We start from the raw sequence: 288,358 nt of genomic DNA on the forward strand, positions 1-288,358 counted from the left end.
GCGAATTTATGAAGTTAATTATATTTTGCCTGTGATTTTAATATCAGAATCATTTGCTTGCAAAAGATAAATTATTGATAAACAAAGACAAAAATACCATTGATCAAACAATGAAAATACCAATATTTACACCAAAAAAAACCATGCCCCAAGATATAGGCACCTAAAGTGATTTTCTATTTTTTATTATAGCTCATGAGCTTCAAATATCAGGAAATATGCCATACTCTCTCTTTATAAAGCCCTCAAATGTTCTTTTACCATGTTTGACTAGATATTTGAAGCTACGCTCAATAACAACCATGAAGTTCTTAGAAAATATGAAACCTCTTCTGATGCTGTATTTTAAAGGTAGTACAATTTTCTTATGCTAACTTAGACATATATAGAAATATGTTTATTTGAAATATGTTGTCATAGAGAGGGATTATAATATTCGATATCGAATACTATGAATAATATCTCTTAAATTGACTTTATATTCTAATAAAAATTATTATGTATTTTTTATGCCTATATAACTGAAATATTTTTTGATAAATATTTTATTATTGATTTTATGTTGAATAGTAGACCCATTTATGTAATTAAAACCTATAGAATTAGTATTGAAAAGATCCTTTAGATTATAAAATAATTTAAATGGCACAATAGAGATTTTTTGTTGAAATTATTTTAGTGAAATGATTTGACAGTTTATTTTCGATTCTGTATTTTTGGGTGTTATCATTGAATTTTTTTATTATTGGCCCAAGTAGACCTTAACCATTCTTATATCGCGATTATATGATATGTGCATTCATTACCCGAATACTTAACATTTTAAAGGTTTTTAGCCAACAATACGCCAGCATAAAAGTTATTTCCTATACAATAGTATGGGCTAATAAACACACCCTTCTAAATAAACGCAATTGTTTCACGTTGTATTATATACAACATATCTTTTCATTACTTCTTTTAGGAAATTCCTATGTTTCACTTCACTAACCTGATTAGAATTCAAATAAAAAAATGCACGATTCATTTCAGAAATATATATGATCAATTTAGCATTTGGGCACTTATTTTGATTTAACAAAAGTACAGTAAAAAACCAGTAGAAGTAAAATAGATTTTATGTTGTAAAAATTTCAGGCATCTGACTGTATAAATAATAGTAAGTTTGTAAGATAATTTTTTACAATAAAAGATTATCGCAATTATGATAATTTGATGGTTTATTTTTACAAAATGTAATTTTTAAAGATATAAACAACCAATAAAATATAATTTGTAATTATTTTTTGAGTATTTATTGCGTATATTTTTAGAGTTTCAAAATGGTAAAGTAATCATGTCTTGGCGCAAAATTGAAGAAAAGAATAAATCATTCGCTAAAATTATGATCAAATATTAAATTTTTTTTTTGATGCAAAATACCGCCCTTGGTGGTGTATTATATTGAAGAAAAAATATTAGGGTGTGTAATTTATGGGTTATTTTGGTAAATGAATCTTATTTAGTAACTTAAAGGCATAGAGCATTCATATTTCATTGATGAAATGCAAATTAATCAATATAAAAAATATATAGCCCTAAAGATATATTTTAATAAATCAAGCAAAAACCTGGAAATTTTTATAAAAATAGCGTTTATCTAATTAAAGAGGGTAGAAGGACACTTAATATCTTTGAGTTTATATCGAAACCAAATAAAAAATGGAATTGTATGCTCTAGTATTTTAGGTTTGTTTATTTTGAGAAAAAAAACTAAAAACCTTAGTATTGTTATTTTTTTAGAAAAAATAAATATATAAATGTCTGAGTTGGTAAATTAATACCATATCAACTATATATTAAAAATTATGATGCTTAAAATGCCATGAAAATATCAGAATATTCTAAATAGCTGAAAATTACTTGTAAATCGGTATAAAAATATGACTAATTTACAAGTACTGAATTACAAATAAAATATTTACGATTTTGAAATAAGTTCAAATTCTGTAAAATGTATAATATTTTGGAAACCATTGGAATATTTTTTTTGTAATGCTCCTATAATGCGCAAAATAATAATGATATCTTATATTTTGAGGATAATTCTTTGGCTAAAAATATTTTTTGGCTTGATGTCTACAACCCAAATTATTAATAAGATATAATTGTAAGATACAACTATAGATTAATATTATTTTTGGAACTATAATTTAGTATATATTATAACAGAATTTATCTGTTTGAAAACATTTCTATATAAGATTAAAGTCATAAATAAGCAATTTTACAAATTTATTTTAATAATAATTAAGATGCTGCTCTAAATTTGCATATATATTAAAGATTATGCTTATATTTATTTTTCACTTTTCATTCTTGAAATCATATCAAGATTTATATATTAACACATATTTTATTTTATATAAACAAATATTGTATTTTAATTGTATTTTTTTGCAAAATTTTCATTTATATTCTACAAAAATAAAATATTATTGTCTATATGTTCTTGTCATAATTTTAAAAATATTATTGACAATAAAAGTTTGTTTAAAAATGTTTTATTTATAAAAATAATATGCGTAAATATGCCCCATGACTTTATAAGCAGGTATAAATACATAAAAAAGATATAATTTCACCACACTGAATCATAAAGTTTTATTCATTTAGAAAAATATCCCCATCCTAAAATCAATTGCAAGAATATTAGATATATTTCCTCGCTTTTTTTATAAATATATGTATATCATAAGCAACGTTTCAATGAATCAATGCTAATATTATTTTTTGAAAAAAGATAAACAAGAAACCAAATCGTTTAAGATATATTGTGTTTGTAAAAGCTTATTTAAACTTTTCTATAACCTTGACAACCAAAAAATCGACTTTTTATCAGCCCTGAATATTTTTAAGATTTTTTTGGTATACAATCCTTTATTCCAAAGTTAAACAAATAAATATTGTTTGTAATCCAGTGTAAGTTTATTTAAAGATACTACCATATAAAAATAAAACATATGCAATCATTTTATTGGTCAAACAATTAATTTTGTATTTTTAGCTGAGCACCAAAAAATTAGATCTTTAATATAAATAATAGTAAATATCTAGTCTATATGTCTTACCGATAAATTTTTAATCAACGATACATACGTTTAGATATCGAAATGTTGAAATTATACTAAATAAACTATACAATACATGCCCGCCACTTTAAGTTTCTTCTAAATTAAGTTGATTATAAATCCGATGCCACAAAAAAAAAGCAAAATTATCAAATTTGTCCTTTGTATAGAAAAGTACATTGCAACTTTAAAAAAGGTTTATATTATAGTTTCGAGATCCCACACTAAGATATGAAACTGAATTTTCTTGCATGCTTTTAAATTATTTTATTACGATTTTTGCATTATTTTCTTCTAACTAACTTATAGATGTTATTTTTGTATTTTTTTCTATTTAAGAAATAATGTACAAATTCCTTATAAAAAATAAAATCAAAGGCATTTTTCATTACATTTGAAAAATAAAATCTATGTCTTCTCTATTCTGTTTTATCCAGATTATATAATGTAAAATACCTTTATTATCTTCTTATTTCGAATAAGCATAGATGTTCTAATTTTAAACTGTTTTTGATACCTTCGACAGTGTTCATATAAATAATAGCGATTCTAACTTTCAATATTTTCTACGGTTGGCGATTTTATAGCTAAATTTTATTTTTTTGCTCACAATTTAGTAGGCCTTTCAGCCATCTCAGTTTATAATTGCACATGGATTTATATATTTACAAAATATTATCATAGGAATTTTTGATCTCTTTTATCAACTTTAAAAGCTTATATTTTTTATTTTTTTATATCTATAATCCCATATACACCTTCAACTCGATGTTATCGATTGTTGTTATAAAAGCATTTATGCCAAATAAATCTTTGCTATTATATTAGCTCTCACAATTATATATTCATCTGGTTCTAATTGCCTTCAACACATGATTTACATTCTCTTAGCCCGTTTACTATTAATATTTAGACTGCTTTCGATTTCTCACATAATTCAAGAGATGAAATTTTAGAAGTATATAGCCAAAATATGATAAGAAGCCTATGTATTTTAGGCTATTTTTTTAAAAGTCACACTTCCTATTATTTTTCTTATTGTGTAATTCACTTTCTTCATTTATTGTTAATTTTGCACATCTAATCCATACATAAACCAAAATTTAACACATTTAATTACGTTATAGAGCTATCAATGCTTCCGTAAAATTTTCAATCTTTCAATAAAAATTCATTCTTCATTTCAAAGATTTTATATTATTTTTCTAATTTAATAAAGCATGAAAATTATAAAGGGAAATTTAAGAGCGGATCGCTTTCTTTTTTTAATCTTACGTACAACGTAAACATTAATTTTTATTTTTTTCTCGTCGTAAAATTATGCTTTAATCTTAAAGTATAGAATAGTCGAACAAAAAAATATTAAAAAATAAATTTTCTTTGTGTTAAATAATAGATTCACCTTGGATTTTTTTATTCTTATCAATGTAAATAAATAAGGAGATGCAACAATATCCACAGAACAATACACCTAGTTTTTAGTATATGCTTCGAAATTTCTGATAAAGAAAACGATGTATTTTAAAAAAAAACACTTTTTTTTATTTGAATTTTATTTTAACCTAAGTTAAAGACTCAATATATTTTATAAATAATTTAATTTTAATATTTTTTCATATTTAAAATACCTTTATTGTATAAAAATCCTTTTTGTTATCTTATTATTTTGGTACCTGCTGTATTATGAATTAATATACCCAATTATACACTTTATAAAAGCAAAATTTGCATATAATATATAGTATATGATCTATAAAATGACTGTTTATTAAAAAAAACATTAAAATCGGATATGGCAAGTTTAGCCATTTGATATAAAGACTTTTCTTCAAAATCAAAAATTTATAACTTAAAAAAATATATTCTCCTGTAAATCGCAAAAAAACAAACAGAACAACACAACTATATTTGAATGAATATCTGGACAATTTAAAAACATACAGATGTAGTATCTAAGTTTTTAAAGGAAGTAGTTGGAAACGTAGGGGGATATTAATTCAGAGTCTTATTTTTCTTTGGAAATAAAAAGGGGTCAATGTTTAGCATATAAATTTTTTTATAACTTAATATCTGAATATACCTTACAAAGTTTTAAAAACCCAGCATATTAGTATTTGGGTATTAGTCAAGCTTTGCCATGTATTTTAATGACATAAAATAATGCCTAAATAGTCAAAGATATTATAAATTATATTAAAAATACTTTTTCTATCTCGATCTGAATTTTTTTTAAAAAAAATACAAGTTTATTTATTTAGAACAGAAAGATTATTGGTAAAGCATATTTTAGATTAAAATCGTGATGGTGATACTAGAAAATCACATAGACCGATTACAAATGATTATGATTACAACCGAAACAGAACTATAAAAAATTACACCATTTTAATAAAGATGTTTATAGTTTTAATGAAAAATAAATTTAGTAAATGACATAATACTCTATTTCAGACAATCAGACTTAATAATATAAAAAATATGAAAATAAAAAACAAAGTACGCATTTCTGATTACTAGTTTCAATAAACTAGTCAAATAAATCAGCTCACATATATTATAGAGCATCTTTTTTTAGCTATTTTTTAAGCGAAACCTATTTCAGACATTAGGAAATTACTATACAAAAAAATATGAATAAAAACATTTCGCATTTCAGACCACTTCTTCCATTAAAATATACGATACTAAACCTCGGATTTATTATTATAATAGCTTTATTTTGCAAAAATATGTGATCTCTGTTTTTTAATTTTATTATCAGTGGCTTGCAAATACAGAAGAACATTTTCGAAAATTATATAAATTCATGAAATCGTTTTATAAATTATTTTTCTGCCCATTAATATGACCAAGCACCAAATCAAAATTAAAAAGTCCTGCATAGAATTCGATGAAGAATCAAGAAAGAACTACATTAAAGAATTTAATGCCGGCAAAAAACATCAAATCAAGAAAAAGTTAATTAGACAAAAGGTAGAAAAGAAAAAGAACAAAAAGAAACGACGCACACTCAAATTAAAGGAGAGATTAGAAAGATTGGAAGCAAACACCAAAGATTCATAGTAAATTTATTCTAGACGTATATTCCAAAATATTAATATATCAATACAATGCATTAAATATTTTATTACAGGCACATACAATTTTTTATTTATTACACAGTAGTTTTAAGTGCAACTTTACATTATTTTATAACGTACCACGGATTTTTTTCAGAACTAGCATATTTTTTTAAATCAATCTTCTAGTCCGACTTTTTTGCCTATATATAGATGAATTTCTATAATGCATTTGCTGCATTACATAATATCAAAAACAATATTTTTATATTCTTTTGCTTGTATTGCGTAATATCAAACCAATAGTACAAGACTAATTTTATCTACTAATTTTTTAATTCACTTTTGGACTGATATTATTATTTTACCAAAGCTATTTAAAATAGTTTAGTAGACTGGGCTGACTCATTCGTTCATATCTTATCAGATCAAAATGAAATCTTTGCATTTTTACATGTGTATTATTATAAAACCCAAGAAACTCACTATGGGTAAATAAATTTAAGTACAGCAGATGGTGAGTCTAAAGGTTCGAAGTTTTCCTTTAAATCAGCACTTGGAACAATATATAATTGTTAAAGGATATATTTGCGAAAAACCATTGTGATATTTTATTAAAAAATATTTTACTATTTTCTAATGCTCTAGTTTGTAAAAAAATTAAGGCAAAATTGATTTCATGGTTTATTTGTGAATTTTTATTCGATGACAGCACAATTAATCTCAAATCATTTTTTAATTTGTTTGTTATTCAATTTACGAACTAGATCTTAGAATGTATCGCTATTTTTCATTACAAACTCAAAATATTCAGGTTTATTACCAAATATAGTTAAAAAAATAAATGTAGTATGTAAAGCAGAATAAATTTGTGTATTATTTCTATGCATTTGTATAATATTATTTTAAATACAAATAATTTAGTATTTAATGCAAGATTTTTTGTAAATTTGAATACAGATGTTAAATTGGAATTACTTACATGCCATAAATCGCTTTTAATAAAGCATGAAATTGTTGGAATTGATTTTTTATTATATTTTTTTTGGTGTTTTAATGTCTAGCCTTTTAAATTCTTAGTTAAATATAATTTTTTCATTTCATAGCCACGTAGTTTTATGATAAAAAAAATTTCACAGCATCAAATGCCTTCGAATGTCAACCTATATTTTGATTTATATGCATTTTTTTAAAAAAAATTTGAACAAGAAAAACATACAAAGAATCATCTACAAACTAAATTATACAATATTTTATGATAACCTACGTATTTTTTTGATGAACAACACATAAGCCAGTGAATTTCATTCTAATATGTAATCTCAAAATAAAATTCCTATATTTTTCTACTAAATTGCAAATAGATTATGTATTTAAATTTAAACAGATAGTCGTTATTCTTCATATATATTTTTTTCGATGCCTTATTTTTTATTTTTATCATTTTTTCATATCACATTTTCCAGTATAATAATACGTGGCATAGAACATTATAAAAAATAGTTTGATAAAATATATTATGGGAAAAAATGTCACAAAAAAACGTAAATTTACATTGGTTTTTCGATTGCTTAAATTATAAATGCAATTTTATTGAAATGATTAGTTTTAATTCGAACTAGATTATTATTATTTTATTATGATGCAACTACATTCAGTTACTTGAATAATTACATTTTTATTTTATTTTGAAACTTTAGATATTTTACTAAAAAGCAGGTGAAAGGATCTAAATAAAATATTCCAGTTAAAAATAATTTTTAGCAAAAACTAGCAAGAAGCATAAAATATGAACAAAATAAATAAAAAAATTTGCTTTATAAACATTAAAAACCCATAAATATAGGGGTGAAGATGCAGTGTGGCGTAAATATTATCGAGTAATTTATATATCCAAGATAATTCGATCTTAGATTTTATATTCTATCACATATTATTAGAATCAAAAAAGCATAAGATGGTCAAACAATTTACATTTATACTCATTTTATATACAAACACAGATTTTTGTGTAAAAAGATATTTTTTCCAATAAATTATATTGAAATAACTTAAAAGATATTTTTATGATCAATAACTCTGTATTTTATACGGGTTCACTTTGCGAAATCAAAATTAACGATGAAATTGCTGAACTGTTTGCATTTTCATAAAAATATGTATAATTTTGATAATGCGTGTTTAAAATGTTATAAATTAGCTAGTGACATAAGTTTTGAATCTAAATGAAAAATAGAACAGAATTAAGCACATCGATATGATCCAAGACCTTTATTTGAATCGACAAGCTCTCTTATAAGAAAAAAAAATCAACATGTTTATACGTAAAATTTCAGAATACCGACAACAAAATTATCCTTAAAAATTTCTTCACGCAAACAATGCATAGTAGTGACTAGGGGAAAATAACATGATAGAATTTATTTATTGCAAGAAAAAAGCATCTTATAAGTCATAGAACATGTGTTTTCAACTCCAATGCACAACTTTATAGTTATATAATTAAATTCTAAATTTTTCTTGATGTAAACACGAAAAGCGTAAAATTATAAATCATAATATCACAAAGATCATTCTTTATGCCTTTTTGTAGTTTTACACACATGATGTATTGAATAATCTTGCTAATTTGGCTGGTTATAAAAATAGTTTTTATGCATAATTATATGGCACAGGCGCATAAATTTGTATTTTTATATATAATTTTAGACCAAGCAATCTAAAAATGTATATTTTAGTTAAAATTTTCTTTCTATAAATGAGGCATATATACCCTGAATATCTATTAATACAAGAAATTGTATATTATAATAATCAGTTCACTAAAATATATGTTATTTTTTCGCGTTTTTTTATTTAAAATTTTCTGGTTCCAAATTATTGTTTTTACCAAGGCAAATAATATATTTTATTAATGAGAAATTATGTAATTTAAAAGCATTGAAAATTTGATTAAGATGACATAAGGGAATATGGAATACACGTTATTAGCATTAAAATTTTGTGTCAAGATTATTTAATTTAAAAATATCTATATGAAGTATTAGTAAGAAACATAAATAGACCATAAACAGAAAATCTTGTCGTGATCGTAATTCCTCCACTCAGTGTAAAATAAAAATTTAAAATGAAATACTGTTCTTGATTAGATATAAATTCTTGAATTTTGTTCGAAATTTCTATCAAAAATAAGATAAATGATTTATCAATATTTTTCTTATTTATGATATTTTTAAAGTAACATATTTTTCAAAAACCAAATGTACTTGTATTGTATGATTTTATTTAGATAAAAACTCGTGGTATGTAATGTTCAAAATATGAGAATAAAGCATCTTGAATGTTTTTGAAGCGTTATAGTCATCTTTTAGCGAATAATATAGTTGATAACTGAAATCAATCACATAGATACCGCCAAATAGAGAATTTCCCTAAATACATACTGATAGATTATTTAATCATATAATTACAAAAGACAGCCGAGTCTTATTAAATGAAATGTAAAATAATTTATGGTTGCATGTTCGGTCAAAAAATTATTATAAGCAGAAGAATTTGCAATTTTTAGTCGAATAATAACACATGAAGTAGTTTTAAAATAGAGAAATTTAACACGCCAATATAGATTTTTCTTTTTTTTGGTTTGCAGTCTTTATGAACTAAGTTTATAAGACAAGAATATATACTATCTAAAATTATACTTAAATTGAACAAACATATAAATTAAGACAAAATTCAAAGAAAAAGTTTTACACTTTATTCTAATTTTTTACTAAATTTTTCTTAATAAACGAGTTTTTTTTATTGTCTTTATAGGGAGAATTTAATTTTAAATGAGGTTAAATTAACATGTTTTCTTATTTGAAAGAATTTCGTGCAAGCGAAATGAAAACATATAGAAATTATATAATTGCTTTATTCTCTTTAAATAGATTGAAATATATTGTTACACAGATTTAAGTAATATAACACTGAGATGAGATTATTGTATCTCTTTATAAATTTATTCTGTCTTTTTTGAACATATTAATATATTTTTTGTGGCATCAGAAAACTCGATTTTGTTAGCTTATATTATAATTAATAAGAAGACATATTATTTTAAAATATACAATAAAACTAAAATTTTGAAAAAAATTGACTTGCTTAAATAACAAACAAGGCAAAATTATACTATAATTTAAAAAAAATATAATTTCCAAATTTGTTATTGAAAAAATCACTTCAAAGACACAATATTCCATACAATTATTAGGTTTCCAATTTTAAAAAATGTTTTTTATTGGTATTTTTTTTCAGATTAATCATAATTAGTATGATCCCATCGTTTATTCACTTATAAGAGGTATTTTTTTCTTTTTTTTATCAAAGTAGAAAAAGACGTTATATCAACTTACAGGAATAAAAGTAAAACTTTTTTTTAGGAGGATGGAAATCATTTTTGCGTATAGCAGAAAAATTATGATGTGTACAAAAATAGATTTCTATGGATACTTTCAAAAATATATAAATATTATTTTACTATAAAATGATTGCTTACACATAAATTGAAAAATATGGATAGAATTTTCTTGCATCGGATAGAATATGCATTGAAAAATTGGACTGCCTTAAAAATATCTGTGTCAAAATTATTAGCTAATTTTTCTTAAAAGAGCGTCTTTTAATTATTAAACAGTATGGTATTTATGGGAAAATTAAATCTTATCATAGCTTTTTTTATACAGATCCGAATAATATTCATCAATCGCATCGTCTTCACTCCCTTACTATTCGCATAGTATTTTTAAAATAATAATTCATTCAAGTTTTTTTTACCAATCCAGTTGCCAGTGTATATGTATCTACAATAAAAAGCAAGAAATTCTCTTTTAAAACGACTTTATGTATTTTAGAACCGCGCCATATCATATTAAAAAATTAGCTGAGTGTGTTTTTTAGATATAATTTTATTTTCTTCTATATTTTTAACGCAAATCATGTCACCAATACACTTTAATTTAAAAGTACGGTTTCTGGCATGCCCTATATTAGCACAACCCTCAAATATTTTTTAAACCCTTATTTAAATTCGCCAAAGAGTCTTGGTGTGGTAACTTCAAACACAAAACTAACAAAAAAACATAAATAAACAAAATTATAAATAAATTTTTATTTTTAATATAAGGGTCATCTGTTCAGTTTTTTGAATAATATATCAATGGAAAGATCAAGTATAATCCAATATTTTTGTGTTTCCAATTTATTTTTGGTATTAACAATTTTAACAGCATTAATTCTTTCAGCCTTTTGTGTTCACTCTGTTTACATGGTTTACAAACTCAACACAAATGATTTTCTGGTCATGATTGAGACCGGATGCAGTTAAATTGGTGGTCCATTCCACATATCCGTGTTTAAGTTGAAGATTATTTTTATCAAGGATTTTATTTTGTTCTCTTATTTCGACTTCTAACCGAAAAAATTGCGTTTTTGTCGTTTCACTTCACTTAACCATACCTAAAATCCAAGCGCTATATGCTCTGCCCCATCGATAATATTAATGTCGTTAAAATATAATTTTATCTGTCATACAATCATATTCCGATCACCTTTAAAATTATTTCCTAAAAAATACTTCTTAATTCTCTTCTACTATTTATTTTCACTCGATAATTTGTTTTTATTGCTAAAAACAAAAATTTAATTATTCTTTTATTTGTTCACTCGATAATACTTTCGTACAATTTTTTAACGTTAGGGCATTTTTTTAATGCGAATTATTTAAAGATTTTGATTTAAAAATTGGTAGCTTTTTTCGATATTTCATTACCCCGCATCTTAATTTTTTCTTACAGGGTATTGTTCGAAGATTTCATAAATGAACTTGACAGTGAGCGTCCGTTATTTTATTCTCTAGTCTCTCTATCTGAAGTAGTATGGTTGTGGTTTTTAAGACTTCGCGTCTTTTAACCTATTTTTTTATATTTGTAATCTAAAAAAAATGAAAATGAAAAATACATAACACTAAAGTACCATTAGACCTTTAATTGCATTCATATAAATATTATTTACTTTTTTTGTTAACAGAAAATAAGGTTAGTCACAAAATCATTTGATGTTTGTTTTTATCTGATATCCCTTCAATCTCTTAGTGCATTTATATAATTATATAGATGTTTGTATTTTGATTTCTTTGGCCACTATGAACAATATTTCACTATCAGCATTTGTGAATGCATCCAGTGATCAATAATTTTTCTCTGGGTGTGACTATGAACTGAATCTTTTTTTGAATCCGCTATTGTATTTTTTTTTCTAATATTTTCATTTCCCCTTTTGACCAAAGAGTATAGAAAAAACTATGCCATGGTTTCTAGCTTTATTTTATCATAAAAATTTTTAAAAGACCAAATCATACAATTACCGAATTTTTATTTGAGCTTGTAAATTTATAATGTGTTTTTATTCACTTTTAAGCTCAATAAATTATATGAACATTTTATGATTTCTATTTTTCGTTCATATATCTGCATATTACTAACATATATATCTTGTTCGTTTCCTAAATTTAATAAATTTTCACCTTTTTCTTGCTACCAATATATTCGAGATAATAATTTTATTTTATTTCTAAAGCCTTTTTTCGATAAAAATTGAATTTTAAGATAGCCTGCCTCCTAGTTTTTACACATTAAAACACACTCTTCCTATGTTAGATGATTGTAAATGTGCAGATTATACTGTCTAAACCTTATTTTTTTTGAAAATCTATTGCAAAAAGAAAATTGAGATGCAAGAAGACCTATATATCAGTAAAGTGTGATACATGCCATTTAGAGATTCGAACGAAATTTTACTATCAGATTAATTTAGATATTCTCCTGTTCACTTTATAATAAAAATTTTCAAACATTTGGTACAATCGCAGACGAAACATCTTTCAACATACCTAGGCATTTAGAAAAATGTGGTATTGTGATGTTGTTCATGTTTTCAAAATTAACACTTAGTTAAGCCACTGATTTTATAATTATTTTCCTAGCCGTACAAGTTTAATGATATAGTTTTTTCTTATTCCCTTTATTTTGATTTTCTGGGAATAAAACATACAAGCCAATATCCTCAGTACATTGAAAGTAGCTTATAGAAATATTATTCAATTCAATTAAATGTTTACAGAGAAAATTTCTTTTATAAAATCCACTTGTGCAATCCACGAAAAACTTAAGCTGATGTGCCTTGCTATAAATATTTCGTCTATTTTTTTTATTTAGTTTGTTGGCGTGTCTTTATGAATTTTCAAGCACCCATTATCACCCCCTAGTATATATTATATACTATGCAGGATTATAGTTTAATGTGTAAATATGGTAATATCATGATTTTTTATAGGCTATATAAACATATATGTCTATTGTATTAAGCTTGTTGCCAATTTTTTTTTGGGATGTACTTTGGTGCCTTTACCTGTTTTAAGATCACAAGATCATTTTTTTCCCATTTAATTGTTTTTTTTTATGCTTTAAATTGAAAGGTTTATGTCTTTGCATGATTTTTTAGTTTATATAAATGTTAACACTTATTATGGTTCGAAGTCCGTCTCTTTTCAATGTATCTTTCTTTGTTATGGATGAATAATTTTATCTTTACATTTATTTTTCAAGATTATAAGCTTATATTAAAAGGCAATATATATACGAATTCGGTTGATGCATCAAATGTATCTTTTTTTATAATTGAGTTCAACATCATCTACAAAAATTGAAGTTTCAGTTTTAAATCGCGATGATTATTATATTTTCTTAAATTCATGATGGAAAAAATATTAATTTCTATGAAATTTCTAAATTGTTTGTAAAAATTGTATTTCAAACGTCTATCTTACTTTCGGTTTCTCATAATTTCCCTAATATTCTATAGTTAGATTTAATCAGCTCTTATCATCATGAATTTTTCTTATTTTCCAATAAAAAAAGAAACTGATATGGACGAATTTAAATATTTTTAGCTTAACGAAGCTCATATTTTGTTTAAAAATTTATCTAACCATTTTGAGCATTATTTTGCACAATTTCGCTATACAGCTTTAATTAAATCTGATTTTTAATATGAAAAGTAGTTTTCTTATTTTTAATCATTTTATTGGCATTTCGTTTTATTTTCTACAAGCTCTTTTTAAATTTGTAATATTGATCAGATTTGCTATCTTAAATAATGGATTCTAATACATACTTTGACGTTTTTTTTTAATTTAAATCGTTTCTTATAAAATTCCTAATGTTAATTATCTAACTTCGTGACTTTTATGGATCTAAATTATAATTTTAAGATAGTTGGGATGATTTCTTGTCGTGCAATTACATGATGATCTTCTATAAAACATGTATTGCAACATGAATCGGTACATTATTTGTTGTTTGATTTTTTCGGCTACTATTTTTAACTTATCCGCATATTTTAGCAATATTATATTGATTTAGATAATAAACTTTACTGATTCTCATTGTGGTTTTAAAAATCCTAATTTTGAAAATTATAATTTTTAGAATCACCACAATCATATTTTAGATGATGTAAATGCCTACGCGATCTAAGAGAAAATCATTGGTCATGCTTTTTGCTTGTTATAAAAAAAAGTTGCTCAGAACCTGTACTTCGTTTCTCTATATATATTTATGTTTGGAAAAACATTGAGCCTAAATGGACACATTCCAAAACAAAATATGCTTCTAAAATAGAGGCATTCATTCATTTAGAGTGCGAAAAATTTTTTATTCATAAATTTATGATACTATTTTGAAAATCAGAAATCTTAATTATATATTTTTAAGGAAAAAAAAGAAAAAGCCAGTAATTTACATTTTTTGTTTGGTTCTGGTCAAAGTGTTAAAAAAATATATTTTTGAACATATTCTGATGATAAACACAAATTCAGCCCTATAAATAAATATAATTACTGAATATAATCTTAAAAGAAGTGCAGTTGATGAAGATAGATCAGGGGAAGGAGTCAAAAGATGTATAAAGGAGTCGTGAAATATTCCCAATGGACTGACTATGTCTAAATAGATAAATTGATATAAAGTAACTTAACGCAAAAATAATTATTGAATATAATCTTTATTTTTTGTACTTTAGATCACTTAAGTTAAGACAAAATAAAAATATAAAAAGCTTATAAATTAAGATATTTAGACATCCAAGAAATGTTAGAAATAGTACGTATATTTAATAAAAAAGGCGGCTATCTTCGATAGAATTTGTGATCTAATAAAACAAAAATATAAAAAAAAATATTTTTTTTATTTTGCATTAAAGCATGTACATGTTATTTGATTTAATACATTAAAAAAGGGCATTCATCAATATGCATGAAATGTAGAAAATTCCGCAAGATTTTTTTCAATAACCCGTATTATTTCTGGGAATTTTTCTTTTTTCAATTGACCACATATAGAAAAGATGAAATAATGGTTTATTTTACCACCACATTAGGGTCATCGTTTTGGTATAACAATCATAATGGGTCGATAATAGTTATGATTATTTTGGCTTCTGTTATAAACCTAGTCAATTTTTTTCACGCTTACTCAATTCCAAGTTTAAAGTCGGTAAAGTTCACTTATTTGCCGCTGTCTACTAGTATTTTCTGTATTTACCGCGTAATGCGGCATTAATTAATAGTTTTGTGTTATAAAATTTCATTGCATGAAAATTATTTGAACCTTCAATTGTTTGAATTAAATATCTAGGCTGAAATTTTGTGCCAAGCAGCTAAACCAACACTCGCATAAATTTTGACTCGCATAGTATGACATTTTATTATTTGTAGCGTTTAAGAAGTTATGTAAAGCGTTTTCAGTTTTTATAGTTAAATCGAAATAACAATAAAACCTGATGCCATAGTTTTTGAAATAAATTAAAAAGTTCAGACAAAACTCTACTGCTGAATCCATTATTTAGAACAAAAATGGAAACATTACTGTTATAGTATTATTCTATCAAAAATAACAAATATGCATAATTATCTTTTTACTAAAAAGGAATTTCAAATTATATTATGATTAATTGACACATAAATTGCATAATCCGATTTATTTTTCAGATTCAAGTAAAAAATTTAGCAATTCCATTCAAGATAAAACATAAGAAACATAAACATTGAGTAAGTACATGCATCTCTATGTTACTAATAGACTTAAGCATATTGTATTTAAAAATTGTTTATGGTGTATTGCTCGGATTTTTAAAGCCTTTTCGGTACTTAATTTACTCTTTATATAGACATTCAAATTTTAGCAAATTAAGTTACATGATCGGGTATAAAAACAATCTTAAAAAATTTTGTGATGCTGAACATAAAAATTTATACTTTAAATTATATATTTTACCACAAATTAGTATTATACGCTTCCTCAGGAACTAGAAGTAGTAATAGAATTAGAATGTATTCAGAGAAAATCAGCAAAAATAAAGATGATCATAACTTAATTTGTAAGCATGATTTACCCTGTGAGAAGGATTTTAACAAAGGTGCCAATTACAATCAAACAACGGGAAAAAAAATAAATAGCCGTCTAACAGAGAAATATTTAAAAAACACAACACCAATACAGAAAAAGGTGCTAAGAAAAGATATCTCTGTTTTGAACAGTTCAGAAGAACTTTCAACAGATACAAAATTAAAATTGTGCAAAAATATGAGAATTGATAGAAAAAAAAGAAACGGATCCGAATCGACATGCAATGAAATTTTAATTCCCAAAAAAGAAATTTTGTTTGAAGAAAAGAAAACCGATCTAATCAACATCAATGATATGGTTTGTAAGATTAAGAAGATGACAACAAAGCAAATAATACTCAATCGAATTTACAACAGAAAGAAAAATATAAAAAAGGCAAGTTAGGTAAATATGTAAATTACCACAATATGTTCTTGAATAAAAAAGTAAATAAAATTAAATAAAAACATTTAAACTATAATTTTAAAAAAATTAAATTTAGGAAATTTGGCAGCAAAATATATAAAATATTAGGGGGAAGGAGATATATGATCATATTATTAAGCTAATGCAGGAAACACTTATCTAATTGAGGAAGTTTATGTGACTTCGTTATAAGAGAATTTATTTTGGTTTTTTCTTGAATAAAGACCAAATGATATTTTAAATTCAACCATCAAGCGTTTTATTTTACAAAATTTATTAAAAAAGAATGAAAAAGTGCTTTAAATTGCAACAGCTTTGCTAATTATTCAAATATAATAATTTAATTGGCCAAGAGATAAAAATATAAACTTTATAATTTTTTTTGTTTTTTTCACATCAATAGATAAATTAATAATCCTATAAATATTTTATTTTAATTAAGTGTATTTTTTAAAACTGTTTTAAATATTCTTTTTTCCTCTTTCTTATGTTTCGAAAATGATATAATAATATTCTAAAAGGTTTAATTAATTTATATTAAATTTATTGTATTTTAATGAGACTCTACAATTTGATATCAGGATAGGGTATTTATTTTCTATAATAAAGGCAAATTCAAAATATTTTGGCTTAAATTACAAAAGACCTAAATACATCATAAATTATACATATCACAAAGATTGTTTATTTACTATATATCTTAACTTTTCATTCAATATATTTGATTTTTTGCGAATAGCATACTAAAATACTTTTAAAAATACCACTTTTGTCTTTATTTAGCGATACTTTCATAAATTAAACTTCAATTTCGTTTATATTAAGCCTGCTAGAAATTTTGTTATAAATATATATTTTCAGTACTTACTTACAAATCCTTTACCGTAATATTGATTTAATTTCTCACTGCATATTTCAATACAATATTTTATAAATCGACTGACAGACACGTATAATCTATTATTAAAACAAAAAAGTTTGGCAAGCAGTGGTTTTCAGATCTTCTTATACCCTTTAAGCTTTTTTTGCCCTTTCTTTATGCATAAAATTTATTGGACTATCAAGCCTAAGATTCTGGCTTTTAATATATAGAAAACCGCCGCTATCAGGCCAAAATAAGAAAAAATTCATTGCATATGGTATTAAAGTTCTTTGTGATTTTTATTCACATAATTTAATTATTTGAAACAAATATTTCTAAGCACGAATTTGTATTTTTGCGCCAAAAATGTTTCCTTTACGACTAATAAAAGCGTTTATATTGGTTTTTCTAAATTTAAAAAGTTTGGAACTAAAAACCTATCTTTTGGACGTTGATTTATGTAAAATCAGAATTGCAAAAATTAAAAATGTTTTCTTTTCAAATAGAATCTTATGAATAAAGCAATTATTAAATAATTTATTAGCATAATTGGATACAAAAGTCGCTCTGATTAGATGTAAAATATTTCTAATTTAGAAATGGATTCGCTTGGTGGGATTTTACAGAAGATTCGTATTAAATAATGCAACTTTATTCTCAAAAACAATTTTTGAAACAATAAACTATTTTTATCACAATTTAAAGTAACTTCTTTTTCAATGGTTTTGTGTAATATAAGATAATTCCAACACTCACTGACTGATTATACTCATATGATGGTTTATGTGGATAAAATACACTGTATTACGTTTCTAACTATGTGACATCATAGGAGGCAGGATAATAATCTTTACCACAAGTTTAGCATAAAAATTATAATAAAGTCTAATGTTACTCTTCATCTACTAAATAAAATTCTTGAAAAAAAAAACATGGCCTTTTTCATCTACTTCTTCTTAACAATATAATTCGGTCAAAAATTTCACTATATGCCGATTGAAAAATATTTCTTATTATATATAAATGCTTTAATGGATTTATTTTATAAAGAATAACAAAATAATTTTTTTTAAAATGCACAATGATTTTTGCCTTTTTTATGTTACTATCATGGCTTTTTTAGATTGGTACATCCTTGGAGAGCAGGATAAAAAAAGTTATATATATTATTCCAAAATTTACGTCACGAAAATGATAATTAATTTTTTTATGAAATATATGAAGAATGGGACCATTTATTATAAAAAATTCAAATTTAAATTAAAGATTATAAGGCTTTTTTAAATTTTTTTGTTATATTTTGTGATCCTATGAACAAGGATTATGCAATCAAGAGCCTCTAATGTGTGAATAAAGAAAATACTGGATTAATTCATCCAATAGTTGTAATATAGGATAGTTTTGATGAGAATAGTTTTTTTATTGAAAGTTAAAACGATTCAACTTTTTTTTCGTTGAAAAAAAATTATTATTAGACATGAAATTATAAAATCGTGTTATGTTATAGCTATTGCAGATGCATTTATCAAGGAGAAGATCGAAATGGAACGAAAAACCACAAAAAAAATTAACAATATTATGCTACAAAATGATTATTCTAAATAATTAAACTAAATCTAATTGTGAAGATAAAAACAGCAATAAAAGATTACACTTATTCGCCGAATACTAATTCAACAACACTTGCATATTTTTGTAAAACCTATATAAAATAAATTTAAAAGAATCTCTAAGTTTATTTCAAAGAAAAGTAAACTGTCTAAAATTTGAAAGAAATCTTAATGAATCATTTTGCCTATAAAGAAATTAAAACAATAACTTAAAAATATTAAAATGTCTTAAAAATTTCAATTTACCGAATTTCTATATATTAATATAGTTTAATTTCACCCATTGTAGTTTTTTTTTAATATTATGAACAGAGAGGAGCACATTAGCAAACTAGCATATATATCATTTAATTAATTTTTTCGCCCTTGGAATATATTTTTTTATATTTAATATAAAAATTCTCTAAGTGGACTTAATTGATTGTAAAAACCAAGAGCCCTTTGTGGTTTAAAAAATGAAAATTATAAAGATTAAAAATATAATTGCATTTTTTAGAAAAATTTATATGTATTTTTCATTGCAACAAAACACTTATTGAATAATAGCTCTCGATCGCTGAATCTATTTCATATTTATATATAATCAAGTATAATTATTGTTTGGATTGCGCTGTTATAGAATCTTTTTATACGAATAAATATATTATATCGGTTGTTCAATTTTCTTTGCCTTTTTTTGATAGCACAGCACATTCTTGGCATAAAAAATACATAAAAGTGATGTATAGAGGTTTTATCATTTTTAGTTAAATCTATCATCGCAGCATAAAATATTTTTATGTTGTGAAATGATTTTCTGTGTTTACTCGATTTATATATCTAACCATCTTTTATACATAATTACAATACGAGAAACAGAGGTTTTCTTTTTTTATATGCGATATCTAGCTAAAAAGGTATATTTTCTACTTATTCGAAGAATTTTGGTGGATTCAGTGCAGAATTTTTTTTTCAATACGTATTTATAACACAAATAATAAAATTGAGTGATTCTTTATAATTTATACAATATAAAATCCATTTATAATTACATGGCTATCTATTATAGAAAAAAACCATAGTTTACATCTTTCTTTATCGAAACTTCAATTTGTTAATTATGTATCTGATGATTTTCCTTTAAATTTATGTTTTTCATTGTAAAAATAATACACAATCAGTATCTGATAATAAATAAGCTATAGGTTAGTTTAGTTACGCATTTTTGGTTGTTGATATTAAAACTATTAGTATAAAAGCAAAACCTTTTATTACGATCATATTTAGGAAATACTATCCTTTTTCCTGTTTATCAAAACACAATATTTTACATGCTATGTTTTACCTTATATTAAAGAAATTATTTATATTCGTAAAAAATGTATATTATGTTCATCAGATATACTTTATAATTTTTTTTTAGGCTAAACAACTAGACTGATTGCTTTTTCAAATCATATCCTCGGTTTGAATAATATATTGAAATTGATAAAAAAAAACTATAGTGGCTTATAATACTTAAAACACATTTGAAAGTTTTTTTTTACAGAAAAAATTTTTAAATACACAAAATATATAACTGCGAAATTAATGCACTAAAATATTTTTTACATATTATTCCTTCTTTAACAAGCATAAAAAGTGTAATTTTTTTGTTATGATCGTTTATAATATTAGTAAACATATTTAACTCTCTTCTATAAGCTTATGCCCAAGATTTAGTAGATTTATCGGCTCTAATCTTTATCATCGCACTAGAAAAAATATGAGTAAATTTGGAGACAAATACGCAAGATTTATTGTGCTACATTTTATCAGGAAATGAATAATATACTATATAATAATTGGATACATATATGATAAGATCTCTGTTGGGCACATTTCAGCAGACGGTCTATAACTAATGTAAATAAGTCAGTGATGCATTTAGATGTTAAACCCTATAATTTTTGTTTTTAAGCATATAAACGTACTGAAAATGATACCTAGCACTCGAAATTCGATAATTTGCGACTTCTATTTTAAAAAATAAAAAAAAATTATATGTTTGATTGTTTGGTGCAAAATTATATCAAATTAAGATAGACATGTATGCTTGCAAATGTAAGAAAACATATTTTCGATTAGAAGAATCATTTTTTTCGCTACTTAGTTTGTGAACAAATGATTTATTATGATAAATATTATACAAAAAACCCAAAACTTTCATTTTAATTCAGTCTAAAAGCTGTAGACATTACAAACAGTGCATAAAATCATACATATTTTTATTTTACATTGATGTGCGCATCAAGAAACATCAATTAGCTTCACACTCAATATTAATCTTGAATGACAAAAATCAAAGGTTTATCGCTATAACTGGTCTATATTGCAAAAGTTATCCTTGGAAATTAAATATTTTTATAATGTTTGAAGGTTAAATATTTTTTTTGTTTGATACAATTATATTTATCTTTTTTTCAATATTTATTTAATATTATGAGGATTTCATCTAAGTATGCATTTTTGATCCTTTTGTGCATAAAATCAAAATAACAATAGAAATTACAAAACACTAACTTCATATATTAAATTATTCAAATTAAATATAACAATTGCCAAATTTAGGTGTAAAATATCATAAATCTTAAAGTTCTTGGTTAATAAGAAATTCGGGTTTGACTAATTAAAATACCACACCTCCCCTGAAATACGGCTTTTAAATCTTGGAAACAGATATTATATTTTAAGCAGAAAAATATGTTAGTTTCTCACTTTAAAAATAATTTTCGCTAAAAGGCAAATAATAATATGATATATGCATGTCGATCCACGCATCTAAACTTCTATTAAATAAATGAATCTTAAAATAAATAATAACCTCTATTTTACTCAATAGAAAATTTGAAATGCAAAAAAAATCAAAGAACGACACTTGCATACCAAATATAAAAGTAAAATCTCTATAAGCATACGAAAATACAAATAGTGATTCTTGACATGTAGAATCGAAAAAGAACAAATTAATTGTTTAGAAAACAAAAAAAAATCGTTTATAGACCCAAACTGAGCATAAAAAAGGCAAAAATATGCAAAATATGCTACCTTCACAGATTTTTTGGTGATTTTATATAAATTTCAATCGAATAATTGCAGAAAATACGATCACATTCTGACCAATAAATTGGCTTATAAGTATCATCTAGATGAAAACATAAAAATATTACGCTAATGAATATATATAATGTAGCACAGAAGGCTTAATACAGCATTTATACTTAAATATTCCTTATAAATTATTTTTTAAGCTTAATATTTTATATAAAGGTTCTTGAATAATTAAAACATAGATCCTGGTTTTTTTCGTTCTTTTTGATTTCACGTATAATCAAAATTTTATTTTGTCATTATATATTAACGATTTTAATTAAATTTGATAATTTATCGAATCTACGTTTTGTAAATTTAAGTTATGTTTAATAATATTCTTTAATTAATTTATTATTGTATCACTGTCATAATATTTGGTAGATTTAATTGATCACGTGCATTTCTTATCTGATATTTGTCCGCTTTATTAATTGAAAATATGTTTGTCAGTTGTCGAATTTCTAATTGATGTATTAATAGAATAGTATATTTAGGTCTTATTTTTTACGATTTCGTTTATTATTTTATAATTTGTTCATTTTTTGCCAAAACATATGCTTATCTGATGAAGAAGCAACCAAAAAAATTTGGTTTTTTAGTGAAAAAATAATATGACCAAATACAAAGAATATGGCACCGAATATATTTAAACCTTTTCCGAAGCAGTTTTAATTCACTTTAACTTTTATGAATCAGAATAGACATCAATGAGGGAGAAGAAAAATTTTTTGTGATTTTACTTTTAGAATATGTGAAAACTTATTCATTATAAAAAATAACAATTCTGAACTATCATCAATAATAGATCACTATAATTCACATTTTTTCTTATAAGCCGATTTTACTTAATACGTCAGATCCATTTAAACATGTAAAAAGCAGCTATTTTGTCGATTCAGAAGCAGAATTATGTAAAATTTACTTAATAAAGAACTTTATATTTTTTTTGTATATTTTTACATCCCATAGAGTGGGCTAATCTATTATAATTTATAACGAGTTTTATGTTTGAATTTAAAATCCACTATGTATTATTCAAAAATATATGACTTATAACATACAAGAAGTATCATTAAATCGATTTCATGTATATTACCACATAATACCATTCGAGCAAATTATTTGGTTTGAGAAACTACGCGAAAATGTACTTAGAAGTCATTAGAGATGGTGTTGAAGCATGGAATAAGAATTGAATTTCTTGAAATGAAGTTACTTTTGTCCAAAAATATATTCATATATTCAACGATTCTGTTCTTAATTATCGTTTCGTTTATTAACATACAAATAAATCTTTCATTTTCTCTAGATTTTTTGAAAGAATCTTTATTTTGCAGACTATTTGAAGGCCGGTTCTATTAAACTCAAATTTTGGTTTGAGTAAAATTTTTATCAGACATGTTAGTATGATATTATGGGCTAATGGAACTCTAAAGTGTCGATTTTATTAATTAAAAAATTTAAAAAATAGATGAAAAGACGCAAAAAATAAAAAATACGACTATATTACTTCAAAATATAAACTAGGGGATAAAATAAGGGACAATCTCAGTCAGGTTTGTTCATGAAACCTTCGAATACTGCACTTTAGGGAAAAAATTAAGATCCGAGTGAATAAAATGCCGAAAAAAGTATACAATTTTTAACTCAAAATCTTTAATAAGTCGCATTAAAAAAATCACAAGAGTTGGATTTATTTGCAAAGATATTATCGGGTGAACAAATAAAAGAATAATAAAAGATTTGGGTATTTAACAAAAACAATTTATCGAGTGAAAATAAGCATTATAAGAGAAGCAAGAAGTATTTTCCGGAAGAAAATTTTGACGGGTGATTTGAATATGATTTTAAGGTAGAAAGAATTATATGTGTATGTGTTATATAATTGATGGGATAGAGAGTATGGCGTTTAGATTTTAGGTATGAAGAAGAGAAGTATAAAGACAAAAACACATCTTTTCACGGTTAGAAATCGAAATACGAGAACAAACAAGTTTTTTTTAATAAATTATCTTTAAAGTTAAACACTAACCACAGACATGTGGAATGAATATACCAATATGACTGCATCTAGTTTCAATCACGAACAGACAATCATGGTGTTGAGTTTGTAAACCATGTAATTGCGTACACACTAACATATCGAAGCAATCAGCGCTATTATTAATCTTTATTGCCTGAAAAATAGATTGTCCATACAAAAATGTTGGATTATATTTGATCTTGCCATTATTTTATAAATTCAAAAAATGAGCGAATTACCATTTTACTAAAAATAAAAATTACATTATTATTCTGTTTTGATATTTTTTTGTTAGTTCTGTGTTTGTATTTACCGCTTCAATAATTTTTGGCGAGCTTAAATATTTTAGGATTGGGTTAAAATACAACATCCCAGAGTCCCTACCTCTGATATTATGTCGTCTAGTATCGTAGTATTGTATTTAAACCTTGCCTAATATCTATGTGATTATGATTTTTGGCTAATAGTTGAAATGCTTGATGTAAAAAATATGAAAAGGAGAAATTACTTAAAATTATTTTAGGTTCAACAGAAATTTTTTGAAAAACTGATTGTGAAACAATAACAAAAATTTGAGTAAATCTAGCGGATTCATGTCCATAATATATATTATGCTATGATATTACAAAAAGATCGAATGTTTATATATTGACGAAGTAATCAACCTAAGTATATCTTTTTATGCGCATATCTCCATATGCTATAATTTTTTTTCTTTGTTTTGAGATTTTAATGCTGATAAAAAAAATTTACTATGTCTTTGCGTGTTTTTAAATATAGACTCATAGAGACTTCTTTTTACTTTGTTATGAACAATATTATAATTGTTCAAGCGTAAATTTAGGCCATAATATAATTTTTATCATAATAAAATCCTCAAATACAAAATTATTTGGGGAAAAGGAAATCCATCATCTTTTTGTTCATAAAATTTTCCTATAGTTACAGATTTTCAAATAGAAAGATTAGCTTTGCCAAATTTATTTTTCTAAAACTCATATCTGTTAACTGCGTGCCCTAAAATTATTTTGATGTGACCATTATATTGTAACTTTTAAACATATTCTTACTACTTTAGTACATAAATTTGCTTTTATGGATATTAATAACTTATTAAAATTTAGTAAATGAATTTTGTAGCTCAAAATGCAATATGGTATCTTTATGATTGTATAATTTTAAAAACAAAGATGTGATTCTGATCTCTGTGTTTCAAAAGATTGAAAAATAATAACAAATTAGTAAAAACAGATATAAATGGGCAAAAACAAACAAATAAAAATTCAAAAAACTCAACTGATACAAGATTTAAAAAAAAGTCATTTATAAAAAAATGTTACCATCAATCAAATAATGATTAAAAGAGGCAATCTACATTTTGATAACCAATTTAAATTAATGCAATTAAGTAAAAATCCTACGGATTTTTGGTAATAAATATGATAATCAAGCAAAGCAAGATTCAACAAATCTCGAATGCAAAAAATTAATGATTTAGAAATTAGCGATTTCAAATAAGAAAAAGACTATAAATACTTCGAAATTCAAATAAAACTATTATTCGTAGTTTAAATTATGTATACAGCTGAAAAAATAATACTAATTTATTTTTTGAATTAATTTCAATAGTTTGTTGGTTTAACTAGGATTAAATAAGCTTCTTCGGTGAGCCGAAACCATAATTCTTATTTTGATTTCAATATTAAAGCATAATAATTTTAATGTTGTTCACAATGTGTAACTTTCGAATATATTTGTACAGGATATTCAGGATACACTTAATCTAGCAGTATAAATAGTTTAATCAAATTCCTCTAATTTTCCTTCGCCGTTTTAGAAATTGCATTAATTTAAGAATTTTAATTATTTATATAGAATTTTTTGGTGACAAATCATGGTTTTAATTATATTCGAAGGAAGGGCATTCAAAACGAACAAGTGTTCATAAATAGGTATAAATAATATTAAACTTTTATAAAATACGGAATATGATGCTTTATTTACAGATAGATCTACTCATAGTTTTTTATTTTATACATAGAAAATAATTTTTCGCGATAAAATAAAGCCTAAATTTTTTTTCATTTAAAACTAGTCAAACCATCTTTTGATTTATTTTTTTATTGAATTAATTTTTTAGAGTTTAGAATTTTATAGGTAAAAAACGTAACATTTTTACAATTTAGTACAAATATCACAATAATAGACCTTATTTCAATAGAGAAAAATAAACACTATTACATTTGTTACTATGATGATAATTATAATGTGAAAAAGGATACTTTTACAATAAATTTTAAAAATTCAATGTTAAATTTATTTATTAGATTCATTTTTTCTTTTTATTGGTTACATTTAGCTTATTCTCAAAAATTTTGAAAATTTTATTCATACAATCTAAATAATTTTCTTCCATTTCCTTTTGAACTTCATTATCAGGATGAAAATGGCAATCATGATTTTTTTGACATTCCGAATCGGTTATATTTATTTCGTAGTTAGTTCCAAAGTGTACACAAACTTGAATTTTTTTAGTTTCCAGATTGTTACTTTGTGCTTTAGTCGTCGATACAGGCACAAATTTTGGATCTAATTTTATAAAATATGCTTTTGAACGACCCCATACATTAGATCTATTGGGGAAAAAGGAGTACATGCTAATCTTCATATCTTCCTTCACTTCGTTTTCATTTAAAAGGATACAATAATTCGAGATAACAGCTTTATAGAGAAATTTGTTTTGATTACCTATAAACACTTTACATTTTCTATTTAAGAATATTTTTTCAATGCTATCTAAAAAATTTACACAACATGCTTTTTTTATTTTCATATTCTGGAAATCAGATTTCAAGATATTGAAAGGCTCTTGTCCCGAATAATCGTCCTTTCCAATTTCAACATTCATATCGAAAAAATTTTTATCGCCTATAATTATGTTGTTAGATACCCTACACATCGAGCTAAAAATACAATTTTTGCCGATTACGGTATTATTAAGAATAGAGGAATCGCTTAAAATGATTGTATCATCGCCTATTTTCACATTAGTTCCTATTTTAACTTCTTCGGCCAGAAAAACCCTGTTACCCCATTCAAAATTAGCCCCTACAGATGCGCTTTTATGAATAGCGACGACATTATTAAGTTTTATGTTTCGATAAAAAATAAATTCCGATTGAAATTCATAAAATTTAAGAACTTCAGTATTTTTACTTATAAACTTGTGATTTGCATTCGCATCGGTCGGGGAATACCATTCTCCTCTTAGATTACACAAATACTCTATAATGTCAGAATATTGATAAAGCTTTTTGAAAAAAACGAACTGATAATAATGATATGATGGCATTGCGCGCTTTTCAGAGTTAATCGGATTTTGATTCAACGTGGAATTCGACCTATATTGCACCCTTCCATTTTTATGATAAAATGAGCCGTCGTTAGAAATATTATCCATCAATTCTGCACAATTAAATATATATCGAATTATTAAGTCGTATTTTTTTATATACATACACATATTTCGAATCGAATAAAAAAGATCTATCAGATTACAAAAATCATAAAATTCTTTATAATCTTCCCGCATATATTTGCTTTTGCCTTGACATTTAAGAGACCTACATTTGACCGTATCGTGGTAATTTTTTTGTTGTGGTTTCATGGGGTGCTCTTGTGAACCTTTTGTCAAATAACTAGTAAAATGTGAACTAGATGTGACATTTGGTACATCTTGCGAATTATGTTGAGCGGTGCTGTAAGGTTGTACATAATTACAAATGCAGTATGGATCCTGACAGTCATTAAAAAAATCCGGTGCATATTTTATACAAAAATCATGCAAAGAAGGATAGATCCTCTTACCGTAACTATTATACACACGAAAACTATCATCCCAAGTATTGGAAAAATCACTACTATCAAAAGATTGTTCGAATGAAATATAACTTGGTTCGGATTTCATACAATGTCCACTTGTTCTTCTGCTATCTTGTCCCTCTTCTTGTGTTGTTTTTAGTGCCGATAAATTCCTTCGCGCTGCAGTATTAAACTTTGAAATAAATAAAATTGTCGCAAAACCTTTCATGGGGTAAAAAATTTCCAGGCAAAAAAATAGTCTATAATAAACTAAGGATAAATAAACCGCAATTTTTTTATTTTTAACACCTGCATATATTCATCCTGTTTTGTATAATCAGGTCTCTTCCATTCATTAAGAATTTTCATTCAAAAAAATACATCCACATGATTAAGGATCTTTATAAATCCCAAAGATCTATATTCATTGCAACAGCTAACAGCATTATTTTGAATTAAACATAACAAATTGGGATGGTTCCAATATTCCCATATTATATATAATTGAACGAAAATCTTGGCAGCTATTCATAATTTTAATATAACCTTGAACTATATGTCGAGATTGCAGATGTTTTATACTTAAGGTTAATATTACACATAAAAAAACATTTGTAGTGGCCAATATTATTTGAAAATAGAACGCATCGTAGGTATTTACGGAAAAGAAATTCCCTCTCTATCGATATCACCTAAATTAATTATATTTTTTTGAAAATAAGTTTTCATTTTGAAAAAATAGAAGATTAAATTGTCAAAGTATACAGAAAAAATGCAAGTTTTTTATCTATAAGTACAGATAAGCCGAAAATTTTGCCTCTTTATTATGCTTTACACAGGTTGGGAGCGTATATGAAATAATAATCATAAATGACGATTGTTTTTTATTTCATATCAGACCAATGCTAAAATGTACCTTTTTCAAGTATAAAGATTCGGATGATGTGATGAAATGTGGACCTAGGTAAATAATTACGAACGTGAGCATCATCACAATATAAACCTTATATCATTTTAATAATAGTATAAAACAATTGAATTTGGTTTTTATGCAATCGATTATCCTACATAACATATTTTACTATGCAAATGTTCATTAATTCTTTTTTTTCGTTATAAATTGTTTAGTTTTTTACATAAATGACGTCATGCAAATATGTACGATGTTTATGATGATATTACGTCACACCACGTCACACTAAGTGTTTTTTTAGAACTATATTGTGTCTTTTTTAAGTAAAATAATTGAAAATAATCATTATTGTGATAACACGAGAAAAAATTAAAACAATCATAAGCAATTTATTAAAAAAATATATTCGAATTTCCAAGACCAAACCTCAAGAATCTATTTATTTACCGTATAATTTTAATTTTATATTTTTATATATGGGAAAGGGTGGTATGGTTGAGTGGTTTACAAGTCTGACCCCTAGGTCAGGGGTCGCGGGTTCCATTTCCACCCACCCCACTAATTTCCGAAACGAATTTACTCTAAACAAAAATACCCAAGGGGGCGGCCAGTGAACCATAAAAGATAAACCATAAAGCACTGACAAGCTATGAGAAAAAGGAGGTTGCTGTGTAAGCCGTTGAACTGTGCCTTCAGTATTGAAAAAAGAATCCACACCGTTCAGCAAGGATATAGGTAAGTGTAGAGTGTGGTTGTAGCTTGTAACTTGTAGCGATGAACAGTAGACAGAATCTAATTCCCTCCACATAATGACTGCCGCCTATGAGAAAGGGCCCAATCCACGGTGATTACGGGTGACAAGAAGTGCTGGAGGAGTCCCACAGAGAGATGCAGCAGTTAAGCAATAGTTCCTATTTATATAAAGCGAACTTCCTAAAAAGTAATAGAAGTAAAAAATAAATAAAGTAAATTCGATTAGAATTTTTTTATATATGGGAAATATCTTCTCATAACTAAAGAAATTATACCTATATAAGTTCCTGCAAAATTTTCACATTAAGAACGACAATTAATGAATGTTTTTTAAATGCAAAATAACCAAAGCGTGAACTTCTTGAGTAATAATTCACTGACAGCCTGTCATTTTAATTTTATTAATTTGCTTCAAATATTTTACAGGTGTAATACACCAACAATATGCATATATTATAATAAATGCGGATTTTTGTGGTTTTTTATGTAAAAAAAATTTTCTGTGCGGAAATAGAGGCGTGGATTACACTATTTATTGGCCTATCTCTGTGATCAATTTGTGAATATTATAAATTTAATTGGATTGAAAAAACATCTAATAAAATTATCAAATTAAATCATACACTTTAATTGTAATATAATATATAAAACATAAAATATCTGATATTTATCTCAAAAAAGTTGAATAATTACACATAACCGGTTATATAGACTTAAAAGTATTACCCATAAAAAATATATAATATCAACTAAAAGTGTACTTATGAACAGCAGAAAAAATTGTTTAAATTTTTTTTATGGTTATACTAGTGTAAAATGGTATAGCCAATATCATTATTATATCTATTTAATACTAATTTCTGCATATCGAATGAATAAAAAAACAAAAATCAATAAAATTTGCTATTATGCGCCATATTGCAAGCGATAATCATAATTAAATAAATCCATATAAATTGTATTAGCATTTATTTATTTTTTATTTTTGTATTATCAAGAAAGATTTTAATATTTTTCCTAAACTCATATAATCGTATAATTAGAAAAAAAAAACTATATACAAAATGCAGTCGATAAAATTTAGTATAAATATAGATTAATTATCATCCTGCACGTTGAAAGAAGTTAAACGGAATTTGATGCACTAATTGATCGAATATGTTGTGTTCGAGCAACATTGTAATAATTTGTGCCTCAAAAAGGTTTTTTTCTCCTATTTAACAAAAATAAGAATCGTGTTTTATATTTTTTTTTAACCTTAGCGTTATTTTCCTAAAAACATATGTTGTTTCTTTATATTTCACCTTATAATAGCAATATATATTCATTTTTCTAAGTCCTTATTATTTTTTATTATAAAATCTAGCAGAGTTAAATATTATGGTGTAAAGCCGCGCCTTTTTAGACAGGTTATATAATGTTCTAAAAACAATAACACTTTTAAATTTAATTTTTTCTTCTTTTAAATATGTTAACATTGTACAGTACAATTAATATTTTTAAATTTTACAAATATTTGTTTCGTTTTTATTATTGCCTGCTTTTTAATTTTATAAATTTAGTTTAGAACAATATTGAAATACTAAGAATAAATTTGACTATTTATGCCTGAAAATTGAGCGACTCAAAATGTATAAGATTCGAAAAACAACACATGTATTTTTTTCAAGCTTATATTTCTTGAATTAGTTTAGAAACAAAGCATTTAGCTTCGCATAAATATATTGGAAAATTCAGCTCGATAGTTTATTTTAATTTAGTAAACAATATGATGAATCTGAAATTTATACAATAATATTATTTATGGTTGGCAAAAGAATTAAAGTATCATTTTAGGATCAATACGGGGGATATATGCCAATATATTACTCTTTATCACAAATGAATCATGGAAAATATAGTTTAATGATGTATATCGAAATAAAGGTGCGGAGAAACATTACTAGATGCACTTTGTTTCTTTGTCAGTTATTATAATTTACGTTATTATGCGTCTAATAACGTGCGAAATTTTATTCACATATATAAGAAATTAAACGTTGTTATTGCTTGACAATTTAATGTGCTTCGCCTATAGTTTTGCTTATAGTATGTATTGTATTCTAAAAAATCCGTATTTTCTACATTATATATGAATTCATAAATAATTATACTTCTGTGTTTACTTTTAATTCGAATAATATATAGGAGCAGTAAAAAGTTTCTGTCGTCTGTAAACTTCGATTTTGTTTTGTGAAAAATTATAGAATCACGAATCATTTTTTTTTAGTGGTATTAATATTCAAAAAATCTTACTTCTAAAATTTTAAATATTATGTATATGATAAAATTATATCTTATGGCTTTTCAATAAATTTTGTTCTCTATTGGGATCCTAAAACATATAAACTATGCTTGAACTGCCAAGAACAAGTCAACTAGGAATTTAATATTTAATTAATGATCTTTAAAATACGATACAGACCAACAAATTCTCATCACTGAGTTGTAGAGAATGAAAATTTTAAAAATATTTTTTTTTCTTATGTTAGTGTTTTTTTAACCATGATTCATCATCAAACACACGACTATATTATGGGGATCTGAACTTCGCTAAAATATAAGCATACTAACTGAATGTCGAACAAAAATTTTCAAGATATATCTATCCTGGTGATACATGTTCTTTTTGTGTAAACCCCTCCGTATCCTAAAAAAATTCAAAATTATGAGACGCTGAAATTCAGAGAAAATAATTTGAGAGGATTTAAGAACGATAATATAGCCTAGTTGTAGCTTTATCATTTCAGTATGTTCCTTAGAATTTTAATGAAAAATCCATCATTCGTGCTAGAATAAACTGGCACAGAGTTTTAGATAAAATATCGAGAAATAGAAGATTGCATGTATCAAATGAGATATTTCGCCCAGAAAAAATATAATATAATAAGATGAAACGAAATAAAAATTTTTCAAGAAATTAAATTCTGGATAAATAAATTAACAAAAAGTATAAACATTTAAATTATGTAAATTATGCGAAAAAAAAATGCATCAAAAAAGACCAATGAGTAAAAATTTATAGTATAGCATTACTAATTTAATCAAAATCCACGGGAACAAATCAAACTGACTTATGATCTTTACTTCTCACAAAATACACCCTCTTTGTATTTTTATTTTGAAGTATGATATAAGGTATTGTTTCTGCCAAAATAAATATTTATGGGGCAATCATACCTTTGGTTCTAATGATTAAAACACTCGCATGAGATCATACATATATTTTGCTAAACAATTACCAGATAAAAAACACACAAGACCGAATATTATTTGCAAAAAAATTGGAAACATCTTTAAAAAATCCAGTTCAAAAATTTTTCTTGGCGAAGTTTTTGATCTGAAATAAATTTTATATTAATTTTGAAATTAGATATATCTTTTGAAGGCAATAAGAAATTTAATGTTTATTATTTAGCAGATTTTTTGCATTTATTATGAATTATATCTTCTAATGTTGATTATCTTTTTTTTAATTTAATTTTTATAATCTTTTTTTTTTCATGGTGAGAGTTGATTTTTTAATGCGCAAATCGAGTTACCGTTTCTCAGTAAAAATTTATATCAAAGTAAAATAACGAGTTAAATTTTCGAACTTAGGTTCATGAATCTATAATGTATAAAAGATGCTTTGAACAAGTATATATAATACTTCTAACACTGTAAAAATTTGGTTCGTTTGTTTGAATTTGAATTCTTCACAGTTTTATGGCAAAAATAAAGCATTTAATTTTTTAGAATATGTTAAGATAAGATCCGTAACTATTATCGTCTATATCCGTTTCAAATTTAATTCCATTTTTTGCTTTTGGTTCTTTGATACTTTTTTTATTTTTGAATTAATTATACAATGGTAAAATCTGCCCACCAAAAGTTGCGTGTTTTTAAGCTGATCCATTATTTTATTCGTGAGTATGTTTGAATTATTTGTAATTAACTTGTTGATATCACAATATAAAATATGGCATACGAGAAATACAGATTTTAAATAAAAAACTAGAAATGTCTTATTATTTGGGATCTGCGCAAAATTATGCCACGAAATAATGCTTTTACTCCTTTTTTATATAACTAAATATTCTATAAATATATTTTGTTAAGATTATTCTATTTGATAAATTTTACTATGATATCTTTATATTGATGTGACCTAAAAATATAAAGTCTATACAAGGAAAAATTGCAATAAATTGTTTTAAGTTGGTATGTCATAGATTTAATAATTTATGTGACGAATTTTTTAAAATACGCAGACAAAATATTGAATTCATATAAATGACGGCAGTTACTTAAGATTACACCCGTAAATATAATTCTCTATAGGATAATTTTGTTCTTAATACCATGGTATATTTAATATTAGCAGCTAATATATTAATTACTATATAAGTCTCCGTTTAACCATTTGAAAACATATGAAAAGTAAATCATTCTACTTTGTGTATATACATATATAAATATGATGATAATCAATAAATTTATGAAATCAATTGAAATTCAAAAATTATAAAAAAAGAAATTAAATCACAAACTCAATGGAGATATAGATCAAAGAGACTTTGTTCGCAATCCATGTTTATCCATTTTTTTTATAAAAATATAGAAATAACAGCAATAAAAAAACCTTGCTTAAAATAGATCTTCGAGTTTAAGAAAAACCATTTTTTAATTTTTTAATTTGCTCGTATGATTAAATTAAGTTTTTTTTGGGATTTAAACAATTTATACTTAAAACTTTACATTCTTATGTATTTAGTCGAAACAAGACCCCACGGAGAATCAACAAAAACCAAAGTAAAATAATATTGATGGTATTTTTGTTTGAATAAACTTTATTTCAACAGAAAAAGTTTATAAATTTGCAATAGATCATTGTATTTTAAATATACAACAAAACATAAGTGTTAGATAAAAATTCAAAAAACCCACATCTGACTATGATGGTTAAATCTTATGATGGAAAATTCTATAAAAAATATTTGAGGAAAATTTTTTTATAATCTGTATAAATAGATTATAAGCATGAATATTCTTTTAATTTAGTTTAAATTGAGAATTTTTAAATACCAATATGATACGTGAAAAAAATATAGATTTTATACTGAAAAAGAAACACATTAACATATTATTTGGCATTAAGTGTTAAACAGAAAAAAACCGCGATATTACAATACAACCATAGATCTTGCATCAACGAGGCGAAATAAATAATAATTTGGGACAAAGATTTGTTAAGAATCAGACCAGAATACTTATATGAGTATATCAATATGATATTCGCATATTATTACATAAAAAGATTACTTAATATACACATCTGCTAAGAATCATAAGCTTTAATATATGATGGCTTTATACCTCGCTGTACTAGTAAATGGAACATTCTATCATTTGTATACACAATGCTTACTAAAAACTAGAAAGTCAACAATATCCTTATACAATAATGAAAAAAATAACAATCTACCATATTAAAGACATATTTAAACGTTACTCGGGTAACAAATACATTTTAATCAATGAGCATTCTTTAAAAAAATACTTAAAATTTTAGAAATTTTTTTTTAAAGCATAGTTTTTGAAAGTAAAATGTATAAAGTGTTATTGGCTATTTATTTTTATTTAATGTGTTGTTATTAAGTCAAATCTCGTAATCTCCAGTCTATAAGACATTCTAATTGCATCATATTATACACGTATTAAATTAAATAATTTATATATCAATAAATTTATTATTTACTTAGTTACATCTAAAAATTTCAAATATTTTTTGTCAAGAAATAGATTTCCCTATGGTGTTTTAAGATATATGCAAAATCAGATGAAGCCCATATTTTGATTTTTTAGCGTTTGGGTTGAAATTTGGTTTACAATATATTACCGAAAGATAGAATAATTTCACAGTATACCCCCAAAAGTATTTTTAGTAAAGTTTTTTGATCCAAAAATATCAAAAATATAAATAAAAGGGAGATATATAAGAAATGCATATTTTAATAATGCAGGTACGAAATAGTCTGTTAAAAAAATCATGTCTGACTTGTGTAAGATTCCATGGTATGCCGTAAAGTAATATGCTATTGGTTTTAATCTGCAAGAAACTCTTCTAATGGCATGCGTTTAGATGTTCATAAAATTACATTGCTAATATACGTAATTATACATGAGAAATACTAAAAACTTAACGGTATAATATTTTAAGAAAATAGACGAACCTGGAATCCTATTAGAAGTGGATGTGACAAAGTTCAGAAACACGTAAATCCCAAGAGAAAACGTTGAGATAGTTCTTGGGATGATTTTATTATTGTAGACCCAATTAAAGAATGTTAATATCTTGTAAGATTAAAATTATAGCCTTTTTATCGTGATTTTGAAGTAATATGTGCACAAACTTTTCGTAATTTATTCAGACTTTTGGATCGAATATAATTTGGTTTAGAATGTTTTCGAATCATATAGTCGTAATAAATATTTCATTTGTTTATTACATAACAGGTGTGCATAAAAATATGATTTGAGGGGCTGGGACGGAATAAATCAAGACATGCATCATACCAAAACAGAAAAAATAAAATTTTCGATCTGTTTCGTTGTTATAAATGACAAAAAGCTTCGAGAATGTAATACAGCTTTTTTTTGATTGTTGTTTTTTAAATTTCGTTTCTTTGTGCACGCGTATTTTAAACGGTAACAAATACAAAAAAAATTTTTTTCATAACTTCATAATTTTTTACTTTATGGATGGGATAATATTTTGCCTATTCTAGTTAATTCTTATTCTTCTTGTTTTTTTGGTATAAATTATTTTTTTTCACCATGTAATTTAATATTGAATTTCAGTTTGTCGAAAAATTAAATATTTGTAGTTGATATAAATAGTTCTGTCTCTATAAATGCACATCTATGTGTATATCATGTATTGTGAGCGATCAAAAATCTCTGTTTATTTAATATTAGCTTCCTATTTTTTTATCACAATTTTCTATATATTTTATATAAGATTCAATTATAAATTTATTAAATAATGGGTATTTTTGTACTATTTGTCTAGCAACACATTCAATATTATAAATGTAGGAAATTAAACAAAATTCAAAAATATAAGATGTTTAATATACCAGGTACAGTTCTGCTATGATATCAACATTAATTTAATATGTTTTGACGGATAAGTGATGAATTTTTCTTTTCGCGTTTTCGCACTTTGTACATTTTATTTTTTTGAACAAAAATAAGAGTTAGATTTATAAAAATGTATATTGATACAATAAAAAGCTCTGTAATAAATTTATTACGTATTTTTTGATATTTGTATTGGTTTTATTTTTTATACTAGTATTACCATTGATCTCTATTGATATTTATTATAGGCATTGATTTAAAATCTTGCCTTTATCAAAGAAATTGTAATTACACTTATATACATATTCTTAGCGGTAATTTTATGATGTTTTACGATGAATTTAGGTTTATATGGTTTAAATATGCATTTTTTATATTTTTATACATACTAATGATATTTCGATATAATTATTTATTATGGCATTAATGTACTTTCAAGATATAAACATTTCTTTATTTAAAGATTCGTGTTAAAAATGAAATTCAATTATGTGTGAGCACTAAGTAGTTTCAGTACTCATTTTATAATTATTTTAAAATTTTTAGTTATTTAAGCTTAGAAAAATCTTTTACGTAAATTTGGCAGAAGCTACAAAACAATAATAATGATTACTACTAAGAAAGAAAATATTTATGAACTTAAAAAATCAAATAAACAACATTGATTTTAAATTATAGATATTTTATAAAAAAAATTTAAAGCATCACAAATACACAAATTTTTTTTTTAAAATATTTTATAAATTTGTTGCCTCTTGCTGTATTCTCTGTTCACCATAAAGATAAATAAATTTTATATAATAATAATGGGGTGGTATGGTTGAGTGGTTTACAAGTCGGACCCCAAGGTAAGGGGTCGCGGGTTCCACTTCCACCCCACTAATTTCCAAAACGAATTTACTCTAAAGAAAAAAACCCAAGGGGGCGGCCAGTGAACAATAAAAGATAAACCATAAAGCACTGACAAGCCATGAGAAATAAGAGGTTGCTGTATAAGTCGTTAAACTGTGGTTTCAGTATGAAAAAAGATCCCACATCGTTCAGCAAAGATATAGGTAAGATAAAGTGTGGTTATAGCTTGTAACTCTTGGAGAAGAACAGTAGACAGAATCACATTCCCTCCACATAATGACTGCCGCCTATGAGAAAGAGTTCAATCCACGGTGATTACGGGTGACAAGAAGTGCTGGGGGAGTCCCACAGAGAGATGCAGCAGTTAAGCAAAATTTTTCCTATTAATTTAAAGCGAACTTCCTAAAAAGTAATAGAAGCAAAACATAAATAAATCGAGTCAATTCGAAAAGAATATAATAATTAATTAATATATTTGGGTTTTAACATAATGAAATACAAGGTTTTCTCTGTGATATTGTAGGCTATCATATTCCATTATACAATGTCTCAAGCTTTAATGCATTATTTGTGACAAATAAAATCATAATTATATTTGATTATGGACTAAATTTATAGTTATAATTTTAGTTGCTGTTCTCGAGCACAACGCGCTTGATTCCCTGCGCACATCATATTTATACTTTCAGTTATCTTCTAATCTTCAAAGTCTTCTTCAATGCCTGTCCACCTTTCGTGAATTATATTTTCTAAATACGTGAATAAAATAAACTATTTCTTTTGTTAAATCTTTCTTTTCACAATCAATCCTAGTTGTTATTTCATAATTTCAAGCTAAAAAAAACATGAACGATTATATTTTAACTTTAATTTTTTTTATATTCAATAAAAAATAATTCTAACAAAAATTCTAAGCATTTTGCTATTACAGCAGCAATAAAGAAATATTAGATAATAATAAATTGCGCCAAACTTCTTATATAAAATTAGATTTTTAAAGAAGTTAAAAAATACATACGATTAACTTTTTATTTGTATTTTTGATGATTTCTTTAATGAATCATACATAAAAAAAACAAGCAACTATAAGATCGTTTAAAGATAAGTTAAAAAATGTTTTTTCAGCCATTACTTTGCATAATTTACTAGCACTGCAGCTTTCCGTGAAAAAATAAAGATATCAGGAGAAAGAAAAAATACTTTGGTATGTATAGAGGGAAAATATAAATTACATGAAGGCTTGCCTTTGGACTCAAAACTGCAATGTGAGTATAGCAGGGTGAGAAAAGATTTTTTTTCTGATGATGCTAGTATTTATAATATTCAAACTGTTGGTGCGTCAGATTCAATATTTGCTATTAGACAACCACAAATAAAGGCAAAACCCCCAAGATTATATGAAAGATATATCTGAATCGTATAAATCACCCATTAGCCTCCAAAAAAATATGAAGATAATTTTTCTACTTTTTTTTGCTTGAAGGAGAACTAATTAGGGGGCAACAAGTAAAAATTACAAAAAAATATAATCTTAAATTTAAAGTTCTGTTTGAAGAAATAAAATATAGTTTAAAATATTATAAACTAGATCCCCTTAGTAGTGATTTCTGAATCCCGCCTTTTTTGAAAAAATTAAATAATAGTTACTTTAAATCATTTGCCAAGAATATAGTCAATAAAAATTACGTTTTGGAACAGAAAAATCACATCAAAAAATTTAAAAAACCAAAGAAATCTTATTTTTAACAAAATACTACAAAAAAATGACTCGATCAATGCAAAGCAACGTTCTTATAAAAATTCCATCAGTAAAAACGTTTAAAGATATTTTTAACAAATCTTTAGATCAAAAAGAATCAAAAAATGATAATGTAAAGCATAAAAAATTATTTCGTGCTATAATTCTTAGAATATATTCAAAGAACCGTTTGTGCACTTTATGTTACATTTATTATCTTTCCAAAGTTAATTTAAAGTTGTATGATTCTTATATAGATGAGTATGATTCCACAAACATATTTGTATATTGTATTTCACAAAATTATACGATTTGATATTTCAATTTTATAAAAAAATTGTTTCTTTAAAAGCATATGATGCTAATGAAATAGCACATAGCTTAAAAATACAATATTTTTATCTATTGGCGCTGCTATTTTCTAATTAGTTTGATGAAGAATTGTAAAATTTGAAATAGAAAACTCAATTACATCGATGTAAAACACTAGAAGTTGCTCCGAAATATTTGTTTTCTGTCCGGAAGGAATATTTTCTTTTATAAAAATTCATATGCAAAAATTCAAAATAAGTCGTGAATCTTCATGTATATATATTATATCTAGAATTATCAAATCCTTGAGCATAATTTTACACAAAAAGATATCAACTGTTTTGAATGAAACACGATAGTTGACGTATAAAAATTTGAATGAAGAGACGCACAAGACAAAATTAATGATAAGAAGCTTTTCATATGGGGTAGCAAAATTACTTGATGGTGATTATAAGACTGATAAAATATTGTTTCTAAAATTTTTAAGTAATTGGGAAGGCTTGTCGGTGGCAAGATTTGAGTATAATGATATATACGAATTAAATTGAAAAAAAATATATTGATTGATTATTTACAAATAGTATCTTTTTATTTAGATTTTCTATGATTTTAAATCTTTTTGCACGAAATGCAATGGCTCCTTGAATTTTCGTTTACTGTAAATTCAGAAAAAAATTGAAGAAAAATCAGATGAATTGCTTTTAAAATAGTAAAAAAACAAATAAGTCTCAATACTATATTTTTAAACTGATAAATTCTTTAAGTCGAATAAACGATTCAAAATTTTTAAATATCAGGAGTTCACATCTTCTTGATAACCCTTAAAACGTTTTAGACAAATACTCACAATTTTTAGTTCATGCAGATATTATAAATATGAAAATTTCTTATAATAGCAGCAAAAAAATATAAGTAACTTTACCAAATAATTTTTTTAGAAATAAATCGTGTTTTGGAGCGTAATATGATTGAAAAATAGGTAGTATCATAAAATTATAAAAAGAAATTCTTTTTGTTATTTTTATTATGGTACTATATAAAGTTGCGTAAAAGTACGTTACATACACAAACTTTATCACATAATTTTTATTTCTACGAATATCGTTAAATAAGTTTTTAAATCATGTTTTTTTAACATTACTTTTTCATAAAAAAAGCTTATAAATTTTTATTAACACAAGACACTTGAACTCATCTCATTTGAGAGAAAGATTGCAGTTTTTGAAGATATATCAAGAGAAGGTTTCAAAAGATGTATCAAGGAGCCGTGAAATATGCCTAATGACTGACTACGTCTCAATAGATGGAATTGATAAAAATAAACTTAACCTATAAATAAAAAATAGTATATTTATTAAGTTTAATAGACCTTACAGTTTTTTGTAAGATAAAAGTTTGATCTAAAGATATTTTATATTATTTTGATGGGGTGATATAAGATAGTATTATTAGATGTCAGTAGAAGCTTTTGTTTTTTTCGTGTAGAGTAAATGTTAAAACACTTTTAAAAACTCAAAAATTGTAATATAAAAATTTAGAATACGAAAATACCAATTTAAGTTTTGGGCACTTTATTTGAATTGTTAAGTATATGCAAACACGGCAGAAATGTTCAAATTCTGTGATAGATAAATACATAAGTTGATATTCTCTCAAGCTAAATATATTTATAGACAATAAATTTATATTGGCTAAGTTGCTTAGATTAAAACACCCGAAACAGAATTAAACGTTGAAAAAATATTATATAATAATAACACTGCAAGATAATCTATTATAAACAAATGAATTTCATGGTAATTTCTAAGATTTAATTATTTGTGCAACATCATATATTTTTATGTTAAAAATTTTCAAATTAACCTTTAGTACACATATTTATTTTCAAATATATTTTATATGCGAATATACTACTACTTTATATGTTTAGAATAATTTAAATGAGCTCATAACTACAGTTTACATTTTTTTATCAAATAAAATTCAACGAGCCCGCTTATCAATCTAACTTTGGTTCTTACCAACACCTTAATTTGATGTTTTTATTGCATACTTAAAACGACTGTTAAAGGTATTCTTGATGCACAAATTATAAATATTACAAGAATCCCTATGGAAGTCATATCATCTATTTTGCCGAATTTCAAAAATGTTATCTTCATAATAAATATGTTCACGGCGAATCATATTTATGTATCCAATCTTTTTAAATTATTTACCATGTTTTAAATAAATAATATTGAAATATTTTTTTTGATCATTATTATAAAAAATTCAGTATACTTACATCATCATGCTTCTAAGTAAAATTGAAAATGAATGGATTTAGGCATATCTACATCAATGAATTGCCTTAAATGTAACTGACTTTTTATTCAAATAAATAATCATATTTAGTAATTAGAAAAAATATGAAGTATATATTTACTTAAGGAATATAAACCCCCGTAAGAACAAAGATAATTAAATAGCGTAAGGTTTATTTACAGATGACTTTTAAGAGTGTTCTTGATAGACCTTTTTCATGACCACTCTTGTGTAATTTCCAAAATTATATTTCATTATATAAAAATGTGTGTTTTTACAATTAAACTTACTTAATTTATATTTTTTACATTAAACTAAACAATAATTTTTTCTTATTTTTTTCCTGGTTCAGAATTACCTAACATTTTGAAATTTTTCCGCTCGTTTGCTTTTTATATATTTCAACAAATATGAATAACAACTCGGAATTACAATAATTTAAATTGCAGTAATTTCTAATATTCGAACAACAAATTAAATATTGATTTCTGCGCTGAAAAATATATTGTAATCGGTTTTAAACGGCGAGTGTACTCAAAAAAATGAAATGAGGATAAAATTGTTTAGAAGAAACCTTAAATGGCGATATTTATATTGTTTTTTAAATTATTTTCAAGCCTAAAACAGGCAATATACTGTGAAAATTAGTACATGGACTTTTTAACGCTGTAAAACACTTTTATCTACCGCGAAAAACAGTAAAATAGTTTTATTTGAGGCTTTGCTAAATTTTTTTATTGTATTAAATTTAAGTTCATTTATAAGATAGATTATTTATATGTAATAAGCGAAACAAAAACCCAACTAAAAAACAACGTAAAATAAAAGCACCATATATACGAATAACCTTTGATTTTTATAATTGCATTACATAGTATTATCGTCATAATTTGTAATTTTTTTCATTGATTCTACATACAAAGTTATATAATTGTATTCCCATTCTCGGTAATTTGCTATAACGGTGTAATTTTCAATGATTAATGCTCGATCTGCATAAAAAACTCGCGATAAATCATTGTGATTTTTGAGCCTCAAAATTTATCATAATTATCAGAGTTTTTTTTCTTGTTTTTGATGGTTTTGAATATTATTATTAGATTTAATTACAATTCCTATATTATTTAAAATATTATAATTTGAAATATCTTTAATTGATAAAACAAAATAGTTTTTCGAAATTTATAAACATTGAAGTATCCTTATACAAAAAAAATTCCATTAAAATTTGCTTGGAAATAAGAGATTAAAACTATCATAAAATGTGGTTTCCAGCAAAAACCTGGTATATATTCCTAATTTGATCTTTAGAAATATATACAAAAAATAAAATGGAGGATTACCAGTTCTTCTAATATTAAATAAACGAATTTAAGCACAATTTTATAGAACTAATGACTATTTTTATGATTTAACAAGTAATTTAGCATACTGCTTCGGAAACATCCAATAATACAACAATAGCTTTATTACTTGCAATTTTGTTCCCTAACTATGCCAAGTGATTTCAGTGCTACAATCAAGTGTATATTATACACCATTTTTTTGCAGTTGGGTTATTTAATAGTGTTTGCTGTACTATTTAAAGCTAGGAGGCACTAATTACCTGTTCATAATACTATATTTTTCCGTTAAAAATACATATGTGTTAATATTGAATGATATATATAAACTTGTTAATAGTCTTTTTTAAAATTAGATACATTTACACGTATTTCTAAAGCACTTATCATCATTTTATAGTAATGAGGTGAGAATATTTTTTTTTGAATATATGACCTGTATCTTACACCACCAAGATTTTCATTATTGGAAACTTGCATTGAAAAATTTTTATCGGTTGTTAATATTAAGTTTTAATTTTTATTATAAAATTTACATGATTTTATTCTATATAAGATATTTTTACTAAAGTTAATTCAATCTTCAATATTACTTTTTTTTTCACATGTTACAAATATTTTTTATGCCAATAAATATTTTCAATAAAAAAAGAATTTTTTTTTTCCCAAAATTGGTTTTATTTTATTTTTTTATGGGGTTTTATGTTTTAACTTTAATTAATATATTGTTTTTTATATTCCTAACTTTTTTTTAAATGTGCAGTTTCTCACGAATTCATTTTGTCTTCATTTTAAGCAGCAAATACTTACGCAAGCAAAATAAGATCCGTTCAAAAAAATTCAACATTAAAAGCGCTATATGAATTTATACATCGTGTAAAATTACATATTAGCATTTCCATGGCAAAAAAAATCCAATTTTGAACCATAAAAAATTATCTGCGATATATTAATTTTACTACAAATCATGGGATCAAATATTCTCACCGATAAAATATTTTTAAATATTGAAAAATTTATTCATAATTTTATATTCTCAATCGGTATTTTTTGTGATCTTTGTGCTGCCCAGAAATCATAAACCTATATAATTCTATAATTACATTTAATTGACAATATTTATTCTAAAAAAATATACTGGATATGATGTCAATATTTATGCCAATGATTTATAATTTTAGTTTTGTAAATGAACAAGAATACTGTTTAATATGATAAAAGAGCGTTAAAGTTGACTTATCCTACAAAAACTGCATTAAATTTTGTCAAAAAGTCGAGGCAATGCATTTCTCTATTAATAAAAATTATATGTATTTTCACAGATATTCGATCTATCATCAAGGGTGAATATTTTTGTAATCGGTTCTAACCATAAGCAATATATTTATTATTGGGCCCAAAATTAGTCGTTAAGAATTTGATAACCAAATACTGGTTCTAATATTTTTATATTTATTCGGCCCGAAAACAGTCTTTAAATATTTAAAAACGAAACTCTATACCAATTGAATATTTGAAAACGAAATACTGTGCGAATTGAATATTGAAAACGAAATACTGTGCCAATATTTTTACAGGTATTCTTAAATAAAGCATTTATTTTCAGTTCAAAGTTTTATCTTTAAATATTTTTAAACCAAATTATGGTTCTAATGCTTTTAAGGGTATTATTCAATGACTATAACTTACTATTGATTTTTAAATATAAATTCCTAAAAAATATAACTCTTTGAACATTTTAGAGACAATATTTCGCTTTTTTATTGATTGAAACATTGATTTTAGCTTAAAAACGACATATTTAAATATAATTCTAGATATGCAAAGTATCATACGCTCTGTATACCAGTATAAAATGACTTTTAGGGTCATTTGTGATATACACTCTACTAAAAAGGCATTGCATGGTTTCAAATATGCACTTTTATTATAAGGCATGCAATTTGGGCAAGATTTTGTATTAAATACCCAAAGTCGCACATTATGTATTATTTAATCTTGCAAGGGGATTACCAAAGACCTTCTGTTGGCTTCATAAGATGCGCATATTTGTATCCTATAAAAATGATGCATTTTAATACGTTTTTTAACGGTTAAATATACCACCTTGAATATAAAATAGTGTTTGTGATTTATACCCAGATATTAATAAAATTATTCCAAAATTACAAAAAAAAGGTTAATTATATAACAATAGTAAGATTGACAAATTATATCAGGAAAATAGAACATAAATTTTTATTTATCATATTTTTAGATTTTTGTATGCCAGCTACATTCTTTCAAGGGGTTTTAGGCCGAGTAATCTTAAACCATTGCCTATAATAATTCTTACCGACTTGTAGAATGCCAATCTAGCCATAGCATAACATTTTTCTTCACCAAGAACCTTATATTCTTTAATAATACCGCTAACATCTTTGCTCAATTCCATCAAATAAGTTACCATAGTTGATGGCTCAAAGTTAATTGCGCATCTCTCAACAATCAATGGATATTTAGAAAGTGTATAAAGTATTTCAATGAGCTTTTCATCAAGAAAATTGATGTCGTAATTTTTAAGCAGAACATCATCATTTCGTAGCGAAAGATCGTTTATTTTGTTTTCAAGACTTTCAGTTGACTCAAATAATTTATTGTTTTTTTCTTCGATGCTCATTAATCTGCAGTGAAGGTACTGGAGATAAGGTCCTGTAAACCCGCTTGTTTCAGTATTTCGATCCATGTTAAATGTATAGTTTTTTATTCTTCTGGCGCTGAAATCCTGAATTACAATTGCGCTTACTGCTAAAACTTCACAGGTTTTATCAATATTTTTGACTTGACTGAATTTTTCTTCGTTATTTTTCATTTTGTTTAGCATTACTTCTTTGGCATTGTTGATTATGTCTTCTAGAAAGACTACTGTGCCTTTTCTTGTGCTCATTCCATCTACCATTCCGAAATTCACGTGTTCGAATTCTGTTGCTACCTTTTTGATGCCTCTTTCTGTGCTTGAAACGTTACTATTTAGATCCTCAGAGGCTATTTTATTATCATTACTTAAATTCTTTATATCTTTTTTTTCATTACTTAATAAAACATTGTCATTCAAAACATTTGAGGCTATTTTATTATCATTACTTAAATTTATAGTTTTAAAAATATCGAAAAGCTGTCTAAAATAAAGATCTTGTTGAGAAGCAACAACATAGATAATTTTATCAGGCTGAAGTCTCTCAACCCTATCAAAAGCTGCAGCAATATCTCTTGTTGAGTATAAAGTAGAGCCATCATTTTTGATAACACACAATTTTCCATATTTAGTTTCAATATATTTAGATCCATCCCTATCATCCACAATAAAATTATCATCACCTGTACCTAAATTTTGATCAGAGGCATCAGTGCATTTCCTGTCAACCGTATCACAATTTACTTTCTTGCTTTTAATTTTCTGTAGACTTAATTTCTCAATAACTTTTCTTCCTTCATTATGATAAAAACTTTCCCCTGAATATTCATCGAATTCAACATTCAATTTTTTATATAATTCCTTGTATTTTTCAACGCTCGTTTCTCGAAATCGTTTCCACATGCTAAACTTTTCAGGATCACCATTTTCAAGTTCAACAAACCAATTCTTAGCCTCTAAATCTACACTCTCATCCTTTTCTTTATCTTTATTGATTCTGACATACACATCATATAAATGTTTTATCGAATCTTTGGCCATTGCATCTTCGTCCCCGTACTTCATAAATCCTATACCAACCAATCCAAACTGTTTCCCCCAATCACCAAGATAATTTATTGAATGAACGTCGTGACCATGAGCTTTCATCAAATTCTTTATAAAATTACCCAGTATTGTTGTTCTGAGATGGCCTGGATGGAATTTTTTGGCTATATTTGGCGAGCTGTATTCAACAACATATCTCTTGTTAGATTTTGGTTTGTTTCCATATTCATCTTTTTGAGTTAAAATAGAGGATATTATTTTTAGCCCGATTGCCTTTTTATTAACGTAGAAACAGAGATTTTGGCGGCTATAATTGACTTTTTCGATTGACTCGGATTTATAGTTTTTTATTATGTAATCGATATAAGTTGGTGTTTCATTTAAATTATTTTTTCCCTTGGTATTTGATTTCGTGATAGTTTTTGCATCTGTTCCTGTAGAATTTGCATTTATTTCAGATTTTAAACTAATTCGTTGTGCATGGATCATGAATTCACCATTCTCTGTTGTTTTGGCGTAAACTAGTGCTATTGGATCGAAAACCGCATACTTTGATAGGTTATCTACTATTTCAGCATAAATATCTTGGGTTTTCATTGTAATGGGTTCAAAAAATTATTTTATATAAATGGCTATTTTATTTATCAACGATCAAACCTCCTTTTAATTTTTGAGGCTATAATGATAAAAATATAACGCTCAAATACTTTGTTTGTCTAATGGCTCTTAAAAATACACTTTCTTGGCTAATGATCATTAATTAATGTGTAATATTATAAATCTTTTGATAAACAAACATCATTTGTGCATGGTTTCTGATTTAATTTTCATTGTCTACGTTGTCTCAAAGTTAAATTTTATCTCGAAAATCATTTCTCTGATTTAAAACTTCATTCTTAACGTTATTGTAATTTTTGATTATCTTCAAAAATGTGTCTTGAAAAGAAGAGAGGCATCTAAGAAGGTTTAAGAGAAAAGTCTATAGCCAAAATATAGTATGATGTGTATACGGGAGGTCAATCAAATTAAGGTCGAAGAAAAAATTATAAATTAAAATACCATAAATTAGCCTATAAACAACTTGAATCTTCAAAAATGTGTCTTGAATTATCATAATGTTCTAGAAATATATTTAGCTAATAATGTTTCAAACACAGCTTTTTTTTATATTATGAATTTTAATGCATGAATGAGGATCTAATAGATTTTAAATAGAAACCGCTTCCGTAATTTATTTGATCACATCTGAATTCAATTGACTTTTTAATCTGAGATAAAGTAATAGTCAAATTGATAAAAATATCCAACGATTATAATATATTTAAATATCCAACATAATAAAAACAATAATTAACAAAAATAGAAATGTTTTCAGCATGATTTATATCATTAAAGCCTCAAATGATATTAGGACTTAAACTTTAAATTTGAGGCGGCCTTATCTTTTTCTAATATTTGAATCAACGTAACATCAAAAGAATATTTATATTTTTTAATTATGGGCTAATTTGAATTCTCATGATTATATTTGTAGATGCATAGCTTTCAATTTTACATAGAGCCAATTTATCTGATCTTTTATTTACTATCATTTTTATCGAACTTCCGTTGTTTATATTTTCTAATCAATTTCCATTTATTCATAGTGATTTTTCTCTGCTCCTTTATTTTGCATGCTCATCATATTCAATGTACGCCCCTAACTCTTTTAAAAAGCCAAACCGAGTTTTTTTATTTATGGTTTAAGTTGCTTTTTTTAAAAATTCTATCTGCTGAGATATGAACAACCATATGGAAGATTTAACAACTCTTTAATACATCGTTCGACACCCTTTATTTGTAAACATCTCCTCTTCGATCAAATTATATGATTTCAAATTTCTTGTGAAGTGTGCGAGCTTGCATGTATGCTTCTACCTATTCTGGATTTTTTTACTACTTAACATAACCTAGTCAAAATTAATTCGATATATATTTACCATAAATTTATGTCTTAAGATCAATGTTTAAGTCTTATAAATTTATTATCTAAAAAAATACAAATTTAATTTCAATGATAAAATGATAAACTTCCTTTATTAGCGCTTGGTTACTGCGGTAAAAGCCTTTACTATGCCTTAAATCTTATATACCCTAAGCTATAATTTACTAATTTTTAGTTCTGGAAATTATATATCCTTTATAGTCGATGAAATGAATACAAAAATCAATTTTTGTGATGCAATACAGAAAAATTAAGCTTAACTTAAATAATTATTGATCGAGAGAAAAAAATGAATAATTTATTTCAAATTTTTTAAGACATAATCCTTATATAAATAGGTCGGAAATGATAATGGAAAAGAAACATATGCACAAAAAACAGGTATAAAGAAGACAATTAATACACGTTGAAAAATAAGATTTATAGACCATCGGAGTGAACAAGGTAGAATTACAAAGAAGATAAGTAACATGCTATATAGTGCTTTAAAGTTTGAATTGGATAAAATTGCCAAAAAAATTGAATAAAACTAATCCAAAAGTAAATTAAAATATTTTATAATATAATTTTCTATAGCTGTGTATCAGGGGATGAATCAAGTTGGATTTTATAACGCTTAAGTGTTTATAAAAAATAAACTGAAATCTTATTGAGTATAACAAGCTTCTTAAATTATGAATATCGGATTTTATATAAATTAAGTACATTTAAAATGCCTATAATTTTTTTATAAATAAAGCCCTAAGCATAAAAACGATCATTTAAATAAATTATACGTACTATTTATGGTTAAATTCCAGCATATAAATGATTAGTGTTAGAAAAATAAAGCAAATGTGAAAATATAGTAGCATTTTATATAAGCAAAAAGTAATCTGGTTTAAAAGATTAATTTTTAATTAACCTCTGAATAATTTTTGTCTGTAAAAATTTGTTAAATATATAGGATAATAATACAAAAAACGATAATATACTCTAACATTATGATATTCATACTTTTTTACTAATGTTTTTATTTACTATTTCTTTTAATTTTCTGGCGTGGAATGTATCCACAATCGCTTCAATAAAACATTAATATATCATCATAAAAATAACCAGCATTATTTCGCCCAGCAAGATTATACGTATAAAAAGAAATATTATTATGTTAAACATATATATATACTGGATGGTTTCTATTTATATTTTTTTTTGTTTTTTATAATAGTTTATGATATATTATAGTGTTCCAACACAAAATTCAAATTTTCTTTACTATAAGCTATATATTAATATTGGGTAATCAAAAAAAATATGCTTTATAAATTTATTTTATTAAATCTTCAAGCCTAAAACGATCATCATATATTGAGTTATCGGTAAAAATTATTTTATTTTTACCAAAATACTAAAAAACCTTTATACGTAAAATTTATCATCTGAAAATTATATTATAATTCTAGATATTTATTATGGTGTAAACATCGGATTCTGTACAACATTTTTTTTATGGTTAAAATTATTCCGAATAAAAAATTATAAAAAAGATAATACTTTATCCAAATCCACATGTATTTTGGTTTTTAACTTAAATAGCAAGAAGTACTAAATATTAACCATATTCTAAACCGAATTGTGAGTATACGCTACAATGGATAATTACACAAGTTTTTTAACACGCAAAAAATATATGTGCCATAAAATATTCCTATTTTAATTGCGTTAAAAATTAATATGATACATTATAAAAAACAATTTTATTCGAATGATAATAATTACCGCAAAGGTAATTTAAATTACATTTTAATAATCTAAAAATAAATACACATGTGGTATTGCTGCTTTCTTATACTTTAGATAAAATAAATTTATTAATCTAAATACAATTTATTTTCTATGTATAAACAAAAGAAATTTATACCTATGTAGTAAATTCCAGAAATAAAAAAAATTATAAATCATGCATCTATTATCTTTATGAAAAAATATAACTTTTAATTTTAACGGTTTTTTTAATCAATAACACACCAAAAAATGTATTTGAAATCCAGAAAACCCCAATCACAATGAATAAATTTTACATAAAATTGCAATCTATAAGATGATATTCGAAGCGTATATATTTATTTTAGTTGTTAATTGTCAATTACAGATATTATAAACATTAAATAATATATTATTTTATTTGAGGAGATAATTTGGGGTACTAAAAACGGATAAAAAACATAGCCCTTAAATTATTATGTAGATATAAATCAAATATTTTGCTGCATTATGTTAGATACATTATCACAAATTTAAGTTCTTTCCATAAAATCAACAGCATTTAGTCCCGAAAATTTTCTGTTTTTATAATAAATAGATATCTGATTATTTTATATTTTATATTACACATAATTAATCGGTACACCCTTAGTTTCAATAGAAAATGTAGGCAATATATATTTTAGTGTGATATAATTAATTTATACACACAGATCTAAATAAAATCAAGAATCATCCAGGAAAAGGAGTTCTGCGCAAAAAAAAATTAAGAAAATTACTTTTTAAAATATCTATATTTTTACAGCTGTCTATATTTTTCTAATTTGAAAATTCGGTTTTATATTGGGAAAACACATAAGATACTTAAACTAATTATTATATATTGACTTTGTTTAGTATGAAAAAAAATTCACAATAAAAATTAAGATATCAAATATAATACATAGAATTTGACTTTTATACTAATTCGTCTTCTTAGGTGATTTGTTTTTAGACATTTTGGCTCAAAAACAGTTTTTTTCGTAACATACGCTTATAAAAGAAGCAGTATTTTTTTATATACAATTTCATAAATACATTGTACCTTATTTATAAAAAAGAGATGGTTTCCCTTTAATATTATATATCCACATTATTCATGTAAGTATAAACCATTATTCATATATTTTATATTTTAAATGTGGGCTTTGAGATACACTAAACAATATTATATGATTTAGCTGCTTGAAATTTTTTCTTCCATACAAAAAAAAACCTAAATTATTTTTGAATGTTTAAAAAGAATCTAGATAAATATATAAAGTTAATTGATTTGCTTCATTTCATTTATAAAAACCTCTATTTCTCTAAAAATATAAAAATAATGTATAAATAAAATCGACTTAATTTTCAAATTTACAGCAGTAAAAATTATATTTGGTTGACATACATTATTCTTTATCATAAAAAGCGCAAAGAATTTTTTTTTAATTTTAAAAATCGAAATGTCGGTGTAATTACGCAAAATAACAACCGATAGTGTCTTTGAATATAAACCATCATTTTTGGAGTGAACAACATCCTTTTATGCTGTTTTTATATTAAATTTGTTGATCGAATCACTTCATTACGTAGTTTTGTCGGTAAATTCAATTTGAAATCATCATATTTTTTTAAGAAAAATATAAAGTTTTGAGGTCTATAATTTAGTGATGTCTAAAAATTCGATAAATGAAATTTCAGTCAAATAATCTGTCTATTTTATATATGAACATGTTTAATTCTATTTCTTAGATTTTTTCACATAAATATATTGGATTTTTTCGTATGCTTTAAAAATGCAATTTTTTCATTATTTTGAATAAATTATACTTCTCATTTTTATCAATATTTATTTTCAAAACACAATAAAATTTGGTAGTTTAGGGGTTTAAAGATCAGTTCCTGCATTTATTTTGCATAAATTAACAGAATTTAAGCTGGTACATGACCAGAATATCTTAATTCTATTAGTATGTGTCCAAAAGTACATGAATTTTAAATCTTTAAAAAAAAAGAAAAAAATCTTTGATTTCAAACCAAAAAGTTTGTTTTTTGTATTTTTATGGCATTATCTTCGTGTTCAAAAACCATTGCCAATTTATATATAATAAACATAATTGATGATTATGAAATTTTTACCTTTCGGATGTAATAATTCGTCTAGATTCAACGCCTTTTAATATTTGAAATACACCATCAAATATTTATAATTTTTTTTGGATTATTGGCTTTGAAATGTATTAATCGTAAGTTCAACGCTTTGAATTTTCATGTAAAATTTATCCGTGGCTTTTTATGTTTGAATCGATATGAAAGATTTTCTTGAAAAAAATCGTTTAATGTATCCTAGATCAAAAAATATCAGATTAAAAAAAATAAGAGGTATATTAATGATTTGTAATGTGCATGAACATGTTTTTTAATTATTTTTGGCCATCTGAAAATCAATTCGTTTGAATTTTATAAGTTTTATAAGCAAGAAAGGTAAAGAATTTCTTAAGCACAAAATTATATGCTTATTAGAAAAAATGAAAATCCTAATAAATAATTTGGTATAAGATGAGTAAAACTGTGGTATAATTAGAAGAATAAGAAATAAACATTACTTATTATAGTTGATTGCAATTTTTTTACGGTATCTTACAGTTTCTGCTTTTTTAATCATTTAAAAAATAGATTTATATCAATTCTAGGTTTTAGAGAGTTTGATGGTTTCAGTTGATATATAATTTTTTTTTATTATATTTTTAGCTACTTCCTATTAAATTAGGCAAATTTTAGAATCCTTTTAAATGATAATTCTATAGCGATATTTAAATAATCTTCCTATCAATTTCTTTTTTTACAAAATGACGTTTTATCATTTTAATAGAAAACCAAGTTGACATTAAAATTGTATGTACTGTATAACACGAATATTCTATGCTTACTTAAAATCCATGTACTTGATAAACTGTCGATTTTTTAATTTTTTTTCTAAATCACATGCTTTTATAATGAAAAGATTCGTTTGATTGTGTATAATATTTGGATTAATCTTATTGAACACGCCAACAGTAATATACGAATATTTTTAGTAATTATATTGATAAACAACAAAAATAGCAAATAAAACTCTTTTTTCTATATTATTGAGTATTTGGTTGTTTTACCTTTTTTCAAAAAGTTTGAAAATAATTTTATAAAAATAGATTCGAATTAACAGGATTTTTTTAATTATACTTATTTATGGCTTTGTGTACAATTATTTTTTAGATAAAATTCAAATATCAAAATAATGATATTGAACTATAGTCCAAATTACATAATGCCACGAAAAAACATTGAATGGAATTAAAGGGAAATTCGTGAACACATAAACTAGCATATTTGTCTATTTTTTCGAGCATTATAACAGGGTTTGTCATTTTCTTTTCATGAAATAATTTGAAATTTGTGCGGGAATCTAAATAAGCAGAATAACCATGACTCAGTGAAAGAAAGTGAGTAAGTAAAAAAGATACATTGATTTTTTCTCTAGGCTCATTCGATAGATGAATTATACTGTTCCATCTGCCGTCCCGAATTCTTTTTGAAAGTGAATCGCTTTCTGTGTTTTGATATCCATCATAGAAAACCTTGAAATCCGGGGGACCATTACCATGGTCCTGAGTTTTATTTAAGTTGAATTTTACTACCATAGTTTCTCTCTTATTCTCTGTTAATTTGTATTTTGTACCGCCTATATTACTCTCAATTGTCGCGATACTATTTGTAATTTCATTTTCTTTATAAATATATATTTTAAAACCGAAAACAGTTTTTTTGGCGCATAAAAGAGGCTTATATTCACCGAGTTTTGTTTTGATCATATAAGTGTATTTAGTGCTTAATAAGTAAGAATTTCTTTCTATTTTGGCATTGACTTTATTATCAATCGATGGTGGGGATCTGATATATTGTTCAATATTTTCAGTCTCGCGTATCGTCGTATCAGGGGGTATATACGGTTCTCCGCTGGTATTTATGTAAAAACCCTCTCTCAAAAATGCCATAGTAGCATCATGGTCATACTTTTCAGAAACTATGTTCTTCTCTGGAATAGTGTTATTAGCCTCATCTTTCATTAAAATTAAGAACGCAAGTATTCTTATACAAAAATAAAAGTGAAACACAAGATTATTTGTAAATTTTAAAACTAGTTTTAAATTCATGATCAAAAAGTTTTCAGATGAAAAAAGTGGGAAATAATATATAAATAATATTTTGATACAAAACTTCAAAAATAACAATTATTCGTATTTTAATTTTTTTTGTTTGATTTAAAGTACTTTTCAATAACCCGAATAATAAATTTTTCGGAATCGTCTTCATTGCAGAAACATATTTTACTTCTTTTGTGTATGTTATTTTCATGAATCGCTTCATTCTTAAGATCGAGGACATCTTTAAATTTCTCAGAAGCATTTTCAATATCTCTAGTGTCCGAAAAAGGTTTAGATGATGCAATGACTTCCTTTCTTATTTTATATTCAAAATCCAATTTTTCATCCATTTCCGGATCTTCTTCTTTTTGAAAATCACAATTCTCACTGAAAATATCTTTCTTATCAATATAGTGTTTATAAAAGAATCCGCTCCTCTCCTTAAAATCCTCCAATGATTTGAAGTCTTTAAGAAAGCTCTCAGTGAAACCGGACACATCGAGTTTTAAATCACCAGTGTTCTTTTCATCACTTGAAGAAATTTGATTTTTATTCTTTTTTTCATTCGATTTTGATTGATCTGACATTATCTCTGTGTGATATTTTCGCGATATATGTTTAAGAAACATGTTTTACAAATTTCTAACATTGTTTCATATATTTTCAGACCCAATCACATTGTTAGGTAAAATTTTAAATTTGCATGAAGGCCAATTGATTTACTATGTAAAAATATAGTTTTGCTTTCTAGCGTATAATTAAATACATTTAATCTTTAAATACATATTTATAGCCAATGAAATTTATGATCATACTACCATAATTATAAATAAATTATCTATTTATGTGGTTTATAAATACGTTTTTCGTCTTTCAATAAATTTCTTGACAAAGTGAGAATACAAAATTCTTAAATACCCCCAAAAGTATAGTATTAATATTTAATTGATATTAAAATTATATTTAAGTTGTTAAAGATCCGGACAAAGTAGAAGCATACATGCAAGCTCTCACACTCCTCAAGACACTTGAGCAGATCTCATTTGAGAAAAGAAGAGCAGTTGATGAATGAGATCAGGGAAGATGTCAAAAGATGCATCAAGGAGTTTTACAATATTCCCAATATGCTGACCAATTCTAAATAGATAGAATTGATAATAATCTAATTAACCCATAAATAAATAATAATGAATTTTAAAATACTATTAGCTAATTTACTATATAAAAATATTAACGAAAAAATAAAAGCTGATTACTGCGTACATAAAAATAATGATAAAAGGGCTTGATGTTTAATAAAAATTCTAGTATAAAATTCGATTATTTACAGTATGTAACACACAAAATAAAACTTAGTTTCTGTATCAGTTATATGTCTATATAGAATGATTCATCGTCAAAACGGTTTATAATTTTACATCTAGAAATAGGAATGCAACTATGGTTTTGAAAAAAATTATGTTTTATCTTACTCTAGTCCTTTTTAAATGTAAAAAAATATATAAATTTATAATTATTTTAATTTATTGGAATGAATCTTGCCCATGAAAATAGGGCTTGGGCGCTTCATCTAGATTACGAAAGACCATAAATATTCATTTTTTAATTCAAAAAAGTGAAATTATTTTATATACATTTGAAAATGTAATAAGAGGTATTATAAAGTAATTTCAGGAGATATATACATTTAATGAAAAGCATGACACCATGTTAGCATAAAAAAAGTCACGCCTTTAACCTTATTTTATTATTATATGAACATTATATTTTTTTTATTCTAATTCATGTTGTTATTGTTCAGAATAAATTTCTTTTCAAATATTTTTTATCTAAAGGGGAATATAATATTTCACGAAAATTTCATTCAGGGTGTAAAGCAAAATGTGTATAAAAGTAGGAATTTTTTGCCCTTAAATCTTAAAATTGATCCGATTTGTTTAATTCGAGACTAATTCTATGAAGCTTTTTACAAATAAATTTCTTGAAAATTTGTAAGAGGACTATTCCGTAAGCACATTAAAAAAATAAAATTCGCACATTTATTCGATTCGTTTGAGAGAATATTTTCTTTACTTAATTATTGCAAAAAATATGCAAATATGACAAATTAATTTTAATATATATTTTATATGTAATTATTAAACATTTTTCATTTTGAAAATTACAGTGTACATTTTAAAAGTAATTTTTGTTTTGACAACGTTTTTTATTTCTAGATTCTATATATTCACTTTATGATCATCATAGAAGAAAATCTAGTATTTTTATATTAAATATATGTAGTTTATAATATAAACATAAATTAGACATTAACTCGTTTATATTTTTACCTTCGCAAAATTTGTAAAAAGTGTTTTTATATGAAGAAACAAAGCCCTTAAAAGATTTTGAAATACAAAAACCCAAAAAATTCCGTATAACATTGACATAACAAAAAAAACCTATTTTACATCTAATTTAATCACCTTTGTTAATATCAAAAAATCATTCTTGTATATCCATTCACTATGAGACCTTCTACCTTATATCATGATTAATTTTAATCACGTAAATACGATCTAGCTTCAAATTTTATTTCAAAAGATTAAAATCCAAAGAAACCTAATCTACATTTAAATCACATTTTAAAACGTTAAATTAACTGAAACATGTGTTTATACACAATAATTTACATCAAAATAATATAATCAATGCGCCTTAAAAAAAATACATTTAGAATTAGTGTAAATTATGAGAATTATAAAATTCCATTATGCAATCCAATTTTTTCAACAAATAAAATTAACACAAACCAATGTTTTATTTTTGTAAAATATCTAATAAATAAAAGAATTTCTTTTATCTTCAAGAGAATTATATTGCGTTTGAAAGATTTTCTGTTATATTTAATCGGTTTTAATACATAAACCAATAATTATGAAAAAAAACGTCTAAGGACTACAAATATCATGTGATTTTTTAATATATAGCTATAGAAGAACATAAAGATTAAAAATTATATTTTTAAGCAAATTCGCGTGATTTAAAACCAATAAAATCACAAAAAAAATCGGTGTATATTTAGCTTGAATAATTTAGGCATACAAAAACAAAAAGAAAATATATGCTTTAATATTTGCCAAAGATGCATATGCCACTTGCCAATATTTGAGCCGCCTAATATTAGAACCAAGATGTTAGTTTAGTTCAATAATATATGTAAATTAGCATGAAATTATTACAAAATTTATGCGATAAATAGAAGACACGTTTTCATGTGGGTATATATTTGTATAACTCCCACTATTTTATTTTTAACGGTGCATTTGTATTTTTTAGCATAATTTATTTTATTTATATGTGTAAATATTTATAGAAATAGTAAACGCAAACGTTTTCATATAAAATAGAGGGACTAAAAAACCTTTTTGCAATTAAAAAATAAGTTAAAAGTGATATTTTATCAAATTACTTTAATTAATATTAAATTTCATAAGTTATTTTTTTGATTATAACTAGGATATTCGAAATTTCATTCTTTTGGTCATTTTTCTGTTAATATTTTTATATTTAAAACTTAAATAATTTGAATTTTAAAAAATGTTTTTTTTATAGATTAGTATTTAAATTTTGTTTTTGTAAGCTATAATTCCTAAAATATAATGAATCGTTTATTTAAGCATAAATTTTGTGAAAAATAAATCTTAGATAAAATTTTATGTTGCCTAAGTTCTATTACGATTGCAATATGCCTTTTTTGATTTATTTTTGTTTATAATTTCATTTCAGACACATAACTTATTTCATTTGTTTATTTTGTAAGCTACAAAACACTATAAAAAATAGTCATCTACTGAATTTTCAAGATTAGGCATCATTTTTGTGCAAGCAATTTATTAAGAAACTTAATTCTTATTGACCCAAATTATCAAAATAGCTATTAAATATGAACTTGATTTAGCTACGCATTTATCTAATCTTTAGTATTTTAATAAAAATTTGACTAATGTGACACATAGAAAAGGTTTTTTTCTTGATGATAAAGTGAGAAATTTTTTATAATGATAATTCTTTAGATGTTACCTTGCATTATATTCTATATGATGCAATATACATGCTAGGACTTTTATAATGTTTATAAATGAAATCAAAAGATTTGGTGGAGATAGTTTTTTTTCTGTCTAATATATTATATTTACATTACGGTTGTTTTTTTTTCTAAATATTTTACTTTTTTTCAATATAGATAAAAATATCCGTGTTTCACTGATCAACTACTCTCCGAATTTTGCTTTTTATGTTAATAGAAAAATATTTATCCATTATTTTAGAATAAAATAATGACTGTATACGATCAAATTCTTATGGCAATTAATAAATTTTACACGGCTATATTTAGATTAGGGTATTGACAATAACAACGAAACCGAAAACATATTCTAAAAATTGATTAAGAAAAAACAGAATATAGTGTGTGTTGAAAATCATATGATTTTTAGGGTTGTTCGTGAAAATAATATACAGAAGAAGTATTATAGGGTTGAGAAAGAGACTTGGACATTAAATCTTGAAGAGAGATAACTGTGAAGATAATTGACATAAATCGTATAATGGGATTACGAACTACACTTTGAATATAAATATTGAAAAAAATATTTATAGAGATTGGTTGTAAAGATAATATGATAGAAGAATGTAGGATTGAGAAAGACATTTGAATTAGTAAATCTTGCGAAGACAAGATATATAGAACTTTTTAAAGAGAATATTACAGAAGAAGCATATTAGAATTGAGAAAGACATTTAAATTAAAAATATTTAAAAGTTATGATTTATAGAAAGTTGTGTGAAGAGAATGAGGCAAAAAGTATAACAGTGATGAAAAGAAACATGAAACAATAAATCTGGAATATATAAGATTTATATATAGATGATGTAAACAGAATGAAACAGAATAAATATATTTGTGCTGAAGAATTCACTTGAATAAAAAAAATATCGCAATAATAACATGTATGAAGGAAAGAAGGTGGGGAAGGGAATGTATAAAGAGAAGGATAAAAATTTTCTGCACGTCGTAGCTATTAAATTTTTTTCTTTTTTAAGAAGCCGAAAATATGACGAATTAAAAACCAAAGCATAACGGTATGCATACTCGGGTGGATATAAATCCAAAATTTAGGATTAATTAGAGCTCTTGACTGATAATTCTTGAGATAAAAGGTATTATTGATGATTATTTAGCCGTAGAAGATATTATAGAAAAATTGATGAAGTTTTCTTCTGATATTGTGCCACACAATCAGTTTGACAACCTATAAAATTCGTATCGTAAATTACCCTATAAAATTTTTTTTTAGCATTACAGGCATTTTGCAATCATTATCCAATGAAATTTCGATTCTTTATTTATATTTCAATTTGTTTTTTATTATTGAATATTGTTTTGTTGGCATTTTTTGTAAATGACGCTTCAATGTGTTTATTGTATTGTTCAGTTTCAAGTCACTGAGAAGATATTTATGACTTTATTTGAAGATCTAAATATTTTATCACAAAAATTATGAAAATTTTAGGCAAATCTAAAGTTATCAGTCGTTTTGCGATAGGCACTTTTTTGTATTTTTTCTCTTATTTTCTTTGAAAAATAAAAGGCTACCAAATTAAGAAATGTATTTTATCAATGAAAATAAAGCTCACAAAAGAAGAAATAAATGCAAATACTGTCGTAGTAAAGAGAACAGAATAGTTTGTCTTTGGAGGGCCGCAAAAGGACAATCAAAATTTGAGAAAAAACTATATATATAATATTAGACATATAAAATACGCTGACCTTAAATTACTGTAAATAAGTATGCTAAAATCGTCAAAAAAAGGACATGGAATACAACTTGAAATTGATATGAAAATAATATGAAGAATATTGAGAGAAATTCAAAATAATGTACTTCTAAACCATTATAAAACATTATAGTAGATATGGCTTAAAGAATTGTGGTTTTAATAGATTAGTCTAAGTTTGGTAAGCGGAAGTACCATAAAGGGGTTTCAGTTTTGGTTGTTTTTATTCTTAAAATATTGGTAAGAATAGTATTAAAAGAATAAAATCGTTTGTGGTTTAAAATATAAAAAAGTAAAGTTTCAGAGAAGTAATGGGGGATGTTATAAAGAAAATCACAATAATTTATAATGACATTTGAAAATATAAGATGAAACCAATGAGTATTTCCCTGAACACAATACTGTAAACCATATAATAGGGTTTAAAGTTTTCAAGATGAATAAATGAATTTGATTGAAGTATTTCGGGCAGGTATAAAAATGCATTTTCTTGTCCGTGAAAAAAGAAAAAATAATTACATATTTTTTTTTGGTAAGATAAATGATCTTAAAAACGAGAAAAATTATTTATATTGCTATCATTAATATGAAATTTTTCTAATTTTTATCGGTTTTTTCTTTTGGGTTTAATGATAGCTTTTAACACCCTTTCTCTAGATTTGGATTTAAATTTCAGCTATTAAAGAATGTAAAATTGATTTTTCGCAGATAGAAATAATAATTTGGTCACAATGTCTATGAACAGATAAATAATTAATTTAGTAGTCTTTTTTATATAATAACAGAATCAACAAATAAAATCATTGCAATTTAAGCATGTAAACGTACTGAAATAACGATTCGTGTTCAGATAATAAATGGTTTAAAATAATAAAGTTTCTAAAATTCCTCTGTTTTTAATATTAATGTAAACAAATTGAATAAATAAGTAAAGTAATTTTTATTCACAGTTTTAATACCTAACCGATTTTTTATGCTTATATAGTGAATAAGAAGTGTTAAGATTATTTATGTGTTTGGGGCTATTTTTATATAATTGGTTCCCTTTGATGTGTATCATAAAGTTTTGCCTTGTTTATATTTCAACTGTGTAAAATTTCATGCAAGATGTATTTTTTTTATCTTGGCGATATTTTACAATTTTTTAATAAGAAAGCAGAAAAAATATCAACCATAAACTTTATTTTCTTTTATTTATACTAGGATTATGTTTGACTTTACTACAACAGATAAACATATATCTTAATACCTTTTTATGGCCTTTTTTGATTTTAATGTGCCTAAAGCTTTTAAATTATTTGAAAATTAATTTAATATTATTTACACTTTTTTTATGCTTAATAATTTAAAGTGATAATTTAATTATAAGGCTTTTTTTTATTAATTATAGAATCTTTAAACTTTTATCAATCTAATTTCTTGTATAATGATTTTAAAGTATCCTCCTAAATCTGATGGTATCGAATTTGTCCGACCTCAAAAATACATCAGCAAACAAAAATGGTGATAACCAATGTTCAAAAACAAAAGAGAATAATAAAGAAGAAAATAAATCTAATATCAGAGATGCTGACAAACACAAAGAAAATATTACAGGTTGTTCAGTTGAAAAAATAACAAGAAAAGATGATAAAGAAAAAAAGACCACAACTAAATCAATAAATACCAACAAAAACCATTCAAAAAAAGCTTCACCCAAACCGCTTCATATAGTAACCCGTTTTCCACCCGAACCAAGTGGAATGCTGCACATAGGCCATGCCAAAGCACTCCTAATAAATTTGAAGCACGCGCGATCATCACCATGTGGACATTTGATAGTGAGGTTTGATGACACGAATCCGCTCAAGGAAACACAAGAGTATGTTGACAGCATACAGACAGATATACGGGAGCTTCTTGATATCGATCCTAACCGCTGGTCATTCACGAGTGATTATTTTCCATACATTTTAGAGTTTACTTATTGTATGGTTAAAAATGGATTGGCGTATCTTGATGATACTTCCGTCGAAGATATGAGAGATCAGAGGTTTAATGGAATTAAATCAGTTAATCGAGATAATTCCATCGACTATAATTTGAATGTGTTTAGAGATTTTGTGTGTGGACTTAAACCAAATTTTTGTGTCCGGGCAAAGATTAGCTATGAGGATGTTAATAAGGCGATGAGAGATCCTGTTATTTATAGGTTTGTGGGAAAAGTTCACCACAGAAGTGAGGAATTGGGGTATACGATGAATAGATACGTGGCCAGGGATAATAATGAGAATCATGGTGGTATGACCAAAAATATTGATGGTAGCACGCATGGATGTGAAATAAATGAAAATGTTAAAGAACATGTTAATATAATTAAGGATGCTGAAAATGACGATACGGCCAAGGATATTGTTGATTTTATAAAAGAAAATGATATAAATAATAATAATGGACGTTTTGATGATACGAAGGAACTTAAAGCTATGAGTGAAGGCGTTTATCAGATGTGTATTTATCCAACATACGATCTTGCCTGTCCTATAGTTGATTGTATCGAAGGTGTAACACACGCATTTCGAACAAACGAGTACAGAGACAGAAATGCGGTTTATGAATGGATTGTTAGAAATACTTGGAATAAAAAAGAAATTCGGGATGAAATATTCGAGAAATTCAAAGACAGTATCATTTTTAAAAAAACATGCGATGAGGATGATTTAACAAATAAAATGAATTCATTGAATTTTAATGAAAGTGATCATCGAACAACATCTATAAAAGATGATCTAAATTATAAAGAGAAATCAATAAATGATGTTTATATGAATAAAAAATTAACATTGATGAACAGTTCTAAACGTGGGTACAAAAAAATAACGATTGATCCATTATACAAGGGACCAAAGATAAACGATTTTGGTAGACTATCTTTTGAAAATACACTGCTGTCTAAACGTAAACTGACAAAAATAATATCAGAAAATAATTTAACATGGGAAGATCCACGAATTCCCACTTTAAGAGGGCTCAATAACAGGGGAATGGACATGGAAATTCTAATGAAATACATAACAAACACTGGAATGAAACAAAAATGCGTTGTTGCAAGCTGGGACAAAGTATGGGCTGAAAACAGGAAATATCAAGACACTATTGCTGCAAGAATATACGGTATTGAAAACAGTGAATCTATTGAATGCGAAATCGAAAACTGGACAGAACTAATGAATCATCACTCCAATGACACGAAATTGATTGATGAAGATTACTTTATAGTTGAAATAGATAGAAATAAAAAAAAATCTGAAATGGGTAAAAGACAAGTTAAGGTAACTAAAAATATTTGGATCCCGAATGAAGGCATAAAAAAAGACGAAGAAATTACATTAATGAATTTGGGTAACTTCATCATACAAAATATTGATGAAAGCAATAAAGTATCATTGGTATTTAATAAAAACGGATCATATAAAACTACTACTCATAAATTACAATGGGTAAGCAAAAAATTCTGCAGAAATATTGTTGTTACGGAGTATAATGATTTGTTGATTCCTGGTACTGAAATGTATAACAAGGATTCAAAAGTGGATGCTGAGTATTTTGTCGAAACTTCAATTGACGAATGTTGTGTGGGAAGCGTAATTCAGATCGAGAGAGTTGCGTTTTGTCGATGGAATGGTGAAAGCCTTTGTATTGTACCCTTTACAAGACAACCAAGAAAAAAGTAGTAAAGGTTTGGTTTCGCTTTTTTTATTTTTATTTATTTATAGGTGTTTTTAAAAAAATAAAAATCAATTTCTATACTCGGAAAATTATATTTACAGGCCTATATTTTCATAAGGGTGCATTATATACATATTATATCAGCTATAAAATTAAAAAATTATTACTTCATTAAATAAGCCTTTCTATACTTCAAAGGATAGCAAAATAAATAAAGTAATTTCATAAAAAGTATAAATAATGTTAGAGTTGTAAGGCGCTAAGACTATAATGTAGTACATAACTTCTAAACTGCAGAAATATTGACATAATGCATTCTATAAAAAATACCACTGAAACACATAAAATATAAAAAAAATAGACGATTGATTTGGGAAAATATCATTTTGATAGTTGGAATTAAACGATCAAGAGGTTTAATATCCAGAAAAATATAGTTTGAATGATCAATAACGGGCAATCATGTCTTGCTGCAGTAATTACAACAAATACTGTTGGGTAAGTATACCGTAAAAAAGGAGTATGGTCAGTCATTTTTTTGGTTTAAACAACTTGAGCCAGTTCTCTAAAACTTTAAAACTATAAATAATTTGATATGATAGATATATTGCAAATTCCGAAATACATATATTGACTTTACCCCATGATTTTTAAAAACAGTTAAGATAAATTTACATGAAAATACATCCTTCTATTCTTAATACCGTAAATCATTACTAGTGCTCTTATTTTTTTGACAATTAGTTAGATTCACTTATATTGTTTTTTTTGGGCCAAATTTCGTAAAAAAATATACTTTACATACAAAATAGTATAACATTGTCTTTGCTAGACATTCAAAAGTGGGTCAATACTTATACTCCTCGATGCACCAACCTCTCTGTACACACATAAGGATATTTTAGAAATAATCTTACACCACAATAAGTTAGTTATATGCATAATTTGCTGAGTCTGGTTAATAAGTATTTAACAGATTTTTACGAAGATAAATATATTTACACACATGATGATATATAAAAACTTATTTTAGCCGCCAAAATAAAACCAATTGCATATAGGTAATTAATAAAAAGAAATTTGATAATTGTTGTATAATTGTAGTTCAAAGTAAAATATTTTCATATGTAATTTTGCTGTCATATTGATTTAACAATGGATTTAAACAATATATATTTGCTGTGAATAACTGTATACACTAAAAAATATGATACATCTCAAAACTTTAATTTTAAATCCTAAGCAAAAAAAAATATTTTTTTATGAAAGGCTAGCACCTGTAATTATTTGAACTTGTTTTATCGGGTGAAATATCAAAAGACTGATTTTAAATCTATTTGTGATATGCATTCAAAAGAATTTTAAATTGCTTCAGGAGTAACATATTTATATTATCTCATAACTCTGGTTTACTGCCAGAAACATTAACAAAGTATTATAAAAATTGAAAATTATTTTTAATATTAGTTTCAAAAGATTAAAAGTTATCAAGGTTTTCGTCAAAATTATATCCCCCTCTGGTTTATTTGATATTTAAACTAAAATTACAAGAACACTGTAATATGCGCAGAACATATATGAACAGTTTAGTTTAGCCGAATATCACATATAGATAAAAATGATTTTTTATGTAGAGTCGGTTCGGAATAATAAATCTAATATATATTTTTTAATTTATCTTCGAATGGTAGATTTAGTCAAAAAACATTTTATCATAATTTCTAGAGTTTGAAACATAAATCATATTATTTCTGAACGATGAAATTATTTTTACCCTTTAAATGCTCTATTGTAAAGATTCTGTGGCTTTTTGAACTTTTGAATCGAAAAATAATGAATTATAAAAGACTGACAAGTATTAAAAATAAGGCTATTTCTAATCTATATTGCCCAAATAAATTTATTCAAATAAAATCAGTTGATTTCTATCACCATTTTTCTTGCATTCTACAGGCCTGTAAAATAATTTTTTTATGGTATAGTATTTTAATTGCCTTTTTAAGATATTCAAAACCATCTAAAATATAATTTGTTTTGGAATTACTGGCAATAACTTATATGGGTTTAGTAATGTAAAAAAGTACACTTTCTTCTATTCAAAAACAAACAATTTTTTGCATGTTATAGATCGAATTGTTAATATAAATATAATTACTTTTTCAATGAAATTTTATATTTAGCTAATATACTTGAAGTATACAGGTAGATATATTTCATAAATTAAAAAAGAAATTCGTTATTTTCCCTAATAAGCTAATTTTAACGTAAATATATACGAGCATCACATGAAGGTATTCTTAACATACTTATCATGCAACTACCATTTTTATAAAATATAAAATGATATATCAAGTATGGAAAGATGGTGTATAGATTTATTCTGAAGAATTAAGCAAAATTTATTGAAAATAATACACAGATATTAACACTACCGGCCCAAAACTGTTATAAAACTATATTTATCTGAATTTATCTTTTTATTACCTCTCTATAATGTTGATGTAAACTATTTAGCACAACAAGATGCAACCCTTAATGTTAATAATCTTTATTTTAGAATTGATCTCTATACTAAAACTCACTGATCTCTAGAATTCAAAAACAAGTAAACCTTAGGCTTTTAGATGATATATTCGTAAGATGATCTACGTGAACATGAGATGTATCAGAACATAACTTATACATGCGCAGAAGTATCAAAATGCTGTATATTTATGAACTTTTAGGGGCTAAAAGCACCAATAGGGTTTAATATACTGATCTTTATATTACATAGTTTTTAAAGGGAGTATCTAGACCCCTGTGATATATGCCTAATTTATAATGCTTTATATGAAATAATCTATCAAGAGTGACATATATTTGCTACCCTTATTCGTGTATTAAATTACTGTTTTCGGTTTTTAAGTTTAGCTTATTTTGACGTTTTCTTTTTTCTTAATATATAAATGCTTTTATATGGAATATCTATAGTGATAAAAAAATATTTACGATTTTAATTTGGCCACATCAATAGAATCACCGCCCTGATAAACATTGCCATTGTACCAAATATGCCTTCTCTTTTGTACACACGAGTTCGCGACCTGTGTCAAAATGAAGTGTATGTATTGAGCCGTGAGCTTTTCTTTGATATGAGTTTCCCCACTGATATTTGCACATCCCATGCAACTAGGTCACATTGATAACCAGTTTTTATATATAATTTTACCTTATCCAGGGAATAATTTGAATGATAATCATATAAAACTATATTTCTGTGCCATGTATTTATTTCATTTCACCCGTGAAGTTAGTATTGATAATTATATATGATTGTAGATTTCTTTAATTATTGATATAAGATAGTCATTTTCCGTGGGTTTATACATGTATCAATATTCAATCCATTTCTATTTATCTAATTTTTCTTTTGTATGTGATACTTTTAACTTATTGGTCTGGCTTTTAAAATGTAAAATCAATTTTTTCGCCATATTTTTAAATTAGAAAATAATACAATCAAAAGAATAATTGATAATATCTATATTTATAAACTACTGCGACCCGTAAAATATATTAATAAGTGATCTATCTATGATCTCAAGCAGTTTTGTGCCTCAAAAATTACTTTTATATAACTTATACATAATATAATTCAGCATAAAATGTGAATTTATTAAATGCTAAAAGTTATCGGTTAAAATGTGCAAAAAATTTATAAATTATCCAGAATATGCAATCAAACAGGTTAAATATAGATATGTAAATACATATACTCTTAAATATTTTATTTAAAGGGTGGCCATAGATAGTTTAACTAAAAAAGTTATCAATGCAAGAAAGTAGCTTTGGCGCTAGAAATTTTTTTAATAACAGGCATTTAAAAAAAAGTATATATCATAGACACATCAATCCGTAAAAGCGTGATTTAATGATAAATATTTACCTTTTTATGTTTTTTTATTATTTTTTGTCGATTTAAATAGTATAAAATGAAATATTAATTTTTTTACCTAAAACTTATTTATTTCGGCTAATTTTTTGCTAGACTTCATTTTTATTTTTAGATAGCCAGGTTTCTGTTTAAAAAATTTCCCTTTATTTGCGAATAAGATCCTATAACTCAATCTAAAATCTTCCTGTTTTGCATATTGTATTTTATAAAAATATCTTGTGATTATAAAAAGTTATTGCAGCTGTCTATAAATAATTTAATAAAATTAAAGGGAAAGAATGAAATTAAAAGGAAATCTAATCATAAAAAATTTCAACAAAGATTTTTAACGATTTGTTATAGGAAATGATTTGACTGGCACTTTTTTTCAAAATTTCAGAATTTTCCTATTTTTGCCAGTACTTTTCAGAATGTATCAATATGTTCATTTATCAAAACAACTAAAAACGATATAAACTTATTATAATAAATTTTTATGGTCGCTCTCTGAAATTTTTCTATGAAAGATAGGGGGTAGGAATATAATTTTATTTTATGTGAATTATGAATCATTTACACAGCATTACAGATAATGAAAATTCAAAATATATTAAAATTTATTCAATTTTTGGTTGCTATTTATGTTTGGCATGAAAAAAAATTTCAACAAAATGTTTAAAAACCAGCTCTTAAATCAACGAAATAATAGTTTAAGCAATGAATTATTGCACAAAAAGTCATATTAAGCACGTAGATAAATTTTTAAAGTTCTGATTTTACGATTAAGCGCCCGAATTCATTTAAAAATGTCGAAATAAATATGAAAAAAAACACTTCCAGTACAAAACCATTTATAAAATGCACCAAGAATACATTTGTGTGAATTTATCATATAAGCAGCTTATATTTTTTGCTAAAGACAAAACTTACCCGTGTCATATAATCTTTTTATATATGTAAAAAATTTTATTTAGAGCAATTTATAGGTAGTGTACCAGAGCTGTAGATGCAAGAATACATTTAATATTCCGGAAGGCCTAGTTTTTTTATATTTTTTTATTCATAATACGACGTATATACATATTTCACGTTAAATTAACTTATGAAAAAACCTTTTTTTGGCACGAAATTAGAGGAAAGTTTATCAAAAATGCAGCGTATTTTTATTACAAGGGTATATATTTTTAGAAAAGGTAAATTAGGGAAAGATAAAACTTAGGAGATTAGTAAATCGTTGGAATCTGATGTAATGCCTATTTGTGAAGCATTTAGACTTCCTTGATAAATAATCATGGCTTCAATAATTAAAAAAATATGTTCGAATACCAAGTAAAAATACTTTTAGCACAACAGCAATATAATATTATGCTTTAACTATAAAAAATAATTAAATACCCCGCATGTATTCCTATAAATGCCGAACTACATCTTTCGATAAAAATAGATATTGTAAATATTTTGAAATACGATACGACTGTCTTTGAAATAAATAGGCTTATTTTAATCTAATTTATCATACCAGATTAAATAAACATAGTAATCATCATATACAATTTTAGCTTATACGAAAGAAAGACAAACAATACTATAAATAATTAACATAATTTACGAACAGTTCTTATTCCATATCACTATATTTTGAAATAATAATCTGTTGGGCGTAGTAAAGCTAGAATTATGCGAAATTATTGCATCTTATACAATTTGTAAACCGCAATAAGGATTTACATATTATTTTACAAAGCGATATTAAGCAAATATTTACTGTCGCTAGTCATTGAAAAAGTAAAATTTAATCAGCATTGTACTAGCAAACAGTTTTGTTGTATTTAAGCCTGGACATTTTTGCCAAAATAAATTCGTATAAATCCCTGTTATTTAAAATAAATAATTATTATAATTTCAATATCTAGTGTGAATTTTTGTTTACAACAAATTTATTTGATAATATAAATAAAATAGCATTCCAATAGCAAATTTTAAATTCCCGCAAATCGTTTAATAGTAATTATCACCCTAAATTTTATATTAGAATAAATTTTAGCTAAAATTTTTTTAACTTAATCACCTTTAGTTTTGTGTAATCATTTTTATATTGGTTTATAATTATTCATATAGATTAAAAATGATTTCATACCTTGTTAATTTTTATTATGAAGTATTTAAATTCCCCCTTAATTTATTTCGATGTTTTTTATTTTCATAAAAAGATGTATATGATTACAATGTAGAGCAAAAATTCTTTGTATATTATATAAAATATTATTTTTTACATATTTTATATTGTATTGTTTAGATTCATATTCATTTGGATTTTATAACATTATTTTAACCAGCTACCATTTAACAGGATAGTGTTTAGAAGTTTCCTATTTCAAATAATAATAATATCGTATTATAATGCATGGTTTTATTAAACAGATTTTTAAAGAAATTTTATTGCATAAAACGAAATATCCTTTTTCACTGATTATCTAAAGATTAAAAAAACATAAAAATGATGGCAGAGAAAAAAAGAGATTTCTTAATCGCATAGAACTAGTAATAAATAAATCAAGTTCAGCAAAAAAAGTCCAATATAGCTAATTATCTATTATAAATGGAAAGATTTATAGGCGTTATGAAATCTTAGACGATACTATGCCAAAAATAAAAAACGAGAATATCATGAAAAAATTGAGATGTAATTATTTAAGAATTTAAATTTAGACAGAAAAATCATAAATCACTAAATCATTCAAGATATTTAAAAGCGAATCAACATTCACTTTTAAACTATTAATAGGTGTCCTAAACTAGAATCGAAAGTTTTACTAAATCATACTTCGTTAAGAGAAAGTTATTATGTAAATAACCATGCATTTTTAGTTAGAAAAAAATAAAATTTAAATTGCAAAATCGAAGATACTGTTTTTTAATTATCTAATTCTGGGTTTATATCATAAAATTGCCATTAAGATGTATCGGATGCGCCACAAAATAAAAGAATAACTCACATAACAGCACCAATGCAATATAAAATAGAATAAAACACAAATTTTATGTATAAAGGAATGTATTGTCACAAAATATAACCAATAAGACCTATTTTCGGTATGATTGAGCTTAAATGAAAAGATAACAAATGTATCAAATCTATTTAGAATTCTTAGAAAATATATGATTCAAATAATGGAATCCATATGATGATGCTAAAAATAGCATCATGAAAAAGGAGAAACAATGTAGTGTTTACTTTGTGCAGAAATATCTTTGCTATAGGAAAGTCGAAACGCCATCACACTGAAGAAGCAAAAAAAGCAGTAGACCGCCTTTAAAAGCTATTTAAAACGACAATATTTATTTTTAATTAATATCTGCCGAATTAGTAAGATTTAAACACTTCATGCCCTAAGTAAAATTATTCTTTAAACGCCCAAAAAAATAAAGAAAAAACCAGTTTGAAAAAGGAAAAATAACTTGTAGAAATAAATGTAAACCTTAAAAATATACGAAAATAGAACATATGCATTATAAAAGAGAAATTTTTTGCATGATACAAAGAAAAATTATTTATGAAAGTTTTTTACAAATGATAAGTATTTCAGTAATCAGACCAATAAATAAAATATATGATGAGAACTATTAACCAGCAAATTTTCCTTTCATAATTCAAAATTTATAAACTTATGCTCCCATACAAAATAAGATGAGATTGGTGTTGCGGCAAAATATCATAAATAACGTATTAATAAATTTGGAATGATGACATATGCATATTACACACAAATAATTTTTTTTAAAACATGAAATCAATAATTTTTATAAGTAAAAGATACGAACAGGCAGATTTAAGGATGATTGAGAGTATTTAATCATAAAAAATAAGTTATTGAGAGCAATTCTAAGTTTTGTTTATTTGATTGTATAAAGATACAAACACAATCGACTAACCTTAATAATTTATTGAATAGGTTCGATTACTTTTAACCAATTTAATCATTAAACAAATATTATGCTGCACGTTGAATGTTTAGTATACTTTCATGCATAACAGTCTAGTTTTTATGTCAAAATTCAAATAATAGATAATTTCTACTGGTTTTAATAAAAGATTTTTACCTGTTTTTTTGGTCTTGTCCGTGGTATTGATCGAAACAAAATGTTTTTAAGTTTCTATGCAAAATGTGTGAATTCAACGCATGTATCACCATAAAAACAATAAATTTTGGCGTTGGATATTTCAAAATAATAATTAATTTGCTTTTTTTTTCGAAACAAGATAAGATTGCTCTAAAGTCACCTTATAAAGCCTTTCAGTAATAACCTTTTTTGAAAAAGACAGAATACTATCCGCGGTTATATTTATGCAAAATATTAGGCCTGAACAAGAGTACAAAGGTTTAAATAATAATTTTAATCAATTTTCAATTAGATTTGCATAATTAAGAATATTAGAAACATCTGATGCAGGAAAAGAAAAGCACTTGGAAGACTATAGAAGATTAATATCGGTTGCATAGCAGTATTATCAATTTAAAATGTATTTATGATATTTTTAAACAGTTATATTTATATAAAACAAATTACGAGAAGGTTCTTTTTGCGCTAAAACTTATTTATTAATGTTTTACGTTATGCTCATTGATCATATAGGCTACTTTAAACAGTATAAATAATATTCATTCATAAAACAAAATTTCCCTATATTTTTGTGCTCCAAGTGATCTTATCCATATATAAATCCTTGCTATTTTTATGTTTATGCATATAAATTTTATGGCGGTTTTTAATAATATCTATGTAAAATTAATTCTTTACCTTTACATTAGAGGCAACTTTCTGTGATTATATAGCTATAACACGTACCATAACCTCTGAAAATTCTAATAATTTTTATAGGGCAGTTTTTGATATATAAAGAATACTTAATGATAATTATCCTAAAACCCATAACTTAGCTGAGTGTCATAATCCTTAAATCTTTACACATTCAATCATATATCACCAGTTTCAAAACATTAGTTTTTGTGAATCGTATTTCACTAGATTTTCAATACGTAAAAATAATTATATATGTGCTTTTATGACTACAATATATTTACGAATATAATCTTTTTTATTTTTATTCTATATTTTTTATATAAATGCAGCAAAGCATTATAAATTTAATGATATAATATAGCTTATAAATTTATAACTTTGGCATATTCATACAAATTATAAACCACAAAAAATAAAATAAAAAACCTTTAAAGATAAGATTGAACACATAAAATGGTGTATATGAGCTTTAATAGCGCAAATAAAAATACCAAGGATACACAAAAAGATGTATTTAAACAAATTGAGTCCATATAAGTATATATAAATACATTTGAACAATTAAGTATTTTATTTTTAATTTTAAAAGCTGTTTGTATTGATATACAATCAATCATAGAAATGCTTGTGATGTCCGATTAAAAGATTGATTTTACTCACTAGAAACCCAATATAAAAAAACTTAAACTTCTATAATACAGTTTCTTTATTTTATAAAAAAAGCTATCTTGACTCCGAAAAAAAAACATTTTAAATCTTGCTAGCTTTTTTCATTTTAGCTATAAAAATTTTTTATACATTTTAAGGCTAAATATATTTTCTTTTCTTGTTTCTAATCTGTATATTCAACTTATAAGATTCCTTAGTGTAAGAAGAAGGCTTAATACAGCTTATTTAATTTTTCATATTATTAAGAAGCATAAGCTACCATATTTTAATAATTTAAGCACCTTTAAGATAGAATTTGTGGCATTACTTATATAGTTATATTATAGTAATTTATATACTTTTTGCAAGCTCTAAATAAAATCAACGAATATTATTAATTTTCAGTTCTTGAGAAAGGGGTTAACAAGTTGTCTCCATTAACGAAATCTGGTATAAAATTCCAAATTTCAGATCAATTATGTGCTCTTTAGACTAGAAATAACAAAATTTTCTTTTGATATGATTGATTATCAGATTTGACGCTGGCTATTTATTCCTAAAAACCCATATTATTTTTTATATTCTGCATGATATGACCTACAAAAAAAATTATTGCATGTTTATTCCTTTTAAACATTCAAAACCTCTACTTTTTGGTTCACTTGGATCAAGGAAAATGGTTTCCGTGACTTTTTAATATGAATTCTGTTGGGATAAATATATCCTTTTCTAAATATATTTTTTATTTATGTCTACTGATAAGAAACGGTATTTGGATAGATATTTAAAGCTTATTATGTGCATTATTGATTTTTTTCTTGAATGTTCATGATTTTCTAAATAAAGAATATAAAAACAAACACTGATGTACACATATGCAGACAACCTAAATGATAGTTTTTTTACATATATTTTCAAAAAAAAAACATCTTTTTGTATAATCAATAATGATTTACAAATTGATCTTGTTTGATTTTAACCTATATAGCATATTTTCTACGTTTTTAAAACTATGAAAAATTATACAAGAATTTTTTTATATCACTAATATTTTGTAATCATATTTGAACATAAAAATTTATAAATAAAATTTGATTTATCATTTTTTTATTCGTTTAGAAAAGACTAATCTCATTCCTAATTTCCAGACATACACCAAAAAATTACAGCAAAATCAAATTTGATAAAAAAAAAGCCCCATAATAAAAAACATACGCTATATATAACAACTAATGCATTAAAATATAAAAACTATCATTCCTAATTTTACTATAATCAAATTTTATATCAAGAGAAATGAATAAAATATACATATCTTATAGGTATGCATACAAATATATATATCATTATAAAAATTTACATTATTGAATTAGATGTGTCATAGAATATAACATATTGAAATCTAAACGTGGCATAATTGATAATTTTTTGGTATGTATTTTCTAATATTACTGGTTCGGTCTTAATTATAATAAAATAGTTTTATAAATAGTGATTTTTATATAGTTTCACTTTTTTTTAGCAGAATTTTTTGGGTCTGTTGCTTTTATTTTATTGTTATAAGGAATATTTAATGATTGTTTTTCCAAGAATAAATGTAGATAAAGCAAACTTTATAAAGTATTACAATTTTAAAAGAAGCCATATTCATATATTTTGCTTTATGAAAAGCATATAAAGTACATTCTCATAAAATAATAATATTTTTATATATCTAAATACCTTTAAATCTTATCATGATTCGATGAATTTACTATCTAATATTTATGAAAAATTAAATGTCTATTATTTAATTTTTTTTGTCTTATTTTCTAATTATACACTATCATCTATCAGACTATAATTTATTCTTACCGTATATAGTCAATATTAGAATTTTCATGATATCCTATAATTAGATTGTTGATAATTGATCAAATACCACATTTAAAACAGTATATAAGGATTAAAATTAATTTATATTTCATTTTAACAATTTTCATGGTTAATAAATATCTATATATTAACCATTTGACTGTTAATGTTTTATAATCCCTTATTATATACTCGATTTCTGGAATTTTTGAAAACATCTATAATAAAGATTATATTCAAAGATTTTTTACTCCATCTCGCTTTTTCTTCGCAATAAAAAGAAAGTTTACGAATCAAGCATAAACATCCATTTACAATTTTTTAGTATTTTAAGCGACTTATTGTGATATATTTGCTGTTTACTGCAAATGTAATTCAATTTTAAATTTCGAGCATGTAGAATAAAAATATGATTTTTTTGGCCTCTTATGTTGATTTATGCCACTTTATCTTGTCATGTATATTTATTTGTAGCATATATATTAGATCAAATTTTTTATTTGTGAGATTAAGTATAATTATCTTTTATTTCATTGATTTGTTAATTCTTGAACGGGAAATTAGTTTAAAAAACCTTTATGAGTGGCCCGAGTTACAAACGCATCGAACTCTGGCTTCATATTTGTCTCCTCAAAGGAATGAACTTTACGGGGTGATCGGTCGAAACTATATGGTGAAACCATAACAAGACTGACAGAGGCGAATAAATCAGTAGGTTGCTGTTATGAGGACAAAATGTACCCCAAACATCAGATAAGCCCTATATCGATTAGAAAACGTATGAATATGCGCATTTTGGTAGTATGGCATAATAAACTTTCGACGGAATCCCGCCCCTTATCTATCTACTACCGCCAAGTCAAACTGTCTAATCCACGGAAATCTGACTAGTTACAGGAAAAGAGAAAGAACAAACTTAGAGTAACATAGAATGGGCAAAAAGAGTCAAAGAGTCATAATCAGACATCCCAAACCGAAGAAATATACATTTAAAAAATAAAAATGTAAATTTGTCATGAATTTGTACCCTTATTGTGTAAAATCACATAGAAAGCAAATTTAAATTTGTCTTTAAGAAAATTGATTGGCATAAGTCTAAGAAGCAAGTTTTTCTTGAATAAAAAAAGCATGATGATTATGTCTTCATAATCGTTTAGACACGCAAATTTGAACCCTTAAAAATTATTTTCAATAGCCGTTTTAGTATCTAGTATCCTCTATAATCGATTAAATTTACAAAATTAATATTTTTTTATGGATAAACACTTTAGATCAATATTTAAACTTCCGTTTAATATAACATGTTTAAAAATAACATAGTTAAACCTTTTATTATATATTATTTTTAAAAAAACATAGATTTTATGCAGCAGTTTAACTTTCTTTTTTCCTAAACCGTGAATTTTCAATAATGTCATATAATCAGGGAATAAAATGTTTAAAAGATAAAATATGTTAAGTATAATGATCATCTCATATTTATTTAAGTAATCAAAACGAATAAATTGATTTTTTCGGTTTTCTTAATTGTAATATTATATAATTAAAGCCCGAATAAACGGTTCTTATGTGAAATTGTATACTATTTTTTGCTTTTCCCTTGTAATTTGTAATTTCTCAGTTTAAAATGAGATTTACCGTTTTTTACTAGCTATTCGTTTCATAAAATACATTCATTTTATCGTTCTTTTATTTTTAATAATAATCCTCTAAGCATAAACTAGACTTGATGTATTTTATATAATTAAAATTAAAATCTTGCAGTTTTAATGCATTTTCAGTTAAGGTTAACAATATAATGTTTAAATTATACTTTAAATTCTTAATACATTTTTAGAAAAATATCTCACATTTAACTTATTGGATGGGTGAAACAGAAAAATCTGAGGCACAGCACTACAAAGATAAATCATGCGAAACTGCGGCTGTAACCGAGAAATAAGATGCGTTGGCAACGGAAAATGCACAAGTGCTTTAAAAAAATCAACAAGACATCTGACGCTAGATTCAATCTTTACTTCAACAGAATCTTCGTCGGATGAATGGATTCAAGATGCCTATGCGGCAATCCTAATACGCTTCCATCGTATGCCTCGCATCAGATGGGATAAACTCCAAAATATTACAACGGAAAATTCCAATGTAATTTGTCCCAACAGGAACTTAAAAGACGAGCGATGAGAATATTAATAAACCAAAATGGAAAGAAGTCGGTTGTCAAACGATTTGATGCCGAAAACGTCAAAAACGCAAAAAGAGCAAAATTGAGTATTCCATCCCATTTTGGAATTGAAGAGTATAGAAGAGTCGACTTATGTAGAAGGGAATTCAATGAAATATACAAAAGCTTAAAAAAGGCAAACATCGTTGAATTTGAAAGGACAAGAAAAATTCCATACTACAAAGTTGACACTAATACTCTCCAAACTATTAATATGATAATAGGGACAATTACATCCACCCAGAATCCCAATAAAATGTCCAATGTTGCAGTGTTGCTACAAACCGCACAACAGACTTACAAACGCCTTATAACACGACCGAAAAAAGACAAAAAATATATTTCAGAAAAAATTGAGCATTTAGAAAGAATAAGAGATGGACTAGAATTATATAAAAATAAACGCTGTGAAGTAAAAGAAGAGGAAGTAAAAAAATTAAGAAAAATAATGCGGTCAAGAAACATGATCCTAGACATAGATGATCATCTTAAAACTGTGTTAAATATATATACAGAAAATATTAGAATATTGCAGAAAAAAATGGAGCAGTACAAAAAAAGATGTGACTATACCAGAGAAAATAACTGCTTTGAGCTTAATAGAAGACTTTTTGTATAGAGGATTGACTTAAAACAAAAATTTTACAATCGAAGCTTCAAATGAACAAATCAAAAATTTTTGAATGAAAATACGGGAAAAAGGTACGGAAAATCACAACAAAAATAATTATAACGATTACCTATGCCCATTTCTACCTGTCCAAAAACAGGAAAAAATTGCTTCATAACAGAGATTGAATTTGATATTAAAATAAAATCACTACCAAACTGGAAAGCTGCTGGACCAGATGGAATCTTTAATTTCTTCATTAAAAAATTGACGAGTCTTCATAAATATATATATCAGATCATATCAGATGAATGTTTAGAATATTAAAAACCAAAAAGAAATGGTTTTACTCAGGCACTACATACCTTATACCAAAAGAAGATGTCAAGATAGGAAATGAATTTAGACCAATAACATGTATGTCTGATTTATATAAATTAACGACAAAAGCGGTCTCGAAAATAATTCAATATTAAGTAGAAACAAGAGAAAAAATTGCAGAAAATCAGTTAGGGACAATAAGGCGCGTTCAAGGAGCAAAAGAACAAGCTCTTATCAATATTGCGATAAATAAAGAGCATGGAAATGATTTATATACAACGTGGATTGATGTAAAAAAGGCATTTGACTCAATAGAACATGAATACCTACATGCATGTATTGAAAATTTGAATCTATCAGCATGGATAACATCTTTCATAAGAATGATTACAAGTAAATGGAGTATATCGTTAAGGTTAAACGGAGAAGAAATCTTGAATAAAAGAATAAATAAAGGAATACTACAGGGAGATAGTCTGTCACCCTTTTTATTCGTTCTATGTATTGACCCCTTAAGCAGAAAATTAAATGAACGCTTTCCAGGGGTGAGTGTACTGAACGATGAAAACTCCTATACAACAAATCACCTACTCTTCATAAATGACCTCAAATCTTTATCAAAAACTCCTGAAACACTTAAACTCATGACAGACGAGACACTAACCTTCTTTAACGCAGTAGGCCTTGAAATAAACAAAAACAAATCAGCCCTTTACATGAAATATGTGCAGATGTAGCAACATTTATAGAAGACCCGGCAGCCTACAAATATCTTGGGGTAATTGAGAATAGTAAATCAGAGCTAAAGCAAGATACTATAGATATAATTGCAGAACAAATATTAAATCGAATAAGAAATTTATGTAAGACTAAACTTAATGCCGGGAATTTATTTAAAGCCATTAATGAACATGCGAGGTCACTCATAAATTACCACATAGGCGTAAGAAAATTAGAACCAGAAGAATACATCAAACTTGATGATAAGATAAGAGATATTTTAAACGAATTTTCCATTCGCCTACAGCCTTGTAATAAACAAAGATTATATATAAAGTGAAATGAACTGGAGCGTGGGCTATGTAATATCGAATTTAAAGCTGAAAAGATGATTCACCAGCTAAAAAATCTGCTTGAAAACAGTAAAAACAGTTCATCGAGGAGGGCCGCAATTCTAAAAGTAGAAAAAGATAACAATACACATCTCTCACTAATTGAAGAATATCTTAAAAATAAATATCATGCTAACATCACCGACTCCGAAACACCGGAGAAAAAGCAGCAAGAAAGTTTATTGTGTAAAATAAAAAAAAAACCATTACACCAAAAACTTTTTGAAGCTAAGAATAATGATATGGTTGATATTGTTGGATCATCAAGATGGATAAAAGATGGCAACATTTAACCAAGTGAAGAAGGGAAATCCCTGTTTTATTCAAGACAGAAATGTGTTTTTCGGTGAGAGGATAAAATGCCCACACTGTAATGAAGCTATGAAAACAATTTATCACCTTGCAACAAGATGCAAGAAAATGTTAGGGCATGATTACACGCGAAGACATAATGAAATAGTAAGATGTCTTCATTTCCTCTTATCAAGACGATACAACTTCAAGAAAACCAAAAAAATCAGAACTCACTCAGTACAAGAGATCTGCGAAAACGAAAATACAGAAATAAAAGTTGATACCTGATGTAAAACACATATTTTTATCAAACAAAATAGACCTGATATTTTCCTATACGATAAAAAAGAAAATATGATTACGCTGATCGAAATAGGTATAACGAGCCTTGATAACTTGACTGAAGTTGAGAATGAAAAATATAGGAAATATGACATCTTGACAAATGAACTTGGTTTAATTTACAAATGTAAAACAAGAATAGTACCATATGTGATGACTTGGGATGGGGTGGTCACAAAATATCATAAAAAATATGTTAAGGAGTTAAAAATACTGGACGAAGTAGAAGCATACATGCAAGCTCTCACACTCCGCAAGACACTTGAACTCATCTCATTTGAGAGAAGATGAGCAGTTGATGAAGATAGATCAGAGGAAAGTGTCAAAAGATGCATCAAGGAGTTGTGCAATTTTCCAAACACGCTGAGCACGTCTAAATAGATAAAATCGATAAAAAGAAAAATAACCCATAAATAAATAATATTAGAAATTTAACTTATTGCTTTATGTTTAATCGGGTTTAACCCTTACATAAGGTTACATAACTCGGCGTATTATATATTACAGACTCTGTGTTCTATTTTGATTAGTTGATTCCAAAATTTTTAGCTCTAATATTTTCCATATAATTCAATTTATATACAATTATAAAGAATAAAAAACTAATCATATAAATGATTACTTTATTGTCATTTTTGCCTTTAATTGATCTAATAATTTTTTTTCTGGTGACAATTATCATAAATATGTGTTAACATACTGGAAATTTCATGATTTACTTGAAAAAAGAAATTGAAGAAAATAGATTCAAACTATATAAATCATCATATTAAGTTAACAAAAATCTAAAATAAAATTTTAGATAGTTATCAAGCAATGTTTAAAGTAAAAAGCAGGACAAATTTTTCTTGTAAGTTTTTAGATTTCAAATCATTTAGTAAATATATTATCAAGTAATGTACGAAACGCATCAAAAAATTTTTATATCTAGTGCAATTTAATCATAAAAAAATTTAATTTATATTTATAGTAAATAAAGCGCTATTAACAGACTTGAAGCGTATTTAAAACTAATTTCATTAAAAAGAAACCTTTATTTATATTTATCCGCATGTAATATATAAATAGAACGTAAATTTTAGAATTGAATGCTTATTTTTTTTAATCTTAGTTAAAAAAATATGTAACAATTGGGAAAAATTTCAATCATTTCGCATCGTATTAATATATAACATCAGTAGACCAAAATATGTATATATGTTAAGAAAAAGGAACACAAAATTGAAATTTAATATCGATCAAATACATCAACATTTTAGTATCACTCTAATAGTTTTATAAAAATACATAAGAAGTACGATTAAATTTTCATATTTATATTTCTTTTTGTATTTTTTTAATTCTTTACTGTACTTAGTATTAAAACCTTTCCAAAAATTTCACTAGATTTTTTTATAATTGTAAATCTTTTATTAAAAAAAGAACATTTTGATGTGCTCTTTTTGCAATTTCGTATATTCGAAGTTTATAAAAGAGACTAGGTATTGCTTGTGAACATCATAAATGATACAAGATAGTCACTGAATATTAAATATATACAAATATTTTAAGAATAAATAAATTTATATTATGATTACAATTTATATTTAAAACTTAAGGAGGATTTATTTGTGTTTGCTACAAAGATTGAGCATATATCCTTGCTTAAATTTTTTTTAAAACCCTAAAGGACAAGCATACTATATCGATTCTTACTGAGATAAAAAAAACAACCCATCATCAAATAGCATGTCATCAATCGTTTTTTTTACTTTTTTTTTCGTTCTGCATTTAAATTCATCTTATTTCGACAATCAACATAAAATAAAGCCATTTTATAAATTGAAATCAAAGGAAAATGTCAATACATATTTTTTTAAACATTTTATTTAAATTATTTTCTGGCTATATATCAATTTATTATTGCTTTAATAATAAGTAAAACAATTATTTAAAAAAAAATTCATTTGAAGCATATTGTGAGCCCATAAAAAACATTAATTGTCATATAAATGCAAATCTTATACTTTTGAAGTAATTTACATCTGAAAATTTTGCAATTATGTGATAATCAAATAGTAAATTTTTCTTAGAAAAGAATTGCCACAAATTCGAGTGAAGGTAAGCTGATAAAAATGTTATTTTTTAAGACGCTATTTTTTGTAATTATATATGTTGAATAATCAAACCTGTGAAATAATTGAATACAAATTAATTTAAGTAAATTGGATCCGTTTTTTCATCTAATCAACTTAGTGAAATGTCTCGTTGTAATAGATTTAAACGAACATATCTTATTTGCGGGAATGTGGAAATAAATTGTATTAAAGGTGTAAAAACTAATAATAGTTGTTTTGACCGAAAAGCTTTCATGTCTCTGAAATAGTGTAAGATAATTGTGTAAGTAGTTCCTTTTTTTTTTGCATAATATCACTTGATTTTTTATATGCACGGGAAAGAAGTGTGTTGTTTTTATAAAAATCAATGTAGAATATATTTTAACGTGGATTTTATCGAGTTCCAAGGATTGTTCTTGAATAAAATATACACGAATAAAAACCACAAGATGACTTATAGAATCTGTAATAAATATTTTTTGCCAATGTAAATATATTAGGCGGCTATTTAGCACATTTAAGAATCCATAAAAAAAAATTTTAAGTTATTTTTTGAAATTTCTTGCTCTTATAACACTAATAATTTATATTATATTTCTTAATACCCCTTAAATTATAAGAAAAATCACTTTCTATCTAAACATAAGTAAATCGTTATATTAATAATAAGATATTGGTAAAAATATAGTTTTAATCTAATTTAGTTTTAAATATAAATGTTAAAGATATAAAAATAGATCAGTTTTTAAAAAATCAACTTGCTACTGAAAATAACGAAACTGAGAAAAATTAAAAATAATTCATGAAAATCAAATACTCTGGAAATTAATGCATAAAATAATTGTGTTTAATTTGCCTTAATTTACTTTATTTCTGTTTATTTTGAAACAAATCTTCTTCTTTATCACAAAAATGATTCGTGGATCAATTTTCAGGCTTTGATGCGGTCTCGATTTATCCAATGCTAAAATGTACTCATTTAACCATGCATTGAAGTTTGTGAAACAGATCCTTCTTATATTTATCAAAAGGATAAATGACTCATATGAAAAATACTATAACTAAAAATACACTGAAAATCGATATAAATTGAAACTTCATGCAAGGCGGTGATGACAATAGCGACAATTTTCTAATTTTACTTTTAGATAAATTTAATTACACATGAAGTAATCTAAAACCATAAGCACAAAAATTCCTTTTGAGAGCTGTCCAGCTCCACAGCTATTCTTGAAGATTTTATAATATTTTTAGGAAGGGAATTTGTGGGAACCCCAAAGATTTTTTATAACCTATTTATAGCCTCATAAAAAAAGTGGGTTAAAGTACTGGTAAATACACACGACAATTTGACAGTTAAAATAGAGAGGGCTTAAAATTTTACAGCATGCGATAGGTACCTTGTAAAAAATGAACCATCGTCGTATGTGGGTAGAACATGTGTCAACGAGATAAATACAGATCAATATGCTTGATTTATTATTCTCGGTTATCTTAACACTGTAACCTGTGTACTTATTTTTTCTTACATTTTAAAATACAAGAGGGGTCTAAATCACTTTATATATATTATTTCTTGAGTATTCCGATACGATTAATTGACTTATTTTATTTGATCTTCTCCATTATAATATACAAATATTTCCGAAATATATGAAAAAACATCATAAAAAATATTTATCGGGTGCTGACAGAAAAGTGTTTTTTATTTGGTTAAAAAGGTATTTTGACGGAAATATATAAATCGAAATTGAAGTTGTCAATAAAATTTCAATTTTAAATGACTTAACTTTTGATTTTCTGACCAGTGTGTTTCATGAGTAATATGAATTTGATGAAATATATAAAATAACTAAATAAAGTCATCTAAAAATTAAAAATTTAATAACCAATAGGGATAAACAAGCGCAACAGAAGCATTAAAATATTATAAGTCTAATTATTTAATTTCAGAATCGATAAAATCGATTTAATTTGAATGTAAGTGAGTATAGATAGATAAAATAAGCAATATATGAGTAAGAAAGCGAGCTGAAACACACGTCTATAATAAGGAATATAACGATTTCAAAAAGATGCTTTAAAAAATACGGAGGCTTGGATTTATATTTTGGCTAGATATTTTTAAAAAGCCAATCCCAAGATTTACGAGTGAGTGGTATTGGATAAACTTCAAATTAAATTTGATGATAAACCAAGGGAATTTGAAGATCGCGCGATAGGCAGGTAAAATTAAAAAGAATAAAATTACAGGTGGTAACATAATAATTTAAGTTTACTTGACTAAAATAGAAAGGAAACACAATCGGGGACATCGAATTGAAGATTTATGTATATAATAGGTATAGAAAGAATATATGATAAAAATAGTTTTTCAATTGCTTTTAATAAAAGTGATTACAGATTCCAACGAAATAATTTTGTGATTATATATATCCGGGCTCAATTATATGCTAAAATGGCTGGATTATCAATAAGAAAGTATGCAAGAAAAAAGTTAGAATATAAAATTGTTAATCATAGTAAAGGTTTTAAAGATAAAATTGCTGGTTTTTATACGGACCTTGCTGAAGGTCAAATAGTGTGTTAAAAATGCGGATATTAGTGCGTAATCGACAGAAGAGAATATAAAAAGCTTTATTGATAAATAATGAAAAATTTGAATAAAGAAGACGTATATTTTAATTTTTTATTGCCATAAAAATAGCATTTATTAAATTTTATCACATTAATTTGTACATTTATTCCTAAAATAAAATAAAAACAGCTATAATTGATGTTAAGATTAAAAAATTACATATATAATTTAAATTTAGTATAAACGAGGATTAATTAATTCCTTACCCGAATATTTTTGTATGAATAATAATATATTCTAGTTTTTTTTAGCCCCCAAAGACCCCAGAAGTACTCATGACAAATAAATTTTAAACAAATTAAAACCACTCTAAGTAGTCCGTAATGAATAGTCCTAGTAATATAGGAGAAGGAGAGATCCTTTTTGATTATCATGTTTATCTCTTTGTTATCATTGGAAAAACCCGAGGGTCCGAGAAAGAAAGAATTCAAAGCTAAATAGACCAAAATGATGCTAAAAAAATTGAAAGGGTTATAAATAAACAAAAATATAGAGACATTTTATTTACATTCTTAAATAAAATAATATTTAATAATTTATACATTCCTTAATATGCTAAGGATAGAATAATTTAATAAGTAACAATTATAAAATTCGTTAGCTAAATAATATACTACACTGGTAAAAATAATTTAGGCATAAGCAATTTAATAATACAATGACTTTTTGATTAAAATATTGAAGGAATAGTCCAAGAAATATTCTAAATTATAAATATTCAATTATCTAATAATCATCCAATATAAAATTGATGAACTACTAAAAATCCGTATAATTTAAATATTGTATATCGGGGAATTAAATGATTAGAGATTACGTAAATAAATAATTGTAGTGCAATGAATAAGAAAATTGATAGACAAACAATTTATTTTTTATAGTTGGTACTCATAATTTAAGTAAAAATTTATGTTTAAGTGATTAATCACCGAAAAAAAAATTATTAATTTAATATTATGAATGCGTTATTATTCTATATGTTATAACATGGGACAGTGTGGTGACAAGATATCATAAAAGGTACCAGAAGGAACTAGATGTCACGAACCAGGTTGAGGCATATGTACATACCTTGGGATTTAGAAAAACCCTTGAATTAATAGGTCTCGAATAAAGGAGAGGTATTGAAGAAGACTTTAGAGAGGAGAAGATAGATGAAAGTATAAATACACTGTGTGTAAAGAGAATCAAGAAGCTGTGCCTGAGAACAAAACTAAAATTACAACTATAAATAAAGCCCATAAATAAAAAAACACCGTAAATGTATTTATTTACTAAAATATATGCCTAGGGTTTATTTAAAATAAAATGAATTGCCAGTTAAAAGGCATAAATATTATAAAGCAGATAAAAAAAGTCAGATAATATAATATTTGAGTTTCTTAACGATATTTAATCAAATCCTATTAATGTCTAAATGATTGAATAATTAGATGCTGTGATAGCCAAACTATTGAAGAGGTCGATAATTATAACCATAAAAGAAGTAAATGTAGAATAATCAAATGATCAAACAGTAAAAACTTTAAGCGACAATAATTTATGTTTGAAATGGCACATAAAATATTTAAAAGATTTCATGGAAAAAAATTTCGAAATAGATTTAGTTTTTCGTAATTTAATAATCTATTAAACAGATGCTCCAATTTTATAGACCTATTTATATAAGAATACTACTTTTGATTATGGAAATATAACGTGATATTTTGTTAAGATAATAACTTAATGATTTTAAAGACATTTTTTAACTATAACTACCAATAAGTGATATTTAAAATACAAAAACAAAGAGGCTCTATTATTTATCAATGAGATATCATAAAATTAAATAATTAGATGATTTTAAATTGACGGTGAAAGCTTGCTGCACATATCTGGCTTATTATCTTCAAATTACATTACGATGGCCCAAATAACGACCTACAAAACCATTATTAAATCAACAGGGTTAATTAATACCGCATGTCTTCAAAGGGTAAAATTAAACACTAGGGGACAACCCACAGTAAAATTAAGATATAATTAAGCACACACTTGATTTTAACGATAAAAAAGTAATCAAATTCCGCACCCAAGTTCGAATTATCAAAACATTATCGGTATTATGGGGTGTTTATTTTTAATGGTGAACGATTGACGCGATCTAATTTGCTAAATAATCTTTTTTAATAAATATAATAGAATTATAATAAAATCACACGCTAATAGATTTACAATTGTTGGTCCATAATAAACATATTCTGGCATTCATCATAAAAAATCATTATAAAACATCACTTTTGTGATCGATTAAATGATAATTACTTCTAAAAATAAATCATTCGTCTATAAAAATAATCAAAATATGAACATTTTTTGCTAATGCGAAGCATATTTTACTCTATTTCTAAATAAAATTCAGTTTCATTTGTATAGATCATTTTTATCTTTATTTCGATCACATAAACAACCACTTCCACTCTTTTAAGGCTTTTTGAGCTAATAATTTTATCGTGAGATACTTTTTTGACTTTTTGTTATCGTTTATATTATTTTAAGATAATGCTTATAAACGTTTATCCAAGAAATTCAACGTTGTGAATATATGAATTTAAATCTTATATTTAAATCAAAGAGATAATATGAAGCAAAATATATTTTTGTACAATATAAGATTAAGATCGATATTTTTTTGAATGTGATGCTGGTAAACACATTTCGCATTAGATTTAAATAAAGGCGTATCTTAAAAAAAAATGAATTATTATCCATCATGTTAAAATTTTATTATGGTTATTACAGTTGACAGCATTATTATAAATTTAAGTAAGATAAGTAATTACTTGTTTTTTTAATATAAATTCGGCGAATCGATCCTAAAAAGTAAAAATAATTCATACATGATGTTTTTAAATCAATTATTTTTACGGATAAATTTAAAATTGTGGTATTTTTGTAATTTGAATTCCAATCGAAGATGATTATAAAATTGACTCTTGCCTCCAGAAGTTTTGAGGAGATAAATTTAAAAAAACAAAACTTTAAGAAATAGATTTTACATACATTTTTTTTTGCAAAATTAGTCTGTAAGAATCAATTAAGTTGTAATTTAAGAGCATATAACAATTAAAGTGTAATAATTTAAAAGTAATTAGAAGCATTAATTTAATTTTGAATTAAGCTTTGGAAATATATATGACCAAAAGAAAAACCATTTTTTTCACAAATCAGAACGTTATATTGTATATTTTTTGAAATAAAATTTCAATAACAGCATAGGTTTTTTAATTTTGATTGTCCAATGCACCTACGTTTATAAACTTCGAATTTCATTATCTTTAATCGCATGGATTTGAACTAAATCAAAACATAGAGTTCTAATATGACACATAAAAGGTTATTGTTGAAATTATCTTGACATTTTAATATTAAAAGCTGTTTATCTATAAATAAAATAAGAAAATCTGTTTTATTCAAATGTATAACAAATAAAAAAAAATCAGTGACTAATAACTTCACCTAATCATTGGACTTTTATAAAATATAATGATCAACCAATGATTTATATACAATTGTAAGAAAATTGAGCAAATACATTTTATTGGACAGCATTGTTATATTTCTTATAAAAAATGTATGGGAGATACAAATTAAAAAATTTAACAGATAAGACAAATAATTCGAAGCAAAAATCGATATTTCAATGTATGCGAAAATTTTTGAACACATAAAATTTATTGATGTTATAGAAGTAATATATACACACAAAGTTGCTGATTTTTGAACGTATCCATTGCTCAAATCCGTCGGTATACCAGCTAGATGGTGGAATATTATTTCCAGAAAAGGTATAAAACTGAGAATAACCTTCGATTAGAATGTGATTTTTAAAGCTTCGATCTCATAACTCCATGTAAAGTTGTGCATGACAAAATTATGTATGATGACAATCAATCGTTACATATCTATCGTTTAAAACATTTATCCATATACAATATCTAAACTGTAGACACCTTTATGTACTCTGAGCATGAATTTTATCAAAAAAAGGATAAACGATTTTTATTGGATGAAATTGCTGAATTGCATTTTATGAACATAAAAAATCTATATTTTTAATCTATAAAGTATAAAATTAATTAAGTATTTTCTAAATAAGCGATAATATGTATAAACGAGCGATCCATGCTTTAATGATCAACTTTTTTAAAGAAATCCAGACAACCAATAGATATCCTATTTCAAGCGAAAATAATCATCATAACACTAGTAGTACTTTCACAGAAATGAAACATTTGATTGCTATTGAAAAGATAGAAACACTTGAAGAAATAAGCAATATTTCGGTTGATACTACATTACTAAATCCTAATACCATGAATAATATTAGTACAAATGACCCAGATAGTGATAAAAGAAGCTTTTGGGTAAAAATCGCAAATATTCGTAATTACTACAAGAATTTCAAGCATGTAAATGTACTAAATATCAAAAAAAATCGTATCGAGGGGAGTTTTCTAGAAAATACTGATGCAAAGAAACTTGAAGATAATCGTATGTGGTCGATAAAGAAAGAGAAGCACTTAGAATTACATATTCGTAAAACCTTTTCCTGTCCATATGTTACCGAAAAAAGATATAAGAAAAAACTTCCAGACGAAGATTTCAAAACACATATTTTCATTATATATTTAGACCTAAAACTATGTGAAAAGCATTTTAGGGAAAGGTTTTCTGAAATCATAACGCTAAAAGATCTTTCGGATGAATTTCCTTGCATAGATATGTGTATGCTATCAAATATTTTAGAACAGAAGATCAAACGGAATTGTTTATCTGCATACATAAATGAAAGTCGTATTAGATTGAATATTTATAAGAATCGTTTGGTTTCGGACCTCTTCGAGAATCAAATAAAGTTGAAAATTCTTGAAATATTTTTCATTTCAAATGCTAGAGAAATAAGCTGTCGTTTACACATTGCTGAGTTACGCTTCAGCCGTGAGGGTTTAGATACTCAACAAAGAGCATTTTTAGAAGAATTCAATTCTATTTTAAACGTTGTAGAGAATGAATTCATAGCAGAAATCACACATTTTAACGAAAAAATTGAAAAATTGAAAGCAGATATTCAAAAAGAAATGAATGTAATTCTTAAAGTATACGATAATCAAGAGAAATTTTTGATAGAAACTGCTTGTTATGAATGTTTAAACACCTTTAAAATTGCTGATCGGGAAGACCTAAGAGCAGTTGATCGTAAATATCGTTCACTCATGAATGAAATGCACTTGAATTATAATTTTTTTGAAGAATGTTGCATTAAATATATCGAAAAATTTAAGGATAAGTTGTATTCATCGAAAATACCATCCATGTCGCATACTCATGTTTTAATTAACACACCTTCTGAATTTTCATCTGTTGAAATACATGATAATTCTTATATTGATAAAGAAAAAACTAATAAGTCTCTTAATTATCCGGAAATTCAACACATAGGAGCCACTGATACAGTAGAAAAGAGAACAATTTCATCAGATTATGAGTATAAATTAGGTTTTTCGAATGATGAGGTATCGAGAACACTAGTATCAAGATTACTTTCCTGGTTATCTAGGTTTACTAAAAGAAAGGCAACAAATACTAAAGTTGCATCCAATAAAACAGGCGAGATATCTGTATCTGCCGTAAAATCAAAATTTAATGGAAATCACATAGATTCTACAGATTTAAATGTGCCCAAAAGTATTCCATACATCATTGGTATAGACAATATAATGTACATGCATGCTTTGAAACATTCTGATGATCAAGGCTTAAGTACCAATTATACTCAAATTCATTACCATCAAGATAGCAAAAATCAAACCACGAAGGTCAAAACCAAATTGGAAACCCGTGAAATTAATAATGTTGAATCTATTGATAAAGAAGAGCCTTTAGAAGAAGATAAAATTATAATAGATAACAGAACCATCATAGACTTTTATTTAAAGTATTCAAATTGCTTTGATGTGCCTTGCAGATTTCTAGCGGGCAGAAAAGAGTTTAAGTTTTATTTTGGAGATTACAAATGTAATCTGGAAGCTACATCTCGCAACTCTATTGTTTATGAAAGCACAAAAAACCGGTCTAAAGATATCAGGTTGATAAAATACGATTATGTAATGAATTTCTCAATTCTATTTTCTGTAATATGTGAAAAATTGATGTTTTGCTCCTACAAATTTAGATTTTCTAAAATTAAAGTAATTTTATACTTGCTCCAAAAATCAAAAATCGGAATTTCTATTATGATTCATGCCAATGCATCCGAACGTATTCAGTGGTCTGAAAAGAATTCACAAGATTACAATGAAGGCATACGAAGTGTTCTGCGAGAAAACAAATCCTTTCAAGCGCAAAGTCCAAAAAAATCAGACTTGAAAATCATAACCCCCCGATCTGATGTGAATGATAATTATATTTTTACTGATCTAAAAAAAAAATTTGAAAATATGGAATTTACATGGAATTATCGATGCGAGGGATGTCGTATGGGGAAAAACGAAAGAAACAGAAAAAACAAGATATACAACAACTATAAGTGGTCAAAAGACAACAAAGCAGAAATTATTCATACAAAAAGCTCTTTGCAGAATAAAGAGAGTCAAAACATAGAAAATGAAAATCTTTTATATGGTTATTCTAACCATGACAGTACACATCTTAATGAAAAAAATACTTTGCATAACAATCACGATGAAATTGTTAACAGGGCAATATTTGATAGAATAAGTGATTTAAAAAGCAAAAAAGTCGAAATAAAAAGTGAATTGAAAATTTGCTTAGAATATTTAATAAAACATTGCACTTTTGATGATGGAATTACTTATAAAATAAAGCAGGTATTTTTAAAAAAAATACAAGATCGGTTTATTGTTAAAGGAAACAGTGTGTATGAATTTGTTCTGGATTTAGAAAATGATGAAAATACGAGTAATTTAGGTGATAATTAAACATAACTAAAATATTTCTTGCAAATTAAGATCTATAAATATTTTAGCTAATTATATTTAGATTCATAATACAGTGGGCTTAGTAAAAATGTCTACTAATTATACTAAAAATATATATTAAATTAAATAACCAAAAATCACCATATTTTGTTTTTAAACTAAGAATTTAGGTTAAACAAAAGTAACTTTAGTTTAAAGGTTGCTGCGCTGGTTTTATAAAAAAATCTCACTTTTTTAGGTTATATATTACTTTTATCTAAAAATGATTATGTGCTTTTTTTTTGAATAAAATTATAATATTGTTTTTTTAAAAACATCAGAAATATTACATTTATTTATTTGCATTATTTCGTGTATTATAAATGCAATTTCAAGATTCTAAAAAATTTAAAAAATATATTTTGTATGTTAAAATGCTGTGCTTTTATTGTCATTTTTTATAGATAAGCATAAAAACAATATAAGACCAATATTTGGACAATAAAAGGTATCGAACCAAAGATTTTAAGTGTATCTTAGTACCTTAGAACAATAATTTATAATCACGAGAAACCTTTTATAAATATTTTGAAACTAGAATCAAATAATATAAAAATTTGTCGTAGCGATAATAGTATATTTTAGAAGTATATTATAGCTCTATAAACAATATAATTTCTAAGTTTTAATGGTCTGGCATTTGCTTTGTGGCTCGGAATCAAAGAAAACTAAAAAACCTTTATCAATAAACATGTTTAATTAGGAAATTTATGGCGAAAATTAAAGTAATTAGTTTATAATTTTATTTTTTTGCATAATATTGGGATCATAAATATTTTAATTGTTAAGAAAGAGGAATTTTTTATGCATAAAACCCCAATCGACACTTCTTCTATTTGCAATCTGGCTCTAAAAGGGCAGCAAAAGAGCTAATTTAAATCAAAAAGTATTACGATATATAGAAGTTTGATATAAAAAAATTCGCGTGAAATAAAGCGCATGAAAATTGTATTTCATAGCAATTATAAGGTGTTTCATAACAAACAACTTAAAAAAAACTATTAGCATTTTTTTTAAAAAATACAGTTTTAATGCAACCCCATATATAAAAACGAATTGTGCATTCCTTTATTATATATTAATGTGATAAATCCGATTCAATACTATTAGTGTAAATATTAATTTACTTTTGTTCATAAAATATTTATAAAGTAAGAATTAAAATATCTATTTAAACCGATAATATAAAATTTAAATGTATAATATTACAACAAATTGTTAATGAAAATTCTCTTTTAACTTTAAAAAGGATTACAATTTTAATATTGAATTAAATTTTTAGTCGAAAATATTTAGTGAAAAAATGTGATCTATATCAATTGACAAAGAAATTGCGTGAATATTATTATTAAAGGTATATAAAATGATAGAGTTTCTACCTTTAATTTATTAAAATCATCACTAGAATATAGTTATTTTTCTGCTTTACCATGTAAAAATAAAATAAAAAATCGAAATTTCATGCACCAAAGTTTATAAAATAGAAATTGATTTTTATATATCAACTTATGGTTCGATTGGCAAAAATTATGTAAAAAATTTCTCTCTAGCTCCAAAATTCGGGATTGCGACGTATTTCATGATGTCTAATTGAAGAAAGTCAAATTGCAGAGTTTATTTTAGTTTTATTATTATAAGTAACGGATATTTCATGGAAAATTTCGCTTTTGTCTTATCTAAACCCATTAAAATTTTGTGTTTTATAGAAAGCCACGCTTATTAATCATTTTTCAAAAACGACGGATTTTTGTCTTCGTTATCTACAATTTTCGCAAAAAAACTAAAATCAGCTGTGTGTAGTATTGACTGCAATACTTTTTGTAAATAAGTATGGCTAGTAATATTATAGCCCCCATCCAGAAAATATACTCACTTGAAATAGAATTCATAAATATTTACAATAAATCTTTTCAAATGATCTTATATATAAATAAATACCATTTGGTTTTTATTTAATGATTATTTAAATTTAACTTGGTCTATTTTTTAAAAAGTAAATTAATGCATAGAATTCAGACGTATTTTTTTACTTAGGGCTGAAATTTGCATTTCACCATTATTTTATAATATGTATAATTCTCTGTTGTTTTTTCATATTTAAAAAAGGGATTTATTACGAAAAAAAATTTGTGAATACATTTTTTTGGTAAAAAAAAGTTTATGGCATCTTCTTTTTGCGCTTTTCAATCATGGAATAAATTACAAGAAAACAAAAAAAAAACATCACTTTTTAAATCCCGAATAACAGATTTAAGTCAAAAATTTCTACTTTATACATTAAATTATGATATTATTTTGAAATCGATCTTGTAATAAATCATTTACAAATAATTTAATTTATTAGAATAAGAATGAATCTTTACATATGCTAACGAAACAAGAATATTTATATCTAGTTTGACCCATAAACTTGTTTTTTTTACTATTTTTCTTTTAAACTTATAATATTGCAGATGTAAAAAGCAGGAATACTATACATTGCTTAGTCTAATTCTTATATTATCATTAAAATACGTTTGCCGTTCTAAATCATGATTGGAAGGGTTTTGATGGCAAAATACAAGCTTATACGGATATTTTAAACCATTTTAATACTATTCAAATCTAATTAAGCAAGTGTTACTACATCATATTGGAAAACTTTTACTTGTATTCCTATTTAAGTAAAAAAAGATATGAGCATGCAGATTTATTAATGCCAAGATTCAATATTAACATATTATTGAAAGTTTACTAGACAGGATTTAGCAGATTGAAGATAGGTGGAGGATGTCTATGGATAAAATAATCTTTAAAGATGCTTAAAATGCAAAATTTGTTAGATTTAGATGATAATAAATGGTAAAGTTTTATAAAAAAATTGTAACAAGATAGTGTGGCATTTTATTGTATTAAAAATTCAAGAGAGTTCGCTACAGCTTATTTTATACAAAATATTAGTTTCACATACTTGAAGCTTCCGTTGTTAAATATATATGAGCAAATTTTTTTATAAATGTATATTATGAAGGTTTCAAAAGAAAAAACCACTTGTGACACTTAATTTCTGCCAGAGAAAGTTATTTATAGGAACTCATTTTAAAATATAAATCTATAGATCTATATATACTTAAATTTAGTTAAGATTTTTGTGAAACTATTTTTATAGAAATCATTTTATTGCAAAAGCCGATGTACGCTCATATTTTATGATTCGATGTTGTAGCTAAAAAAAAGAATTCTTTAATTTAAATAGTTAATAAGTGAAGAGTATATCTAAATCATTAAAAAAAAAACGATTGGATTAGTCATATCTGCAATTATTATTAGTAGCATTGAGCAAATCACATATTTAAGTTTTAAATTTGAAATGTGTTATTAAAAATACAGCGATATAATATTTGATGTCTTTAGTAATTAGGCGTGATTTTTATACAAATCGCATACGTTCGTAAGTGGTTTTTCTAACACATAAATCCCAATGCTCGCCATTTTTAGATTATAGCTTTTAAAGTTATTTTGATTTAAAATAATAATTTACAATTTTTTTTACATTGAAATTTATCATAGAAAATTTTGCATCATATATCAAACCATTTTTGAAATATAATTATGCGGAATTAATTTATCTGCAAAATTATAGAAATATTATTATGTTTTAAAACAAATAAGGCATATTTTAATTATGAAAAATATAAAAAAGAAACGTGGAAGACCCATATTCAAGCCATTATCATTATATGCCAAGCTAATTAATTAAAAGAATTATATCATTTTTTTAGGTATATTCGCGGTTTTACAAAAATAAAATACAATAGAATTTTGTAAAATTTTCACAAAAGAAATGGAATTTAAACAATCTAAAAAATTATATTAAATTATATTGAAAAAGGATTTAAACGGACTCATATCTAATTTTAGTGGTAATTTATAGAACATACAAATTATAAAAAAAACTAGATTATAAAAACATATAAAGATGGGGTGGTGTATAAAAACTGGCAGATAAAAAAATACGTATTTTGCAAATTAAATTCAAATCAAATGTCAAATTTGGATATAAAAACAAAATATTTTAAGGTTATAGAATTGTTGTGAAAAATTATAACATAAATTTAGTTAAATTAATATTTTCTAAAATATAATAGTCGTTTAAGAATAATTATATTAACTAAATATGATCAAATATACTTATTCAAACATTAAACCTAAATAAACGATAACATATCCATTATATTATCGCTGATTTACGAGATTTGTGTGTTTATACTATTAAATAAATTTCAAGGAAAAAATGAAAATGTTATCAGCCACAAAGATCTCAAGAATATCGATTAGATCAATATTTCATAAATGAAAAAAATTAAAATGATCTTGAATTCAGTGATATTATATCAATTCAATATGTAATCTTTTTCTTAAATGAAATATTCATCACAAAATTAAATTTAGTGTTTACCATCTAATATATTTTCTTGCTTTTATTCCATAAATATAAAATAATGGTCACTTGGGGATTTTTATATCTATTTTTCCTATTTTAATCAATGAGTTAATTCAATTGAAGTTTCATTTTAATCAGTTGACACAAATTTTATTTGATTTTGGATTTAATTTATTATATAGCTATTAGTAGTTTTTCAATCAGAACCTAAGATTGTTTTTATAATAGATTTGCCTTTTACCTTTTTTCACCACATTATGTTTATAACCTTATTCAATGACTCTTCTTCTCCCAATACTTAAGAGTTTGGTTGATTCAATATTATTATTTTATTCAATTCCACGCATATAATATATTCAGCACTGTAAAACTAGGATTTTCTTGTTTTATATATCCCATCTTTTTTATATGTTATTTTATATATTTTATCCCATGCAAAAGTTGTATATTAAGGAATTCAAGATGACAACGAAGCTGAAGCACATGCATAAACAACAGTATCGAGAAAAACACAATTTATAAGCCTTGAAAGTAGAATATATATTCAGGAAGACTTTAAGGACGATTTTCTTATAAGAATATACATTAATTCGGTTAATACAGGTCAACATAAAGTTTTGCGCATGCAAACATGAAAAGTTAAAGTAAAAAATAACCCTTAGATAGAAAAATTACCTTTATTTATGCCATCTGATTATGTTTTTTATGTCTGATTGTCAATCGGATATTGTTTATTGGTGTAATGTTATATTCTTTGACATTAAAGTTGAATATATTTCATACTGTATAATCGTTTGTTTTGCGGTATTTTTATGTATAATTTTTTTATGTCTTTTGATTATAATGGATGATGTTCCAATTACTACATCCTTTACATACAATCAAAATTCTGAATACAAAAGCCTAGTATTTGGTCATATTTATATACATACCATATTATTATATGCTGAATATGAATTTAATTAAGAAATTAATGATTCTTACATAGCATTTCATAATAATTCAATAGATTTTTTATCGCTGAAAATATTGTAAATAAATTTAAAAACAATATTTAATTTATTTTTACACGGTTTACACCTGCTGAATAATTTAGCATTTCCTTTCATGTATCTATATTTTTTTCATTTTATCCGACAATTTAAGTTTAAACTAAGTTGAATATTGCACAAACAACATTTGTTATTTTTAAAATGATTTATAATCAGTCTATAATTTATTATTTATATTTTCGGTTTATGTCGGTAAAGGCCCTATTTGTTCAATTTATAGTAAATTAAAATATGCATATGTCGAAGAAATGCAATTCTACTATAAACTTAGCATGATTTTATAATATTCTAGATACATCAGCTTTTAAAAATCAATTTAAAACATTTAATGGTGCCTAAATCTGTTCAAAAATTTTCGAAAGTAATTTTACCTTTATGAAGCCTCTAGTCGAATATGAACATATAGAAAGAAATTAGCCTTTTTAAGTCACTTTAAATATACACGACCCGATATGAACTTGGATTTTTTAGAAAAAGAAGGTCATTTTATAGTATTTAAAGCACCCAAAGTAAAACAAGTTTCATTCAGAAATCTAGAAAATCGTGATTTTTTATGTAAATGATGTTACAAAGTAATAAACCTATGCTTCTTTGTTTCATAACTATAATATATAAATTACTGGAGTCTAACTATATCAACTAAACAAATTATATTTTTATACCAAATCATATAAAAAAAGTCATACATTTAACGTAGATAGTTGCTAGATATTTTTAAATTTCTAATTCTGCTGCATTCTATAATATAATAATCCAAACGCATGAGAAAATTATTTCAAATAGAATACCAAGGATTTTTTAAATATATTTTATTGATGAAATTAATCAAATATAATACTATTTATGCATATTTGAGTTTCTATAACAAATTTTTTTTTGAAAAATTTAAAAAATATTAATTATAAAAATAGGGAATAATTATACATGATGTTGGATTTAGTGGGGTTTAAAGCCTTAAATCGACCTATTCTTTCCTTTTTTATAATTTAAGAGCAAAAATAGAGATCTGGGGGGGGGGGAGTTAATGTTCGTTTTTTATTTTTTATTATTTTGCTATATTTCTCTTTGATTTTCAGCTGCATTAAATTCTGGATATTTCCAGGTATTAAATATGTATGTTTTTTATAGTTATTTTTTCTATATATTTAAGAGCACGAATTTACCAAAAATAATAGAGTTTTTAGTTTATTTCTCGTTACTATAAATGCATGTTTCACAGAGAATCGAGTTTTATTTTTTTTAAATGAATTGCTTATAAAAAATATTCTTTAGATTTTAGTGGAAATTTAGGTCTTTTATATTTAATTATAAATTTTTTTTTATATAAAATCGATTTAAATATTTCTAACCATGATATTTTTGTATGAGTTATATTTGAGATCATAAAAATATATTTGCTAAATAATTATTTAGATATAACAAAAGTAACTTGCAAAATTTTCATGAAAGAAACGAAGATTCATGAATTTCTTTATTTATTCATATAAACTATTTTCTTATTCTTTTTTTCTAGGTCATATCTCACATCTGGTAATATTCTTTGACCCAAAAGGAAAATTCCGGTGATAAGATACATTGCGAACAGAAAAACAGCAATTAGAAAGAACACCCATAGCTTTCCTTCTATACCCGGTAAGTAATTTAAAATATGGTAGAGAATAATTTTCAAGTTATTCCGAACCAAGTTAAATTCTCTTTTCCCCTTAAATTCATCAACCAAACCTTTCACTATGAAGTAACTAACGATACTTGAAATATGAGAGGTTGGAAATGTAGAAATAACACAAGGTATAACTTTCTGCAGCAAAAACGAGGATTTTATGTTTGGCATTTCTAGTTCTAAAATAAATAGAAAATAAGAGTATAGGGGAGGAATAACAAAACAGAAAACGCCATAAATTGATATAATTCCGATAATAAGTTTCTTATTAGAAATAGCAGAACCGAAAAATAATCCCACAACAGTCGAGTAGATGTTGGCAGCTAGCAAACAACCCAAATAAGTCTTCGTGGCGAGTTTGGGTAAAAGAAACCTGAGCAAACAAAAAAACATGAAAGACATCACATTGTTTATCATATTATTAAAAAAAAAGATTCCCAAGTAAAAACTCGTTACAGTGTAAGTCCCAACCCCTATTTCTCTCTTTGAAATCAAAAAAACATCAAGAAAACTCAAAGCGGAAACCCTTACATTCGTAAAAAATGCCATAACTAGGCTCAAATTTATAGAAATGAATAATCTTATACGATATAAAAACCACATTTTCTGATCTGTTGTGAAATCTATAGGACTAAGACCCAAATTTCTGATTAAATTATCAGAGTTTTTTTCGATGTTTTTTGTGGGCTGATAAATTAAGTATAAGATAAACAAGTAAATTAGCAATGGGCCTAAAATACTTTTTAAGAAAGCAAATTTCTTTTTTGTAACGATCTGCAGTTGTCTTTGAATCAAGATATAAACGTGAAAAAAACTAAAGCCGAAAGAAATTTTTTTTTTGTTTTCTTTTACACAATTTTTTAAGATGTCATCTTTTCCTGTTAAACTACCAATATGACGAGCTTCGGTATTACACATTTCTATTAAAAACTCGTCGTAAGTAACATCTGGTCTTTTTTTCATGCCAGAATCGGCTATAAAATTGTCAATATCGGATATAACGCCATTGTATATTTCTTTTCCCCTTGATAGAACAAGAATTTTATCAAAAAGATCGAATATTTTTGAACTTGGCTGATGAATCGAAAGAATAATGATTTTATTTTCTTTTACTGCCAAGTCCTTGAGTACTTTGCAAACATCAAAAGCTATAGATGAGTCCAAGCCACTCGTTGGTTCGTCAAGGAATATTATTTTCGGATCACTAATGAGCTCTATTCCTATCATTACCCTTTTTCTCTCTCCCCCAGAAATTTTCACCATTAAAGACTCGCAACAATGTTTTAAATGTAATACGCCCAACAAATTGTCGATTCTTTCCTCTATCATTTGATTAAAAGAAATATTTTGATCGTTTTTTATAGGCTTAGATGATAATCTAAATTTTGCGGCATACCGAAGCGTGTCTAAAACAGATATTTCTTCATATATAACGTCATCTTGATCAACAAATCCCGCTTCATTCATCCATGTATCTTCATTTCTCGGCACTCCATAATATGTAATTGTTCCAGTGGTAATCGCCTTGGGTGTAACTCTACCAACAAGTGAATTTAGAAGAGTTGATTTCCCGCCACCAGATGGTCCTATGATTGCAACTAGCTCACCCGGATTAGCTTCACCATAGCATCCATTTAATATTTTAAAGTCAGTAGTCCCAACATTTGTCGCTCTTTTTATATTCTTAAGCTTGATATGTATATTCTCCCATTTTAAAGTCATATTATAAGCAATTTTCGTTCATATAAATACTTTTTTTTGTTTACCCAATATGTAACACCGATATATATGATTTTAAAATACTATATTGGGTTTTAATCTCATTACCAAATAAAAAATCTACGTTTTTGACAGGTAAATTAACCATTTTTACATACTATAAACAATTTTATAATACTCTCTAGTTATTTAAAAAATAAAAAATATATAGTTTATAAGAAGTGAAATTTTAATTTATTGACTTTAAAATATTCAATGCCCCCTGATATTTTTAGTATAAAATTTTATGACAATATAAGCATTCCTAAATGTTTTAAATGATAAAAAAAACTTTAGATAGAATTAATATGAATTTAAAATACATTTTATATTTACATTATAAAAACTAATCTTTATTAAACAAAAATGTTCACATAAAATTACTTTTTATAATTGGTAGCTTTAAATGAAAAAAACTTTATATTTACTTTATTAGTTATGGATTCCGTGAAAAAATATTTTAAATATAAAGCCGAATATTATTTAAAAAATTGTTCTTATATAAATCTGAAAAAGCTCCATATTTATTGCTATTAGTTATTGTGCAAAATTTTATGAAATGCTACGATATTAAAATTGTTTTTATGGTTAAATATAATTAACCAGTTCAAATGAACGAAATATGATAAAATTATTATTTTACAAAAATCTCTAATTCTATTAAATTTTTCAGCCTATTTTTACACAAAAATATGAGGTTTTATTGATCGTAAATATATTATTTTTTTCAATGTAATTAAATAAATATGTATATAAGAGTATACCAATTCAATATGCTATAATATAATTATGTGCAAAATGTTTCATATGTGATCATATAATTAGAATTAGAAAATGTCTGCCTGATGCTCTTAAATAGTCCTGTATTATTTCATCAGTTAATTTTGTTTTAAAATATATTAGGAAAGAAATAAAGGTTTCTTCTGAAGGGAAATAAATCATATATACTTATCTGATAACAATAACTCTGTAATTTCGAATTATCAAGTTGTTTAAAATGCTAAATTTTTGGAAAATCGGATTTTTTATGAAAACAAATGCTTCCCGACGTAAAATAAACGATATATCGGTATTCGGTTATACAATAATCAACGGATTTTCGAATGCACCATTAAATCTATATAAATATAGATGTCCGAAAATAAAGCTCTTGCTAACAGACTAAAAATATGCTAAACCACACGGAATCCCTAAAATTTTATTGCGCATTATAAAAACCAAAGATATATAGATGGGTTCTTGTTCAATTCAATATATCTTCAATAAATTTTAGTGTACTTTGAATACGTTTCTATTAGACAAGGGCGAATTAAATAATAATAATACATAATTGAAAAATTTCGCTGACATATGATGGGTTCATATTCTCTATTATAGATAGAGTTGAATAAAATAAACAACCATGGATAATTTTTTTGTGAACAACATAAAAATATCAATATAAATTTTTCTAAACCAAAAAAAATAAATACATCACGCTAGTATTGAGAAAAAAAATACAGATGTGATTATTTTATTAGCAAAATAATATTAAAATCTATTATTTTGTGCTATAGACGATTGTAAAGACTACGAAAATAAAAAATAGAAAGAGATGAATATGAAGCTTTAGGCAAATATACATAGAATCATGCAATAGGATACGTATAAATGTGAAAATGATGAGACTTCGAGAATAAAACATTAGAATATTGTTTCTGTGAATCTAAAATATCTTTTATTGATCTAAAATTGCAAAAATAATTCAAATAATCATGAAATATATGGTTTAAAAAGAATTTTTGCTATCAATTTTATTTTAAAATTGTGGTAGAAGAAATTCATAATTGGTTTCCTTTGTACGTAAAGACAATTTATCCAATGACATGATCATTTTGATTAAAAATATCGTTTTATGAATCTCAGTTGTTTTTAAATGTAAATAAACGATTCACTGGGTATTCTATAACAAAAATTCGCCAGTTTTATGGTCTCTTTATGTTCATTGTATATATTTTTTCTAATGTCATTAAAATAAAGTTGTTGAGTAAGGAATTTAGGAGCATTTAGACTATTTAAACAGAGATTTTTAGAATTTTCTAGGATGATTTTTTCCCTAAAATGATTACAATACCCTTTATATAACAATCTACGATAATATATGTAATACTAAACATTTATTTGTTTTTTAATTCAGATAAAACCGTAATTATAGGGTTGTACATACAATATGGTTTTCTTCTATTTTGAATCAACAATAAATGTCAAAATACTTACACATGTCCTATAGTTAGCGTTTTATGCATAAAAAAACATCCTAGATCATTTTGTAAAAGACGAAGTAATAAAACAGAAGGCGATTATATGGTAAAAACGGTCAAGACTTGCAACAAAATAAGAACATAATAAGCACAAAATTATAAAATTAAAGATATATACTTTAAGAACGTTTTACATCAATGTATTTACCCTATAACTGTACGGTGCGCCTTGGTGAAAACAAACTGCAGCGCATTTAGCCAAAGTTTAAAAATAATTTGTCTTCAAAATAAAAAAGAAGATGATAAGTATGATTGGCGAAAAAATCATATCCAAATATTTGATCACAAAACTCCAAAAAAAAAGTATAAAGGGGTGTGATGTGATTTTGAACCACAAAAAATAAGAGAATTTTTGAACGCTCGATTAATATCTAGATCAATAGGTGATATTCATGAATAAAATCAAAATTAAGATAAAGGTACCTTAAAAGAACAAAGAAAGTATATTTACAGAAATAATGTAATAAATACCTAAAAGATATATATAAGATCATAAAGATAATGATCAATATTAAATTTTTTTAAAAATAGAATCAATATCACAAACTATTACAAATCATACAATTAACTTGTAAATACTATCTAAATATTTAAGTAGAATATAGGAAACAACAATATTATGGTTTAAAAAATGCAAAAAAGCTTGAAATACGCCTGGAATATAATTTTCATTGGAACTTAGGCTGTTGTAAAAAATAATGTGACAGCAAAATGAGCCTATAGAAAGAAAATCTATTGTTCTGTAAGCTATAAATTTAAAAAATTGTTAAAATGAAAACACATCGATAAATACTACAATGATGTGAATTAGAAAATAATATATTTGAACACGGTATAAAACATTGTATAGTTCAATAAAAAACAAAAAAAAATTGAGATAAAATCTGACGATGATCAAATTGTATAATTTCGGTCAGATTATGGCTGAAAATGTGAAAAATATATATTAAAAAGTAAATATACAGGCTAATCTTAGGTGAAAAATATACAATTTCTTTATAAAAAATGTATTCTCACGCTATTTATTTGCGAATATACTGCTGATATCTACCTATGAAGAAATGTGGATTGTTTTGTTTGCTAAAGATTGACAGAATATTTCTAAAAGATATATCTATGATCATTGGGGAATTTAGACCTATTACTTATCAGAAAAATATTTGTAAATTTACGGGTAAAGTGATGATTGAATTTTTTAATTTGAAGTAGACAAATAAAATCGATTATCTGAAAATCAACACGACGCACACGATGAATACATGGATACTAAAAACAAGAGCAAATAAATAAGAACCAATAAAAATATAAATAAAAAGAAGAATACTTTACAAAAAGTAAATACTGTGCGAACATAACCAGATAAGCGGTATTACTCATATATCTTGACTTCCAATCATAGTGTAAGGAACTAATATTGTCTCCAAGTGTAGTATATAGTAAAGGGGTGTGGTAACTAGAAAATAGAAAATTTCAGTATGGTATAATACAAAAGAATTATACTTAAAGCATGAGCAAGAGGATGACTACATAAACTTCTTTTTGCACACTGTATGAATTTATTAGACAGAATATTTATTTTAATATCCCTCTCAAATATACCCAGATAAATGTTCTCATAGAACTTAATGCGTGTATTAATTGAAATCTAAAATATTTGGAAAAATTAGAAAAGATGGTTGTAGATGAAATGCAATTATTATATTTCCTAATAATATAATTTAATAGATCCAAATTGTCGATAAATGATGTCAAATGTATCGGATATGCAACTCTTGTGATGGAAAATATGGATATAAATATCTTGTAATCTTAAAAGAAAATATATCGCAATAAAGACAAAAACATTTAACGAAATTCGTGATTTAATTTTTCGAATAATTTTTAATACAACCAAAACTAGCTTAAGAGTAATCAATTTCATTGTATCCAAAGAATTCAATATCTTTATTGAAACTACATAGGATTTTAAACTTAAACCAAAAAATTTACTTAAATAAACTACCTTATTCCTAACATCTGTGGATGATTATATATAATTCTAACACTAAAAAAAAATATTTTTATTTAAAGTTTTAAGGCTAGAAATGGGACCCTCAAAATTGAATTTCTATATAAAAAAGCGTTTATAAATAAATAATAATCTGGAGGTGTTATAGGAATGTTCAAAAAAAGAGCAACAATATATAAATGTGTGAGAAATTAAAAACAGATCAGCATCTTATAAATGAGTCTTATGAATATTTAGGACTATCAAAAGCAATAAATCGAATCTATTATGCTGAAAAGAAAAAAGTTCATGGTCAAAATAAAATATAATCAATTCCATCAATAACATTTTGGCATCCACAGCAACTTAATTATTATAATATTCAAATAATCGAGATAATATAAGCTAAAAAAAGACAAAATGATTTATTTTAGTGCTGGATAAAAATATTTGTAATGTTGATGTGTCAAAATATCACAATTTGAAACATAATGAGCAGTAGATAGCCTAGTAAGTGGATTTTAGATCTGAATGATCCAAAAATACGAACGGTAATATAAAGAATATGTAGATATACACTCTTTATTCGATCGAGAAGATGGAACTTGGAAATATCAAGGTAAATTATTTTGTTGTCTGTTCTGTAAATTATAAAAAACAAAATATCAGAGTTAAATTCGACTCTATAATAAAAATGAAGATCTAATTATTACAAGGCAGGTCTAATATTTTTAGACCCAATAAAAAGAAAAACTTGATCACATCTTTAGACACAAGAATAATGTGTTCAATAGCCTAAATATACACATAAATTACATTGAAGACAATTTACCTGCTTTAATTTAAAAATTAAAAAACGAATACATTATATCATAACGAAGGACGCTTGAATTTCAAAAGACCATAAGTCCTTTAATAAGAAGTTTGGGATAACACGAAGCAGAAATTTATAATGAAACAACGTGATTTTATATAAACTAGAATTATTAAAATTGAAAGAAGAAGATGCATTGTGAAATTTTACAGATGATAAGGTGGAGAAGAGCACTAAGCAAAATAATTTTTACATAGTGATATAAAATTTTGCCTGAACAAATTTCAATGGTTGAATAAAATGTAATCATCTATAAATTAATATTGAATTGAAAAAGATATCTAAGCTTGCGCAAAATAAAAAAAAAGTTTATAAAAAAGTGATGTATAAACATGTTAATTTTAGAAGAATTAATTAGTAATGAAGAAATGCACATTCTTATTTTTATCCACTTTTTGATATAAAAAATGTAGATTTTATATATTTTAACAAAATTTTAGATCGGATTTTTTTATTTATGTGTTAATTTTAAATTTTTATTCAAGCTTAATTTGATCTAAATTCAGACCACATACATTATTATGCCCTTGGATATATCCTCCTCTCCCACATCTTCTTTGATGCCTCTCTTCTATTCAATCCCATTTAGTTCAAGGGTTTTCTTCAATACTATAGTTTGAATACATTCCTCGATTTGATTAGTAACAAAGAGCTTGTTCATGTACCTTTTATGATATTGTGTTACCACTCCACTTTATTTTACGAGAAATATATATTTTTTTCTTACTTTTTAGATTAATGAATGCAAAATTTTAGAAAGAAATAAATATATGTAAAATAGTGACTAAAGTTATAGTATGATGTTTTATTTTAATAAATTCAGATAAAAATCAATAGATAAATAATTTTCTGGGATGTATTAAAATCAATCGTAATTGATGATTTATAACTAAAGTCTAAAAAATGGGCCGTTCGTCAAAGTAGAATTGTATAGTATATATTTTTTGATTTTATATATAAAAACGTTGTTTAATATATTATTCTATAACTATTATCAGACTTTAGACGGCTTTTTTTTAATAATAATGCCTATTCCGAATTTCCAGAAAACTATATTATTACATGTGCAATGGTATTTTATCCATGATTAATTGTTATAACAGGCTAAAATATTTGTAATAAAAGATTCTAAACCTAGATTTAAAAGATAATGTGTGGAAATTTTTAATAATATAATTCAATTTTGAGCATATATATTAGATTCAAAAGTTAGATCTTTATGGTGAAGGATGCATAAAATGATGTTTCTATTACCCAATATATAGATGTCATGTGCCACTCTTAGACCCTTTTTATTGCACTTTATAGTATAATGCGAAAAATAGATGACCATTAAGTAAAATTTTTGAGACGGATTTAAATATAAAACACGTCATATAGACAATTCACGTTTTCAAAATGCTATGAAAGGTATTTTCTGCTCAAGAACACCTATAATTGAAGGTTTATTCTATAGAATATTTAGTTCCAACAGACAGATTTATATTTTATTTCATTAGAAAGACCTTAGTTCCTTGAACTGAACTGCTATAATCCCCATTTATAATTTACCGATTTCTTAGTTTGAAAATTACTTACTATATTAGAAAGGAATTAAATTTTGGCGGGCTATAAAACACACCAATGATCATTTTTCTTTGTCTGGATCCGCATTTTCAATATATTTTTTATTAAATTAAAAACAAGGAATGTTTTACTCCGTAGCACATGCATCTTAATTGAGCAATAAATCTTTTTTCCTATGATTTTATCTTATGATATGTTTTTTGTTCTTAATGGCAAAAAATTTAGAATTTCTACATTTTTTTAAATTTGCTTTTGCAGTTAAGGAATTTTAAACTCTTGGGTAAGAAACGATTGATTCTATTAAACCTTTTAGAAGCAAAAAGGATGCAAAAAAAATAATTTATAGCAAATAATACTCAAAATCTCACAGGCCACAAGAATATCGCTTCCTGCTATGAAATATTGGGGCTTAATTACAATGGTTTTAATGAAAATTATCTTGTAGCATGTGTAAGGTTATTATTTTTCTTAAATAATTGTGGTATTTTGTTATTGAAGTTGTTTATTTACAATTAATATAATGTTAATAGAAGCATTGATCGTATCTACAGACCATTAATACATTCTGCTATGAAAATGATTTGATATTTGCGTAGTATATATTGAAAATAATTTGGGATACTTTTATGTATCGTACATTAGTTCTTATAAGTTTATTTCATATTTTTTTCTAATTTGAATGAATTAACAAAAATACAAATGTAATTATTTGTTAAAGTGTAATTTAAAGCACTCATTATTTCTTTAAATCACAAAAAAATAATATTATGAAATTTCTGATTAGTAATTTTTAAAGATAAATAAGCTATGTATGTTATAACGTCTAATAACATATATTTATTTGAATTTAAACAATATATGCTATTTACATCCCATATCTATTAAAAAATACGATGCCAATATTACATTAAATATCCAATTCACAAGCATTTCATGTAAATTAAAATTTTAATTTATAAGTTGGTTTATTCGCAGTAAATTCCAAGAAAAAAATTTACTTTCTATTTTTAGACGAAATAGTACCCAAAAAACATTGTGTTTCTAAGAAAAATTAAACTACAAATATGCATGCAAAAATATGCCTTGTTTTACAACATTAATTCTGTTTTACCCGTAAATAAAGCGCTCAAATGGATTTCATTATGCTGAATATATTAACAAAAGCTAATTTTTTTTATATATTTAAAAAATGGATAAAAAAAATATAACTACTAAATTTTATAAGAAAAAGGAGATTACGAGACAAATTGGATCACAAATATGTCTTTTAATTACATGCATTGTCTTTAAATCCTTTGATAGGACATTCTCGTATAGTTTAGAACTTATACACTGTGCTAAAACCCAAAATATTCGCTTTTATCATTTTTAAATTTCTTATAGAATTCTTTACAGTGTAAAATTAGAACTTTTTCTTTACATTAAAAATTAAAAAAATAGTTATATGCACGAAATCATATGTTTATTGTTTTTTGCATATTATAATTACATTTATTTTTATTTAATATTTTCTTGTTTGTAGTTATAATAAACTTCGTGATAAAAATTTTAAAGCTGCCTAATATTGCTATGAATTCGTGTATGAAAAGTAATAAAAAGTTTTTTATTTAATATAAGCTTTCTTTTAATATCTATTTAATGTAAAATTACAATAAATCTTTTCCATGCTATTTTTTTTTCTTTTATGCTTGCCACTTATTTATTACGTTATATATATAATATATTTTCTGCTACTTTTTTATTATTTTTACTCATATAAATTGTTGTTGTTATTAGTTTATTCAAAAAAATATATCTGCTTTACAGAATTTATAATTCTTTGAAACAATTATATGCATTAGATTCCATTTTGATTTGCCATAATTTAAAATTTATGATTTTATAAAAAAAATTATTAAAAAATATATATATTAATAGCTTCTATTGAGTATTTTGACATCATTGTAATATATTACATACGATAGCAAGGTTTATTTATATTTGTATATTTACATGAAATTAATTTTTTACCATTATAAATCTGCCATTGAATCTATAAATTTGTATCATTTATAGTATACAAAAATTATCAAATTTTATGCACTTACTTATATTACAGTCATCCTTTCTAAACATTTTTTATTTAATTTATACTCGAACACCGTAAAGTAATCTATAAATTAGAATATGAATAAATAGGGCAAAAATAAAGACTTATATTTTTTTGCAATTTAATTTGATATATCTAAATTTTAGTATTCGTAATTATGTATAATAATTTAGATGTTCATAGTAGAGGGAAAATGGAATTGTAAAAGCTAATAATAAATTTAGAAAAATTGGGATAATATGGCAATGTAAAATAAAATAATAATAAAAGAGATACAAATTTTAACGCTATAACATACTTAAATTTATGTAAAGTTTGCCTGTAACAGTAGAGATAAATCGATCTATTGCGTCAATACTTTCTTATTTTTCACTTTTTTCTATTTTATATTTTGTTTAGTATTTTTTTTATGGATGTGTAGAATCCTTTAAACACTGGATTCTATTGGCTGCCTGTTTTTTCGCTGTAAGAAATCATAGAAATTTTCTAAAAATAATAACGATCACTCATTATCATCATTTGCATTAATATCAACATTTTCTTCATAAATTTTCATAAAAAAATTTTTCATTTAAGGTTTAGCCTCAAAAATTATCAGTTTTTCTTTTCAACTCAAAATTAGAAATTTAGACAAAAAACAGAAAAGATTTATATAAAGAAATGGGTTAACCCAGATAATAAGGCACATATGCATATTGGCTCTCTACATAACTGTTTATAAATAAAATTTTTATATCCAGTACAAATTTTGTTGCATAAATGAAATAGTTATTACGTATTCAAATTTAGAATATTATATAATATTTTCTAATTATGCTAATAACTATAATGAAAGGCAAATTATATTAATTTTTTTTCGATTCTATGAAATGTTGTAGATATTTTCCAATTCTATGGATTGATGGATTCACCCTAACATATATTCCCTCGATAGTTCAATATTTTACATTAATTACTCCAAAACATTGATTTTTTCTATAAAACAGTGATTTTTTAATACCAGTACTGTATCTAAGGTTTTTTTTTTATTTTTTAAAGACTCAAATTATCTCAAATTATGTAAATTTTAATTATATAAACTAACTATCTATGAATATAAGTTAAAAAGAAACCTTTTAAGGGTTGATTATTTCATACATCATTTAAATGTCAAATTATGATATGGTTAGCATTTCTGCAGTTTCAAAAAGGATTAAATAGACATGTTGTTCAGAGTATGATAAACATTTTTTTTTGTAACATCAAAATAATATATTGAGCTTTCTAATTCAAATAATTGGCAATGTGCGCAAAGAATGAACTTGCCTTGCAAAAAATATAAATTCTATTGGCGAATTTTGAATAGTGGATTTTATAATGTATTAATCATAATTATTGCATTGTAAATGGGTTTTAAATCAGGTAAAGTTTCTATGATCCTGTTCCTACATATCCCCTTATATGCAAAAAAATGAACGTAAAATTGTCATAATTACGTGAATTCTAAAAATTGATGATCATATTTTCACGTTTTGCTAAAGTATGTAATTTTTATTGTGTTGATTCTTGAAAAAAGAAGATTATGATGACATATAGGCGATATAGGCAATACGCGAGTCTTTTTTTTATAAAATAATACAATTTCTTGCTTAAGAAATTACAAATAGCTAAAAATCGAATCAAACTATAAATAAAATACCTTCGAGAAGCCGATAAATTTGTGTTAAAGCAAATCTTTCCCATACTTTCAGATTTTTTTTAGTTAAAAACTTAAAAAAAACATTAATTTTAAAATTTATTTGTTTGGTATTATTGTAGGTGTGTTGGAAGCACCGAAGGATCCTTTTATATGTTAAATTAAAAGCATTATGCATTATATTGAAATTGATCATGCGTTAATGACAAAAATGTCTAGAATCACATATTTTAATTGAAAGAAATATCTTTAAATGCGATATTGACAAACACGCAGAATAAAAAATTTATATTGATATTTAATTTCCGAATGGAGCAAAAAAATATAGAATAGGCTAATATGATGTAAAAATCACCGGTTAAGTCATTTTTTGTGAATATTATAGATGAATATTATCTAATGTAATAAATTAACATATATTAGCAGGATATTCTCGCGAGAAATAGTTTACGAATGTTAAAGATTTTGTATTAAGAAGGTTTTATAGGTTGAAAAAACATTTTACAATTCTTTAAATTGAAATTTACGCTTATTATTTCTAATGTTACAAGATCTGTTTTTGATTTTATTTATGCGATTCTAAAACTCATTGATTTTATTTTTACTGTAGCTTTTTATTTATTTTTTTGGTTGTTATAATCTTAAAATTCAACATGATTCGAATATATTTGAAACTGTATGGCTTGCAGCTCTTTTATGCAGTGTCTATTCTTTATGATAATTTTTGTATTAATCAAGCATTTGTTTTTAATCAATTAAAAATTTTCTTTTGTCTGGATTTTTTAAAAATTACATTCTCTTAAATAACTTGTTGAATTAATATCTAATGTCTTAGTCTGTATCTTGTGCCACTATGATCCACAAAAAAAAACTAGAATGTAAATAGTCATATATAGTTAGAGAGGTATGATCTAATTGAATTATTAAAAAATTCTTGTGTACTGTTCATAGCCCGAAGGAATCAAAATATAGATAGAAGATCATTAAATTCATTTCAAAAATAAAGATCAAGAAAATTTGAAATATTTTATTATCAATGATATGTGATTTGATTTTTATTATAAAATAGATCAAATGATAATTGATAAAAAAACCATTTTTATCTAAAGAAAATTTGTATGCAAGCTCGAGATTGATGAATAAAATTTTATTTAGATAGTGGTGGTCTAAAAACACGCAAAAATTCATTTTATCATCGCCTAATTGAATTTAAGCATACTTATAATATCCAAAGAAGCTGTTCGTGGACTTGGAGATAAACCGCGAAATAATCATTTTTATAAAACCATTTTCAGTTTTTAAATCTAACATATATTTTATACATAAAAAATTCAACAAAAATTTTACCGTTAAAAGGACATTTAAATGTAAATAAAGTGGGTATTATCATAAAGTATTCTTCTATCGCAATAAATTTTCATAAAAATTATCGTCTTTTGAAATTTGAGGAAGATTTCATGCGTTTAATTTTAAGAAAACTAATCTTGATTAAATGCGATTATTTTAAGAAAAATACAAAACCATAATACTTTTTATCTAATAAGTTATGTTGCAATCTTGCCCCAATTTTTACAATAATGATTAGTTTTGAAATTTTTTGTTTTATTTTTTGCACGTACATGACAGATAATTTAATGGATATACAAGAAAACAACTCAAATAACGAAAGAGCAATAGCTCAAGTATATCGATCAACATCGAAAAAAAAGCTAAATTTAAGCTGTTTTTCACAAGAACGTAATCAAGAAACAATAAATAGACAGAAAAGGCATTCTTTAAAAGGTAGAAATAATCAAATTAAACCCACAGAAATTCTAACTACTATGGAAGATTTTCTGTGTTTTTTTTGTGGTGACCAATACAAAAATTAATGGCTGAAAGAAAATTTACACAAGAGATATTAAGTACTTGCAATAAAAAAGGTAAAATTTATGGATCTTTCGTTAAGAAATTGGTTGAAAACTGTGTTTTTGGTGATATAGAGATAAATTATCAAAATCCAAGTCTAGAATTGGATGCTATTAGTGACGATATCAGGAAACGAAGAATGAATATAGTCGATAAAAATATTCGATTTTTAAACTTTTATGCCTATAATTTGTGTTTTAATCATGACCTCTTAAGAAAATATATTTCTTTAGAAGATTACACTAAAAAATACCAGAAAAATGATTTCTACAAATTAAAATTAAAGAATCATCATTTCTTAGACAAAAATGTTTTTATACTAGACCCGACACCAGAAGAAAATTACTTTTTATACCGTAAAGCTGGATCGTTTGAAACAGTGGCTATACATGAATCATCTTATGTTGGCGAAGGTTTCGATTGGGAAGATTGTGTTGTGATCTGGGAAAATTGTGTTATAGAACAGAACGTTAAAATTGGAAAAAATACCAAGATTCTACACAGATGTAAGATAAATCAAGGTTCTGTGATTGGAAAATTTTGTATAATTCGTGAATTTTCAACTATATACGACAATGTTTTAATAAAAGATTGCAACCTGATAATGCCTTTGTGTAAGATTGGAAAACCCAATGATATACTAACATTTAATTTTTCGGAAAATGATAATATGCCCAGTAAATTCAAAAGCATAGAATTTTTCACGAAGATTCGAGACACATTACAAATCCAATTCTGTAGTACATATATTGGAGATGGAAATATCATTGGGGAAGCGTCTTTTATAGCCCCTAATTCAATAATTCTTAATTATAATGATATATCTAAACGTGTGGAAATTAATGAACAAGTTTTTTTGGGTTTCAACAACATTGTTTGTTCGAAAGTAAAAATAAAATCTAATATTCTTGCTTCAGAATCTAAATTTATCGGCTGCATTAAGACGGATTCTGATAAAATATATATTTTCAAAAAACTTACGTGCGATGGTACACTTGAGGAAAATATATTGGAAACATACTCATTTTTAAAGAAAAGTAATAAAGATGTAAAAAATATATTATGTAGATCTAATCTAGAAATATATGAAGTCTTTTCTGTTTTAAGTAGCTTCATTGCTGGAATATAGCTGATTAGAAAGCAAGATACATTTTAATGCCAACTAAAATAAAGGAAAAGAATTATAATTTTGCTTAGTATTAGTATCTAAAAAACCCCTATTTCAATTTATCAAAATAATAATTACGTTCTTATAATTAAAAAATAAATCCAGGTAATATGATTTTATAAACAAAGTAAGTCAAAAATTCTTATAAAAAATTTTGCCTTACTTTTTATTATCATAATCGATTGAAGAGGTATAAGACGACAGTGAAATTACGTGAAATGTATTTTAACAAGCAATAAACACCTGCAGACAATTTATTATTTATATGTTATACTAAATTTTTGACTATAAATAAACCCACATAGTCACATTATTTTGGCATAAAACATGTTTATTTTTATATAAAGAATCGCTTTATGCAATAAATTACATCGAGGTGTTAATATTTTTAATAATCTTTTTTCTATTTTTTTAAACGCAAGTATTCTAGATACATATGATATATTTATAATATTTTGATTTAATAAAATGTTCAATAACGCATATTCTGGTTCCTGTAGCAATTAAGTCATTTTCTTTCGAGATTTTAAGATAAATTAACCCAGGTAGAACTACATATAGGATATTTGAATATCTGAATCGTGTTTTGCATATAGTGGTTATTTTCTCAAAAAATTTTTTTAAGTAATTTTATATACTATTAAATAATTTTACAATTCTACCTAATATTTTAATATATGAATTCGTAATAAAATTAATATAAAAAGATAGTTTATAGAAATTTGAATGTGCAGTATAGCATATTTTAATACACCTAATTTAGGCAAAAAATTAATATGATAAGACCTTTTGAGCTCAATATAAGGTAGGCTTTAGTCATCATATACGACATGAATATAAAAAATATATAATAAAGAAATTTTTTTATAAAAAAGACATCTAAATTATTAATTATGTATCACTTTATTCGTATATGTTACCTTTTATTTATAAAAAAATCTTCATTCTCTATATAATCTTCATTTCTTTTTTTTCGCATCCAAAACAAGTATATTTGCATATTATATAATATCTTTTGGGCAAATTTTAAAAACAACACTTTTTCTTGCATAGGCAAGTGATTTTGAAAATAAAACATCGGTGATTGAATGAAGGAAAACATCCGAAATCGCGTATTTAAAGATCTTATATGAAATAGATTAGCAGGTATCAAATATTTATTCACTAAATATTGGTAATTTTGTTAAACGCAATAAATATATGTAATTTCCTAAATCAATAAATAAAATAAAAAGACATCATTCGACCGTATATCATTCGAGATAAATATCATATATGGGTAGATTTACTTGTGAATGTTCTATGTATAACGAACAGCACATGCAAATATATTGGGTTTATATTATTTGTTCATTTGTAAAAAACAATATTATTTTAACTCAAATCATACAATCTAGTATAAATACATATAATAAAATACTTTATTTGATGCGAGTTAATAATGCGCAGTCAGTCTAGAAGAGTTTTAATAAATTGGCTGTGCTCTAACCGCAACACACCCCACGATTCATATGAATTTACTCATGACGAAAAATACCCGCAAGGGACGGTCTGTCGAAACTAAAAGTGCAACCATAACAAGACTTTCAAGCGGGAAAAAATATACGCTGTTGCTCTATATACTTCTGAAAACAGACCTGAAAATATGATTAATCCTGCTCCGTTCAGCAAAGATATGGGTAAGTGTAGTATGGAGATGGTAGCATAAAACCAGCGACATAAAGTAGATATAATCCCATCCCCCTTGATATCGACTATCACCTGGTAAAACAGGCTAAATCCACGGATGTATCAAACTGGTTACAGAAAATGGGAGCAATCACACGTTGGGGCATCAGATGTGCAACTGTTCTTAATAGTAATAAGCAAACTTCATAAAAAGACATTAAATATAAGTAAATAAATATTTAAAATGGAAAAATTGTTTCAAATTTTAAAAAACAATATATTTATGAATTTTAAAAAAATATGAATTGTGTTTCATTCCAAGAAAAATAAATTTATGCACCACGGTATAATATTATCGACATCCCAGTTAAAATCAATTTTATATTTAAAAATTAAGCTTGGGAGCATTTTTTTCATGATTTCTTATTTATAATAGTAATTTTGGTATTTCTCACCAAGACCGGACAGTATTATTATGTGGTCTTCTTTGATTTTAATTTATTAAATTTGAAAAAATTGGAGGTTAAACAATTAGAAGTATAGTCTAAAAAATTATTTGTTTAAGCAGATAAAGTTATTGTTTGTAATAATATGCTAGAAGATTAATTTAAATATCACACAATTTTTTTCCAGTTTACAAAAAGAATTAAAAAAAGGTATTTAAATTTATTCGATCTTAATATATATAGCTCTATAATTATGATTATTTGATTGGGGTTTAAAACTTTCATCCCTAATTCTTTATTATTAAAGCAGATCGATTCAAAAGAAGAATATATAATTATAATATAATCCTTTTAACAAATCATATATATATATTCCTTAAATTTTGTATTATGCCCTCTACATGTATCTCAAGATTTTCAAACATAAAACTTTAACGATAACGTAAAAAAAATTACAGATAATCTGATAGGCTCAATATCAGAATATTTTTATAAAATTCTGCTGTTCATAATTTTAATTATATTTTCCGAATTTAAGATTTCTTTTTTTTATTTTATGGTGTAAAATTTTAATTTACAATCTTAGATTTTATTATTTTAGAGTCACATTATGGGCTCTATTTATTTACTTAGCTAAAATTATTCCATCAATTTTTTTTTCAGATCGCAAAGATACTATGTTTATGTTTTATAAAGTAAAAAAATAACGGTATATTATTGTTGTTTTACTCATAATTCTATATGGAATTGTCTAATCATAAAGATAATTCTTCACGTAAACAAACAATGGGTATAAAATATAAAAAAATACCTTTATTTGTAGTTTCCAATTTAAGATGCGTGTTTTTATTAAATTCTAGAAATTAGATGTAAATTATATGTATTTTATAACACTATCTAAAGTAAATCTTTTATAAATGAAAATAGTCTGGAAAATCATACTTTTAACATTTCTCATATATTGTTTTATTCGTGGATTTTTTATTAGAAAATTACCAACGCTTAATTGTTGCATTTTTTTTACTTTTAAAGCATTCCCTTCACTATACAAATCATATATTTTTATATATGAATTATTTTTATTTTTTTATGTAGCTTTACTTTGATGTATTTTGATCAAAAGGAAAACAAGGTTTCTTAGATAATCATTTATAAATCAATAAAATCAAAAAATTACTTTTTATTTCATTTTTAATAGTAATATTTTACGTAAAGCACCTAAATTATATTTTGTAAATATAATATTGCTTTTCATAAGAACTATTAATTTCTTCTACTCAATTAAAGAATAGGCATTGTGAAAATTTAAGATAGAAAGAGGAGTTTCTAATCTTTGTGTTTAATATAATTTGTGTTTTTTTTTATTTTAACATTCCAAATTAGTTTTTTAAATTATAAAGGTATTATGTAAAAAAATTTAAGATAAACAATTAAAAATTTATTATCATTATTTATTAAATTATCTCTCTATGTATAATTACAAAAGAAGAGAAATTTTAATGATTTATAAAAAGTTTTTTACTAATTAAACAATAACCAAGAAATCTGTTAATCGTGTCTTTCCTATATCGATAAAATAAGAGAAATTGTGTCTTCAAAATTTCAAAACTATAAATATCATATAACAGTGATCTTCATAGCATATTATATAGGCCTTGAATCAGTAAAACTTCTTTCATATAGTGTATAATCCATCTAAAAACCCCCAACAAGAAATTTATCGAAAAAAGCCAACTATTTTACGTATTAGGAAACTATAAAATTCCATGTGTGTCGATATTTTATCAAGAAAAATTTCGGTCACACGATAAGCCCGATATCTTTTACACAACAGTATACATCTGAAGTATGTATTACATGCATATTTATGAAAAATATATCGTCTGTTCGACAGAAAACTTATTGTAAAAATCTTAGAAGTTAAGGCTACGATTAAGAATTTCTCTGTGAGTATAAAATCTCTAAAGCACATGACCTAAGTATATAAAATTTTAGTTTATAAATAGAAGTAAAAAAAGCATATTTTAAATTTGATACATTATGTAATTTTTGTTTGGTATAAATAAGGGCTATTAAATAGTTAATATTCATTTTAAAGACTTTCTAAATATTTTATAAACAATAACTCTAATTATGAAGGGTAAACAATAAGTAAGATTTTGGAGTTCATTAGTTCCCCAATTCATATTTAATTCCTTTTAGTGTCATATCGTATATTCATTAAATATAGCTTCTAGTCTTCTAGTTTCATACCATTTTAAATTATTAATTATGAAAATTTGATAGAAAGTGATATTATTTTCTACGTTTACGAGACAAACATTTTTATATGGTTTTATTTTTGATTTGACCTTTATATTTTGTAAACCAGTCTGTGCAATAAAAATCCTTAGAGAAAACACAATCAGCTATTTTAGTATCATTCACTTTGCTAAAAATCATCAATATCCCTTATTCTTTCTAGAATTATCAGTTCTAGAGTCTTTCTCAATCCCAGAGTTAGAATATATGCCTCGAATTTACGTTTACCCAAATATCTATTATTAAATTTCACCCTTATGTTCACTCGACTGCTTGATTACTTTATTATTAAATTGTTTAAATTTTGAATTTTTTGTGAAAGATTCATTATTATATTAAACCCTTAATTATATACATGCCAATTACGTAAAATTAATTGATCGTGGACAACGATTTATGTTCTTCATGGGAGATAATAATCAAGATCTAAAAATTAATGTGAATAAAGATCTTTTTTTTTATCGAGTGCAAACTTTTATTCTATTAACATCCAATTTGTGTTAGAACCATCATCGAGATTTATCTTGGAATGATATTAAAAGTTGAAAAAATAGAATTTACATAAATTCATGGATATATTCACTTGTTTAACAAAGTTTTTTGATAATTTAAATATAAATTCTAAAAATATAGACGTTTCATGTAAGATATTATCGCAAATACATCTCAGTATCGTTTTTATTATTATTTTCGCCGTAATAATCAGTGGTTGCATATTCAATTTGTATTTTTTGCGGAATAAATGAAGCGATACACTATTTATTACAAAAAAATATTATAATGACATGGATAATTTGCGGAAAGAGTCACAATATATGATTCAAATAGTATATAAATGGGAAATGGTGAAAAAATACAAAAAATATATAATTAAAAATGACTTTGATAAATTACCAATAACATTAACACACAATGTAAAAGTAAATAATTTTCATTGGTTTATATTTACACATCTGAAAATTAAAATTATAGACTTAAAAACGCCAAAATCTATGCGATAATTGTCTTTATTTGGATTTTTTTTATAATTACTAATATTTGAAAAACTGAAAGTGATCCAGATTGATACAATTCGAATCCCAGAAACAGTGTAAAAATAAATAATTTATAAATACAGAATCAAATACAAGCATTTATCATAGTTTTTAAAAAACGGCATATAAACTTTTAATCAAATTTAGTCATATTTAAATAGAAGTAAAACCAAATAAATATTGCAAAGGATAACTTAGAAAATGCCTAATTTTTAACACTTACAGACGGAAGACCCAAATTAGACTTAAATTGAATATTACACATCAACTGTGTAAACTACATATCTATTTTTAAGTTTTCTATAGATAGTTTTATAGGTCTGGAATTATACTTCCCTCTGGATTGCCATTATAAGAGTATAAGGAAAAGTTATAAATAATATTTTTCACTTTTCATTTCGAAATTAATAACTTTTTTCGATGTTTTTATGTACTAGTTCCCGAAGTTAGGATTTTAATTTTGTTAAAAAAGAACATTTTATTATTATATAGTTATAAGAACTCTTTTCATAGCCAAAAACAAATTATCTGCAGTAAAAGGTCAATAAAATAATGAAACAAATTATAATCATTTAAACCTATAATTATTTTTGCTGTTTACGTAAAATTTAATTGTAATTCATATAAATATTAATAGTATATAAATAGAATTAAATTAATGTATTTTTGATAAGGTAAATGATAATCTATGCGTTTTTTATGTTTTTTGTGTCCTCTTTTTTGTTATATTTCTTGTTTTTTAATATTAAACTTGAATTTTACACGACTTTTTTTAAAACTTATTCATTATAGTATGATTAAAGAAATTTAAAAAAACAATCTTAAGATCGATATACAAATAAATGAATTTTAAAGCAATGATATGTAAATTTAGTGAATAAAATGTATTTTAAAACGGTTTTATAGGGAATTAAACTAAAAATTGCATAATAAAGATATCTATTTTCTATAAAAGTATAAAGTCAATTTCTGTATTGTTTCGATAGTCGTGAACTGGATGAGAAAATATAAATAGATAGAATTTCTCAAACTAAGTTTGTGAATGTTCTAAAAAAAATTAAATAATATAATCGTGGAATGCCTATGTAAAAAAAACTTAAAAAAATCATACGGCTATACTCTTCATGTTCCGTATATAACTTCAAGGCTTTTTTGCACAGAATCATATAAAATAAGAAACCTTTATCGATTGCTTTCTTTTATGAATATACTACGATGATAATTTATTCTTATATTGTTTAAAGGGGGGAACAAAGCTTTCATCGCTTCTAATATTTAATTATTTTGCATCTCTTCTACTTTCACTCTCATATCTGTGTAAATATAATTTTATGTATCTCAAATTTTTTCTTGATATCTACGGTCAAAATTAAAATTCATTGAAAAAACCCGTAAAATAACTTACGATGCCAAAATCATTAGTGATATTGAATCTATTGGATTAACTTAAATCGATAATTAGATACTTAAAAAACTGTTGAGCTACCGTCTCATCAAATCTAATAACAAAGCCAATTAAATTTACTTATTCTTTTAAATGTGATAGATTAACACCGAAAATAACATGTGAGAAAGCCAGCAAAAATAAAAACTATTAAGAAAAATAAAATATTGCAATATGTTGAAAATTTCAAATATATATTCTTTTGATTAATTTTTTATATTCTTTTTTATAAACTAGTAAATGATTTTCTATGTTTTGTTTCATCAAATTGTTTTTACTCAAGTTCATTATGTTTGGCGCATGTAATTGATCATATAAAATTATTGTTTTTCTCGATAAATTATTAAGATTTTTTACAGAAATAAAATTTATCTAAATAATTTTATTTCACGTTAATTATAAAAAGATATATTTTTTGCTGTCCTTGATCATATTCTTTAAATCTCTGCTTTGTGTTATTAGTATTCGTGCACGCTATTAGTTCAAAAACTTGTTATTATAGCCAACAATTAATATTTTAAAAGCTATTTTCTATTTTTTGTATTCATTTTATTTATTAGTTATTATTGAAATTTATAAAAATAAAATTATATAATGTATTATAATATTTTTTTTCTAATAATAAAAGTATTATTGCATGTATTCCGTGGTTCACACGTGAAGTAAGTAATCTTTGCATGTTATTTTTTAACGTATCAAGTCTAACTTGGCTAATAATTACTAGGTTTTTAATCATATTAAATTTTTTTGCAACTTAATTCCATGTAAAGACAATTTTATTTATTCTTTTAGAAACAGAATTTAATCATATATAAGATACTGATAAATTTTGATTTGATTTTTTAAAAAATTGAATTTAGTAACATACAATAGAAAATTTAAGAAACAAAAAATAAGCAAAATCGAAAAGACTCTGGGTATAAAAAGGTATACAACCCCGAAAAGAGCCTGCATCTGCAGATCGAGGGCTCATAATAAATTCAAAAACAATTTCTTCTATTATTAATTTATATAAAATATGGGGAGAGTTCGAAAAATCTGCTTCTGAAGAATATGACAATTAAAATTACTTTAAAAACAATAGAACAGATAATATAATGGAAGAAAATATAATTTTCATAGCTAAAAAAAGTCAAAAATTAATATATATGCCTGTGAATCGATACTAAAAAAAATTGATTAGATACAAGCTAGTTCCTTTAAATAACAAGTTAGTTGCAACACAAAAAATAAAAAGCGAATACCTAATATTCGAACTTTTCAACGTATTTTGTACTTTTTATAATGATAAAAAGGTTTTCTTTTATGTATTTGGAATATGTAAATCTATGAAAATGCATGCCGAATCATCGTTTACAGCTCCATTATTTATTGTTAGAACCATATGATCTAAAATTAATATTAGATCGCCGCTATGTGAGATAGAAATATAATTAATATAGAATTAAAAAATTGGCTTCTTCCAAAAGACACAGAAAATCTTCGTAGGCGAACTATTTGGAAATTTTAGTTTTATAGATATGGTAGGTATTCAAATTTTAGTAATAATGCATAAACACATATAAATTTGTTGCTGTTATATTTAATCGATGAATCTGTCATGTATTACTTTTTTGAATTGTATATTTCTCACTGTATCCAATATGTATTGTATCCTTCAACTAGAGTTTTTAATTACATCGCAAAATTCTAATTAGAAAATGTGATTTTCACGGCTGTCGGAAATCCAGTATTCGAATTGGCGGAATCAGACTGCTAGGTGTTTAAAATATATATGAAATATGCTGTCAAGGAAACAAGATTTGTTATTTATGCAAATAAATTTGGCTCTAACATACACCTTAGATCTTTTCTTAGTTTATTCGATATATTTAGGTTCTGAAATATTTATGGGTTAAATCAAGTTAAAAATGTATGCAATTAAATTCAAACTGAATTTAAAATAAAAACCTATTCTTATACTTTCATTCGATTCCTCTTCACAATAAAATTGTCGTATATGTTTAAAGTACTTTATAAACAAGACCATAAACCAAATACAAAAATAGTACACAAAATGCATGAAAATAGCAGCAGAGAAACAATAGCAACTACTTTAATTTGATGAAGACAACAATAGAATGTCGCTGCATGTATATTTAACGAAAATCAAAGTTTTTATTATATTTAATAACTGTGAAGTTCTATTAATGTATGTTTTTTTAGCGCGTATAAACACAGCATATGACTTGGTGACAGTAAAACTTTAGGATAAATATGCATTAACTGCATCATTGTGCCTTTTTGATAGAATATCCGCTTTTTCAGTACAATGAAGTCATCATAAAATCCTTATTACCTGGTATCCTAGTTTCGTCGGCAAAGTTCTTTGAAATGATGAGAGAAGCAGGCTATCACTTTGAAAACAGGTATATGTCACATCGCTTTGGTTGACAAGATGTCTTTGATTACCCGCTGGAAATAAAATTTATTTATATCAATACAGACAACTTGCATTATTTTTTCGAATTCAGTTAGTTAGTAGAGAAAGTAATTTTATTTGCATAAAAAAAGAGAAAGCAGGACGCAGAGATACAGATTATAAAGACAGGTACATAAAATTGAAAAAAGAAATATGAATAAACAAGAACTACAATAAATAAGCGACTTTTATGAAAAAAAAAGAACCATACCTCTGATCAATGTTAGTTTTTCATAAAATTATAGAAACTATATGGCATTTTGCTAAAAAGACGAAGGTATAAAAAAGTCAAAAAGAATAATAAGGAATCCAATGAAAAGAATTGTTTATTTGCACAAATACAAATCATAAAAATACAAGTTAAACCCCTCTGCTACTAACTGACTCCATCACTAATCAACAAATATAGTACAACTTGATTACAGGAAGATATTACACTAGTACCAGATATCAATAATCTAACTAGGTTTAAATATTCACAACTAACCAAAGAGCAAAAGACATAATCAATAAGAAATTTAATTTTGGGAAAGAACAAAAATTCGTTCTATAGTAATATGATCAAGAGATATAATAAAAGATGAATTTGTGAAAGAAACGAGGATTCCGTATATACTTCTAGATACACATGAAATTAAGGTAAACAGGAAGTGTAAATTACTTTGTACAAGATAAACAAGTATGAAAAAAATAATGAATACATGTAACCAAATGCTGAAATTTAAAAGAAGACCATCCTTGATAACAGAAACGGAATATTGAGACATATTATATTGCACATTTTGTGCGGTTATCACTACATATACTATGCAGAGTTAACCGAAATGTTAAAGATACAGAAAGCACGCATATTCTGTTAAAACCCCCGATATCAAGTTCATCTGTAAAATGAAATAAATGGAGAAATTGAAAAAAAAATCAGATAAGAAGTGTTACAAAAAACAAAGAGCACCTGTCGATAATTTATGGGGATCATGGAAATTGTGATCTTAGAAATTCGGTTTTTTGTCTTCTGTTGAGTACTGTATAAAATGACTAAAACAAATCGTATTCTTTGCCTATAATCGATAAGTAAACTCGTGTATAAATTTTTTCTATAATAGTTGCGGCATCGGAATTACATCAAATCGCTTTGGATATAATTGGAATTTTAAAAAAATAGCTGTAAGAGGTATTACTTAGAGTTCTTTTATTTGCTTCTGTGTTTAAAACTCACAGATGACATATAAATACTTATGTTTACGTTCGTGGCATAAAGAACCTAAATACTAGTAAAACCTTCTTTAGACACTATCTTAGTATTCTCGAAACTCCAAAAGTGCATAATAAGCCACTCGAAGACATTCTAAGTATACAAAAAAATGCGGAACTCTTTAAAAAGACAAAAAGACAAGCTTTTATGAGCATAAAATACGTTTCTCATATATGAATTCTGCTGTAATATAATACATGGATGGAAATGTGTAAAATTCACCTAAAATACTTAGAAATATGACACCATTTAAAAGTTAAAGAACTTCTGCTCTTTATGCATACATATCCCCAAAACAACTTCTTTTACATATTCACTCAAAGGTAATATCATGAAAAGCCAGAATAAAATTTATAAAGTCGCAAGTGAATGATAAAGCGTTGAATAACTAAAAAAAAGGCAAGCAAGAGCTAAAAAAAGACCTAACTATCAATAGAAAGGATTTTTTCAGCAGATACGAATGCGGCTTATGGCGTTATAGGCGTATTAGTATCACACTTAGATGACCAAGGGTGATAAAAATAGAATGGTGTTACGATAAGAGTTTTTATAGGGTAAAAAAGCAAATTAAACAAAAAAAAGAAGCATTATTAGCAGAGAAAACAATCCCTAATTATGATCCCGTTTCATGGAGAAAAACTATACGTTAAAAATATATCACTAAGCACTATAATATGTCAAGACTGCTGCTAATGCAAATTTAAGATACTAGAAAGCACAAATGTACTTGAAATATACATATGTAATGATATGTGTAAACCTGCACATAATATAGCGGACTTTATTAGCAAATTATTCGAAAGAAAGCAACTCAAGTAAAGTCGAAATTATATAAGAAAAAAAAAGGCAGTATCAAAATATTTCAAATATGTCAAACCAAAAAACACAAACTTATGGCTAAGAAAGAAACACATCGGGATAAAAATGCACAAGATGCCGAAAGTTTTCTAGAAAAAGTCGAAGTAGGCTATAAAAGCGGGTATTGTTAAAGACACACATAAAAACAGAGTAAATGGACTTAAATATAAACACCAAATATGTTATTATTTAATTAGCAGAATACTAGGAGAAGCAAGCACCAAAATCTTATTTATCTCTATATATCGCTTTAATCAATGAATGAAAACTCGAATTCTTATCGATAAGAGCATAAAAACGATGGAAAATCATTAGAGGATTTATAGCATATAATCCTGGAATATCGACTAGAATTATTACATAAACCATTAATAATTCAAAGACAGACAGATGAAAGGCTTGGTTAAAATTTATGCTAATATGTATGAATTTTAGTCACTAAGACACGAAGAGATAATAGTTTTGCTAGAAAGAAATTAACAAATACATATATGAATACGTACTAGTTGATAAACTGTAAAGATAAAAGTTGTGCAAATCTTTTGGGAAGGGAAAAAAAGCTCTTAAAATATATCTTTTCGCTAAACTATTCTTGCAATATATTATTCATATGAAAAAAACAGATACTATCGAAAAAAAGCAGTTTTAGGAAGGCTACTTATTCCATGGACGATATACAAATAAAAAGCGTTAAATTTTAGAAATTCAAAAAACAATTATAAATGAGACGCAAAGTATTCCACATTAAAATAAGGCAATCAATCCAGATTTTAACTCCATATATCTGATAATATAAATTCGAATTATTTGAAAGCTATAAATTAATTGGTTCTATGTACCGGATGCTTATAAAAGAGGGGGAAAAGCATGCACAAAGGGTTAAATACACCAACGGCTTGTGTAAATTCACAAACGAAATATATTTTAGGCGGCGAGAGATGGAATATTAAATAAAATCAAATAAAAATAAGCGAGACTATGAACAAATCTAATATTCAATGCGTAAAGGACAAGATAAATACGATTTATATTTTTATCGGTTGTTTATTTGGCTTATTTTATCTGTTTTATATATTTGAATAAAATTTATAGGTTTTAATCAATAAATATATATTTAATCGCTATTTTATATACAATCACAACCCTGTGCAAAAAATTGTAAATATCACACAAGTATAGTATTACCATTCTACATTTTTGGCATTTTATCATTTTATTTTTGATTGACTAATGTATTTTATCTACAGCATCTATATGAAGACATGGTTTTTAGTAATTACTTTTGTCAAAAAAGAATCCCGGTGTATATAAAAAAAGTTCAAATTCTTATTTATGATGTTGCTCATAGTTTAATTATTAAGAGCATTGATTAAAAAGATTGGAGCCATCTACTTTACGTGGAAACTTCTACATACAAACTTAGAGACAGAAAATTAAAAATTAAAATAATTTTTGCTTATTGTATTCATCTATAAGGAATATATATAAAAAAGTCTTTTATATATTTAAGAATCCAGATACGCATTTTAATACCATCTGAAAAGGTGACTTTATCAAAAAAATGTAATCGCAATATATATATGTTCAGAAACCTATATATCAATGATGTAAATCTCTTATATCTCATTATCTCATATATATTTTTTTACTTATTTATTTGAAAACGACAATTATTTCGCTATTACGTAAATTGTAAGCATATAATTAGAATATCAATGCTTTTTGACTTCTTACCTGATATTCTTTGCATGAAGCTTGCTATTTTCGTAGGAATAAATTCTAAAACTAATACGTTTATGCAGTAAAAAAGACTTTGTTCGGCTTTTCGAAGGTTTGAGGATTTTAATGTTGCATAAAATTTCAATTTGGTTTTTTGATTTTTTACGCACACTCATCAGTAGAAACTCTTTGCACAACGCATTTGAAAATTGTACAGCATTACGACATTTTATTTTAAATTTATAATATAAGCCCAATTGATTTGATTGAATGCTAAGCTTATATAGAGAACGACAATAGATCATAAGAATTATATGTAATAGATGTTATAGATTTATAAATAATTTTTTCTACAGTTAAAATTAGATAAAAAACTTCAGAAGCTCTAAAAAGTATAAATTATATATTATCTTTAAAATATAAATTATTATTTTTGGCTTAAATATTTTTTTATATAAGAAAATTAAAAATTTGACATATTTTAAAACCTGAATTGTGACTGCTGCTAAATACTATAACTATACAGCTTTTAACCAAGAAAGCGTCTTTAAACGCGTTTTTAGCTGAACGAAATGTTTTCCAATATAAAAATATACGTGATTTTTATTGCAATATTTATGGGGGAAAAATTAATGTTCAATAAAATTGGGGGAAAAAAACATTTAAAAAGCCTCTTTATCGAAGAAATTTCTTTGTTGAGTTTAATAAAAATTCAAGTTCCAAGTAACTTATTTCAGAGAAAATGCATTGGTTGGTAAGCTTCTTCATTTAAAAATATTATATTCTCTAAGTAAATATCTAAAATATAGCAAGTTTTCTTACTTATACGCTCTATTCTCTATAATAATTTCGTAAAAATGGCTAGATCAAAACTCTCCCAAAACTTTACAAGAAGTAAAAAAAGAATAAAAATATAGCCAATCTATGTTTTATATTATGTTTGATTTAGATCTTCAAAAACAATGTTAATAAGACAAAATTTTCGTATGTTTAATGAATAAAATAATTTATAAAGCCATGTTTAATTTAAACGTTTTAGTAAGAAAGATTAAATGTAGAAAACATCATAAATACAATTAATTTTGATATAATAAATATATTATGATTTAGTAATAATTTTCAATGCAAAGTTCACATTTTCGAGAAAGTTACCAAAGTATTTATGGTAGAAATTTTATCTAAAAAATCGATACCCAACACTTTTACACATCATCTGTGTATGTGGCGGCTTAAATATCTCTGCTAAAAATCGAAAAGAAAAATTACATCAAATCAATCTATTCAACATAATATTAAAAGAATTTACAAGAACAGGGCATAATGTAAAAAAAAGACTGGGTATAAAAAGATTAAATTCTAAGTTCTGACAAAAGGTGTACATAAGTGAAAAATTCAACATTAATGCATTGAAATAAACAAAAAATACATTTTTAATCAGCATAAGGTTGAACCAGACCTCGTACATATGAAAAAATACTAAAAGAATACTGAAAAATTGTAATAAACTTGCTTCTTATAGACTTACTGTCGGTGAACAGCATTTAATTACAGGATTTAGGCTAAGATACTGTTTTTCTTATTTTAAAGAATAGTATAAAATACTATGCACCAACTCTTATTACTCGTTTTTATTAGCTCTGTTATATTTGTTCTATTTGTAAACAGCAAAAATTACCGCTCAGTAACAAAATATTACGTCGAGCGTGCATTTAATTTAACAGCATATGTTTTTATTAGGTGAGAATAGTTGTATTTTGAAAATATAAACAGCTTCTAACTATCTATTTTATGGATTATTTAATTGCTCTCAAAAATATAACTTAAAACTCTTAAAATACATTCTATACCGAATTTTATACACTTTTAAGTAATTATAAAATTTAAATTTTGCCATATCCCACTTAATTTCGTGCATATTTCGCCCTTCTTTTTAGACCGCTCTATTTTAGTATACAATGCAACCGACATATTTGAATATTAAAATGGTATTTTTTCTTGATACTTGGTCATAAAATCTAATATTTTGTGTTTTTAGTAAATTACACAATAGATTAAGCATACTTGGTGAGTTACGTCTAGAAGAAACATGGTTTTTTGAATTTATTCATATGATGAAAGGATTCTTAAAGGCATTAAAAATATTTTTTACTCTTAATTAAAAATGTTATTTGATGCATATAATGTATAAATTTATTTGCTTTATAAAATGAAAGATAATTATAAATAACGGTATATAAAAAACACAATTTTATGTTTCGCCGAATAATGGGTTACTTATTGAAAATTCATGTTTCATAACTCTTTTTATAAATCAAATAACCATAAAAATCTCCAAAGATCGTGCAAAATGCAACTAATTATGTGTACTGTAAATACTGTATATAATTATTTTGGCTGGTTTTATATTCTTTCTTTAGCCCATGCCTTTTTAGGGATATTTTCTTGAAATATAAATTTTTTGCCCCGCTTAAAATCCTTATACCATAAAGAAGAAAATTCTTGTTTTGCTTAATATGAAATTCCCTAATTTTCAAAATGATAAAAAAATCCAGTTAAAAAGTATATACAAGCTATGTGATTCGATTTTGTGTTTTATAGTACTCTCAGAGAAGGTCATACATGATATAAATAATATTGATATTTGCAATATATTTCTAAAAATTTTTATGATTTTTTCGCCGTTAAATTTAAATGATTGAACATTTTTAAAGATTTACCACCAATGACAGTCTTATTTCTTAGGGTCAATTCATGCTATTTTTACTTTAGTATTGGAAGAATATTATAAAATACATAATCCAAATCAACAATTCTTTTTTTAATTACTTCGACGTTGATTATGGATGAAAATTGAATTTGTATTCGTATTTTTATTATTTATTTTTGTAATCATCACGGACGCAAAAATTATGAATTAAAAGGGGGTGGCAACGGTCGAGATGTGTAAATATTTGGCCAGGAATCTTCTATTTATATGATTTTAGATTCAAATAATGGTTTTTAATGGCCTTTTTAAAATTATCAAACTGGTAATTATTCCCGGGCAGATGCAAGAAATACATAAAACATTTTAAAACAGTCCCGTATTAAAAATAAGCTTCAGATTTAATAAAAATACCTGATTTAGATGCTAAGCAACTTAATTTAATTCCTAAATGCGTGTGCAACTAATAAAAACTATTTTGAATTATTAACGTGATCATCATATTGGCGGTACTTCGATTGAAATAGTCAGGGTATAACTTGAAATCCATTTTCATGAAATATTAGTTCAAGAACCATCAAGAAATAACACATCGAAATTATGGTGAAAATATGCAATTATTGTGAAATTAGAATGATAAAAGGTTTTAAATATTGATAGATAACCTATAGAAGAGCTCCAATCGATTGTAAATCGTGCTTTATAGCTAAAATTCAATAAAAATGTCTAAAATTAATGAAAATCATGTATATCAATACGGATACTATATATAAATTGACTTCTAAAAAGAAGTAAAAAACGGAAAAAAGCTTGAAAAATGATTTTTTAATGTTTTTGTGAATTGATAAATAATGTTTATATATAATGAAATTGACATTTCTAAATTAAAAAAACTATGATTGTGCTTTGATCTATTTTAAATATAATTTTTGCGTATTTATGTTTTATGATAAAATACATTTAATTATGAATGGAAATACACGTTATGAAGGCAGAATTCGCAAGTAAAAGATAAAAATACAATTTTAACTTTTTCCTTATACATTTACAAGTTCTTCATTATTTCAAATTATATAGAATATAAAAGTACTGATGATATGTAGCAAGAATTAAAATATTAAATTTTTTTTGTAGCATTGATATATTTAAATTGACAAAGCTTACTTATTATATGGCAACTAAATTATCTATGATTTACACAAAAAAGTTTAGACAAAAATCTAAATGGAGAATAAAAACAGATTCATAAAGCATATTTATGAGTATATTTATAATTTTGAGGATTTCATTTTTTTAGAAATGAAATTAAAAATATATGATACTCATTATACTATGCTTTAAAATTAAAGGTACCTGTAATAAAAAATTTATTTTTATCCTATTTTTTTTTTAATTTTATAAATATTTGATCTTCGTGCAGCCTAGCAAATTATTTTTAAGACATTAATATTCTGTAACTAAAGTATACACATGTATTCTAGAAAAAGTACAGAAAATCCTGGTGACTCTATAGATTGAACATTAAAAATTTCTATACATAAGCTGATAAGTTGATGTATTATAAAGAAGTTTTATATATTTTTATCCTTGTAATCATTGGGTATTATATATATTTGATTTAAATTATCTAATTAGATTTTTCCATGCTTAGTTAGTCGAAAATTCCGATGATTTTATTGAGCTGTCCGTATTTATTGTTTTCTATCTCATTGTTTCGATAATAATAATTTGCTCAAATTCTTTTTTACATAATTATAAGTGTTATTCCATTCCGTAATCATATTATGTGTATATGTGGCAATGCTTTCATAAAATTTAAATGCCCCTTAATATACAAAATGGAGTTTTAACCTCGCCATCTTAATATAGCAATATTATTGTTCGAGTTTTAAAATTTTTTTATGGCATATATATGTGTATCTTGGTTTTGTGTTTTTCTTTCGAACATTTTTTAGGTTATCTATAAGGCAGACTCGATTTAAATAAGTGAGACTAAATTTTTCTAATTAATTTGAAAAAAAATATATGATCGGGATTCTGATAATTTTAAGGCTTCTCCTATAAAAATCACTCTTTAATGATTAAATCTGCTTTAAATTTGCTTACGGAAAGTATTTTCTAGCCTAAACTTTGAAATTCATAAATAATACTTTATTATGAGCAAACTAAAGCACCCTGGATTACCATAATTTGTCTATGTTTCTAATCATGACTCAGCATTCTTGGAAAAGTGCACAAGTGATTTATTGTTTTAAACTCGTCTTTAACGCGTTTAAAAACAAACTACTCTCAAAATGCTTAATTCTATTAGCTATGAAAAAGTGTGTTAAATTTTGTTTGCCTTTTGATTCAAGCTTCAGATAGTGCGATGAACCAACTCAAAACCCAGTAATTTCTAAAAAAATTTGGATAAAAATATTTATTTCTCTATTTTATGTATAACTATTTCATTTTCTTTCGCAAAAAATACCAATAAGTACTTATCTATGCGGGCACGAATAATGGGGATAATTAAAAATATATATATTAAAAATATACACAATATCTTAAAGTCGAAAGTACTTTATATGCTTTTTTTGTGGTATAAAATATAGAAAATAGTGATAAATAACAATGAGTCATTTTATTAAATATAGAGAAATTAGATTTAAAAAATTTAAAAATCATTTATTGAGCTTATATGTCCCAGCTGATTTTAAGCGAAAAATAAATTATCTGTTAATATCATCCCGAATTAAAGAACCTTTAGCTGAAAGAACATCATAGATTTTTATGTTCTCATGGTTATTTTGAATATTTCCGAAGTGGTCTGCTCTGAATAAATAGCTATGTATTGTTAAATAGTTTTTTGTTATAAATTTTCATATTTATCGCAATCTCATCTTCCTTATAACACCAAATTAATAAAGAAAAAAATATTTTTGGATAATGTTGTTGCCGTTGTATTTCGCTAGAAAAAAGTCCTTCTATATTGCATTTCTTATCTATTTTGTTACTTTTGTTGTTAATATTTACCAAAAATGTATCTTATTCATTTCTTTGAATTTTTACGCACATATGTGCTTTTTGATTAGATTATTTTCATAGATTTAATGGCTTTTGTTGATTATATTTTTAGATAGTTTATTAAATTTTGTCTTTTATGATTCCAATTTTTCACTTAGCTTTTTATAAATGAATTTTATGAATAAAAATTTATGATTGTTGAATTTTTTCGCTAAAATAAATTTACTTCCATACGGGTAATTCGCTTACAATCAAGATCTTGATATTCTGCTTTAATGCAAATATTAATGGTTATTTTTACGAAATAATTCTTCTGTTGGCTGTATATTTCAGAAATTAGATTTTAAAAATTATTAAATGTGAATTTGACAGTAAAATCTAATTATAAGAATTTTCCAAGGCATTTCTTCGTTTTTTTTGAGATTTGGGTCTCTAGTTCAAAGTTAAAATGCACGAGAACAAAATTTTCGTGTTTTAAAACGAAAATTAGTTATAAATCGATATAAACTACCTTTTCTAAATTTACTTTGTACATAAAATCAGATGCATTAGCTTCATAATATATAGAAAGTGAATTTTATATGATGTATTTCACATTTTTGATAGTATTATATTTGTGAAACATCGTAGTCATAAAATAATTTGGGAGTTTTATGGAAAGAAGAGAATGTATTTTAGGCAATAAAATATGTTAAACGTATCAACACGAAAATTATAGCTGACAAAAAAGTAGAATTTTAAGAGTGTTAGTTTTTCAACATATTTTTTTATCGATAATTATAAGCAAAAGAGGTAAAATACAGCGCCTTTATAAAAATTATGCCATAATTTATAGATTTTAATAAAATAAAAGCTTTAATAGACACACATCTGTTGTGTTCGTATTTGACAGAAAAGCAGTTGTAATCTTTCGAAAAAAAGTTGTCATGTAGTGGGTTTAATACCTAAACTAAATCCTATTAAAATTCAAAACTGGAATGAAGTGATTCAAAACCTGATAAATTATTTCTAAGATTTCTATAAAATCAAATGCGTATCATAATTTGTCAAGTATGTGTCAAAAGAAATATTTTTTTCTATTGAATTCGAATCTTTTGACACGAACTTGATAGGTTTTTTATACCTTACTTTTTATAATTTTATCATTTTAAAAAAAAATTTATATGATGTATAAGTGAATTTTGCTGAAAAGCTTTGTACATAAGATATATGCACCACGTCAAATTATAACGGAACTCCATGTCAATGGGTTTGGATTAAAGAATTTGGTGTAGAGCCTGTGTGAGTAAAACTTAAATGTTAAATCGGTATAATGGATTCAAATTTATAATACAAAAAAAAAATTGAAATGACCGTATATTTAAGGTGCATCTGTGTATTTTAAAATTAAGGGTATTCAAAAAAGTTACCAAATTATTTTAATTATACAAAAGGATTTCAAGTAAAAATCTTAAGATTAGTTAAATTTATTTAAAGAGATAAACTCTTTAGATCATTTGATTTAAAATTCATATAAAGGGATATAATCAAGGGTTAAAATATATACCATATTTAAATTATCTTTTAGATGCTTTAATTAATAAGTTTAGGTATCTTTGCGAACATTCATATTTGGGCTAGATAATTACATTCTTAAGGGGATTGGAAATCATGTGTTATTTTCCCTGAAATCAAAAAAAAATACAAATCTGGTGATTTTAAAATCATTTAGTTCTTAAATAAAATATAATAAGCTAATCAAAACTAGTTTATGCAACTTTTATGCGATTAAAAAAAAATTCGTGCAATATGTCTATAAATAACCAATATTTTATTAGCTGATGAATTTTTATATCATGTAGCCTTTGGTATTTATATGCGTTGAAAAACTTCGCTATTGGGATAAAACGGACTTCTTGCGTTTATTGAAGGAAAATAAAAATGATAGAGTATCTAAAAATAAATTTGAGAAAAATCAAAAACGATTCGATATAATATATAAATTCTAATCGAATTTACTTTATGTATTTATGTTTTACTTCTATTGTTTTTATGAAGTTCGCTTTTTACTAATAGGAAATATTGCTTAACTGATGCGTCTCTCTGTGGAACTCCCCCAGCACTCATTGTCACCCGTAATCACCGTGGATTGGCCTTTCTCATAGGCGGCAGTCATTATGTGGAGGGAATGAGATTCTTTCTACTGTTCATCGCTAAGAGTTACAAGCTACATCCACACTCTACACTTACCTATGACCTTGCTGAACGGTGCGGAATCTTTGTCATTTTGGAGGCACAGTTCAACGGCTTACCCAGCAACCTACTATTTCTCATGGCTTGTCAATGCTTTATGGTTTATCTTCTATTGTTCACGGGCCGCCCCCTTGAGTATTTTTCTTTAGAGGAAATTCGTTTCGGAAATTAGTGGGGTGGGTGGAAGTGGAACCCGCGAATCTCACACTGGAGTCCGACTTGTAAACCACTTAACCATACCACCCCTTCGATATAATATATAAAAGATATTTTATATAAAAAAAAATACTACTTTTATTTTACCACCATTATCTATCCTATTCTAATTTTTGAAAAAAATATTTTTTTTTAAATTTATGTTGTGATACTGAATTATTTTTTAAGTAAAAAAGTGCAAATATGACGCTATAATATAATTTTGTTTATTTAATAATATTTCCAGAATGTTTAAAAAGTAGAGATTTCGATGATTTAAAATCAAGTTATAATTTAAGGGGATATAAAAATCAAAACCAGTACAATTTATCTTACATTTTAGAGGTTCGGGGTTCAGTGCTATGTTTTATTTATATATTACTAAAATTTTAATTCCAATGACATAGTACAAACGCTGGAGATAGAAACTATTATAAACCCTAATTCTTAATACTATAAATCTTTTTTTTTTATTTTCACCAGGTAAAATTTTCGCTATAATAATCAAAATATATAAAACCAAAGTATTAAAAACAGAAAGTTTGAATATATATTGTAAACATATATTGACATTTTATTTGCTATAATAGTAATAAAAACATTTATATTTAATATCTTTATTTTTTATGTATTTTTATGTGGATTTATTATCAAAAAAACATTTTTAGAGGCTTAATTATATATAATTAAAACACAGAATTGTATTTTTGAGGGTGCAACAACTATTTTTTATTTTTGTCATATCTGAATTATATAAAAAAATGAACGGTTTTATTCTAATTTCCCTTTAATATTTATATTCAAAGTTTTAATTATATAATAATGAAAATTTAGAGATTTAAATTTTTTTTCGCATTATTTTATTTTATACCGCACTGAATTTTTATCATATTATTTACTAGAAGTATAATATACAGTGAAAATCTGCTATAAGTAGAATCGATTTGTTTTTAAGATATAAAAAAACCGATTTCTTTTACTTTATCTCATTTTAAAAATACGTGAGGTATTGTTAATAATATCTTCACTTTGCAAAAGTGCATATTTTTTATACCATTATAATTCATGACGGCTTACTCAAAAACTTGAGTAACTTTTATAAAATCGAAGTTTTTTTAATTTAAACTGCTTATCTCATTTCATTTCTGAATTTTATACCAAAGACCCAATATTATGTAAAATGTTGATCATAAAAAAATTATTTTAGGTAATTATCGAAATTTTTAATATGCAAAAAATTATAGCACTTACAAATCTAAATTGATCCTATTTTCTTGCATTCTATAAATAGATTTTTAAAGCATTAAAATTCTGGGCCTCCAATGTTTTTATAATATTCAGTGGATCTTTTAAGATCTTAACTGAAGAGAAAGTTGTCTAAGGGCTGTCTTTTAATTGTGTGAATTTAGAATCTATTTGTGCTATATGTTCAAGGGTCTTGTAATTCATTCTTTACTTCGACTTTTTATAGATTGACCAGTCCTATCTTAGCTTTGATTGGTTAACAGATTATATTTTATTGATAGAGGGATAAATCCAGATACAATAAAAGATTTTTTTTGTGGAAAGGGGTTGATAAGACTGAAAATATTACTGTATGAATTGGTTTTCAGATAAAAATTATTTATAATATTCATGTGATTCTTACCGGATAAGAGCCAATTATGTATACTAAATATCTTTATCCCTAAAAACTATTAAAGTGATTTAATATATGCAGATTACTTTACTTATATTATAAATTTACTTAAAAACTATAAATATAGCTAAATAAAATACAATAACATCATCGTGAAAAATGATAAAAAAGGTAAATATATTCAATTCGATTATAAATTATAGACATTTTAGCCAATGAATATTACAAAAAAACGGGAAAATACAGCAATTATATGAAAAAAAACAAAAAAATTGTGTAGATTTAAATGTTTATCTAAAGAATTTTTAGTACATAAAGAGTGTCACTAAACTTGAGAACTATAAAAACTACTTGTTACCATGCAAAAGAATTTTTATCTGATTAATATACATTTATTTAAAAATAATTCCTTTTTTTGGCAAATATGGTGGTATCATATGCAATTTTTGCATTTTTTTCATAATAAAATCTTAATAATCGAGTTTTATAAATATATTGCGAATTTTAGGTTTTGGGATCTAGACCAAACATAAATTTCTTTTTAATTTAAAAAAAATAAAATCAAACACTAAAGCCTTTATAACCTGTTAAATTTTGTTATAGTACATAATTACAAGATCTAATATTTTATTCTATGGTAATAATGGTGTTATTTCAAAGAAAAATAAAAGTTTTCGGGTATGTTTAGCTTTTAAATTTTGTTCATCTGCACCTTGCATGAAACTTGAATTTATTGTTTTTTCTGTCACCGGCGATTATTTTATTCATAAATGGCCACTAAATTTTCATTCTTTCTTGCGGTTCAATTTTTTTTTGAATTATTGGCTGTAAATATTGAATATCGTTTTTTAAGACTTTTTAAGAATTCATATAATATGTTTTTTCAAAATTTTTGATAATATGAAAAAAATATTTTTTTCTATAGTTTTAAATTTAGGGAATAAATTAAACGAATAAAGTTTACTCTCCTGTTCCAAAATTAAAATTTACTGTATTTTGTAATTTTTTTCTTTCTATGAAAAATGTTTGACAATAAACCAAAAGAGAAATCTTGGGAAAAGGTTTTATAAAAAATAAGTCAAGTCCTTAATCCTTGAAAATAAAAGACGTTACACAAATAAATAAGTGTTCTAATCTTAAGATAAAATAAATTTGCAGCAAAATAGCAAAACAATCAATTTCTGTGCGTCTTATTAGATCTCATATGTTTTTATCAAAATATTTAAAGATCGGACAAAGCCTGCACATATTATTCGTCAATAGAGCATGAACATATAAAAATATCTTTGTAATATAATATTTATAGCAAATTTAAAAGGTATTGTAATAATTCAATGTGTAAATATATTATTTAAATCTTCTAAATACAAAAAAAAATCATAAAAAAAATTTTCCTCGGTGACTTTTCTTTTTTAAAAATACGTATTACATTTTTTTTTGTGTTAAAAGGTTTTTTATATTAATTTTGTCATTATGGATGAAATTCAGTCGTAAATACAGAGCAATTTTACGTTATGGATATTTATAAATCATCTCAATGGTTATTTCGAGTGAAAAACTCCCGATATGTTTTATAGTGTCGTAAAATAGCATGGTAAAAAAGAACACAAGTATAACGATATGTACCATAAAAACACCCATGGAATTATTTTAATAGGAATTATTTATTGAAATCCATAGAAAATGAACGAAATACTTCAAATAAATTAATTATTATTGACAATTGTATTTAGTAAAAAATTGCATTTCGAATTATAAACACCAAACGTAGATGCTTCTGTTCATTTTAGAAATTTCAAAGGCTCGAATGTGTTTATTATTATAATTTTACAAGTTTACATCCGTATAAAACTTGACGTTTTCCTATAAAATTAATTGCCCATGTTTTTATATCTTTTGTTTTACATAAAATTATTACTTTAATATATGAAAAGTCAGTCTTTTATTTCTTATTTACATTCCTATTTTTCTAGTTTCATCTTAATTTATATTTTTTTAAATCATAAAATAACCGTAATTCAATACAAAACTAACGTGTAGCATCCTTCGTGATAAGAAAACCCTATTTATGGGCACAAATTTAAAATTGAATAAATTAATCGATGCGGCTAAAATATGTCAGGTAGATTTTAAAGGCTTGAATGCATATCATCGACTCATATAAAAAAATGCAAAAAATTTAATTATAAATAATTGTTAATCTCATTTATGTCTTGTCATCGGCAATGTAGTTTTAAATTATTTGTGTCAGGCTTTGCACTAGATAATACATTCGTTGGTTCATAAATTGAAGAAATTCCAAACAAGCGAATCCGTTATGACAAAACATTACTCTATAATAATATATTTCTGGTATATTAAGGATCTATTTGGTAAAATAAGCACAATAATAACACTTGAAAGTAAAAGTGTGAAACTCATATATCCATTCAACAAATTTTTTATTTTGGTTTTTATATCCACATCAATTAAAAGACATACAAAAAGCATTTAAAACATAGAGATGAAATAAAACTATATGAGTCTTCGGAAACCTTATTTTTCTCTTTTTATTTTTTTGATTTGCAGTTTAATTACCGCAATTTTTCGATAATAGTTCACCAATCGTAATATTTATGTGTTTACGTGGGTAAACCTTTTTCAATTTATCACTTTATTTTATAACGACCAGTATTTAGAGTTTTCGTAGATAAATAAATAAATAGGATAAAAAATAGGTATTTTTGTGAATGACTACATTGTTTTTATTTTCAAATCTAAAATCCAATATAAAAAAAATAGTTATTCAAGGCATTATTTTACACCTAACCGGGAATCTCCATATTGATCAATTAGCTTCGATTTCTTAAATATCTCGGAAACTTTACCTCCGTTAGATGCATTTGTTCGTGAAATATTTTCTAAATTTCTATAAAAATTAATGTAGTTCTTTTTGAAATCTCTTTCTTTACATATTTCGTCGCCAAATTCTTTTATTAATCTAAGAATAATACCGTTAGACCACCCGAATCCTATCTGAACTTCATATTCCCCATTCGCACCTTTTTTCTTCGAGTCTTCACAATCATATTTTTCATAAAATAGATTATTATTGCCTTTTTCATCGGTAGAATTCTTGACTATGTCATTATAAAAAGATTGTGCGACATGTAGTGCCATTTGTCTTAAGTTATTTTTAAGCAAAATTCTATGAAAAATTGTTGGTGTGGAGCCCAAACATTTGGATAATCCCATTGTTGATCTTTGTTTTTCTTTTGACTTTTTGCATAACTTATTGTGTTTAAATCATATTCATCTGATAATGAAGTCGCTTTGGTATCAGTACTACCATTTTCAGAGTCTTCTCGTGAAGGGTCGAAATCAACATTTAAATAGGCCCACTCACGGGAATGCCTCCTTCATATCCAAATAACTCCTTTTTATAAAGATTGAGGATTTCGTAGATAGTTTTGTCCCCAGGTGGTTTTATATCAACAATCATCGGCATAACGTTGGAAAAATAAAACCTAGTTTTCGTGTGGGTATTTTTTATGAAATTATAATCATACCAGGAATTTTCATCCCAAATAACTGCATTTATTGCCGTTTTTCGTTCCTCTGCTTTTTCTTTATAATAATCAGATTTTTGTTTATCATCTAACTTTTCAAACATTTCTCCTAACAAAACTTCATTTTTGTACAAAATTGAATTTAAATCTACAGGTATAATATCATTTGTACAAATGGTATAGATATTTTCACCGTCCCTAAAAAACCGTGATGAAAAATCCCATCCCGATTCAGCCGAAGATTTTAAATGCGAGCAAAGATCCTTTTCTATTTCCTTGACTTTATTCCGATATTTTGGATTGAAAATACCAGACTTAATCATTTCTTTAATTTCTGCAATTTCAGATTCATTTTTGATGTACTCGAATGCATCAATATTTTCTAATAATTTTTTCAAAGTGTCCATATCTTCTGTTAAAGATTCAGGCCTTGGATAATTTGATTCGACACAATATATGTTAAGCTTGTATTTTTTCTCTTCGTACTCAAATTCTTTGACTCTTTCCTTCATACAGAACTTATATTCCGTTTCTAATGCCATTAAAATTCGAGGTAATTCATTTATGAATTCCTCCTTTCTTTTATATTTGAAGTAAAAATCATATACTATTTGTGTAAACATTGGTGGCTGTGATCTTTCCTTGTAATATTCTCTTGTTCCATTTGGAATAAATCCAATCTCTTCAATTAAATCCACAAAATTAAGAATGCTATTATAAACGGTTTTTTCCATTTCACAAGCAAGCATTCCATCATTTATCCAATAACTATCCCAATAGTAAATCTCTCGAAATCTTCCACCGGGAATAACAAACGGATGTTTTAGATAGATGAGGCTCGTTGTAAACCCCCTTTCATTCAGTTTGTCTTGTTTATTTTGTTTATATAATACTTTCCATAGTTGATTCAAGGATTTTACTAACTTCTTTAGTTCATCATTCTGCACATTTTTAAATTCAAAATTCTACATTTCTGTATCGGGAATTTCAGCCGGCTCAAAATCTTGGCCAGCCTTCAAAAAATTATCTGCTAAGAATTTATTAAAAAGTTCTACAGTTTTTGAACAAACACAATCTTTTTCATGACATTCATCACATTCTTTGTTTATATTGGAACAACGATCCCTATTTGGATTCTCTTCTACCGTTAATATTCTTGTATTGATATCATTGCTCGACTCGGGGCTGGCATCTTTGGTTTGTCTTATACTAGCTCGTTGAATATATTTTATTGGTATAACTTTTGGCATCAACAAATCAATCTCTAAATAACACATTTTTTCAACACCATTGATCAATTCTTCAGCGGCTTCTTTTTGTGATGTACTTGGTATTTTCGAAACTAGTTCTTTGAATTTGAAAGTTATTGTATCGAGATCATATTTGCATGCTGTATCAACAAATATCTTTGAATCTTCTTTCTGCATAAAGTACTGCATACAGAAAAGCATTGGCATGTATGTGTATTTAGAATCCGGTTTATTTTTTTCTTCTATCGACATAATGGGTCTTACCATCATTAATATGTATAAAAACATTTTATTCTTCATAAAATCACAATTCTCTCTTATATATTTTTTTACAATCTCCTTTTCCATAAATAAATGTATATCCACTTATCAATCAGTTATCAATCAGAAAAATATTCTTTTGTGAATTTTACGAGAGATGGAAGTGTGAATCAATAATTTAAATAAAAAAGTACATATTTTATTCACTAATTAAATATTTTCATTTTAAAATTCAAAAAATAATTATAAAAAATTGCATAGTATAAATCCTTGAGTCTTCAAATAGTTCATTTATTTATTCGAATATGTGAGATTATGATGTGAATCCCGTTATCAATGAAATATAAACTTCATAGTTCTTCAAATTAATGTTTAAATCATAAATACTAATAAAGGATTACGAATTTTAAAAAAAAAACCTTAGAATATGTTCATTTTATTGAACGAAATGATTTTATATCACCATTTTTTATATTAGTCTAGAGGCAGTTCGTGTAAAAAACCTAAAACTCTGAAATTAATTCGTAAATCGTGTATAATGAGGAACTATAATGGTTTTTTTTATAGAAAATAGATAAAGACGTATAGGGAGAATTTTAAAATAAACCCACCTATTAAATTATACACATCCACATGTTTTCTGTTTTTGATTTTATCAATAGAACCAATGAAAAGGGTAAAAATCACTACTTCGTACTTTTTGGGAAAAAATCCCCTTTTTCGTTGTGTTCTTGAGAATAAGTATTTAAATTATCGAGACGTATTCATTTAAAAAATATAAAAAAATATCTAGCCTTTTATTGTATCGTAACAGAAGTAAATAAAATTAGAAATAAATCCATATTTATTGAAGATGGTTTTTTGTGGAATGAGGTTTTATTTTCAAATATCTCAAATGTTGTGAAGATTCTATAACCGTAATCGGCTTGCTAGCATTTTTCTATAAATTTTCACCTTAGATCCATATCAAACAATTAGAAAATATGTTCATTTCAAATATAAAAGCTAGTTGTGTGGTATTAAAAACGGAAAATAATTTAATTTATTCAAAGCTATTTTGTAGAAACGCGAAAAAGCTATACCCCGTAATATCTTTTTGCATTTTTTTACTAACGAAAGTATAAAACCTTTATTAAAACACATAAATTGTAAATTAAATTAATAAAAAGCATTTTTTAATGCTTAAAGACGCTCCCTAAATCCCGCTGTGTCTTTTAAATTTAAATCTTTTTGACGTTTTCTATTTAATTCGCGCAGCCAAAAAAATTTAAGCATTATTTGTAATGTTTATCGAAACATCTACAGTCAAAATACGCCTTCGAAAAAAAGTTGAGAATCAAGCTAAAATATATCAAAAATGGTAAATTAAGGTATCCTATTCATAAATTCAAGCGAAAGCACGTAATTCTGACGCTGACGTGGTTTACCGTTACATACACTCTGAAATAAATATTTAATCATGATTGAATATTAAAAGAAAAATTACACGTGTTAATTTTTTATAATCAACATAATCTTAATGATTCGAATAGAATATAAATTCATTAAATTTACCCTTACATTTAAGTGTTGCATATAAAGTATCCCTGTATATAACACGCTGGCATTTTAACTAAGCTATATATTTTTCATGCTTCGTATTTTGATTTAATTTAAATGGTGTATCTATAACGTTTTTCTTATAACTACAAACATATACAACTATCAGATATAAATATTCAAAAAAACAAATATTTGGTTTATGGTAAATAATAGTATTCGTTATAAAATAGTATTCGTTATAAAATATTCACAATATAATGATGTGTGTTGTAAATGTTTGTTTCATTCAAATAAAATGTCGAGTGTAAATGCTGTAGGAAAGAAATTTCGCCCACCTCCTCTTTTAATATAAATAAAGATATTAAAAATTGATTTTTTATAAAATTAAATACTCCTACTTACAGATGCAAAAAGATAATGGGGAAATATGACATGAAAGTTAAATTTTTAGGCTAAAAAATATCGCAAGTCGTATATAAGAGTTGAGGATTCCAACAGAAGCTCAAGCATACCAAAAAAATAATAGAATTGTGCTTGGCACGTGAATTTAAAAGTCATGAGGGAAGAAAATTGTAAAGACGATGAAATTAAAAGAATAATTTATTAAATGTGTTTTTTTAGAGGAATTTATAGTTTTGTTCGAGCTACGAATAAAAAGCTAACTGGAAAAAAAAATATGTGTATATATATGCAAATTACAGAAAAGCTTCAAATTTCATTTTAATTGTCGTGAAATCCTTTATTAACTTGAATTTAAATCATGGATAAATTAAATCCAAATTTTAAATATGTTTTATTGTGTCATTGTCATGTTTGGTATACTATAGAATAGTTTGTAATCATACAATTCTATTTTAAATGTTTAGAGGTAATTTATTTTCATAGCACCAGTTTTTGTGTTAAACTACAGAAATTCCGTCATTATATATTATTTGCGTTCTAAATAGATGATAACTAAAAATAACTTTGTTCATTGGGCCCATTTAGTAATTTTTTTAGTTAATCTACCAGTTCATCAGTAAGATATAGGAAATTTCTTGATAAATTTGTAAGATTAAAAAACAACTAAGCATTAGACTACTAAATATATATAAGCATAATTCTTTTAATGCCGTGTTGCTCCTTTTAAAATAAAATTTATTATGGTATTGATTTTTAGTACGAGTTTAAAGTGCTAATTAGATAATCTAAGCACCAGATTTGAGTATACCGATTCCGACTTAAATCAAGAAGAAATTGCTAAAAAATTTGCCGCTTTAATAATTTACAGTAATTTTTATGTGTAGATGATAATTATATTTATTTGTAGATGATAATTATATTTATGTGTAGATGATAATTATATTTATGTGTAGATGAAGCTTATTTTTATTTATTTATGGGTTAAGTTTCTTTTTATCGATTTTATCTATTTAGACGTGTTTAGCGTGTTGGGAATATTGCACATCCTCTTGATGCGTCTTTTGACACCTTCCTCTGATCTATCTTCATCAACTGCTCTTCTTCTCTCAAATGAGATGAGTTCAAGTGTCTTGCGGAGTATGAGAGCTTGCATGTATGCTTCTACTTCGTCCGTTATTTTTAACTCATTAACATATTTTTTATGATATTTTGTGACCACCCCATCCCAAGTCATCACATATGGTATTATTTTATGTGTAGATGATAATTATATTTATGTAAAACGATAATTTCTGGAATATAATATTCGTATGTATTAATTATATAGCATATAAGGGGACTAAAGGATTATATAAGGATATTTAATATTATTCCAAAACCAAAATAAGTTTGCATTAATAATTTTTTGAACTAATACATTAATTTGTGGGATAAATACCCTTACCATTGACTGAAAAAATATATCGCTTATACAGTATAATTCCATCATTTTTACATAGAAACCGATTTTGGTTTAGATAAATGAAAGGGAAAAGCTTTTCTATGCCGTTTGATATTGAATATAATTTCTATTATTAGGTAAAAAGGATCCATTAATCCAAGAATTCCGATAAAATCACGGATTAAAGTTGAAACAAAAAATTCAGTTATGCGATCAGAAATGTTTCATAGCATGCTATCTTTTTTATGTAAACACATGAGAAAGAATGAACATCATTTATTCTTAACAAGGTCGTTTTGGTTATGGTATGGAAGAGAAAAGCAACAATATTGGAAACATGAAAAAGAGATGTAAAATACGCTAAAGAAATATTTTATTGTTCTTTTATTTTTAATAAATATATTCTTATCGACAAATAGGCTCTAAAATATTATCATATATGATTGCTTTGTTTTTTTTCTTTATTTTTAAAGCATTCTATGTAAAAAATCAAGTAGCAGTATTTATAAAATAAAAATAATCAATTTAACATTATTCATTATATTTACTATCGATTATAGATATGCTAAATTAAACTTATTGCAATAAATTTGAACAAACAATAGGGGTTAGACTTTGCAAGTATATCAAAAATAGGTTTTATAAGAACATGTGTTTACATAAGAAAAAAAAAATACCATCAAAACCCTTCAGCTCATTATGTATTATTTTCTCTGTAAAGTCTATCATTTGTTATAGTTTTTTTTTGATATATTATATTAAATTAAATAAAATAGATATAATATGAATTTAGTAACTCTAGATTGTTTTTTTATTGATTTTTAGATAATTTTGTATGATATTTTCGTGAAGGATTTTAAAAATTGTTGGGTATGGTTCCTATGTAGATGGCTAGGTCAATTAAATCTAAATTAATTATTATAAAATGCAAACAACTAGAATTTAATTATATCAAAATTAAAATATGTTTCATCGATTCTAATTAATTTTATTCCACATGCAAAGATAAATAACGAAAAATTCAAAAGTTTAACCCAGAAAAAATTGCAAAATGGCATAAAAAATGGAGTGAATATCTTATGATGTTTTTTTAATTTATTGTATTTAAATAAATCTTAGAAAATTTACCGACATCTCTGTATGATAGCAGGGGATCTGGATATTTAGCATTTATTGTATCTAAAGGTATTTTTAAAAAAGCCCATCCCGAGATCTAAAGATATTTTACCGTAATTAGAGGCTTTTGGTTGAAAACAGAAGAATTTATAAACATCTTTATTGTTAGTTATAATCCTAATTTTTTAGAATTCCTTTTGTTTTATGATGAATATACATCCAACCGAATAAATGGAATGCCATCTCTGAAATATCCGTAATAAAGTGAAAATCAAAACAAGATTTGCTTTTTTATACATAATATAAAATATGATTAAACAGACAGATATAATACACAAATATAAGCTTTTATTAGATTTAAAACCCTAGTTGATCAATGAATCTTTACATTTATGAAATAGTTGGATTTAATGCCATATGAATTGGTTCATTTAATACTTTAGGTTGCTCTATCAAACACATTTGATTCAAAATTATCTCAGACTCTTCATCTTAACAACATTTCTCGATGATTTTCTTTCTTTCAATAATTGCTATTCAAGTGTTTTTCTAAATTACATTGCTTGATATTTTTCTTCACTTTGTGCTACTAAGTTAATCCATACATAGATCTTACTTTAAATAAATAATTTTTGTCTTTTTAAACTTGCCTAAAGGTAGCCTACATAATTATTGGTGTATAAAATATCGAGAAACTGGTCTTTATCAAACTGTTTTCTCTGAGTTTCACCATTTTTTAAATTCAAATAGCAACTGTATCTACAAATGTCGAAGTATGAATTTAATTACAATTTTAAAATGTTACAAATAATTTTATTCCATCTAAATCCACCTTAAATTATTTAGAAGACCGTAAAAAAACAGAATTTGGTGCAGAAAAATCAGAATATTTTTGAAATCTTAAAATATTTTTTCTTTTCTGATTAAATGTGCATTTTATGGTATATATTTTGTAAGTTATGAAATTTACACTAGTTACCGACTTATTTCCAAAAATAGTTTTATGGGATATTTATTAATGTTTACAGCGTCATGATATGGGATGTTTGAGGCCACAAAAACCAAAGTTGTTTAGAAAGAAGTCTAGGATACTATGAAATCAATGGAATATACACAAGCATAGGATTAAAAAATATTTGAGAATTAATAAGCCCAATAAAAAAATGCTTGCACAGAATATTGAAAAGAGAATGTGATGCAAAAAAAGTATTGATCTGATATATTCTTTAGCGCAATCTATATTTTTGATTCTACAAATACAAGAATGAAAGGTAAAATAACATCAATATACAAAATAACCGATCGGTGCCGATAAAATGCGATTTATATTTTTTACATAAAAATAATAGTATATTGTCTATTCTTTCTTATTTTTTGTTCCTTTTATTATTGAGAAAATTAATATGTGATCAAAATTTTCTTAAGATGCTGGTGCGTCATCCCTCTCATAATTTTACAAATACCTTAATTTATTCATATAGCTCATATAATCTATCTTAATATGCTGTTCTTAAAAAGTTTGATTGGTTGATCCATTCGAAAATTAAATGTGTCTATTAACATTGCATATTTATCAATTCTACAACTAACGCATAGTAATACGATTTCCTATATAGTTTTTTTGTTTTTTTAATAAGTTATTAAATGTAAAAAATACTAAAATTATCATTAATGTGGTAATTAATTGATTTTCATTTTTAATTACGCATTTTTGGGTGCGTTTTTTATTTTTTAAATTATTTTTTTTAGCTATGAAAATACCGGAAAAAGTAACTTTTCATGCAAAACAATTCAATTCTAGACTTAACAAAATGCTCGACTAATTCCTTTGCCGGTTTTATTGGGTGATTTAGGGTTTTTGACGTCTCCAAAATTTGTTAAGTGTACTTCTCGAAGGTGTAAAAAGAAAGACAATATCTTTGGCTGTGTGTCATAAAATAAATCACACCACCCAATAGTAAAAACATTATTTTCTATTAACTAACCATTTAATATATAAAAATAAAGAGTACGACTATAATACTTAGGAGAACATTATTCAACAGAGACAACATCTTGAAAATGAATTTTTTTGCAAATATTACCGCTTGCCTAAAAATATTGCTGGTCCAGGAATCATCGTTGAAATAGCAAATCAAAAATTGAAAACTGCAAAAACCACATTAGTCTGGACGGAAAAGAGGTTCTGCATAAAGAATAGTTAAACACACCGTGAAATGTATGTACTTTACTTTTTGGTATAAATTGTACATCCAAGATAATTCGAAGTCCTATTTAACTTATTATTAAGCCAGAGTTTATGATATTTTTAGTTTGGTAGTGTAGTTATTCGATAATAAATGAATTTGGTTATACGCATGGTGCAACAAACCGCTACCGCACTTTGTTTGTATATCTATCGAGACACAAATGAATAATATCATGAAAAAAATGTAGGGTTAAAATCCAATGTTTCAATGAGATATCGAAAAATAAACTAAATTGAGTTATTCTAGTGCTTAATCTACTTATAAGAAATCATAATCTCGACCATATAGGTTTTTAGTCGGAAATTTGAGGTCGTAACATATAAACAAGCTTTTTTGAATAATTTTTTTTTGAAGATTTTATGCAGAAAAAGTGTCTTAAAAAATTGGGTTTTATTAAATTATTTATTTGTTTTTTAAACAAAATCATTAGTATTTGAAAAATAAAAGTAATAGGAAAAGCAAGCCATTTTAATCAAGCCAGTTAATTTTTTTAATTACTATTTCTGTTTTTTTAAGATAACAATTAATTCGAGCTCACCATGTTGGAGGCTTTAAGAAGAATTTATAAAGTTTTCTTAAATTTAAATGGGATATTATGTAAAATAAGATATTTTTCATCAAGTAAAAAATTGTTATCAAAAATATACATTTAAATTCGAATTTACTTTTGGAAGTAAAAAATAATTTTAATTAAGACATATTTTGTGTTTTTTCTCTACTTTTACGGGCTCTAAGATGTAAAAAATTCTATTAAAGCCTTTATAATATTTTTAAAAATATTTACTGTAATTTAAACCATACTTAGTCGCTTTACAAGATATAATTTTTTTTTATTTGTTAAAAAATTTGGTTTACATCTTTACGTATTTTTGCAATATGTGAAATTAAATGAAAGAAGTATAAATTAATGTCTATTCTGTAAGTAATTTATTGTATATTTTTACAGCATCATACTTAAATTAAAAAATTTATTTTATTTGTAATTTACGACTTTATTGGTTTTTTCTAGAATAATATTTCAACCCTGTTCTTTACCAGGGCGGAAAATGAATTGAAATCGGATATCACTAAACACAAAAAAATATTTTTGTGTAAAATTATCTATTAAAAATATTTTTACTTGAATATTTTGACTTTATTTTTATACAAATAAACATAAGACATTGTAATGAAGCAAACAATCTAATCTGCGTCCATAGTTGAATATTTCATAAAAACCTAGTAAGACTGAGGTATTAAATTATGTTTGGCTCATTATATTATTTTATTATGCATAAAAAGACCATCAAATATTGTCAATTTCTATTATTACTACTATAACATGGTCATTTACTGCCAGAATTTTATTTCATATGCTAATTTATATTCGATTGAGAATGCGGATAGAAGTATTTTTATTTCAAATTATTCAGCATGCAAATTTTAATAATCACAAATTTTTCAATTGTGAAACCTTAATACGGTGCATTTAAATTTAAAAGCAAAAAAGTGACAAAGGAGAGTTTGCAAAATATTTCTGTTAAAAAAACAATGTAGATAAACTCAATTATTAAGATAAAAAGGACAATATTAAAAGTTAATGATAGTTTAAGTGTAGAAATTTAGAATAAGATCATATAAGAAATGTATATTATATTTTTTGTGTAATTCATTGAACAATGACATATTTTTCCTAGGATTCTTGCCCGTTAATAAGAATTTTGACGTAGTAAGATGTGATAAATAAAAAGTGTTATGAAATGATGAAAATACAATTTCTTTGAAATACAGAAGCTGTTAATTCTTAAAAACCAGATTTTGGTTACGGCATGTAAATTCGAGGGTTATGGTGAATATTTTACAAGAAGTGGATATTTATAAAAAAATCTTGCTACAGCAGGAAAATAGAAAATTAGTAATAGGAATGTGGTTAGTACACTTAAAAATATACCAAAAGGCGGTAAGGGCGAATATAAGATTTTGTAATATTTTTCTGAAGTTTTATAAATCTTTTTTAACATATTCGTGTGTCAGTTTTCTAGATTTTAGTGCATTTTATAAAAGTTTACGATTGTGAATGCAAAAATAAAGAAACCTTACAAGAGATTAGAATATAATTTATTAGTCTCGATCAACCATTGAATCGATTGAATAAAAATAAAACATGAACCGGCTAGAAAAAGCTATAAGTTATATATGGGTGCCAATTTTTCTAGTTCAATTTAAGTATAGTTCGCTTCGAAAACAGAATTTTTTTAATGGATTTTTTATAGGAAATTATTTCACTATGAAAATAATATCAAAAATGAATAAAAAAAGAATATAGCCTAATATTTAATTTACAAGATATTTTTGAGGCTCTGTTCGTAAATATGTGAAAAATACAAACATGTTAAGCATTTTAATGGGTAAAATATAGAGAACAATAGGAATCAAATATAGAATTTTTATATTAAATCTGACTTTTATAGAGCAAAAAAACTTGAGTCACCTAATTGTCGCTACTTTCTAAATTACGATGTCAATTTGAATTTTTAGGAATAATTAATGTTTTCTTTTACGCTTCATTACATATAAAAATTTGTAAACAGTTTTCTGGTCGAATCAAACTTTGAACTTTATATATAAATATGTATAATATTTAAAAATTTTATAACGCTGTTTTTTTAAATTTTCCTGTTATTTGTATAAAATATATTCATAAACCGGATTTTGATGATAATTATAGTAGAAAGATGTTCTCGTTAGTATCTTGAATCTCCATTTTGATTATCCTGCCCTAATAGATAATTTTTTGATATAGTTACTCTTAGAATGCCTCACTTTGACGTGTGCATTAATTATTATTTCTTAACTTATACTGATTTAGATTCTAGTAAATGCATTTTTTTTATTTCACTGATAAATAATTTTGAGAATTTTTATACTTTTTAAGGCTATAAACACTTTTATTTTTATAGCCGAAACATATCGATTTTTTGTATCGAGCTTTTTATATGTTTCCTTCTACTTATTGTATCATGATGTTGCAATGATATTAGAATCAATTATATATTCTCAAAAAAAAATAAAGAAAACTATTTATGGTAATATATACTTATGTGCCTTTTTTCTTATATTCCTTGGGGCATTAAAAATCCTAAGTGTTTATTTGGCTGCGATACAATACCTAAAAGCTTTGTTCTGATGATTTTAATCATATATAAATGCATAATTTTTGAATTTTCTCCTGATGGCGTCACTTCTCTCAAGAGACGGAATAAATAGAAATACAACATAGTCCAATTTTGTGTCCTCATTTATTTTTTGCGATTAAAAGATTTGAAATTTTTTTGTTTTATCAAAGCAAAAGATTTTTTATTATCATTTTTCAAAAATTACTATCCTTCCAATCTCTAGAATCTTATTTAGAGAAGTGCAAATAAGAAAAGGTGGAAAAAATTACTATTAAAAACAATAGTTAAACCTTAGCAGATTTTTTTAGAAAGTAAATTTTTTTGTATAACCTACTAAAATAGAAGAAAAATCGCGAGCAATGTAATTAAATATTACAAAAATAATTAATGTAGACAATAAAAAAAGCCCGTATATTAGTTCGTTGTTTCTCGTGATTTTGCACAAAATTGAAAGTATTTATCCTTGTTTTTACGGGTAAAAAAATTATATTGATTATTTCTTTTAATTTTACTCGTATATAATATGATTCATACAACGCTAATTGAAATGGGGCGTGGGCGAGAAAAAAAAATTCAATCGATACTGGATCTCACTTAAATGTACCCCGCTCAAAAGATCACCGGACCATGGGTCCAAAAAATCGTAAATAGCGTGAGATACATTATGCAAAATAATGTGCATGTTTAGGTTGAAACTCTATATATGGTATTTCTGGAAAAACTGTGATTAACTGGCGGATCATTTTTACTACCTTGAAAGTATTTACATTTTTACAAATTAAACCAATTAACATTTGAATCAGCATTTATATCTAGGAACTACGAGTGCAACGATTATATTATGTTTCAGGGATGTAACATAAAATATAAAAAATTCACTGAAGATAATGTTAAAAACCTTTATAATGCTTTTAAATTTCTTAAAATGTGACAAATTACTTTAACATTGTATATTTCACCAAGATAATTTCATGATCTGAATCACCGAAAATATAAACCTTATGTTAACTTTTTAGAATGGTAAATAAGTAACAGAAAGAAAAATAAATACTATTTATATAACGTATAGACTTACTTGGATCGTAAATACCAGATTTAGTTTTTGATATGAAAATAACGGGGAAAAACATGTTATTTTAATACTTGTAGTCAGTCCAGCTGGATTTTTCAGATCTATTCAAAATGAGTAATCGAAAGCTAAAAATTATGATAAAAGTTAGTGAAATAGCTTTAATCTATTTTCCTAACTTCTTTGTTTTTGGTAAAATACTTGGTTGCTTATATACGATGATTATTATATAAATAATGATTGAACTTCAAATGTATTTTTACTGCTCTATTGAACATTTTTTCTGATTTATAATCCTTAGCGATGAGGTTTTTCAAATTCTATATAAATGAAAAAATATTAATAAGAGGTATATATTTTTTGAATCTGGGTAGGTGCTATATTCCATAATTTAAGAATTTTGCACGAAGTTAAAAACACGATGAAGCAATGTTTTTGAAAATACTGTCGATTTGTCTCTTTTATTGATATTTTTAGCGCGAATCTAAGAAAATTATATGTCAGATATTTACATATATTTTCGGAAAGAGACTAGTGTTGGATTTCCCAATTTTCAACGTTTTTTTATGGATCTAAAAATATGATTAGACAAATAATCGCATGTATTTTCCACATCGAAGTTAGTGCTTTATTTTTAATCTATTAATTTTAATTTTTAAAATATTATCTGTTCATCAGTAACGTTAAGAATATGTTTTAATTTCCGAGTGTAGAGTAGAATCCTAAATATATGAAATTACAATAACAAAATTAACCCATAAACAATTAAATATGACTTATAGGTTAATTTTCTATTATCAAATATATCTATTTAACATGTTCGGCTTATTAGTAATATTGCACAACACCTTGATACATCTTATGACACCTTCGCCTGATCTATCTTCATCAACTGCTCCTCCTCTCTCAAATGAGATGAGTACAAGTATCTTGTAAGTGTGAGAGCTTGCATGTATGCTTCTACTTTGCCTGGTATTTTATACTTCTTAACATTTTTTTTACAAAATTTTGTAACCACTCTATCCCAAGTCATTACATAACGCATACTTCTTGCTTTACATTTGTAAATTAAACCAATTTCATGCGCCAAGATGTCATACTTCCCATATTTTTCATTCTCAACTTCTGTTAAGTCGTCAATGCTAGTTGTATCTATTTCAATCAACGTAATCATCTTACATCAAAATTCATAAAGGATCTTTATATGAGGCTTCAACCATTAATTGATCCATCGAGAAATAGAAATGTTTATTTATATGCATGATTAATTTAGAAAATATTTTTTTATGATCTACTGAAGATAAATTAATCGAGATATTTAGCGAAAATCATATTTCCGAAAAATTTAACACATTGTATATTTTTTATATGATTTGATATATAGTTTTTGTTTATGTTTATGTTGATAAAATGAGATTATATGTAGATTAAACAGTCAATTTTGAAGTTTCTTGCCTGGAAATCGATTATAGATAACAGTATTCTTCTATTATAGGTAAGTAACATCTATCCGCGAAAATTCTCTCTTGATCCGACATTATATAAAATAGTCTCTCTATTGAATGCCTATCTTTTTAGACACCGGATAATAAAATTTAAAAGGCATATTTTTAATGGGATGGATCCAATTTCGATAGGGATTTATTTGTGGTTTATAGATCGACCGGTATTATTTATTCGATTTGTAATTTTTTTTATTGAGTCAAATAAAATTTCCACTGCTTTATACATAAAATTTCACTATCTTTTGCAATCTTATCATCTTCATATTCTTAGTACGTATATTTCCCCCTTTAACGTTAATTAATACATGGTTTTTCCCTTTATTCTATTGTTTAGAATATTTTCCAGAGTCAGCTTGTATCTTGGCTCTAAGATATGCAATTGCATTATTATTTGTGTCGGAGATGTCATTGCATTTTATGACTTATTATACTTTTATTGTTGTGGATTTAACCATTAGTGATAATTTTAATAAAAACCAATTAATTATATAACACGATATCATATAAGGTACCTGAAGGAACTAGATGTCACTAATCAGGTTGAGGCATATATTCAAACCTTAGGATTGAGAAAAATCCTTGAATTAATAGGTCTTGAAAGAAGGGGGGGTATTGAAGAAGACTTTGGAGAGGAGAAGATAGCCGAAACTATAAATACGCTGTGCGTACAGAGAATCAAGCAAGCTATGCCTGAAAACGAAAACTAAAATTAAGACTATAAATATGGCCCATAAATAATGAATTAATTTATTTAAATTAATTATATATAATTACGTTTAGGGTGGTATGGTATGGTGGTTTACAAGTCTGACCCCTAGGTCAGGGGTCGCGGGTTCCACTTCCACCCACCCCACTATTCTCCGATTTACTCATAAGAAAAATACTCAAGGGGGTGGCCAGTGAACCATAAAGCACTGACAAGCCATGAAAAAAAGGAGGTTGCTGTGTAAGCCGTTGAACTGTGCCTTCAGTATGGAAAAAGAACCCACACCGTTCAGCAAGGATATAGGTAAGTGTAGCATGTGGTTGTAGCTTGTATGCATTAGCGATGAAAAGTAGACATAATCACATTCCCTCCACATAATGATTGCCGCCTTTGAGAAAAGGCTTGATCCACGGTTTTTACGGGTGACAGAAGTACTGGTGGAGTCCCATAGAGAGACGCAGCAGTTAAGCAATAGTTCCTATTAAATAAAGCGAACCACATAAAAAGTAATAGAAGTAAAACATAAATAAATAAAGTAAATTCGATTAGAATTTCTATTAGTAGACCCTTAAAATGATGATATGATGATGATAATAATTATTGCATGCGCTTGTTGCCTATCTCAACAACAGACCACAACTTTTCTCGCCAGACTTTGTTACATTCCTTCTTTTTTGTATTTGCGTTTGGTTCGCTCTTTCTACTGAACCGACTGTCTCGGTGGTTAGAATTCCCATGGAATATTATACTTAAAACCAATATTCTTGTATTTGTATATTCCAGAACTCTAGTTTATTATCTGTAAGTATTTTAGTGGGTATTCCGTGCTTATCTAGTATGAATCTTATATTGCTTTTTCTAGTGTTCCTCCACTCTTGTCTGTAATTTTTCTGGTTTCCATCTATTTGGTAAAGTAATCTATAGCGATAAATATATAAGAGCTGCTTGTGTCTTTGGGTATTCTACCAATTAAATTAATCACCCATTTTTCGTCGGGTATTTATGTTAGACCACTCTGTTTTTTGTGTTTCTTCTTGAATCCCGGCTTTACTGCATATTTCATATTTTTCTACAAAAATTAGACATCTTTATATGTACCACTTCAGTTGTGTTTTTTTCTTAGTGTAGAATTAGATGTTATTTGGCGACCCATGTTCTATTAAATTATGATATTGCCTTTCGATTTCCTCCTTTTCAGATGATTTTAGGATAACTTGTTTGGCGAGGTTTATTTTTTCTTTCTTGCTTGGTCTACTTAAGAAATTCGCTATATTCGATCGCCTTTATATCTTAGTTTTTAGCTAATTCATGTAGTCTTAGTGCGATATTGATATTCTTCTATTTGTATTCATGGCTGTCTTGATATATTTTAGTGCTTTATGATCTGTTTTTCGTAAAAAGTGCTTTTCTCTTGATTAGTGATCAAATTTACAATTTCTTTTTCCCAGACCGATGTTTTTTTGTCTGTTGTAGGTTATAACTTGCTGTGCTTTGATAAACTTCTTACTCTAGAATGAAATATTTTTTATTCATTTGTCATCCAATTGTTATAACAAGGTTCCAATTGCTACATCAGAAGCTCCTTTTTTACGATAAATTCTTTTCCTATCGTGGTTAGGCTCATCTTTTATTGTCTCTATATCTTCTTCAGTTTCTTGAACCCTTATTCTGTCTCTTTTGACCATTCAATTTTCTTCTGACTCTTCATATCATTGCTTTTGGGTAAATCTATCAGAAGATATGCTATGGTCGCGTAACTTTGAATCAAATTGTTGCTGATGTTTGAAAATCATAATAATAAACGTATCTCTCATAGTGTATTTAGTTTTTTAAACTCTCTAATCGCTATGTTTTGTTTGTCAGGCTTTATTATTCTATTTGAAATTATATTTCCTAGAAACCTTACTTCTGTTTTAAAGAACTTGCTTTTCTGTTTGTTGGGAGACATTCTGCTGGTTTTAAAATTTCCTAGAATAACTTCTATATGTTTCTTGTGCTCCTCGGTGTTTTCCGCGAATACTATGATATCGTCTAGATACGAAATCGCGACTATAAAGTATTCCCTTTTTTTAATACAGTATTCATAAATAATTGAAATATCATAGACGCTTTGAATATCTCAAAAGGCATTCTTGTATATTCAAAATGCAAACCTTTTCGGTTAAAAGCTGTTTTCTCATCTTTTTTACATCTTAAGCGATTTGATGATATTCCGTAAACGCATTCATGGTCGAAAGATCGTTTCTCTTGCTAGCTTATCAATGATTTGTTCGATTCTAGGCTGCGGATATGTGTTTTTCTTTGTTTTTTCATTTAGTGCCCTATAATCCACGCATAACCGAATTTTTTTCTATAATTCTGGTACGATCACAAAGGGCTTTTTGGGTTATGTAATACTCAGTTTTTTTTCGATAGCCGCATCTACTTTATTTTCTAGATTAACTCGGATTCTGTGGTTTATTTATTAGGTTGGTGCTTGTATTCCTGTATTAACTACGTCTATTTTAATTGTATATAGTCTATTCGGGGTGTAAGTTGTAAATATGCCGGAAAAGCTTTTCTTAATCTCCAGTTATAAGCCAAAAGATATTCTTCTTCATCATTGGCTGCACAAGAGCTGATTTATCCATATTTTTTGTCCCTTTTTATATATTTATATTAACTTAGCATTAACAATTCTGAATTCGTTATAATTTCCTGTGTAATAAGTGATATAGAATGCATTCTTGCTTCTGCTACAAAAGCCTTTTTAATTTACATTCATGATCGCGGATCTTATATGCTATATTGACTATTCAACCCCTAATTTTTATTTCTATATTTTTTTGCTGCTTTTGTTTATTGTTAGTTGGATGTATTTTAGCCTGCTTTTAATCAATATTCTCTGGTAATATCGTAATATCAGCTTCCGTATTAAGGAGTATTTGTGATTTTTTATTGTAGATATAGCCAAATTCGATGAAACTTTTTTCACTTGTTTTTTTAAAATTTGAATTTGTGCAGAAGAAATATATATTTGCTTCATTAGATTCGTTATTATATGTTTCGACCTTTTCAACCTTCTTCTTTTCTGCATAATTCTATCCTTTTTCTTTATATTTTTTTAACACCCATCATTCATCTTTTGCATGGTATTTTCCATGAATATTGCAGTGTTTATCTTATTTCTTGTTTCATGATATTCTTTTACTTTGTAATTTTTCATTTTCGTGCATGCACTTTGCAGCTATGATATTTTTGGATTTTATTTGTATAATCTTGTCAACCTGTGCTCTCTGCGTCCAGCCATCTCTTTCATATTCTAATGTAATAACATTCTCTACATACTTGCTGAAACTATAGAAGTTATGAGCGTTACCTGCTATATACAGAATGCGATTCTTATTTCCGGCTGGGGATCTCGAGATGGCCCTGTCAATTAAAGCCAGAAGTGACAGAAACAGGCTATCAAATGGATAACCTGCTTCTCTCATCATCTCGAAGAACTTCTCCGACTCTGGGGTGCCATTTTACAGGAATTGGATGGGCTGTTTTAGGGATCTTTATTTTCTAAGGAAACGTTTGACTAGTTGCTTAAGGATCTTTGATATATAGTTAGTTTTTAATCTCTCGCCTAGTCAAATGGTGTATTTATGAGCGCGGACTAGACTATTCGCCTAAAGGGCTTCTTATTTAGGTGCATAATGTCAGCATGAATTCGGTATTGGATATCTATGTTATGATATTCTCTTGAGGTTCTCCCCGAATATAGGTACATGCAATGTAATATCTGCTGCTGTCCCGATGTCGTTTCGGTACTGTTTATTACATTGATCCATCGTCTTCTTTTATGGTACTATAATCATATATAATATACGACAATAATGATTTGGATAAATAGAAATCGGCCTGATTAAACGTTAATATAGCTATTGATATTTAATCTGATGCAAATTAAACACCAAGAAAATAACTTAATTTTAAACACACAAGCTAAATACATATTTTAAAAAAATACGGCTAAATGTAAGTTTTTATAATATCGAATATCTTCTTTTAATAGATGTGTTCAAATGTATATCTTATTCCTGCGCTAAATTTATAGTTTAAATTTTAATTTTTGTTCTCAGGCACAGCTTGCTTGATTCTCTGTACGCACGGCGTATTTCTACTTTCGGCTTTATTCTCCTCATCAAAGCCTTCTTCAATACCCCACATTTTTATCAGACCTATTAATTCAAAGGTTTTTCACAATTCCAAGGTTTGTATATATGCCTCAACCTGGTTTGTGAATCTAGTTCCTTCGGGTACTTTTTATGATATTGTCTCCATACCGTCCCATGTTTTAACATATGGGGTAATTTTTAACTTGTTGATGTATTCAAGTTATAATATTTAATTATAATAAATCAAGTCTCACTAAAATAAAATTACCTATACATTTAAACTATAACCCTGTTGCATGTTTTCTATATCATCTAATGTTTATAATTAGACTCTCAAAATTCATAAAATTTTATTCTATGATTTTTATAAAGAATTACTATACATATCAATACACATTTTTATGTACTTTAAAGCCCTTCACTATCTACCACAATAAAAAATTACTTTTTTAATTTTGGTTGACGGTGTGGTGACACGATATCATAGAAGGTACCTGAAGGAACTAGATGTCACGAACCAGGTTATAGCATATATTCAAACCTTGGGATTGATAAAAACCCTTGAATTAATAGGTCTCGAAAGAAGAGGGGTATTGAAGAAGACTTTGATGAGGAGAATTTAGCTAAAATAGAGATACGATGTGCTTGCAGAGAATTGAGCAAGCTGTGTCTGAGAACATAAAATATAATTACAACTATAAAAATGGCCAATACTTAAAAAAATAAGTGGTACATTAAATTAAAACTAAAAACGATTTCGCCATTAAGTTCTCCAGAATTAGATTTTTATTACATATAAAATTAGATAAAATATATATAATTATTGAATAAATTCCTTAAAATGAAGTGTGGGACATTTAAGAAATCATGGAAAACACAAAAGAAGCATTAAAATATCTAAAACGTAATTGTAAATTTAGAATCAAGAATATTTGCCAAATTCTGTATAAGTCACTATTATATGTGAAAATAAACAATAAAGTTGGAAAACGAACGGCAAGACAAGTACTATAATAGGAAGCGGTACAATTTTCATGATATCTGCTAGAAAATAGATGGGCTTCTATTAATATTTTACAAAAATACTTCTAAAACCAGTTACAGGAATTAAAATGGTGTTGGATGCTGTTCAAATAGTATTTTAAATGAACTTAGAAATTCAACAATATGTGGAAGCCAAGTAGAAAGAGAAAAAAATAAAATATGGGCTGTATATATAAACCTTGGAGTTTACGATTAAAATAATAGCAAAAGAAAATAAAATCGGGGACATCGAGTTAAAGGTTTATAATTGAAATAGACATATACTGAATACATGAAATTGACGCTAAGAAAATTGACTATAAAGCTTCAAAGGTAAAATATTTCGTAAATTATAAAATCGGCTTCCATTAAATATACCTATGGGTTGAAATTCCGCAAGCCAAATGCAAAAAATTAAAGTTTGAATGCAAAATTGTCAAATAAAGTAAAGATTTTATATATCTAATTAGCTGGTTTTTATATGAACACTACTGAAGGCCGAAATATTGTGTTGAAAATGAGAATAACAGCGAGTTATTTAATTCAAAGGGAAATAAAGGTATTCTTGCAGTAAATAATTCGGAATATTAATTGAAAAATATATATGTTTGAATTTTTTTGCAATGTAAAGGTAATATATAAAATTATTAAATTTTTTCACAAAAATTTGTTATTTATTATTAAAATAGAAACAAACAGCTATAAATTTTTTGGCTTATAATATATAAAAAAAACCAGAAAACGGTGTTTTCCAACTTTTCATTTAGGCTCAAAATCAGATATATTCACCGAATTTAAATCATTCGCTATTTTAAATACCTTTAAGCAAAAATTTTAAAATTATCATTAAAATTCATAAGTATCATATTAAAAAAATAATATACCCCTTTCTTTTCTTAAATTTTTATTAATTCATTTTATACAATAAATATCTAACTTTGAATTATAAGTGTAGATTTTGTTACTTAAATACTATATTCAAGCATTTTTTTGATTTAAAACAGAGTATATTGTGCTTACTCAGATCTTTTCTTTGCAAATAAGGTAAATTTTGTTGTTCTTGGGAAAAACATGCAATTAAAGATAAATGCTTAATATTTCTATTCATTTCTTTTGCGGCCCATAGATAGCTATATAAAGCAATCATAATCTGATAATATCTTTTTTAAAATGAGAAAACTATATTTCAGCAGAAAAAATGCCCAACCACATAAGTGATGCAATTATGTTTGTTATACTACCTTCAAGGCTTTAAAATGTATATAGTGTTCATTCTACGATTAAATTTTTTTTATATAATCGTATAAATCCCTCACGGGAAAAAAAAAGATAACAGCTGCTATTAGACTACATCAATTGGGTTGTTGCTTCGAATAAAATTCAAATCATGCTGTTTATACCTTTTATTACTTACACTTACGTTCAGGAATCAAGTCATTTGTTTTAATTATACAATCAAGTGTATGTTTGAGTCTATAAGCTTTCGTTTACTTTAGATCTGCCTACCAGTGTCTACTATATATCTTAAACTAAAGGTGCACTGATTACTTATTGTGTAAGTTAACAATGCTTTGCATATGGGAAATTCGAATATTCGATATTTATATTGAGATTTTTGGTGAAATAATAGACTACACAATCATCACAGCTTTTTATTAATAAATATTAAATAAATAGATTTAATTACAAATAAATTGTGAGTTTTATTAAAAGTTAAATCTTATTTAGATTTATAAAATATGAAAAATAAAAATCATAGAAGTTTCACTTTGGTTAGTTAAAAAAAATTGAAGTGTTAAGAAACGCGTTATTATTCTATGTATATTAGAAGAAAATGTAATGATTTTGCTTCTTTGAGTAATAATTTAAAAATTAAACTAAAAAAACGTTGAAGTTTAAGCTTAAACTTTTATTACTTTGATACTCTAATCTGGATTTGTTCTGTAATGCTTATCATTTATTAAGCATAAACCAAGAATTAAGAATTATTTATAAGCACATGATTCAATTGAATTTTTTTATAGATATTTAGAAATATCAATATTTTATATCGCTTTAAAATAAATAATTTAAATTTTCTTCTTTGGGATTGAGAAAAACCCTTGAATTAATAGGTCTTGAAAGAAGAAGGGGTATTGAAGAAGACTTTGGAAAGGAGAAGATAGCCTAAAGTATAAATACGCTGTGTGTACAGAGAATCAAGCAAGCAGTGCCTGAGAACGAAAACTAAAATTATGACTATAAAAATAGCCCTTAAATAAAAAAATAATTAGTTTTCTTCATTATCTTTACTTCTATTTTAAATATTTGACGAGCTTTTGAAAATATAAAATACCAACTGTAATGTAAAAAAAATCTCAAGAACAGGTAAAATACAATAGCAAAACCACTTATTTATACATTATTTATGTCCGATAAATGTAAATTTTTTGTTTAAATCCCCGGTTTTCGAACAAAAAATAAAAAAACTTTAGAATTTAATGGGTCGTGCTTTCTTCATGTTTACGTATTTTTTCACGACTTTATTTTTTTTAATATTTAGAATCCTTTTATATATTATTTGTGTCTAAAACGGTTGAGATGTATTATAAATATATTTAATTAAATTAGAAATTCATTGGGTCAGAGAAAGTCTCCCTTTTTATTGCAAAATTAAATTTCGATGAGGTGTCTAAATTATTAATTTTATAATAAGCAGTATTTTTAGAAGATTATATCTATTTTTGTATATTTTTTAGATTATATTATATATAACTATAAGATTCAGATATCGATAGTTAATTATAGAAATCATGGCTCTCTTTAAAAAACCACATGATATTTTTTTACTAAATCCCGATATATATTATTTATTTTGCGCCGAGAGGAAGAAATATTATAAATAATAAAGATCTTCTAACAATTTACATATATTAACTCACTTAATTATCAAAAAGGCAGAGTATTTCGTACAAGATACTTATACTATATCAAGTTTTCAAAAAAAGACAATTTTCTTGGTAATTAATATCTTAAAACAAATTTATCGATGGACAATAATCTTTAATTAAAAAAAATTATACTGATCTTATGCATTTAAATTTTTTAAAATTAAAAAATCTTGTATACATACCATATTTAATTTCTCCCTTTTTAGTCCATAACACAAATGGTTCTTTGCCCTAGAAAATTATAGCAATCTAATTAAATTGGAGTTTTTTGACATTTTAAATAAAAATTCATGTATTCTTTCATACGAACCAATTAATTGTATAGAATGATAAGGATAATATTAATATCATATCAGTTTTGCGTAAATTATGCAATTTTAATTTTAAAATAGTTTTTAAATAACCAATAGCAATAGAATGCGGTTTTTTTTAGTTTGATATAGAGGCAATTTTCATAATAATATTCGCCTTGATATTTGAAATATTTTATATGAAAATCATAACAAATAAAGTCAATGAAAATTTATTTTCATTTAAAGCTACCAATTATAATAAGAAGCTTTATAATAACATTTGAGTTTAATTAATTTTAGTTTTTATCGTGTAATTATAAAATGTATTTTGCATTCATATTGATTCTTTGTAAAATTATTTTATCATATACACTTGTAGAAATCCTTATATTTTACATAAAATTTTTCACTAAAAATATCACGGGCATTAAATATTTTGAAGTCAATAAATTGAAATTTTACTTCTTATAAACTATATATTTTTGATTTTTTAAATAAATAGAGAGTATAATATCATTGTTTATAGTATGTAAAAATTTTTAATTCACCTGTCAAAAATGTAGATTTTTTATTTGGTAATGTGATTAAAACCCGATATGGTATTTGAAAATCACATATATCCGGGCTACAATTGGGTAGATTAAAAAAAAGAATTTATATGAACCATAATGTGCTTTTAATATGACTTTAAAATGGGAAAATATACATATCAAGCTTAAGAATATAAAAAGAACAACAGATGTTGGACGAACAGACTTGAAACTGTTAAATGGGTGCAATGGTGAAGCTAATCCGGGTGAGCTATTTGCAATCATAGGGCCATCCGGTGGCGGGAAATCAACACTTCTAAATTCACTTGTTGGTAGAGTTACACCCAAGGCGATTACTTCTGGAAAAATTACATATAATGGAGTGCCAAGAAACGAAGATACATGGATGAATGAAGCTGGATTTGTTGATCAAGATGACGTTATATACGAAGAATTAACTGTTTTAGACACACTTCGGTATGCCGCAAAATTTAGATTATCATCTAAGCCTTTTAAAAGCGATCAAAAAATTTCTTTCAATCAAATGATAGAGGAAAAAATCGACAATTTGTTGGGCGTATTACATTTAAAACATTGTTGCGAGTCTTTAATGGTGAAAATTTCTGGGGGAGAGAGAAAAAGGGTAATGATAGGAATAGAGCTCATTAGTGATCCGAAAATAATATTTCTTGACGAACCAACGAGTGGCTTGGACTCATCTATAGCTTTTGATGTTTGCAAGGTACTCAAGGACTTAGCAATAAAAGAAAATAAAATCATTGTTCTTTCGATTCATCAGCCAAGTTCAAAAATATTTGATCTTTTTGATAATATTCTTTGTCTTTCAAAAGGAAAAGAAATATACAATGGCGTTATATCCGAGATTGACAATTTTATAGCCGATTCTGGCATGAAAAAAAGACCAGATGTTACTTATCCCGAGTTTTTAATAGAAATGTGTCATACCGAAGCTCCTCATATTAGTAGTTTAACAGAAAAAGATGACATCTTAAAAAATTGTGTAAAAGAAAACAAAACAAGGGTTTCTTTCGGCTTTAGTTTTTTTCACATCTATATCTTGATTCAAAGACAACTGCAGATTATTTCAAAAAAGAAATTCGCTTTCTTAAAAAGTATTTTAGGCCCATTTCTAATTTACTTGTTTATCTTGTACTTAATTTATGCATTAAAAGAAAAGATCGAAAAAGACGCTGAGCAGATAATCATGAGTTGGGGTCTTAGTGCTATAGATTTTACAAAATATAAGCGAATGCGAATTTTAAATCCTTTTATACAATTATTTTCTACAAATTTAAGCCTAGTCATGGTGTTTCCTGCATATTTAAGAGTTTCCGCTTTGAGTTTTCTTGATGTTTTTTTGATTTCAAAGAGAGAAATAGGGGTTGGGACTTACACTGTAACGAGTTTTTACTTGGGAATCTTTTTTTTTAATAATATGATAAACAATGTGATGTCTTTCATGTTTTTTTGTTTGCTCAGGTATCTTGTACCCGAAATCGCCACGAAGAGTTATTTCGGTAGTTTGCTAGCATCTAACATTTTCGCGACTGTCGTAGGATTATTTTTCGGCTCTGCTTTGTCTAATAAGAAACTTATTATCGGAATTATATCAATTTATGGCGTTTTCTGTTTTGTTATTCCTCCCCTATACTCATATTTTCTACTTATTTTAGAAAAAACAATGCCCGACTTGAAATCATCATTTTTTCTGCAGAAAGTTATACCTTGTGTTATTTCTACATTTCCAACCTCTCATATTTCAAGTATTTTTAGTTACTTCATAGTGAAAGGTTCGATTGATGAACTTAAGGGACAAAGAGAATTTAATTTGGTTATGAATAACTTAAAAATTATTCTCTACACTATTTTAAATTACTTACCAGGCATAGGAGGAAAGCTATGGGTGTTCTTTATATTCATTGTCTTACTGTTTGTGATGTATTTTATCACCGGAATTTTCCTTCTGGGTAAAAGAATATTACCAGATGTAAGATATGACCTAGAAAAAAAGAATAAGAAAATAGCTTAGATAAATAAATAGAAAGAAAATCATGAATCTTAACTTTTTTATCAAATTTTGCATGCAACTTTTGTTATATCTAAATTATTTTTTGGCAAAAGTATTTTTATGATCTCAAATATAACACATAAAGCATATCATAGTTGAAAATATTTAAATCGATTTTATATAAAAAAGTTTATAATTAAATATAAAAGACTCAAATTTGCACTAAAATCTCAAGAATTTTTTATATAAGCAATTCATTTTTAAAAAAATAAAACTCGATTCTCAGTGAAATATGCATTTATAGTAACGAGAAATAAACTAAAAAATCTATTATTTTTGGTAAATTCGTGCTCTTGAATATATAGAAAAAATAACCATAAAAAACATACATATTAAATACCTGGAAATATCCAGAATTTAATGCAGCTGAAAATCAAAGAAAAATATACCAAAATAATAAAAAATAAAAAACGAACATTAACTCCCCCCAGATCTCTATTTTTGCCCTTAAATTATTAAAAAGGAAAGAATAGTCAATTTAAGGCTTTAAACCCCACATAATCAAAAAATGTGTATAATTATTCCCTCTTTTATATTTAATATTTCCTGTATTTTCAAAAGAAATTTTGTTTTAGAAACTAAAATATGCATAAATAGTGTTGTATTTGCCTAATTTCATCAATAAAATGGATTTAAAAAATCCTTGGTATCATATTTGAAACAATTTTCTGTATGTTTGGATTGTTATATTTAGAATGCTGCGTATTATAGAATTTCAAAATATTGAGCAACTATCTACGTTAAATATATAACTTATTTTTATGTGATTTAGCATTAAGATATTAAGTTTTTTTCTAATTTAGTCAGTACCAGTAATTTATATATTATAGTTATGAAACAAAGAAGCATAGGTTTATTACTTTGTAACATCATTTACATAAAAAATCACGATTTTCTAGATTTCTGAATGAAACTTGTTTTACTTTGGGTGCTTTAAATCCTATAAAATGACCTTCTTTTTCTAAAAAATCCAAGTTCATATCGGGTCGTGTATATTTAAAGTGACTTAAAAAGGCAACTTTCTTTCTATATGTTCATATTCGACTAGAGGCTTCATAAAGGTAAAATTACTTTCGAACCTTTTTGAACAGATTTAGGCACCATTAAATGTTTTAAATTGATTTTTAAAAGCTGATGTATCTAGAATATTATAAAATCATGCTAAGTTTATAGTAGAATTGCATTTCTTCGACATATGCATATTTTAATTTACTATAAATTGAACAAATAGGGCCTTTACCGACATAAACCGAAAATATAAAAAATAAATTTTAGACTGATTATAAATTATTTTAAAAATAACAAATGTTGTTTGTGCAATATTCAACTTAGTTTAAACTTAAATTTTCGGATAAAATGAAAAAAATATAGATACATGAAAGGAAATGCTAAATTATTCAGCAGGTGTAAACCGTGTAAAAATAAATTAAATATTGCCTTTAAATTTATTTACAATATTTTCAGCGATAAAAATCTATTGAATTATTATGAAATGTTATATAAGAATCATTAATTTCTTAATTAAATTCATATTCAGCATATAACAATATGGTATGTATATAAATATGACCAAATACTAGGCTTTTGTATTCTGAATTTTGATTGTATGTAAAGGATGTAGTAATTGGAACATTATTCATTATAATCAAAAGACATAAAAAAATTATACATAAAAATACCGCAAAACAAACGATTATACAGTATGAAATATATTCAACTTTCATGTCAAAGAATATAAAATTACAAAAAATATCAATATCCGATTGACAATTAGACATAAAAAACATAATCAGATGGCATAAATAAAGGTAAATTTTATATCTAAGGGTTATTTTTTTCTTTAACTTTTCATGTTTGCATGCGCAAAACCTTATGTTGACCTGTATTAACCGAATTAATGTCTATTCTTATAAGAAAATCGTCCTTAAAGTCTTCCTGAATATATATTCTACTTTCAAGGCTTATAAATTGTGTTTTTCTCAATACTGTTGTTTATGCATGTGCTTCAGCTTCCGTTGTCATCTTGAATTCCTTAATATACAACTTTTGATAAAGGAAAAAATATATAAATAACATATAAAAAAGATGGGATATATAAAACAAGAAAATCCTAGTTTTACAGTGCTGAATATATTTTATTTGTGGAATTGAATAAAATATCAATATTGAATCAACCAAACTCTTAAGTATTGGGGGAAGAAGAGTCATTGAATAAGGTTATAAACATAATGTGGTGAAAAAAGGTAAAAGGCAAATCTATCATAAAAACAATCTTAGGTTCTGATTGAAAAACTACTAATAGCTATATAATAAATTAAATCCAAAATCAAATACTATTTGTGTCAACTGATTAAAATGAAACTTCAATTGAATTAACTCATTGATTAAAATAGGAAAAATAGATATAAAAATCCCCAAGTGACCATAATTTTATACTTATGGAATAAAAGCAAGAAAGTATATTAGATGGTAAACACTAAATTTAATTTTGTGATGCATATTTCATTAAAGAAAAAGATTACACCATTGAATTGATATAATATCACTGAATTCAAGATCATTTTAATTTTTTTCATTTATGAAATATTGATTTAATCGATATTCTTGAGATCTTTGTGGCTGATAACATTTTCATTTTTTCCTTGAAATTTATTTAATAGTTAAAACACACAAATCTCGTAAATCAGCGATAATATAATGGATATGTTATCGTTTATTTAGGTTTAATGTTTGAATAAGTATATTTGATTTTTTGATCAATATTTGATCATAATTAGTTAATATAATTATTCTTAAACGACTATTATATTTTAGAAAATATTAATTTAACTAAATTTATGTTATAATTTTTCACAACAATTCTATAACCTTAAAATATTTTGTTTTTATATCCAAATTTGACTTTTGATTTGAATTTAATTTGCAAAATACGTATTTTTTTATCTGCCGGTTTTTATACACCACCCCATCTTTATATGTTTTTATAATCCAGTTTTTTTTATAATTTGTATGTTCTATCATTTACCACTAAAATTTGATATGAGTCCGTTTAAATCCTTTTTCAATATAATTTTTTAGATTGTTTAAATTCCATTTTTTTTGTGAAAATTTTACAAAATTCTATTGTATTTTATTTTTGTAAAATTGCGAATATACCTAAAAAATGATATTATCTTTTAATTAATTAGCTTGGCATATAATGATAATGGCTTGAATATGGGTCTTCCATGTTTCTTTTTTATATTTTTCATAATTCGAATATGCCTTATTTGTTTTAAAACATAATAATATTTCTTAAATTTTGCAGACAAATAAATTCCGCATAATTGTATATCGAAAATATTTGATATATGAAGCAAAATTTTCTATGATAAATTTCAATGTAAAAAAAATTGTAAATTATTATTTTAAATCAAAATAACTTTAAAAGCTATAATCTAAAAAGGGGGAGCATTGGGATTTATGTTTTAGAAAAACTACTTACGAACGTATGCGATTTGTATAAAAATCACGCCTAATTACTAAAGACATCAAATATTATATCGCTGTATTTTTAATAACACATTTCAAATTTAAAACTTAAATATGTGATTTGCTCAATGCTACTAATAATAATTGCAGATATGACTAATCCAATCGTGTTTTTTTAATGATTTAGATATACTCTTCACTTATTAACTATTTAAATTAAAGAATTCTTTTTTTTAGCTACAACATCGAATCATAAAATATGAGCGTACATCGGCTTTTGCAATAAAATGATTTCTATAAAAATAGTTTCACAAAAATCTTAACTAAATTCAAGTAGATATAGATCTATACATTTATATTTTAAAATGAGTTCCTATAAATAACTTTCTCTGGCAGAAATTAAGTGTCACAAGTGGTTTTTTCTTTTGAAACCTTCATAATATACATTTATAAAAAAATTTGCTCAAATATATTTAACAACGGAAGCTGCAAGTATGTGAAACTAATATTATGTATAAAATAAGCTGTAGCGAACTCTCTTGAATTTTTAATACAATAAAATGCCACACTATCTTGTTACAATTTTTTTATAAAACTTTACCATTTATTATCATCTAAATCTAACAAATTTTGCATTTTAAGCATCTGATTAAAGATTATTTTATCCATAGATATCCTCCACCCATCTTCAATCTGCTAAATCCTGTCTAGTAAACTTTCAATAATATGTTAATATTGAATCTTGGCATTAATAAATCTGCATGCTCATATCTTTTTTTACTTAAATAGGAATACAAGTAAAAGTTTTCCAATATGATGTAGTAACACTTGCTTAATTAGATTTGAATAGTATTAAAATGGTTTAAAATATCCGTAAATGCTTGTATTTTGCCATCAAAACCCTTCCAATCATGATTTAGAACGGCAAACGTATTTTAATGATAATATAAGAATTAGACTAAGCAATGTATAGTATTCCTGCTTTTTACATCTGCAATATTATAAGTTTAAAAGAAAAATAGTAAAAAAAACAAGTTTATGGGTCAAACTAGATATAAATATTCTTGTTTCGTTAGCATATGTAAAGATTCATTCTTATTCTAATAAATTAAATTATTTGTAAATTATTCATTACAGGATCGATTTCAAAATAATATCATAATTTAATGTATAAAGTAGAAATTTTTGACTTAAATCTGTTATTCGGGATTTAAAAAGTGATGTTTTTTTTTTGTTTTCTTGTAATTTATTCCATGATTGAAAAGCGCAAATAAAATCCCATAAACTTTTTTTTAAAAAATATATTCACAAATTTTTTTATCGTAATAAATCCCTTTTTTAAATATGAAAAGACAACAGAGAATTATACATATTATAAAATAATGGTGAAATGCAAATTTCAGCCCTAAGTAAAAAAATACGTCTGAATTCTATGCATTAATTTACTTTTTAAAAAATAGACCATGTTAAATTTAAATAATCATTAAATAAAAACCAAATGGTATTTATTTATATATAAGATCATTTGAAAAGATTTATTGTAAATATTTATAAATTCTATTTCAAGTGAGTATATTTTCTGGATGGGGGCTATAATATTACTAGCCATACTTATTTACAAAAAGTATTGCAGTCAATACTACACACAGCTGATTTTAGTTTTTTTGCGAAAATTGTAGATAACGAAGACAAAAATCCGTCGTTTTTGAAAAATGATTATTAAGCGTGGCTTTCTATAAAACACTAAATTTTAATGTGTTTAGATAAGACAAAAGCGAAATTTTCCATTAAATATCCGTTATTTTTAATTATAAAACTAAAATAAAATCCAATTTGAATTTCTTCAATTAGACATCATGAAATACGTCGCAATCCCGAATTTTGGAGCTAGAGAGAAATTTTTTACATAATTTTTGCCAATCGAACCATAAGTTGATATATTAAAATCAATTTCTATTTTATAAACTTTAGTGCATGAAATTTCGATTTTTTATTTTATTTTTACATGGTAAAGCAGAAAAATAACTATATTCTAGTGATGATTTTAATAAATTAAAGGTAGAAACTTTATCATTTAAAATACCTTTAATAATAATATTCACGCAATTTCTTTGTCAATTGATATAGATCACATTTTTTCTCTAAATATTTTCGACTAAAAATTTAATTCAATATTAAAATTGTAATCCTTTTTAAATATAAAAAAGAATTTTCATTAACAATTTGTTGTAATATTATACATTTAAATTTTATATTATCGGTTTAACTAGATATTTTAATTCTTACTTTATAAATATTTTTTGAACAAAAGTAAATTTATATTTACACTAATAGTATTGTATCAGATATATAACATTAATATATAATAAAGTAATGCACAATTCGTTTTTATATATGGGGTTGCATTAAAACTGTATTTTTTAAAAAAATGCTAATGGTTTTTTTTAAGTTGTTTGTTATGAAACACCGTATAATTGATATGAAATACAATTTTCATACGCTTTATTACACGCGAATTTTTTCATATCAAACTTCTATATATCGTAATACTTTTTGATTTAAATTAGCTCTTTTGCTGCCCTTTTAGAGCCAGATTGCAAATAGAAGAAGTGTCGATTGGGGTTTTATGCATGAAAAATTCCTCTTTCTTAACAATTAAAATATTTATGATCCCAATATTATGCAAAAAAAATAAAATTATAATAAAATTACTTTAATTTTCGCCATAAATTTCCTAATTAAACATGTTTACTGATAAAAGGTTTTTAGTTTTCTTTAATTCCGAGCCACAAAGCAAATGCCAGACTATTAAAACTTAGAAATTATATTGTATTTAGAGCTATAATATACTTCAAAAATATACTATTATCGCTACGACAAATTTTTATATTATTTGATTCTAGTTTCAAAATATTTATAAAAGGTTTCTTGTGATTATAAATTATTATTATAAGATACTAAGATACACTTAAAATCTTTGGTTCGATACCTTTTATTGTCCAAATATTGGTCTTATATTGTTTTTATGCTTATCTATAAAAAATGACAATAAAAGCACAGAATTTTAACATACAAATATATTTTTTAAATTTTTTAGAATCTTGAAATTGCATTTATAATACACGAAATAATGCAAATAAATAAATGTAATATTTCTGATGTTTTTAAAAAAACAATATTATAATTTTATTCAAAAAAACAATATTATAATTTTATTCAAAAAAAAGCACATAATCATTTTTAGATAAAAGTAATATATAACCTAAAAAAGTGAGATTTTTTTATAAAACCAGCGCAGCAACTTTTAAACTAAAGTTATTTTTGTTTAACCTAAATTCTTAGTTTAAAAACAAAATATGGTGATTTTTGGTTATTAAATTTAATAATTATTTTTTGTATAATTAGAAGACATTTTTACTAAAGCCACTATATATTGAATCTTAATATAATTAGCTAAAATATTTATAGATCTTAATTTGCAAGAAATATTTTAGTTATGTTTAATTATCACCTAAATTACTCGTATTTTCATCATTTTCTAAATCCAGAACAAATTCATACACACTGTTTCCTTTAACAATAAACCGATCTTGTATTTTTTTTAAAAATACCTGCTTTATTTTATAAGTAATTCCATCATCAAAAGTGCAATGTTTTATTAAATATTCTAAGCAAATTTTCAATTCACTTTTTATTTCGACTTTTTTGCTTTTTAAATCACTTATTCTATCAAATATTGCCCTGTTAACAATTTCATCGTGATTGTTATGCAAAGTATTTTTTTCATTAAGATGTGTTCTGTCATGGTTAGAATAACCATATAAAAGATTTTCATTTTCTATGTTTTGACTCTCTTTAATCTGCAAAGAGCCTTTTGTATGAATAATTTCTGCTTTGTTGTCTTTTGACAACTTATAGTTGTTGTATATCTTGTTTTTTCTGTTTCTTTCGTTTTTCCCCATACGACATCCCTCGCATCGATAATTCGATGTAAATTCCATATTTTCAAATTTTTTTTTTAGATCAGTAAAAATATAATAATCATTCACATCAGATCGGGGGTTATGATTTTCAAGTCTGATTTTTTTGGAGTTTGCGCTTGAAAGGATTTGTTTTCAAGCAGAACACTTCGTATGCCTTCATTGTAATCTTGTGAATTCTTTTCAGACCACTGAATACGTTCGGATGCATTGGCATGAATCATAATAGAAATTCCTATTTTTGATTTTTGGAGCAAGTATAAAATTACTTTAATTTTAGAAAATCTAAATTTGTAGGAGCAAAACATCAATTTTTCACATATTACAGAAAAGAGAATTGAGAAATTCATTACATAATCGTATTTTATCAACCTGATATCTTTAGACCGTTTTTTGGTGCTTTCATAAACAATAGAGTTGCGAGATGTAGCTTCCAGATTACATTTGTAATCTCCAAAATAAAACTTAAACTCTTTTCTGCCCGCTAGAAATCTGCAAGGCACATCAAAGCAATTTGAATACTTTAAATAAAAGTCTATGATGGTTCTGTTATCTATTATAATTTTATCTTCTTCTAAAGGCTCTTCTTTATCAATAGATTCAACATTATTAATTTCACGGGTTTCCAATTTGGTTTTCACTTTCGTGGTTTGATTTTTGCTTATCGGGATGGTATTGAATTTGAGTTAAATTGTTACTTAAGCCTTGATCATCAGAATGTTTCAAAGCATGCATGTACATTATATTGTATATACCAATGATGTATGGAATACTTTTGGGCACATTTAAATCTGTAGAATCTATGTGATTTATATTAAATTTTGATTTTACGGCAGATACAGATATCTCGCCTGTTTTATTGGATGCAACTTTAGTATTTGTTGCCTTTCTTTTAGTAAACCTAGATAACCAGGAAAGTAATCTTGATAGTAGTGTTCTCGATACTTCATCATTCTAAAAACCTAATTTATACTCATAATCTGATGAAATTGTTCTCTTTTCTACTGTATCAGTGGCTGCTATGTGTTGAATTTCCGGATAATTAAGAGACTTATTGGTTTTTTCTTTATCAATACAAGAGTTATCATGTATTTCAACGGCTGAAAATTCAGAAGGTGTGTTTATTTCAACATGAGTATGCGACATGTATGGTATTTTGGAAGAATACAACTACACCTGAAATTTTTTTATGTATCTTATGCAACAGTCATTAAGAAAATTATATTCCAATTGCATTTTATTGATGAGAGAACAATATTTAAGATAAACTTCCCTTCATTCCTTTCGATCAATAATTTTAAACGTGCTTAAACATTTATAGCAAGCAGTTTCTGTCAAAAATTTCTCTTGATTATCGTATACTTTAAGAATTACATTCATTTCTTTTTGAAGATCTGCTTTCAATTTTTCAATTTTTTCGTTAAAATGTGTGATTTCTGCTATGAATTCGCTCTCAACAACGTTTAAAATAGAATTGAATTCTTTGAAAAATACTCTTTGTTGGATATCTAAACCCTCACGGCTGAAGCGTAACTCAGCAATGTGTAAACGACAGCTTATTTCTCTAGCATTTGAAATGAAAAATATTTCAAGCATTTTCAACTTAATTTGATTCTCGAAGAGGTCCGAAACCAAACGATTCTTATAAATAACCAACCTAATGCGACTTTCATAAATGTATGCACATAAACGATCTCGTTTGATCTTATTCTCAAAAATATTTACCAGCATACACATATCTATGCAAAGAAATTCATCCGAAAAATCTTTAGATTTTTATTTTTCAGAAAACCTTACCGTAAAATGCTTTTTGCATAGTTTTAGGTCTAAATATATACAGAAAATATGTGTTTTGAAATCTTCGTCTGGAATTTTTTTCTTAAATGTTTTTAAAGTAACATATGGACAGGAAAGATTTTTACGAATATGTAATCCATGGCGCATCTCTTCTCTTATCGACCACAATAGACTATCTTCAAGTCTCACAGTATCATTATTTTCTAGAAAACTTCCCTTGGTACGATTGTTTTTTATATTTAGCACATTTAAATGCTTAAAATTCTTGTAGTAAATACGAATATTTGCGATTTCTGACCAAAATCTGCTTTCATCACTATCTGGGTCATTGGTACTAATATTATTCATGGTTCTAGGATTTAGTGATGTAGTATAAACCGAAATATTGCTTCTTTTTCGAAATTTTTCTATCTTTTCAATTATAATCAAATGTTTCATTTGTGTGAAGTTACTACTAGTGTTATGATGATTGTTTTGTATATTATTTTCGCTTGAAATAGGATCTCTATTCGTTGTTTGGATTCCTTTTATAAAGTTGAATTTCTAAGTATGGATCGCTCGTTTATACATCTTATCGCTTATTTAGAAAATATTCTATTAATTTTATACTTTATAGATTAAAAATGTAGATTTTTTATGTCCATAAAATGTGAATACGGTGATATTCATCCAATAAAAATTTTTTATCCTTTTTTGATTTGAATCAAGCTCAGATTACATAATGGTGTCTACGGTATATATATTGTGTATAAATACATGTTTTAAACGATAGGCAAGTATCGATTGATTGTCATCTCACTCAACTTTACATGGCGTTATGAGATCGAAGCTTTAAAAATCACATTCTAATCAGAAATTATTCTCAGTTTTATAACATTTCATGAAAAGAATAACCTACCATCTAGCTGGGATACCGACGGATTTGAGTAATAGATACGCTCAGAAAATCAGCAACTGTGTGTCTATATATTACTCCTAAAAATCCAATAAAGTTTATGTGTTCAAAAATTTTCGGATACATTGAAAGATCGATTTTTGCTTCGAATTATCTTTCTTATCAGGAGAATTTTTAAATTTGTATCTTACATGCATTTTTTATAAGAAATATATCAATACTGTCCAATAAAATGCATTTACTTAATTTTCTTACTATTGTTCAGAAATTATTGGTTAATCATTATATTTTGAAAAAGTCTGATGATTGGGTAAAATTATGAGTCACTGTTTTTTTGTAGAATTTTTTATTCATTTAAATAAAACCAATTTTCTCATTTTCTTTGGTGGATAATTAGGTTTTGATATTAAATTGTTGTGGAGGAGAATTTCAATATGTAACCTTTTTTGTGCCACATTAGAACCCTATGTTTTGATATAGTTTAAATCCACGCGATTAAATAAAATGAAATTCAAATTTCATAAACGTAAGTGTAATGGAACCATCAAAATTAACAAACCTTTGCTCACAATGAAGTTTTATTGTAATAACCATGCAACATAACATTCTAATTTGTGGAAAAATGGTTTTTCTTCAGGTTGGATATATTTCCAAAGCTTAATTCCAAATTAAATTAATGTTTTTAAATGCTTTCAAATTTTTACAATTTAATTATATTGGCGCTTAAATTACAACTTAATTGATTCTTACAGATTATTTTTGCAAAAAAATGTATAAAAAAACCATTTCTTAAAGTTTTGGATATTTTAATTTATCATCGCAAAATTTCAGTAGGCAAGAGTCAATTTATCAATCATCTTTGATCGAAATTAAAAATTACAAAAATGCTGCAATTTTATATTTATAAGTAAAATATATGATGTAAAAACATCATGTATGAATGATTTTTATTTTTTAGAATCGATTCACCCGATTTGTATCAAAAAAACAAGTATTTACTTATCTTACTTATATTTATAATAGTTTTGTCGACTGTAATAACCATAATATTATTTAAACATGATAGATAAGAATTAATTTATTTTTACTGATACGCCTTTATTTAAATCTTCTGCGATATGCTTTTACCGAGCATCCCATAAAAAATAATATGGATCTTACCCTTACATGTGTAATAAAATATATTTTGCTTGATATTATCTCTTTGATTAAAATATAAGATTTAAATTCATATATTCACAACGTTGAATTTCTTGGATAAAAGTTCATAAGCATTATCTTAAAATAATATAAACGATAACAAAAAGTTAAAAAAATATCAAACTATAAAATTATTGGCCCAAAATCTTTAAAGATTGGGATTGGTTGTTTATGCGGTCAAAATAAGAATTATAAGAATCTACACAAATGAAACTAAATTTTATTGGGAAATAAATAAAAATATGCTTCGAATTAGCATAGTTTATTCATATATATGATTATTTTTATATATAATTAATTTTTAGAAGTAATTACCATTCAATGGATCACAAAGGTGATAATTTATGATGAATGCCTGATTATGTGTATTATGGTCCAACTATTATCCTTTATTAGCGTGTGATTTTATTATAATTCTATTATATTCGTTAAAAAATTTATTTAGCATATTAGATGACGTAAATCGCTCACCATTAAAAGTAAACACCCCATAATAATATGAATTTCTTGATAACTCGCACTTGGGTCAAGATTCGATTTCTATTCATATCTTTAAAATCAAGTATGTGTTTAAATGTTGTTTTAATTTTACTGTGGGTTGTACAATAGCGTTTAATTTTACCCTTGCAGCTATGCGGCATTAATTATCCCTGTTGATTTAATAATGGTTTTGCAGGTTGTATATTTGTGCCATCGTCATGTAATTTGAAGCTAATAAGCCTGATATGTGCAGCTAGAAACCGCCGTCAATATAAAATCATTAAATTTTTTAATTTTTGATATTTTATTGATAAATAATAGAGTTTTTTTGTTTGTGTATTTTAAATATCATTTATTGGTAGTTATCGTTAAAATTATGCCTTTAGAATCATTAAGTTATTATTTTAATCAAATATAACGTTATATTTATATAATAAAAGGCTTTATTATTTAATAAATAGGTCTATAAAATGGAACATCTGTTTATTGGATTATTCAATTGCAAAGAATTAATCTATTTTATAACTATTCTCGTAGAATCTTTTAAATATTTTATATGACATTTCAAGCAATAATTTTTGTCGCTCAAAGTTTTTACTGTTTAATGATTTGATTATTCTGCATTATCTTCTTTTCTGTGTATAATTATCGACCTCTTCATTGGTTTGGCTATCCCAGCAAAGAATTATTCAACCATTCAGTCATTTTAGGATTTGATTAAATATCGCTAAAAAACACAAATATTATATTATCTGAGTTTATTTATCTGCTTATTAACTAGAAATTGATTTTATTTTAAATAAACCCTAGGCATATCTTTTAGTTAATTCAACACATTTCTAATATTAAATTAATAATATTTTTTACATAAAATTATGCGTACCAACTATAAACAATACTTGTTTGTCTATCAATTTTATTATTATTGGAGTTAAATTATTTATTTACGTAATCTCTAATCATTTAATCACCCAATATACATTTTTCAAATTATACAGATTTTTAGTTGTTCATAAAATTTATATTGGAAGATTATTCAGCAATGAATATTTGTATTTTAGGCTATTTCTTAGACTAATTCCTTCAACTTTTTAATCATATAAGTCATTGTATTATTAAATAGCTTATGCCTAAATTATTTTTGCCCGTGTAGTATATTATTTAGCTAACGAATTTTATAATAATAGCTTTTTGAATTAGTAGATCCTTAGCATATTATTGAAAGTATAAATTATTAATTTTTTATTTATGGGCCATATTTATAGTCGTAATTTAAGTTTTTGTTCTCAGGCACAACTTGCTTGATTCTCTGTACCCACAGCGCATTTATACTTTCGGCTATCTTCTCCTCTCCAAAGTCTTCTTCAATACCCCTCCTTCTTTCGAGACCTATTAATTCAAGGATTTTTCTCAATCTCAAGGTTTGAATATATGCCTCAACCTGGTTCGTGACATCTAGTTACTTTTGAATTTTTTATATGAAGATTTATATTATATTAAACCCTTAATTATATGCAGATCTGATTACGATAAATTAAATGTTCGTGGGCCACATATTATGTTCTTCGTGGGAGATAATAATCAAGATCTAAATAATATAATGTGGATTGAGATATATATTATTTTACCGAATAAAACTTTTATTATATTAACCACTAATTTATGTATAAACCACAACCGAGATTTATCTTGGGATGAAATTAAAAATTTTTCAAATTATTTATGCAGAAATTCATAAATATATTCACTTCTTTAACAAAGTTTTTTGATTATTTAGATATAAATTCTAAATATATGGACATTTTGTGTGTGCTATCATCGCAAGTACAGCTCATATCGTCTTATTTATATTTTCGCTGTAATTATATAGTAGTTTATTATTCAATTTGTATTTTTTTGCGGAATAAAATGCATCGAAACACTATTTATGGCAAAAACTATGATAATGACATCGACAATTTGCAGAAAGAGTCACAATATAGGATTCAAATATTATATAAAAAGTAAATGGTGACAAAATACACAATGTGTAATTAAAAATTACTTGAATAAATTACCAATAGCATTAACACACAGTATAAAAGTAACATATTTTCACTAGTTTTTATAAACACATCTGAAAATTAAAACAAAAACTAAAAATGCTAACATATATGAGGTAATTGTCTTTGGTTGTATTTTTTTTGATACTTACCAATATTTAAAAAACTGAAATTGGTCCGAATTGATACAATGGGAATCCCTGAAACAGAGTAAAAATAAATAATTTGTAGGTACAGAATATAAGATAAGACATTTATTATGGTTTTTAAACTTTTTTGTAATTTTTAATCGTATTTAGTCATATTTGGATAGATGTATCACGAAATAAATTTTGCAAAGAATAATCTATTAACGCCTAATTTTCAACACTTACATATGAAAGACCCATAATAGTCTTAAAATTATATAAACACAATAAATTTCTAAACTACACATATATTTTTCTTTTTTCCATAGATAGTGTTATAGGACCGGAATTATACTAAATTCTGAATTTCAATTATAAGAGTACAAGTAAAAGTTTTATGTCTTATTTATAACTTTTTATTTCGAAATTAATAACTGGTTTTGATCTTTTTAAGTTGTGATTCTGCTTGTTCGGTGTTTAACTATTGTTAAAAAAGAAAATTATATTATTATATAGCTATAAGAACTCTTTTCATAGCCAAAGGCAAAATATCAGCAGTAAAAGGTCAATAAAATTTATAAAACACATTATAATCATTTAAACCTATAAATACCCGAAATAATTTTCGCTTTTTATATAAATTTCATTGTAATTTTAATAAATATAATAGTATATAAATAGAATAAAATTAATGTATTTTTGATAAGGTAAATGATAATCTATGCGTTTTTTATGTTTTTTGTGTCCTCTTTTTTGTAATATTTTTTGTTTTTTAATATTAAACTTGAATTTTACACGACTTTTTTTAAAACTTATTCATTATAGTATGATTAAAGAAATTTAAAAAAACAATCTTAAGATCGATATACAAATAAATGAATTTTAAAGCAATGATATGTAACTTTAGTGAATAAAATGTATTTTAAAACGGTTTTATAGGGAATTAAACTAAAAATTGCATAATAAAGATATCTATTTTCTATAAAAGTATAAAGTCAATTTCTGTATTGTTTCGATAGTCGTGAACTGGATGAGAAAATATAAATAGATAGAATTTCTCAAACTAAGTTTGTGAATGTTCTAAAAAAAATTAAATAATATAATCGTGGAATGCCTATGTAAAAAAAAACTTAAAAAAATCATACGGCTATACTCTTCATGTTCCGTATATAACTTCAAGGCTTTTTTGCACAGAATCATATAAAATAAGAAACCTTTATCGATTGCTTTCTTTTATGAATATACTACGATGATAATTTATTCTTATTTTGTATAAAGGGAGAACAAAGCTTTCATCGCTTCTAATCTTTAATTATTTTGCATCTCTTCTACTTTCACTCTCATATCTGTGTAAATATAATTTTATGTATCTCAAATTTTTTCTCGATATCTTTGGTCAAAATTAAAATTCATTGAAAAAACCCGTAAAATAACTTACGATGCTAAAATCATTAGTGATATTGAATCTATTGGATTAACTCAAATCGATAATTAGATACTTAAAAAACTGTTGAGCTACCGTCTCATCAAATCTAATAACAAAGCCAATTAAATTTACTTATTCTTTTAAATGTGATAGATTAACACCGAAAATAACATGTGAGAAAGCCAGAAAAAATAAAAACTATTAAGAAAAATAAAATATTGCAATATGTTGAAAATTTCAAATATATATTCTTTTGATTAATTTTTTATATTCTTTTTTATAAACTAGTAAATGATTTTCTATGTTTTGTTTCATCAAATTGTTTTTACTCAAGTTCATTATGTTTGGCGCATGTAATTGATCATAAAAAATTATTGTTTTTCTCCATAAATTATTAAGATTTTTTACAGAAATAAAATTTATCTAAATAATTTTATTTCACGTTAATTATAAAAAGATATATTTTTTGATGTTTTTAATCATATCATTTATATCTTTGCTTTGTGTTATTAGTATTCAGGCACGCTATTAATTCAAAAACTTGTTATTATAGCCAATAATCAATATTTTAAAAGTTATTTTCTATTTTAGTATTCTTTTCACTTGTTATTTATTATTGAAATTTATAAAAAGAAAATTATTTATAAATATAATTTCCCTCTTTCTAATAATCTAAATATTATTGGATGTATTCCGTGGGTCACAAGTGAAGCGCTTTATCTTTATGCGTTCGTTTTTGACGCATAAAATCTAACTTGAGGATTAATTAGAAGAGTTTTAACTATATTAAATTTTTTTTCAACTTAATTTCGTTTAATCTTTTTGAAACAGAATTAATTTTATATAAGATACTGATAAAATTTTGATTTGGTTTTTGAAAATTGGATTTTAGTTCCATAGAATAGAAAATTAAGGAAACAAAAGATAAGCACAATCAAAAAAATCTGGGAATTAATAAGTGTAAGAAGACGAAAAGAACTCGCATCGGTAGATCGAGTGCTTAAGATAAATATAAAAATAATTTCTTCTATTATTAATTTATAAAAAACATGGGGAGAGTTCGGAAAATCAGCTTCAGAAGAATATGATAATTTAAATTACTTTTAAAACAAATTAACAGATAATATAATAAATTATGAATTTAATAACCAAAAAAAGTAAAAAAAATAAGTTTTTGTGGCGAATTACTATATATAACTGTGAATCGATACTAAAAAGAAGTGGATAGATACAAGCTAGTTCCTTTAAATAACAAGTTAGTTGAAACACAAAAAATATAAAGCAGATATACCTAATATCTGAATATTTCAACGTATTTTGTACTTTTTATGATGATAAAAAGGTTTTCTTTTATGTATTCGGAATGTTTATATCTATGAAAAAAACATACAGAATTATCGTATATAGCACCAATATTTATTTTCAAAACCATGTGATTTGAAATTAATATTCGATGTCATTATGTGAGATAGAAATTTCATCAATATAGAATTAAGAAATCGGCCTCTACAAAAAGACACTTAAAATCTACGTAAGCGAGCTATTTAGAAATTTCTGTTAAATAGATATGGTGGGTTCTCAAGTTTTAGTAATTATGCATATGCACATATAGATTTGTTGCTGTTGTATTTCATCGAAGAATCTGAACATGTATTGCTTTTTGAATTGTTTAGTTCACATTGTTCCCAATATGAATGTATTCTTCAACTTTATGTCTTTGATTGTAATGCAAAATTTAAACTAGAAAATGGGATTTATACGGCTGTTGGAAATCCTATATTCGAATTGTCGGAATCAGACTCCTGAATGTTTAAAATCATATATGAAATATGCTGTTAAGGGTACAAGATTGGTTATTTATGCATAAAATTGGCTCTAACATACACTTAAGTTCGTTTTTATATTTATTCTATATATTTGGGGTCTGAAATATTCATGGGTTAAATAAAGTTAAAAATGTATCAATATAAATTGCAACAGAATTTAAAAGCAAAACTTATTCGTATACTTTCACTCGATTCCTATTCATTATATAATTGTCATATATATATAGTACTTTATAATCAAGACCATAAACCAAATCCAACAACTAGTACACAAAATACATGGCGACAGCAGCAGAGAAATAATTTCACCTACTTTCATTCGATTGAGACCACAAAAGAATTTCACAGCATGTCTATTTAATAGAAAATTCGTGTTGTTATTATGCGGAAAAACTGGGAAGTCATATTGCTGTAAAGTCTGTTTAGCGCTTATAAACACAGTATATGGCTTGTTGACGGTAAAACTGAAGTAAAATAGGAATTCACTGATTGTGGTGCCGTGCTAGATATGATACCGCTTTTTCAGCATAAAGAAATCATCATTAAATTATTTTTACAAGGTATCCTAGTTTCGTCGGCGAAGTTCTTTGAAATGATGAGAGGAGCAGGTTAATATCTTGTAATTCTATACTCCGCTTCGCTTTAGTTGACAAGATATCTTTGATTCCCCGCTGGAAATAATAATTTCTTGATATGTAATACAGGATCTTGCATTATTTCTTCAAGTTTCTGTAAGTCCGCAGAGAAACTAATTTCATTTGCATATAAAAAAGAAAGCTGGATGCAGAGACACATATTGAAAAAACTGGTACATTAATGGATATAAAATATCACAGGGACTTAGCGCATGCTCAAAAAATAAAAAATTAGAAAAATAAGGAATATTAAGAAACAAGAAAGAGGATAAATAAGCGACCTTAATGAAAAAAAGGAACCATACCACTGTTCAATGTTAAGTGCTGATAAAATTCAAGAAACTATATGGCATTGTGCTAAAAACACGAAGGTATAAAAAAGTTAAAAGGGATAATAAGGAATTTTATGGAAAAAAAAAATTTTATACACAAATTCAAATCATTCAAATAAGAGTATAACCTATCTCCTGCATATTGGTTCTATCAAATATAAAAAAATATAGTGCTCCTTTATTACAGGCAGATATCACACTAATACCAGATATCCATAATTCAATTAGGTTCAAATATTCTCAACAACCAAAGAGCAAAATACATAATCAATAAGAAATGAAACCATGGGAAGGAACATACAATTCTTTTGCAAGTATACCCAAGAGATAAAAATAAAAAAACGAATTTATGACAGAAACAAGAATTCCGTATACACTACAGGTACACCCGAAATATGGTAAACACGAGGTGTATATTATATGTTACAAGATGTACGAATATGAACTCAATAATTAATACATATAACAAAATGCAGATAATTCAAAGAAGTCCATCTTTTGAGTCAGAAACGAAAGATTGAGATAATATTATACTTCATATTTTCTGCAGATATCACCACATATACTATTCAGAATAAATCGAGATGTTATAGATACAGAAATGCAAGCATATTCTGCTAAAAAAAACTTAGATATCAAGTTCATCATGAAAATGAAATAAATGCAGAAATTAAAAAATAATATAGATAAGAAGCCTGACATAACACAAAGAGCACTTGCAGAAGATTTATAGTGATCATGTCGATTGAGAGTTTAAAAATTCTGTTTTTGTATTCTGAATACTGTTTAAAATGGGTAAAAACTCGTGTTATTTGCCTAGAATCGATAATCAAACTGGTGCATAAATTTTATCTATAATAGTTGCAGAATTGGATTTACATTAAATCGCGTTTTATATAATGAAAATTGAAAAAAAAACAGCCAATAGCTAGAAGGGGGAACACTTGGAAAATACTGAACTTCCTTCTGCGTTCAAAACTCGCCGGTGACATCTAAATCTTTTATGTTTACTCATGTGCTGAAAAGAATCTAAATACTAGCAAAACCTTCTTTTGACACTATCTTGTATTCTTCAAAACCTCAGAAGAGCGCCAAAGGCATCCCGAAGACATCTTATATATACAAAAAAAATTGCAAAATGTCTTTAAAAAGACAGAAGCAGGCTTTATGAGTAAAAAAGAAATTAAAATGAAAGAATACTGCCGGAACTTAAATTATTGCATTAAAATGAGTTGAAAGACCTAAAACCTTAGACATATGATATTATTCATGAGTTTATATACTTTTGCTGTTCATTTATTATTATTTCAATCCTAAAACACAATATTTGATAATCTAATATAAGGTGATGTTATGAAAAGCCAGAAGAAAATATAAAAGGTTAAATGCGGGTGAGAAGCGTTGAAAAACCATAAAAAAAGTCAAAACAACTTATAAATTGGCCTAAATACCAATAGAAAGTTATAGGAATATATAAGGAGGTTTCTGAAGCAGTCATAGGTGAATTAGTTGTAGAGATAGATGACCAAGGGGATAAAAAAAGCTGAGTGCTACAGTAATAAGTTTTTAAAAGTAAAACAAGCATGTACCGCAGAGAAAGGAATCCTATATTATTATTACATTTTATGGGGAAAACACATACGCTAAAAGCAGAACATAAAGCACTACAAAAAATCAAGACAGCTTCGAATGTAAAAGTATGGATACTAGCAGGCAAAATTAGATTTTCAATATACATAATTACTGATATAATATTTGAGGCCAATATAGCGGATTTTTTGAGTAGATCAACAAGAAAGAAAGAAATAATTACACGGGTAAGTCGAACTTAAATAAGAGCAGATCGAAAACATAAAACATTTTTAAATTTCTCAAATTCGAACAAAGAAAAAAAACACTAACTTTCAGCTAAGAAAGAAACACACTGGATTACTATGCACAAATATGTCGAAATTTTTCTAGAAAAAAGGCGAAGCTTGATAAAAAACGGGTATCGTTAAAGACCACATAAAAACAGGGCAAATGAACCTAAATATAAACACAAAATATAATAAACTTTAATTAGCTGAATACTAGAAGACACAAGCACGAAGTTAATATTTATCTCTTTAATTCACAATAACTAATGAATGAAAACCCGTATTATTATCGATAAGAGTATAGAAACGATGGAAAAGCATTTAAAGGGTTTTTAAAATAGAGAATCCTGGAATATTCTCAATAATTATTACATACGCTAAAAACTATTCAAAAATAGACAGATTTAGACTTGGTTAAGATTTATGCTAATATGTATAGATTTTAGTCACATAGACACCAACATATAGTAGATTCGGTAGAAAGAGATTATCAAATGTGCATGAATACTAAAGAAGGTGACAAACTTTGAAGATAAAAGCAGGGAACATCTATTGGAGAGTAAAAAAAAGCACTTAAAATATTTCTTTTCACTAAACTATTTTTGCAATATATATGATTCATATGAAAAAAATCAGATACGCGAAAAAACAGCAATTTAAGGTAGGATTTTTATTCTATGAGTGGATACAAAGAAAAAGCTTTAAATTTTATAATTTTAAATTAGAAATCATAAAAGAGACACAAAGTATAAAAAATTAAAATAGGGCAATCAGTACTGATTTTAATTTCTTATAATCTGGAAACATAAGAGCAATTAGTTAGAAGTCTATAAAGTAATTGGTTCTATTCACCAGATGCTTATAAAGTAGAAAAAAGTAAACTTATAGGGTTGATAGCACCAACGGCTTGTGAGAATTCACAAACGAAATATATTTTAGGCGGTGAGAGGTTGTATATTAAATAAAATCACTATTTAGCGAAACTATGAACCATCCAAAAAAAATGTACGTAAAAGCCAATATAAAAAAGATTTAAGTTTTTTAAATTTTTTATTTGACTTATTTTATCTGTTTTTTTATGTTTGAAATTAAAATTTATGGGTTTAAATTAACAAATTCAGATTTAATGACTATTTTATATATTATCACAGCCGTGTGCAAAAAAATTGGAAATATAAATAAGCATTGTATTTCCGATTACTATTTTATTTAAAATATATGCATAAAGACATGGTTTTTTGAATTATTTTTGTCAAAAAAGAAGCTCGTTATAAATAAAAAATGTTAAAATTCTAATTTTTAATGCTACTCATAGTTCTATGAAAATAGCATTGATCAAAAAAGATTGGAGCTATCTAGTTATCATGGAACCTTCTACATACAAACTAAGAGAAAGGAAAATTAAAAATATAAATGATTTTTGCTTACGATAATCAATCTATAAGGAATTTATATAAAAAAGTCTTTTTGTATATATAAGCACTAAGATACGCATTTATATAGTATCAGAAAAAGTGATTTTTTTAAAAAATCCAATTACAAAATCTATCTGTTCAGAAATCTGTATATCAATGATGTAAATCTCCTAATATCTCATCATATTCTATACATTTTTTTACAAATTTATTAGAGAACGACAATTATGTCGCTATTACGTAAGGTTTGATCACATAATTAGAGGATAAATGCCTTTTTATTTTTTATTTGATATTATTTGTATGTAATCTTGATATTCTTAAGGTTCTAGATACTAACACTCATACATTTATACAGTAAAAAATATTTGTTGGGCTTTCTGGAGGCGTGAAGATTTGAATATTTCTTATAATTTCAATTCAATTTTTTGATTTTTTACGCACATTTCCCCAGTAGAAACCAGCATGCAACGCATCAAATCTTGTACAGCATTATGAAATTTTCAGTATAAGCATAATAATCAAATTGGATGCTAAGCTATTATAGAGAACGGCGATAGATCATGAGAATCATATGTAATAGACGGTATATATATATAAATTAGTATTTCTACATTTTAAAAATAAAAAAAAACTTCAAAGCTTTAAAAAGTTATAATACATTATAATTAATATAACATTTAAAAAATTTTCAATGATCTAATGTAGAGAAAATTTAAATCAACTTATTTATAAAGTATAAATTTTTATTACAAGTTTATATTTTTTTTATATAAGATTTGTAAAAATTCTTTATATTTAAAATCATATTTTTAGGATCAGAATACAATAGGTAAGTAAATACTTAAACTATAGAGCAAGATACTAAGAAAGCGTTTTTTAACGCGTTTTTAGATAAACAAAAGGTTTTTCAATATATAAATAAAAATGATTTTTATCGCAATATTTATTAAAAAATCATTAAGGTTCATGAAAACTGGGGCAAAAAAAACATTTATAAAGCATCTTTCTTGATATATTTCTTTTTTAAATTATATTAAAATAAAACTTATAAGGAACTTTTTTCAGATGTAATGCATGAATTAGGATGGTCTATTCCTTTAATAATTTTTCATTATCTAAGAAAGTACGCAAAATATAGCATAGTATTCTACCCGTACGCTATAATCTTAAAAAAATTCCGTAAAAATGGTTAGGTCAAAACTCAGAGTACTTTATAAGAAAAAAAATGAACGAAAAATTAAATTAATCAATAAAAATCAATTTATATTATGTTTGATGAAGATCGCCGTCGAAAAAAAAAAGTTTAAATAACAATATTACCATATGTTTTTTCGATAAATATATTTTCATTTACCATAACTCATTAAAAAGGTTGAGTAGGAAAATTTTAATGTAGAAACCACCATAAGTACAAAATATTTTGATGTAATAAAATCCAGTAAAATTTTAAGTAATTTTTATAAATTTATAGTTCTCATTTCCCACAAAGTTGCCAAAGTATTAATGTGTAAAGTATATAAAAAAATCAGTAACCAACACTTTTGTATATCATCTGTGTATGCCACAGCCTAAATAACTCCCACAGACAATAAAATAAATCAGATCCAATTAATCTATATAACACAACATCAAAAGAATTTTTAAGGAAAAAAGACAGGATATGAAAAGTTTAAATTTTCTTGTTAAGACAAAAAGGGTACATAAGAAGAAAATGCAAAATTAGTGCATTGAATTGGTCAAAAAATCCAATTTAAGTTATAAAATATTTGCGAAAAACCTTTTCTTATAAACTTACTGCTTCCGAGCAGCATAATATTACGGAGTATAGGCTGAAAATTTATGATTCTACTATAAAAAAATATACATTAGGAAAACTATCCATCAACTTTTATTAATTGTCTTTTATAAATCTGTTATTTGATCTATTATTAGTAAAAATGATTTAATTACCGCTAATTAGCATAAGATTTCTTGAAGAAACTTTTTTTAATAGCCATATGCTACTATTAGAACTAAAGTTTTGAATTATACAAATAAAAACATGCAACTGAGTTTATTTTAAAGATAATATTGGATCGAATCTTCAAAATATTGCTCAGAATTTTTTAAATACATTTTTTCCATAATTTATACTTTTTGTAGTAATTATTAAATTTTAATTTTGCCATATTTTATTTTATTTCGTACATATTTTCTCCCTTCTTTTTAGCCCTTTCAGTTTAGGGCACAATGTAACAGACATATTTGAATATTAAAATGGTATTGTTGCTTGATACTTATACATAAAATGTAATATTTCATGTTTTTAGTGAATTTCACAATAGATTTAGCATACTTTATAAATTATATCTAAAAGAATCATGGTTTTTGAATTTTTTTAATATTAAAAATTATTCAAAAATATTTTTTTACCCTTAATGAAAAATGTTATGTGTTTCGTATGGTTTATAAATTTATTTGCCTTACACAATGATAGATAATATAAATAATGCATATAAAAACACAATAATTTTTTTTTGTTGCTGAATATTGGGTTACTTATTGAAGAATCATGTTTCATAACATTTTTTATTAATGTAATATATACAAACATTTGCAAATCTCGTGTCATATTCAGCTAATTCTGACTTATGTAAATATTTAAATTTTAATATTTCGTCAGCTTTTAAAATCTTTCTTTAGCCCATGCCTTCGTTCGTGATATTTTCTCGATATATAAATTTTGTTCCCGTTTTAAATCCCTAAACTATAAAGAATAAAATTCTTGTGTTCCTTAATATTAATGCCCTAATTTATAAAATAAAAAAAAGTTCTGATAAATATTATAAATAAGCTTAGCAACTTTGTTATTGTGTTTTATGTGCTCCCAGAGAAGGAAATACGAGATATAAATAATATTAAAACAATGATATTTGCAATGTATAGATTAAATTTTTTCTAAACCAATTTTTTTTATGATTTTGTCGCTGTTAAATTGAAATGATTGATTATTTTTGAAGGTTTTCGTCAATAACGGTCACAATACTGTGGATCAATTCATTCTATTTTTACTTTTACCATTGGAAGAATAATATAAAATACATGATCAAAATAACTAATTTTCGTATTTTTAATTACTTTGACGTTGATTGTAGATGAAAATCAGATTCATATAAAATTTTGTTTATAATCGTTACGGACGCAAAAATTATGAATTATCAGGGGGTGGCGATGATCGATATGTGTAAATATTTAGTCAAGAATCGCCAATTTGTGTGATTTAGGATTCGAAGAATCTTTATCTGGGTTTTATATAATTATCAAACTGTTAAGTACTACCGGGCAGAGGCAAGAGATACATCAAACATTTTAAGACAGACCCACTGTAAAAATTACCTTAGAACTATAATAATAATACCTAGTTTAGGCGCTAAAACAACCTGATTCGATTTCTTTGCGCGTGTAAAAGCAATAAAACCCATTATCATTATTAACTGGATTTTCGATTAGCTTTGTTGTGTTTGAATTGTCGGGGTATAATTTGAGATCTTTTTATGAACAATTAGTTTAAGAATCATCAAGAGAAAATCGATCGAAATTACGGTGAAAAATGCAATTATCATGAAATTAGAATTATAAAATGTTGTAAATATTGATAGACAACCTATAGGAGAGCTCTAATCTTATGTGAATCGGGATTTATAGGTAAAACTAAATAAAAATATATAAAATAAATATTAAATCATAAATATCAATACGGCTGCTATATTTAAATTGAATTGTCTGTTTTTTGTAAATTGATATAGCATTTTATAATATAATGAAATCATAAGCTCTAAATTGAATTCATTAAAAAAATTATAATTGTGCTTCAATCTATTTTAAATATATTTTCTGCGCTTTGGAATGTTTTATGATACATTTATTTAATTATAAATAGAACAGCACTATACGAGAGCAAAATAAATGATAAAAATACGATTTTATTTTTTTCTTATACATTTACAAGTTTTTCATATACAAATCAAATTATATAGAATATAAAGTGCAGAAAATATGTAAAAAGGATTCTTCTAGCAGAAAATTGTACAGATTGATTATTTATTTGGTAAAGGCTTACTTGTTTGATGACAACTAAATTATCTGGGATTTTCCAAAAAATATAGAATAAAATTAGATTGATAAAAGATGGTTACAATTGTGTATTTATAATTATTAGGATTTCATTTTTTGGAAATATAATAGAAAATATATGATACTAATAATACTATGCTTTGAAAATGAGTGTGCCTGCACTAAAAAATGTATTTTTATCATAAAAATATTTTGCATTTTATAGGTATTTGATCTTCGTTCAGCCTAGCGAATTATTTTTAAGATATTAATATTCTGTAACTAAAATATACACATGTAGTCTAAAACAGTATAGAAAATCCTTGAGACGCTAAAGATTGACCATAAAAAAATTCTATTCATAAGCTGATAAGTTTATGTGTTATAAAGAAGTCACTTTATTTTTTTTCCCGGATAAGCATTAAGTATCATATGTATTAATTTTATGTAAATTATCACTTTAAATTTCTTATTTGTGGTACAAGAACAAATAATAAACGATTTAAATTTTCTTATTAGCCTTTTTCATTTTTAGTATATCAATAATTTAGATGATTATATAGAGCAAACTGTATATACTCTTCTCTATCTCATTGTTTCGACACTATTACTTTTTACAAATTCTTCTGTACAAAATAATAAGTGTAATTGCCTTCCTTAATAATATTATCTGTGTATATGGCACTGCTTTCATAAAATTTACATACCCCTTAATATAAGGCATGGAGGTTGTAACCTGTTCATTTTATGTGTGGCAATATTCTTGTTCAAGTTTTAAAAATTTTTATTGTTTTTATATGTGTATTTTGTTTTCGTGATTTTCCACAAATATTTATAAGTTAAATATAGAGAAGATTCGATTTCAATAAGTGTAAAAAATTTTTCTTCTAATAGAAAATTTATATGATCGCGATTCTGATATTTTTGAGGCTACTTATAAATAAATCACACCTATTTATGCAAATCTGCTTTTCGTGAGCTTACATAATGTATGCTCACAGCTAACCTACACATTTGAAAACTATACTTTATTATGAGCAAAAAATTAATGCCCTTGATTGCCATACTTTATCTATGTTTCTAATTATGACGCAGCATTCTTGGAAAAAAAGTAGCCAAGTTATCTATTGTTTAAAATTGTCTTTATCATGTTTAATTACAAACTTCACTCGAAAGGCTTAATTCTATTCTATATAAAACAGTGAGCCAAATTCTGTTTCGATTTTTGATTCTAACTTCAAATATTGTAATGACCAATTCAAACACAGTAAATTTCTGTAAATTCTGAATAAATTTGTATATAATATTTATTTTATTATTTCAACCATTAGTATTTCATTTCCTTTCGTAAAAATACTTAGAAGAACTTATCTATACGGGTACAAATAGCAAGCATAAACTTTAAAAAAAAGACATTTTTTAATTTAATAACATCTTAATGTTGGAAAGATACTTTATACACTTTTGCGCGGTGTAACAAATAGAAAAAACGGAATACATAAAAGTGTGTCATTCTATTAAATACCATGAGATTAGATTTAAATCATTTATCATGCTTATTAAAGCCAGCAACCTTTAAAGGACAAAAATTAAATTCTCTATTATTATCATCCCAAAATATATAAAACTTAATTGCCAGAACATCATAGATTATATGATCTCTTAGTTATTTTGAATATTTCAGAAGTTCTCAGCTCTTATACATAGCTCTGCAAGTTAAATTGAATTGTGCTTTATGATTTAAAATATTGAATTTTCATATGATATAAATTTTTATATTTATTATAAGCTTCTCTTCCTTATAACACTATATTGTTAACGAAAAAAAAAATTCACCAAACTTGCATTTCTGAGTAATTCCATAGTTGTGTTGCTAATATTTACCAAAAATTTATCTTATCCCTTTCTTTGAATTTTTCTGCGTATATGTGTTTTTGATATTAGATTATTTTTCAAGTTTAATAGCTGTTATTGGTTAATATTTTTGAATTTCTATTTAATTGGCTCTTTTAGTTCCAATAAAGAATTTTTATTTATTTATGGGTTAATTTTCTTTTTATCGATTTTATCTATTTAGACGTGTTCAGCGTGTTGGGAATATTGCACATCCTCTTGATGCGTCTTTTGACACCTTCCTCTGATCTATCTTCATCAACTGCTCTTCTTCTCTCAAATGAGATGAGTTCAAGTGTCTTGCGGAGTGTGAGAGCTTGCATGTATGCTTCTACTTCGTCCGGTATTTTTAACTCCTAACATATTTTTTATGATATTTTGTGACCACCCCATCCCAAGTCATCACATATGGTATAATTCTTGTTTTGCATTTGTAAATAAAACCAAGTTCATTTGCCAAGATGTTATATTTCCTATATTTTTCATTCTGTTCCAATAAAGAAAATGTATTTTATTAAATTAAATTTGTGCATAAAAATTTATGATTGATGTGTTCTTTTGCTAAAATGAATTTACTTCTATACTAGTAGTTTCCTTACAATCCAGATCTTGATATTCTATTTAAATACAAGGCTTAATGGTCATATTTAGGAATAATTCTTCATCGGCGTGTATCCTTTAGCTTAAGGTTTTCTAAAGACTTAATTATAATTGATACGCAAATGTAAAATTGTCAAGGTCTATATCTAGCTTTTTATATAATGCGAAATTAAATAGGCTACCTGTAAAATCTAATCATAATAATTTTCTTAAGTATTGTTTCGTTTATATATGATTTCAATCTCTAGTTCAAAGTAAAAACACCAGAGAACAATAATTTGTGTTTTAAAAAAGAATATTCGTTCTGCATCGATTATAATACAATTCTAAATTTAGTTCATGCATGAAATCAGAAAAAGTTAGTTATATAATATAAATAGTTAATTTTATTAAATACATGCAATATTGTTGATGGTGTGATTTTTGTGCAACATCGCAGTTATAATATAAGTTTGTGTGTTTTATAGAAGGAAGAGACTGAATTATAAGCAAATAATCATGTTTAACTATTAAAACGAGAATTTTAGCTAACAATAAACGCAAGTTTTTTGATATTTAGTGTTTCAACTAATTTTTACATAATAAAAGTTTATATTTCATGCTGTATCGAGAATTGTAATCAAATAAAAGTAAAATTCTGCATCTTTATAAACATTACGCTTTAATTTCTAGATTTAAACAGAATAAAAAAAAACAAAAATTAGACACAGATCTGTTGTATCTTTATTTGGCAAAAAAAGGTGTTATAATCTTGCGAAAAAAGGTTTTCGTATATAAGGGGTTTTTTTCTGGACTAAATCATAAAAACAATTCAAACTGGCATATATAACTACAAAACATGATATATTATTCCCATGGTTTCTAGTAATACTAATTTATTCCTTAATTTGTGGTTATGCGACAAAAGAAATATTTTTTGAAATTGAATTTGGATTTTTTGACATTGAACTTTATAGGTTGTTCTTATATTTTTCTTTTGGCCATTTTATCATTATAAAATGTAAAAAATTTTAAATATATATATAAATTGTGTTGAAAACCCGCGTAAGTAAATATATGTACCATGTGAATTATAAGGAACCCCATGTAAATGGGTTTTGGACAAATAATTGTGTGAAGATAGCTTGTGTGAGTAAAACTTAATTGTTAAATCGTTAAAATGTATTCAAATTTTAATTAAAAAAATATATATGAAATGACTGTTCATTTTGGGTAATTCTGTGGATTTCAAACGATTAAAGGTATTCAAAAAATAAACCAAAGTCTTTTTATTAAAAACAGAATTTAGAGTAAAAATCAACAGATTATTTATATTTTTAATTCATATAGAGATTTACTCAAGGGTTAAAACATCCACGATATATAAAAACATCTTTTTAAATGTTATAATGTATAAATTGAGTTTGCTTGCAAATATTCGCAATTGGGCTAAATAATTTTATTCTTATTGGGATTATAAATCGATTTTTTTTTCTTTCCAACGGAATCGAAACTAAAAAGAACAAATATGGTGAGTTTAAAATCATTCAGTAGTAAAAGATTATTACACAAACTAATCAAAACTAGTAAATGGAACTTTTACGCGTTACAAAAAAAACATTCATGCAATATTTACATAAATAATCTGTGTTTTTTATTAGCTGATGAAAATTTATCGCATATAGATGTTGGTATTTACATAATATTTTATTTGTATTTAAAAAACTTTACTATTCGAAAAAAAACAGACTTCTGCCGTTAATTAAGGAAAATAAAAATAGTAGCTATTCAAGTGATAAATTTGAAAAAATCAAAACAAAGCTGATCCAATATATAAGGGATCTTTTATAAAAAACAATCAAAAAAATTTTAATTCAATTTTACAACTTCTATCTTTCATATTCTCATTTTAAATTTTTTTTTTCAATTTCAAATTTATGTTGTGATACTGAATTATGTTTTAAGCAGAAAAGTGCAAATATTAAACTATAATATAACTTTTTTTTGTTAATTAAATAACCAGACTGGCAAAAAGAGGAGGTTTCGATGATTTATAATAAAGTTGTAATTTAAGTGGTTATAAAAATCAAATATCTGAATAATTTATCCTATATTCTAAAATTTCGGGGCTCATTACTATGTTTTATTCATTAAGTACCATTATAATTTTAATTCCAACGACATGGTACAAACACTGGCGATATAAATTATGATACATCCTAATTCTTATTAATATAAATCAGATCGTTTCAAATATTAAATCTAAAGTTTGTAATAATATTAAAATATATTACATCAAAGCATTAAAACAAGAAAGTTTGAATATATGGTGTAAACATATATTATAATTTTATTTGATATATTGGAGATAAAAAACCTATACAGTAAATATCTGTATTTTTTATGTATATCTTGTGAATGTATTATCAATAAAAAACATTTTTAGAGATTTAATTATAAATATTCAAAACTCAGAATTGTACTTTGAAATTCGCCAAATCTATTCTTTTCTTTATTGTTTATTTTTGTAATATCATAATTTCTTTACAAGAATCGTAAGATTCTAGTCTAAATTTGTCTATTAATATTTATTTTCAAGTTTTTGAATATATAATAATATAAAATTCTTTTCTCTGATCATTTTATTTTAAACCTTGCTCAATTTTTATCATACTAATTTGATGAAAGTATAATATATAATGAAAATCTGCTATAAGTAGAATTAGATTTATTTTTAAGAAACAAAACAATTCGTTTAAAGTAATTAAATTATTGTAAAAATGCAAGAGGCATTGATAATAATATTTTCTTCTTGCAAAAGGTGCCAATTTTTAATACCATAAATAAATTCATGGCGACTTGCACAAAAATATTGTGCTAACTTTTATAAAATCTTTAGTTTTTTACATTAAACTGCTTAATAAATTTTAAATTTTTATATCGAATTCCACCATTATCTAAAATATAAATCACAAAAAAACGATTTTTGGTAATTATCGAAATTTTTAATGTGCAAAAAATATTTAGCATAAGAAATTTCGACTGATCGTGTTTTTTTCTTTTATAAAATTGGTTTTTGAAAATTCAAAATTCTGATCCTCTAATGTTTTCATATTGCTTAGGTCTTCATTTAAGATGTTCATTGAAAAGAAAGTTACCTAAAGGCTTTCTTCTTTAGTGTGTGAATTCGGTATCGATTTTAATGAGCTATATATTGAAAATCCTGTATTTCATCCCCTTCTTCGACTTTTTTTCTAGATTGACTAATTCTATATTGCCTTTGATTAGTTGGCAGATTATATTTTATTAAATAAGCGAAAAATTCAGATACAAAAAATAATTTTTTATATAGAAAAGATAGAAAAGACTGGTATTGGTGCTATATGAATAGGTTTCCAGAAAACATTCTTTATATTATTCATGTAATTCTTACCGGATTAGTGCCAACTGTATATACTACACATATTCATACCTAAAAAACATCAACGAGCGATTACATATATACAGATGACTTTACTTATTTTATAAATTTTCTTAAAAATTATAATTATAGCTTTATAAATTACAATAACATCATCGCGCTAAATAATAAAAAAGGTAAATATATAATTCGATATTAAATTATAGGCATTTTACCTAATAAATATTACAAAAAGGCAATAAAAATACAGCGATGATATGAAAAAATTCAAAAAATCGTGTTTATTTATATATTTATCTAAAGAATTTTAAGAGCATAAAAAGTGACACATAACGTGAGAACAATAAAAACTAAATGTTGCCATGCAAAAGAATTTTTATCTGATTCATATACACTTATTTTTAAATAATTTTTTTTCGGCTAATATGGTGGTATCATATTTAATTTTTGCATTTTTTCCATAATAACACGTAATAGAGTTTTAAAAATATATTGCGAATTTTAGGTTTCAGGATCTAGACCAAACATGAATTTTCTTTTTAATTTATAAAAATCAAATCAAACACTAAAGTCTTAAAATATTTGTTAATGTTTTGTTATATTACATAATTAAAAGATCTAATATTTTTATATGGTAATAATAGTGCTATTTCAAAAAAAAACATAATTTTTCGGGTATGTTTTCTTTTAAAATTTGCTCATCTGCACACTTATATGGAACTTGAATTTATTGTTTTTTATTTCACCGGCGATTATTTTATATATCAATATACTCTAAATTTTACTTTTTTCTTGTAGTTCAATTTTTTTTGATATTATTGGCTGTAAATATAGAATATTGTTTTTTCAAAATTTTTAATATAACATGAAAAAAATAATTTTTTGTATAATTTTAGATCTAGGTAATATATTAAACGAATAGGGCTTTATATACTGTCCCTTATTTGATTTTACTGTGATTGGTGATTCTATTTTATGAAAAATGTTCGACAATAAACCAAAAGAGAAATCTTGGGAAAAGGTTTTATAAAAAATAAGTCAAGTCCTTAATCCTTGAAAATATAAGACATTACATAAATAAATAAGTGTTCTAATCTTAAGATAAAATAAATTTGCAATAAAATAGCAAAACAATCAATTTCTGTGTGTTTTATTAGATCTCATATGTTTTTATAAAAATATTTAAAGATCGGACAAAGCCTGCACATATTATTCGTCAATAGAGCACGAACGTAAATAAAAATATCTTTGTAATATAATATTTATAACAAATTTAAAAGGTATCGTAATAATTCAATGTGTAAATATATTATTTAAATCTTCTTAATACAAAAAAAATCATAAAAAAAATTTTCCTCGGTGACTTTTCTTTTTTAAAAATACTTTATACATTTTTTTATTCGTGTTAAAAGATTTTTTATATATATTTTGTCATTATGAATGTAATTCTGTCGTAAAGACAGAGCAATTTAACACTATGGATATTTTTAAATCACCTAAATGGCAATTTCCAGTGAAAAACTCCCGATATGTTTTATAGTGTAGTAAAATAGAATGGTAAAAAAGGAACACAAGTATAACGATATGTGATATCAAAACACCAATGGAATTATTAGAATAGAAATTGTTAATTAGAAACTATAGAAAATGAACGAAATACCTCTTATTAATTAATTATTGTTTCCAATTTCATATTATACAAATTGTGTTTTGAATTAGAAACACCATATGTAGATGCTTCTTGTTCATTTTAGAAATTTAAAGGCTCGAATGTATTTATTATTATAATTTTCAATTTTACATCCTTAGAAAATTTATCTTTTTCCTATATGTTTTAATGCCCGTGTTTTTATATCTTTTATCTTAAATGTAATTATTCCTTTAATATATGAAAAGTCGGTCTTTTATTTCTTATTTACACTCTAATTTTTCTAATTTCCACTTAGTTTTTTTAAATCATAAAATTACCGGAATGCAATACGAAACTAACATTTAACATCCCTTTAGTGATAATAGAACCCGATTTATGGGCACAATTTTAAAATTAAATAAATTGATCGATGGGTTGAAATATACCAGGTTAATTTGGTAAGGTTGAATGCATTTCTTCGGCTCATATAAAAAAATGCCCAAAATATAAATATAAATAATTTGTATATCTCTTTTATATCTTTTAATGAGCAAAGTTTTTTTAAATCATTTGTGTTAGACTGTGCATTGATTAATATATTTGGTAGTGTTCATGAATTGAAGAAATTTCAAACTCGCAAATGCGTTATGTCAAAATATTAGTCTATAATTATGTATGTCAGATAGATTGAGGATCTATTTGTTTGATAAGCAAAATAATAACACTTGAAATTAAAAGTGTTAAATTCATATATCCATTCAACATATTTTTTATTTTGCTTTTTTTATCCAAATCAATTAAAAGACATACAAAAAGCGTTTAAAACATAGAGATGAAATAAAACTATATGAGTCTTCGGAGACCTTATTTTTCTCTATTTATTTTTTGCATTTCAGTTTAATTACCGAAATTTTTCTAAAATAGTTCATCAATCGTAATATTCATGTGTTTACATGATTAAACCTTTTTCAATTTATCACTTTATTTTATAACGACCAGTATTTAGAGTTTTCGTAGATAAATGAATAAATAGGATAAAAAATAAGTATTTCGATGAATGAATCCATTGTTTTTATTTTCAAAATTAAAATCCAAGAAAAAAAAAACATATATTCAAGGCATTATTTTACACCTAACCGGGAATCTCCACATATTGATCAATTTTCTCAGATTTCTTAAATATCTCTGAAACTTTACCTCCGTTGGGTGCATTTGTTCGTGAAGTATTTTCTAGATTTTTATAAAACTCAATGTAGTTCTTTTTGAAATCTCTTTCTTTACATATTTCGTCGCCAAATTCTTTTATTAATCTAAGAATAACACCGTTAGACCACCCGAATCCTATCTGAACTTCATATTCTCCATTCGCACCTTTTTTCTTCGAGTCTTCACAATCATATTTTTCATAAAATAGATTATTATTGCCTTTTTTATCGGTAGAATTCTTGACTATGTCATTATAAAAAGATTGTGCGACATGTAGTGCCATTTGTCTTAAGTTATTTTTAAGCAAAAATTCTATGAAAAATTGTTGGTGTGGAGCCCAAACATTTGGATAATCCCATTGTTGATCCTTGTTTTCCTTTTGACTTTTTGCATTACTCATTGTGTTTAAATCATATTCATCTGATAATGAAGTCGCTTTGGTATCAGTACTACCATTTTCAGGGTCTTCTCGTGAAGGGTCGAAATCAACATTTTTATCATGCCCACTCACGGGGATGCCTCCTTCATATCCAAATAACTCCTTTTTATAAAGATTAAGGATTTCGTAGATAGTTTTATCCCCAGGTGGTTTTATATCAACAATCATCGGCATAACGTTGGAAAAATAAAACCTAGTTTTCGTGTGGGTATTTTTCATGAAATTATAATCATACCAGGAATTTTCATCCCAAAGAACTGCATTTATTGCCGTTTTTCGTTCCTCTGCTTTTTCTTTATAATAATCAGATTTTTGTTTATCATCTAACTTTTCAAACATTTCTCCTAACAAAACTTCATTTTTGTACAAAATTGAATTTAAATCTACAGGTATAATATCATTTGTACAAATGGTATAGATATTTTCACCATCCCTAAAAAACCGTGATGAAAAATCCCATCCCGATTCAGCTGAGGATTTTAAATGAGAGAAAAGATCCTTTTCTATTTCCTTGACTTTATTCCGATATTTTGGATTGAAAACACCAGACTTAATCATTTCTTTAATCTCTGCAATTTCAGATTCATTTTTGATGTACTCGAATGCATCAATATTTTCTAATAATTTTTTCAAAGTGTCCATATCTTCTGTTAAAGATTCAGGCCTTGGATAATTTGATTCGACACAATATATGTTAAGCTTGTATTTTTTCTCTTCGTACTCAAATTCTTTGACTCTTTCCTCCATCCAGAACTTATATTCCGTTTCTAATGCCATTAAAATTCGAGGTAATTCATTTATGAATTCCTCCTTTCTTTTATATTTGAAGTAAAAATCATATACTATTTGTGTAAACATTGGTGGCTGTGATCTTTCCTTGTAATATTCTCTTGTTCCATTTGGAATAAATCCAATCTCTTCAATTAAATCCACAAAATTAAGAATGCTATTATAAACGGTTTTTTCCATTTCACAAGCAAGCATTCCATCATTTATCCAATAACTATCCCAATAGTAAATCTCTCGAAATCTTCCACCGGGAATAACAAACGGATGTTTTAGATAGATGAGGCTCGTTGTAAACCCCCTTTCATTCAGTTTGTCTTGTTTATTTTGTTTATATAATACTTTCCATAGTTGATTCAAGGATTTTACTAAATTCTTTAGTTCATCATTCTGCACATTTTCAAATTCAAAATTGTCCATTTCTGTATCGGGAATTTCAGCCGGCTCAAAATCTTGGCCAGCCTTCAAAAAATTATCTGCTAAGAATTTATTAAAAAGTTCTACTGTTTCTGAACAAACACAATCTTTTTCATGACATTCATCACATTCTTTGTTTATATTGGAACAACGATCCCTATTTGGATTCTCTTCTACCGTTAATATTCTTGTATTGATATCATTGCTCGACTCGGGGCTGGCATCTTTGGTTTGTCTTATACTAGCTCGTTGAATATATTTTATTGGTATAACTTTTGGCATCAACAAATCAATCTCTAAATAACACATTTTTTCCACACCATTGATCAATTCTTCAGCGGCTTCTTTTTGTGATGTACTTGGTATTTTCGAAACTAGTTCTTTGAATTTGAAAGTTATTGTGTCGAGATCATATTTGCATGCTGTATCAACAAATATCTTTGAATCTTCTTTCTGCATAAAGTACTGCATACAGAAAAGCATTGGCATGTATGTGTATTTAGAATCCGGTTTATTTTTTTCTTCTATCGACATTATGGGTCTTACTATCATTAATATGTATAAAAACATTTTATTCTTCATAAAATCTCAATTCTCTTTTTATATATTTTTTTACAATCTCCTTTTCCATAAATAAATGTATATCCACTTATCAATCAGTTATCAATCAGAAAAATATTATTCTGTGAATTTTAAGAGGATGGAAATGTGAATTAATAATTTAAATAAAAAAGTTTGTATTTTATTCACTAATTAAATATTTTCATTTCAAAATTCAAAAAATGATTATAAAAAATAGCATAGTATAAATCCTTGAGTCAACAAATAGTTCATTTATTTATTCGAATATGTGAGATTATGATGTGAATCCCGTTATCAATGAAATATAAACTTCATAGTTCTTCAAATTCATGTTTAAATCATAAATACTGATAAAGGATTACGAATTTTAAAAAAAAAAACTTTAAAATATGTTCATTTTATTGGACGAAATGATGTTATATCACATTTTTTATATTAGTCTATAGTCAGCTCGTGTAAAAAACTAAAAACTCTGAATTTTATTCTAAAATCGTGTATAATGAGGCACTATAATGGTTTTTTTATAGAAAATAGATAAAGACGTATAAGCAGAATTTAAAAAAAAACCCACCTATTAAATTATACACATCTTCGTATTTTCTGTTTTTGATTTTATCAATCGAACCAATTAAAAGAGTACAAATCACTACTTTGTACTTTTTGGGAAAAAATCCCTTTTTTAATTGTGTTCTTGAGAATAAGTATATAAATTATCGAGACATATTCATTTAAAAAATAAAAAATATCTAGCCTTTCATTATACCGCAATAGACTTAAATTTAAATCACTAAAAAATCATTTTTATAGATATAGTTTTTTTGTAGAATGAGGTTTAATTTTCAAATATCTTAAATCTTGTGAAAATTCTATAACTTTAAAGGAACTATAGCATTTTTTTATAAACTTTCGCCCTAAGATATATATCCTACAATTAGAAAATATGTTAATTTCAAATATAAAAAGCTATTGGTATGGCATTAAAAACGAGAAATAATAAATTATTCAAAGCTTTTTTGTATAAATGCGAAAAATCTATACCACATATATCTTTTTGCATTTTTTTATCAACAAAAGTATAAAACCCGCATTAAAACACATAAATTGTACTTAAAATGTGTATAAATGGTTTTGTAATACTTGAAGGCGCACCCAAATCCTTCAGTGTCTTTATAATTTAAACCTTTTTGAGGTTATCTTTAAATTTGCGCAGCCAAAAAAATTTAAGCATCATTTGCTATATTTATGTAAAATATACCTTTCGAAAAAAAAATATGGATCAATCTAAAATATCACCAAAAAAAGGTAAGTTAGAGTATTCTATCTATACTTAACGTGAAAACACGTAATTCTGACGCTGACGTAATTTACCGTTACATACACTCCGAAATAAATATTACAATCATGATTGAATATAAAAAAAAAATTTTACGTGTTAATTTTTTTGATAAACTTAATCTTAATTATTCGAAAAGGATATAAATTTAGTAAATTTACCCTTACATTTAAGTTTTAAATTAGATCACTCCTATATATAACAAACTGGCTTTTTAACAAATCTATATATTTTTCATGCAACGTATTTTTATTTATAACTTAAATAGTGCATCTATAACGTTTTTCTTATAACTACAAACATATTATAGTATGAGATATTTATAATCAAAAAAAACAAAGATTTGGTCTAAGAAAAATAATAGTATCCGCTATAATAACTGCACTATATAGTGATTTGTGCTATAAACTTTTTTCATAAAAATGACGAATGTAAATCTTTTTTCAACAAAAATTCGCCCACCTCTTCTTTTAATATAAATAAAGATATTAAACATTGCATTTTTTACTGAATTCTATCCTATAATTTACAGATACAAATGGAGAATATTAAAATCAACATTAAAAAGTGTATTTTTAGATCAAAAATACCGCAAGTCGTGTATAAGAGTTGAGGGTTCCAATGGAAGCTCAAGCATACTTCAAAATTATAGAATTACGGTTGGCACGTGAATTTAAAAGTCTTGAGCCAATAAAATTGTAAGGACGAAGAAATTAACTGAATAATTTATTAAATATGATTTTTTAAAGGAATCTAAAGTTTTGTTCGAGCTAGAATAAAAAGCTAACTGAAAAAATAATTTCTTGTGTATATAAATAAAATTTGAGAACAGCTATAAATTCTTTTTTAATTGTCGTGAAATCCTTTATAACTGAATTTAAACATTGAGAAAAAATTATATCCAAATTTTAAATTCTGTTTTATTGTGTCATTACCATGTTTGGTATACTATAGAATTGTAGGTAATCATACAGCTATATATTAAATGTGCGTAGATTTTTTTATTTCTGTGCGTAACTACAGAAATTTTGTCATTATTTATATATTTGTGTTCTAAATAGATTTTTTTCTAAAATAAACTTTATTCACAGGACCCCTCTGAAATTTTTTAGCTAATCTAAAAGTTTAAGTCGAAAAATAAAGGACATGTTTTGATATATTTCGAGGATTAAAAAACAACTAAGCATTAGATTTCTAAAAATATATATACAAGCATAATGCTTTTAATGCCGTGCTGCTCCTTTTAAAATATAATTTAATATTTTATTGATTTTTATTTTGATTCAAAGTACTATTACGAAAATCTAAGCATTGGATTTACTAAACCGATTCCGACTTAAATCAAGGAGAAATCGAAAAAAAAATTGCTGATTTAAAAATTTACTGTGATTTTTATCAGTAGATGATAATTATATCTATGTAAAACGGTAATTTCTCGAATAATATATTCGTGTGTATTGGTTATATAGTATATAAGGGGTCGAAAGGATTATTTAAGGATATTTAATATTATTTCAAAACCAAAATAAGTTCGAATTATAATTTTTTGCCCTAATACATAAATTTAACAGATAAATACCTTTCCCATTAACTGAAAAATAAATCGCTTATAATTTATAATTCCATCGTTTTTACATAGGAATTGATTTAGGTTTTTATCAATGAAAGGGACAAGCTAATCTATGCCGTTTAATATTGAATATGCTTTCTATTCTTGGGACAAAAAGGATCTTTTAATCCAGAGAAAGCCATGGATTAAAGTTGAAACAAAAAATGCATTTGTGCGATCTGATATATTTCATAGCATGCTATCTTTTTTTTATAAAAACATTAGTAAAGAATAAACATCATCCATTCGAAAAAGGTTTTTTTGGTTATGGTATGGAAGAGAAAGGTGAAAAATTATCGTCTAACAGAAATGGAATCATATAAAAAAGATGTTAAATACCTAAAATAATATTTTTATATTAGTTTATGCATATATTCTTATCGACAAATAGTCTTTTAAACCTTTTTTAAAAAACACACCATGAATAATAATAATTTTTTTTTTATAGGGTCGAAAATAAAATCATATATTATTAAATTACATTTTATTTCTTATTTTCAATGCATTATATGTAAAAAATCTAGTAGCGATGTTTATAAAATAAAACATCAATTAATCTGAATATCTTTCATCATTATATTTACCATCGATTATAAATATGCTAACCTATATTCTAATTTAAATAAATTTCAACAAACAATAGGGGTTAGACTTGCAAGTAATTTCAACATAGATTTTATAAGAATTTTTTATGTTCGTTGGTGCATTTTATTGTTAAATAAACTAATAATACATACATAACGATATGATGAAAAAAAAAATTTAAGTGCATATATACATAAGAAAAGAAAAAAATTTTACTGTTAAAATCCTTCCTCTCATTATGTATTTTTTTCTTCAATAAAGTCCAACATTTGTTTTAGTCTTTTTTGATTCATTAAATTAGATTTAAATAATATAGATATTATATTGTTTTTAGAATTTGTTGATTATTTTTTATTGATTTTTAGATAATTTTCTTTTTAATTTTTTTTATTTGTCAAGTATTTTAGAAATTGTTGGGTATGGTTCCTATGTAAATGGCCAGGTCAATTAAATTTAAATTTGTTATTAAAAAATTTAAACAACTCGAATTTAATCTAATCAAAATGAAAATATGTTTCATTGATTCTATTGAATTTTATGTGACATGCAAAGATAAATATCGAAAAATTCATTAGTTTAACCTAGCAAAAATTGCTTAGTGACATAAAAAATGGAGTGAATGTGTTTTTTATGTTTATTCAATTTTTTATATTATAAATAAACCTTACATAATTTACCGGCATCTCCGTATGATAGCAGGTAATCTGGATATTTAGTATTTATTGTATATAAAAGTATTTTTAAAAAAGCCCATCCCAATCCCTAAAATTTTTTAAAGTATTTAGAGGTTTTTAGTTTAAAACGAATGAATGTTCAGACACCTTTATCAATAGTTATGATCATAATTTTTATTGAATTCCTTTGATTTTATGATGAATATAGACCCGACCGAATAAATTGAATGCAATCTCTATTATATCTATCATAAAGTCGAAGCAAACCAATATTTGCTTTTTTTTATACTAAATATAAAATATATTTAAATTTACAGATATAATCTTTAAATATAAGTTTTATTTTTAATGTTAAACCTAGTTGATCAATGAATCTTTACATTTATGAGTTAGTTGGATTTAATGACATATAAAATTGTTCTGGTAATACTTACGATTGCTCCTTCGAACATATTTATTTCAAAATTATTCAAGACTTTTCATCTTTACAACATTTCTCGATACTTTTCTTTCTTTTGATTTCTGCTATTCAAGTTTTTTTTCTAAATTTCATTGCTTGTGATTTTGCTTCATTTTGAGATACTAAGTTCATCAATATCTAGATCTTACTTTTAATAAAATATTTTTGTCTTTTGAAACTCACTTAAAGGTAGCATACACAGAATTATTGGTGTATAAAATATCGGAAATCTGGTCTTTGACAAACTTTTTTCTTGAAGTTTAACCATTTTCTAAATTCAAACGGCAACTGTACCTACAGAATTCCAAATTATAAATTTAATTAGAACCTCAAAATTTTACAAATGATTTTATTCCATCATAATCTACCTTAGATTATCGTGAAAGCCGTAAAATAACAGAATTCGGTGCAGAAAAGGCTGGATATTTTTGAAATATAAATCTATATTCCCTGTCTTCTATAATATGTGTTTTATGGTATAAAGGTGTAAGTTACGAAATTCATTCTACTTACCAACTTTTTTTTCTATAAATGGTTTTATGGGATATTTATTAATTTTTACAGCGTCATGATATGGGATGTTTGAGGCACAACAACCAAAGTTGTATAAAAAGAAGTCTAATATACCATGAAATCTGAGTAATACACAAACATATATCAAAAAATATTTGTGAATGTATAAGCCCATAAAGAAAATTGCTAGCACAGATGTTGCAAAGAGAGTGAGATACAAAAAAATATTGTTCTGATATATTCTATAGCGGAATCTAAATTTTTGATTTCACAAATACAAGAATGATAGGTAAAATAACCGATCGGTGCCGATAAAATACGATTTATATCTTTTAGATAAAAATAATTAGATAGTGTATATTCTTTCTTATTTTTTGTGTCTTTTATTCTGAGAAAATTAATATGTGATCTAATTTTCTTAAAGATACAGGTGCATCATCCCGCCTATAATTTTACAAATACATTTTTTTATTCTTATAGTTCATTAAATTTATCTATTACGGTGTTCTTTAGGTGTTTAATTGGTGGGTTTATTCGATAATTGAATTTAGCTAATTAACATTGCATATGTATCAATTCTACAATTTACGCATAGATATACAATTTCCTATATGTTTTTTTTTATTCTTTTAATAAGTTATTGAATGTCAAAAAATACTAAAATAAACATTAATGTGGTTTTTGATTGATTTCCGTTTTAAATGACGCATTTTTGGCATGTCTTTTATTTTTTAAATTATTATTTTTAGTTATTAAAATACCAGAAAAAGTAACTTTTGTACGGAACTATTCAATTCTAGACTTAAAAAGATACTCGATCAATTCCTTTGCCGATTTTATTGGGGTTGGATCCATTTCCGAAATACGTTAAGTGTACTTCGCGAAGGTGTAGAAAGAAAGACAATGTCTTTCACTATGTGTCATATAATAAATCACACCACTTAATAGTAAAAACATTATTGTCAATTAACTAACTAAAATAAAAATTTTAATATGAAAAAATAAATAGTATAATTAAAATACTATAGAAAACATTCTTCTATTGAGGCAAGATCAAAAATGAACTATTTAAAAAATATTACCGCTTGCCTAAAAATATCGCTGGTCCAGGAATCATCGTTGAAATTAGCAAATCTAAATTTGGAAAATGCAAAAACCACATTAATCAGTGCGGGAAAGAGGTTTAAGCATAGTTTAATATACCAGAAAACGTATTTACCTTACTTTTATGTATAAACTGTACGTCTAAGACAATTCAGAGTCCTATTAAACTTTATATTAAGCCAGAGCGTATGTTTTTTTTAGTTTATTAGGGCAGTTATTCTATAATAAATTAATTTGGTTACATGCATTCTGCAGTAAGCTGCTACCGGCACTTTGTTTATCCATTAACCAGGACACAAACGAATGATACCATGGAAAATTAAGAGGGTAAAAATCCAATGTTCTAATGAGATATCGAAAATTAAACGAACTTGACTTATTCTAGTTATCGACCTGCTTATAAGAAACCATAATGTCGACCCTTTAGGTTCTTAATGAAAATTTAGGTTCATAACATATAAACGAGCTATTTTGAATAAATATTTTGTATACATTATGCAGAAAAGGTGTCTTAAAGAAATTGGGTTTTATTAAATAATTTATTGATTTTTTAACCAAAATCATTGGTATTTGAAAAATAAAAGTAATAGGAAAGGAAAGCCATTTTAATCAAACCAGCTTCTTTTTTTTTAATTAGTAGTTTATGTTTTTCAAAATTAACAATATATTCGAGCTCACTATGTTAGGGGCAATAAGAATTTATTTTATTTTCTTAAATTTAAATGGGATATTATGTAAAACGAGATATTTTTGATCAAGTGAAAAATTTTTAGCAAAAACGTGCATTTTCATTCGAAATATTTTTTTGCTGTAAATAATATAATAAATTAAGACATATTTTTTTCTGCTTTTACGGGCTCTTCAATATAAAAAAATCCTACTTAAACCTTTATAATAATTATAAAGACATTCACTGTAATTTAAACCTAATTTTATTTGCTTTAAAAGATAGAATTCCTTTTTATTGTTAAAAAAGTTAGTTTGCATGTTTATGTATTTTTTTCTAATATGAGAAATGAAATAAAAGAAGTATAAATTAATGTAAAATCTGTAAGTAATTTACAGAAAAACATTATATCATCATACTTAAATTTAAAAATTTAGTTTATTTGTAATTTAAGACATTACTGGTTTTTCTACAATAATATTTCAACCCTGTTATTTACCAGGGTGAAAAACAAATTGAAATTCGAGATCATTAAACATAAAAAAAAAATTTTATGTAAAATTATCTACTTAAAATCTTTTTAACTTGAATATTTTCTCTATAATTTTATAAATGAAAACATAAGGCATTGTAATAAAACAAACAATGTAATCTATGTACATAGTTGAATATTTCATGTAAACCTAGTAACCCCGAGGCTATTAAAATCCTGTTTGGCTAATTATATTATTCCATTTTGCAATAAAAGACCGAAAAATAACGAACATTTCTATTATTCCTGATATACCATGGCCACTACTACCAAAATTTCATTTCATATGCTCAATATTATGTTTGTTTATTAATACAGATAGAAGTATTTTTATTTCAAGTTATTCGGCATGCAAATTTTAATAATCTGAAATTTTGCAACTTAGAATTCTAATTATGCACATTTTGATTTACATACGAAAAGATGACAAAGAAAAATTTGAAAAACTTTTCTATTAAAAAAAATAAAGATAGACTGGATTTTTTCGATAAAAAAGACAATATTAAAAATAAATTATACTTTAAGTGTAGAAATTTGCAATCTGATCATATATGAAATGGATATTATATTTTTTTGTGTAATTCATCAAACAACGACATGTTTTCTAAGATTCTTGCCCATTAATAAGAATTTTGACGTAGTAAGATGTATTAAATTACAAGTAATATGAAATAATGAAAATAAAATTTCCCTGAAATATAGAAGTTGTTAATTCTTCAAAACCTGAATATGGTTACGGCATCGAATTTAGGGGCATGGTGAATATTTTACAAGAAGTGAATATTTATAAGAAAATATCGCTACTGCAGGAAAATGGAAAAATGCGTAATAGGTATGTAGTTAATACACTTAAAAATATACCAAAAAGCGGTAACAGTTAATATAAGATTTTGTAATATTTTTCAGAAGTTTTATGTATCTTTAATATCATATTTGTACGACGGTTTTCAAGATTTTAGTGTATTTTAATAAAATTTATCATTGGGGAATGCAAAATTAAAGAAACCTTTAGAAAATTACAATATAGTAAAATGATTTAAATCACCAAGTGATTTGATTGAATAAAAATAAAATATGATGTAGCTATAAGATTTTATAGGTGCAAGTTTTTCTTGGCCAATTAAAGTATAGTTCACTTCGAAAACATATGTATTTTTTAATGGATTTCTTATAGGAAATTATTTCACTATGAAAATAATATCAAATATGAATATAATATCAAATATGAATATATAATGAAAATAACATAATATTTTATTTACGGCTAAATTTAATGAATTTTTTTGTCCACAAGATATTTTGAAGGCTCTGTTCGTAAATATGCTGAAAATACAAACATGTTAAGCATTCATAGGTAAAATATAGAGAACAATAGGAATCAAAAATACAATTTTATATTAAATCAGACTTTATGTAGTTCAAAAAATATAATGGTCACTCAATCGGTCGCAACTTTCTAAATTACGCTTTTAAATATGAATTTATAAGACTTCATTATAGTTTTCTTTTACGCTTCATTAAATATAAATATTTGTAAATAGTTTTCCGGTCCGATCACACTTTGCACTTCATTTATAAATATGAATAATATTCAAAAATAGTAAAAATCCTGTTTTTCTAAATTTTCATCTCATTATAAATAAACTTTATTTACAAACCGGATTTTAATGATAATTATAGTGGAAAGATGCATTCGTTAGTATCTTGAATTTCCCTATTAGGTTATCCAGTCCCAATAGATAATCTTTTGGTAAAATTAATTTTAGAATGCCGCATTTGAGATGTGTATTTATCATTCCGTTATAATTTTTTACTAATTAAGATTTCAGTAAATAGATTTTTATGGTTTTACAGCTATATGATTTTAAGAATTTTTATACGTTTCAATCTATATACACTTTTTTTTATATACTATATTTTTATAGTCTAAACATATCGATTTTTTGTATAGAGATTTTTATATAGTTCCTTTTGCTTTTTGTATGATGATGTTGAAATGACATTAGAATCAATTATATATTCTCGAAAAAAAAGAAAAAAAAATATGAAATTTTTAGTAATTTTATCGAGCTTATGATTTTATCTTTATAAGACTTTTTACTTATATGCCTTGTGGCCTATAAATATCTAAAGTGATTATTTGGCTGCAATACAATCCCTAAATATTTTGTTCTGATGATTTTAATCATATCTAAATGCTTGATTTTTGAATTTTCTTGATGGCTTTACTTATTTTGAAGAGACGGAATAAATAGAAATACACTACTGTATTTTAATTTTATATTCTCATTTATGTTTTGTGATAAAAGATTTGAAATTTTTTTGTATTATCAAAGCAAAAGACCTTGAAGTTTGATTTTTTAAAAATTACTATCCTCCAATCTATAAAATCTTATTGTGAGAATTGTAAATAAAAAAAGGTGAAAAGGCATCTATGACAAACAATAGTTAAACCATGGCAGATTTTTTTGTTATAACCTTCTAATATTAGAGGGAAACTCGCGAGTAATATATGTTTCATAGTACAAAAAATAATTTACTTCTGTCTAAAATTTTTTAATAGTTTGCTTTCTTTGATTTCAAATCTTAAATTATATATATTTATGCAAGAAAAAAACCTTACAAAAATAATAAATGTAGACAATAAAAAAAGTCCATATATGAAAAGAGTTGTTTCTCGGGATTTTGCACGAAATCTAAAGTATTTATCTATGTTTATGCGGGTATAAAATACTTTTCATCATTTTGTTTTTCCTTTTGATTTTACACGTATATTATATGATTATTATAACGTTAATTGAAATGTGTCGTAGTTTGAAAAAAAATTCAAATCGATACTGGATCACAGTTAAATGTACCAAGCTCTAAAAATAACTGGGCCATAGGTGCAAAAAATCGTAAATAACGTGGCGTACATCATGCAAATAAATGTGCATGTATGGTATGCAATACTAAATCCGGTATTTCTGGAAAGCTGTGATTAACTGGCGGATCATTTTTGCCAACTTGAAAATATTATTAATTTTGCAAATTAAGCCAATTAACATTGGAATCGGCATTGATATCTAGGTACTATGAGTGCAATTATTAGATTCTATTTCAGGGATAAAATATAGAAATTTCACTGAAGATGATGTTAAAAATCTTTATAATGTTTCCAAATATTCAAAATTTGACAAATAGATATAACATTATATATTTCACCAAGATAATTTCATGATCTGAATCACCGAAAATATTAACCATATGATCAAATTTTAGAATGCTAAATAAGTAACAGAAAGAATAAAATACTATTTAGGTAACATATATACTTACTTGGGTTGAAAATACCGAATTAACTTTGAATATGAAAATAACGGGGAAATCAAGCTATTTTTTATACTTGTAGCCAGTCTAGCAGGATTTACTACATCCATTCAAAATTAGTAATTGAAAGCTAAAAATTATGATAAAAGTCAGTGAAATGGCTTAAATTTATTTTCCCTACTTCTTTATCTTTGGTATAATACTGGTGGCTTATGTACGATAATTAGTGTATATTCAATGATTAAACTTCAAATGTATTTATACTGCTCTATCGAACATTTTATCAAATTTCTATCTTTATCGATGAGGTTTTCAAAATTATATATAAATGAAAAAACATTAATAAGAGTTATATATTTTTTGAATCTGGGTAGGTGCTGTATTCCACAATTTAAGTATTTTACACGAATATAAGAATATTTTATGTCCGATATTTAAATATTTTGTCGGAAAGAGACTAGTGTTGTATTATTCCATTTTCAAAGTTTTTTTCAGAATCTAAACACGTGATTAGACAAATACTCGCATATATTTTCCGCATCGAAGTCAATGTTTTATTTAGAATCTCTTAATTTTAATTTTTTAAATATTATCTGCATAACAGCAACGTTAAGGATATGTTTAAATTTTCGAGTTAAGAGTAAAATTCTAAGTATATAAAATTACAATAACAGAACTAACCCATAAATAATTAAATATGATTTATGGGTCAAGTTTCTTTTTATCAATGCTATCTTTTTAGACGTAGTCAGCCCATTGGGATTATTGCAAAAATCTTTGATGCATCTTTTGACACCTTCCCCTGATCTATCTTCATCAACTGCTCTTCCTCTCTCAAATAAGATGAGTACAAGTGTCTTGTGAAGCTTGAGAGCTTGCATGTATGCTTCTACTTCGTCCGGGATAATTTACTTCTTAACAAATTTTTTATGGAATTTTGTAACTAATCCATCCCAAGTCATTACATATGGTATTATTCTTGTTTTAGATTTGTAAAATAAACCAATTTAATTCGCCAAGATGTCATACTTCGTATATTTTTCATTCACAACTTCTGTTAAGTTGTCAAGGCTAGTTATACCTATTTCAATCAACGTAATCATATTATATCAAAATTCATAAAACATCTTTATATAAGGCTTCAACCATTAATTGATCCATCGAGAAATAGAAATGTTCATTTATATGCATGATTCATTTACAAAATGATTTTTTTATGTTCCACTGAAGAAATATTGATCAATATATTTAGCAAAAATCATATTTCCGAAAAATTTAACACATTATATATTTTTTCTTATGATTTGATAAATAATTTTCGTTTATGCTGATGGAATGAGATTATAATTTTGATTAAACAGTCAATTGTAGTGTTTCTTGCCTGAAAATTGATTATAGATAACATTATTCTTTCATTTAAGGCGAGTACCATCTATCCATGAATATTCTCTCCTGATCTGGCATTATATTAAATAGCATCTCCAATGAATGTCTTTTCCTTTTAGATACCGCATAAGAAAATTTAAAAGTGTATTTTTGTATGGAGTGGATCCGATTTCATCAAGGATTTATCGATGGTTTATATTTCGAAAACTTTTATTTATTTGATTTTAAATTATTTATATTATATCAAATAAAATTCTCAAGTGCTCTATGCATAAGATTTGACTATTTTTTGCTATCTCATAAACTTCTTTCGTATATTTCCCCCTTCAACGCTTATTAATACATGGTTTTTTTCTCTATTCTATTTTTTAGCATATTTTCCATGGTCGGCTTGTATCTTGACCCTTAGATATGCAATTGCATTATTATTTGTGATCGGTCATGTCATTACATGTTATGACTTATTAAACTATTATTATGCATTTAACCATTGGTGATAATTTAAATTAAAAATTAATATATTATACATAATTGGGTTTAATATACAAATTTAAGGTGGTATGGTTGTGTGGTTTACAAGTCGGACCCCATTGTAAGGGGTCGCGGTTTCCACTTCCACACACCCCACTAATTTGAAACGAATTTACTCTAAAGAAAAATACCAGTGTGTGCGGCCAGTGAAAATAAAAGATAAAGCATTGACAAGCCATGAGAAATAGAAGGTTGCTGGGTAGCCGTTAAATTATGCCACCAGTATTGGAAAAGGATCCCACACCGTACAACAAGGATATAGGTAAGTGCAGAGTGTGGTTGTAGCTTGTAACTCTTAGCGATGAAAAGTAGACAGAATCTTATTACCTCCATAGAATGACTGCCGCCTATGAGAAAGGGTCCAATCCGCGGTGATTACGGGTTACAAGAAGTGCTGGGGGTGCTTCAAAGAGAGACGCAGCAGTTAAGAAATAGTTCCTATTAATATAAAACGAAGTTCCAAGAAGCAAAAACACAAATAAATAAAGTAAATTCGATTGGAATTTTATACATCCGACTCACTTTTATATCCAGTAAATTATTTTAAGACAAAATATGCAATCCAAATATTTTTTTTTGATTTAATTAAAAGATATTTTTGGGATGACAAATTTAAAACACGAAAGTACCATATGTGATGACTTAGGATGGGATGGTCACAAAATATCATAAAAAATATTTTAAAGAGTTAAAAATCCCGGACGAAGTAGAAGCATACATGCAAGCTCGTACACTCCGCAAGACACTTGAACTCATCTCATTTGAGAGAAGAAGAGCAGTTGATGAAGATAGATCAGGGGAAGGTGTCAAAAGATGCATCAAGGAGTTGTGCAATATTCCCAGATGGATGAGCACGTCTAAATAGATAAAATTGATAAAAAGAAAATCAATCCATAAATAAATATCACAATTTTTGGGGTGATATTTAATTTATTTAAATGTGCATTTACTTCTTTTAAAGTTTAAAAACCAATTAAGCAATTTATATTTCAGCTTTTGGTTGATAGTTTAAATATTATTCGTCTAATTTCCATATTAAAAAATACAATTTAGGTTTATTGAAATTTTAAAAATAATTGATTCAAATAAATATATGTGTTGCTGTGTAATTTATATTTTTTAATTTCATTAATACTATACTTGTATTGAACAAAAATCAAAATATTTTTGTCTTTTCTTAATTTATGTTGTAAATAATGATAAGAGGTAAATTCAAAGTATTTAACATCATAACATTAAAATATGGGGAAATATAATCAGTAATTTAGTGAAATACATGAATCTTTATGCATTGAATGAGCTTTAAAAAATAAAATGGTATGGAAAATTTGTTTGCTGCATCAGTAATAGTCGATTATTTTCTATACACTATGGATATAAATTATTTTATTGGACCTATATTTTTATTTAAATATATCAGATGATGGCTAAGTCGAATTAGTATATCATGAAAAATAGTAATTCATAATATTTATATTTTGATTTATTTTAATACCTCCTTATTTTAAAATTTAGTTATGATTGTAACTTTTTAGCTTCAATTTCAAATAATTAAAATTAAAATTTTTGTACTACCCCATATAATATATGGCGTCAAAAAAGAATAAGAATAAAAAATCGAGGATAAAAAATGCAAAAGAAAGTGGTAATGATGTTAATTTGAGTATACCTTTGGTTGATGTTTTAGAGAAAATAGACTGCCTAGTGAATGATACTTTGAAATCTGGTGTAATCAATGAGCCAAATGTTAATACTTCTGAACCTACAGATTTGATTAAACATGTGTCATACAGTAAACTAGATGAAAAACTTGAGAATGGATTTAATACTGAAGAGGGATTTAGTAGTGGATTGAATGATGATAAATCTGGTATAAAACTAGATGAAGAAGTTAAGAATGGGCATAATACTGAAGAGGGATTTAGTAGTGGATTGAATGATGATAAATCTGGTATAAAACTAGATGAAGAAGTTAAATATGAATGTAAAGATGGTCAAGCTATAATTAATCTAGATAAAGAATTAAATACACAAAAGGCTGAGATTAAATTGGATGAGAAATTTAGCAATGGATTGAATAATACTATATTAAATGAAAATGTTGAGGCTGAAAATAAAATTACCGATGAATTTAACACTAGTTTGAAAAATATCACAATAAATAATATTGATGATGAGTTTAATAACAATAGATTAAATCATAATGAAATCGATAGTAAAGTTAGCAATGATGCAATTGAGGCACCAAAATACAATTTACGTATATTTTCTCTTACTCTTCACAACTTCAAGTCCTTTAAAGGTACACATACGATCTCGAACATCGATCCACATTTCATGCCCATAGTTGGTCCTAATGGTAGTGGAAAATCGAATTTGATAGATGGTCTCTTGTTTGTTCTTGGTTTTTCAGCCCGAAAAATGCGACACAAAGTCACGAGTGATTTAATATACAGTGATAAAAACACAAAAGAAACAAATTGTTCGGTTGAAGTTCATTTTGTTCGTGACATTTTTGGATCATCACAAAAAGAGTCTTATAAATTAAAACGTGTTTTAAAGGGATCTAAGTCCACGTATTTTCTTGATGGAAAAGAAGTTTTATGTTCATGTGTTCAAACTTTTCTTGTGGAAAATGGTATTGATGTGATTACTTCGCGTTTTCTTATTCAACAAGGTGAGATTGAGAATGTTAGTTTGATGAAACCACATTATGGTGGCATGCTGGATTATCTTGAAGAAGTTATTGGGACTAAGCATTATAGGGACCTTAAATCAGACCTTGATATCAAGTTAAAGGAGTTATCTGAGGTGAGTGAGCTCAAATTAACAAGCTTCAAGTTTTATGAAAAGGAGTACATTTACATAAAAGAAAAGGTGGATCATGTTCTGGACTGTATAAACATCTATATAAAAAGAATCATGTTAATTAATGAGTGTAACAAACTCAAAAGCAGCGTTAAATCTTTTTATCACAAAGAATTAATGCAAAAAATCGCCAAAAATATCAAAATTTTAAAAGAAATAGGAAATAAAAATAATGAACGAAGAGATTTTTTACAATTAAAAGAAAGTGAATGTATAGTTCTAAGAAAAAACATGTTGGTTTGTGAAAGTAAAGTCAAAACACTTCAAAAAGGATATTTCGAAGCAGATAAAAAAAATTATTTGGTTATCGAGAAGAGAAAAAATCTCGAGAAAAGTTTAAAAGGGTATACAGAAATGGTAAAAAATAAAAAAGAAATGAATACGGTTCGAAAAAAGGAAATAGAAATTTCTACAACAGAAATAAAACAAAATTTAGAAGAAATTAAAAGGTACAAAACAGAAAGCGACAATATTAAACAATTTATTAAGCAAAATAAAAATAAAATTGATGTAAATGGGAAGAGTATTTTCCAACAAAGAGAAATAATGCAAGATGAAATAAGTAGCCTTGAATCTAAACTTGTTCCACTTTTTAGCGAAAGATCACATCTTCAACATGAAATAAATATAATAGCCTCGAAAAATAAGTCTCTGGAAGAAATGAAAAATAAATTAATTGAAATTAATGAAGAACTGAAATTAGTCAATAAATCCGAAGAAAGAAAAAATGAAGAAATTGCAGATAAAGAAAGTGAATACAAAAAATTAAAGTCTAAACTTGATAACATCGAAAAAGATATTTTAGAAACAGAAAACGAAATACAAAGCAGGAAAAACAAATTCGATGATCTTCTTTATAATGAAAATAATAAAAAAACGGGAAATAAAATTTATAATGTTTTGGGAAATGTAAAAGGGTTTCATGGAAGATTGGGCGACCTTGGTAATGTAGATAAAATATATGGGTTGAGTGTGAGTACAGCTGGAAAATCTCATCTAAATTCTTATGTCGTTGAAAATGAAAGCGATGCGGAAAAGTGCGTTGAGTTGGTCAAAAAACACGGCATCGAAAGAACTTCTTTTATTGTCATAAACAAAATTAAAAATCATAGCAACAATAATAATAATGATAATAATAATAATAACAATGAAGGTGTTCTATTAGTTGATCTCATCAATTGCGATGACAAATATAAAAAGCTGTTCTATTTTGTTTTCGGTGATACTCTGCTATGTAAAAATATTGAATTGGCCAATAAAATTGCGTTTGGGAACAAAAGAAGAAAGGTTGTTACTCTCGATGGAAAAATGATTGATAAAAGCGGATTAATGAGTGGTGGTGGAACTGTCAATGGCCTTATAAACACTTCCACCCCAAAAGAAAACTACATTGACGGTAATAATTACAAACACAATAATGAGAGTTGCAATAAAGAAAATACAGACAACAATGGAAATAGAGAAAGTGTAGAAATTAAGATTGAAAAATATAAAAATAATATTGAAATGCTAAAAAGTGCCCTTGAAAAAATGAAAGAAAAACGTTCAGCCATATTAAATGACTTAAAATTAACAGAAACACAGATAAACTCATTAAAAAACAACGAAATAAAAATGAACATCCTAATAAAACAATCAAAATCAATAAAAGCAAACATTAAAGATATTGAAGAATCTTTAAATTCACAAAAATCGCTCATAAAAGAAAAAAATCACATCTCAATATCACAAGAAATCGAAAAAATTCAAAATAAAATAAAAAATGTTCAAGAAAAAATTGATGACACCGATTCAATCGAGATAAAACACAAAAAAGGCATTTTAGGAACATTGATAGACAAAACGATGTACTTGGAACAACGGAATTCAAGTTTGGAAAACAAAATAAGGGAAAATTGTGAAGAAAATATCGAAAAATTGGAAAAGGAAATTGAAAGAATTAAAAATGAAATTGATAAAAATGTAGATGATGGAAACTTTGAGATTAGAAAAAAAGAATTGGAAGGGGCTCGAAAGGAATATGAAAAGGTTGTCGGCAAAGTTAAGGAAATTAACAGAGAAATCACCGAGATTAAAGAAGAAATCGGTGATGATTTTGGAAAGGAAATCGAGGTAAAGGGAATAATAGCTGATAATGAAGAAGATGCAAAAAAACTTAAATCGGAGATTCAAGCTTTGGTAAAGGAAATTAAACAAAATAATAAGGATATAAATAGAATGAAAAAATATATTGATAAATATAATAATGATATAAAAGAGATTGAAAATAGGAACCAGAAAGAACTAGAAACTAATAGTAGCATTGATGATAGTGGAACAAAAGAAAATTCAAATTGTACTGAGATAAAAGAAGAAAATCGCCATGATATAGAAAAAGATGATTATAATAGCGAAGATGATGATGGTATAGAAGATAATATGGAAAAAGATGTTAACAATAGCGAAGATGATATGGAAAGAGATAGTAATAATAGCCAAGATGATGATAATAGAGAAGATGATGAATTTGCGATTGAAGAAACAAAAGAAATCTTATTAAGGAAAGAAAAAGAGCTGAAAAACATCGAGGACAAATCATCAGCAATTAATATGTCCCTCTTCAAAGAGTACAGCATAAAAAAATCGGAATTCATCACGAACAAAAAAATTTACACACTTCACATCTCAAAAATAAAAAAAATATCACAAAAAATTGAGAAAATTAAAGCCGTTCACTACGAAACGTTCATGAACGGATTCAACACAATAAACAAACACCTTAAACTAATATACCAAATGATCACTTTCGGGGGTAACGCAGAACTCGAAATGGTTGACCACATGGACCCCTTCTCTAGCGGCATAGTTCTTACTGTTATGCCTCCAAAAAAATCTTGGGTCCCTACTTCTAACCTCTCAGGCGGCGAAAAAACACTCGCATCACTGTCATTGGTATTCGCTATACACGCATTTAAACCCTCTCCATTCTACATCCTCGACGAAATCGATGCCGCCTTGGATTACAGAAATGTTTCGGTTATTGCGGAATACTTCATCAATCAAAACAGAAATGGAAGTGGCGTACAATTTTTGGTTATTAGCTTGAGAGGTGAAATGTTCGAAAAATCTTCAAAAATGATTGGCGTTTTTAGAAACAATGGGCTGAGTAAAACTGCGGTTTTTGATATCGCTAAAATGATTAAGTAAATCGTGAAAAGGGGATAAACCTCTTGATATAGCATGACTAATATCTGTGAATGTCTTTTAAAATAAACTATGGTATTGTTAAATTGTATTTTTTTCTTCTTATCACCAATATATCGGTTTGTACCTAATAGACACTTTAATAATACTATGCATCTGGTGATTTATTTAACTAAAAGCCTACATAATGGAATCTTAATACGATATAATATATATTTCATATACATTCCTTTTCTATACACACAAATTGATTATTTCACTTCGCAGAATACTTCTTTAACCACATAGAAGAATCATATTCTACATTATAACAAGGATTAAAACACAAAAATAATTGGTAATAATTTATTTAAGAACATTATAAACACATTTTTACATGTTAATTTAAACTATGAATAATCAAAACGACATAATAAATATAATAAAAACCTTTTACAATAGGGGGAATTTTCTATATTAAACAAGCAAGCAAATAAAAATAAGTAAAACAAATTATTATGTTTTTAGTGGTATAAATTGTATAAAATAATATATGGCTGATTTGGGAATCCTTGATACCAAAAACAAGAAAATTTAAATGTGTATAAACAAATTATTATGTTTTTAGTGGTATAAATTGTATAAAATAATATATGGCTGATTTGGGAATCCTTGATACCAAAAACAAGAAAATATAAATGATTATAAACAAATATTTATGTTTTCTACCGTAAACGACAATATTTATTTCAAAAAAATAAAAATTGATGACTATTATTGTCCTTTTGGCACTGTTTATTATATTATTCCATCGTCTCATTTTAATGTACTATAATTATATATCATATACGACACCTCCCCCACCTAACATTTTGGTCGTTCGTGCATTCTCTTTTTAAATGTGTCTTATTAAACCTGTAAGTTTAGCTTTTTTTTATCGACTCTATAAGCATCTGTAAAAGAACCCAGTTACTTTGCAACCTTCCTGTCAATTTTGCCGATAAAGGGGGGGGGGGTTAATATCGGAACTGCTTCCCCTATTTTAATATTTAATGGGATTCCCTGTTTTCCTTTTATGATTGATTTTTTGTATTTTAAAAAGTTTGTGTCCCTTTTATTTGATGATTTGTCCATGGAATAAGTTACCTCCCTTATTTTGTCGGTTTTATTCAGTATTGTCTCTTTTCCATATTTTAGAATAAATGGTGATGTATTAATAGCCCCTTAAAATGATATTATTATGTTGTATTAGCTTGTTGCTCATCCCAATAACTGACCCCAACATTTCTTGCCAAACTCTGACACCTTCTTTTGTATTCCTATGAGCGTTTGTTTCACTTTTTCTACCGCACCTACTGTCTCAGTGATGAGAATTCCCATGGAATATTATACTTATCATCATCATCCAGTTCTTGTATTTGTATATTCTCGAATTCTAGTTCATATTCTAATGATTATAGTGGGTATTCTGTGCTTCTTACTATAAATCTTTTATTGCTTTTTATATTGTTCCTCCACTCATATCTGTAATTCTTCTGGTTTCCATCTATTCGGTAAAGTGATCTATAGCGATAAATATAAAATAGTTGCTTGTGTCTCCGGGTATTCTACCAATAAAATTAATCTCCCATTATTTATTTGAGTATTTATGTTCAATGATTCTGTTTTTTTGTGCTTTTCCTGAATTCCCGGTCTTACTGCATATTTCACATTTTTGTACAAAAATTTAGAAACCCTTGTGTATACCACTTCAGTTTTGTTTTTTTCTTAGCAGAAATTTCATTCTAATTGGTGACCCATGTTCTAATAAATTCTGATATTGGATTTCGAATTCGTCCTTTTCAGATGATTTTAGTATAACTTGTTTGGCGAGGTTTATGGTTTCTTCCTTGCTTGGTCTACTTAAGAAATCCGCTATATTCGACTCGCCCTTATATATTGGTTTTTAGCTATATTATTCATGTAGTCTTAGTGCGATTTTTGGTATTCTGCTATTTGTATTCGAGGCTGTCTTGATATATTATAGTTCTTATGATCTGTTTTTAGTAAAAAGTGCTTTTCTCTTAAATAATGATCAAATAATAATTTCTTTCTCTGCGGGCAATGCTTTTAATCTGTTGCAGAATATACTTTCTTTGACTTGATAAACTTCTTACTGTAAATGAAGTAATTTTTTCTTCCTTGGTCATCCAATTTTGATAACAAGGTGCTCATGGCTACATCAGAAGCATCCGTCGTCATGATAAATCTTTTCCTATTAGTAGTTGGGCTCTTTCTATTATTTTGGCATGTCTTCTTCAGTTTCCCAAACGCTTCTTCTGTCTCTTTTGGCCATTCAATTTTCTTCTGACTCTTCATATCATTGCCTTTGAGTAAATCTGTCAGAAGATATGCTATAGTCACGTAACTTTGCATCAATTTGTTGCAGATGTTTGAATAGCCTAATAATGAACGCATCTCTCACGGTGTTTTTAGTTTATTAAACTCTCTAATTGCTATTTTTTGTCAGGCTTTACGATTCCATGTGAAATTAAATATCCTAAAAACTCCACTTCTGTTCGTTGTGAGACAGTCTGCAGGCTTTTAATTTTCATAGAATAACTTCTTGATGTTTCTTGTGCTCCTCGGTGTTTTCTGTGAATACTATAATGATGTCTCCTAGATATGAAATCACGAATATCAGTTTTCTTTTTGAAAGCAGTATTCATAATCTATTGAAATATCATGCGCGCGTTGCGTATTAAAAGGCATTCTGGTGAAATCCAAAAGTAAACCTTTCCAGCTAAAAGCTGTTTTTTCCTTTTCTTATACATCTGATGTCATTTGACCATATCCCGATGTCGCATTCATTAAGACGATTAGGTTTCACCTGCTGGCATATCATCAATTATTTTGTCGATTCTAGGCTGCGGATATATGTTTTTCTTTTTATTCATTTGGTGCCCTATAATCCACGTATAACCGAATTTTTCATTTATCTTTTTAAACGATCTTCAGATACATCGCCATGTGCTTTCTGAGTTTTGTAACATTCCTTGTTTTTTTTTGATATCTGCATCTAATTTATTTTCTAGATGAACTTGGGTTCTGCGGCTTCTTTGGTAGTTTGGTTCTTGTGCTTAAGTATCAATTACGTGTCTTTTTACCATACATTGTCATTTGGAGGTGATATCAGTTGTTAATATGCTAGAGGATGTATTCTTAATATCCTTTTTCCCGGCTCAAAAGATGTTCTTCTTTAAAATTGACTGCATAAGAACTGATCGGTCTGTAATTTCGTCTCTTTTTATTTATTTTAAATTAATATTTAACACTTCTAGATTTTCTATGATTTTCGATGTACCCAGTGGTATATACGGCATTCTTGCTTCTGTTACAAAAGCTTCTTTGATTTTTATTCATAATTATGTATCTTTAAGACTAGATTTTATATTCTTCCTCGAATTTTTATTTCTATAATTTTTGTTGCTTTTGCTTTCTGTTAGTTGGAAGTATTTTAACCTGCTTTTCTACGATATTCTCCTGTATTATTGTGATAACTGCTCTCTTACAAGGAGTACCCGTGATTTTTTATTGATAGAGCCAAATCGTATATAAGGGTTTTTACTTGTACATTTATAATTAGAATTGTGTAAAATTTATTATAATTTGCTTCATTGGATTCGTTATTATCTGTTTACACCTTTTCAGCATAATGCCATCCTTTTTCTTTATAGACTTTTGACACCCAACATTCATCTGTTGTATGATTTTTTCCATGAATTTCGCTGTATTTATCTTATTTCTACTTTCATGATATTCTTTTACTTTGCAATTTTTACTTTTTTTGTGCATGCACCCGCCCCTATGATCTTTTTGCATTTTATTTGTATATATATATACCTTGCCAACCTTTGCTCTCTGCATCCAGCTATATCTTCAATGTGTATAAAGAAAAACTTTCTCTTTAGACTTGCTGAACCGGAAGAAGTTATGATTGTTACCTTCTATATCCAGAATGCAATTCTTATTTCCGGCTTGGGATCTCGAGATGACTCTGTCAATTAAAGCCTGAAGTGACAGAAACAGGCTATCACAATGATAACCTGTTTCTCATATCATCTCGAAGAACATCTCCGACGACTCTGGGATGCCATTTTAGAGGAATTGTAGGGCTGTTATGAGAATCTTCATTTTACTAAAGAAGCGTGCGTCTAGTTGCATAAGGAGCTCTGATATAGTTGTTGCTGATTTTTCGTCAGTGTTTCTCTCTCCCAGATAAATGCTGTATTTCTGAGCCGGAAGCTGACTATTCGCCTACAGGACTTCCCATTTAGGTTGTAGAATGACAGCTTCGATATCCAATTTCAAATACATGCTGTTTCATCATCTTATGGTTCTCTATGAGTGAAGGTGGTTTTTACGTTTTCTCACCCGCTGTCGATATTTCTTTTTGGTACTGTTTATTAGATTGATCCATCGTCTTCCTTTATGGTACTATAACATATATTATATACGACAATAATGATTTGGATAAATAGAAATTGGCCTGATTAAACGTTAATATAGCTATTGATATTTAATTTGATGCAAATTTACCGCTAATAAAATAACTTAATTTAAACATACAAGCTAAATACATATTTTAAAAAAAATACGACGCAATGCAAGTTTTTATAATATCGTGAATCTTCTTTTTATTGATGTATTCAATTATATTTTGTATTTATGGGCTAAATTTATATTCGTAATTTTAGTTTTTGTTCTCAGACACAGCTTTCTTGATTCTCTGTACACACAGCGTATTTCTACTTTCGCCTTTCTTCTCCTCTTCAAAGTCTTCTTCAATACCGCTCCTTCTTTCGAGAACTATTAATTCAAGGGTTTTTCTCAATTCCAAGTTTTGTATATATGTCTCAACCTGGTTCGTGACTTCTAGTTCCTTCAGGTACCTTCTATGTTATCGTGTCACCACACCGTCCCATGTTATAACATATGGGGTAATTTTTAACTTGTTTTTGCATTCAAGCCATAATATTTAATTATAATAAATCGAGTCACACTAAAATAAAATGACCTATATATTTAAACTAAAAACGAAAAATTGAGAAAATATGACCTGCTAGCATCTGAACTGTCATTAATATAAAATGCAAGACAAAAATTATTCCATATGTTATAACATGGGACGGTGTGGTGACACGATATCATAGAAGGTACCTGAAGGAACTAGATGTCACGAACCAGGTTGAGACATATAACAAAACTTGGAATTGAGAAAAACCCTTGAATTAATAGTTCTCGAAAGAAGGAGCGGTATTGAAGAAGACTTTGAAGAGGAGAAGAAAGGCGAAAGTAGAAATACGCTGTGTGTACAGAGAATCAAGAAAGCTGTGTCTGAGAACAAAAACTAAAATTACGACTACAAATTTAGCCCATAAATAAAAAATACATATTTAAACTATAACCCTGTTGCATGTTTTATATATCATCTAATATTTATAATCAGAATCTACAATATTCATAAAATTTCATTCTATGATTATTATAAATAATTACTATGCATATCAATACATATTTTTATGTACTTTGAAGCCGTTCACCATCTACCATATAAAAAAATTACTTTTTTAATTTTATTTAAATTTCCCTTTATTAGAGACATTCAAATTTGTCAAACTATAATTTTGGGCACGATTAAAATTAAAATATATGTTGAAGCTGTGCATTAAATTAAAACTAAAGACGATTTCGCCATTAAGTTCTCCAGAATTTGATTTTTATGACACATATAAATTAGATAAAACATGTATAATAATTGAATGAATTTCTTTAAAATGAAGTGTGGGACATTTAAGAAATCATGGAAAACACAAAAGCAGCATTAAAATATCTAAAACGTATTTTTAAATTTAGAATCAAGATAATTTGCCAAATTTCGGTATAAGTCACTATTATATGTGAAAAATAAACAATGAAGGTGGAAAACGAACTCCAAGAAAATTACTATAATAGGAAGCGCACAATTTTCATATTATGAACTAGAAAATAGATGGGCTTCTTTTAATATTTTAGATAAATACTTTTGAAACCAGTAACAGTAATTAAAAGTAAAGTCGGATGCTGTTCATGTAGTATTTTAAATGAACTAAGAAATTCGAAAATTTGTGAGAGGCAAGTAGAAAAAGAGAAAAATAAAATTAAGGCCTTAATATAAACCTTGAAGTTTATGACGAAAATATAGTAAAAGAAAATAAAATCGGGGACGTCGAGTTAAAGGTATATAAGTGAATTGGATATATACTATATACATGAAATTGACGTTAATATAATAGACTACAAAGCTTTAAAGAAAATATTTGTAAATTATAAAATCGGGGCCCTATACCGATGGGTAGAAATCCTATAAGAAACTATGCAAAAAATTAAAGTTTGAACACAAAATTGACAAATAAAGTAAAGATTTTATATATCTAATTAGTTGGTTTTTATATGAACACTGCTGAAGGCCGAAATATTATGTTGAAAATGAGAATAACAGTGAGTTATTGAATTTAAAAGAAAATAAAACAGTTTTGCAATAAATAATTCGCAATATTAATTAAAAAGGATATATGTTTGAATTTTTGGCAATGTAAATGTAATAATGAAAATTATTAATTTTTTTCACACGAAATTTGTTATTTATTACTAAAATACAAACATACATCTATAAATTAATTTTTTGGGAAAAAAATTACATTTATCGGTTTAAAATATATATAAAAACCAGAAAACGATGTTTTCCCGTCTTTTCATTTAGGCTCAAAATTATATATATTCACCGAATATTTATCATTCGCTGTCTAAAATACCTTTAAGCAAAATTTCCAAAAAATTATTATAAAAATTCTTAAGTATTTATTTAAAACAATAATTTATCCCTTTCTTTTCTTAAATTTTTATCAATTCATTTTATACAATAAATATCCAAATTCGAATTATACTTGTAGATTTTGTTACTTAAATACTATATTCAAGTATTTGTTAGATTTTAAACTATGTTTTATTGTACTTACTCAGATCTTTTCTTTTCAATAAAGCTACCTAGTGTTATTCTTAAGTAAACCAGGCAATTAAAGATAAATGCCTAAGATTTAAGATCATTTCTTTTAATATAAGGAAACTATATTTTAGAAGAAAAAATGCACAACCACATAAGTGATTCAATTGTGTCTTTTATACAACCTTCAAGGCTTAAAAAAGTATTAAATGAATATTCTACGATTAAATTAATTTTATATAATCGTAAAAACCCCTCACGGGAAAAAAAAGATAACTGCTGCTATGAGACTACATCAATTGGATTATTGCTTCAAATAAAATTCAAATCATGCTAATTATACCTTTTATTACTTACACTAACGTCAGGAATCGAGTCATTTGTGTTAAATATACAATCAAGTGTATGTTTGACCCTATAAACTTTCGTTTACTTTGGATCGTCCTACCCCTGTTTACTATATATCTTTAACCAAAGTGGTACTGATTACTTGTTGTATAAGTTAACAATGCTTTACATATGTGAAATTCATATCATCGATTTTTATATTAAGATTCTTGGTTGAAATTTCAGACGGAACAACCATCACAGCTTTTTATTTTAAAATATTAAAAAGTAAGTATGATTCCAATTTAAAATTATGAGGTTTATTGATAGTTTAATCTTATTTTTTACATTTATAAAATATGAAAAATAAAAATTGTAGATGTTTGACTTTGCTTTATTTAAAAAAAAATTAAAGTGTTAAGAAAACGCGTTAGTATTCTTCGTATATTTAAAGAAAATATAATGATTTTGCTTCTTGCAGTATATTTAAAAATTAAACTAAAAAAAACGTTTAAGTTTAAGCTTAAATTATATTACTTTGATACTTTAATCTGGATTTGTTCTGTAATGCTTCTCATTTATTAGACATAAACCAATAATTATTTATAAGCACATGATTCAATTTAATATTTTATAGATATTTTATATCGCTTTAATAAATAAATAATTTTAATTTTCTTTATTAACTTTACTTTTATTTTTAATATTTGACGAGCTTTTGAAAATATAAAATACTAACTGTAATGTATTAAAATGACAAGATTACGTAAAACACAAGAGCAAAACCACTTATTTATGCATTAAAATACGAGTTCTATAATTTTTTATGTTCGATAAATGTAAACGTTTTATTTAAAACCCCGGTTTTCATACAACAAATAAAAAAACTTTAGAATTTAATTGGTCATGTTTTTTTCATGTTTACGCATTTTTTTTTTGATATTCAGATTCCTTTTATATATTATTTGTGTCTAAAACGGTTGAGATGTATTTAAAATATATTTAATTGGATTGGAAACTCATTGGGTCAGAGTAAGGACCCTTTTTTTTATTAAATTGAATTTTAATGAAGTGTGTAAAACATTGATTTTATAATAAGCAGTATTTTTATATGATTGTATCTATTTTTTAAATTATATTTATAAATAACTATGTTATTCTGATATCGATAGTTACTTATAGACGTCATGGCTCTCTTTAATACCCACATGCCATTTTTTTTTACTAAATCCCGATATATTATTTATTTTGCCCAGAAGAGGGAGAAATATTATAAATATGTAAGATCTTCTAACAATTTACTAATATTAAGTCACTTGATTATCAAAAAGACAAAGTATTTCGTACAAGATACTTATACCATATCAAGTTTTCAAAAAAACAGACACCTTTCTTGGCAATTAATATATTTAAACAAATTTATCGATGGACAATAATCTTTTTTTTAAAAAAAATTGCTGATCTTTCACATTAAAATTTTCTAACATTAAAAAATTCTATATGCATACATTATTTAGTTTCTTCTTTTTCAGTCTATAACGCATATGATTCTTTGCTCTAAAAAATTATATCAATCTAATTAAGATAGAGTTTTTTGGCATTTAAAAAAAAATTTTCATGTATTCTTATATACGAACCAATTAGCTATATAGAATGATAAGCATAATATTAATATCATATCAGTTTTACGTAGATTATGCAATTTTAATTTTATCCTAGTTTTCAAATAACTAATAGCAATAGAATGCGGTTTTTTTAGTTTGATATAGAGGCAATTTATATAATTATATTCGCCTTTATATTTGAAATATTTTGTATGGAAATCATTCCAAATAAAGTCAATGGAAATTTATTTTTATTTAAAGCTACCAATTATAATAAGCAATTTTATAACAACATTTAAGTTTAATTAATATTAGTTTTTGCGTCTAATTATAAAATAAATTGTAAATTCATATTAATTCCTTGTAAAGTTTTTTTTCATAATTTAAAATAATTAGGAATGCTATATTGTACATATAATTTTCACTCGGTACAAACTATTTTTTATTAAATTTTAAAATAACTAGGAAAATTATATTACATTGTTTTTAATATATTAGCATATAAAATTCCAAATTTTTCCATAATTTAAATATTTATTCGTCAAAACCACCTGTCAAAAACTTAGATTTTTTATTTTGTAATGAGATAAAATACCAATTAAGTATATTAAAAGAAAAATAAAGGTGTTACAAATTGGGTAAATCAATAATAAAGTATTTATATGAACTAAAATTGCTTATAATATGACTTTAAAATGGGAGAATATACATATCAAGCTTAAGAATATAAAAAGAACGTCTAATGTTGGAACGACTGACTTTAACATATTAAATGGATGTAATGGTGAAGCTAATCCAGGTGAGTTATTTGCAATCATAGGGCCATCTGGTGGCGGGAAATCAACTCTTCTAAATTCACTTGTTGGTAGAGTTACACCCAAGGCAATTACGACTGGAACAATTACATATAATGGAGTGCCGAGAAATGAAGATACATGGATGAATGAAGCGGGATTTGTTGATCAAGATGACGTTATATATGAAGAATTAACTGTTTTAGACACGCTTCGGTATGCCGCAAAATTTAGATTATCATCTAAGCCTATTAAAAACGACCAAAATATATCTTTTAATCAAATGATAGAGGAAAGAATCGAGAATTTGATAAATTTATTACATTTAAAACATTGTTGCGAGTCTTTAATGGTGAAAATTTCCGGGGGAGAGAGAAAAAGGGTAATGATAGGAATAGAGCTCATTAGTGATCCAAAAATAATATTCCTTGACGAACCAACGAGTGGCTTGGACTCATATATAGCTTTTGATGTTTGCAAAGTACTCAAAGACTTAGCAGTAAAAGAGAATAAAATCATTATTCTTTCGATTCATCAGCCAAGTTCAAAAATATTCGATCTTTTTGATAAAATTCTTGTTCTTTCAACTGGAAAAGAAATATACAATGGCGTTATATCCGAGATTGACAATTTTATAACCGATTCTGGCATGAAAAAAAGACCAGATGTTACTTATCCCGAGTTTTTAATAGAAATGTGTAATACCGAAGCTCGTCATATCAGTAGTATAGCAGAAGCAGATGACATCTTAAAAAATTGTGTAAAAGAAAACAAAAAAAAGGTTTCTTTCGGCTTTAGTTTTTTTCACATCTATATCTTGATTCAAAGACAACTGCAGATCGTTACAAAAAGGAAATTTGCTTTCTTAAAAAGTATTTTAGGCCCATTTCTAATTTACTTGTTTATCTTGTACTTAATTTATCAACCAACAAAAAACATCGAAAATAATCCAGATATCTATATCCGGAGTTTGGGTCTTAGTCCTATATATTTCACTATAGATCAGAAAATGCGATTTTTATATCGTATAAGATCATTCTTTTCTATAAATTTAAGTCTAGTCATCGCGTTTCCTATGAATTTAGGAGTTTCCGCTTTGAGTTTTCTTGATGTTTTTTTGATTTCAAAGAGAGAAATAGGGGTTGGGACTTACACTGTAACGAGTTTTTACTTAGGAATCTTTTTTTTAAATAATATGATAAATGATGTGATGTCTTTCATATTTTTTTGTTTGCTAAGGTTTCTTGTACCCAAAATCGCCACGAAGAGTTATTTCGGTAGTATGCTAACATCTAACATTTTCGCGACTGTTGTAGGATTATTTTTCGGATCTGCTTTGTCTAATAAGAAACTTATTATCGGAATTATATCAATTTATGGCGTTTTCTGTTTTGTTATTCCTCCCCTATACTCATATTTTCTACTTATTTTAGAAAAAACAATGCCCGACTTGAAATCATCATTTTTTCTGCAGAAAGTTATACCTTGTGTTATTTCTACATTTCCAACCTCTCATATTTCAAGTATTTTTAGTTACTTCATAGTGAAAGGTTCGATTGATGAACTTAAGGGACAAAGAGAATTTAATTTGGTTATGAATAACTTAAAAATTATTCTCTACACTATTTTAAATTACTTACCAGGCATAGGAGGAAAGCTATGGGTGTTCTTTATATTCATTGTCTTACTGTTTGTGATGTATTTTATCACCGGAATTTTCCTTCTGGGTAAAAGAATATTACCAGATGTAAGATATGACCTAGAAAAAAAGAATAAGAAAATAGCTTAGATAAATAAATAGAAAGAAAATCATGAATCTTAACTTTTTTATCAAATTTTGCATGCAACTTTTGTTATATCTAAATTATTTTTTGGCAAAAGTATTTTTATGATCTCAAATATAACACATAAAGCATATCATAGTTGAAAATATTTAAATCGATTTTATATAAAAAAGTTTATAATTAAATATAAAAGACTCAAATTTGCACTAAAATCTGAAGAATTTTTTATATAAGCAATTCATTTTTAAAAAAATAAAACTCGATTCTCAGTGAAATATGCATTTATAGTAACGAGAAATAAACTAAAAAATCTATTATTTTTGGTAAATTCGTGCTCTTGAATATATAGAAAAAATAACCATAAAAAACATACATATTAAATACCTGGAAATATCCAGAATTTAATGCAGCTGAAAATCAAAGAAAAATATACCAAAATAATAAAAAATAAAAAACGAACATTAACTCCCCCCAGATCTCTAATTTTGCTCTTAAATTATTAAAAAGGAAAGAATAGTCAATTTAAGGCTTTAAACCCCACTAAATCAAAAAATGTGTATAATTATTCCCTCTTTTATATTTAATATTTCCCGTATTTTTCAAAAGAAATTTTGTTTTAGAAACTAAAATATGCATAAATAGTGTTATATTTGCCTAATTTCATCAATAAAATGGATTTAAAAAATCCTTGGTATCATATTTGAAACAATTTTCTGTATGTTTGGATTGTTATATTATAGAATGCTGCGTATTTTAGAATTTCAAAATATTGAGCAACTATCTACGTTAAATATATAACTTATTTTTATGTGATTTAGCATTAAGATATTAAGTTTTTTTCTAATTTAGTCAGTACCAGTAATTTATATATTACAGTTATGAGACGAAGAAGCATAGGTTTATTACTTTGTAAAATCATTTACATAAAAAATCACGATTTTCTAGATTTCTGAATGAAACTTGTTAAACTTTGGGTACTTTAAATACTATAAAATGACCTTCTTTTTATAAAAAATTAGCATTTGACCTGTTAAAGATTAATTTTTTAATGTATAAATATAATATTTGCCTATAAAATCCAAGTTCCTATCGGGTCAAGTATATTTTAAGTGACTTAAAAAGGCAAATTTCTTTCTATATGTTCATATTCGACTAGAGGCTTAATAAAGGTAAAATTACTTTCGAAAATTTTTGAACAGATTTAGGCACCATTAAATGTTTTAAATTGATTTTTAAAAGCTGATGTATCTAGAATATTATAAAATCATGCTAAGTTTATAGTAGAATTGCATTTTTTCGACATATGCATATTTTAATTTACTATAAATTGAACAAATAGGGCCTTTACCGACATAAACCGAAAATATAAAAAATAAATTATAGACTGATTATAAATCATTTTAAAAATAACAAATGTTGTTTGTGCAATATTCAACTTAGTTTAAACTTAAATTGTCGGATAAAATGAAAAAAATATAGATACATGAAAGGAAATGCTAAATTATTCAGCAGGTGTAAACCGTGTAAAAATAAATTAAATATTGTTTTTAAATATATTTATAATATTTTCAGCGATAAAAATCTATTGAATTATTATGAAATGTTATGTAAGAATCATTAATTTCTTAATTAAATTCATATTCAGCATATAACAATATGGTATGCATATAAATATGATCAAATACTAGGCTTTTGTATTCTGAATTTTGATTGTATGTAAAGGATGTAGTAATTGGAACATTATTCATTATAATCAAAAGACATAAAAAAATTATACATAAAAATACCGTAAAACAAACGATTATACAGTATGAAATATATCTAACTTTCATGTCAAAGAATATAAAATTTACAAAAATAATCAATATCCGATTGACAATTAGACATAAAAAACATAATCAGATGGCATAAATAAAGGTAATTTTTCTATCTAAGGGTTATTTTTTTCTTTAACTTTTCATGTTTGCATGCGCAAAACCTTATGTTGACCTGTATTAACCGAATTGATGTATATTCTTATAAGAAAATCGTCTTTAAAGTCTTCCTGAATATATATTCTACTTTAAAGGCTTATAAATTGTGTTTTTCTCAATACTGTTGTTTATGTATGTGCTTCAGCTTCCGTTGTCATCTTGAATTCCTTAATATACAACTTTTGCATGGAATAAAATATATAAAATAACATATAAAAAAGATGGAATATATAAAACAAGAAAATCCTAGTTTTACAGTGCTGAATATATTATATGCGTGGAATTGAATAAAATAATAATATTGAATCAACCAAACTCTTAGGTGTTGGGAGAAGAAGAGTCATTGAATAAGGTTATAAACATAATGTGGTGAAAAAAGGTAAAAGGCAAATCTATTATAAAAACAATCTTAGGTTCTGATTGAAAAACTACTAATAGCTATATAATAAATTAAATCCAAAATCAAATAAAATTTGTGTCAACTGATTAAAATGAAACTTCAATTGAATTAACTCATTGATTAAAATAGGAAAAATAGATATAAAAAACCCCAAGTGACCATTATTTTATATTATTTATGGAATAAAAGCAAAAAGTATATTAGATGGTAAACACTAAATTTAATTTTGTGATTAATATTTCATTAAAGAAAAAGATTACACCATTGAATTGTAATAATATCACTGAATTCAAGATCATTTTAATTTTTTTCATTTATGAAATATTGATCTAATCGATATTCTTGAGATCTTTGTGGCTGATAACATTTTCATTTTTTCCTTGAAATTTATTTAATAGTTAAAACACACAAATCTCGTAAATCAGCGATAATATAATGGATATGTTATCGTTTATTTAGGTTTAATGTTTGAATAAGTATATTTGATTTTTTGATCAATATTTGATCATAATTAGTTAATATAATTATTCTTAAACGACTATTCTATGTTAATAATCATTAATCTAACTAATTTTAATGCTATGATTTTTCACAACAATTCTATAATCTTAAAATATTTTGTTTTTATATCCGAATTTGACTTTTGATTTGAATTTAATATGCAAAATACGTATTTTTTTATCTGCCAGTTTTTATACACTACTCCATCTTTATATGTTTTTATAATCTAGTTTTTTTTATAATTTGTATGTTCTATCATTTACCACTAAAATTAGATATGAGTCCGTTTAAATCCTTTTTCAATATAATTTAACATTTAAGTATTTTTTATTTAAGGGCTATATTTATAGTCGTAATTTTAGTTTTCGTTCTCAGGCACAGCTTGCTTGATTCTCTGTACACGTAGCGTATTTATACTTTCGGTTATCTTCTCCCTCCATAGTCTTCTTCAATACCCCTCCTTCTTTCGAGACCTATTAATTCAAGGGTTTTTCTCAATCCCAAGATTTGAATATATGCCTCAACCTGGTTCGTGACATCTAGTTCCTTCAGGTACCTTCTATGATATCGTGTCACCACACCGTCCCATGTTATAACATATGTAAATAATTTAACATAATCATTTAATTTATTTAAATTCCATTTCTTTTGTGAATATTTTACAAAATGTTATGGTATTTTATTTTTGTAAAACCGCGAATATACCTAGAAAAATGATATAATCTTTTAATTAATTAGCTTGGCATATAATGATAATGGCTTGAATATGGGTCTTCCACGTTTCTTTTTTATATTTTTCATAATTAAAATATGCCTTATTTGTTTTAAAACATAATAATATTTCTTAAATTTTGCAGACAAATAAATTCCGCATAATTGTATATCGAAAATAGTTTGATATATGATGCAAAATTTTCTATGATAAATTTCAATGTAAAAAAAATTGTAAATTATTATTTTAAATCAAAATAACTATAAAAGCTATAATCTAAAAATGGCGAGCATTGGGATTTATGTGTTAGAAAAACCACTTACGAACGTATGCGATTTGTATAAAAATCACGCCTAATTACTAAAGACATCAAATATTATATCGCTGTATTTTTAATAACACATTTCAAATTTAAAACTTAAATATGTGATTTGCTCAATGCTACTACTAATAATTGCAGATATGACTAATCCAATCGTGTTTTTTTAATGATTTAGATATACTTCTCACTTATTAACTATTTAAATTAAAGAATTCCTTTTTTTAGCTACAACATCGAATCATAAAATATGAGCGTACATCGGCTTTTGCAATAAAATGATTTCTATAAAAATAGTTTCACAAAAATCTAAACTAAATTCAAGTATATATAGATCTATACATTTATATTTTTAAATGAGTTCCTATAAATAACTTTCTCTGGCAGAAATTTAGTGTCACAAGTGGTTTTTTCTTTTGAAACCTTCATAATATACATTTAAAAAAAAATTTGCTCATATATATTTAACAACGGAAGCTGCAAGTATGGGAATACTAATTTTATGTATAAAATAAGCTGTAGCGAACTCTCTTGAAGTTTTAATTCAATAAAATGCCACACTATTTTTTACAATTTTTTTATAAAACTTTACCATTTATTATCATCTAAATCTAACAAATTTTGCATTTTAAGCATCTTTAAAAATTATTTTATCCATAGACATCCACCACCTATCTTCAATCTGCTAAATCCTGTCTAGTAAACTTTCAATAATATGTTAATATTGAATCTTGGCATTAATAAATTTGCATGCTCATATCTTTTTTTACTTAAATAGGAATACAAGTAAAAGTTTTCCAATATGATGTAGTAACACTTGCTTAATTAGATTTGAATAGTATTAAAATGGTTTAAAATATCCGTAAATGCTTGTATTTTGCCATCAAAACCCTTCCAATCATGATTTAGAACGGCAAACGTATTTTAATGATAATATAAGAATTAGACTAAGCAATGTATAGTATTCCTGCTTTTTACATCTGCAATATTATAAGTTTAAAAGAAAAATAGTAAAAAAAACAAGTTTATGGGTCAAACTAGATATAAATATTCTTGTTTCGTTAGCATATGTAAAGATTCATTCTTATTCTAATAAATTAAATTATTTGTAAATGATTCATTACAAGATCGATTTCAAAATAATATCATAATTTAATGTATAAAGTAGAAATTTTTGACTTAAATCTGTTATTCGGGATTTAAAAAGTGATGTTTTTTTTTTGTTTTCTTGTAATTTATTCCATGATTGAAAAGCGCAAATAAAATCCCATAAACTTTTTTTTAAAAAATATATTCACAAATTTTTTTATCGTAATAAATCCCTTTTTTAAATATGAAAAGACAACAGAGAATTATACATATTATAAAATAATGGTGAAATGCAAATTTCAGCCCTAAGTAAAAAAATACGTCTGAATTCTATGCATTAATTTACTTTTTAAAAAATAGACCATGTTAAATTTAAATAATCATTAAATAAAAACCAAATGGTATTTATTTATATATAAGATCATTTGAAAAGATTTATTGTAAATATTTATAAATTCTATTTCAAGTGAGTATATTTTCTGGATGGGGGCTATAATATTACTAGCCATACTTATTTACAAAAAGTATTGCAGTCAATACTACACACAGCTGATTTTAGTTTTTTTGCGAAAATTGTAGATAACGAAGACAAAAATCCGTCGTTTTTGAAAAATGATTATTAAGCGTGGCTTTCTATAAAACACTAAATTTTAATGTGTTTAGATAAGACAAAAGCGAAATTTTCCATTAAATATCCGTTATTTTTAATTATAAAACTAAAATAAAATCCAATTTGAATTTCTTCAATTAGACATCATGAAATACGTCGCAATCCCGAATTTTGGAGCTAGAGAGAAATTTTTTACATAATTTTTGCCAATCGAACCATAAGTTGATATATAAAAATCAATTTCTATTTTATAAACTTTAGTGCATGAAATTTCGATTTTTTATTTTATTTTTACATGGTAAAGCAGAAAAATAACTATATTCTAGTGATGATTTTAATAAATTAAAGGTAGAAACTTTATCATTTAAAATACCTTTAATAATAATATTCACGCAATTTCTTTGTCAATTGATATAGATCACATTTTTTCTCTAAATATTTTCGACTAAAAATTTAATTCAATATTAAAATTGTAATCCTTTTTAAATATAAAAAAGAATTTTCATTAACAATTTGTTGTAATATTATACATTTAAATTTTATATTATCGGTTTAACTTGATATTTTAATTCTTACTTTATAAATATTTTTTGAACAAAAGTAAATTTATATTTACACTAATAGTATTGTATCAGATATATAACATTAATATATAATAAAGTAATGCACAATTCGTTTTTATATATGGGGTTGCATTAAAACTGTATTTTTTAAAAAAATGCTAATGGTTTTTTTTAAGTTGTTTGTTATGAAACACCGTATAATTGATATGAAATACAATTTTCATACGCTTTATTACACGCGAATTTTTTCATATCAAACTTCTATATATCGTAATACTTTTTGATTTAAATTAGCTCTTTTGCTGCCCTTTTAGAGCCAGATTGCAAATAGAAGAAGTGTCGATTGGGGTTTTATGCATGAAAAATTCCTCTTTCTTAACAATTAAAATATTTATGATCCCAATATTATGCAAAAAAAATAAAATTATAATAAAATTACTTTAATTTTCGCCATAAATTTCCTAATTAAACATGTTTACTGATAAAAGGTTTTTAGTTTTCTTTAATTCCGAGCCACAAAGCAAATGCCAGACTATTAAAACTTAGAAATTATATTGTATTTAGAGCTATAATATACTTCAAAAATATACTATTATCGCTACGACAAATTTTTATATTATTTGATTCTAGTTTCAAAATATTTATAAAAGGTTTCTTGTGATTATAAATTATTATTATAAGATACTAAGATACACTTAAAATCTTTGGTTCGATACCTTTTATTGTCCAAATATTGGTCTTATATTGTTTTTATGCTTATCTATAAAAAATGACAATAAAAGCACAGAATTTTAACATACAAATATATTTTTTAAATTTTTTAGAATCTTGAAATTGCATTTATAATACACGAAATAATGCAAATAAATAAATGTAATATTTCTGATGTTTTTAAAAAAACAATATTATAATTTTATTCAAAAAAACAATATTATAATTTTATTCAAAAAAAAGCACATAATCATTTTTAGATAAAAGTAATATATAACCTAAAAAAGTGAGATTTTTTTATAAAACCAGCGCAGCAACTTTTAAACTAAAGTTATTTTTGTTTAACCTAAATTCTTAGTTTAAAAACAAAATATGGTGATTTTTGGTTATTAAATTTAATAATTATTTTTTGTATAATTAGAAGACATTTTTACTAAAGCCACTATATATTGAATCTTAATATAATTAGCTAAAATATTTATAGATCTTAATTTGCAAGAAATATTTTAGTTATGTTTAATTATCACCTAAATTACTCGTATTTTCATCATTTTCTAAATCCAGAACAAATTCATACACACTGTTTCCTTTAACAATAAACCGATCTTGTATTTTTTTTAAAAATACCTGCTTTATTTTATAAGTAATTCCATCATCAAAAGTGCAATGTTTTATTAAATATTCTAAGCAAATTTTCAATTCACTTTTTATTTCGACTTTTTTGCTTTTTAAATCACTTATTCTATCAAATATTGCCCTGTTAACAATTTCATCGTGATTGTTATGCAAAGTATTTTTTTCATTAAGATGTGTACTGTCATGGTTAGAATAACTATATAAAAGATTTTCATTTTCTATGTTTTGACTCTCTTTAATCTGCAAAGAGCCTTTTGTATGAATAATTTCTGCTTTGTTGTCTTTTGACAACTTATAGTTGTTGTATATCTTGTTTTTTCTGTTTCTTTCGTTTTTCCCCATACGACATCCCTCGCATCGATAATTCGATGTAAATTCCATATTTTCAAATTTTTTTTTTAGATCAGTAAAAATATAATTATCATTCACATCAGATCGGGGGTTATGATTTTCAAGTCTGATTTTTTTGGACTTTGCGCTTGAAAGGATTTGTTTTCAAGCAGAACACTTCGTATGCCTTCATTGTAATCTTGTGAATTCTTTTCAGACCACTGAATACGTTCGGATGCATTGGCATGAATCATAATAGAAATTCCTATTTTTGATTTTTGGAGCAAGTATAAAATTACTTTAATTTTAGAAAATCTAAATTTGTAGGAGCAAAACATCAATTTTTCACATATTACAGAAAAGAGAATTGAGAAATTCATTACATAATCGTATTTTATCAACCTGATATCTTTAGACCGTTTTTTGGTGCTTTCATAAACAATAGAGTTGCGAGATGTAGCTTCCAGATTACATTTGTAATCTCCAAAATAAAACTTAAACTCTTTTCTGCCCGCTAGAAATCTGCAAGGCACATCAAAGCAATTTGAATACTTTAAATAAAAGTCTATGATGGTTCTGTTATCTATTATAATTTTATCTTCTTCTAAAGGCTCTTCTTTATCAATAGATTCAACATTATTAATTTCACGGGTTTCCAATTTGGTTTTCACTTTCGTGGTTTGATTTTTGCTTATCGGGATGGTATTGAATTTGAGTTAAATTGTTACTTAAGCCTTGATCATCAGAATGTTTCAAAGCATGCATGTACATTATATTGTATATACCAATGATGTATGGAATACTTTTGGGCACATTTAAATCTGTAGAATCTATGTGATTTATATTAAATTTTGATTTTACGGCAGATACAGATATCTCACCTGTTTTATTGGATGCAACTTTAGTATTTGTTGCCTTTCTTTTAGTAAACCTAGAAAACCAGAAAAGTAAACTTGATAGTAGTGTTCTCGATACTTCATCATTCTAAAAACCTAATTTATACTCATAATCTGATGAAATTGTTCTCTTTTCTACTGTATCAGTGGCTGCTATGTGTTGAATTTCCGGATAATTAAGAGACTTATTGGTTTTTTCTTTATCAATACAAGAGTTATCATGTATTTCAACGGCTGAAAATTCAGAAGGTGCGTTTATTTCAACATGAGTATGCGACATGTATGGTATTTTGGAAGAATACAACTACACCTGAAATTTTTTTATGTATCTTATGCAACAGTCATTAAGAAAATTATATTCCAATTGCATTTTATTGATGAGAGAACAATATTTAAGATAAACTTCCCTTCATTCCTTTCGATCAATAATTTTAAACGTGCTTAAACATTTATAGCAAGCAGTTTCTGTCAAAAATTTCTCTTGATTATCGTATACTTTAAGAATTACATTCATTTCTTTTTGAAGATCTGCTTTCAATTTTTCAATTTTTTCGTTAAAATGTGTGATTTCTGCTATGAATTCGCTCTCAACAACGTTTAAAATAGAATTGAATTCTTTGAAAAATACTCTTTGTTGGATATCTAAACCCTCACGGCTGAAGCGTAACTCAGCAATGTGTAAACGACAGCTTATTTCTCTAGCATTTGAAATGAAAAATATTTCAAGCATTTTCAACTTAATTTGATTCTCGAAGAGGTCCGAAACCAAACGATTCTTATAAATAACCAACCTAATGCGACTTTCATAAATGTATGCACATAAACGATCTCGTTTGATCTTATTCTCAAAAATATTTACCAGCATACACATATCTATGCAAAGAAATTCATCCGAAAAATCTTTAGATTTTTATTTTTCAGAAAACCTTACCGTAAAATGCTTTTTGCATAGTTTTAGGTCTAAATATATACAGAAAATATGTGTTTTGAAATCTTCGTCTGGAATTTTTTTCTTAAATGTTTTTAAAGTAACATATGGACAGGAAAGATTTTTACGAATATGTAATCCATGGCGCATCTCTTCTCTTATCGACCACAATAGACTATCTTCAAGTCTCACAGTATCATTATTTTCTAGAAAACTTCCCTTGGTACGATTGTTTTTTATATTTAGCACATTTAAATGCTTAAAATTCTTGTAGTAAATACGAATATTTGCGATTTCTGACCAAAATCTGCTTTCATCACTATCTGGGTCATTGGTACTAATATTATTCATGGTTCTAGGATTTAGTGATGTAGTATAAACCGAAATATTGCTTCTTTTTCGAAATTTTTCTATCTTTTCAATTATAATCAAATGTTTCATTTGTGTGAAGTTACTACTAGTGTTATGATGATTGTTTTGTATATTATTTTCGCTTGAAATAGGATCTCTATTCGTTGTTTGGATTCCTTTTATAAAGTTGAATTTCTAAGTATGGATCGCTCGTTTATACATCTTATCGCTTATTTAGAAAATATTCTATTAATTTTATACTTTATAGATTAAAAATGTAGATTTTTTATGTCCATAAAATGTGAATACGGTGATATTCATCCAATAAAAATTTTTTATCCTTTTTTGATTTGAATCAAGCTCAGATTACATAATGGTGTCTACGGTATATATATTGTGTATAAATACATGTTTTAAACGATAGGCAAGTATCGATTGATTGTCATCTCACTCAACTTTACATGGCGTTATAAGATCGAAGCTTTAAAAATCACATTCTAATCAGAAATTATTCTCAGTTTTATAACATTTCATGAAAAGAATAACCTACCATCTAGCTGGGATACCGACGGATTTGAGTAATAGATACGCTCAGAAAATCAGCAACTGTGTGTCTATATATTACTCCTAAAAATCCAATAAAGTTTATGTGTTCAAAAATTTTCGGATACATTGAAAGATCGATTTTTGCTTCGAATTATCTTTCTTATCAGGAGAATTTTTAAATTTGTATCTTACATGCATTTTTTATAAGAAATATATCAATACTGTCCAATAAAATGCATTTACTTAATTTTCTTACTATTGTTCAGAAATTATTGGTTAATCATTATATTTTGAAAAAGTCTGATGATTGGGTAAAATTATGAGTCACTGTTTTTTTGTAGAATTTTTTATTCATTTAAATAAAACCAATTTTCTCATTTTCTTTGGTGGATAATTAGGTTTTGATATTAAATTGTTGTGGAGGAGAATTTCAATATGTAACCTTTTTTGTGCCACATTAGAACCCTATGTTTTGATATAGTTTAAATCCACGCGATTAAATAAAATGAAATTCAAATTTCATAAACGTAAGTGTAATGGAACCATCAAAATTAACAAACCTTTGCTCACAATGAAGTTTTATTGTAATAACCATGCAACATAACATTCTAATTTGTGGAAAAATGGTTTTTCTTCAGGTTGGATATATTTCCAAAGCTTAATTCCAAATTAAATTAATGTTTTTAAATGCTTTCAAATTGTTACAATTTAATTTTATTGGCGCTTAAATTACAACTTAATTGATTCTTACAGATTATTTTTGCAAAAAAATGTATAAAAAAACCATTTCTTAAAGTTTTGGATATTTTAATTTATCATCGCAAAATTTCAGTAGGCAAGAGTCAATTTATCAATCATCTTTGATCGAAATTAAAAATTACAAAAATGCTGCAACTTTATATTTATAAGTAAAATATATGATGTAAAAACATCATGTATGAATGATTTTTATTTTTTAGAATCGATTCACCCGATTTGTATCAAAAAAACAAGTATTTACTTATCTTACTTATATTTATAATAGTTTTGTCGACTGTAATAACCATAATATTATTTAAACATGATAGATAAGAATTAATTTATTTTTACTGATACGCCTTTATTTAAATCTTCTGCGATATGCTTTTACCGAGCATCCCATAAAAAATAATATGGATCTTACCCTTACATGTGTAATAAAATATATTTTGCTTGATATTATCTCTTTGATTAAAATATAAGATTTAAATTCATATATTCACAACGTTGAATTTCTTGGATAAAAGTTCATAAGCATTATCTTAAAATAATATAAACGATAACAAAAAGTTAAAAAAATATCAAACTATAAAATTATTGGCCCAAAATCTTTAAAGATTGGGATTGGTTGTTTATGCGGTCAAAATAAGAATTATAAGAATCTACACAAATGAAACTAAATTTTATTGGGAAATAAATAAAAATATGCTTCGAATTAGCATAGTTTATTCATATATATGATTATTTTTATATATAATTAATTTTTAGAAGTAATTACCATTCAATGGATCACAAAGGTGATAATTTATGATGAATGCCTGATTATGTGTATTATGGTCCAACTATTATCCTTTATTAGCGTGTGATTTTATTATAATTCTATTATATTCGTTAAAAAATTTATTTAGCATATTAGATGACGTAAATCGCTCACCATTAAAAGTAAACACCCCATAATAATATGAATTTCTTGATAACTCGCACTTGGGTCAAGATTCGATTTCTATTCATATCTTTAAAATCAAGTATGTGTTTAAATGTTGTTTTAATTTTACTGTGGGTTGTACAATAGCGTTTAATTTTACCCTTGCAGCTATGCGGCATTAATTATCCCTGTTGATTTAATAATGGTTTTGCAGGTTGTATATTTGTGCCATCGTCATGTAATTTGAAGCTAATAAGCCTGATATGTGCAGCTAGAAACCGCCGTCAATATAAAATCATTAAATTTTTTAATTTTTGATATTTTATTGATAAATAATAGAGTTTTTTTGTTTGTGTATTTTAAATATCATTTATTGGTAGTTATCGTTAAAATTATGCCTTTAGAATCATTAAGTTATTATTTTAATCAAATATAACGTTATATTTATATAATAAAAGGCTTTATTATTTAATAAATAGGTCTATAAAATGGAACATCTGTTTATTGGATTATTCAATTGCAAAGAATTAATCTATTTTATAACTATTCTCGTAGAATCTTTTAAATATTTTATATGACATTTCAAGCAATAATTTTTGTCGCTCAAAGTTTTTACTGTTTAATGATTTGATTATTCTGCATTATCTTCTTTTCTGTGTATAATTATCGACCTCTTCATTGGTTTGGCTATCCCAGCAAAGAATTATTCAACCATTCAGTCATTTTAGGATTTGATTAAATATCGCTAAAAAACACAAATATTATATTATCTGAGTTTATTTATCTGCTTATTAACTAGAAATTGATTTTATTTTAAATAAACCCTAGGCATATCTTTTAGTTAATTCAACACATTTCTAATATTAAATTAATAATATTTTTTACTTAAAATTATGCGTACCAACTATAAACAATACTTGTTTGTCTATCAATTTTATTATTATTGGAGTTAAATTATTTATTTACGTAATCTCTAATCATTTAATCACCCAATATACATTTTTCAAATTATACAGATTTTTAGTTGTTCATAAAATTTATATTGGAAGATTATTCAGCAATGAATATTTGTATTTTAGGCTATTTCTTAGACTAATTCCTTCAACTTTTTAATCATATAAGTCATTGTATTATTAAATAGCTTATGCCTAAATTATTTTTGCCCGTGTAGTATATTATTTAGCTAACGAATTTTATAATAATAGCTTTTTGAATAAGTAGATCCTTAGCATATTATTGAAAGTATAAATTATTAATTTTTTATTTATGGGCCATATTTATAGTCGTAATTTAAGTTTTTGTTCTCAGGCACAACTTGCTTGATTCTCTGTACCCACAGCGCATTTATACTTTCGGCTATCTTCTCCTCTCCAAAGTCTTCTTCAATACCCCTCCTTCTTTCGAGACCTATTAATTCAAGGATTTTTCTCAATCTCAAGGTTTGAATATATGCCTCAACCTGGTTCGTGACATCTAGTTACTTTTGAATTTTTTATATGAAGATTTATATTATATTAAACCCTTAATTATATGCAGATCTGATTACGATAAATTAAATGTTCGTGGGCCACATATTATGTTCTTCGTGGGAGATAATAATCAAGATCTAAATAATATAATGTGGATTGAGATATATATTATTTTACCGAATAAAACTTTTATTATATTAACCACTAATTTATGTATAAACCACAACCGAGATTTATCTTGGGATGAAATTAAAAATTTTTCAAATTATTTATGCAGAAATTCATAAATATATTCACTTCTTTAACAAAGTTTTTTGATTATTTAGATATAAATTCTAAATATATGGACATTTCGTGTGTGCTATCATCGCAAGTACAGCTCATATCGTCTTATTTATATTTTCGCTGTAATTATATAGTAGTTTATTATTCAATTTGTATTTTTTTGCGGAATAAAATGCATCGAAACACTATTTATGGCAAAAACTATGATAATGACATCGACAATTTGCAGAAAGAGTCACAATATAGGATTCAAATATTATATAAAAAGTAAATGGTGACAAAATACACAATGTGTAATTAAAAATTACTTGAATAAATTACCAATAGCATTAACACACAGTATAAAAGTAACATATTTTCACTAGTTTTTATAAACACATCTGAAAATTAAAACAAAAACTAAAAATGCTAACATATATGAGGTAATTGTCTTTGGTTGTATTTTTTTTGATACTTACCAATATTTAAAAAACTGAAATTGGTCCGAATTGATACAATGGGAATCCCTGAAACAGAGTAAAAATAAATAATTTATAGGTACAGAATATAAGATAAGACATTTATTATGGTTTTTAAACTTTTTTGTAATTTTTAATCGTATTTAGTCATATTTGGATAGATGTATCACGAAATAAATTTTGCAAAGAATAATCTATTAACGCCTAATTTTCAACACTTACATATGAAAGACCCATAATAGTCTTAAAATTATATAAACACAATAAATTTCTAAACTACACATATATTTTTCTTTTTTCCATAGATAGTTTTATAGGACCGGAATTATATTAAATTCTGAATTTCAATTATAAGAGTACAAGTAAAAGTTTTATGTCTTATTTATAACTTTTTATTTCGAAATTAATAACTGGTTTTGATCTTTTTAAGTTGTGATTCTGCTTGTTCGGTGTTTAACTATTGTTAAAAAAGAAAATTATATTATTATATAGCTATAAGAACTCTTTTCATAGCCAAAGGCAAAATATCAGCAGTAAAAGGTCAATAAAATTTATAAAACACATTATAATCATTTAAACCTATAAATACCCGAAATAATTTTCGCTTTTTATATAAATTTCATTGTAATTTTAATAAATATAATAGTATATAAATAGAATAAAATTAATGTATTTTTGATAAGGTAAATGATAATCTATGCGTTTTTTATGTTTTTTGTGTCCTCTTTTTTGTAATATTTTTTGTTTTTTAATATTAAACTTGAATTTTACACGACTTTTTTTAAAACTTATTCATTATAGTATGATTAAAGAAATTTAAAAAAACAATCTTAAGATCGATATACAAATAAATGAATTTTAAAGCAATGATATGTAACTTTAGTGAATAAAATGTATTTTAAAACGGTTTTATAGGGAATTAAACTAAAAATTGCATAATAAAGATATCTATTTTCTATAAAAGTATAAAGTCAATTTCTGTATTGTTTCGATAGTCGTGAACTGGATGAGAAAATATAAATAGATAGAATTTCTCAAACTAAGTTTGTGAATGTTCTAAAAAAAATTAAATAATATAATCGTGGAATGCCTATGTAAAAAAAAACTTAAAAAAATCATACGGCTATACTCTTCATGTTCCGTATATAACTTCAAGGCTTTTTTGCACAGAATCATATAAAATAAGAAACCTTTATCGATTGCTTTCTTTTATGAATATACTACGATGATAATTTATTCTTATTTTGTATAAAGGGAGAACAAAGCTTTCATCGCTTCTAATCTTTAATTATTTTGCATCTCTTCTACTTTCACTCTCATATCTGTGTAAATATAATTTTATGTATCTCAAATTTTTTCTCGATATCTTTGGTCAAAATTAAAAATTGAAAAAACCCGTAAAATAACTTACGATGCTAAAATCATTAGTGATATTGAATCTATTGGATTAACTCAAATCGATAATTAGATACTTAAAAAACTGTTGAGCTACCGTCTCATCAAATCTAATAACAAAGCCAATTAAATTTACTTATTCTTTTAAATGTGATAGATTAACACCGAAAATAACATGTGAGAAAGCCAGCAAAAATAAAAACTATTAAGAAAAATAAAATATTGCAATATGTTGAAAATTTCAAATATATATTCTTTTGATTAATTTTTTATATTCTTTTTTATGAAGCAATAAATGATTTTCTATGTTTTGTTTCATCAAATTGTTTTTACTAAAGTTCATTATGTTTGGCGCATGTAATTGATCATAAAAAATTATTGTTTTTCTCCATAAATTATTAAGATTTTTTACAGAAATAAAATTTATCTAAATAATTTTATTTCACGTTAATTATAAAAAGATATATTTTTTGATGTTCTTAATCATATCCTTTATATCTTTGCTTTGTGTTATTAGTATTCAGGCACGCTATTAATTCAAAAACTTGTTATTATAGCCAATAATCAATATTTTAAAAGTTATTTTCTATTTTAGTATTCTTTTCACTTGTTATTTATTATTGAAATTTATAAAAAGAAAATTATTTATAAATATAATTTCCCTCTTTCTAATAATCTAAATATTATTGGATGTATTCCGTGGGTCACAAGTGAAGCGCTTTATCTTTATGCGTTCGTTTTTGACGCATAAAATCTAACTTGACGATTAATTAGAAGAGTTTTAACTATATTAAATTTTTTTGCAACTTAATTTCGTTTAATCTTTTTGAAACAAAATTAATTTTATATAAGATACTGATAAAATTTTGATTTGGTTTTTGAAAATTGGATTTTAGTTCCATAGAATAGAAAATTAAGGAAACAAAAGATAAGCACAATCAAAAAAATCTGGGAATTAATAAGTGTAAGAAGACGAAAAGAACTCGCATCGGTAGATCGAGTGCTTAAGATAAATATAAAAATAATTTCTTCTATTATTAATTTATAAAAAACATGGGGAGAGTTCGGAAAATCAGCTTCAGAAGAATATGATAATTTAAATTACTTTTAAAACAAATTAACAGATAATATAATAAATTATGAATTTAATAACCAAAAAAAGTAAAAAAAATAAGTTTTTGTGGCGAATTACTATATATAACTGTGAATCGATACTAAAAAGAAGTGGATAGATACAAGCTAGTTCCTTTAAATAACAAGTTAGTTGAAACACAAAAAATATAAAGCAGATATACCTAATATCTGAATATTTCAACGTATTTTGTACTTTTTATGATGATAAAAAGGTTTTCTTTTATGTATTCGGAATGTTTATATCTATGAAAAAAACATACAGAATTATCGTATATAGCACCAATATTTATTTTCAAAACCATGTGATTTGAAATTAATATTCGATGTCATTATGTGAGATAGAAATTTCATCAATATAGAATTAAGAAATTGGCCTCTACAAAAAGACACTTAAAATCTACGTAAGCGAGCTATTTAGAAATTTCTGTTAAATAGATATGGTGGGTTCTCAAGTTTTAGTACTTATGCATATGCACATATAGATTTGTTGCTGTTGTATTTCATCGAAGAATCTGAACATGTATTGCTTTTTGAATTGTATAGTTCACATTGTGCCCAATATGAATGTATTCTTCAACTTTATGTCTTTGATTGTAATGCAAAATTTAAACTAGAAAATGGGATTTATACGGCTGTTGGAAATCCTATATTCGAATTGTCGGAATCAGACTCCTGAATGTTTAAAATCATATATGAAATATGCTGTTAAGGGTACAAGATTGGTTATTTATGCATAAAATTGGCTCTAACATACACTTAAGTTCGTTTTTATATTTATTCTATATATTTGGGGTCTGAAATATTCATGGGTTAAATAAAGTTAAAAATGTATCAATATAAATTGCAACAGAATTTAAAAGCAAAACTTATTCGTATACTTTCACTCGATTCCTATTCATTATATAATTGTCATATATATATAGTACTTTATAATCAAGACCATAAACCAAATCCAACAACTAGTACACAAAATACATGGCGACAGCAGCAGAGAAATAATTTCACCTACTTTCATTCGATTGAGACCACAAAAGAATTTCACAGCATGTCTATTTAATAGAAAATTCGTGTTGTTATTATGCGGAAAAACTGGGAAGTCATATTGCTGTAAAGTCTGTTTAGCGCTTATAAACACAGTATATGGCTTGTTGACGGTAAAACTGAAGTAAAATAGGAATTCACTGATTGTGGTGCCGTGCTAGATACGATACCGCTTTTTCAGCATAAAGAAATCATCATTAAATTATTTTTACAAGGTATCCTAGTTTCGTCGGCGAAGTTCTTTGAAATGATGAGAGGAGCAGGTTAATATCTTGTAATTGGTATATTCCGCTTCGCTTTAGTTGACAAGATATCTTTGATTCCCCGCTGGAAATAATAATTTCTTGATATGTAATACAGGATCTTGCATTATTTCTTCAAGTTTCTGTAAGTCCGCAGAGAAACTAATTTCATTTGCATATAAAAAAGAAAGCTGGATGCAGAGACACATATTGAAAAAACTGGTACATTAATGGATATAAAATATCACAGGGACTTAGCGCATGCTCAAAAAATAAAAAATTAGAAAAATAAGGAATATTAAGAAACAAGAAAGAGGATAAATAAGCGACCTTAATGAAAAAAAGGAACCATACCACTGTTCAATGTTAAGTGCTGATAAAATTCAAGAAACTATATGGCATTGTGCTAAAAACACGAAGGTATAAAAAAGTTAAAAGGGATAATAAGGAATTTTATGGAAAAAAAAAAATTTATACACAAATTCAAATCATTCAAATAAGAGTATAACCTATCTCCTGCATATTGGTTCTATCAAATATAAAAAAATATAGTGCTCCTTTATTACAGGCAGATATCACACTAATACCAGATATCCATAATTCAATTAGGTTCAAATATTCTCAACAACCAAAGAGCAAAATACATAATCAATATGAAATGAAACCATGGGAAGGAACATACAATTCTTTTGCAAGTATACCCAAGAGATAAAAATAAAAAAACGAATTTATGACAGAAACAAGAATTCCGTATACACTACAGGTACACCCGAAATATGGTAAACACGAGGTGTATATTATATGTTACAAGATGTACGAATATGAACTCAATAATTAATACATATAACAAAATGCAGATAATTCAAAGAAGTCCATCTTTTGAGTCAGAAACGAAAGATTGAGATAATATTATACTTCATATTTTCTGCAGATATCACCACATATACTATTCAGAATAAATCGAGATGTTATAGATACAGAAATGCAAGCATATTCTGCTAAAAAAAACTTAGATATCAAGTTCATCATGAAAATGAAATAAATGCAGAAATTAAAAAATAATATAGATAAGAAGCCTGACATAACACAAAGAGCACTTGCAGAAGATTTATAGTGATCATGTCGATTGAGAGTTTAAAAATTCTGTTTTTGTATTCTGAATACTGTTTAAAATGGGTAAAAACTCGTGTTATTTGCCTAGAATCGATAATCAAACTGGTGCATAAATTTTATCTATAATAGTTGCAGAATTGGATTTACATTAAATCGCGTTTTATATAATGAAAATTGAAAAAAAAACAGCCAATAGCTAGAAGGGGGAACACTTGGAAAATACTGAACTTCCTTCTGCGTTCAAAACTCGCCGGTGACATCTAAATCTTTTATGTTTACTCATGTGCTGAAAAGAATCTAAATACTAGCAAAACCTTCTTTTGACACTATCTTGTATTCTTCAAAACCTCAGAAGAGCGCCAAAGGCATCCCGAAGACATCTTATATATACAAAAAAAATTGCAAAATGTCTTTAAAAAGACAGAAGCAGGCTTTATGAGTAAAAAAGAAATTAAAATGAAAGAATACTGCCGGAACTTAAATTATTGCATTAAAATGAGTTGAAAGACCTAAAACCTTAGACATATGATATTATTCATGAGTTTATATACTTTTGCTGTTCATTTATTATTATTTCAATCCTAAAACACAATATTTGATAATCTAATATAAGGTGATGTTATGAAAAGCCAGAAGAAAATATAAAAGGTTAAATGCGGGTGAGAAGCGTTGAAAAACCATAAAAAAAGTCAAAACAACTTATAAATTGGCCTAAATACCAATAGAAAGTTATAGGAATATATAAGGAGGTTTCTGAAGCAGTCATAGGTGAATTAGTTGTAGAGATAGATGACCAAGGGGATAAAAAAAGCTGAGTGCTACAGTAATAAGTTTTTAAAAGTAAAACAAGCATGTACCGCAGAGAAAGGAATCCTATATTATTATTACATTTTATGGGGAAAACACATACGCTAAAAGCAGAACATAAAGCACTACAAAAAATCAAGACAGCTTCGAATGTAAAAGTATGGATACTAGCAGGCAAAATTAGATTTTCAATATACATAATTACTGATATAATATTTGAGTCCAATATAGCGGATTTTTTGAGTAGATCAACAAGAAAGAAAGAAATAATTACACGGGTAAGTCGAACTTAAATAAGAGCAGATCGAAAACATAAAACATTTTTAAATTTCTCAAATTCGAACAAAGAAAAAAAACACTAACTTTCAGCTAAGAAAGAAACACACTGGATTACTATGCACAAATATGTCGAAATTTTTCTAGAAAAAAGGCGAAGCTTGATAAAAAACGGGTATCGTTAAAGACCACATAAAAACAGGGCAAATGAACCTAAATATAAACACAAAATATAATAAACTTTAATTAGCTGAATACTAGAAGACACAAGCACGAAGTTAATATTTATCTCTTTAATTCACAATAACTAATGAATGAAAACCCGTATTATTATCGATAAGAGTATAGAAACGATGGAAAAGCATTTAAAGGGTTTTTAAAATAGAGAATCCTGGAATATTCTCAATAATTATTACATACGCTAAAAACTATTCAAAAATAGACAGATTTAGACTTGGTTAAGATTTATGCTAATATGTATAGATTTTAGTCACATAGACACCAACATATAGTAGATTCGGTAGAAAGAGATTATCAAATGTGCATGAATACTAAAGAAGGTGACAAACTTTGAAGATAAAAGCAGGGCACATCTATTGGAGAGTAAAAAAAAGCTCTTAAAATATATCTTTTCACTAAACTATTTTTGCAATATATATGATTCATATGAAAAAAATCAGATACGCGAAAAAACAGCAATTTAAGGTAGGATTTTTATTCTATGAGTGGATACAAAGAAAAAGCTTTAAATTTTATAATTTTAAATTAGAAATCATAAAAGAGACACAAAGTATAAAAAATTAAAATAGGGCAATCAGTACTGATTTTAATTTCTTATAATCTGGAAACATAAGAGCAATTTGTTAGAAGTCTATAAAGTAATTGGTTCTATTCACCAGATGCTTATAAAGTAGAAAAAAGTAAACTTATAGGGTTGATAGCACCAACGGCTTGTGAGAATTCACAAACGAAATATATTTTAGGCGGTGAGAGGTTGTATATTAAATAAAATTACCATTTAGCGAAACTATGAACCATCCAAAAAAAATGTACGTAAAAGCCAATATAAAAAAGATTTAAGTTTTTTAAATTTTTTATTTGACTTATTTTATCTGTTTTTTTATGTTTGAAATTAAAATTTATGGGTTTAAATTAACAAATTCAGATTTAATGACTATTTTATATATTATCACAGCCGTGTGCAAAAAAATTGGAAATATAAATAAGCATTGTATTTCCGATTACTATTTTATTTAAAATATATGCATAAAGACATGGTTTTTTGAATTATTTTTGTCAAAAAAGAAGCTCGTTATAAATAAAAAATGTTAAAATTCTAATTTTTAATGCTACTCATAGTTCTATGAAAATAGCATTGATCAAAAAAGATTGGAGCTATCTAGTTATCATGGAACCTTCTACATACAAACTAAGAGAAAGGAAAATTAAAAATATAAATGATTTTTGCTTACGATAATCAATCTATAAGGAATTTATATAAAAAAGTCTTTTTGTATATATAAGCACTAAGATACGCATTTATATAGTATCAGAAAAAGTGATTTTTTTAAAAAATCCAATTACAAAATCTATCTGTTCAGAAATCTGTATATCAATGATGTAAATCTCCTAATATCTCATCATATTCTATACATTTTTTTACAAATTTATTAGAGAACGACAATTATGTCGCTATTACGTAAGGTTTGATCACATAATTAGAGGATAAATGCCTTTTTATTTTTTATTTGATATTATTTGTATGTAATCTTGATATTCTTAAGGTTCTAGATACTAACACTCATACATTTATACAGTAAAAAATATTTGTTGGGCTTTCTGGAGGCGTGAAGATTTGAATATTTCTTATAATTTCAATTCAATTTTTTGATTTTTTACGCACATTTCCCCAGTAGAAACCAGCATGCAACGCATCAAATCTTGTACAGCATTATGAAATTTTCAGTATAAGCATAATAATCAAATTGGATGCTAAGCTATTATAGAGAACGGCGATAGATCATGAGAATCATATGTAATAGACGGTATATATATATAAATTAGTATTTCTACATTTTAAAAATAAAAAAAAACTTCAAAGCTTTAAAAAGTTATAATACATTATAATTAATATAACATTTAAAAAATTTTCAATGATCTAATGTAGAGAAAATTTAAATCAACTTATTTATAAAGTATAAATTTTTATTACAAGTTTATATTTTTTTTATATAAGATTTGTAAAAATTCTTTATATTTAAAATCATATTTTTAGGATCAGAATACAATAGGTAAGTAAATACTTAAACTATAGAGCAAGATACTAAGAAAGCGTTTTTTAACGCGTTTTTAGATAAACAAAAGGTTTTTCAATATATAAATAAAAATGATTTTTATCGCAATATTTATTAAAAAATCATTAAGGTTCATGAAAACTGGGGCAAAAAAAACATTTATAAAGCATCTTTCTTGATATATTTCTTTTTTAAATTATATTAAAATAAAACTTATAAGGAACTTTTTTCAGATGTAATGCATGAATTAGGATGGTCTATTCCTTTAATAATTTTTCATTATCTAAGAAAGTACGCAAAATATAGCATAGTATTCTACCCGTACGCTATAATCTTAAAAAAATTCCGTAAAAATGGTTAGGTCAAAACTCAGAGTACTTTATAAGAAAAAAAATGAACGAAAAATTAAATTAATCAATAAAAATCAATTTATATTATGTTTGATGAAGATCGCCGTCGAAAAAAAAAAGTTTAAATAACAATATTACCATATGTTTTTTCGATAAATATATTTTCATTTACCATAACTCATTAAAAAGGTTGAGTAGGAAAATTTTAATGTAGAAACCATCATAAGTACAAAATATTTTGATGTAATAAAATCCAGTAAAATTTTAAGTAATTTTTATAAATTTATAGTTCTCATTTCCCACAAAGTTGCCAAAGTATTAATGTGTAAAGTATATAAAGAAATCAGTAACCAACACTTTTGTATATCATCTGTGTATGCCACATTCTAAATAACTCCCACAGACAATAAAATAAATCAGATCCAATTAATCTATATAACACAACATCAAAAGAATTTTTAAGGAAAAAAGACAGGATATGAAAAGTTTAAATTTTCTTGTTAAGACAAAAAGGGTACATAAGAAGAAAATGCAAAATTAGTGCATTGAATTGGTCAAAAAATACAATTTAAGTTATAAAATATTTGCGAAAAACCTTTTCTTATAAACTTACTGCTTCCGAGCAGCATAATATTACGGAGTATAGGCTGAAAATTTATGATTCTACTATAAAAAAATATACATTAGGAAAACTATCCATCAACTTTTATTAATTGTCTTTTATAAATCTGTTATTTGATCTATTATTAGTAAAAATGATTTAATTACCGCTAATTAGCATAAGATTTCTTGAAGAAACTTTTTTTAATAGCCATATGCTACTATTAGAACTAAAGTTTTGAATTATACAAATAAAAACATGCAACTGAGTTTATTTTAAAGATAATATTGGATCGAATCTTCAAAATATTGCTCAGAATTTTTTAAATACATTTTTTCCATAATTTATACTTTTTGTAGTAATTATTAAATTTTAATTTTGCCATATTTTATTTTATTTCGTACATATTTTCTCCCTTCTTTTTAGCCCTTTCAGTTTAGGGCACAATGTAACAGACATATTTGAATATTAAAATGGTATTGTTGCTTGATACTTATACATAAAATGTAATATTTCATATTTTTAGTGAATTTCACAATAGATTTAGCATACTTTATAAATTATATCTAAAAGAATCATGGTTTTTGAATTTTTTTAATATTAAAAATTATTCAAAAATATTTTTTTACCCTTAATGAAAAATGTTATGTGTTTCGTATGGTTTATAAATTTATTTGCCTTACACAATGATAGATAATATAAATAATGCATATAAAAACACAATAATTTTTTTTTGTTGCTGAATATTGGGTTACTTATTGAAGAATCATGTTTCATAACATTTTTTATTAATGTAATATATACAAACATTTGCAAATCTCGTGTCATATTCAGCTAATTCTGACTTATGTAAATATTTAAATTTTAATATTTCGTCAGCTTTTAAAATCTTTCTTTAGCCCATGCCTTCGTTCGTGATATTTTCTCGATATATAAATTTTGTTCCCGTTTTAAATCCCTAAACTATAAAGAATAAAATTCTTGTGTTCCTTAATATTAATGCCCTAATTTATAAAATAAAAAAAAGCTCTGATAAATATTATAAATAAGCTTAGCAACTTTGTAATTGTGTTTTATGTGCTCCCAGAGAAGGAAATACGAGATATAAATAATATTAAAACAATGATATTTGCAATGTATCGATTAAATTTTTTCTAAACCAATTTTTTTTATGATTTTGTCGCTGTTAAATTGAAATGATTGATTATTTTTGAAGGTTTTCGTCAATAACGGTCACAATACTGTGGATCAATTCATTCTATTTTTACTTTTACCATTGGAAGAATAATATAAAATACATGATCAAAATAACTAATTTTCGTATTTTTAATTACTTTGACGTTGATTGTAGATGAAAATCAGATTCATATAAAATTTTGTTTATAATCGTTACGGACGCAAAAATTATGAATTATCAGGGGGTGGCGATGATCGATATGTGTAAATATTTAGTCAAGAATCGCCAATTTGTGTGATTTAGGATTCGAAGAATCTTTATCTGGGTTTTATATAATTATCAAACTGTTAAGTACTACCGGGCAGAGGCAAGAGATACATCAAACATTTTAAGACAGACCCACTGTAAAAATTACCTTAGAACTATAATAATAATACCTAGTTTAGGCGCTAAAACAACCTGATTCGATTTCTTTGCGCGTGTAAAAGCAATAAAACCCATTATCATTATTAACTGGATTTTCGATTAGCTTTGTTGTGTTTGAATTGTCGGGGTATAATTTGAGATCTTTTTATGAACAATTAGTTTAAGAATCATCAAGAGAAAATCGATCGAAATTACGGTGAAAAATGCAATTATCATGAAATTAGAATTATAAAATGTTGTAAATATTGATAGACAACCTATAGGAGAGCTCTGATCTTATGTGAATCGGGATTTATAGGTAAAACTAAATAAAAATATATAAAATAAATATTAAATCATAAATATCAATACGGCTGCTATATTTAAATTGAATTGTCTGTTTTTTGTAAATTGATATAGCATTTTATAATATAATGAAATCATAAGCTCTAAATTGAATTCATTAAAAAAATTATAATTGTGCTTCAATCTATTTTAAATATATTTTCTGCGCTTTGGAATGTTTTATGATACATTTATTTAATTATAAATAGAACAGCACTATACGAGAGCAAAATAAATGATAAAAATACGATTTTATTTTTTTCTTATACATTTACAAGTTTTTCATATACAAATCAAATTATATAGAATATAAAGTGCAGAAAATATGTAAAAAGGATTCTTCTAGCAGAAAATTGTACAGATTGATTATTTATTTGGTAAAGGCTTACTTGTTTGATGACAACTAAATTATCTGGGATTTTCCAAAAAATATAGAATAAAATTAGATTGATAAAAGATGGTTACAATTGTGTATTTATAATTATTAGGATTTCATTTTTTGGAAATATAATAGAAAATATATGATACTAATAATACTATGCTTTGAAAATGAGTGTGCCTGCACTAAAAAATGTATTTTTATCATAAAAATATTTTGCATTTTATAGGTATTTGATCTTCGTTCAGCCTAGCGAATTATTTTTAAGATATTAATATTCTGTAACTAAAATATACACATGTAGTCTAAAACAGTATAGAAAATCCTTGAGACGCTAAAGATTGACCATAAAAAAATTCTATTCATAAGCTGATAAGTTTATGTGTTATAAAGAAGTCACTTTATTTTTTTTCCCGGATAAGCATTAAGTATCATATGTATTAATTTTATGTAAATTATCACTTTAAATTTCTTATTTGTGGTACAAGAACAAATAATAAACGATTTAAATTTTCTTATTAGCCTTTTTCATTTTTAGTATATCAATAATTTAGATGATTATATAGAGCAAACTGTATATACTCTTCTCTATCTCATTGTTTCGACACTATTACTTTTTACAAATTCTTCTGTACAAAATAATAAGTGTAATTGCCTTCCTTAATAATATTATCTGTGTATATGGCACTGCTTTCATAAAATTTACATACCCCTTAATATAAGGCATGGAGGTTGTAACCTGTTCATTTTATGTGTGGCAATATTCTTGTTCAAGTTTTAAAAATTTTTATTGTTTTTATATGTGTATTTTGTTTTCGTGATTTTCCACAAATATTTATAAGTTAAATATAGAGAAGATTCGATTTCAATAAGTGTAAAAAATTTTTCTTCTAATAGAAAATTTATATGATCGCGATTCTGATATTTTTGAGGCTACTTATAAATAAATCACACCTATTTATGCAAATCTGCTTTTCGTGAGCTTACATAATGTATGCTCACAGCTAACCTACACATTTGAGAACTATACTTTATTATGAGCAAAAAATTAATGCCCTTGATTGCCATACTTTATCTATGTTTCTAATTATGACGCAGCATTCTTGGAAAAAAAGTAGCCAAGTTATCTATTGTTTAAAATTGTCTTTATCATGTTTAATTACAAACTTCACTCGAAAGGCTTAATTCTATTCTATATAAAACAGTGAGCCAAATTCTGTTTCGATTTTTGATTCTAACTTCAAATATTGTAATGACCAATTCAAACACAGTAAATTTCTGTAAATTCTGAATAAATTTGTATATAATATTTATTTTATTATTTCAACCATTAGTATTTCATTTCCTTTCGTAAAAATACTTAGAAGAACTTATCTATACGGGTACAAATAGCAAGCATAAACTTTAAAAAAAAGACATTTTTTAATTATATAACATCTTAATGTTGGAAAGATACTTTATACACTTTTGCGCGGTATAACAAATAGAAAAAACGGAATACATAAAAGTGTGTCATTCTATTAAATACCATGAGATTAGATTTAAATCATTTATCATGCTTATTAAAGCCAGCAACCTTTAAAGGACAAAAATTAAATTCTCTATTATTATCATCCCAAAATATATAAAACTTAATTGCCAGAACATCATAGATTATATGATCTCTTAGTTATTTTGAATATTTCAGAAGTTCTCAGCTCTTATACATAGCTCTGCAAGTTAAATTGAATTGTGCTTTATGATTTAAAATATTGAATTTTCATATGATATAAATTTTTATATTTATTATAAGCTTCTCTTCCTTATAACACTATATTGTTAACGAAAAAAAAAATTCACCAAACTTGCATTTCTGAGTAATTCCATAGTTGTGTTGCTAATATTTACCAAAAATTTATCTTATCCCTTTCTTTGAATTTTTCTGCGTATATGTGTTTTTGATATTAGATTATTTTTCAAGTTTAATAGCTGTTATTGGTTAATATTTTTGAATTTCTATTTAATTGGCTCTTTTAGTTCCAATAAAGAATTTTTATTTATTTATGGGTTAATTTTCTTTTTATCGATTTTATCTATTTAGACGTGTTCAGCGTGTTGGGAATATTGCACATCCTCTTGATGCGTCTTTTGACACCTTCCTCTGATCTATCTTCATCAACTGCTCTTCTTCTCTCAAATGAGATGAGTTCAAGTGTCTTGCGGAGTGTGAGAGCTTGCATGTATGCTTCTACTTCGTCCGGTATTTTTAACTCCTAACATATTTTTTATGATATTTTGTGACCACCCCATCCCAAGTCATCACATATGGTATAATTCTTGTTTTGCATTTGTAAATAAAACCAAGTTCATTTGCCAAGATGTTATATTTCCTATATTTTTCATTCTGTTCCAATAAAGAAAATGTATTTTATTAAATTAATTTTGTGCATAAAAATTTATGATTGATGTGTTCTTTTGCTAAAATGAATTTACTTCTATACTAGTAGTTTCCTTACAATCCAGATCTTGATATTCTATTTAAATACAAGGCTTAATGGTCATATTTAGGAATAATTCTTCATCGGCGTGTATCCTTTAGCTTAAGGTTTTCTAAAGACTTAATTATAATTGATACGCAAATGTAAAATTGTCAAGGTCTATATCTAGCTTTTTATATAATGCGAAATTAAATAGGCTACCTGTAAAATCTAATCATAATAATTTTCTTAAGTATTGTTTCGTTTATATATGATTTCAATCTCTAGTTCAAAGTAAAAACACCAGAGAACAATAATTTGTGTTTTAAAAAAGAATATTCGTTCTGCATCGATTATAATACAATTCTAAATTTAGTTCATGCATGAAATCAGAAAAAGTTAGTTATATAATATAAATAGTTAATTTTATTAAATACATGCAATATTGTTGATGGTGTGATTTTTGTGCAACATCGCAGTTATAATATAAGTTTGTGTGTTTTATAGAAGGAAGAGACTGGATTATAGGCAATTAATCATGTTTAACTATTAAAACGAGAATTTTAGCTAACAATAAACGCAAATTTTTTTGATATTTAGTGTTTCAACTAATTTTTACATAATAAAAGTTTATATTTCATGCTGTATCGAGAATTGTAATCAAATAAAAGTAAAATTCTGCATCTTTATAAACATTACGCTTTAATTTCTAGATTTAAACAGAATAAAAAAAAACAAAAATTAGACACAGATCTGTTGTATCTTTATTTGGCAAAAAAAGGTGTTATAATCTTGCGAAAAAAGGTTTTCGTATATAAGGGGTTTTTTTCTGGACTAAATCATAAAAACAATTCAAACTGGCATATATAACTACAAAACATGATATATTATTCCCATGGTTTCTAGTAATACTAATTTATTCCTTAATTTGTGGTTATGCTACAAAAGAAATATTTTTTGAAATTGAATTTGGATTTTTTGACATTGAACTTTATAGGTTGTTCTTATATTTTTCTTTTGGCCATTTTATCATTATAAAATGTAAAAAATTTTAAATATATATATAAATTGTGTTGAAAACCCGCGTAAGTAAATATATGTACCATGTGAATTATAAGGAACCCCATGTAAATGGGTTTTGGACAAATAATTGTGTGAAGATAGCTTGTGTGAGTAAAACTTAATTGTTAAATCGTTAAAATGTATTCAAATTTTAATTAAAAAAATATATATGAAATGACTGTTCATTTTGGGTAATTCTGTGGATTTCAAACGATTAAAGGTATTCAAAAAATAAACCAAAGTCTTTTTATTAAAAACAGAATTTAGAGTAAAAATCAACAGATTATTTATATTTTTAATTCATATAGAGATTTACTCAAGGGTTAAAACATCCACGATATATAAAAACATCTTTTTAAATGTTATAATGTATAAATTGAGTTTGCTTGCAAATATTCGCAATTGGGCTAAATAATTTTATTCTTATTGGGATTATAAATCGATTTTTTTTTCTTTCCAACGGAATCGAAACTAAAAAGAACAAATATGGTGAGTTTAAAATCATTCAGTAGTAAAAGATTATTACACAAACTAATCAAAACTAGTAAATGGAACTTTTACGCGTTACAAAAAAAACATTCATGCAATATTTACATAAATAATCTGTGTTTTTTATTAGCTGATGAAAATTTATCGCATATAGATGTTGGTATTTACATAATATTTTATTTGTATTTAAAAAACTTTACTATTCGAAAAAAAACAGACTTCTGCCGTTAATTAAGGAAAATAAAAATAGTAGCTATTCAAGTGATAAATTTGAAAAAATCAAAACAAAGCTGATCCAATATATAAGGGATCTTTTATAAAAAACAATCAAAAAAATTTTAATTCAATTTTACAACTTCTATCTTTCATATTCTCATTTTAAATTTTTTTTTTCAATTTCAAATTTATGTTGTGATACTGAATTATGTTTTAAGCAGAAAAGTGCAAATATTAAACTATAATATAACTTTTTTTTGTTAATTAAATAACCAGACTGGCAAAAAGAGGAGGTTTCGATGATTTATAATAAAGTTGTAATTTAAGTGGTTATAAAAATCAAATATCTGAATAATTTATCCTATATTCTAAAATTTCGGGGCTCATTACTATGTTTTATTCATTAAGTACCATTATAATTTTAATTCCAACGACATGGTACAAACACTGGCGATATAAATTATGATACATCCTAATTCTTATTAATATAAATCAGATCGTTTCAAATATTAAATCTAAAGTTTGTAATAATATTAAAATATATTACATCAAAGCATTAAAACAAGAAAGTTTGAATATATGGTGTAAACATATATTATAATTTTATTTGATATATTGGAGATAAAAAACCTATACAGTAAATATATGTATTTTTTATGTATATCTTGTGAATGTATTATCAATAAAAAACATTTTTAGAGATTTAATTATAAATATTCAAAACTCAGAATTGTACTTTGAAATTCGCCAAATCTATTCTTTTCTTTATTGTTTATTTTTGTAATATCATAATTTCTTTACAATAATCGTAAGATTCTAGTCTAAATTTGTCTATTAATATTTATTTTCAAGTTTTTGAATATATAATAATATAAAATTCTTTTCTCTGATCATTTTATTTTAAACCTTGCTCAATTTTTATCATACTAATTTGATGAAAGTATAATATATAATGAAAATCTGCTATAAGTAGAATTAGATTTATTTTTAAGAAACAAAACAATTCGTTTAAAGTAATTAAATTATTGTAAAAATGCAAGAGGCATTGATAATAATATTTTCTTCTTGCAAAAGGTGCCAATTTTTAATACCATAAATAAATTCATGGCGACTTGCACAAAAATATTGTGCTAACTTTTATAAAATCTTTAGTTTTTTACATTAAACTGCTTAATAAATTTTAAATTTTTATATCGAATTCCACCATTATCTAAAATATAAATCACAAAAATTCGATTTTTGGTAATTATCGAAATTTTTAATGTTCAAAAAATATTTAGCATAAGAAATTTCGACTGATCGTGTTTTTTTCTTTTATAAAATTGGTTTTTGAAAATTCAAAATTCTGATCCTCTAATGTTTTCATATTGCTTAGGTCTTCATTTAAGATGTTCATTGAAAAGAAAGTTACCTAAAGGCTTTCTTCTTTAGTGTGTGAATTCGGTATCGATTTTAATGAGCTATATATTGAAAATCCTGTATTTCATCCCCTACTTCGACTTTTTTTCTAGATTGACTAATTCTATATTGCCTTTGATTAGTTGGCAGATTATATTTTATTAAATAAGCGAAAAATTCAGATACAAAAAATAATTTTTTATATAGAAAAGATAGAAAAGACTGGTATTGGTGCTATATGAATAGGTTTCCAGAAAACATTCTTTATACTATTCATGTAATTCTTACCGGATTAGTGCCAACTGTATATACTACACATATTCATACCTAAAAAACATCAACGAGCGATTACATATATACAGATGACTTTACTTATTTTATAAATTTTCTTAAAAATTATAATTATAGCTTTATAAATTACAATAACATCATCGCGCTAAATAATAAAAAAGGTAAACTTATAATTCGATATTAAATTATAGGCATTTTACCTAATAAATATCACAAAAAGGCAATAAAAATACAGCGATGATATGAAAAAAATCAAAAAATCGTGTTTATTTATATATTTATCTAAAGAATTTTTAGAGCATAAAAAGTGACACATAACGTGAGAAAATAAAAACTAAATGTTGCCATGCAAAAGAATTTTTATCTGATTCATATACACTTATTTTTAAATAATTTTTTTTTCGGCTAATATGGTGGTATCATATTTAATTTTTGCATTTTTTCCATAATAACACCGTAATAGAGTTTTAAAAATATATTGCGAATTTTAGGTTTCAGGATCTAGACCAAACATGAATTTTCTTTTATATTTATAAAAATCAAATCAAACACTAAAGTCTTAAAATATTTGTTAATGTTTTGTTATATTACATAATTAAAAGATCTAATATTTTTATATGGTAATAATAGTGCTATTTCAAAAAAAACATAATTTTTCGGGTATGTTTTGCTTTTAAAATTTGCTCATCTGCACACTTATATGGAACTTGAATTTATTGTTTTTTATTTCACCGGCGATTATTTTATATATCAATATACTCTAAATTTTACTTTTTTCTTGTAGTTCAATTTTTTTTGATATTATTGGCTGTAAATATAGAATATTGTTTTTTCAAAATTTTTAATATAACATTAAAAAAATAATTTTTTGTATAATTTTAGATCTAGGTAATATATTAAACGAATAGGGCTTTATATACTGTCCCTTATTTGATTTTACTGTGATTGGTGATTCTATTTTATGAAAAATGTTCGACAATAAACCAAAAGAGAAATCTTGGGAAAAGGTTTTATAAAAAATAAGTCAAGTCCTTAATCCTTGAAAATATAAGACATTACATAAATAAATAAGTGTTCTAATCTTAAGATAAAATAAATTTGCAATAAAATAGCAAAACAATCAATTTCTGTGTGTCTTATTAGATCTCATATGTTTTTATAAAAATATTTAAAGATCGGACAAAGCCTGCACATATTATTCGTCAATAGAGCACGAACGTAAATAAAAATATCTTTGTAATATAATATTTATAACAAATTTAAAAGGTATCGTAATAATTCAATGTGTAAATATATTATTTAAATCTTCTTAATACAAAAAAAATCATAAAAAAAATTTTCCTCGGTGACTTTTCTTTTTTAAAAATACTTTATACATTTTTTTATTCGTGTTAAAAGATTTTTTATATATATTTTGTCATTATTAATGTAATTCTGTCGTAAAGACAGAGCAATTTAACACTATGGATATTTTTAAATCACCTAAATGGCAATTTCCAGTGAAAAACTCCCGATATGTTTTATAGTGTAGTAAAATAGAATGGTAAAAAAGGAACACAAGTATAACGATATGTGATATCAAAACACCAATGGAATTATTAGAATAGAAATTGTTAATTAGAAACTATAGAAAATGAACGAAATACCTCTTATTAATTAATTATTGTTTCCAATTTCATATTATACAAATTGTGTTTTGAATTAGAAACACCATATGTAGATGCTTCTTGTTCATTTTAGAAATTTAAAGGCTCGAATGTATTTATTATTATAATTTTCAATTTTACATCCTTAGAAAATTTATCTTTTTCCTATATGTTTTAATGCCCGTGTTTTTATATCTTTTATCTTAAATGTAATTATTCCTTTAATATATGAAAAGTCGGTCTTTTATTTCTTATTTACACTCTAATTTTTCTAATTTCCACTTAGTTTTTTTAAATCATAAAATTACCGGAATGCAATACGAAACTAACATTTAACATCCCTTTAGTGATAATAGAACCCGATTTATGGGCACAATTTTAAAATTAAATAAATTGATCGATGGGTTGAAATATACCAGGTTAATTTGGTAAGGTTGAATGCATTTCTTCGGCTCATATAAAAAAATGCCCAAAATATAAATATAAATAATTTGTATATCTCTTTTATATCTTTTAATGAGCAAAGTTTTTTTAAATCATTTGTGTTAGACTGTGCATTGATTAATATATTTGGTAGTGTTCATGAATTGAAGAAATTTCAAACTCGCAAATGCGTTATGTCAAAATATTAGTCTATAATTATGTATGTCAGATAGATTGAGGATCTATTTGTTTGATAAGCAAAATAATAACACTTGAAATTAAAAGTGTTAAATTCATATATCCATTCAACATATTTTTTATTTTGCTTTTTTTATCCAAATCAATTAAAAGACATACAAAAAGCGTTTAAAACATAGAGATGAAATAAAACTATATGAGTCTTCGGAGACCTTATTTTTCTCTATTTATTTTTTGCATTTCAGTTTAATTACCGAAATTTTTCTAAAATAGTTCATCAATCGTAATATTCATGTGTTTACATGATTAAACCTTTTTCAATTTATCACTTTATTTTATAACGACCAGTATATAGAGTTTTCGTAGATAAATGAATAAATAGGATAAAAAATAAGTATTTCGATGAATGAATCCATTGTTTTTATTTTCAAAATTAAAATCCAAGAAAAAAAAACATATATTCAAGGCATTATTTTACACCTAACCGGGAATCTCCACATATTGATCAATTTTCTCAGATTTCTTAAATATCTCTGAAACTTTACCTCCGTTGGGTGCATTTGTTCGTGAAGTATTTTCTAGATTTTTATAAAACTCAATGTAGTTCTTTTTGAAATCTCTTTCTTTACATATTTCGTCGCCAAATTCTTTTATTAATCTAAGAATAACACCGTTAGACCACCCGAATCCTATCTGAACTTCATATTCTCCATTCGCACCTTTTTTCTTCGAGTCTTCACAATCATATTTTTCATAAAATAGATTATTATTGCCTTTTTTATCGGTAGAATTCTTGACTATGTCATTATAAAAAGATTGTGCGACATGTAGTGCCATTTGTCTTAAGTTATTTTTAAGCAAAAATTCTATGAAAAATTGTTGGTGTGGAGCCCAAACATTTGGATAATCCCATTGTTGATCCTTGTTTTCCTTTTGACTTTTTGCATTACTCATTGTGTTTAAATCATATTCATCTGATAATGAAGTCGCTTTGGTATCAGTACTACCATTTTCAGGGTCTTCTCGTGAAGGGTCGAAATCAACATTTTTATCATGCCCACTCACGGGGATGCCTCCTTCATATCCAAATAACTCCTTTTTATAAAGATTGAGGATTTCGTAGATAGTTTTATCCCCAGGTGGTTTTATATCAACAATCATCGGCATAACGTTGGAAAAATAAAACCTAGTTTTCGTGTGGGTATTTTTCATGAAATTATAATCATACCAGGAATTTTCATCCCAAAGAACTGCATTTATTGCCGTTTTTCGTTCCTCTGCTTTTTCTTTATAATAATCAGATTTTTGTTTATCATCTAACTTTTCAAACATTTCTCCTAACAAAACTTCATTTTTGTACAAAATTGAATTTAAATCTACAGGTATAATATCATTTGTACAAATGGTATAGATATTTTCACCATCCCTAAAAAACCTTGATGAAAAATCCCATCCCGATTCAGCTGAGGATTTTAAATGAGAGAAAAGATCCTTTTCTATTTCCTTGACTTTATTCCGATATTTTGGATTGAAAACACCAGACTTAATCATTTCTTTAATCTCTGCAATTTCAGATTCATTTTTGATGTACTCGAATGCATCAATATTTTCTAATAATTTTTTCAAAGTGTCCATATCTTCTGTTAAAGATTCAGGCCTTGGATAATTTGATTCGACACAATATATGTTAAGCTTGTATTTTTTCTCTTCGTACTCAAATTCTTTGACTCTTTCCTCCATCCAGAACTTATATTCCGTTTCTAATGCCATTAAAATTCGAGGTAATTCATTTATGAATTCCTCCTTTCTTTTATATTTGAAGTAAAAATCATATACTATTTGTGTAAACATTGGTGGCTGTGATCTTTCCTTGTAATATTCTCTTGTTCCATTTGGAATAAATCCAATCTCTTCAATTAAATCCACAAAATTAAGAATGCTATTATAAACGGTTTTTTCCATTTCACAAGCAAGCATTCCATCATTTATCCAATAACTATCCCAATAGTAAATCTCTCGAAATCTTCCACCGGGAATAACAAACGGATGTTTTAGATAGATGAGGCTCGTTGTAAACCCCCTTTCATTCAGTTTGTCTTGTTTATTTTGTTTATATAATACTTTCCATAGTTGATTCAAGGATTTTACTAAATTCTTTAGTTCATCATTCTGCACATTTTCAAATTCAAAATTGTCCATTTCTGTATCGGGAATTTCAGCCGGCTCAAAATCTTGGCCAGCCTTCAAAAAATTATCTGCTAAGAATTTATTAAAAAGTTCTACTGTTTTTGAACAAACACAATCTTTTTCATGACATTCATCACATTCTTTGTTTATATTGGAACAACGATCCCTATTTGGATTCTCTTCTACCGTTAATATTCTTGTATTGATATCATTGCTCGACTCGGGGCTGGCATCTTTGGTTTGTCTTATACTAGCTCGTTGAATATATTTTATTGGTATAACTTTTGGCATCAACAAATCAATCTCTAAATAACACATTTTTTCCACACCATTGATCAATTCTTCAGCGGCTTCTTTTTGTGATGTACTTGGTATTTTCGAAACTAGTTCTTTGAATTTGAAAGTTATTGTGTCGAGATCATATTTGCATGCTGTATCAACAAATATCTTTGAATCTTCTTTCTGCATAAAGTACTGCATACAGAAAAGCATTGGCATGTATGTGTATTTAGAATCCGGTTTATTTTTTTCTTCTATCGACATTATGGGTCTTACTATCATTAATATGTATAAAAACATTTTATTCTTCATAAAATCTCAATTCTCTTTTTATATATTTTTTTACAATCTCCTTTTCCATAAATAAATGTATATCCACTTATCAATCAGTTATCAATCAGAAAAATATTATTCTGTGAATTTTAAGAGAATGGAAATGTGAATTAATAATTTAAATAAAAAAGTTTGTATTTTATTCACTAATTAAATATTTTCATTTCAAAATTCAAAAAATGATTATAAAAAATAGCATAGTATAAATCCTTGAGTCAACAAATAGTTCATTTATTTATTCGAATATGTGAGATTATGATGTGAATCCCGTTATCAATGAAATATAAACTTCATAGTTCTTCAAATTCATGTTTAAATCATAAATACTGATAAAGGATTACGAATTTTAAAAAAAAAAACTTTAAAATATGTTCATTTTATTGGACGAAATGATGTTATATCACATTTTTTATATTAGTCTATAGTCAGCTCGTGTAAAAAACTAAAAACTCTGAATTTTATTCTAAAATCGTGTATAATGAGGCACTATAATGGTTTTTTTTATAGAAAATAGATAAAGACGTATAAGCAGAATTTAAAAAAAAACCCACCTATTAAATTATACACATCTTCGTATTTTCTGTTTTTGATTTTATCAATCGAACCAATTAAAAGAGTACAAATCACTACTTTGTACTTTTTGGGAAAAAATCCCTTTTTTAATTGTGTTCTTGAGAATAAGTATATAAATTATCGAGACATATTCATTTAAAAAATAAAAAATATCTAGCCTTTCATTATACCGCAATAGACTTAAATTTAAATCACTAAAAAATCATTTTTATAGATATAGTTTTTTTGTAGAATGAGGTTTAATTTTCAAATATCTTAAATCTTGTGAAAATTCTATAACTTTAAATGAACTATAGCATTTTTTTATAAACTTTCGCCCTAAGATATATATCCTACAATTAGAAAATATGTTAATTTCAAATATAAAAAGCTATTGGTATGGCATTAAAAACGAGAAATAATAAATTATTCAAAGCTTTTTTGTATAAATGCGAAAAATCTATACCACATATATCTTTTTGCATTTTTTTATCAACAAAAGTATAAAACCCGCATTAAAACACATAAATTGTACTTAAAATGTGTATAAATGGTTTTGTAATACTTGAAGGCGCACCCAAATCCTTCAGTGTCTTTATAATTTAAACCTTTTTGAGGTTATCTTTAAATTTGCGCAGCCAAAAAAATTTAAGCATCATTTGCTATATTTATGTAAAATATACCTTTCGAAAAAAAAATATGGATCAATCTAAAATATCACCAAAAAAGGTAAGTTAGAGTATTCTATCTATACTTAACGTGAAAACACGTAATTCTGACGCTGACGTAATTTACCGTTACATACACTCCGAAATAAATATTACAATCATGATTGAATATAAAAAAAAAATTTTACGTGTTAATTTTTTTGATAAACTTAATCTTAATTATTCGAAAAGGATATAAATTTAGTAAATTTACCCTTACATTTAAGTTTTAAATTAGATCACTCCTATATATAACACACTGGCTTTTTAACAAATCTATATATTTTTCATGCAACGTATTTTTATTTATAACTTAAATAGTGCATCTATAACGTTTTTCTTATAACTACAAACATATTATAGTATGAGATATTTATAATCAAAAAAAACAAAGATTTGGTCTAAGAAAAATAATAGTATCCGCTATAATAACTGCACTATATAGTGATTTGTGCTACAAACTTTTATTATAAAAATGACGAATGTAAATCTTTTTTCAACAAAAATTCGCCCACCTCTTCTTTTAATATAAATAAAGATATTAAACATTGCATTTTTTACTGAATTCTATCCTATAATTTACAGATACAAATGGAGAATATTAAAATCAACATTAAAAAGTGTATTTTTAGATCAAAAATACCGCAAGTCGTGTATAAGAGTTGAGGGTTCCAATGGAAGCTCAAGCATACTTCAAAATTATAGAATTACGGTTGGCACGTGAATTTAAAAGTCTTGAGCCAATAAAATTGTAAGGACGAAGAAATTAACTGAATAATTTATTAAATATGATTGTTTAAAGGAATCTAAAGTTTTGTTCGAGCTAGAATAAAAAGCTAACTGAAAAAATAATTTCTTGTGTATATAAATAAAATTTGAGAACAGCTATAAATTCTTTTTTAATTGTCGTGAAATCCTTTATAACTGAATTTAAACATTGAGAAAAAATTATATTCAAATTTTAAATTTGTTTTATTGTGTCATTACCATGTTTGGTATACTATGGAATTGTAGGTAGTCATACAGCTATATATTAAATGTGCGTAGATTTTTTTATTTCTGTGCGTAACTACAGAAATTTTGTCATTATTTATATATTTGTGTTCTAAATAGATTTTTTTCTAAAATAAACTTTATTCACAGGACCCCTCTGAAATTTTTTAGCTAATCTAAAAGTTTAAGTCGAAAAATAAAGGACATGTTTTGATATATTTCGAGGATTAAAAAACAACTAAGCATTAGATTTCTAAAAATATATATATAAGCATAATGCTTTTAATGCCGTGCTGCTCCTTTTAAAATATAATTTAATATTTTATTGATTTTTATTTTGATTCAAAGTACTATTACGAAAATCTAAGCATTGGATTTACTAAACCGATTCCGACTTAAATCAAGGAGAAATCGAAAAAAAAATTGCTGATTTAAAAATTTACTGTGATTTTTATCAGTAGATGATAATTATATCTATGTAAAACGGAAATTTCTCGAATATAATATTCGTGTGTATTGGTTATATAGTATATAAGGGGTCGAAAGGATTATTTAAGGATATTTAATATTATTTCAAAACCAAAATAAGTTCGAATTATAATTTTTTGCCCTAATACATAAATTTAACAGATAAATACCTTTCCCATTAACTGAAAAATAAATCGCTTATAATTTATAATTCCATCGTTTTTACATAGGAATTGATTTAGGTTTTTATCAATGAAAGGGACAAGCTAATCTATGCCGTTTAATATTGAATATGCTTTCTATTCTTGGGACAAAAAGAATCTTTTAATCCAGAGAAAGCCATGGATTAAAGTTGAAACAAAAAATGCATTTGTGCGATCTGATATGTTTCATAGCATGCTATCTTTTTTTTATAAAAACATATGGTAAAGAATAAACATCATCCATTCGAAAAAGGTTTTTTTGGTTATGGTATGGAAGAGAAAGGTGAAAAATTATCGTCTAACAGAAATGGAATCATATAAAAAAGATGTTAAATACCTAAAATAATATTTTTATATTAGTTTATGCATATATTCTTATCGACAAATAGTCTTTTAAACCTTTTTTAAAAAACACACCATGAATAATAATAATTTTTTTTTATAGGGTCGAAAATAAAATCATATATTATTAAATTACATTTTATTTCTTATTTTCAATGCATTATATGTAAAAAATCTAGTAGCGATGTTTATAAAATAAAACATCAATTAATCTGAATATCTTTCATCATTATATTTACCATCGATTATAAATATGCTAACCTATATTCTAATTTAAATAAATTTCAACAAACAATAGGGGTTAGACTTGCAAGTAATTTCAACATAGATTTTATAAGAATTTTTTATGTTCGTTGGTGCATTTTATTGTTAAATAAACTAATAATACATACATAACGATATGATGAAAAAAAAAATTTAAGTGCATATATACATAAGAAAAGAAAAAAATTTTACTGTTAAAATCCTTCCTCTCATTATGTATTTTTTTCTTCAATAAAGTCCAACATTTGTTTTAGTCTTTTTTCTTTCATTAAATTAGATTTAAATAATATAGATATTATATTGTTTTTAGAATTTGTTTATTATTTTTTATTGATTTTTAGATAATTTTCTTTTTAATTTTTTTTATTTGTCAAGTATTTTAGAAATTGTTGGGTATGGTTCCTATGTAAATGGCCAGGTCAATTAAATTTAAATTTGTTATTAAAAAATTTAAACAACTCGAATTTAATCTAATCAAAATGAAAATATGTTTCATTGATTCTATTGAATTTTATGTGACATGCAAAGATAAATATCGAAAAATTCATTAGTTTAACCTAGCAAAAATTGCTTAGTGGCATAAAAAATGGAGTGAATGTGTTTTTTATGTTTATTCAATTTTTTATATTATAAATAAACCTTACATAATTTACCGGCATCTCCGTATGATAGCAGGTAATCTGGATATTTAGTATTTATTGTATATAAAAGTATTTTTAAAAAAGCCCATCCCAAGCCCTAAAATTTTTTAAAGTATTTAGAGGTTTTTAGTTTAAAACGAATGAATGTTCACACACCTTTATCAATAGTTATGATCATAATTTTTATTGAATTCCTTTGATTTTATGATGAATATAGACCCGACCGAATAAATTGAATGCAATCTCTATTATATCTATCATAAAGTCGAAGCAAACCAATATTTGCTTTTTTTTATACTAAATATAAAATATATTTAAATTTACAGATATAATCTTTAAATATAAGTTTTATTTTTAATGTTAAACCTAGTTGATCAATGAATCTTTACATTTATGAGTTAGTTGGATTTAATGACATATAAAATTGTTCTGGTAATACTTACGATTGCTCCTTCGAACATATTTATTTCAAAATTATTCAAGACTTTTCATCTTTACAACATTTCTCGATACTTTTCTTTCTTTTGATTTCTGCTATTCAAGTTTTTTTTCTAAATTTCATTGCTTGTGATTTTGCTTCATTTTGAGATACTAAGTTCATCAATATCTTTACTTTTAATAAAATATTTTTGTCTTTTGAAACTCACTTAAAGGTAGCATACACAGAATTATTGGTGTATAAAATATCGGAAATCTGGTCTTTATCAAACTTTTTTCTTGAAGTTTAACCATTTTCTAAATTCAAACGGCAACTGTACCTACAGAATTCCAAATTATAAATTTAATTAGAACCTCAAAATTTTACAAATGATTTTATTCCATCATAATCTACCTTAGATTATCGTGAAAGCCGTAAAATAACAGAATTCGGTGCAGAAAAGACTGGATATTTTTGAAATACAAATCTATATTCCCTGTCTTCTATAAATGGTTTTATGGGATATTTATATATTTTTACAGCGTCATGATATGGGATGTTTGAGGCACAACAACCAAAGTTGCATAAAAAGAAGTCTAATATACCATGAAATCAGAGTAATACACAAACATATATTAAAAAATATTTGTGAATTAATAAGCCCATAAAGAAAATTGCTAGCACAGATGTTGCAAAGAGAGTGAGATACAGAAAAATATTGTTCTGATATATTCTATAGCGGAATCTAAATTTTTGATTTCACAAATACAAGAATGATAGGTAAAATAACCGATCGGTGCCGATAAAATACGATTTATATCTTTTAGATAAAAATAATTAGATAGTGTATATTCTTTCTTATTTTTTGTGTCTTTTATTCTGAGAAAATTAATATGTGATCTAATTTTCTTAAAGATGCAGGAGCATCATCCCACCCATAATTTTACAAATACATTTTTTTATTCTTATAGTTCATTAAATTTATCTATTACGGTGTTCTTTAGGTGTTTAATTGGTGGGTTTATTCGATAATTGAATTTAGCTAATTAACATTGCATATGTATCAATTCTACAATTTACGCATAGATATACAATTTCCTATATGTTTTTTTTTATTCTTTTAATAAGTTATTGAATGTCAAAAAATACTAAAATAAACATTAATGTGGTTTTTGATTGATTTCCGTTTTGTATGACGCATTTTTGGCATGTCGTTTATTTTTTAAATTATTATTTTTAGTTATTAAAATACCAGAAAAAGTAACTTTTGTACGGAATAATTCAATTCTAGACTTAAAAAGATACTCGATCATTTCCTTTGCCGATTTTATTGGGGTTTGATCCATTTCCGAAATACGTTAAGTGTACTTCGCGAAGGTGTAGAAAGAAAGACAATGTCTTTCGCTGTGTGTCATTAAATAAATCACACCACATAATAGTAAAAACATTATTGTCAATTAACTAACTATCATAAAAATTTTAATATGAAAAAATAAATAGTATAATTAAAATACTTTAGAAAACATTCTTCTTCTGAGGCAAGATTGAAAAATGAACTATTTAAAAAATATTACCGCTTGCCTAAAAATATCGCTGGTCCAGGAATCATCGTTGAAATTAACAAATCTAAATTTGGAAAATGCAAAAACCACATTAATCAGTGCGGGAAAGAGGTTTAAGCATTAAGCATAGTTTAATATACCAGAAAACGTATTTACCTTACTTTTATGTATAAATTGTACGTCTAAGACAATTCAGAGTCCTATTAAACTTTATATTAAGCCAGAGCGTATGATTTTTTCGGTTTATTAGCTCAGTTATTCTATAATAAATTAATTTGGTTACATGCATTCTGCAGTAAACTGCTACCGGCACTTTGTTTATCCATTAACCAGGACACAAACGAATGATACCATGGAAAATTAAGAGGGTAAAAATCCAATGTTCTAATGTGATATCGAAAATTAAACGAACTTGACTTATTCTAGTTATCGACCTGCTTATAAGAAACCATAATATCGACCCTTTAGGTTCTTAATGAAAATTTAGGTTCATAACATATAAACGAGCTATTTTGAATAAATATTTTGCATACATTATGCAGAAAAGGTGTCTTAAATAAATTGGGTTTTATTAAATAATTTATTGATTTTTTAACCAAAATCATTAGTATTCGAAAAATAAAAGTAATAGGAAAGGAAAGCCATTTTAATCAAACCAGCTTCTTGTTTTTTAATTAGTAGTTTATATTTTTCAAAATTAACAATATATTCGAGCTCACTATGTTAGGGGCAATAAGAATTTATTTTATTTTCTTAAATTTAAATGGGATATTATGTAAAATAAGATATTTTTGATCAAGGGAAAAATTTTTAGCAAAAACATGCATTTTCACTCGAAATTTTTATTGGCTGTAAATAATAAAATAAATTAAGACATATTTTTTTCTACTTTTACGGGCTCTTCAATATAAAAAAATCCTACTTAAACCTTTATAATAATTATAAAGACATCCACTGTAATTTAAACCTAATTTTATTTGCTTTAAAAGATAGAATTCCTTTTTATTGTTAAAAAAGTTAGTTTGCATGTTTATGTATTTTTTTCTAATATGAGAAATGAAATAAAAGAAGTATAAATTAATGTAAAATCTGTAAGTAATTTACAGAAAAACATTATATCATCATACTTAAATTTAAAAATTTAGTTTATTTGTAATTTAAGACATTACTGGTTTTTCTACAATAATATTTCAACCCTGTTATTTACCAGGGTGAAAAACAAATTGAAATTCGAGATCATTAAACATAAAAAAAAAATTTCATGTAAAATTATCTACTAAAAATCTTTTTAACTTGAATATTTTCTCTATAATTTTATAAATGAAAACATAAGGCATTGTAATAAAACAAACAATGTAATCTACGTACATATTTGAATATTTCATAAAAACCTAGTAACCCCGAGGCTATTAAAATCCTGTTTGGCTAATTATATTATTCCATTTTGCAATAAAGGACCGAAAAATAACGAACATTTCTATTATTCCTGATATACCATGGCCACTACTACCAAAATTTCATTTCATATGCTCAATATTATATTTGTTTATTAATACAGATAGAAGTATTTTTATTTCAAGTTATTCGGCATGCAAATTTTAATAATCTGAAATTTTGCAACTTAGAATTCTAATTATGCACATTTTGATTTACATACGAAAAGATGACAAAGAAAAATTTGAAAAACTTTTCTATTAAAAAAAATAAAGATAGACTGGATTTTTTCGATAAAAAAGACAATATTAAAAATAAATTATACTTTAAGTGTAGAAATTTGCAATCTGATCATATATGAAATGGATATTATATTTTTTTGTGTAATTCATCAAACAACGACATATTTTCTAGATTCTTGCCCATTAATAAGAATTTTGACGTAGTAAGATGTATTAAATTACAAGTAATATGAAATAATGAAAATAAAATTTCCCTGAAATATAGAAGTTGTTAGTTCTTCAAAACCCAAATATGGTTACGGCATCGAATTTAGGGACATGGTGAATATTTTACAAGAAGTGAATATTTATAAGAAAATATTGCTACTGCAGGAAAATGGAAAAATGTGTAATAGGTATGTAGTTAATACACTTAAAAATATACCAAAAAGCGGTAACAGTTAATATAATATTTTGTAATATGTTTCAGAAGTTTTATGTATCTTTAATATCATATTTGTACGACGGTTTTCAAGATTTTAGTGCATTTTAATAAAATTCATCATTGGGAATGCAAAATTAAAGAAACCTTTAGAAAATTACAATATAGTAAAATGATTCTAATCACCAAGTGATTTGATTGAATAAAAATAAAATATGATGTAGCTATAAGATTTTATAGGTGCAAGTTTTCTTCCCAATTTAAGTATAGTTCGCTTCGAAAACATATGTATTTTTAATTGAATTTTCTATAGCAAATTATTTCACCATGAAAAAAATATTAAATTTGAATATATAATGAAAATAACCTAATATTATATTAACAGCTAAATTTAATAATTTTTTAAGTCTAAAAGATATTTTGGAGGCTCTGTTCGTAAATATGTTAAGCATTTTCATGTGTAAAATATAGAGAACAATAACAATCAAAAATACAACTTTTCTATTTAATCTGACTTTTATGGCGTAAAAAAATATTATGGTCACTCAATTGGTCGCAACTTTCTGAATTACGCTTTTAAATATGTATCTTTAGGAATCATTAATGTTTTCTTTTACGCATCATTACATATAAATATTTGTAAATAGTTTTCCGGTCCAATCACACTTTGCACTCCATTTATAAATATGAATAATATTTAAAATAATAAAAATAAAGTTTTTGTAAATTATCATCTTATTATATATAAAATTATTTATAAAACGGATTTTAATGATAAATATAGTGGAAAGATGTATTCGTTAGTATCTTTAATTTCCTATTGGTTATCCAGCCCCAATAGATAATCTTTTGGTAAGTTAATTTTAGAATGCCTCATTTGAGATGAGCATTAATTATTCTGTTATAAGTTATTACTGATTAAGATTTCAGTAAATAGATTTTTATGGTTTTACAGCTTATGATTTTAAGAATTTTTATACGTTTCAATCTATATAAACTTTTTTTGATATACTATATTTTTATAGTCTAAACATAATGATTTTTTTTGGAGATTTTTATATAGTTCCTTTTGCTTTTTGTATGATGATGTTGAAATGACATTAGAATCAATTATATATTCTTGAAAAAAAGAAAAAAAATATGATTTTTAGTAATTTTATCGAGCTTATGATTTTATCTTTATAAGACTTTTTACTTATATGCCTTGTGGCCTATAAATATCTAAAGTGATTATTTGGCTGCAATACAATGCCTAAATATTTTGTTCTGATGATTTTAATCATATCTAAATGCTTGATTTTTGAATTTTCTTGATGGCTTCACTTATTTTGAAGAGACGAAATAAATAGAAATACACCACTATATTTTAATTTTATATTCTCATTTATGTTTTGTGATAAAAGATTTGAAATTTTTTTGTATTATCAAAGCAAAAGACTTTGAATTTTGATTTTTTAAAAATTACTATCCTCTAATCTATAAAATCTTATTGTGAGAATTGTAAATAAAAAAAGGAGAAAAGGCATCTATGACAAACAATAGTTAAACCATGGCAGATTTTTTTGTTATAACCTTCTAATATTAGAGGGAAACTCGCGAGTAATATATGTTTCATAGTACAAAAAATAATTTACCTCTGTCTAAATTTTTTTAATAGTTTGCCTTCTTTGATTTCAAATCTTTAATTATATATATTTATGCAAGAAAAAAACCTTACAAAAATAATAAATGTCGACAATAAAAAAAGTCCATATATTAAAAGAGTTGTTTCGAGGGATTTTGCACGAAATCGAAAGTATTTATCTATGTTTATGCGGGTATAAAATTCTTTTCATCATTTTGTTTTTCCTTTTGATTTTACACGTATATTATATGATTATTGTAACGTTAATTGAAATGTGTCGTAGTTTGAAAAAAAATCTAAATCGATACTGGATCACAGTTAAATGTACCACGCTCTAAAAATAACTGGGCCATGGGTGCAAAAAATCGAAAATAACGTGGCGTACATCATGCAAATAAATGTGCATGTATGGTATGCAATACTAAATCCTGTATTTCTGTAAAGCTGTGATTAACTGGCGGATCATTTTTACCAACTTGAAAGTATTATTAATTTTTCAAATTAAGCCAATTAACATTGGAATCGGCATTGATATCTAGGTACTATGAGTGCAACCATTAGATTCTATTTCTGGGATAAAATATAGAAAATTCACTGGTGATGACGTTAAAAATCTATATAATGTTTTCAAATATTCAAAATTTGACAAATAGATATAACATTATATATTTCACCAAGATAATTTCATGATCTGAATCACCGAAAATATAAACCATATGATCAAATTTTAGAATGCTAACTAAGTTAAAGAAAGAATAAAATACGATTTAGGGAACATATATACTTACTTGGGTTGAAAATACCAGATTTAGCTTTGAATATGAAAATAACGGGGAAAATCAAGCTATTTTTTATACTTGTAGCCAGTCTAGCAGGATTTACTACATCCATTCAACATTAGTAATTGAAAGCTAAAAATTATGATAAAAGTCAGTGAAATGGCTTAAATTTATTTTCCCAACTTCTTTATCTTTGGTATAATACTTGGTGGCTCATATACGATAATTAGTGTATATTCAATGATTAAACTTCAAATGTATTTATACTGCTCTATCGAACATTTTATAAAATTTCTATCTTTATCGATGAGGTTTTCAAAATTATATATAAATGAAAAAACATTAATAAGAGGTATATATTATTTGAATCTGGGTAGGTGCTGTATTCCACAATTTAAGTATTTTACACGAATTTTAAAATGCGATGGGTTCCATATTTGCTAATATTTTTGAAAATACTTTCGGTGTGTTATATTAATTCATACTTTTAGCCCGAATCTTTGAATATTTTATGTCCGATATTTACATATTTTGTCGGAAAGAGACTAGTGTTGTATTATTCAATTTTTAACGTTTTTTTCTGAATCTAAACACGTGATTAGACAAATACTAGCATATATTTTCCATCCTGAAGTTATTGTTTTATTTTTAATCACTTAATTTTAATTTTTTTAATATTATCTGTTCATCAGCAACGTTAAGAATATGTTTAAATTTCCGAGTTTAGAGTAAAATTCTAAATATAAAAAATTACAATTACAGAACTAACCCATAAATAATTAAATATGATTTATGGGTTAAGTTTCTTTTTATCAATGCTATTTTTTTAGACGTATTCAGCCCACCTGGGAATATTGCACAACTCCTTGATGCATCTTTTGACACCTTCCCCGATCTATCTTCATCAACTGCTCTTCTTCTCTCAAATGAGATGAGTACAAGTATCTTGTGGAGTGTGAGAGCTTGCATGTATGCTTCTACTTCGTCTAGGATTTTATACTTCTTAGCATATTTTATATGGAATTTTGTAATTAATCCATCCCAAGTCATTACATATGGTATTATTCTTGTTTTACATTTGACAATTAAACCAAATTCATTAGCTAAGATGTCAAGATAATTATATTTTTCATTCACAACTTCTGTTAAGTTGTCAAGGTTAGTTATACCTATTTCAATCAACGTAATCATATTATATCAAAATTCATAAAACATCTTTATATAAGGCTTCAACCATTAATTGATAAATCGAGAAATAGAAATGTTCATTTATATGCATAATTCATTTACAAAATGATTTTTTTATGTTCCACTGAAGAAATATTGATCAAGATATTTAGCAAAAAATATATCTCCGAAAAATTTAACACATTATATATTTTTTCTTATGATTTGATAAATAATTTTTGTTTATGCTGATGGAATGAGATTATAATTTTGATTAAACAGTCAATTGTATTGTTTCTTGCCTGAAAATTGATTATAGATAACATTATTCTTTTATTTAAAGCGAGTACCATCTATCCATTTATATTCTCTCCTGATCTGGCATTATTTTAAATAGCATCTCCTATGAATGCCTTTTCCTTTTAGATACCGCATAATAAAATTTAAAAGTGTATTTTTTAATGGGGTGGATCCGATTTCATCAAGGATTTATCGATGGTTTATATTTCGAAAACTTTTATTTATTTGATTTTAACTTATTTGTATTATATCAAATAAAATTCTCAACTGCTCTATACATAAGATTTGACTATTTTTTGCTATCTCATAAACTTCTTTCGTATATTTCCTCCTTCAACGCTTATTAATACATGGTTTCTTTCTCTATTCTATTGTTTAGCATATTTTCCAAAGTCGGCTTGTATCTTGACACTTAGGTATGCAATTGCATTATTGTTTGTGATAGGTCATGTAATTACATGTTATGACTTATTAAACTATTATTATTATTATGCATTTAACTATTGGTGATAATTTTAATTAAAAATTAATTCATTATAAAAATGCAACCCACTTATCCGTAATAAATGAATTCCTCAGAACAAAATATGACCTTGTTGACATAGATCTTTCTACGCTTGAATTTAAACAAAAAGAGTGTTTATTGTGTAAAATAAAACAAAAAACACTACATCAAAAACTCTTCGATGTTCATAAAAATACAACGCTAGAAATATTAGGATCCTCAAAGTGGCTACAATATGGAAATATCAGACCATTAGAAGAAGCTAGATTCTGCTTTATCCAGGATAGGAACATATTCTTTGGAGATAGATCAAGGTGCCCGCACTGTAACGACTCAATAAAAACTGTCGACCACTTAGCAAGCAGATGTAAAAAAATGCTTGGTCATGACTATACAAGAAGACACAATGAGATTGTAAGATGTCTTCACTTTATGCTGGCAAGAAAATACAACTTCAAAAAAACAAAAAAAATACGCAGACACTCTGTACAAGAAATAATGGAAAACGAATTCGCAGAGATCAAAGTAGATACAAGAATTAAAACAGACATCAAGTTATCGAACGACAGACCTGATATTTTTGTATATGACAAAAAGAAGAACTGCATCACACTGATCGAAATTGGCGTGACAAGTATTGACAACATAAACATAGTTGAAAACGAAAAATTGAGAAAATATGACCTGCTAGCATCTGAACTATCATTAATATACAAATGCAAGACAAAAATTATTCCATATGTTATAACATGGGACGGTGTGGTTACACGATATCATAGAAGGTACCTGAAGGAACTAGATGTCACAAACCAGGTTGAGGCATATATTCAAACATTGGGATTGAGAAAAACCCTTGAATTAATAGGTCTCGAAAGAAGGAGGGGTATTGAAGAAGACTGTGGAGAGGAAAAGATAGCCGAAAGTATAAATACACTGTGTGTACAGAGTATCAAGCAAGCTGTGCCTGAGAACAAAAACTAAAATTACGACTATAAATATAGCCCATAAATAAAAATTAATTCATTATACATAATTGGGTTTAATATACAAATTTAAAACTGGAATAATACCATATGTAATGACATGGGATGCAGTGGTTAAAAAATTTCATAGAAAATATGCTAAGGAGTTAAAAATCCCGGACGAAGTAGAAGCATACATGCAATCTCTCTCACTACGCAAGACACTTGAACTCAACTCATTTGAGAGAAGAAGAGCAGTTAATTAATGAAGATAGATCAGGGGAAGGTGTAAAAAGATGTAACAAGGATTTTTGAAATATTCCCAGTGGAATGAGCACGTCTGAATAGATATAATTGATAAAAGAAACTCAACGCATGAATAAATAATAAATACATAATTGTATAAAAACTCTATTTTAAAATTTTCCATCTTTAAATACATATTATACGTCCGACTCACGGGGGTGGTATGGTTGAGTGCTTTACAAGTCGAACCCCAGTGAAGGGTCGCGGTTTCCACTTCCACCCACCCCACTAATTTGAAACGAATTTACTCTAAAGAAAAATACCAAAGTAGGCGGCCAGTGATAAATAAAAGATAAAGCATTGACAAGCCATGAGAAATAGAAGGTTGCTGTGTAAGCCGTTAAACTATGCCACCAGTATTGGAAAAGGATCCCACACCGTACAACAAGGATATAGGTAAGTGCAGAGTGTGGTTGTAGCTTGTAACTCTTTGCGATGAAAAGTAGACAGAATCTTATTACCTCCATAGAATGACTGCCGTTTATGAGAAAGGGCCCAATCCACGGTGATTTCAGGTGACAAGAAGTGCTGGGGGTGCTTCACAGAGAGACGCAGCAGTTAAGAAATAGTTCCTATTAATATAAAACGAAGTTCCTAGAAGCAAAAACATAAATAAATGAATAAAGTAAATTCGATTGGAATTTTATACATCCGACCCACTTTTATATCCAGTAAATTCTTTTTTGACGAAATATGCAATACAAATATTTTTTTTTTGATTTAATTAAAAGATATTTTTGGGATGACAAATGTAAAACACGAAAGTACCATATGTGATGACTTAGGATGGGATGGTCACAAAATATCATAAAAAATATTTTAAAGAGTTAAAAATCCCGGACGAAGTAGAAGCATACATGCAAGCTCGTACACTCCGCAAGACACTTGAACTCATCTCATTTGAGAGAAGAAGAGCAGTTGATGAAGATAGATCGGGGAAGGTGTTAAAAGATGCATCAAGGAGTTGTGCAATATTCCCAGTGGGATGAGCACGTCTAAATAGATAAAATCGATAAAAAGAAAATCAACCCATAAACAAATATCACAATTTTTGGGGTGATATTTAATTTATTTAAATGTGCATTTACTTCTTTTAAAGTTTAAAAACCAATTAAGCAATTTATATTTCAGCTTTTGGTTGATAGTTTAAATATTATTCGTCTAATTTCCATATTAAAAAATACAATTTAGGTTTATTGAAATTTTAAAAATAATTGATTCAAATAAATATATGTGTTGCTGTGTAATTTATATTTTTTAATTTCATTAATGCTATACTTGTATTGAACAAAAATCAAAATATTTTTGTCTTTTCTTAATTTATGTTGTAAATAATGATAAGAGGTAAATTCAAAGTATTTAACATCATAACATTAAAATATGGGGAAATATAATCAGTAATTTAGTGAAATACATGAATCTTTATGTATTTAATGAGCTTTAAAAAATAAAATGGTATGGAAAAGGTGTTTGTAGCATCAGTAATAGTCGATTATTTTCTATACACTATGGATATAAATTATTTTATTGGACCTATTTTGTATTTAAATATATCAGATGATGGCTATTCGAATTAGTATATCATGAAAAATAGTAATTCATAATATTTATATTTTTATTTATTTTAATACCTCCTTATTTTAAAATTTAGTTATGATTGTAACTTTTTAGCTTCAATTTCAAATAATTAAAATTAAAATTTTTGTACTACCCCATATAATATATGGCGTCAAAAAAGAATAAGAATAAAAAATCGAGGATAAAAAATTCAAAAGAAAGTGGTAATGATGTTAATTTGAGTATACCTTTGGTTGATGTTTTAGAGAAAATAGACTGCCTAGTGAATGATACTTTGAAATCTGGTGTAATCAATGAGCCAAATGTTAATACTTCTGAACCTACAGATTTGATTAAACATGTGTCATACAGTAAACTAGATGAAAAACTTGAGAATGGATTTAATATTGATGAGGGATTTAGCAGTAGATTGAATAGTGATAAATCTGATATAAAACTAGATGAAGAAGTTAGGAATGGGTTTAATACTGAAGAGGGATTTAATAGTGGATTAAATGATGATAAATCTGGTATAAAACTAGATGAAGAAGTTAGATATGAATGTAAAGATGGTCAAGCTATAATTAATCTAGATAAAGAATTAAATACACTAAAGGCTGAGATTAAATTGGATGAGAAATTTAGCAATGGATTGAATAATACTATATTAAATGAAAATGTTGAGGCTGAAAATAAAATTACCGATGAATTTAACACTAGTTTGAAAAATATCACAATAAATAATATTGATGATGAGTTTGATAACAATAGATTAAATTGTAATGAAATCGATAGTAAAGTTAGCAATGATGCAATTGAGGCACCAAAATACAATTTACGTATATTTTCTCTTACTCTTCACAACTTCAAGTCCTTTAAAGGTACACATACGATCTCGAACATCGATCCACATTTCATGCCCATAGTTGGTCCTAATGGTAGTGGAAAATCGAATTTGATAGATGGTCTCTTGTTTGTTCTTGGTTTTTCGGCCCGAAAAATGCGACACAAAGTCACGAGTGATTTAATATACAGTGATAAAAACACAAAAGAAACAAATTGTTCGGTTGAAGTTCATTTTGTTCGTGACATTTTTGGATCATCACAAAAAGAGTCTTATAAATTAAAACGTGTTTTAAAGGGATCTAAGTCCACGTATTTTCTTGATGGAAAAGAAGTTTTATGTTCATGTGTTCAAACTTTTCTTGTGGAAAATGGTATTGATGTGATTACTTCGCGTTTTCTTATTCAACAAGGTGAGATTGAGAATGTTAGTTTGATGAAACCACATTATGGTGGCATGCTGGATTATCTTGAAGAAGTTATTGGGACTAAGCATTATAGGGACCTTAAATCAGACCTTGATATCAAGTTAAAGGAGTTATCTGAGGTGAGTGAGCTCAAATTAACAAGCTTCAAGTTTTATGAAAAGGAGTACATTTACATAAAAGAAAAGGTGGATCATGTTCTGGACT

The 288,358-nt window shown here is 25.5% G+C and overlaps 3 protein-coding genes across 3 annotated transcripts; 1 reads left to right on the plus strand and 2 right to left on the minus strand.

Annotated features, from left to right (window-relative positions):
• Nucleotides 1–32,856: 32,856 nt before the first annotated feature.
• On the minus strand, nucleotides 32,857–142,279 carry LOC147064322 (uncharacterized). The gene is made up of 5 exons (XM_085958491.1): nucleotides 141,992–142,279; nucleotides 141,360–141,456; nucleotides 47,549–47,882; nucleotides 47,122–47,260; nucleotides 32,857–32,901 (listed from the first exon to the last, which is right to left on the minus strand). The coding sequence occupies exons 1-5, from the start codon at nucleotides 142,277–142,279 to the stop codon at nucleotides 32,857–32,859; spliced, it is 903 nt and encodes a 300-aa protein (XP_085814617.1).
• Nucleotides 142,280–201,898: 59,619 nt separating this feature from the next.
• Nucleotides 201,899–203,617, minus strand: LOC147064323 (trehalase-like). The gene is made up of 3 exons (XM_085958492.1): nucleotides 202,957–203,617; nucleotides 202,480–202,704; nucleotides 201,899–202,152 (listed from the first exon to the last, which is right to left on the minus strand). The coding sequence occupies exons 1-3, from the start codon at nucleotides 203,615–203,617 to the stop codon at nucleotides 201,899–201,901; spliced, it is 1,140 nt and encodes a 379-aa protein (XP_085814618.1).
• A 29,407-nt stretch (nucleotides 203,618–233,024) lies between these two features.
• LOC147064324 (uncharacterized) lies at nucleotides 233,025–234,324 on the plus strand. Its single transcript, XM_085958493.1, has 2 exons — nucleotides 233,025–233,342; nucleotides 234,319–234,324. The coding sequence occupies exons 1-2, from the start codon at nucleotides 233,025–233,027 to the stop codon at nucleotides 234,322–234,324; spliced, it is 324 nt and encodes a 107-aa protein (XP_085814619.1).
• The last annotated feature ends 54,034 nt before the right edge of the window (nucleotides 234,325–288,358 follow it).

Source organism: Rhyacophila brunnea, unplaced genomic scaffold, assembly GCF_057557595.1.
Source record: "Rhyacophila brunnea isolate RB1 unplaced genomic scaffold, BYU_Rbru_1.0 scaffold_75, whole genome shotgun sequence".
Taxonomy (NCBI): domain Eukaryota; kingdom Metazoa; phylum Arthropoda; class Insecta; order Trichoptera; family Rhyacophilidae; genus Rhyacophila; species Rhyacophila brunnea.

Bases quoted from the DNA above. Each gene is read 5' to 3' on its own strand.
- LOC147064323 (XM_085958492.1), bottom strand. From the start codon at position 203,617: ATGGACAATTTTGAATTTGAAAATGTGCAGAATGATGAACTAAAGAAT. The intron at 202,705-202,956 runs GTGTTTTCAATC...ATTATTATAAAG, and splicing joins TAAAGAAATGATTAAGTCTG to AAAAAGCAGAGGAACGAAAA. The intron at 202,153-202,479 runs GTGGGCATGATA...ATGATTGTGAAG, and splicing joins TGAAGGAGGCATCCCCGTGA to ACTCGAAGAAAAAAGGTGCG.
- LOC147064324 (XM_085958493.1), top strand. From the start codon at position 233,025: ATGGTGAAAATTTCCGGGGGAGAGAGAAAAAGGGTAATGATAGGAATA.
- LOC147064322 (XM_085958491.1), bottom strand. From the start codon at position 142,279: ATGATTAAGTCTGGTATTTTCAATCCAAAATATCGGAATAAAGTCAAG. The intron at 141,457-141,991 runs GCAATAAATGCA...GAAGACTCGAAG, and splicing joins AAGCAGAGGAACGAAAAACG to AAAAAAGGTGCGAATGGGGA. The intron at 47,261-47,548 runs GTTTGTTGAACT...TGTGGATGATAG, and splicing joins GATTTAGAGGCTAAGAATTG to GGATGGATCTAAATATATTG.